The 288,358-nt window shown below is 39.7% G+C and overlaps 2 protein-coding genes, 1 non-coding gene and 1 pseudogene across 5 annotated transcripts; 1 reads left to right on the forward strand and 3 right to left on the reverse strand.

Annotated features, from left to right (window-relative positions):
• The first annotated feature begins 9,977 nt into the window (after window positions 1-9,977).
• On the forward strand, window positions 9,978-151,864 carry TRIM33 (tripartite motif containing 33). 3 transcript variants are annotated; one of them, XM_020908277.2, is made up of 20 exons: window positions 9,978-10,558; window positions 74,364-74,482; window positions 74,901-75,045; window positions 75,209-75,341; window positions 109,468-109,584; window positions 112,257-112,371; window positions 114,392-114,538; window positions 115,005-115,122; window positions 116,531-116,805; window positions 117,537-117,701; window positions 124,300-124,500; window positions 133,020-133,152; window positions 135,766-135,829; window positions 138,080-138,239; window positions 139,604-139,953; window positions 142,239-142,362; window positions 143,425-143,499; window positions 145,247-145,399; window positions 146,798-146,848; window positions 146,928-151,864. In XM_020908277.2, exons 1-20 carry the CDS (start codon window positions 10,033-10,035, stop codon window positions 147,138-147,140), a joined length of 3,384 nt encoding a protein of 1,127 aa, XP_020763936.1. In that variant the 5' UTR covers window positions 9,978-10,032; the 3' UTR covers window positions 147,141-151,864. The 3 variants fall into 3 exon arrangements, with proteins under 3 accessions (XP_020763936.1, XP_020763947.1, XP_070319978.1); XM_070463877.1 differs by lacking the exon at window positions 9,978-10,558 and adding an exon at window positions 70,750-70,780; XM_020908288.2 differs by lacking the exon at window positions 146,798-146,848.
• TRNAG-CCC (transfer RNA glycine (anticodon CCC)) lies at window positions 12,052-12,124 on the reverse strand. The gene has a single exon. It is a non-coding gene; the product is annotated as a tRNA-Gly (tRNA).
• On the reverse strand, window positions 34,468-36,064 carry LOC110143769 (heterogeneous nuclear ribonucleoprotein A1). The gene has a single exon (XM_020903500.2). It carries the CDS (start codon window positions 36,004-36,006, stop codon window positions 35,044-35,046), a length of 963 nt encoding a protein of 320 aa, XP_020759159.1. The 5' UTR covers window positions 36,007-36,064; the 3' UTR covers window positions 34,468-35,043.
• Window positions 41,893-42,119, reverse strand: LOC110147039 (small nuclear ribonucleoprotein G pseudogene; annotated as a pseudogene).
• Window positions 151,865-288,358: the final 136,494 nt, after the last annotated feature.

Consider the following 288,358-nt stretch of genomic DNA (forward strand, 5'->3'; position numbering starts at 1 on the left):
CCTAAGGAAAATAGGTTCTATGTACACACATATATTAATATACACATGAATATATATAAAGGGCAGCAGAATGTGTCACCCTAAAATGTGCTAATAAGGCCTAAGGATTATTTTGAACAAAATATTTTTAAAAAACAGTAGGTGAAGGATTCTGACTTCCCCTTTTCTACCTGAAAGCAGATGAAACCCCCATGTGAAAGATGTCTTTACACCAAGAGGAAGGAAACATTTTCATCACCAGAGATGGGGAGTTGAGGTTGAGAGAATTTTATACAAATAGATCTTGCTAAAATAACTCTTATCTGGGATTCCACGGCCATCCAGTGGTTAGGACTCTGCTCTTCCAATGCAGGTGGCACAGGTCAGTCTCTGGTCAGGCAACATAAATTCCACATGCCATGTGGTAAGGCCAAAAAAATAAACAAAAAACTTTTATCTTCCTTTAGTCTCCCTCATATTTTTTAGTTACTTTTTCACAATTGCCTCTCTTTGTTCTACCTAATATATAAGCCCTTTCATTGCTATGGGGCTTCATTTCTTCATGAGGGCTCCCATTTCATGTAAAACTTACATTAGATAAATCTGTATGCTTTTCTCCTCTTAATTGGTTTTACATCAATTTAATTCTCAGGCCCAGTCAGAGATCTTAAGAGGGTGGAGGTAAATGTTTTGATTTCCTTGTAGATACATGGGCTTCTCTGATAGCTCAGTTGCTAAAGAATCCACCTGCAATGCGGGAGACCCTGGTTTGATTCCCGGGTTGGGAAGATCCCCTGGAGAAGGAATAGGCTACCCACTCTAGTATTCTGGCCTGGAGAATTCCATGGACTGTATAGTCCATGGGGTTGCAAAGAGTAGGACATGACTGAGCGACTTTCACTTTCACCTGCATTTATTTCTGCAAGTGTATTTATTATTCTCTATCCATTGACACTCACTGGGACACACAGATACCACAATTCCAACCCAGCATGGCAGAGTTCTAATTTTCTCTTTCTATATTTGTAACTGAGAAGAATGCCCTCAGCCCACCAAGGCTCTGACACATTATGACAGGCTCCTTTCCTGCACCGATGCCCTCCTTAACCCTCCTAGGCTACCCCATGTTGGGCTAACCCCTGCCCATGCAAGGTGGTTCTCCCATTAGATGTCTTCCTTACCCTACTCAGACTCAGAGTTCAATATCCTGCACTGAGCCTTCTTTCTACACAGATGCCTTCCTCATTCATCCTGAGCTCTGATATCAGAGACAGGCCACCCTCCCCACACTGTGTGGGCTCTGAGTCCATGCTAGCTGCCCCCACCCTGGCTTTGACTGTGGCTGGGAATTCCCTGCATGGACACCCTTGTCATGCTGCTTGTTCTCCAAACTCCTGACTCCCACCCCCTGACTCCAGCATGAGAAGCCTTTCTCCCCATCCTGCAGAGGCTGACCCCTGTCCCCATGGGGAACCCTGCTCCTCTTGACTCTGCTCTGGAGCACAGGTCTTCTGTCTCAGGCACAGAACTGCACTTTCGATCCCACTTAATGGCTTCTGGGCACAAATGCTAGGGAAGGGAAAAAGGAAGGGTAAGAAGAAGATGGTTTTTAATAGTTATCGGTTGTAACACACGCTGATCGCCTTCTCAATAACCATTCTTTCCATCATCCTTCGTTACTTACAGCCAAAAGAATTCTAACTGCCCAGCTAAACTTACTGATGCCCCTCTAAGCACGCAGCTTTGCTTCTTCCTCAGAGGATACATAGGCTTTTCCTCCTCTTCCATCCACACCCCTCAAGGGACAAAATTACCTACATCTCCACAGTTCTCTATCTTCTTTCCCATAATTTCCAGGTAATGATATTCTTTCTCTTGCGTGTGTGTGTGCTTGCTAAGTTGCTTTAGTTGTGTCCAGCTCTTTATGACCCACTGTAGCCTGCCAGGCTCCTCTGTCCATGGGATTTTCCAGGTAAGACTACTGGAGTGGGTTGCATGCCCTCCTCCAGGGAATCTTCTGAACCCAGGGATTGAACTTGCATTTCTTGTCTGCTGCTCAGCTGTGTTCTATATCCTATTTTCTCCCAGATTCTTAGGGAGTCAGCTTCGTTAAAAGTTTCCATTCTTCCCTTTATTTGCAAATTCTGAATTATTATTAGTTCTTTCCTTTAAGCAGAAACATGGTCAAGTCTCTCTTATAAACAAAGGTAACTCTTCCTCTATCAGAAAACATTTACTATATATAATTTTTTGGATCCAATATAATTCTACTTCTAAGAATCACTTATTAATTTATCAAATTATGAGTACCTATGTACCAGGCACTATTAATAAAATAAGCAGAAACAGCTATCATCCCTGCTTTCATGGAGCTTAATGAAAGAGACAAGTATCAATGAGATAATCACACAAATGAATGCATTATTACAAATTGAGAGCCTAATGATAAAATGAAAACTTATGTACTTATATTCACTGGAACCCATTCTAAATTCTTTCCATGCATTAATTTAATCATAAAATAATGTATTATATGTACTATGCTACACACATACATACATGCTACACACATACATACATGCTACACATGTGCAGTCATCCAACTCTTGGTGACCCTTTAGGCTGTAGCTCACCAGGCTCCTCTGTCCATGAAAATTTCCTAGGCAAGAATACTAGAGTGGGTTATCATTTCCTCCTCCAGGAGATCTTCTTGACCCAGGGATCAAACCCACATTGTCTGTGTCTCCTGCATTGCAGGCAGCTTCTTTACCCCCTGAGCCACCAGGGAAGCCCAATATGTACTATATATATATATATATATATATATGAGAGTCACTCAGTCATGTCTGACTCTTTGAGACCCCATGGACTATAGCCTGCCAGGCTCCTCTGTCCATGGGGATTCTCCAGGCAAGAATACTGGAGTAGGTTGCCATGCCCTCCTCCAGGGAATCTTTCCAACCCAGGGATCGAACCCAGGTCTCCTGCATTGCAGGCAGATTCTTTACCATCTGAGCCACCAGGGAAGCCCAAGAATACTGGAGTGGGTAGCCTATCCCTTCTCTAGGGGATCTTCCCAACCCAGGAATCGAACTGGGGTCTCCTGCATTGCAGGTGGATTCTTTACCAGCTGAGTTACCAAGGAAGCATACATACATATATATATATATATATATATGTAATTTTATTATATTCACCACTAATATACACATTTGCAGACAATGAAACTGAGTCAGAGAGAGGTTAAGTAACTTGTCTAATGTTGCACAGTCAGTAAGTGATAGAGCTGGAATTCAAACCTGGATAACCTGGCCCCTGCTTTTAACCATTATGCTATACTGGTTCTCACAAGTAGCTATGAAGGAAAGAGAGATCAATGGGAATATCCAGCAAAGAAAACTGATCTAGACAGGAGCTCTCTGAGAAAGCAATACTTGAGCTCAGACCCCAAGGTTAAATAGGCATTAACTCTACAAACTGGGTGGTGGTGGTAGGAGAAACAATCATTTCACCTAGAGAGCAGAATGTACAAAGGCCCTGAGGTGAGAGAGGGCACAGAACAGGGAAGAAATTGAAAGGCCAGTGTATCTAGAATGTAGAAAGCAAGGGGGAAGTGGGGTGTTATACGGCTAGTGAAGTAGCCCAGGCCACATTAGACATATGAAACGGGGCCTCTTTGAGCTTAAGGATTTTGTTTTTCATCCTAAGAGCAAGAGAAAGTAATGAAGATAAGGACTGGGGGAGAAAGGATCAGTTTCCTTTGAAAAGACTAACTGCAGTTTAAATATTTATTTTTATTTATTTATTTACTTGGCTGCACCGGGTCTTAGTTGCGGCATGTGAACTCTTTAAGTTGCAGCATATGGAATCTAGTTCCCCAAGCAGGGATCAAACCTGGGCCCTTTCATTGGGAGCTTAGAGTCTTAGCCTCTAAGCCACTGGACCAGCAGGGGAGTCCCTAACTGGATTACAGGGGAGCCATACTGCATGCAGAAATAAGGATTGTGGTATCTTAATGGGTGGTAGGCTGATTTAGGGTGGTGACAATGGAAATGAAGAACAGTGGATGGATTTGGGGATATATTTAAAAAGTCAAATTGGCAGGACTGGGTAACAGACTGAATATGAATGGCAAGAAGTTGTAGGTTTTAGGATGACCCTCTTCTGTATCTAATCTGTCAATGTCAATGTATCTTCTAAAATCTTCCATTCTAGTGCAAAACACCATTTATTGAGATAGGGAATGTGGAGAAGAAAAGGTAGTTTGGAGAAAAGAAGATTGAGTCTTGGACAGGCTGACTTTGAGGTGCCTTTGAGACATTCTTATGGAGATATTAACTGATCTGGTCTAAAGTCATATACTTGAGAGTTATGATTGTATGGATGGCAAACAAAGGTACAGCATGATGAGTTTTCCCAGGGGAACAAAAATTGTTTGAGAAGGGGGTCTAGAGCATATTTCAGAAAGCCCAGCATTGAGTAAGTCTGAGTGTAGCAAACAGCTAACTTAGTAGGCCTGTATTACTCAAACCGTGCACATTTCAAAAGAAGGGCTTGTTTTTAGAGTTAGTCCTTGACTGACTCCTGGGAGATAACCCCTGAGCCCTTGGAATACTCTGGCCAACAAGAGTCCTTGGTATACCTGAGGCCTTGGGCCATACTCTATTACTTTGGCTGAATCAGTGTGATTTATGCTGAATGCCTCTTTTAGTATGCTTGAGGCCTTGGGCTATGATGTATCAGTTTGACCTCTGTAGACTGGAATTCAAACAGCTGAGGTCAGTTAGGTGGGTGATCCCATACCTATGGAACAAAATGGGAACAAACTCTCCCCCACAGTAAAAACCCTGTATACCAAGGCTTTGGTGAACTTGCCTGTTTGGTAACACTTCACAAAGGTGTCACAAATCATTGCTGGGAGAATTAGTGCATGCAACTTCACTGGGAGGAGACACCTGGAACTTGTGCCTGTTTTCCTGTGGACTTTTCTCCAAGCACCTTTTACCTTTGCTGATTTTAATTTGTTCATTTTACTGTAATATACCATAACCATGAGTATACCAGCTCTTTTGAGTCCTGTGAGTTCTTCTAGTCTGTTCTTAAGAGACCCCAACACAGTTTGTAAAAGAAAAACAGCGGTAGGAGAGGTATGAGTGTGGTGTCATGAAAACCACAGGAGAAAGTGACTCTAGATGAGAGAATGGTCGAAGATATGAAATCCCACTGAGAAGACAAATATGGTTAGGAATGAAATACATCTACTGGATTTAAAAAATCATGGAGGTCCTTGATGACCTTAGCAAGAGCTGTTGGAAATGGAAGCCATGCCAGAGGAGACTGAGGAGTAAGTGGGATGTGAGGAAACAGAACTTTAGAAACAAATTTGAAAAACAGATTGCACATTAATTTATCTTTATTTGCAGTGGCAAAAACATCGAGCACAATCTAATTATTTAATAACCTAATAACTTATTTACATATTAAATTTTTTTAGAATGGCTATACTTGTGGAATCAGCAATTCTAACTTTAGGAATATTCAGAAAAAAATAACTAGACATGCAAAGTATTATTCATCACAATGCCTATCACAGTATTATTTATAATAGCAAAAATTGAAAACAACCTTATTGTGGAACAACAGAGAGCTAATACACTACAGTACACTCGCACTATGAAGTCTGTTTATTATCTAAATTGGAATGTATCTTACTGGTGGCAAGAAATAAAGATAATGTGTGTGAAATCACTTTACAAATTTGTAAACTGCTGTTTAAATGTTGTTTTTATTACTGGGATTAACCATGTGCCTTGGAAGGCTTTAGAAATATAGAAAAGCCAAAGAGCTAGCAATTAGAATTCTGTCATTTGTCTCTCTTTTCTTGGTACTCTGCACATGAAGGCTAAGTTGCTTGTTGTATCAGAGTTTTTGCGACCATATGGACTATAGCTGAACTGTCCTTGGAATTCTCCAGGTAAGAATACTGGAGTGGGTTGCTATGCCTTCCTCCAGGGGATCTTCCAAACCCAGGGATCAAACCTTACATCTCTTATGTCTCCTGCATTGGCAGGCGGGTACTTTACCACTAGCACCACCTGGGAAGACTTTTCTTGGTGTTAGTGGTTCTCAAACTCAGAAAACAGAGCACCAGGAAATCAAAGTGCACTTTGCCCAACATCATGAAATGCTGAGAAATGAATTTTTTCTAAGATTTTGTTTTTAATTATCTTAAGCTTTATGACGACATAAGTTACAAGTTAGTGCTGATGGCACTGAATTCTGGTATATGCAATCAATTTAAATGTTACACATAAAAAGACATTGAGATTTCTGTTTTGAAGAAATAAGGAAGTGGGCCAACTAACTACTCATTAGAAGCTCTGAGATAAGCTATCAAGTCTGCCCTTTCTGCCTTCTTAACTAGCAAAGATTATTTTTGTTCCAGGGGTGTACTTCTTGGGATCTTAAAAATACCTTTCTCCCAGGTGATGCCTTTGTTCTTGTTGGGATTTGTGTAAGAGAATCCAGGGGCCTCACCTGTCTTCCATCCAGACCATTCCTGTACTTGCTTTGCCTTTCCACCGTGGCGCACTGGGCAGATTTCTGGACAAAAATCTTGCCCTGGGCTTCCCTGGTGGCTCAGAGGTTAAAGCGTCCACCTGCCCTGTAAGTGCAGGAGACATGGGTTCAGTCCCTGGGTTGGGAAGATCCCCTGGAGAAGGAAGTGGCAACCCACTCCAGTATTCTTAAAAAAAAAAAAAAAAAATCTTGCCCTTCTCAACATCACCCGTTTAAATTTCAGTCTTTTGACACGTGCATTAGGAAGGTCCTTGCTGTGAAACTGAACTTTCTGATAAGTCCAAAGACATGCTAAACCAAGGTACATGTGCTTATGTACCCCTGTGTTCAGAGAAGTGAACTTTAAATCACAAAATGTCACCTTTATATCTCCTAGTCTCACCCACTCATGACTGTAAGCATGGTGCATTAACAGAAATGCCCCAAATCTTAACTGCAATTCAGCATTCCTCTGCTGGTCTTTGTGAATTGCTTCCAATCCTGCTGACAACCAAGGCTGTTCTGCCCAAGAGTGGCAGAACTGGCCGTTGCAAACCTTCATGGTACTCTTGGGCTACTCTGCCTCACTGCTGCCAACCTCTTGTACCCAGCTCATGAATTATGCTCTCACCATTGCTCACTCCCAGTGCTCTTTTTTTCTGGATAGCGGGAAGTTCTTTCCTCTTATGGTTACCAGCAACATCAGGGCAGTTTCCTCCACAGCCAGAGCTACTAGGCACTGATTGATAATCTCTCTTTATTTCAGAAATGTGTTTTTCTTACAATGTTCTTGCAAGGCAGTTGGCGTAAAAGATAGCCAAGGTCAGGGAAATGGCGGGATCCTTATACCCACTGCTCAGTTCAGTCCATAGTATGGTTTCTTTTGAGATTTTTCTCTCAGGTACCTTTGTTTCTACCCCCAGTTGTGTTCCCTTCATGAACCTTTGGGTCTACTTTTACATTCATTTCATGTTTACCATGTGCCAGGTACTGTTTTTCTTTTTTTCAAATTTTTTTTTCATTTATTTTTATTAGTTGGGGGCTAATTACTTCACAACATTGCAGTGGGTTTTGTCATACATTAACATGAATCAGCCATGGAGTTACATCTATTTCCCATCTGGATCCCCCCTCCCACCTCCCTCTCCACCCGATTCCTCCAGGTACTGTTTTTCGTTGTTCAGTCACTAAGTTGTGTCCCAACTCTTTGTTACCCTATAAACTGCAGCACGCCAGGATTCCTTGTCCTCTCGGAGTTTGCTCAAACTCATGTCCATTGAGTCAGTGATGTTACCCAATCAACTTATCTTCTGTCACCCATTTTTCCTTCTGCCCTCAATCTTGGAGCTTCAGCATCAGTCCTTCCAGTGAATATTCAGGACTGATTTCCTTTAGGATTGACTGGTTTGATCTCCTTGCAGTCCAAGGGACTCTCAAGAGTTTTCTCCAGCACCACAGTTTGAAAGCATCAATTCTTCAGCACTCAGCCTTCTTTATGATCCAACTCTCATATATATATATATATATATATATATATATACACGCATATACACACTTTTTTTTTAAATGAAGTGACTTAGGTCAATAAAAATGTGATACAGGACTGTATCTCTTCCTAGTAATGTTATGTTATGTCTACACAAACTAAAAAAAACACCCACTACCAGTCATCTCATTAAGAGACACTCCCAATTAACATTTTACATTTCATGTTTAATATTATTTAATGAAGTGGAACACTTTTGATTATGTAGTTTTTAAATGGATGATGCTTGTTAAACCACCTGTTTACCTTTCCACTGGGTAGATTTAAAATTAATGTGAAAACTGAAAAATGTTAGTAATGCAAAATGTCATAAATGGCAGTCTCTGCAACTATTTACACTCTCGATGAAAACTTTTCAGGATCATCTTAAATTGTTTGAGGCGAGAAAGCAGTTTTTCAAAGTTCTTTTCCAAAACACAAAAGTTTAGCAAATTGAAGGCCATCTCTGTATGTGACCGGCTCCTTTAATTCTTTAATCTCCTACTTCTCTTTGCCTCTGTCAAGTCACTCCAGTCACACAGACTCTAACAAGACAAGAATCTGTCTACCTCAGGCCCTTTGTACTTACTGCTTGTTCCTGATTAGAACACTCTTCTGCAAGAGAACCAAAGCTTGATCAACAGAGGACTTCCCCAACCATCTCTAATCTGAATTCTTTTTTCCCCTTCACAGCTTTTATCATTCCCTGCATGTATTTACGTCACTCTTTTCCCAGACTGAAAACTTCTTGAAAGTCAAGGGTCTCCTTTGTTCCCTGCTGCAATCCTAGCATCTTTAAAATACCACCTGTCACATAGTAAGAGGTCACTGTTTTGAACGAATAAATGAAAAATGTTTCGAGGTGGCTTATTGTAAAGGCTTATACCAGCTCAAGAATAACAGTTTCTTGGAAACATTGTCAGAAGAGGAAAGTACTTCATGATCTGAACATTAAAACAGCCATAGTACTTGTTTCCCAAATAAAGACAACCCTTCCAGAAAGCTGCTATTACCTACACTGGTTAAAGCATTTGCGACTCAACTCACGCCAGGACACTAAGTGGGACTCTGAGAACATGATATTGGTTAGAGCGTGACTTCTCAAACTGACGCCCATCAGTCAGTCAAAGCGCTTTCAACATTCATCAGCTCACCCCCACTTCCTGATGCAGGTCTGGGGTGTGGTCCTGGCACATCTCCGCTCTGAAAAAGCCTCTCAGTTGATTGGTTTTCTGATGCGTAGCAACGGCAGAGAAAACAATCACCTTAAGAAGCTAAAAATAGCGGTTAAAGAGTTTTTTTTTTCTTCACTGAGTTTTTTCGGCCTATTTCTGGTACGCCGCCAGTTAAAAACAAAAATCCTCCCTTTACTGCTCCCGAGAGATACAATCATCCAAAGGAACGCGGCCAATTAAAGCACAGAGATCCAGGAGGCCTGGGAGTCTAACCCCGCGCGGAGGGAGGTTTCCGCGGAGATGCGCCCACCCTGGGAACCGCGCCACCCGAGGGTCGCTCGCTCCGCGGGAAGCAGCCCCGGCCTTCCACCCTTTCCCGCTCTTCCCCGTATAGTGGCCGCGTCCGAGCTCTTAACCACCGCGACTAAAGGTAGTTCAGCGTCAACAGTCTATGGCTTTAAGGGCTCCCAGCGAACGGAACTGCAGCGGGGCAAAATCTTACGTGCAGGCCCCAGAGGTCGGGAGGGGCAACCTGGACGGCTGCGCGCCCGCGCCCGGAGTTCCCGCCTCCCTCCGGAGGACGTCCGTGCGTACGTGCGCGCGCCGCGCCCGCCCTCCAGCAACCGCGCGACGCGAGGGTGGGGGTGCTGCGTGCGCGCGCGCTCTCGTTCGTTCGTTCTCTAGCTTGCTCGTTCTCGGCGGCCGCTCTCGCTGCGGCTGCGGCTGGGGCTGGGGGCGGCGGCGGCGGCGGCGGCGGGCGGCGCGGGGCGGTCCGGCGGGTTCAAAGAGGAAAACATGGCGGAAAACAAAGGCGGCGGCGAGGCTGAGAGCGGCGGCGGGGGCAGCGGTAGCGCGCCGGTAACTGCCGGGGCCGCCGGGCCCGCGGCGCAGGAGGCGGAGCCGCCTCTCGCCGCGGTGCTGGTGGAGGAGGAGGAGGAGGAAGGCGGCAGGGCCGGCGGGGAGAGCAGCGCGGCCGGGCCCGACGACGGGGGGGTGGCCGCGGCCTCCTCGGGCTCGGCCCCGGCTTCTTCAGCTCCTGCAGCCTCAGTGGGCCCTGGAGTTCCCGGGGGGGCGGTATCGACGCCAGCCCCAGCTCCGGCCTCGGCTCCTGCTCCGGGTCCCTCGGCGGGGCCGCCTCCTGGACCGCCAGCCTCGCTCCTGGACACCTGCGCCGTGTGTCAGCAGAGCCTGCAGAGCCGGCGTGAGGCGGAGCCCAAGCTGTTGCCCTGTCTTCACTCCTTCTGCCTGCGCTGCCTGCCTGAGCCCGAGCGCCAACTCAACGTGCCCATCCCGGGGGGCAGCAACGGCGACATCCAGCAAGGTGAGAGGGAGGCCCGGCCCGAGGTCTGGGCCGAAGGGGCTTTGCTGTGCCGAGGAGGATCTGGGGTCCTCTGAGAGTACTCGGGCGCGGGGCTGCTCTGACCGGCGTGATCCTGAGGAGTCTCAGAGGTGAAAGACACGGCTCCTGGGACAGTTCTCAGAGAAGCTGAACCTCCAGAGAGACGGGGAGGGTGAAGGGAGGGGTGCCGGCTGCGAGAGGCTGGGGGAGGGGACGCCGGCTGCAGGGGAGGTTCGTGGTGTGCAGATACGGGCCGGGAAGGCGTGGACTCGGGCCGAGCGCAGGTTCGGGAGCTGATGGAACGGATTGTGGGCCAAGAGGGGGTCTGGGAATCCGCCTGTGAGAAGCGTTTTCAAGGGAGGGCCCAGCCCCGAGAGGTGTTGAGGAGGGAGTAGGTAAGAGATAAGGGCAGTGAGGATGAATTGCCTTAGAGGGAGACCTGTTCAAAGCTAGGGGAAAGAAGGACTAGGAAGGTTAAAGGGCATTGGAGAATTTGGGGCTAAGAAAAGGCGTCTGGTAGAAAGTAACTTTAGGATGACATTGAGAAGAAGGAACTCTGCAAACAAAATCGCTGTGAGGGGCCTGCATGGCTAGGGAAAAAAACCTTAGGTTTAGGGGTAAAGGAGAACTGAACTTTGAAGGGAATTGGGTGTTAGGGAGAGTTGGGATGAATTTCAGTTCTTGGACATTAATGGACCCTTAGTGTTTCGGATACCGTGCTGCGATTGGATAAAATGCTCAGTGAGGAGTCGGTTCACTGCCCAACATAGGGGAAACAGACGTATAAGATACAGCAGTAGAGGTGGATGCAGTGTTTGTGGCACAGTCAAGACAAGGTCAGGAAAACTTCACTGAAAAGCAATCCTTGCGTACGTTTCTTGAAGGGAGAGTAGGTTGTAGAGTAGAGTAGCTTGTAGTTGTAGAGTTTTCAGAACACAGGACATCTTATACATTCCTAGGACGGATCAGGTCATCACTGGAAATTAAGTTGGTTTGATGGGCTGAGTAGGTAAGAAGTTACAATCCCTTACCTGAAGCTCTTGGTACCAGGTGTGTTTTAGAGGTCAGAATACTTTGAAAATTTTTCTTTTTCCTGCTGAGGTCTTCAATACTCCAGCGGGGTCTGGGTTAACAATTCATTAAGTGTTAATGTTTCCATGGTAAGGCATATGAATATTACTAATGGGATAGAGAAATAACCCCCCACAGTTCAGGGTGGGTTTTGTTGCAGACTCATGAAAAAACTTTAAAATTTCAAAGCTTTTGAAGTTTGGGGCTGAAGGTAAGGGATTGTCGACCTGTACTAAAGGGTTTGGATTCATCCTGTGGAATGTATTCTGGTACATTGTAGATAGACTAAAGGGAGTCTATCTACACAGAACTTTTTTTTTTTTTTTTTTTTTAATATTTCTTTATCCTGCAAGGGTTTTCCTTGCAGCATGCAGGGTCTTTTAGTTGTGGCATGTGGGATCTAGTTCCCTGACCAGGGATTGAACCTGGGCCCCCTGCATTGGGAGTGCAGAGTCTTAGCCACTGGACCACCAGGGAAGTCACCTCACAGACTTTTGTATTAGGATAAAAGGATAACATTTGTGATCTACCAGGATTGCTTGAGGGCACATTGAAAGGTAAGGGAAGAAAAAACCTGTGGCAGGACTAGTTAGGAGAATTCTGGCAGTAATCTAGGAGAGAAATTAGCTGGTAAAGGACTGTTGTCAGGTGTTGAAGAAGGAAGTGTTTTGTCATGGGGGAAAGGTACGGACTTCTGGAGAAAACGTTTTTCTTAGATGCCTACTTGGTCACTTCTTGCCTAGTTGGACAGATTAATTTTACAAGGACAAAAACTATCTACTTCATAAAGTTATTGATAGAATGAAGTGACTTAACAAAGTGACTAGTACATGGTGCTAGTACATGTAACAAAGTGACTAGTACATGGTAGTTACTAGTGAAATGGCAGCTAGTTTATCATTGATGGTAACTAGTTGTAAGTAGCACTGAGAATGGAGATGAGGGGCCAGTTGAGATTGGTGTGAGAGAGACACAGGTGTCTAGGCCAAGTTCCAGGTTTCTTGTTTGGTGGGTGGCAGTGCTATTAATGCAAAATCAGATAATTCAGGCACAGAAACAGGTGTGTGTGTGTGTGTGTGTCGTGTGTGTGTGTCGTGTGTTTTGGAGGGACGATATGATGATTTCAGTTTTGGATTTGAAGTATTATTGAGACTTGCAGGTAAGAGTGATAAAAGTGAGGGTTTAATTGATGGAGAAGATACTAAATGATAATGGGTATAGGGAGGGTGGATAATGGGTGTATAACTAACTGCTGAGGGCCTCATGAGTATAGTTAAGACTTGTGAGATTCAGTGTTCTTGTGGGAACCTGGATTAGGTGAGAGATTTAGAGGCGATACAAGATGAAAATTGTGTTTGATTGATGTGGCTGAGGGACTGAGGTTATGAAATTTGTTCTGTCTTATTTATGCAAGACAGAATAATTGTGCGTAAATGTCCTCTTTACTTCGTCATCGTTTGTTTTTGAACTAGGAGAAATAAGCAGATGAGACTAAATACTGTCAGTCTTAAGGTAGTGTTGCTTTCTAACCAGTGTCTAGAACAAATTAAGTCTGGAAGCCACCATATTTTTAGGCAGCAGAGTCTAGAGAATGACTTAGTATTACCTCCTGTGTGTATCTTTTGCTTTGCTTTTAAAAAAAAAAAAAATCAAACTTGCTGTCTGGAAGGAACACTGGATTGAAGTTAGGGAACATAGTTCTGCCCTTTGTTTTCTGGTTCCCTAAGGTTCATCATGTTTCTGTCCTTTTGTTTCTTTACCTCTAAAATGTAGCTTACAGTTCTTCACTTATATCTCATTAAATCAAATTAAGTAATGAAAGTGAAAATACTTTCTTAAACTATGCAATGCTTTGCAATTGTAAGGTATTATTGAACAGCCTGTGATCCTATCTCTGGTCTGGATAGGCATGGTTGGTAGTTTGCTTTACTGTCTTAAGTGGTTCCGAAGCAATGACATTACCCTCCCTTCTAATGGCCTTGTTTTCCTCTTTTTCTAACACACCAAAGTTATTCAAACCCTTTAGCTGTTCCTTTTAGATCCATCATTCTCCAAGTGTGGTTTCTGGACTAGCAACATCAACATTGTCTGCACTCTTGTTAGGAATGGGCCCCACTCAAGACCATCTAACCAGAAATCATTTTCAGTAAGTCCACCAGGTGATTTTGATGCACACTAAATTTGAGAACCATTGTTCTTAAGTGAAGGACTACTACAAATGTTGCTCCAAATGTTGCCTCTGCAGAAAGACCTTCTTACTTTTATTTTTTTTAAGGCTTTATTTTTAAAGAGCACTTTTAGGTTTACAGCAATATTAAGAAAGATACAGAAAGATAAGGAAATTTCCCATATAACTCTTCCCCCCCCAGACCTAAATAGTATCTCCCATTATCAACATCCCTCACCAGAGTGGTACATTTTTGAGAGTTTATGGCCCTACATCATAATCACCCAGAGTCCATAGTTTATGTCAGGGTTCCACGCTTGTACATTCTGAGGGTTTGAGCAAATGTAGTATAATAACATGGATTTGTCATAATATCATGCAACATATTTTCACTGCCCTGAAAACTCTGTGTCTGGTTGCTCCTTAAAGTACTGTTAGTTGGCTATCCCATATCTGATGGGGGTTTTGAAACCAATCCCTTGAGATTACTAAGGGACAACTGTAGTCTTCCAGGTCGCTCTTTGACATATTACCTGTATTTCTTCATTGCACAGATAAAATCCAAAATGTTTTCTTGTTTTTGTTTACTTGTTTGTTCCTTGTTTCCCACTGGAATGTTGTAGAGTGAATGTTCAATAAGTTGATTTTGGATGAATAAGAATCATATGGAGAGCTTTTTAAAATACCATTTTGGGAGTTTAAGAGATTGTTTAATTGGGGATGACACTGGGAATTTGAATTTTTAATAAGTATATTGTTAATTCTGATTCTGGAACCTTTCACGCTTTGAGAGGCAATGACTTAAATATTTTGAGGAGAAAAACTGATTTATGTGCTTTTGGAGTATTTGGAAACTCAAAATAGATAAGTTAGTTAATATTTGTTGAATCTCAGTAGTGAGCTTTTAAAAGTGCTTTTGTGTTTATTTTTTTAGGTTTGTTTCAGGTTGAGCCAGAATAGGTATCAGTGGTGGGTATGTGCAAATCTAATAATATATCAATAAAAGTACAAATATGCATTGATGCATCTGAATAGCCTCTCAGATGAACTCTTGAAGGAGTTGAGACTTTTGTAGTAGGGCATAGACAGCATGGTGATGTGGATGAAGATCTGATTTGGGAGTAACTTGCATTCGGTTCTGCTATTAATTTACTGTGTAGCTTTGGGTGGGTCAGCTAGACAGCCTCTCCAGGTCTGCAATATGAATTAGTTGAGTTCTTATCCAGTAAAATTCTGATTCTGTTATTGTTTCTAATGCTAACATTTCACGTCTACATAAGTTTAATATACTTAACTTTTGTGGGGAATAATGGAAGAATCAGCATGGGAAAATGATTCTGTTTACGAATCTCCAACTTTTTGTGAAAAGTCTGAGATGGCAACATCCACATTGTAAGTGAGAGAGAATACCTCTGGATATAGTGTGAAAAGCTCTTCCTCAAAATGGTTTTATCACTGAGCATGGGCTTCCCAGGTGGTTCTAGCGGTAAAGAACCCTCCTGCCAATGCAGGAGACATAAGAGACGTGGTTTGATCCCTGGGTCGGGAAGATCCCCTGGAGGAGGAAATGGCAACCCACTCCAGTATTCTTGCCTGGAGAATTCCATGGACACAGGAGCCTGGCAGGCTATAGTCCATAGGGTCGCAGAGTCAGACACTACTGGAGTGACTTAGCACAGCACATGGTGAACCACTAGGGGAATCTTCGGTTAGAGCTCTTGGAAGTTTTTTCCCCAGCAGTATGTGTAATAAATGGCAGTTGGCTAGTTCTGGGTGTGACTTATCTGGGAATTTTTTTTAGGCCCTACTTGAGTTTTTGAATGATTATATAGTCATCAGCAATCAGTCATTAAAGATGTATCAAACAAAAGCATTTTAACGACTTCTAGCATTGTGGTTGGTTAAATGTACATAATTCAGTAGTCAGAATGTCTGCATTTATTTTTGAGCTCTATTATTTACTACTTGAATGACTATGGGTTTGTTACTTAGCATCCGTAAATTGAGAAGAATAATAATACCTGTTTCATAGTGTTATTGTGAGGATTAAATGGGTTAATACACTGTAAATTGCTTCATATAGTACCCGGCACCTGGTGAGCCCCCAATAAATTGTACTGCTCTTATTTCTGTTGCCTTCCAGTTGTCGCCCATTGCCTTTGTGATGAACTTCTGTCTCACGATAAGCAGAAAGAAGAGGCAGGAAGGCAAATTGTTGGTGTTTTTCTGACATCTGATGAAATAGAGCACACCTGACAGTTATTTGCATTCCAAATCTCTCCAGCTGCCTAAAACTTAGGTAGATTCATATTCTAAATCCCAAGTCTTTACGGTGTCTAATATCTCTACACCAAAAGTTTTAGTTAGGAAAATCTGATTGCTTTTCATTTCCTTATGTATACTCCTCTTAACAGACTCTAAGTGAGAATAGTAACTTAAAGTTGTTTCTCGAAGTTGGTCTTTGGAACTGAGGTGGGGGCTGACGGTGGGGAGAGGATTGTCTCTGATACATTTTCAGGTGTTGGCAAAGTTGAAACTGTTTTCATTGCAACACTGATTCATTATTTGCCTTATTCACTGTTCTGATGTTTGTATTAATAATAGGAAATCAATGAGGGATAAAATTGCTTGGCACCTTAGCAGGAATTAAGATAGTACCTCCAGACCCCTCTTAAAAGTTATTCTATCTCTACCATCACATACTTAGAGTAAAACTACCGCCACCAACAAAATCACGTTAGTTTTACTTTTATGTTCTTGAAGCAATAGAAATTAACTTTTAAAATCTTGATCCTTAATATTGTGTGTGATAAAATGTGATAATGCAAAGTGCTTCTGCAGACTGAAGTGTGGTAAGACAAGTACTGGTGCAGTTGTTTGAATTCCAAGCTGGATTAGCTGCTTTTTTTCTTGGAAAATAATTTTTACTTTAAAGAGTGATTAACAAACTATGGTGTGGATATTTGGCAGCCATTTTCTTAAAAATGAATGAACTGAACTCTGTCACTTTAAGGAAAGCAACACGTCGTTTTATGTTGCCAGTGATAAAAATTGAGCTTTTAAATGAAAATTAGGATTTTGGGAAACTTGTATCTTATCAATATTTAAAGGCTTTTCTGATAAGGCTGGTAGTGATACTAACATTTTTGTTTTTTTGGTACTGTACGATGAAATGTCAACATTTGGAAGATCTACATAGTGAGCCAATATTTTCCAAATGACCAGTGCATGATATTACAAAATCATGCAGAGAAAAAAGATTCAAAGTGCAAAATAGACCAATAGATTTTAATGTAAGGGAGCAGTAAAAGTTCATCACTGTGGTAAATTTCACATTGCAACTGATGTTTAAGAAATAAATAAAAACTCTGCAATTTTCAAATATATTAAAGAAGAGTATCCACACATTGTCTGAAAAGACTATTAAAATACTCTTCCCTTTTCTTAAAATGGTTGTATGAAGCCAGGTTTTCCTTTTATTCTTCAAACAAAACAACCTCTCAGAACAGGTTAAATACAAAAACTATATTCAGACATCTATTAAACTGGATATTCAAGAGATTTAAAAAAATATGAATCAGTGTCACTCTTTACTAAAACTTTTTGTTTTGTTTTGGAAATTATTTCTGATAAATATTTTACTTCAGCATTCTGTATGTTTATTTTTAAATGAATTAATATTCATTTTAATGAAACATTATTAATAACAATTAGTTACTGTTAGCTATACCCCAATACAAAATGTTTTTGGTGTTAAAAAATTTTAGCTGGAAATAGAACTGCCATATGACCCAGTGTATGCCACTGCTGGGCATACACACTGAGGAAACCAGAATTGAAGGAGACACGTAAAAAAAAAGAGAGACATGTGTACCCCAGTGTTCATCGCAGCACTGTTTGCAATAGCCAGGACGTGGAAGCAAGCTAGATGTCCATCGGCAGATGAATGGATAAGAAAGTTGTAGTACATATACACAATGCAGTATTAATCAGCTATTAAGAAGAATGGATTTGAGTCAGTTCTAATGAGGTAGATGAAACTAGAGCCTATTATACAAAGTGAAGTAAGTCAGAAAGAAAAACAATACAGTATATTAATGCATATGTATGGAATTTATGCATATTTATGCATATGTATGTTAACGACTGCCCTATATTCAAGACAACAGAAGAGACATAAAGAACAGACTTTTGGACTCTGTGGGAGAAGGCGAGGGTGGGATGATTTGAGAGAAAAGCATTGAAACATGTATATTACCAGATGTGTAATAGAGGACCAGTTCGAGTTTGATGTATGAAACAGGGCACTCAAAGCCAGTGTACTGGGATAACTCAGAGGGATGGGATGGGGAGGGAGGTGAGAGGGAGGTTTGAGACTGGGGGTAGGGGGGGAACCTGTGCAACTGTGGCTGGTTCATGTCAATGTATGACAGAAACCACCAAAATATTGTAAAGTAGTTAGCCACCAATTTAAATTAAAAAATAAAAATTAAAAAAATTATATTGAGATATTTAAAAATCCCCAGTTTTTCTTTCTAATACAGTACATATTGATGGATAAAACCCATCTAAACAAAAACTTTTTAGTTTCTCAATGACTGCGTGTAAGAGGGATTCTGAGAACAAAAAGTTTGAGACTTGCTTCTTTAAAGGGGCATAACGAATTGATAATATAGAGTCATTAGAAAGAGTGTCAGACCATGGAATAGCGGAAGACGGCAGATTCATACATGTATAGTCCTTAATTTTGGGGTACCCATCACAGTTCAAAAAGAGCTTGTCCCCAAAAGAATGTAAAGAGGAAAACAGTACTTAGTAACTTACTCATAGAGTTGGACCTTTTGTAAATAGCTTGCTGTGGATTTATTAATTTTGTTTTTTCCTATTTATGACTGGTCGACTTGAGTTCTATCATCTTATTTTTCAGAGGACAAGTTCTGAGGTTGTGCTCATGGTGTTGGATACATTAATTTTGTCTCCTCTGGGGTCACAGATTATATCACCTTCTTCCCTTGCCAGCTTCTAGAATGGACATCAGTCCCAAGGGGGAGTGAGATAAAACAAGGATAAAGGAACATAAATGCACCATTTTTAGAAAAATATTTAAAATCTATATTTTAATGATGTGTAAATAGCATGAATTATGTGGTACTAGGAAAAAATACTTTTTGAATGCTTGTTACATGCAGTTTTTTATTGCTCCTGTGAATAACATGTCCATATGTCTTCTATTTCTCTTTAGTTTGCTAACATTTTAGAAAAATTTTTGATTTGTAAGAATTCTTGATAAGTTCTGTATTCTGATACTTTGTTGGTTATGTAAATTGAAGATTTATGGCTTGGTGTGATAGCCAACCTCTAAGATGGCTCCAGTGTTCTCTTTAGTATTTATACCCTTTAGTCTTTGCTCACAGTTCTTGTTTGGGTGACCAACAGAATATAGCAGAATTAACAGTGACTTCTGAGGCTTCATTAAAGGTACACAGCTTTTTCCTTATCCTTTGGATTCTTTGTTCTCAGTGAAAACAAGCTGTCACTCTGCTGCTGCTGCTAAGTCGCTCAGTCGTGTCCAACTCTTCGCGACCCCATGGACTGCAGCCTACCAGGCTCCTCTGTCCATAGGATTTTCCAGGCAAGAGTACTGGAGTAGGTTGCCATTGCCTTCTCCGGCTGTCACTCTAACAGTTCTGAAAAGAACTGGGGTCTGCTAGCATCCAGGACCAACTTGCCAGCCATGTAAACGAGCCACTTTGGAGGTGGATCTTTCAACATGATCAGGCTTTTAGATAACTGCAGTCCTGGCTGACATCTAACTGCAGCCTCTTTAGAGCTTAGAGAGACCACTTGCCATATCACTCCCAGATTCCTGATTCAAAGAAACTGAAAGATAATGAAATTGTTTTACTCCACTAAGTTGTGGGATAGTTTGTTACACAACAATAAACTAATATACTAGATTTTTTCTTTTTAGAAAGCTGTGGAGAAGGAAATGACAACCCACTCCAGTATTCTTGCCTGGAGAATTCCATGGACAGAAAAGCCTGGTGAGCTACAGTCCACGGGGTCACAAAGAGTCAAATTCGACTGAGCGACTAACACTTAGAAAGCTGTTTTTTGATAGATGAGAGGTTTTTTAAAAATCAATTTCCCCCCTTTTTTCTACCTTTAGTGCTTTTCATAAAGCTACAGTAAACCTTGCTATACATTAATTTCATCCCCCTCCATATATACCTTGTTCATCTTAAAGATTATCTTGACTGATCTAGACTTTCAGCTCTTATATTAGAATCATCTTGTGAAAGTTCATTTTAAAAACTTGTCTGTATTTATGTTGGAATTGCTTTGAATATATAGATTAATTTGGGAGAAAAATGCTATCTTTACAGTGTGGTGTCTGCCTGTTCAGAAATATTCTATGGTTTTCTATTTGCTTAAATGTTTTGTTTTTGAATATTAGTGGTTTTTACCCCTAGAAAAGTCTTTCACATCCTTTATGAGTTGTTCTTATATACCTACTTTGTTTTTACTGTAAATCTTTCCCTTGAATTATATTTGTGTTTGCTTTGTTTTTCTTGTTTTTCATTTTACTTTTTAAATATCTGAAGTGTATTGATTCATGTTTATATTGAAATAATTCCATCTCATAATTCCATTATCTGAAGTGCCTGAAGTCCTGTTTTACTATTACTTGCTTCTGCCTGTTTGTGATTATGGTAGATGGTGTCTTCCAGTGTTTCATAGTTTTGGATTTTGAGCATATGTATACTCAAATTGTGAATTTAATTGTGAACCCTACCAGACCTGATTTTTGGGAGCAAGTCTCCAAACAGTAGGAAAGAGACTTTGCTTCTATCGGGTGCCACCATTGAAAAGTCACTGAAGTAAATTTTTAGTTTGGTGTTTCTTAGAACCTGCAAATGTTGATTTAGAGTTTCTATAGGCTGACTTGTATTTGGAACTTCTCAGAGGAAAACTTACTCCTTCACTCTGAAATCAGAGAGTGGCAGTTTTTCCCTATGCTATTGGTCTGATTGAAAGTTTTACTATCTTGATTGTTTGCTTCAGTACTCTTCTGAGGATGTAATGCTTCAAGCCTCCCTTATGAAGAGAGTCTTGGTTCTAATTACATAGGCTTCCCTATTCTTTCTTTACTCCCTTCTTTGCACATCCCAAGAAAGAATAAGAATAAAATTTCTGAGCCTTTGCATTTTTGAAGTTCTCTGTATTTTATTCTTCTATTTCAACGACAGCTTTGATACAGAATTCTAGGGTAAAATCTTTTTCTCAGGACTTTAAGCTGTCTCTCCCAGAGTTTTCAACTGGACAGTGTTGCTGGTGCTAGTCTGATTTTGCTCCTCTGTATGACCCCAGTTAGATTTCTTGTTTTCTTTATTTCCTCTCGGCACCTTTCAGGATCTGTCCATCCTTTCCTGAAATACAGTGATGTGTCTCTTTCCCTCCGTTGTTTCAAAGCTCCCGGTGCCCGGTTCTGTGCTGCCCCTTTCTCGTGAGCAGAGGCTGAAGCTTGGGGAAGGTTTTGCAAGGACCCTCCTCATGCGCCTCTCCTTAAAGAGCCTCCCCTCACTCTTTTTGGAGTTGTTACTGTTTGAATGTTTGCATTACTGGCTTCATGCTATCTCCTACCTTTTCTCTCATGCTTTCCTTCTCCTTTTTTTGGCCACGCTCCATAGGTTGTGAAATCTTAGTTTTCCAACCAGAAATTGAACCCAGGCTCTCCACAGTGAAAGCATTGAGTTTTAATCACTGGTTACTCAGTTGACGTTTTGAAAGCTCTACTTGACTTTATTTTTAATCTTGTTTTTTCCTTTTTATATTGATCTCTTTTTGTATCAGAGGGCCTTCCTCATACAGTGGATAATCCTTGGTTCTCTTCCTACTGGGTTGGCCAAAAATTCCTTTAGTTTTTTAAAGTAAAAATTTAAGACACATTTTTCATTTTTACCAAGAACTTCATTGAACAGCATATTCCCTGTTTTGTTCCACTACCTTCTGCCATTTTTCAGGCAACTTCATAATTCCATCTTCCCAAAACTTTTTATCTTTTTGAGCAAAGAACTGTTCCAGGTGCCTTTTACAGTCTTCCAGGGAATTGAAATTTTTTCCATTAAGAGAATTTTGTAAAGACCAAAATAAATGGAAATCTGAAGGTGCAATGTCTGGTGAATACAGCAGATGAATCAGAACTTCCCAGTCAAGCTGTAACAGTTTTTGCCTGGTCATCAGAGAAGCATGTGCTCTTGCATTATTCTGATGAAAGAGTATGTGTTTTCTGTTAACTAATTCTGGATGGACGGTTTTTGTTGTGTGCTGCCTTCAGTTGCTCTATATAGGAGCAGTACAGGTTGGAACTAATTGTTTGGTTTTTCAGAAGGAGCTCATCATAGAGAACTCTTTTCCAATCCCACCATATACACATCATTATCCTCCTTGGATGAAGAGCAGCTTTGGTGTGGTTGGTGGTAGCTCACTTCATTTGTCCCACAGTCTCTTCCATTGCATGTTATTGTACAGTATCCACTTTTCATCGCCTATCACAATTGGTTTTGTTTTTATTTATTTATTTTTTCACAATTGGTTTTAAAATGGGACATTTTTGTTACCTTTAAGCAGACAATTGCATGTGGAAATACGATCAAGAAGGTTTTTTTTCACTTAACTTACGTGGAATCCTAGCATCAAAACAATTTAACATAACGAAGCTGGTGCAGATGATTTTTCAGTGCTTGATTTGGCTATTTTGAGTATGTTGGTGAGCTCCTGTGTAGTATAATGTTGATTGCTCTCAGTTAATGTCTTGATTTAATCTCTATCAACTTCAACTGCTTTACCTGACCGTGGAGCATGGTCCAGCAAGAAATCTACAGCACAAAACTTTATAAACTACTTTTGACACACTCGATCGATCTCATAGTACCTTCTCCATACACTGCACAAATCTTTTTTTGCATTTCAGTTGTGTTTTTACTTTTCTTGAAATAATAAAGCATAATATGCTGAAAATGTTGCTTTTTCCTTCTATTTTCAATATTAAAACAGCTACACAATTCACCATTTTAATCAGCTTTTTTTAATGCACACTGATAAGACAGCTGTCACAGCACAATCCGACAAAATTATTTTGAATGAAGTTAAAGACAACTAAGCATGCTCCTGGAACCATCTTACAGGAGAAAAACCAAACGAACTTTTTGGACTACTCAGTATTTGAGTGAGGCAATAAAATTCTGATCAGAAGTTCAGTGCTTATTGTTCAGTCCTACTGTAGATAAGGGTTGACAAAATACTTCCCATGGACCACATCTAGCCTGCTGGCTGGTATTTAACGACTTGTGATTTTTACATTTTTAAATCATTGAACAAAAATCAAAAGAATATTTTGTGGCGTGAAAATTTTATGTTTTCGTAAGTTAAACTTTTGGAGCACAGTTATGCCCGTTTGTTATGTATATGACTGCTTTCATGCTACAGTGGCAAAATGAGTAGTTGTGACAGATTGTATGTGGTATTGATTACTTTGTACTGCATTTTGGTGTACTACAAATTGCAGTGATGCAGTTATAACTTGATAGGCACATGTATAACTGTAGCATGATATTTGCAAAAATTTCAGTTATCCATGCATACCTATCTTTTCAAACAAGAAAAGAGAAGAGTGGATTTTAAATGTCACACTTTTAAGGGACAGTGGAATGTGGGTTATTTTGTTTTGAATTAGATGGCAAGGTATTTATTATGCATTTTTACTATAGCTCTGTTAAAGAGTACAACATATGTGGATAATACCAGACTCTAGTACTGGACATGATATTCCCAATTCACAGGAAAGCAATGGGCAGAGAAATTAGAAACTTTAGAATGAAATATTTCATCATGGCAGAATTTCTTAAAAATAAAATAATGAAACCGAAATTTTTTTAACTTTCAAATATGGTTCAGAAATAGACATTAGTCATGGCTAAAATTTACAGCTTTCACTTTTAATGTTGGTTTTGGGGGGTCACGGTCTCCCTTCTCATGTGTATGAGGTGACTGATTTTGGCTCTTAATGCTTTTGACTGTAATCCAGGCTGTCTTAATATTGATCCAGTTTTCTCTTGCTGTTTTCTAGCCCCTGTTTTGTCATATGATTTGAAGGTAGGGTATCTGAATTAGTAACAGCAGGATAGAATTAGATACAGGTAGGTTTATTTGAATCTGACTAAACTTCATGTACCTTATCTGTAAAATAAAATCAGCTTCAGGTTAAATTTTTTCATGTTGTTTGCATATAAGAAATCTCTCAAGTAATATTCTCAGTTTTGTTTTTTTTTTTTTTTTTTAAATAAAGAAACAAACCCACTGAGGCAGAAAGGTAAAATTTTACCTAACTGTGGCTCTCCCATATGGACCAGCCTCTGATAGGTGCCTTTAGAGGCCAGGCAGGTCACAAGTGTAAGACTTGCAGAGGATCAAAGCTTGCCTTGCCTAGAAGCAGTAAAATTTAGACTTAAAAAATATTCCAAAAAAAAAAAAAAACCCTCCTTCCTGACCAGATAATACCTGATTATCAGTTTTCTACCTTTGCCCTTATTCAAAATCTGATTAGTCACTTTTATTTGAGTTGGACATATTAATAATTTATAATTAGTTTGATATCATAGTTTTAAAAGCTTAACCACTTATGTAGACTTTTTCTTTTAGTGTCTCAGTAAGTGATATTGTAATGTTTTAATAAGAATTAAGCATTATTAGAATGATTAGTATTATTTTTACTATTTAGTTAGATAAGAAAATGGGAGAAAAATGTCAAAGTATGAATTGTCTAGTCAAATTGGTAAATTGATTGAAATGCAAGTTCAGTTGATTAGCAAGTTCACAGAAGTCTAACTGGTGATATAGATGCCTTCAGAACTTCACTAATTCTGTACCAAGCCATGTTGTAATATACATCTGAAATTTACCTACCTGTTCTTCCTACTTCTGAAAACACTGAAGATTTTACGTGTTAAAAAGGGAGTTAGATGTACGGTTCTCAGCTGATGTGTCATAGCAGCATATTACACTAGAGCATTTCACAGGTCTGCTGCCAAATTCTGAACAGCATGAAATTAAATTTTTATTACAGTGGCACATTTGATGTCTGTTCGATCTACTGTTGAGTCCAATGGGTCATTTAATGTGGCATGATGAAACTTGGGGAAAAAGGCAATATCATGTTGAAAAGTTGTTTGAAAACTTTGTCTTTTCAGTAGAGAGCATTGTCAAGGTAGTAGTCAGTTTTGCTTATAGAGTAGTCTTGAGATGGGGACTAAAATAATTGGTTTATTTTTAATGATATGTAGTTTTTAAGTAAATGTTCTATTGAAATATAGAGGTGTAAAAATCTAAAGCATATAGTTCAGTCAGTATGCATAAAGTAAACACACTTGTAAATTCGACAACCAGAATAAGAAAGTACATTATTACTCTACAGGCCTGTACTGTTTGAGTCTCCTTCCAGTTATTATATACTACCCGTGAACCTAACTTCTAACAACATAGGTTAATATGCCTGTTTTGAATTTTTATTTATTTGTTTGACTGTGCTGGGTCTTCGTTGCTGGAGAGGCTATTCTCTACTTGTAGTGCGAAGGCTTCTCTCGTTGCGGAGCACGGGCTGCAGGGCTTCGGCAGTCAGGGCCCGTGAGCTCAGCAGTTGCAGCTCCTGGCTTCCAGAGCACAGGCTCAGTAGCTGTGGAGCACAGGCCTGGTTGCCCCTCAGCCTCTGGGATCCTCCTGCATTGGCAGGCAGGTTCTTTACCACTGAGTCACCAGGGAAGCCTCCAAATTTTATTTAAATAGAACCATACAGTGTGTACTAGTTTGTGACTGACTGCTTTTGCTCAACATTGTGAGATTGTTCACGTTGCTTTTGATTGTAGTTTGTTCATTGTCTCCACAGCATTCATTGTATGAATGTACTAAAATTTATCCATTCAAATATTGGTGGACATTTGAGTTGTTTATAGTGTGTTTTACTATTATGAAGATGTTTATTTAACATGTCTCTTGGGGAACATATGCACACATTCTGTTGCTTACATCCTTATTTTAGAGTGGACTTGCTGAGTTATAAGTTGCGCATGAGTTCAGCTTTGCTAGATAATGCCAAACAGATTTCTTAAATGGTTGTATCAAGTTATACTACTGCCAGTAGTGTTTGAGATTTTTAATTGCTTTGTATTCTTACTAATACTTGATATTATCTGTCTTTGACATTTTAGCCGGTATCCATATCTTGGGGTTTCACATCTATGGACTCAACCAACTACAGATGGAAAATACTCGGAAAAAAATTTTCAGAGTTCTAAAGAGGAAAGCCACCCTGGCAACTATTTACATACCATTTACATTGTGTTAGGTATTAAATGTAATCTTAAGATGCTTTAAAGTATATGGAAGAAAAAAAGTTTATAGACGGTTGTGTGTAAGTTATATACAAATATTTCACTTATGTAAGGATTTTAATATCTATAGGGGTCCTGGAACCATTCCCCCATGAATACTGGGTGATGACTGTTTATGTGCATCCTTATGCCTGTACCAAATTGTCTTGCTTATTATAGTTTTGTAGTAAGATTTAAAGTTGGTAGTAAGTCTCCACCTTTGTTATTTTTTGAGATTATTTTATTCTCTTATAGGTCCCTTGATTTTCTATATGAGTTTTAGCATTGGCCTGTTGATTTCTACAAAAAAACCAGCTGGGAATTTGATAGAAATTGTGTTAAATTTGTAAGCCAGTTCTGAGGAGTATTGCCATCTTAACAATATCAAACCTTCTGATTCATGAACTTAGGACATCTTTACATTTGTAGGCATGCCTTGCTTTGTTGTGCTTCGCAGCTGCTGTGTTTTTTACAAATGCAGGTTTTGTGGTAACTCTGCATCAAGCAGATCAGTGCCATTTTTCCAGCAGCATTTGCTCACTACATGTATCTGTCACTTTTTGGTAACTCTTGAAATATTTCAGACTCTCCACCAGCAAAAAGAAAACATCTTGTTGAAGGTTCAGATGATGATTAACATTCTTTAATTGTAAAGTATTTTTAAGTTGAAATATGTGTATGTATATATTTTTGTGCACAGTGCTGTTGCACACTTGCCAGACTACAGTGTAGTGTAACTTACATGTACTGGGAAACCAAAGCATTTGTGTGACTTGCTTTATTGTGAAACTCTATTTATTGTGATGGTCTGCAACCAACCCCGTAGTCTCTCTGGGGTATGCCTATGTTTAGGAATTCTCTAATTTCTTTCAACAGTATTTTACAGGTTTCGGAATATAGGTTTTACATGTTAAGAAATTTATTTCTAAGTACAGTTTGCCCTTGAACACTGTCGTGGTTGGGATGCCAACCTTCTGAGCAGACAAAGCAAAAATTTGTGTATAATTTACAGTCATTTCTCTGTATATACAATTTGGTTCCTCCATACCTGTGAATCTGCATCCGTAGATAAAACCAGCCATGAATTGTGTGATACTGTAGTATTAAAAAGTGAAGTTGCTCAGTTGTGTCCTACTCTTTGCAACCCTATGGACTGTAGCCCGCCAGGCTCCTCCATCCATGGGATTTCCAGGCAAGAACACTGGAGTGGGTTGCCATTTCCTTCTCCGGGGGATCTTCCCGACCCAGGGACTGAACCTGGGTCTCCTGCACTGCAGGCAGACTCTCTCCCGTCTGAGCCACCAGGGAAGCCCACTGTAGTGTGTACTATTGGAGAATACTGACGTATGGGTTTACCTGTGCTCTTCAGACCCATGCTGGACAGGGTCAACTGTACTGTGTTCTTTCTGATGCTACTATAAATGAAAATATCTTCTTAATTTCATTTTTTTGGATTGTCTATTACTTCATATTCATTATTTACTGCATAAAAATACAACTGAGTTTTATACATTAGTCTTTCATTCTTCCATATATTCTGGGGACTAGGAAGTACCTTAATTAGTATAGCCATTATCTTACTGTTGCTGTTTGTATGATATCTTTTCTTACCTTCCATTGTTCAGTTGCTCAGTCCTGTCTGACTCTTTGTGACCACATTTGAATTTATTTGTGTATTTGAATATAAATAGTATCTTTTGTATTTTTGTAACCAAAAAAGCTTATTTTTGGTTTTGTTTTTAATCCATCTTAACAATCACTGTCTTTTGGTTGGCTTGTTTATTCTATTTACACTTAATATTACTGTTGATATAGTTGGACTTATGCCTGCCATCTTGCTTTTTCTTCTCTTTATATATCACATAACCTTTGTTCTTTCATTTTTCCATTTCTGCCTTCTTTTGTAATGCTTATCTCCCCAACCCCCAAGACTGCCAATTGTTTGTTTGTTTAGTGACTTGACTGGATCATTTTAACGAAGTCAAGTTTATATTCCACTTCACAAGGGAACATTTCATGGAAGGATGGGCACAATAAAGGATAGAAACGGTAAGGACCTAACAGAAGCAGAAGAATTTAAGAAAAGGTGGCAAGAAAACACAGAAGAACTATATAGAAAAGGTCTTAGTGACCTGGATAACCATGATGGTGTGGTCACTCACCTAGAGCTGGACATCCTGGAGTGTGAAGTCAAATAGGCCTTAGGAAGCATTACTATGATCAAAACTAGTAGAGGTGACCAAGGCTAGTGGAGGTGACAGAATTCAAGTTGAGCTATTTAAAATTGTACAAGATGATGCTGTTAAAGTGCTGTGCTCAATGTGTCAGCAGATTTGGAAAACTCAGCAGTGGCTGCAGGACTGGAAAAGGTCAATTTTCATTCCAATCCCAAAGAAGGGCAATGCCAAAGAAAGTTTAAACTTCTGTACAGTTGCACTCATTTCACAAAGCAAGGTTATGCTCAAAATCCTTCAAGCTAGGCTTCAGCAGTATGTGAACTGAGAACTTTCAGATGTACAAGCTGGGTTTTGAAGAGGCAGAGGAACCAGAGATCAAATTGCCAACATTTGTTGGATCATGGAGAAAGCAAGGGAATTCCAGGAAAACATCTACTTCTGCTTCATTAACTGTACTAAAGCCTTTGATTGTGTGGGTCACAACAAACTGGAAAATTCTTAAAAGAGATGAGAATACCAGACTACCTTACCTGTCTCCTGAGAAACCTGTATGTGGGTCAAGAAGCAACAATTAGAACCAGACGTGAAACAACTGACTAGTTGTAAATTGGAAAAGGAATATGTTAAGGCTGTATATTGTTACCCTGCTTATTTAACTTATATACATGGTACATCATGCAAAATACCAGGCTGGATGAAAGATAAACTGAAATTAAGATTCAGTTCAGTCGCTCAGTCGTGTCCGACTCTTTGCGACCCCGTGAATCGCAGCATGCCAGGCCTCCCTGTCCATCACCAACTCCCGGAGTCCACCCAAACCCATGTCCATTGAGTCGGTGATGCCATCCAACCATCTCATCCTCTGTCGCCCTCTTCTCCTCCTGCCCTCAATCTTTCCCAGCATCAGGGTCTTTTCAAATGAGTCAGCTCTTTGCATCAGGTGGCCAAAGTATTAGAGTTTCAGCTTCAACATCAGTCCTTCCGATGAACACCCAGGACTGGTCTCCTATGGATGGACTGGTTGGATCTCCTTGCAGTCCAAGGGCCTCTCAAGAGTCTTCTCCAACATCACAGTTCAAAAGCATCAATTCTTCGGCACTCAGCCTTCCTTATAGTCCAACTCTTACATCCATATATGACTACTGGAAAAATCATAGCTTGACTAGACAGACCTTCGTTGACAAAGTAATGTCTCTGCTTTTTAATATGCTATCTAGGTTGGTCATAACTTTCCTTCCAAGGAGTAAGTGTCTTTTAATTTCTTGGCTGCAATCACCATCTGCAGTGATTTTTGGAGCCCCAAAAAATAAAGTCTGACACTGTTTCCACTGTTTCCCCATCTATGAAGTGATGGGACCAGATGCTGTGATCTTAGTTTTCTGAATGTTGAGCTTTAAGCCAGCTTTTTCACTCTCCTCTTTCACTTTCATCAAGAGGCTCTTTAGTTCTTCTTCACTTTCTGCCGTAAGGGTGGTGTCATCTGCATATCTGAGATTATTGATATTTCTTCCGGCAGTCTTGATTCCAGCTTGTGCTTCCTCCACCCCAGCGTTTCTCATGATGTACTCTGCATATAAGTTTAAGCAGGGTGACAATATACAGCCTTGATGTACTTTTCCTATTTGAAACCAGTCTGTTGTTCCATGTCCAGTTCTAACTGTTGCTTCCTGACCTGCATACAGGTTTCTCAAGAGGCAGGTCAGGTGGCCTGGTATTCCCATCTCTCCTTCAGAATTTTCCACAGTTTATTGTGATCCACAGAGTCAAAGGCTTTGGCATAGTCAATAAAGCAGAAATAGATGTTTTTCTGGAACTCTCTTGCTTTTTAATCAACAACCTCACATGTGCAGATGATATCACTGTAATGGCAGAAAGTGAAGAGGAACTATTGAGCCTCTTGATGAGGGTGAAGGAGGAGAGTGAAAAAGCTGGCTTGAAACTTGTTAGAAAAACTAAGACCGTGGCATCTGGTCCCATCACTTCATGGCAAATAGATGGGGAAAAATTGGAAACAGTGACAGATTTTATTTTCTTGGGCTTCAAAATCACTGTGGACAGTGACTGCAGCTGTGAAATTAAAGACACTTGCTCCTTGGAAGGAAAGCTATGATAAACCTAGACAGAATATTAAAAAGCAGAAACATTACTTTGCTGACAAAAATCCATATAGTAAAAGATGTATGGTTTTTCCATTAGTCATGTATGTTTGTGATAGTTGGGCCACAAAGGAGACTGAGTGCTGAAGAATTGATGCTTTTGAATTGTTATGCTGGAGAAGACTCTTGAGAGTCTCTTGAACTGTTATGAGATCAAACTAGTCAATCCTAAAGGAAATCAGCTCTGAATATTCTTTGGAAGAGTGTTGCTGAAGCGCTAATTCTACAGCCACCTGAAGAGCTGACTCATTGGAAAAGACCCTGATGCTGGGAAGGATTGAGGGCAAGGGGAGAAGGGGGCAACAGAGGATAAGATGGTTAGATAGCATTTCCACCTCAGTGGACAAGAGTTTGAACAAACTCCAGGAGATAGAGGACAGGGGAGCCTGGCATGCTGCCGTCATGGGCTTGCAGAGTTGGACACAACTTAGTGATGGAACAGTATGAAGCCTCTGATACTTCTTGTCAGAGGGCTTAATCTTGGGCATATGTAGTCATCATGGCATATCATGATTTTAGGTGTGTTCTGTTTATTTTTTTGATCTGTTATGAAATCTGTCTCTCTTGATATCACACCAGGCTATGCCTTGGGATATAACTTTTCCCATAGTCCTTTGTAATGAAATTCAGACCCTGTTCCAGGATAGTTTTTGAGATTGTCTTTGAGGTTTGTCATGATCCCAGGTGGGTTCCTTTTTAGGTTCCTTGGGTCTCTGATAAACAGTTGACTTGTAGTTTAGCTTATTGTTCTCATGAAGGTATCAACTTCTTCTTGTTTACCATCAAAATTTTCTGTTTCAGGAAGTGCTCTTAGTTTTGAACTTTTGCATATTCTGTTCCAAGTAAAGTCAGTTGTTTGGGGAAGTACTTCAGAGCTCTCTGTTCTTAAAGTCTGCCTCTTCCCTGGGTAAAGTCTCTGAGCTGCTGCTCTGGAGCTGTCAGTCAGTTCAGTCGCTCAGTCGTGTCTGACTCTTTGCGAACCCGTGGACCGCCAGCATGCCAGGCCTCCCTGTCCATCACCAGCTCCTGGAGTTTACCCAAACTCATGTCATTGAGTCGGTGATGCCATCCAACCATGTCATCCTCTGTCGTCCCCTTCTCCTCCTGCCCTCAATCTTTGCCAGCATCAGGGTCTTTTCCAGTGAATTGGCTCTTTATATCAGGTGGCCAAAGTATTGAAGTTTCAGCTTCAGCATCAGTCCTTCCAATGAACATTCAGGACTGATTTCCTTTAGGATTGACTGCTTTGATCTCCTTGCAGTCCAAGGGACTCTCAAGAGTCTTCTCCAACACCACAGTTCAAAAGCATCAATTCTTTGGTGCTCAGCTTTCTTTATGGTCCAACTCAAAACCAGAGCTTAGACTAGATGGACGTTTGTCAGCAAAGTAATGTCTCTGCTTTTTAAAATGCTATCTAGGTTGGTCATAGCTTTTCTTCCAAGGAGAAAGCGTCTTTTAATTTCATGGCTACAGTCACCATCTGCAGTGATTTTTGGAGCCCAAGAAAATAAAGTCTGTTATTATTTCCATTGTTTCCCCAACTGTTTGCCATGAAGTGATGGGACTGGATTGCCTTGATCTTCGTTTTTTGAATGTTGAGTTTTAAGCCAGCTTTTTCACTCTCCTCTTTCACTTTCAAGAGGCTCTTCAGTTCCTCTTTGCTTTCTGCCATAAGGGTGGTGTCATCTGCATATCTGAGGTTATTGATACTTCTCCTGGCAATCTTGATTCCAGCTTGTGCTTCATCCAGCCCAGCATTTCACATGATGTACTCCACATGTAAGTTAAATAAGCAGGGTGACAATAAGCAGAATGTGTGGATGTAGGTGAGTGATCACACCATTGTGGTTATCTGGGTCATTAAAATCTTTTTGTATAGTTCTTCTGTGTATTCTTGCCACCTCTTAATATCTTCTGATTCTGTTAGGTCGATACCGTTTCTGTCTTTCATTGTGCCCATCTTTGCATGAAATGTTCCCTTGGTATCTCTAATATTATTGAAGAGTTCTCTAGTCTTTCCCATTCTGTTGTTTTTCTCCATTTTTTTGCGTGGATCACTAAGGAAGGCTTTGCTTATCTCTCCTTGCTAGTCTTTGGAACACTGCGTTCTGATGGGTATGTCTTTCCTTTTCTCCTTTGCTTTTCACTTCTATTCTTTTCTCAGCTATTTGTAAGGCCTGCTCAGACAACCATTTTGCCTTTTTGCATTTCTTTTCCTTGGGGATGGTCTTGATCACTCCTGTGCAGTGTTACAGTCCTCCATCCATAGCTCTTTAGGCACTCTCTCTATCAGATCTAATCCCTTGAATCTGTCACTTCCACTGTATAATCATAAGGGATTTGATTTAGGTCATACCTGAAACGGTCTAGTGGTTTTCCCTACTTTCTTCAATTTTTTTTCCTTCAATTTCAGTCTGAATTCTGCAATAAGGAGTCATGATCTGAACCACAGTCAGCTCCCGGTCTTGATTTTCCTGACTGTATAGAGCTTTTCCATCTTCGGCTGCAAAGAATATAATCAGTCTCAATTCGGTATTGACCATCTGATGATGTCCATGTGTGGAGTCTTCTCTTGTGTTTTTGGGAGAGCTGTAGGTGGGGCTAATGGCTCACTTCTTGGGGGTGACTTCCCTACTGTATGAGCAGGATACTAGGTGGAGTACAGTTGTCTTATTGACTTTGCTCTTCTTAGGCATGCAGCCTGTGCATTACAAGTAAATGAGCCAGTTGGCCCCAGAATTTTTGTTCTACTGTGTCTAGGGTAGAGTTGTGTCTTATGTTTTGGGGCTGTGTGGAGGAAGGGAATTTCTGACCTCTTGGTTGCACTGCCTTGAGTTGAGCATCTGCAGTCCGGAGCTGTGCAGGATGAGAAATGCTGATGGCCTCCCCCTTGGCTTGGAGCCTGTGGGAAAGGTCTTCTTGGTCCTGTCTACCTGGAGTTGTGGGAGGTGGAGAGTGGGTTGTAGCCTCAGTGCCACAGACTTGCAGTTTTTTCCACCAAGCTTTAATAACTTTCCCTAAATGTTTGTTTATTCTTTTTTTTTTTTTTTTTTAAACTGTATGGTCTGAGGACAATTGTCAGAGATTTCAAGTGGTTATTAAAAAAAAAATTTCCCCAGTTATGGTTATTTCCCCATGAAGGCATCTGCAGAGCTCCTTCCACTACCTTTTCAAAAATTGTTCCTGTTCTTTTTTTTTTTTAAGAAAATCAGTATCTTCATGGTGTATCTTCTTTTCCTGTCTTTTTGCTTTAAACAAAAGAGTACTTAACGTCTTTTGTTTGAAGTGGGTTTCTTTTAGAGAATGTATTGTTGGAGCATGTTTTAATTTTATCCATTCTGCCAACTTCTGTCTTTTAATATGTGTATTTAGACCATTTATATTTTAAGTCAGTTATTGATATGCTAGGTATTAAATCTCTTACTGTTTGATTCCTCTGTTTTTCTTTTCTTGCCTTCATGTGGGTTACGTAAACATTTTTTAAAAAAATTCTATCTTAATATTTATTTTTATTTATTATTTGGCTGCACTGGGTCTTAGTTGTGACATGTAGTATCTTTAGTTGCTGCATGTGCCATCTAGTTTCCAAACCAGGGATGAACCTGGGCCCCTTGCATTGGGAGAGTGAGTCTTAGCTGCTGGACTATCAGGAAGTTCTAAGATTCCATCTTTTTTATAGTGTTTTTATATAGTTTTATATAGCGCTTAAATAGTTTCTTTTTTTTTTTTTTTTTTTTGAGGGTATTAAATCTTTTATTGATTACACATGATAATGGATGATACACAAGCTTCATTCCCATCTATAACTTTTATCTGGTACCATAATTCAATTTAGATATATTGCATAGGATGTGCCAACAATCATTAATAACCAAAAAAAAAAAAAAAACCTCCATGACTTTGCATGGGTGACCCTTTTAATGGTGAACTCCAGGTCACAACACAGTAACTGTCAGTTCAACTACACCAAGGTTCTGAAGACAACAGCTTCTCCACCAAGCAGGTTGTAAATAAATTTCAAATGGAACCTGGCATCACCCTGAAGGAATTCTAACTTCACACTGTTGGGGTAGTTTACCAAAATGGCTTCAGAGTAGACTAACTTTACACAGCACATTAAAAAAAAAAAAAAAAAGACATTTATTCAGCGTCATGATCAGACTATTACATTTAGCAATCAACAGCATGGGTGCAAAAAAAAAAAAAAAATCTACATTAAAACCCTTTGTTGGAATGCTTTACACTTTCCACAGAACAGAAACTAAAATAACCTGTTATACAATTAGTCACAAGTACAGTCCTCGAGTTTTTTGCCCATACACATGAGTATTGTCTAAAACATGTCTTCTTTGTAGCAGCTAGGCCCTGCCACCACTGTGCTTGGCTGAGTTCACAAATCTGTTGTAACCTGTAGCTTCCCTGTCACTTCTCTGGCTCTCCTCTCCTGCTAAGCTTTGTTTCCTGGCAGTAATTAAAACCTTCTGCCACTGCCATAGCTGCTGCTGCTGCTGGAACCACCATAGCCACCTTGGTTTCGTGGTTTGGCAAAGTATTGGCCTCCACCACCATAGGGGCCAGAACTTCTGCCTCCAAAGTTTCCTCCTTTCATGGGTCCAAAATTTGAAGATTGATTGTTGTAATTGCCAAAATCATTGTAGCTTCCGCCACCTCCAAAATTGCTTCCGTCATTACCAAATCCATTATATCCATCCCCACTGCCACCATATCCGCCACCACCACGGCTGCCACCAAAGCCACCTCGACCACTGAAGTTTCCTCCACGACCAAAGTTGTCATTCCCACCAAAACCACCTCCACGACCACCACCAAAGTTTCCAGAACCACTTCGACCTCTCTGGCTGGATGAAGCACTAGCCATCTCTTGCTTAGACAGGGCTTTTCTCACTTCACAGTTGTGGCCATTCACAGTGTGGTATTTCTGAATGACAATCTTGTCTACAGAGTCATGGTCATCAAAGGTTACAAAAGCAAAGCCTCTCTTTTTGCCACTGCCTCGGTCAGTCATGATTTCAATTACTTCAATTTTCCCATACTGTTCAAAATAATCTCTCAGGTGATGTTCTTCAGTGTCTTCTTTAATGCCACCAACAAAAATCTTTTTCACAGTTAAGTGGGCACCAGGTCTTTGAGAATCTTCTCTTGACACGGCCCTCTTTGGTTCCACAACTCTTCCGTCCACCTTGTGTGGCCTTGCATTCATGGCCGCATCCACCTCCTCCACCGTGGCGTATGTGACAAACCCGAAGCCTCTGGAGCGCTTGGTGTTTGGATCCCTCATTACCACACAGTCTGTGAGCGTTCCCCATTGCTCAAAATGGCTCCTCAGACTCTCATCAGTTGTTTCAAAGCTCAATCCTCCGATGAAGAGCTTCCGCAGCTGTTCGGGCTCTTTGGGAGACTCTGATTTAGACATGACGGCAGTGGAGGCGGGGAAGTCTTCAACGATGCTTTCTCGGTGGCGTCCACGGGCAGAAAGCTAAATAGTTTCTTAATGATTGTTTTAGATCTTGTATTATTCATTTTTAACTTACAGTCTATACTGATGATTTATTATTTGGAGTTGAGTATAGAAAGTATTCAGATCCTTTTACCCTTTCCTGTTGTAAACTAGGATTATCTTTAAATATTTCCTCTATATATAGCACCTTATGAGATATTGTTATAATTTTTACACCAGCCATCACGTAAGATTTAAGGTACCCATGAGGAAACGTATTGTTTACCCTCATTCTTAGCCATTACAGTGTTCTTTTCTGAAGATTGATGTTCATTCTGTTAACACATCTTTGGGAAGATCCCCTGGAGAAGGCAATGGCACCCCACTCCAGTGCTCTTGCCTGGAAACTCCCGTGGATGGAGGAGCCTGGTGGGCTGCAGTCCATGGGGTCACAGAGTCAGACACGACTGGGCGACTTCACTTCCTCTGTTTAGCAAACTTCTTGAATCATACATTTAAGGGTAGGTTTGCCAGTGACAAAGTTTTGTTTGCTCTGTGAGAATATCTTTTTGATTGGCTTTCTTGCTTGAAGGATATTTCTTTTTGAGTACAGGACTTATTGATGTTTTTTCTTTTCTTTGAACAACTTTGTTCCACTCACTTCCTTTTGTCCCTCATTGAGAAATCCACTGTTGTTGGAATTGATGTTCTTTGTAACGCAATTACATTGGCTCCTTTCAAGGCTTTTCTGTGTGTGTAAGCTTTCAGAACTCAATGATGGGTCTTGGTGTGGATTTCTTTGGATTTATTCTGTAAATCCTTTAGATTTATCCCTCTAATTCCATTCTTAAGGGTTTTGCATCTGTACGCTTCTATCTTGGCAAGTTTGGGAGATTTTTAGTCATTATTTGTTAAAATACTTTTTGAATTCCACTGCTCCTCCTAGGATGGCAGTGGTATGAATGTTAGCTGTTTTCTTATTCTCCCACAGGTTCTTGAGACTCTTAAAAATTTTTTCATCTATTTTGGGTAAATTATATTGATTTGGTCTGAAGTTCAATGATTCTGTTCTCTGTCATTTTCACTTTACTATTGAGGTAATTTATCAAGTTTTTTAGTTATTTTAGTTTGGTATTGTACAGGCTTCCCAGGTGGCTCTGTGGTAAAGAATCCACCTGCCAGTGCAGGAGATGCAAGAGATTCGGGTTCAATCCCTGGGTCAGGAAGATCCCCTGGAGTAGGAAATGGCAACCCACTCCAGTATTCTTGCCTGGAAAATCCCATGGACAGAGGAGCCTGGTGGGCCACAGTCTGTGGGATCACAAAGAGTCATGCACGACTATGTACCCATGTATGTATGTTAATTTCTTTAAATTCTTTGTCACATCGTTCTAAGATCTGATTCTCTTGAACATATGTCGGTTGTTTTTTCTCATTTAAATTAGAATGTTCCTAGTTGTTAGTTTGGCTGATTTTTGAGTGTTTCGTGATATTGTGGACATTATATTCTGATACTCAGGGTCATATTTAATCCTTTTTAGCAAGCGGTTTTCCTATGGAACGACATGATAGCTAAATGGGTTTTGGCTTCTCCTTGGGCCCTAATGTCACCATTTCAGCAGAAGTGGAGTGCTGACTCTTAACTGCCTTGTTGCAAATGAATGAGCTGAAATTTCAGTTCCCACTTGCTCTTTCCTTACAAAAATGGGATATACTAACTCATAAATTTGTTGCCGACTCATTGGAAAAGATCCTGATACTGGGAAAGGTTGAGGGCAGGAGAAGGGGGCAACAGAGGCTTAGATGGTTGGATGACATCACCAACTCAGTGGACATAAGTTTGAGCAAACTCTGGAAGATAGTGAAGGACAGGGAAGCCTGCAGTCCACATAGTCACAAAGAGTCAGACACGACTTAGCGACTGGACAACGCGTGTTGGCCCAGTGGTAAAGAATGCCTACAATGCAGGAGACAGGCGTTTCGGTTCCTGGGTTGGGTTGATCCCCTGGAGAAAGAAATGACAACCCACTCCAGTATTCTTGCCTGGGAAAAGCAAGAGTCAGGCTGGACTTAGGACTTAGCAACTAAACAACAATGCTCAATTCCACTGAGCTTCCCTGACACAGGGGAAGAGAAAGCCTAGGGCTGACTCACCCCACTTTTTTGCTGTAGGTTAAGGGTGGAATCTCGGCTTCCCCTGAACTTCAGCATATCAGAGACTGGGAGTAGAGTGATGACTTGCCTCACTTTCCACCATGTTATTCTGTCTTGTCATTGTCTAGTGGGGGTAGGCATTCAGCTCCCTGTTACTACCCTCTGACCTGGAGGGCAAGATTTAGTAGTTTAGGTAAGAAAAAATATTGGCTTCAATTAAAATGTCCTGTATTTAAGATCACGACAGTGGAGATACTGAGGATTTTTTCCTTTTTTTTCAGCTTTGTTGAGATATCCTCGTGAAGTGATGTCAGAGTTGCTCAGTTGTGTCTGACTTTTTGCGATTCCATAGACTGTAGAGGAGCCTGCCAGGCTCCTCTGTCCATGGAATTCTCTGGGCCAGAATACTGAAGTGGGCAGCCATTCCCAGGTCTCCTGCATCACAGGTGGATTCTTTACCATCTGAGCCACCAGGGAAGCCCTGGTGAAGTATAGTTGACAAAATTGTAAGGTATTTGAAATGTACATCATGATGATTTGATACATAGTGTGAAAGGATTCCTCCATGTCTATTCAGTTAACCCATCCATCACCTTGTGTTTTTATATATATCGGTGAGAATATTTAAGTTCTAATCCCTAAGGAAATTTCAGCTGTGTAATACAGTGTTATCAACTATGGTCACCGTGTTGTACATTAGATTTTTCAGTCATTATTCATCTTAGAGCAGAGAATTTGTATCCTTTTATCATAAGGTTCTCTCTCTTCTTCTATTCCTCGCCCCCCCAACCCCTGGCAACCACTTCTAGTGTTTCTTTGAGTTTTTGACTTTTAAGGTTGTTTTTTTTTCTTCCAGCTTCCACATGTAAGTGACACCGTGTTTTTGTCTTTGTCTGGCTTATTTCATTTAGATCCATCTCTGTTGTCACAAATGGCAGGGTTTCCTTTTTCCTCGTGGCTGAACACTGTCCCGTTTTTTGTCTGTGTGACTGTATGCAGGTATACATCATGCATCCACACCGTCTTTTTTTTTTTTTTTTTTAAGTTGGAGGCTAATTACTTTACAGTACTGTAGTGGTTTTTGCCATACATTGACATAAATCAGCCATGGATTTACATGTGTTCCCCATCCTGATCCCCCCCTCCCACCTCCCTCCCCGTCCCATCCCTCTGGGTCTTCCCAGTGCACCAGCCCCGAGCACTTGTCTCATGCATCCAACCTGGGCTGGTGATCTGTTTCACACTTGATAATATACATGTTTCAATGCTATTCTCTCAGATCATCCCACCCTCGCCTTCTCCCACAGAGTCCAAAAGTCTGTTCTATACATCTGTGTCTCTTTTTCTGTCCTGCATATAGGGTTATCATTACCATCTTTTTAAATTCCATATATATGCGTTAGTATACTGTATTGGTGTTTATCTTTCTGGCTTGCTTCACTCTGTATAATGGGCTCCAGTTTCATCCATCTCTTTAGAACTGATTCAAATGAATTCTTTTTAATGGCTGAGTAATACTCCATTGTGTATGTGGACTATAGCTTTCTTATCCATTCGTCTGCTGATGGGCATCTAGGTTGCTTCCATGTCCTGGCTATTATAAACAGTGCTGCGATGAACATTGGGGTGCACGTGTCTCTTTCAGATCTGGTTTCCTCGGTGTGTATGCCCAGCAGTGGGATTGCTGGGTCATATGGCAGTTCTATTTCCAGTTTTTAAAGGAAATCTCCACACTGTTCTCCATAGTGACTGTACTAGTTTGCATTCCTACCAACAGTGTAAGAGGGTTCCCTTTTCTCCAGACCCTCTCCAGCATTTACTGCTTGTAGACTTTTGGATAGCAGCCATTCTGACTGGTGTGTAATGGTACCTCATTGAGGTTTTGATTTGCATCTCTCTGATAATAAGTGACGTTGAGCATCTTTTCATGTGTTTGTTAGTCATCTGTATGTCTTCTTTGGAGAAATGTCTGTTTAGTTCTTTGGCCCATTTTTTGACTGGGTCATTTATTTTTCTGGAACTGAGCTGTAGGAGTTGCTTGTATATTTTTGAGATTAATCCTTTGTTGCTTCATTTGCTATTATTTTCTCCCATTCTGAAGGCTGTCTTTTCACCTTGCTTATAGTTTCCTTTGTTGTGCAAAAGCTTTTAAGTTTAATTAGGTCCCATTTGTTTATTTTTGCTTTTATTTCCAATATTCTGGGAGGTGGGTCATAGAGGATCTTGCTGTGATTTATGTCAGAGAGTGTTTTGCCTATGTTCTCCTCTAGGAGTTTTATAGTTTCTGGTCTTACATTTAGATCTTTAATCCATTTTGAGTTTACTTTTGTGTATGGTGTTAGAAAGTGTTCTAGTTTCATTCTTTTACAAATGGTTGACCAGTTTTCCCAGCACCACTTGTTAAAGAGGTTGTCTTTTTTCCGTTGTATATTCTTGCCTCCTTTGTCGAAGATAAGGTGTCCATAGGTATGTGGATTTATCTCTGGGCTTTCTGTTTTGTTCCATTGATCTATATTTCTGTCTTTGTGCCAGTACCATACTGTCTTGATGACTGTGGCTTTGTAGTAGAGCCTGAAGTCAGGCAGGTTGATTCCTCCAGTTCCATTCTTCTTTCTCAAGATTGCTTTGGCTATTCGAGGTTTTTTGTATTTCCATACAAATTGTGAAATTATTTGTTCTAGTTCTGTGAAAAATACCGTTGGTAGCTTGATAGGGATTGCATTGAATCTATAGATTGCTTTGGGTAGTATACTCATTTTCACAATATTGATTCTTCCAATCCATGAACACAGTATATTTCTCCATCTATTTGTGTCCTCTTTGATTTCTTTCATTAGTGTTTTATAGTTTTCTATATATAGGTCTTTTGTTTCTTTAGATAGATATACTCCTCTAAGTATTTTATTCTTGTTGTTGCAATGGTGAATGGTATTGTTTCCTTAATTTCTCTTTCTGTTTTCTCATTGTTAGTGTATAGGAATGCAAAGGATTTCTGTGTGTTAATTTTATATCCTGCAACTTTGCTATATTCATTGATTAGCTCTAGTAATTTTCTGGTAGAGTCTTTAGGGTTTTCTATGTAGAGGATCATGTCGTCTGTAAACAGTGAGAGGTTTACTTCTTCTTTTCCTATCCGGATTCCTTTTATTTCTTTTTATGCTCTGATTGCTGTGGCCAACACTTCCAAAACTATGTCGAATAGTAGCACCACGTCTTCTTTAAGCGTTTATCTGTTGATGGACACTTGGGTTGTTTCCATGTCTGGTTATTGTGAATAATGCCATGAACACGGGAGTGCAGTGTCTCTTTGACATCTTGTTTTCTTTTCTTTTTTGGATATATACCCAGAAGTGGAATTGCTGGGTCATATATCAGTTCTCATTTTTTTAAGAAACCTCTGTACTGTTTTTCATAATGGCTGTGTCAGTTTACATTCCCACCATCAGTACACAACTATTTGCTTTTCTCCACATCCTCACTACTTGTTTGCTATCTTTTTGTTGTTTTTCCAACCAGGAACAGGTCATGATAGAAAAAAATCAGAATAAGATCAAATATTCTATATTGAGAACAGCTGAGAAAGCATTTTTGACTATTACAATTATTTAACAAAAAAGTTCAGTAAGAAAATGTACACGACCCAATTTTTCTCTTAAAATGTGGAAAGGGAATGCATGGAAGTAGTTGATTCCTTTGGTGAGCACAGCCATTGTTCATACTCGTTCCAAGGCTTCTAACATGATGATACTATTTCCTCGTATTACCACCATTCCAATATTGTTCTGTTGCCCACTAGTTGCCATCTCCACACATTCATCTATCACAAGATTCATAAAGGGATCAAATCCCCGCAATATTCCTTGGACATGTCTGCCACCATTTAATTTCAGTAACTTCTTGTCCATAAATATCTTCAACTCAGGAGAATGAGCTTTGCTTATCATGTCTCCTCAGCTGGTATCTGTCTTTTTGATGAAAGCCTTTCTTACAGATTTGAGATGATATCTCATTGTGGTTTTGGTTTCTGTTCCCTGATGGATAGTGATGTTGAGCACCTTTGCATGTACCTGTTGGCCAGTTGTATTTCTTCTTTGCAAAAATGTCTATTCCATTTCTTTGTCCATTTTTAAATTGGATTTTATTGAGTTACGTGAGTTCTTTATGTATTTTGGTTATTAACTTCTTACCAGATAATGACTTGCAAATATTTTCTTCCATTCTGTAGCTTGCCTTTTCATTTTGTTGATATTTTCCTTTACTGTGCAAAAGCTTTTTAGTTTGATGTTTCCCACATGTTTATTTTTGTTTTGTTACATTTGCTCATGGCATCAAACTGAAAAAACTGTTGTCAAGACTGATGTCAAAGAGCTTATCCACTTTGTATCCTTCTAGGAGTTTTATAGTTTCTGGTCTTTGATTTTTGTGTATGGTGTAAGACAGGGGTTCAGTTTCATTCTTTCATTCCACATTGCATGTGGCAATCCAGTTTTCCCAACATTATTTGTTGAAGTGGATATATTGAAGATTTCTTTAGGTCCTGACATTTGACACTTTATAAGTGTGAAATTATAGAATCATGGTTCATTGAATTCTTGCTTCAATTCCTGTTCTATGAAAAGCAGTATTAGTATCTCAGGATATCATGTGGTGGTTTGGAAGACCTAAATAAGCAGTTAACTTTAACAGTTGAAGGGATGATCGGTATAATTTATTATTTAATTATCTGTATATTTGTATTTATTTTTTGGGTCATGCCATGCACCTTGTGGGGTTTTAGTTCCATGATGAGGCATTGAACCTGTGACTCTCGGCAGGAGAACCTGGAGTCCTAACCCTGGATGTGCAGGGAATTTCCAATATGATTTATTTTTTTGCAAATTAGAAAATTTACAGGTCAGAGGGTCTTGGTCAAGGTTATTTAGCTCTGTTTTCCCACTATTTAATGTTTTATAATTATTTTGAAAAAGTAAACCGTGGACATAGTTAAAATTTTGAACAAGATAAATGATTATATAATAACTCATTGAAACCCAGAAATCACTAACATATAAAATGCTAGTTATATTATTTTTACCAGAAAATGTAAAACAACTAAGAAGCTATTAAGAGTAGAAGTCATCTTGTCTGGTAGGACATATCAGAATAAAACATTATATTATCATGATGCAGTCTCACTCAAGTACAGTTTTAACACAACTGTCTCTTTAATATTTCTTCTTGAATGACCCAGATGCATCTAAAACTTACCATGTCTAAAATTGAACTTGTCTCGAAAATTTTAAGATGTACTCTGTGTAAGCTCTTATTCTTCTTATTCCTAAAGCAAGAAACTTGGGAATGATCCTTGTCTCTCTGTTCCCCAATATAATTTTCTTAGAATATTTTTTCTGTGATGACTTTGTCATCTTATGTCTTTGGTATTATTGGCCTCTTAAAATGAGTTGTTAATTGTCGTCTTTTCCTTGGTTTTTAATTTTTTAAGACATTATTTTTTTGCGTTTTGATTGCATTGGATCTTCCTTGCTGCACATGGGGTTTCTCTCGTTGTGGCGAGCAGCATCTGTTCTTCGTTGTGGTGCATGGGCTTCTTACTGCAGTGGCTTCTCTTGTTGCAGAGCATGGGCTTTAGGTTCTCGGGCTTCAGTAGTTACTGCCCCTGGGGTCAGTAGTTGTGGCCCCTGGGCCCAGTTGCTCCGAGGCATGTGGAATTCTGGTAAACTCTGATCCAGTCACTGTACCATCAGGGAAGTTCTTCCTCCTCTGTTTTTTAAAGAGTTTGTATAAGGTTTGTATTATTTTTTTTCTTGAGAGAATTTATCATTGAAAAAACCCAGCAGGCCTGGACTTTCTTTTGTAGAGGATTTTAATTACAAATTTAGTTTCTTTACTTCATATTAGTGTGTTCAGTTTCTTTGTTTCCTTGAGCCAGTATTTGGTAGTTTGTATTTTCTAGGAATTTGACTTGTTTGTTTATGGCTGCACCACTTGGCTTGTGGGAACTTGGTTTCTCAAGTGAAAGTGAAGTCGCTCAGTTGTGTCCCACTCTTTGCAACCCCCATGGACTGTAGCCTACCAGGCTCCTCCCTCCATGGGATTTTCCAGGCAAGAATACTGAAGTGGGTTGCCATTTCCTTCTCCAGGGGATCTTCCCCACTCAGGGATCGAACCCGGGTCTCCCGCATTGTAGACAGACGGTTTACCGTCTGAGCCACCAGGGAAGTGTCTAACCAGGGATCAAATCTGTGCCCCCTGCAGTGGGAGCATGGAGTCTTAGCTGCTGGAAGGCTGAGGAAGTTTCTTTGACTCATTTACAGTGTCTATCTTGTTGGTATAAAAACTTTTATAAGTCCCTTTGCTGTTCACCTGAAACTATCACAACATTGTTAATCAGCTATACCCCCAATACAAAATAAAAAGTTTAAAAAAAAAGATGAACATTTTAAATTAAGATCTTTTTTATCAGGTAAAAAGCCTTTCATAATATTCCCTTAATTCTTTTGATTTCTGTACGGTTAGTTGTTAAGTCCTCTTTCACTCTTATATTAATTGATTTTCATATTCTTTGTTTTCTTTTTTAACCTCTAAATCAATCTCAGTGTATGTTTCCGCACACCCATAGCCCCATCTCTTCCCTTCCCCCTTCCTTTCATTACCTGCACCTTATCTCCCATCCTGCTAATTATCAATTTTGTTGATCTTTTCAAAGAATCACCTTTGAGTTTTACCCCCCTTCCCTCCATTGATACCAACTCTGATCTTTATTTTATTCTACTTAATTTGGATTTGATTTTCAGAATCACATGATCAGATTATTGGTTAAAATTTTTGTTGTTGTTGTTTTCTAGTATATTTTTAAAGCTCTAACTTTCTAAGCCTGTGCTGTCAAATGTGTTAGGTAACTCCCATATGTGGCTGTTAATGCTAAAGTTAAATACTAGATTGAGTTCTTCAGTCATTCTAGTCACATTTCAAGTGTTCTCTGATCTCACGTGCTTAATGGCTTCCCCATTTGACTTTGCAGATATAGAACATTTTATGGCAGAATTTCTTTTCGACTCTGTGTATTGCTTTAACTGTATCCAGTGAATTTGTATATACTAATTTTAACATATATTCAGTTCAAAGTATTTTCTATTTGTCCTCATGGTTTCTTCTTTTACCTGTTGGTTAATTAGAATTTGGTTTTTAAACTTTCCAAAATTTTGGCTTTTCAGATTTCTTTCTGTTGTTACCTTCTAATTTAATTGTGGTAGGAGAACATACCATGAATGATCTAAACCCTTTCAAATTATTGAGATTTGTTTTATTAACTAGCACTGCTGCTGCTGTTTTACTAAGTCGTGTCCGACTCTGCGACCCCAGGGACTGTAGCCTGCCAGACTCCTCTGTCCATGGGATTTCCCAGGCAAGAATACTGAAGTGGGTTGCCATTTCCTTCTCCAGGGGATCTCCCTGACCCAGGGATTGAACCAACATCTACTGCTTGGTCGGCATATCCTTTACCACTGAGCTACCTGGGAAGCCCATTAATTAGCAAAGGAGTTGGCAAACTATTTCTTTAAAGGGCCAGGTAATACTATTTTAGGCTCTGTACCCGGCACAAGGTCTCTGACATGGCTTATTTCCTCTTCCTCACAGATACTATAAGTTATGTGTTTAATCTTTGTCCCTGGTTCTGGACAGAACTTATAAGACTGAGAGATAGGGATGATAAGTGCATCTTTTCATTATTAATAAGAGATCTCTTTTAACCACACCTGGGTTTGATCCCTGGGTTGGGAAGATCCCATTGGAGAAGGGTGTGGCAACCCACTCCAGTATTCTTGCCTGGAGAATTCCATGGACAGAGGAGCCTGGCGGGCTACAGTCCATGGGGTCGCAAAGAGTTGGACACGACTGAGCAACTGAACTGAACTGATCTTTGTATGGAATGTTCTGCGTAGATCAGTTACATCAAGTTGGTTGCTATGTTGTTTAAGTTTTTATATTTTATTAAGACGGTTTTTTATCAATTTCTGCAAAATGAGTATTGAAATCTCCATCTGCAATAGTTAATTATCCCTTTCTCCTTTCATTCTGTTAGTTTTGCTTCATGTATTTTTTTAGGTACATATGCATTTATAATTGTTAGCTATTTTTGATGTATTGGTTCTTTAGCGTATAAAATATTTATCTTTATGTCTAGTGAGTAATCTTTCTTATCTAAGAGTCTTTTTCCTCCACCTTTCATGATTATTTTCATGGTATATCTTTTTCCTTTTTTTTTTCACTTTCAGTCTGTTGTGTCTTTATATCTAGAAATGTTTCTTTTAGACCCCGTATAATTGGATTTTGTCTTTTATCCAGGTTGACAATCTCTGCCTTTACATTGGAGTACTTTGTCCATTTTTTCCTCATCACTTCATGGCAAATAGATGGGGAAAAGTGGAAACAGTGACAGATTTTATTTTCTTGGGCTCCAGAATCACTGTGGATGGTGACTGCAGCCATGAAATTAAAAGATGCTTGCTCCTTGAAAGGAAAGCTATGACAAACCTAGACAGCATATTAAAAAGCAGAGATCACTTTTCTGACAAAGGTCCATATAGTCAAAGCTATGGTTTTTCCAGCAGTCATGTATGGATGTGAGAGTTGGACCATAAAGAATGCTGAGCACTGAAGCTTTCAAACTGTGGTGTAAGAGAAGACTCTTGAAAGTCCTTTGGACAGGAAGGCGATCAAAGCAGTCCATCCTAAAGGAAATCCGTCCTGAATATTTATTGGAAGGGCTGATGCTGAAGCTGAAACTCTACTACTTTGGCCACCTGATGCAAAGAGTTGACTCATTTGAAATGACCCTGATGTTGGGAAAGATAGAAGGCGGGAGGAGAACAGGACAACAGAGGATGAGATGGTTGGATGGCATCACTGACTCAATGGACATGAGTTTGAGCAAACTCTGGGAGATGGTGAAGGACAGGGAAGCCTGATGTGCTGCAGTCCATGGGGTCTCAAAGAGTCAGACACGACTTAGTGACTGAACAACAGCAGCGGTTGTGTGGTTGGACTTAGGTAGCCATTCCCTTCTCCAGGAGATCTTCCCGACCCAGGGATCGAACCCAGGTCTCCTGCACTGCAGGCAGATTCTTTACCGTCTGAGCCACCAGGGAAGCCCTGGTTGGACTTAGGATGTTTGTTTTCTCTTTGTCATGTCAGGTTTTGGTTCCTTTCTCTTACTAAGCCTTTTGTGTCCAGTATTTTTAATGTTCTTTAAAATTTTCTCTCTCTTTGTTTTTACTTTGTGTCTGTCTTAGTTTTTCCTCTAGCAATTATATGTCTAATTTAATATAAGCCACTTCAAGGTAATATTGTATTTATTTTGTTAAAATCTAGCAACTTTGCTATAGATCCATTCCTCTCCTTTGTAACTGGGGCTTCCGTGATGGCTCAGATGGTAAAGAATCTGCCTGCAGTGTGGGAGACCTAGGTTGGGAAAATCTCCTGGAGAAGGGAATACCTACTCCAATATTCTGGCCTGGACAGTTCCATGGACAGAGGAGCCTGGCATTCTACAGTCCATGGGTTGCGAAGAGTTGGATACGACTGAGCGACTTTCACTTCTCTTCTCACTTCTTCTCCTTTGTAACTATTGTATTATTCTGTTTATATGTTTAAAAAACTTTATTCTGATTATCAGTTTAAACAATCTTATGTTTATTTTTTTTTTTAAAGAAATTAAGAGGAAAACAGTCTTTTTTATGTCTTCCATGTTTACCCTTTCTAATGCTTCAGTTTTCCATTCTGTGGATCTAGGGTATTGTCTGATTTCAGTTTTTTTCAGCCTGAATGAACTTCATTTAGTATTTCTTTTGTGGTAGAGATATGCTCATGACATTCTATTAATTTTTGTTTATCTGGGAATTTCCTTACTTTGCTTTCAGATTGAAGAATATTTTTGCTTTATAAAGAATTCTTGGTTCTACAGTCTTTCAGTTACTTTAAATATGTCACTTCATTGCTTTCTGGCCTCCACTCTTTCTGATGAAAAGTCAGATGTTAATGTTGTTGTTCCCCTGTGGGTGATGAATTGTTTTTCTGTTGCTGCTTTCAGGATTTTCATTGAAAAATCTTGGCCTTGCAGTAGTTTAAGCATAATAAATCAAGGTTTGATTCTCTTTGTTTTATTATAGTTGAATTTTTCCAGCTTTTTGACTCTTCTTATTGAGTTTGGGACATTTTCTCAAAACATTTTTCCTACTCCTTACTCTCATCTTCTGAGACTTCCACTACATTCATTTTGAGACCTTGATGTCTCCCTGGCTGTTCCTCCTCCTCCCCCCATTTTTTTTTTTTGATCTTTCTGCCTTTTAAGGATTGAATACTTAGATTATCTACAGGTCCACTAAGTCTGCTATTGAGCCTAGATATATGATTAAATTTTTATTTTGGATGTTCTACTTTTTATCTTATGGATTGTTGTTATAATACCTAGTTCTCTCTTCAGACTTCCTATATGTTGAGTACTGTCATCGTATTTTACTTGATTCTTAGGAGTATTTTATAATAGCTGCTTTGAAATCTCCAGTGTTTGGACTCAGTTGATTAGTTGACTGAATCTCCTCCGCCCCCACCAGGTTAAGTCACACTTCTCTGTTTCTTTATGATTTCCTATATTATAGCAACTCTAAATTCTGGTTTATTTTTCTGCAGGTTGTTGCTATTTTGTAGTAACTTCCTTAGTCTTAAGAGTATGAAATTTGTGCAGCTCACAGGCATTGATACCTCTTTTCAGTTATTTTTATTTTTATTATTTAGCCTGGCTTTCTAGGGTTCACTTCTGTTAGTATGTCTGCATAGCTTGGTGGTCAGTCAGTGCTTTAGGGTGGAATTTTTGATCAAATATCTTGAGTTTATCAGCCTCACACCGTTAATGATCCATCTTTGTTTAGTTTGGGAAACACACTAAAAGTTGCAGCCAGTTTTTAGTCTCATATGGCCTTTTTTTTTTTTTTTTTGCTGGGCTTTCTTGAGTATCTCTTTTAGTTAGCCAGGTGTGTGTAGAACGTTTTATCTTAATTCTGTGACTCCCTCATTTTAAGTGTCTTGTGTTTTCCCAGTGGCCTGCTGCCTGCTTTAGCTGTGACCCAGACTTCAGTGTGTACAAGGTGTTCTTTCCAAACTGGAATACCTACTTTTAGCTGGCAAATCTGTTCACATTGGCTCTCCTGACCCAATTGATCCTGCTTCATATGGCAGCAAAGCTGCTTTTTTGTTTTTTAAGTTGAAGTATAGTTGATTAACAGTGTTACATTAGTTTCAGGTGTACAACAGAGTGACCCAATATTTTTATATATTATACTCCACTTAAAGTTACTATATGAAGAAAAACAAGGAACAGAAAATAAAAAATACAGAAGTTATTATATAAGATTGGCTATATTCTCTGTGCTGTAACTATATCCTTGTAGCTTGGTTATCTTATGCTTACTAGTTTGTGCCTCATAATCTTGTGCAACCTTTATCTTGTGCCTCCTCTCTCCCTCTCACTATTGATGTTTTCTGTTTTTGTGTCGGTTTCTGCTTTGTTATATTCATTCATTTGTTTTAGTTTTTAGATTCTGCATGTAAATTTAACATAAAGTATTTGTCTTTCTTTCTTTGACTTTGTTTCACTAAGCATAATACCCTCCAGGTCCATCCATGTTGTTGAAAATGGCAGAATTTCATTTTTTTTTTAATGGCTGAATAATATTCTCTATGTATATATACAATTCTTTATCCATCTGTTGATGGACACTTAGGTTGCTTCCATATCTTGGCTATTGTAAATAATGCTGCTATGAACATTGGGGTGCATATATCTTTTTGAGTTAGCGTTTCACTTTCTTTAATTTTATTCCCAGAAGTAGAATTGCTGGATGATGATATGGTAGTTCTATTTTTAGTTTTTTTTTTTTTTTAAGGAACCTCCATATTGTTCTCCAAAGTGGCTGCACCAGTTTACATTCCCACTAACAGTGTAGGAGTGTTCCCTTTTCTCCACATCCTCACTAACATTTGTCATTTGTGGTCTTTTGGTAATAGCCATTCGGATGGATGTGAGGATATATTTTAAAAATAATATTTATTTATTTATTTGACTTTGTCAGGTCTTAGTTGGGACACTCAGAATCTTTGTTGTGTCATATTGCATCTTTTGTCGCAGTGCACAAACTCCAGCTGTGGCACATGGACTCTAGTTGTGGTGCACGACCTTAGTTGCTCCACAGCATGTGGGATATTAGTTCCTGACCAGTGATTGAACCTGAGTGCCTCAAATTTCAAGGCAGATTTTTAACTACTGGACCACCAGGAAAGTCCTTCATTGTGGTTTTGACATGCATTTCTCTTATGATTAGCAGTGATGAGAACTGTCAGTCATCTGTATGTCTTGTTTGGGAAATGTCTATTCAGGTCCTCTGCCTATTTTTTAAATTTTTTTTTTCTTTAATAGTGAGTTTCATGAGCTTTATGGGACTTCCCTGGTGGCTCAGTGGTAAAGAATCCGCCTGCCATGCAGGAGACTTGGGTTCAATCCTTGGGTTGGGAAGATCCCCTGGAGAAGGAAATGACTATCCACTCCAGTATTCTTGTCTGGGAAATCCCATGGACAGAGGAACCTGGCAGGCTGTAGTCCATGGAGTCACAAAAGAATCAGACACGACTTAGTGACTAAACAACAGTATATATTTTGGATATTATTGGTCATATCATTTACAAATGTTTTCTCTCACTCGGTAGGTTGTCTTTTTGTTTGTTCCTGGTTTCTTTTGCTGTGCAGAAGCTTTTGAGTTAAATTAGGTCCCATTTTTTAATTAAAATTTTATTTTATTTTATTTTTGGCTGCACTGGGTCTTCATTGCTGTGTGTGGGCTTTCTCTTGTGATGAGTAGGGGCTACTTTCTGGTTGCAGTGTGTGGGCTTCTAATTGCAGTGGCTTCTCTTATTACGGAGCATGGACTCTAGGCACTCAGCTTCAGTAGTTGAGGCCCAGAGGCTCATTTGCAGCTCTTGGGTTCTAGAACGCAGGCTCAGTAGTTGTAGCACACGGGCTTAGTTGTGGTATCTTCCTGGACCAGGGATAAGTGGTGTCTCCTGCATTGATCCCCAAGGAAGCCCAACATTTGTTTATTTTTGGTTTTGTTTCCTTTACCTTAGGAGACAGATCCAGAAATTATTGCTACCATTTATGTCAAGAGTGTTCTTCTATGTTTTGTTTTAGTTTTATGGTTTCTGGTCTTACATTCAGGTCTTTAATCCATCTTGAGTTTATTTTTGTATATGGTATGAGAACAGAGCTCCTGTTTTTTATGGTCACCCTCACTCTAGTAAAACTACTGATGGTGCATACTAGAATTTTCGAGTGGAAGTAGGGGATCGTAGGATCATGCTCAGGCAAGAAGGCCAGTGCCTTCCACTGTTTTTACGATAGCATATTTTTGTAGAATAAGCACTTCTCATTTTGTCTGATAATGATTGTTTCCCAGTGCTTTGAAATGGATGGGTTCTTTTGTTTGTGACAGTTTTGTCAAGTTTTATATCTGCACTTTGAGGGGAGGGTTCACTTTTCATTCTTCCATTAGTGGAAGTTAGCTAGCTGTTGATTTGTGTGTGTGTGTGTGTGTGTGTGTGAGATTCCATTTTCTCAAAAAATTAAAAAGTTAATGTATTTTTTTAAAGTAATATCTCAAATATTTTCCTAGGTCTGAATTCCTAGGAACTTCCTAGGTCTTGTACCATTGCACTAGTTAGTTGTAGCTATTTAAATTTTAGTTAACTAAAATTCCCTGGCTATCCATTGGTTCAGACTCCCTGCTTCCACTGCAGGGGGCACAGGTTTGACCCCTGGTCAGGGAACTAAGATCCCACATGCTGTGTGGCAGGGGTCAAAAAATAAACCTCCCTCAAAAAATTTCTTGGAGTTTTTTTTTTTTTAATTCCATTCAGAAGTGTACTGAAAAGTTTCATTATACTTTTGTCTTTATTATGGTCTCCATTTATTTTAAATTTATTACTTAGCTGTTTTTGTTTCTAGGTTTTTGTTCTTTTTAAAATCTGTTTTTGTATTTTTCTTTGGTCATAGTTAATGCTATTCTGTTTTGAATACATTAAGCATTTATTTTATATTTATGCACTAATTGTACATCAGTAATCTCTGCTGTTTTCTCCCCTGTGGTTTGTCATTTCATTTGGTTTGTTAATTCATGTGTCTGTTTTTGCTTTTACTGCTTTAAAGATGGCATTCCATTAACAACTTCTGGCTTAAAAAATTATATATTTTGGCTGCACTGTATCTTAGTTGTAGGATACAGAATATTTTAGTTATGGCATGTAGGATCTAGTTCCCTGGTCAGGGATAGAACCTGGCATTGGGAACATGGAATCTTAGCCACTGGACCACAAGGGAAGTCCCATGGATTTATAGTTTCTGATGAAACGTCTTCTGTCAGTGTTATCTTTGTTCCTTTGTGTGTAATATGTTCGTACCCACCTCTCCCACTGCTGTTAAGGCTTACTCTTTATTACTAGTTTTTAGCAATTGATTTTATGATGTGCTTTGGTATGGTTTTATTTAGAGGTGTAATCCTCAGGGATTATTGAGATTCTTGAATTTTGGATTATTTTTGTTCAAGTTGGAGAAAATTTGGCCATTTTCTCTTAAAATATTTTTCTGATTTTTTAAAATATCCTTTCTGAAATACCAATTGCACATATATTTAGCCACTTGATAATGTCTCACATTTAGTGAGCCTGTGTATTTTATTCCCCCACTCATTCATTCATCTTCATGCTTCTATTTGTTTACTTTCAGTTTTACCAGGTTTTTCTTTTATATTTTGAAACAGTCTTGTTAGGTACACATATGGTTATAATTATATCTTCCTTAGAATTGCCATTTTTATAATTATAAAATGTTCAGTTTGTGTCTAGTAACTTTTTTCTCAAAAACTATTTTATCGTATATTAGTATAGCTACTCCAGCTCTTTCATAGTTAACAGTTTCCATGACATATTTTTTCCATGTTTTTTCCTTCATCCTATTTATGTTTTTGATCTCTCTGTCTCTTGTAAGTAGCAGTCCTATCTTTTGACTGGAGTATTTATTTCATTCTCATTTACCGTCATCATTTATATCAGCAAATCTTTGTTGGTTTTCTATGCAACATATGTTTTTTTTTTTTTTTTGTTCCTTGGTTGTTTATTTGCCTTCTTTTGTAATACATAGGTAATTCCTAGTATTCTATTTTAATTCCTTTGTTAGCAATTGCTCTAGGGATTCCAGTATGTATCTTGGTTTATCACAGTCTACTTTAGATTACTACTAACTTGATTTCAGTAAAATACAGAAACTAATATCAGATAAAATAGTTTTTGAGAAAAAAGTTACTAGACACAAACTGAAAATTTTATAATTATGAAAATGGCAATTCTAAGGAAGATACTATTATAACCATATGTGCACCTAACAAGACTGCTTCAAAATATATAAGAAAAACCTGGTAAGGGCTTCTTTGTGTTACTGTTGTTTCATACATTGCATCTATATGTTATAAACCCAACAATATTGTTAGTCATTGCTTATACACTTTGATGGTTTTTAAAGAAGTTAAAGACGAGAATGGGAAAAATACGTAAGAGCTTGTCATATTAACCTGTGTTTATTTACCATTTCTGGCATTCTCTTAGTTTTTTCTGGGTTTGTGTCATGGTTTGGTGTTGTGTCCTTGCACCAGTGTAAATCCATTTTCTATCTCCTTCTTTGTGCTATTACTGTTTTATGCAACTTTTTAAATCAATTAAGGTAAGAGAATAAGTAAGATTTATATTCTGTGATACATTTATCAATATAATTAGCCTTGTTGTTCAGTCCCTGAGTCATGTCCTACTCTTCAAGACCCCATGGACTGCAGCACGCCAGACTTCCCTGTCGTTCACCATCTCCCGGAGCTTGCTCAGACTCGAGCATTGAGTCGGTGATGCCACCCAACCATCTCGTCCTCTGTCATCCCCTTCTCCTGCTTTCAATCTTTCCCAGCATCAGGGTCTTTTCAAATGAATTGGCTCTTTGTGTCAGGTGGCCATAGTTTTGGAGCTTCAGCCTCAGTCCTTCCAGTAAATATTCAGGATTGATTGACTGGTTTAATCTTGCAGTAAGGTTAACAAGGGTTAATGTTACTTGTGCTCTTTATCTCCGTATGCATTCGAGTTACATCTGAGGTCACTTCCTTTCAACTTGAGGACCTTCTTTGAAGGCAGGTCAGTTTGAAATGAATTCTCTACATTCATGATTATATGAGGATTTCTTTATTTCATTTTCACAGGTTAGTTTTGATGAGTATAGAACCCTTTGTTGGTGATTTTTTCTTTCACCACTCTGAATTGTGTCACCCCACTGGTTTTTGACCTCTGTTGTTCTGCACAGTCTAATGTAAATCTTACTGTCATTCAATTGTACAAGCCCTCACAGCATTGAAAAATGCTATAAACAAATAAATAAAAAGAAGGAAGAAAAAAGAGTTGTACACCAGAAGTTTCTTTTTCCTTTCCTTTATTTATTTATTTATTTATAGCTGTGCCAGGTCTTTCGCTGCTCTGAGGGCTTTTCCTCTAGTTGCGGACAAAATGGGGGCTACTCTCTAGTTGTGGTGCTTGGGCTTCTCGTGGCTTTTCTTAGTGTAGAACATGGACTCTCAGGCTTTCGGGTCTCATAGTTTCTGCCCGTGGGCTCAGTAGTTGCAGTTCCTGGGCTCTCGAGCATAGGCTCAGCAGTTGTGGCACACGGCCTTAGTTGCTCCATGGCACGTGGGATCTTGCCAGATCACAGACCGAACCCATGTCTCCTGCATTAGCAGATGGATTTTTTTAATCACTGAGCCACCTGGGAAGAAGCCCCATTTTCTTACTACTTTCAAAAATTTTTTTACTTTCAGTAGTTTAACTGTAACTGTATATATCTTTAATTGTTACAATAAATGCCACATAGGCCAAATATTTTTTCCTTTTGTATTTTACTGTGTAATAATTTGTTATGAAGTAAAATGTAGTTATAAAGTATTTTCCATTTTAGTAATTTTTTTCACTTAAAAATTTCCTGTTTGAACCCAGAATATCATTTCTTTGAGTTTTCTTTTTTGGCTGCACCACAGACATGGAGAGTCTGAGTTCCCCACCATGCTCCCTACAGTTGAGACAAGGGCTTCCAACCACTGGGCTGCCAGGGGATCCTCTACCATGTCTTATTTATTTATTTATTTTTCATTTATTTTTATTAGTTGGAGGCTAATTACTTTACAGTATTGTAGTGGGTTTTGTCATACATTGACATGAATCAGCCATGGATTTACATGTATTCCCCATCCCAGTCCCCCCTCCCACTTCCCTCTCCACCCGATCCCTCTGGGTCTTCCCAGTGCACCAGGCCCAAGCACTTGTCTCATGCATCCAACCTGGAGCTGGTGATCTGTTTCACCCTAGATAATATACATGTTTCGATGCTGTTCTCTCAAAACATCCCACCCTCGCCTTCTCCCACAGAGTCCAAAAGTCTTTTCTATACATCTGTGTCTCTTTTTCTGTTTTGCATATAGGGTTATCATTACCATCTTTCTAAATTCCATATATATGTGTTAGTATACTGTATTGGTCTTTATCTTTCTGGCTTACTTCACTCTGTATAATAGGCTCCAGTTTCATCCCATCTCTTTAGAACTGATTCAAATGAATTCTTTCTAACGGCTGAGGAATATTCCATGGTGTATGTGTACCACAGCTTCCTTATCCATTCGTCTGCTGATGGGCATCTAGGTTGCTTCCATGTCCTGGCAATTATAAACAGTGCTGCGATGAACATTGGGGTATGTGTCTCTTTCAGATCTGGTTTCCTTGGTGTGTATGCCCAGAAGTGGGATTGCTGGGTCATATGGCAGTTCTAGTTCCAGTTTTTTAAGAAATCCTCCACACTGTTCTCCATAGTGGCTGTACTAATTTGCATTCCCACCAACAGTGTAAGAGGGTTCCCTTTTCTCCACACCCTCTCCAGCATTTATTGCTTGTAGACTTTTGGATAGCAGCCATCCTGACTGGCGTGTAATGGTACCTCATTGTGGTTTTGATTTGCATTTCTCTGATAATGAGTGATGTTGAGCATCTTTTCATGTGTTTGTTAGTCATCTGTATGTCTTCTTTGGAGAAATGTCTGTTTAGTTCTTTGGCCCATTTTTTGACTGGGTCATTTATTTTTCTGGAATTGAGCTGTAGGAGTTGCTTGTATATTTTTGAGATTAGTCCTTTTTTGCTTTGTTTGCTATTATTTTCTCCCAATATGAGGGCTGTCTTTTCACCTTGCTTATAGTTTCCTCTCTTGTGCAAAATCTTTTAAGTTTCATTAGGTCCCATTTGTTTATTTTTGCTTTTATTTCCAATATTCTGGGAGGTGGGTCATAGAGGATCCTGCTGTGGTTTATGTCAGAGAGTGTTTTGTCTATGTTTTCCTCTAGAAGTTTTATAGTTTCTGGTCTTACATTTAGATCTTTAATCCATTTTGAGTTTATTTTTGTGTATGGTATTAGAAAGTGTTCTAGTTTCATTCTTTTACAAGTGGTTGACCAGTTTTCCCAGCACCACTTGTTAAAGAGGTTGTCTTTTTTCCATTTTATATCCTTGCCTCCTTTGTTGAAGATAAGGTGACCATAGGTTCGTGGATTTATCTCTGGGCTTTCTATTCTGTTCCATTGATCTATATTTCTGTCTTTGTGCCAGTACCATACTGTCTTGATGACTGTGGCTTTGTAGTAGAGTCTGAAGTCAGGCAGGTTGATTCCTCCAGTTCCATTCTTCTTTCTCAAGATTACTTTGGCTATTCGAGGTTTTTGTATTTCCATACAAACTCTGAACTTATTTGTTCTAGTTCTGTGAAAAATACCGTTGGTAGCTTGATAAGGATTGCATTGAATCTATAGATTGTTTTGGGTAGAATAGCCATTTTGACAATATTGATTCTTCCAATCCATGAACACGGTACGTTTCTCCATCTGTTTGTGTCCTCTTTGATTTCTTTCATCAGTGTTTTATAGTTTTCTATGTATAGGTCTTTTGTACCATGTCTTATTTAGGAATCATTTCACTTTTTTGGGAGGGGTGGAGAGTTTATATTTTATTTAATTAATTTGTTTATTTTTAGAGTTAATTGGATTGTGTCCATACATGTGGTCAGTAAAACCTTTTACTTCCTGCCTTCCCCCTCCCCATTCATGGCCAAGTTACATGGTTAAAGTTTTATGGATGTAGGAAAACAAAAATACTTTATTGTTTTAAGTTAAAAGATTCCTTTCATGGATTCAGCTTGGTGTCAGGTGCACTTTGGGATGCATAAATTTTCGTTTTAGAGAGGAAAGATAGTACTTAACCTTTCAGCAGGGTTTGTGGTAGTATCTGTGTAAATTAAATAGTTTAGTATTTTGCAGCAGTATTTACATTAAGTAGGGTAACTAAAGATGTAAATAGTTTCATGCCAGTTCAGATCAGGTCTTTTCACTGTGTGTTTTGAAACTAAACTTTAATCAAAATTTTCTGGATTTCCCAATTCAGGTAAAGAAGTTCAGTTCAGTTCAGTTGCTCAGTTGTGTCCAACTCTTCGTGATCCGCAGCACACCAGGCCTCCCTGTCCATCACCAACTCCCGACTGCACCCAAACCCCTGTCCACTGAGTTGGTGATGCTGTCCAACCATCTCATCCTCTGTCATCCCCTTCTCCTCCTGTCTTCAATCTTTCCCAGCATCAGGGTCTTTTCAAATGAGTCAGCTCTTCACATCAGGTGGCCAAAATACTGGAGTTTCAGCTTCAACATCAGTCCTTCCAATGAACACCCAGGACTGATCTCCTTTAGGATAGATTGGTTGGATCTCCTTGCAGTCCAAGGGACTCTCAAGAGTCTTCTCCAACACCACAGTTCAAAAGCATCAATTCTTCGGTGCTCAGTTTTTTTTATAGTCCAACTCTCACATCTGTACATGACCACTGGAAAAACCATAGCCTTGACTAGATGGACCTTTGTTGACAAAGTAATGTCTCTGCTTTTTAATATGCTATCTAGGTTGGTCATAACTTTCCTTCCAAGGAGTAAGCGTCTTTTAATTTCATGGCTGCAGTCACCATCTGCAGTGATTTTGGAGCCCCCCAAAATAAAGTCTGACACTGTTTCCACTGTTTCCCTAGATATTTGCCATGAAGTGATGGGACCGGATGCTATGATCTTAGTTTCCTGAATGTTGAACTTTAAGCCAACTTTTTCACTCTCCTCTCACTTTCATCAAGAGGTTCTTTAGTTCTTCACTTTCTGCTATAAGGGTGGTGTCATCTGCATATCTGAGGTTATTGATATTTCTCCGGGCAATCTTGATTCCAGCTTGTGCTTCCTCCACCCCAGCATTTCTCATGATGTACTCTGCATATAAGTTAACCATAAGCAGGGTGACAATATACAGCCTTGACGTACTCCTTTTCCTATTTGGAACCAGTCTGTTGTTCCATGTCCAGTTCTAACTGTTGCTTCCTGACCTACATACAGGTTTCTCAAGAGGCAGGTCAGGTGGTATTGGTATTCCCATCTCTTTCAGAATTTTCCACAGTTTATTATGATTCACACAGTCAAAGACTTTGGCATAGTCAGTAAAGCAGAAATAGATGTTTTTCTGGAATTCTTTTGCTTTTTCGATGATCCAACAGATGTTGGCAATTTGATCTCTGGTTCCTCCCTTTTCTAAAACCAGCTTGAACATCTGGAAGTTCACAGTTCACGGATTCCTGAAGCCTGGCTTGGAGAATTTTGAGCATTACTTTACTAGTGTGAGATGAGTGAAATTGTGCAGTAGTTTGAGCATTCTTTGGCATTGCCTTTCTTTGGGATCAGAACGAAAACTGACCTTTTCCAGTCCTGTGACCACTGCTGAGTTTTCCAAATTTGCTGACATAATTGGGTGCAGCACTTTCACAGCATCATCTTTCAGGATTTGAAACAGCTCAATTGGAATTCCATCACCTCCACTATCTTTGTTCGTAGTCAAGAGCCACTAAATTTTATATTTTACCATTATATTTGTGTATATGCATATATTTTTACTTTTTGTTTGTGGCTGTCATCTTGTGTGTTGCATAAACCTTGACGGTTTTTGGATTGTATCCTTCACTGTTAAATAAAATTTCTCCTTGTCCTGTTTAATACTTTTTGAGGTCAGATTAGGTTTATATAATGCTATTGGGTTGGCCAAAAAGTTCATATGATGTTGTGGAAAAACCCAAAAGAACTTTTTGGGCAAGCTGAAAATACTCTTTTCCTTTTTTCTCTTTGTTTTTTTGTTTGCTCTTCCTCCTGCCACCCATCCCCATTTGCTGGTATTTATTTATCCTTTTCTTTTAAAATCTTTTAAGTATGTTTCTTGATTTGATTAAGTTGCTTTTCCCCCCCAGGTCTTCTATTTTTTTTTTTTTTTTAATGAAAATCATGTTTGTTTATTCCAGCAGAACTCATTTCCTTATATGTGTGATATATATTCTAATTCATTTCTCTTCAGAGTTCTTAGTAGCTTTTTTGTTTTTCTCCCGAAGTTCTCTTTCGTTCCTTCTATTAGTCCTGCCTCTATAGAAGTCAGTGAGCTGGTTCTGATTGTTCACATTGGTCTCCCTCAAGTTACTGACCTTCCTCAAATGGAACGCATACACTTGTTCTTTGCCTGTACGTGAGTATGGCTCCCTTTACAGGGTCGGTTTTATGGGACGTGTTACTGGTCAGTGGTGAACTGTGAACCATGGGAGACATGATAAACTTTGTTTCAGTGGCTTGTTCTAATATTTTCAAATTAATTGCCTTATCCCAAGAGTCGTAAAGCCTTACTGTTTCCCTGCTCAGCTTGTACAGCTGGGGTCGGAGCAGCCCTCACGATCCAAGGACTGGCTGGCTGGCTGACTGTGCCTCCCAGGGAGCCTCCTAGAGTAGGCAGTTAATGAGTAGATGCGTTGTACCAGGCAGCTGTGGGAATCCTGGCTCTTCATGGTCAAGGCTTCGGATCCACTGAGCCTTTCCAGTTCCGTGAAGAGAGAGTGGAGAAAACCCAGGTGCCTACAAGTTTACTCACATTAGCATATGTGTGTATATAGCCCTCTCTCCTGTGAGCTATATCCACAAAGAAGACTCAGAATTCCCATAGTTTCGGATTTGAGTAGTTGAATTCAAGAACCATCTTGAAATTCCTGAGTTCATGAAGAATCATTCATTCAAACTAGATGTTCAGTCCTTTTTTTGCAAAGGACTAGATAGTATCAATATATATATATACCTTGTGCTTTGTAGTCCAAATACTATCCCTGTACCTTTTTCCTCCTCCTTTGCTCTTAAAAGTATAAAAATCATTCTTAATAAATTATTGGCTGAACTGTTTATTCTTTTTTAAACTGGAATTTTAAATAGCTACTAGGCTATAAGCTGAATTACCAATTTAAAAGTATGTTATTTTTCACATAAGTTTTGTTTTTTTTTTTTTCCATTTATTTTTATTAGTTGGTAATATTAAAACTTTGGCAACTTTATGTCAAATAATTAGAGTATTGAAGTTAGATTGCTTTATTTGATAATGAACTTATAACTTTCTGAGTATGTTAGATTTTTAATTTTAATTTAAAGATTTATCTTTAAGAATTAGGAAGCTTAAAGAATATCAATAAGCTTTATAGTAACGTCTGTGCTTGTTGCTGTGTTTCCTAAACATATTTTGTTATATTTGATAATCGATTTCAGGTCTTGTATGATCATTTGTGTACTTAAGTGGCCATCTATGACTTCAGCTTAAGCCAGTTTTATGTTTAGTGGTAAAAAATACTTTTTTTTTTTTACTTTTCAAGTTTTTGTTTTACTGTGCTCAGCCTGCCTATGTGTTATTTTTTGTACAAGTATTTAATTTTTTAATTGAGTGCAACATATTTCCAGTGTACAACATAGTGATTTGATTTTTTATACATTACAAAATGTATGCCACAGTGGTAAAACTGAGCTGTGTGATTTATAGGATGCTTACTAATAATTGAAATACATGTTCTCTGTGGTAATTTTTTGTAGGGTTAAGCCAATTTGATTGTAAGTTACTTTAGTTGTTTTCTAATATAACTCCAGTTTTCTCCTGTATAAAGCAGTGTACTTCTTTATTCTGCCTCTCCTAGCAAATCATTCTCTTTCCCTCTCTCTGTTGACAGTGTCTTTGCTAAGAATGGGCAGCACATTTATCATTCCACATTTCCAGCTCCCCAGTACTCACACACAAATCTTTTTGTTGCTACCTTCACTGTTACAAAATTTCTGTAGAAAAAAATCAGTGACTTGTTGCTTCAGAATCTGGTTATTTTTTCCTTCCTCCTCCTCAGCAGGTGTGTACTGCTTCCTAGCTGCCTGTTATGGTGTACACACAGGGAAGGAATAGAGATGAACAAGAGGTATGTGCAAGGTGAAGGGAGGAATTAGCATTGGGAATGGATATACTTTTCTAACTTGGAACTTTTGGCACTACCTGATAATCTTACTCTCTCCAGATTCTTTTTCCTGTTCCCTGAATTATTCAGCGTGGACTTTTAGCACTTAGCTCACAAGACTCACTCTCATCATTTAATCTGGCCTCCCACTTAAGTGATTAGAGGCTGGCTGTAGGTGTAAATTTAAATTCCCTTCCATTCCCTTTTCCACCTGAAAAACATGTCTCTATTTTTTCATTTAGAATTACTTTCTAAGGGGAAGGGAATTGATGCTTAAAGATTTGGACTAACTGCTCCCGGGCAAGGGAAAAAAAAGCTGGGGCTGAATAAAAAGATTGTTAGGTCATGCCCGAGTCAGCTGACATTTAAGGATAGTGTGTAATTCTTTTTTTAAATGATTAATTTTGCTGTGCTGGGTCTTCATTGCTGCGTAGACTCTTCTCTAGTTGTGCTAAGAGGCAGCTTCTCTCGTGGTGATGTGTGGGCCACTTATTATGGTGGCTTCTTTTGTAGAGCGTAGGCTCTTCAGTACTTGTGGCTCCCAGGCTCTTGAGCACCGGCTGAGTAGTTGCGGCACACAGGCTTGGTTGTCCTGCAACGTGGGATCTTCCCGGACCAGGGATTGAACCCATGTCTCCTGCATTGGCAGGCAGATTCTTTACCACTGAGCCACCAGGGAAGCCCGATAATGTGTAATTCTAAAAGTAAATTGGTACAGTAATGACTAGATTATGAGTGATTAATGGAAAAAGTAGTTGACTCTCCTTCCGCCCCGCACCCCCCCCCCCCCCCCCCCAGTTTGTATACTGGGTTTTAATGTAAAATGTACTTCCTGTGATTTGCAAGTTGAAAATGTTTAAATCTGTCCCCTAAATCTGAGACCTCCTTTTCTTTTGCTTGATGCGTAAAGATTGATGTACAAAGGGATATATATTGTCCTTGATCCTATACTCTCTCACTAATCGTAATTGTACTTCAGAGTTGAACTACTTGTATGCTGGTGGCTATATGTATATGCTAAACACAGTCTACCCAAAACTTATTCATTACATCCTGGCTAAAATTACTTTTCCCTCATTTTGAGTAATTGTGTAATTATCCATGAATTACCCTTGCAGAAACTTGCAAATCATCTAGAATTTTAAATTTCTTCCCTTGCTGTAACTGTTAGCTCTCTATTTACATATATGCATTCATTAACTCAATCAATTCTGCCTATAATTTATCCTCTGAAAAGTGAAAGTGAAAATTGCTCAGTCATGTCCGACTCTTTGCGACCCCATGGACTATACAGTCCATGGACTTCTCCAGGCCAGAATACTGGCCTGCTCCCTTCTCCAGGGGATAGTCCCAACCCAGGGATCGAACCCAGGTCCCCTGTGAAGATTCTTTACCAGCTGAGCCACAGCGAAGCCCAAGAATACTGGAGTGGGTAGTCTATCCTTTCTCCGGGGGATCTTCCCGACCCAGTGACCGACCCGGGGTCTCATGCATTGCAGGTGGATTCTTTACCAGCTGAGCTACCAGAGAAGCCATTTATATTATATGATTGCCTTAGTTTAATAGACCAGTCTTTTAATTTGAGGGCTAGTTATTTTTAAAAAGAGTATGGGCTGTAGGTTCATACATTTTAGTTTCGACCTTGGTCTCCTCTCCCTTCCACTTAGATTGTCCTGTGACTTGAGAACATTATCTAATCTCTCTGAACCTCAGTCTGCTCACTTTTGAAATGGATGTAGTAATTGATCCTACTTTACAGAGCTGTTATGAGGACTGGATGAACTAAAACATATAAGTTTCTCAGTAAATACTAACTGATCTTACAGTGAAACCTTGTACAAATGCAAATATAGATATAATTTGATATGATTATTTCCTGTCCCCAGCATAGCCTGTATTTTCAAGTAGGCACATTAAAAATCTTACTGGGATGAGGGCAGAAGTACAAGGTAGAGCAGAGTTGGGCTGGGAAACATCTGATAAAGAATGTGGGGTGGCAGAGTCCCTATGTCCCCAATGTTTTGTGAGCCAGTTTATGTGAATCAGACTGAAGAAAAGATGCCAACTAATAGAGGTTCTTTCTTGGAGTCTCTGAAACTTGACTCTGGTTTATGTGATTGAATTTCAAGGCCCTTGCTTATTTTATTAAGGAAAGATTTTACCTTATTTTAATTGACATAATTTTAATCATATCTCAATTTTCCTTTCATATTTTAATTAGAATAATTTTTAAAGCTGGAGTTTAATTATAATAGAACAGATCATTATATTTTAGTATTTTATGTTTTTTTAATCTCTGTCATAGTTATATTTACTTTTAGCCCATGCATGTTTAGCTTTCAGTGTTTTATTGATGCCTTTGCTAATTGTTTTTGCATCTAACTTCTAAATATTTTTCCATGTTCTCAGATATCAGATTGAACTGTATAAAATTGACATATTTGCAGGTCCTAAGTGGTTGAATACTGGCAGTTTTATATGGTTCAGCCCAATGCTTTATTAGTTCTTATAGCAATGAATAGTACTGTTTTGTGTCTGGTAATTTGATTTGCTCTTATTGTAGAATAATAACTATCAGGATATAGATTGCCAGTTGACTTTTATTTTCTCCAACAGCTTTGAAGATAATTATTCCTGTTATTATTTGGCAGTTTTTTTTTTAACTGATGAGATAAGCTCTAAGTCTGATTTTCTTCTATTACTAGTAGTTATTAAGAGTTTTTTGAGGGATTTCCTAATGACCTAGTGGTTAGGATTGTGGGCTTTCACTTCTGTGGCCTGGGTTTAATCCCTGGTGAGAGAACTGAGGTCCCACAGTCACATGACATGGCCATAAAAAGAAAACAAAAATTTCTTCTTCATCTTGGCTGATGTTTAGGTGCAGAGGTATTTTTATCTTGCTTAAGAGTTGGATTGCAGTCTGAGGTCTCATTTCTTCAGGTCTGAAATTTCCAGCCTTTGTCTCTTCAGCATCTCTACTTCATTTCCTTAATGAACTTCTTTTAACATATGCTGGGGTTCCTCATTTAGTTCCTTTGTGGTTTTTTTTGGATGTCCAGAATGTGTTTATTGGGACGGTTTCCCAGTCATCTTGATTCAGGGTGCTTTTAATGCTGCTTCTGTCTAAGGAACATTCTCCTTAAGTCTTACTTTTCCTCCTATAGGTTGACAGAGGGTAGTAGAGCAGCCAGCTCACAAAACTATTTGTGCATGATCAAAGATGGTGGTGATTTTATAGCATCTTGGGCATTTCACATCCATGAAAATCGGGGAATTTAGGGCTCCGCACCAGGCACTCCTTATGTTTCCTCTTCTTTTATGGAGAGGGATGAAGGAGATCCTTTGTGAGAGGCTTGTTCTTGTGGGGAGTTGTCACTGCCACTGCCCAGAAAGGCTCATTGAGTTCTTTAGCTTGCTTCTTCTCTTGCATTCTCTCTCTCCTTTTCTCTGTGTTGAATTCTATATAATTTCTTCATATCTGTCTTCTATCTTAATAGTTTCCTTAACAGTTACCACTTGCTTATTAGTGTTTTAAGTTTATTCAATTTCATTTTCTTTTTCATATCTACCCATTTTCATAGATTCCATTTGTCCTTTATCTCTGTGAACATTTTACACATATTTGAAGTCTATCAGACTTTGTTTTCTGTGGTTTTAGGTTTTTACTTCTTGGTTTCTTGTGTTTGTCTACTTATTCTAACAGTATTGGGTTTCTTAATGTGCATTGTAGTTTTTTTTATGAGCTAGTTTTATTTATAAGCTTATCTTCAGTGGGAGTTCCTCTCGTGCCTTGGGTGGAAGGAGTTCTAATGAGATGGTTTTTTGTTTATAAGAGTCCAGAAAAGTTTCTTTTGGTTGTTGTTGAATGAATATGTGAATTTGCCTAAGTAGAAACCCCAGGATAAGAAGTAGCTATTGGGCAAAAATAATGACTTCTACTTTGTGAACATTTTGCTTGGAGTTATAAGTTGATTAAAGAGGAGATTTTAAATAAGAACTTGAGCTTAGGATAGAGGACAGAAGAGAAACGTTGACTTCACCCTTCGAGAAGATGACTAGTGTGATGGACTGGGTTCCTTCTGGTTCATAATAGATTTACTTCTAATTTTCCGTTCAGTGTTTCTGACATTGCGGAAGAACTGGTGCCAAGACATGAAGCTTCAGGACTAGAGGTTGCATCACTACGTGAACTTCCCTTAAGTCATCCAGCATTACCTCCCGGTTTATTATAAAAGGCCATAGCTGAGGAATAGTCAGAAGTGATGCATAGGGCAGGGTGTGTGGGAAGAGGTATGGAGTGTTCATGCTTCCTGAATCTCTACCAGTTCACCAACCTGGAAGCTACTAGCATACTAGGCAAGCTTCTTAGTTTCTTGACTTGGCCTATCTGTGTACTGTGCAAATAGTACATACTTTGTTTACATATCTATGCATGAAGCTTATTTAGTGTTGAGATTGCTTGTGGGTGACTCCAGGGCTGGTGAGGAATTTTGTTTGTAGAGTGCTTAAAGATTGCCCCATGGCTTTATTGAGGCAGTTCAGTTTCACCTTTTGACCTTTATCTTCCTATTCCCAACAGTGGTAGTGACAACCCCTGTGGCTCACTTGGATCACTGCCTCACTACTTAGGCTTTGAGTGCCCTGGTTTTTTTTTTTTTTTGGCACTTCAAAATTTTGCGTTCTTGGGTGTAGACTTAGTTATTTTTGAGTTTACACTTTAATTTGTTGTATGTTAGCTATTTCTGTATTTGAGTTTGGGGGTCATGTGGTCTTTTCACATCTGCTTAATGATCCGTCTTGAATGGAAGTCCATCAGTCAATTTACTGAAACTAAATTCCACTTAACAACACTGTGGAGATAAACTAGTTTGTAGACTTGTCTATTTTAGCCTTTAACCCCCTCCCATCCTCCACCCCAATGATTATAAATTTTAGTAAATTAACACTTAAAGGAAATTAGTAAGTATGAATGAGTCTCTCAGAACTGGAGCTTTGAAGTAATGAAATCAGTTCTAGGAACATTATGTGTAAAACTGGTCACTGACTTTGGCTTTGAAGTTTGGGTTTTGGTTTTGTGTAATACTGAAAACAGCATGACAGCTGGTACTGAGTGACAGACTCAGGAGCACACGCACTTGATCACTCATTATAGGGCATACTTACAAACTCAAAAGATTCTCATTTTCAACAAAAATGTTTATATAATCTAAAAATTTATTTATGAATATAGAATACCAAAAAGATCCCTAAAGAAACTTCAGCTCTTTTTGTTTTGGTGATGAGATACTTTGCTGGGTAATCTGACAGGAATAAGTAGTCAGCATGGGAATGGGGTTTGTTGATGTCTGCCAACTTAAATTTTCCTGTGTCTCTTTGGGAGTTCTTTCATGTTTCAAATTCTGAATTTCAAGCTTCTCTGAAAATCTTTATGACAAAAGTCTTTCTCAAATGTATCCCCCTACGCTTTGTGTACTTTGGGTTGTGTTTCTTCTGTGGTATTCAGTGTCCTTTTGCTATCTACATTTTTTGAAAAGATGAAGAGTCATAACTGTGATGTCAGCTTGCTAGGTAGAAGTAGAAATTTTAAGAATCTGAGCTTATTGAATTCAGAAATCAAAAGCTAGTATGATTTGCATCAAATCATTCTTTTACACAGATATAATGGATACTTTTTTTTTTTTTTTTTTTTTTTTTATTTTTTGACTCTTTTTTTTTTTTTTTTTTAATTTTTATTAGTTGGAGGCTGATTACTTTACATCATTACAGTAGTTTTTGTTATACATTGATATGAATTAGCCATGGATTTACATGGATACTTTTATAATAGTGTTTCTTGCTCAGAACAGAATGTCTTTTGAAAGATACTCCTTTAGATGTCACAAATTTCTTAACTTTCTCAATATTTTAGATATATAGCTATATATCTGCTAATACATACAGATAGTTTTCTATCTATAGGCTCCTATTCTTTTCTTTTTTTCTGTTTGTGACCTTTGCTTCTTGGTTTGCACACTGTTTCTTTCTTTCCTAGTCTTTTTGGGGTCCCCAAGACCACACTGAGATTCGTGATTTGCTGGAAGGACTTAGAATTAAGAAAGCCCCTTATGCTCCTGGTACGCGGTGTGAAGTCCAGGAGAATCAGGCGCACACTTCCAGGCGTCTTCCTTCAGTAGAGTTAGACGTGCAGATGCTTTATTCTCCCAGTTACGGTGTGTGATGGTATTCACAGAGAGTGTCACCAACCAGGGAAGCTCACCTGAGCCTCTGTGTCTCTGGTTTTTATTGGGGAATCAGCCATATAGGTGTAGAACCTCCACAGAACTTATACCACTTGCTTGACCTCCAGTCAAATCCAGAGGTCAAACTGAATGCCAATGGCCTCAGGCCTCAGGCAAACAGAAACTTTTTATGTTTTTTGGGGGGAGGCACTTTTATCAGGCATAATTAGTATTCCAAGAGTTCAGAAGGCGTTTCCCATATGCCCGTCAAGGGCTAGTATTGAAAGCTTTCCTTAGAAATGTGCAGGGTTTAATGAACCCAGACCAACCAAGTATACTCTTGCATATTAATGAATACAGTTGATTCTTCAAGATCTTGTGTAACTGTCACCTTCTCACTGAAGACTTACCTTATTCACTGTAAGAAGTTAATTGCCCATGTATTTTTGCTCCTTACTTATACTTTTCTCCTTTGTAGTTATGCTGTATGTTTCTTGAACGACTTTTAACTCATGCCATCTTAGATGTAAAAATATTTATATTCATTTTTCCATTTCTCCTGACCATACTGTTTCTTCCTTTGCTTTCATGAATTGTTTTATGCATTTCCTTTGAGGGGGATCTCTGTATGCATTTTGTAGTATAAACACAATATTTTGTTTCATATACATATAATTGTAAAATTCTGTGTAGCAAAGTATACATGTTTGCTGAGAGACTGATATTCCTACTTTGATTTATTTTTTAACTTTTATTGTAGCATGGTTGCTTTACAGTGTTGTGTTAGTTGCTACTGTATAGCAAGATGAATCAGCCGTACATAGATACACGTGTCCCCTGCTTATTGCACTTTCTTCCCCTTGACATTACTACAGTGCTGATATTCCTTTTAGCGTGGCATTCCATTACAGTTACCATATAAGCTTCTGTAGTTTGTGTATGTACAACTCTTTGCAGTCAAATGTTCTACCACTGAGCTTTACTTCTTGTATGTACAGCTCTTTGTTTATATCCTTGTCTTTGTAAGTTGTGCATGGTATAAACTGTAAAAATTAAATATTAGTCTTAAACCCATTTTAAAATATATACTGCAGTTTTATTTTAGTCGCACATATGAAGTTAGTGTGTAGGAAATTTAAATGAAACAGTATGGTAAAAATAGAGAACCAAAAAATCTAAAGAGGAAGTATACCTAAAACCTGAGAACTCAACATTCATTAGTGTTTCATCTTCAATTTTGATTGACACTTGATGCTTACAAATGTTGAAACAAACCTTGATATCATGGTGACTATTCTGAAGAGATTTCAGCACCAGCACTAAGATTTGTACATTCAGTTGGTTTATAATGGACTTCTTAGCAATTTACATAGTGTATAGTATGGATTTGTTACAGGTCAGATCACAGTGTTGAAAGAAGTAATTAGGATCCTCTAAATTGCACTCAGCTTAAGACATTCTGTGTACAAGAGCATGAAAGCCATCATAATAATGTGGCTCCAAGGAACATAGTTTTGAGAAGGAAAATAACCTAAGCTTCTGTTTCCCATTTTAATTACTGAATCTCTAACAGTGACAAAACTGTCACATAGGACAGTAAATGTATTCAATAAGTCAGACTTCTTGGAAAGCACACGTTTAGCAACCTGGGATAATGTGGAATGTCAGGAAATATAACATGATTCAACACTGGTTATTTTTGTCATTCTACACAGACATCATTTTTCAATGACAGGACTTTTGTTTTTTAAGTTTTTGACCATGTGGGGCGGCTTGAGTGATCTCAGTTCTCCCACCAGGGATCAAACCTGTGCCCCCTGCTGTGGAAGTGTGGAGTCTTAACCACTGGACTGCCAGGGAATTTGTGACATCATGTTAATGTTTGACCAGGGCACAAAACTTATAAAACATAAACCAGTTTCTTTTTTTTTAAATTATTTATTTTAATTGGAGGATAATTGCTTTACAATATTGTGATGGTTTTTGCCATACATTGACATGAATCAGCCATGGGTGCAATGTGTCCCCCCCCCCCCCCCCATCCTGAACCCATCACCCACCTCCTTCCCCACTCCCAGTTTCTTTTTTAAGATCTAGCATTCTTACTGTAGACTTCTATCTTACTTTGGACCACTGTGTACCCAGTACTCTGCCTGCCTACAGACTGTTTAACTTAACAAAATCAAAATTGATTTCTGACCAGATTTCTGACCAGACATAAACATTTAAGTTACCAGAGTGTTTGCATAACCAGAAGTAGAATAATAAAGATGAAGATGCCTCTTATTTCTTTTAGAAAATAGTACTTTATAAGCTTGCTGTATCTTTAATGTCATTACTGTTGAATGACAATGAGTAGTTGATAGAAAAAAAAAAGAACTATATACTTGCATTATGATAACTCATCTATCACAGATTTTAAAATGAAATTTCTACAGAAATAGGAACTAATTTAACAAGGGAAAATTTTTTCCTTATTCAGACTTCTTTGAAGTGGTAATGGCTGCAAACCTACAGCATTTAAAAAACTGTGCTATCAAAGAGCTCTATCTTATGAATTTAGATTCAGTAACTTAAAAAACAGATGAAAGTGGATTATTTCTTAAACAATTTAGGAAAACTACGGATAATCAAAGATTTCAAAGCAACTATGGCACGTAACTCAAGCATAAATCAAGATGGAGAGCTCAAAGACTTTTTAATTTCCTAAAATTAAAAAAAAGTTATCATTGCAACATATAGGATTTCCTCCCTATTTTAATCTTAGGAATTTCAAAGAAAAGGCAGTGGATTGCATACACACATGAGTCCCCACACAAAAATGCAAACATGGACACACATAGTGGTAAGTAGAGTGTCTAGTTCCTTCTTCCTACCACCTAACCCTCACTACCACTGAGCTGTACTTCCTATATGTACCACTCTTTGGACTGTTTATATCCTTGCCTTTGTATGGTGCTTCCTACAATTGTACATGGTATAAACTGTAAAAATACTAGTCTTCAGCCCTTTCTTAAAAGCAAGGATTGTGTCATTCTGTGTTTTTCAATTTTATGGCTGACACATAGTAGTCACTCTGTTGTGTTGACTATGCTGCTGTTTTCTAATTTTTAACTAACTTGAACTTTCATTTCTTACCTTGGCAGGTTTGTCTCTTCCGATAGATGCTAGAACACTGGCAGGTTAAGTCTTAGATGGTCTTTCGTCCCACATTCTACATTGGGCTGAATTCAGGTCGCTCTTAATCAACTCAGAATTCATAAGATGAAGATTGTGTATTTCTATTTCTGCTATAACAGAATTGCCGTAAACTTGTGTTTTAGAACAACATACATTTTATTCTCTTACTGTTCTTAAAGGCTAAAGTTTGCAGTCAGTTTTACTAGACTAGAGTCAAAGTGTCGGCATATCTTGATCCTTCTGGAGGCTCTGAGGAGAGAATGCATTTTCTTTTTTCAGCTTATAGTAGCCCCCTACATTCCTTGGCTTGTGTCTGTATCTCCAAAGCACATTACTCTAATCTCTGCTTTTATTATCAGTTGCCTTCTCATCTTCTTGTAGTCTAATCTTCCCTGCCTGCCTCTTGTTAGACCACTTGTGATTATAAGACCTTTTAGAACTAATACCCAAGAAAGATGTCCTTTTCATCATAGGGGACTCGAATGCAAAAGTAGGAAGTCAAGAAACACCTGGAGTAACAGGCAAACTTGGAGTACAGAATGAAGCAGGGCAAAGGCTAGCAGAGTTTTGCCAAGAGAACGCACTGGTCATAGCAAACACCCTCTTCCAACAACACAAGAGAAAACTCTACACATGGATATCACCAGATGGCCAACACCGAAATCAGATTGATTATATTCTTTTCAGCCAAAGATGGAGAAGCTCTATACAGTCAGCAAAAACAAGACCGAGAGCTGACTGTGGCTCAGATCCTGAACTCCTTACTGCCAAATTCAGACTTAAATTGAAGAAAGTAGGGAAAACCACTCGACCATTCAGGTATGACCTAAATCAAACCCCTTACAATTATACAGTGGAAGTGACAAATAGAGTCAAGGGATTAGATCTGATAGAGTGCCTGATGAACTATGGACGGAGGTTTGTGACATTGTACAGGAGACAGGGATCAAGACCATCTCCAAGAAAAAGAAATGCAAAAAAGCAAAATGGCTGTCTGAGGAGGCCTTACAAATAGCTGTGAAAAGAAGAGAAGCGAAAAGCAAAGGAGAAAAGGAAAAGGTATACCCATTTGAATGCAGAGTTCCAAAGAATAGCAAGGAGGGATAAGAAAGCCTTCCTCAGTGATCAATGCAAAGAAATAGTCTTAGACAATAGAATGGGAAAGACTAGGGATCTCTTCAAGAAAATTAGAGATACCAAGGGAACATTTCATGCAAAGATGGGCTCAATAAAGGACAGAAATGGTATGGACCTAAAGAAGCAGAAGATATTAAGAAGAGGTGGCAAGAATACACAGAAGAACTGTATAAAAAAGATCTTCACAACCCAGATAATCATGATGGTGTGATCACTCACCTAGAGCCAGACATCCTGGAATGTGAAGTCAAGTGGGCCTTAGAAAGCATCACTATGAACAAAGCTAGTGGAGGTGATGGAATTCCAGTTGAGCTATTTCAAATCCTAAAAGAAGATGCTGTGAAAGTGCTGCACTCAGTATGCCAGCAAATTTGGAGAACTTAGCAGTGGCCACAGGACTGGAAAGATCAGTTTTCATTCCAGTCCCAAAGAAAGAGGATGCCAAAGAATGTGCAAACCACCACACAATTGCACTCATCTCACATGCTAGCAAAGTAATGCTCAAAATTCTTCAAGCCAGGCTTCAGCAATACGTGAACTGTGAACTTCCAGATGTTCAAGCTGGTTTTAGAAAAGGCAGAGGAACCAGAGATCAAATTGCCAACATCTGCTGGATCATTGAAAAAGCAAGAGAGTTCCAGAAAAACATCTATTTCTGCTTTATTGACTATGCCAAGCCTTTGACTGTGTGGATCACAATAAACTGTGGAAAATTCTGAAAGAGATGGGAATACCAGACCACTTGACCTGCCTCTTGAGAAACCTTTATGCAGGTCAAGCATGCAGGTTAGACCTAGACGTGGAACAACAGACTGGTTCCAAATAGGAAAAGGAGTACGTCAAGGCTGTATATTGTCACCCTGCTTATTTAACTTCTATGCAGAGTACGTCATGAGAAACACTGGGCTGGATGAAGCACAAGCTGGAATCAAGATTGCTGGGAGAAATATCAATAACCTCAGATATGCAGATAACACCATCCTTACAGCAGAAAGTGAAGAAGAACTAAAGAACCACTTGATGAAAGTGAAAGAGGAGAGGGAAAAAGTTGGCTTAAAGCTCAACATTCGGAAAACTAAGATCATGGCCTCTGGTCCCATCACTTTATGGCAAATAGATGGGGAGACAGTGGAAACAGTGGTAGACTATTTTTTGGGCTCAAAAATCACTACAGATGGAAGTTAAAAGACACTTACTCCTTGGAAGGAAAGTTATGACCAACCTAGACAGCATATTAAAAAGCAGAGACATTGCTTTGCCAACAAAGTTCTGTCTAGTCAAGGCTATGGTTTTTCTAGTAGTCATGTATGGATGTGAGAGTTGGACTATAAAGAAAGCTGAGTGCTGAAGAATTGATGCTTTTGAACTGTGGTGTTGGAGGACTCTTGAGAGTCCCTTGGACTGCAAGGAGATCCAACCAGTCCATCCTAAGGGAGATCAATCCTGAGTGTTCATTGAAAGGACTGATGTTGAAGCTGAAACTCCAGTATTTTGGCCCCCTTTTGCGAAGAGCTGACTCACTGGAAAAGACCATGATGCTGGGAAAAACTGAAGGCAGGAGGAGAAGGGGCGACAGGATGAGATGGTTGGATGGCATCACAGACTTAATGGACATGAGTAGGGTAAACTCCTGGAGTTGTTGATGTACAGGGAGGCCTGGCGTGCTTCGATCCATGGCGTTGCAAAGAGTCAGACATGACTGAACAACTGAACTGATGACGTTTCAGGGCCTATCAGATATTCCAGGACAATGTTACCATTGCAGGAGCTTTAACAACACTCGCAAAATCTCCTTTGCTGTATAAAGTCATACAGTTTTCCAATGGTTAGGACCTGGATATCTTCGGGGGCCATTATTACCAACCACATATTGTAATAAAGAAGCATCTTAAAGGTTTTTTTAATTTGCATATTAATGCTTATTTTATCTTCCCAAATGGGTGTTATTTTTGCCCAATGAAATAACTCAGTGGAATAGCATTTTACTCAGCTCTTAGCGTTCATTTCTTTCTTCTTATTTATGATATATGAATGAGTAGTTCACATATAGGCATTGTGTATAATTTCCTTATTTTCCTGAAAATATTTCTTGATGTTGTTTTGTGTTGTAGTTGGTGTAATTCGGTGCCCAGTATGCCGCCAAGAATGCAGACAGATAGACCTCGTGGACAATTATTTTGTGAAAGATACATCTGAAACTCCTAGCAGTTCTGATGAGAAATCAGAACAGGTATGCTTCTCAATTTTTCTTTATATTACTTTCTTGATATCAAAATGTAAATTATAAGAAAACATGCTTGAATTGTTACATAATTTAGGGTAATTATGCCCTAGTTTCATCTTTCAATTTGAAAATGAAGAGTGTCTTTATTCTACACCCTCAGACCTGGTTAAAAGAGATTAAAAGTTATCACTTAAAAATTCAAAGCTTGTATCAGTTTTGTGTTTTGAGACTTAGGTTTTTACCCACCTGAATGTTTGATCTGGAAGGGAAGGATTTTGTTGAAGATAAATGGATAGCAAGATGATTTTATTCTAGGTACAGTAATTAGTATATTTGAGAATAAGGTAGAAAGTTTTTGCTTGTTTATTTTGTGGATCTATATTTCGTAAATTTAATGTAGGTTAGTATTTATTTCCGCTTTTAGGTATGTACTAGTTGTGAAGACAATGCAAGTGCAGTTGGCTTTTGTGTAGAGTGTGGAGAATGGCTATGTAAGACGTGTATTGAAGCACATCAAAGAGTAAAATTCACTAAAGATCACTTGATCAGGAAGAAAGAAGATGTCTCAGGTAAGATAGAAGCAGTTTTAATGATTACTGTTATTCTCTCTCTTTTGCCCCTATAGCATTTCTACTTAACTTTACAAGATTTTGATATCAGTATCAGTAAGAATTTATAAAGTTAGACAAAAATTTTGTTTAGTTTAAAAATGTATGTTTTATTTTACTACAGAGTCTGTTGGAGCATCTGGTCAGCGTCCTGTTTTCTGCCCTGTACACAAACAAGAACAGTTGAAACTTTTCTGTGAAACGTGTGATAGACTGACATGTAGAGACTGTCAGCTATTGGAACACAAAGAACATAGGTACAGACGTTGCTATTGCTTATCAAGAAATATTAAAAGTTATTATAGAATTATTTTTCCTAAAACAAATATTTTTGTATTTTTTATGTCTTAGAGCAAGATACATTTTTTGGTAAATTATTTAATGGTTTCTATATTCATATCTAATCGTCTTATGGATATTTGTTGAAAATGTATTAGTACATGGATTTGGGTTGCAATGAGAGTTATATTATTTCTTCATATACAGTCCCTCTGGTTCAAACTCACTTGTTTTTTCAAGTGTTCTGTGGTATTTATCACAGAGTTATGGGCTTTGGGCTGTCATCTTAAAAGGTAATATTTTCATGTGTATGACTGATAGCCATTTTAGCATCAAAGTATATAAATATACTGATTTCATGTCAGATTTAGTTTGTAGAAAAACTGGGAATTTATAAACATCTAAGTAGCATAGTTACAAATTCATTAAAATATAGGTTTGTATTTCAACCCTCTTTTACCCTCAGAATGCAATAGTGTTCACTTATTACCAGCTTGTCACATCAGAACTATTCTGGAAACTACTGAAATTTCTAGTTAGTTGTTAAGTTCAATTAACCACACTTAAATGTTTAACTCTAGGATGTTTTAGAGCTTTTAATTTGTTAGAGCCATTGGAATTTATTAAAGTTCTCTTAGAGGATACATGAATCCTATTTGCTGACAAATATTGCATCCATAGCTTGTGCTGGGCACTTTTCTGAATCCCGTATGTTTGTTTAATTCATACCAACCGTCCATGAAGTATTGGTACTGATATCTCAGCTGTTTCAAAGTGAGCAAGTCTACTCACAGAAAGCTTTTAATAATGTATACAGCATGTCCCCATAAGTGGTAGGACTAGGACTTGAACATAGTCAGTTGGACTCCAGATTTGTTTTAGCTCATTTGCTCATTTTCTCCCATGTGATATTCAGAATGTAGAATACAGTGTGTGGAATCTTTCAAACTTGATCTCATAAAGGTAATGTTCTGTTTTCTTTGTCAAGACACCTTTCACTGTTCTACAGCCCATTTCTTTGAACTTTCATATCCTTTGTTACAAAATGTTTCATCTTACCTACAGATTAGCTATTGTTTTATTGGAAGTGACTGATTTTGTAGATGCCTTCACTCTGGGTCCAGATCTTACCCTTATCTTGTCATAAATCTCAGTAAGATGTTTAATTACTTTCTCGTAGCTGCTGTCCGGTTTTTGAGCTCTTAGATTTCCTGTGGCTTTTTACATTGGTGATATAAAGCAAAAAGAGTAGGGACACAGAAGTTTAACCATAATCCATCCTTCCTTTTCTGTCATCACTTTCCTTTACTCCTTATATCCAAGTCCTGATTACCTCTTGAATGTTCCTCCCTTTTCTTTAGTTCATTCACACTTTAGATTTCCTGGGTAAACTATGGCAGAACCAATGGCATTGGACTTAAAAGCCTGTTGCAGCACATTTACAACTAGTGTCCTTGCTGTGAGTTTTACCTTGTCAAATTCATTCTGTCTATATTGCTGCCAGTGTCATTTGGCTAACATGTTGTTGTGCCTCACCTACCCCAACCCCTTTAAAAACACCCTTCAGTGATACCTCACAAAGTTTAAAGTGTTCAGTATATAGCATTCATATAAGACTCATTAGTGAGTCTTAACCAGACTGTTTCTTTATCATCTTTGCAAAGTTAGGAAACAGTCCTCGAGAACCACCCTCTCTTGTCATACCAACTTCAGGGTTCAGTAAAAACCCATATATAGGGGATAACAGCATGCAGTCCAGCTCATTGATATGATTCATTATTACATTCTTCAGTTAGAGTGGTACCCTTCTAAACAGATTGCTTTCTGTACACTTGGGAACCATCATCCATAAACCACGCAGCTCTTTGTTAGCTAATAGCTGTTTTTGGAGTACCACCTATGTGATCATAGCATTCAGCAGTTCCTTTGGTAGTTCCAAGATCAAGTTTAGGGGGAAAGAGAGTACAGTGACTCAGACAATAAATAATCTGCCTACAATGCAGGAGACCCTGGTTCGATCCCTGAGTCAGGAAGATACCCTGGAGAAAGAAATGGCAACCCACTCTCTGGTATTCTTACCTGGAGAATCCCATGGACAGAGGAGCTGGCAGGCTACAGTTCCATGGGGTCTGAAAAGAATCGGATACAACTGAGTGACTAACACTTTAACTTTCACCTGCTCATAAATACGATAAATATTTCTTTGCATCCTCTTGGTTGCATGTTCCTGCACAAACCATCTCTGTTTTTATGGAACACTTCTGGTCTCTGCCTTCCTTATTCGTTTTCTCCTGTCACCCAAGACATAAGGGGTATTTCAGGTTTCTTGGTTATTTTATGCCCTTCAGTGCCCAGTGGCAAACTAGTAATTTTCTCTTAAATAGCATATGTTTTACCATGGCATCCAGAAATTTTCTGGTCCAAAATCCTGGATCTCTGCTGAGTGGCATTCAGAGGTTTTTGTCATAAGTTTCAATCTGCGTGTGTTTTGCTAACACTTCCAAAATCATGTCTAGTTGTGGATCACAGGGTCCATAGGCATCAAGAGAAAGACTGCTTTTTGCTGTTCAGACATAGTTCAGGCCCTCATTCAGATGATTTTGTTTTGGGTGGTTGTATTGGTAAAATTCCCAGATGTGAAGTATATGTTCTTTAAAATTCAAATATACCAACCAAATGTTGGGGCTACTTGTTTAGTTTGGGGGTATAGGTGGCAGAAGCTGCTTATTTTTTTTCACCTGTGGAATGGTAAAGGTGGCTCCTACCTAGGTTATTCCTAAGAATTTTACGTTTGGGCAGGTCCTTGGACCTTTGTTAGGTTCAGTAACAGCCTTTTTGCTCATGTGTGTCACCGTTGCATTTACGGCAGTCTTACCTTTATCTTTAGTTTCTGATATTACCATGAAATCAACATCATGTATTATTATACGCAGGACCTGCGTTATGTCTAAATCTCTTCTAAACAAATTATACCAGTAAGCTGGTGAATTGAAATAACCCTGTGGTTAGTATAGTAAACATCAGTTAGGGTTCTTCCACATGAAAGACTGCTCTTGGCTTTTCTTCAGAGTTAGAGGGAAAAAAAATTTTGCATGTTCAGTCCCTGAATGCCACTTATTAAGTCTGCTGTATATATTTTTTCTGTTGTTCACACCATATCAAGGACTGCCGATGCTATGGTGGCATTATTGAGTTCAGGCTTTAAATAGTGTACTGTTAACTGGATGAACCATTAACTCTTCACAGGGTGCACATGGTTATTGTACAAAGAATTCATTGGCACAAGTGAGAGCAGAGCAGCTTGTCGTTTGTCCTTACAGTCATACATTCTTTTTATCCACTAGGTATCCTGTACTGTCTCAAGTCGACAACTTCTGTGGACTTGGACAGTTTTAATTGTTCTCATTTAGCATGTTTAATCAAGACTTGCCTCAAGGTGAACATGTGTTTCTTGTATTTTACAGTATTAGACAATATCAGTAATACCCATTCTAGTAATCATATAAAGGAGAGAGAAAACTATTTCACACATAATCTGTTTATATCACTATGTTCCAGCTTTCACCCAGACTTTCATTTTAATACTATCAACCATCCTTCTCTTCCCAATCTAACTTTAATGCCCATTGTAACTTCAGCAGGTTTTAGAATCATGGTATATTAGGCTCCCATGTCAGGGAGTCCCAGAAATGTCTTTTATCCAACCCAAGCTATTTTACCCACACAAATACATATTGCCTTGTGTTTTCCAGCTGGACTTTGAGCCAGAAGACCCTGGCCTCTCCTTTAGTTCTCAATTTGATTAATCCATGGAATAGTTGCTCCAGGGAGTACAAGGTCAGGTTCTCATTGTCCCCTTTACCCTCTAGCTTTTAACATTTCTTCATACTAGGGTAAATGTAACAGAGTTGCTTAATGCCTTTTAACATTGAGGACCAGCAGTAGCTTCCATTGGTCCTCCCAACCCCCTAGAGTGCTGTATTAAGACCTTTGTTTCAACCCCATCATTGTTTGCTTTATTCATATCTTCCCCCCTCCCCATTTTTAAACAGCCACCTAAAATTTTTCATCCTTTTGGGATAAATTTCTTGACTCTCTTGTTTGTCTTTTCCTATGTTCTTGTGAATCACCCCAGTTTTCTCAGCATCTGTAAGGCCCATAATGCTGAGACAATAAATCTGATAAGGCATCTCAGATTATTGCTAGGTTTTGCAGCAGTAAAATTACATGGGGGTACCCATGTATAAGATCATCCTTAACTGTTTTATTTTCTTTAACCTTAGAGGCATATTCAGTAGATGAATATCCTGATCTTCATAATGCTAATCTCACATGGCTTGAATAAGAAGCATGTCAGTCAGTTCTTCTGGGAAGTTCTAGTTGGCATTTATAGGAGAAGGACAATCACCTGTCTGAGGGTAAAAAAACTTTATAGGGGCTTTTATCCAGTCCACTCAGCTCGCTGTCCTCTCTGAAATGACCTGCTATGTACTGAGGTTTTGGGTAACCATCTGTGGTGGTTCAGTAGTGAGTGCTGGGTCCCACATCAGCTCAAACATTGCTCTTCTATTCTGCAGCCTTCAAAATCAACAATACTACCTCTAAGTGTTGTCACTCACAGTATTTTCATAGAGGTATTTTCAGGAAGCATACAGTGTCAGTCCACAAAATGAAATAATTCCTTAGCATTGTACACTCTGGTTTCATTAGTTTCTTGATTTTGTCTTTCCTCAACCTCGACTTCATTGTTATTGGAAGTCGTAGAGGTGCTGCCTGTTTTCCCAGTGTAATTTTTCCATTTGGAATGACCCTTAGGCTTAGTGGCTGTAGCTCAGCCTGGCTGAAATCTAAGCTTTGCCCAGTGTCAGGATCTGTCCCAACACACTCTTCATTTTAGCTAGTACAGATGACAATATCCAAGGAATTGTTTAATTACCTTGTTTCTTATTAGTTTGCATTTCCTTGTTTATCCAGTGAGTCAGCTCCTAGGGAGTTGGATCTAGTTTCTAAGTTCTCTTGGTAACTTTTACCTTTAATAACCACAGCTACAGTTTCATACCACCATTGAGTAGATAATCATCCAAGAATCAAAGGTTCATAACCCTTGTCATCTTTTCCTCCTTCTTCCCTATCACAAGTTTCAATGAGTCAGTGTCATTCTAGTGAATCCCACTTTTGATGTTAACTATGAAGTTAGAGAACAATTCACAGTTCCTCTCTTACTTCTGATACCAACTGTAGAATTTGGGGGTGATCCCCAAAACCATTCACACTTTTAAATAAAATTTATCTTATTCCTCCTCTGGCACCAGTTCCGAGTTTAGAATTTCCCAAGACTACCCTCAGATTTAATAATTTGTTACAACTCACTGAAAACTGTATATTTACAGCTAACATTTATTACAGTGAAAGGATATAGATTAAAATCATCCAAGGAAAAGGCATGGGGCAGAGTCTAGGAGAGTTCTAAATGTGGGATTTCCAGTTGTCTTTTCTCAGTGAAATTCTTAATGTAATTAACTCCTAGCAGTGATGTGTGACAGCATGAAGGGTATATTGCCAACCAAGGAGGCTTGCGTGAGCCTTGGCGTCCAGGATTTTTATTGTTCTGTCATGTAGATACAGATGGAGTTTACTATTCATGTAATTGACCTGTCTCCAGCCCTTCCTGAGGTTGAGCTGAAGACCCTACAATAAATCATATCATTAGCATGTGGCCTTAAGGCCCCAAGTTGAAACAAAGGTACTTTTGTCAGGCAGTACATTTCAAGGGCTTAGAGATGCCCTTCCAGCTGCTTAGGGCAAAGGCCAGATCTCTCTTTGGGCAAAGTTAAATTCTTTACTATACAATCTGTTATCTCTTATTTATACTCTTAACGGTTAGAAACACCTTGTCTTGAACTTCTTTGCTTTTCTTAACTTACAGAACACTGTCAGTAGAACTATTTCTTCTATTGTTGGTTTTTTGTTTTTTTTTAAATTAGGAAAGTATATGATAACACATTTGCAAAAGACTTGGAAAATACAGAACAAAGTTACATGTGAAAGTGAAGTTGCTCAGTCGTGTCCAACTCTTTGCAACCCTATGGACTGTAGCCTGCCAGGCTCCTCTGTCCATGGGATTTTCCAGGCAGGAATACTGGAGTGGGTTGCCATTTCCTCCTCCAGGGGATCTTCCTGACCCAGGGATTGAACTCAGGTCTCCCGCATTGCAGGCAGACTCTTTACCATCTGAGCCACAAAGGGAAAAACTAGGTAAAAAGTTACATATAGTTCCACTATATATTACATATTTTTTAAAGTAGATAAATTAAGATTTTTAGTTGGAGTTTTAATATCAAACTCTCAAAAATTAATAGAATGAATAGACAGAAAAGTAGAAGGATATAGTAGACCTGAAAAGCACCATGAACCAATTCAACATAATTAAGATTTATACAATTTTCACACAACAGCAGGATACAAATTCTATTCAAGTTCCCATAGACTATAAACCAGGAGACACTGGAACATATCCAGGGATGTAAAGCAAGGTGCAAAAATTTCATGGTCTAAAGGTATTGAAATCATACAGAGTCTGTCTCAAGAATTATTTCTTAAAACCAGTTCACTTTGGTATCTTCAACACTTTCATTCGAACTTATCTACTCTATTTCTGTGTCTGGACTTAAGGCCTTTTAGGGCTAGTTCAAGGGGCTCAGTTTCTCACATGCTTCTTAATCATATTGGGTTTCTCTTCTTGATTCATTCATGTAATTGTGACAGTACATATTTTCTTAGAAAATCCCACCATCTAGTAGAGATTTAAAAAATGTATTTCCTTGGAAATAGACCATAAAAGATCTTACAGAAATCTGTGTTTCTATCTCTTTCTTATTTATAATGTTGAACAGCTAAGTTTATTTCCTTATTTTTTATTAGCATAGCCATAGATTTGAGTCATTGGTCATTTTAGCAATTAATTTTTTAAATAATTTATTATATTGTTAAATATTCTAATTCTTACAGTTCTCTTTTGTTTTTGTTCTTGCCTTAGCTTGATTTTGTTATACTTTTTCTAGGCTCTTATGATGAATCTTGATTTTTATCAGAAAGATGTGAATTTTTTTCTTGATCAAACTTTAGCCTCATTCCAGAATCATTACTGACTTATATGTGTACTCTGTCACGTCCAATTGTTTCTGGCCTTATGGACTGTAGCCTGCAAGGCTCCTCTGTCCATGGGATTCTCCAAGCAAGAACATTGGAATGGGTTGCCGTTTTCTCTTCCAGGGAATCTTCCCGACTTAGGGATTGAACCCGTGTCACTTACATCTCCTGCGCTGACAGGCAGGTTCTTTACCAGACTGACTTACATACTCTATATTTATATTTTTTAGTCCCCTCTCACCCGCCTATTCTTTTAAAGGTGATTGCTACATAGTATAGTGATACAGATGGTGAACTCTGGTATGTATGTGCATGAGTGTGTATCTTTCAAATGGAGAAAATGTAGTAGTACCACCCTAAAGTGGGTGTTAGGTTTGAATTGAGAATTGTACCCGTAAAGTTGCTTAACACAGTAAGGGCTCAGTAACAGTCTGACCATTGTTATCTCTTGTTTATGGTCATGCTGCCAGGCTTTTGAGTTTCCTGACCAGAGATTGAACCTGGGCCCTCGGCAGTGAAAGCACAGAGTTCTAACCACCAGACCAGCATGGAATTTTTCTAAAAGCACTTTATTGAGATTTTTGGTTTTCTTAACAGTCTCACTGTTTTCAAAAAAGGAAAGCATCTATAGACTTTTTTAAAATTATTGTTTATATTTATTTGTTTTTGACTGTGCTGGGTCTTTGTTGCTGCAGTGGCTTTTCTCTAGTTGTGGCAAATGGAGACTACTCTGTGTGTGCAGGACACAGGTTTCTCATTGTGGTGGCTTCTCATTTCGGAGTAAGATGTGAAGGTGTCAGTAGTTGCGATTCCTAGACTGTAGAACACAGGCTCAATAGTTGTGGCTTATGGGCTTAATTGTTCTGTGGCATGTAGGATCTTCCTGGATCAGGGATTGAACCCATGTCTCCTGCATTGGCAGGTGGATTTTTTTTTTAACCACTGAGCCACCAGGGAAACCCTGCATCTATAGAATTTTATGAAATTTTTTTATCTCAAAGTACTGCATAGTTTCTAGCTAAACTGTGGGGTTATTCCTCCTCTCTGTAATAATTCTGTTTACAGTAAATGAGTATGAAAAATGTCTAGGGCTTCTCTGGTGGTTCATTGTTTGAGAATTCACCTTGCAATGCAGGAAACACTGGTTTGATCCCTGATCTGGGAAGATTCCATATGCCGGAGCAACTGGGCCCATGTGCCGTAAATACTGAGCCAGTGCATGCTACATCCTATGATCTCCCAACAAGAGAAGCCTGGGCACTGCAACCAGAGAAAACCCAAGTGCAGCAAATAATGATCCTGCACAGCCAAAAGTTTAAAACAAGAAAAAAAGATTCTAATTCATTAAAAAAAAAAAAAGTATAGACCTATATAAAGGACAAGAATAAATAAGAGACACCATTGAACATTTCAGTTAATTTTTCAAAACAAGGAAATGGATTGAATATTTTTGGATCTGATAATTGACCTAGTAGAGTTGAGTGAACTACAATCCACGATCATGCAAATGAGTATAAAGGAAGCCACTTGATTTATTTCCCAGAACCTGTGGTGGCTCAGGATCTGGAGGTGATAGGTATCACAAAAGTTAGGTCTGTTCTCTGGATAAGTAAAATCAGAGGCTCTGGACTTGGGCAATAATAGGTGTAGATGGAGGGTTGGGATGAGGTACTTGGTTATAATTGAGGAAATTAAAAGTGTAAATCTGCATACTAAACTATGGGACGTTCATGTACCCAAGTTGATTCCAGATTGCCAGTAGTGAATTTTTACATTTCACTGTTCTTCCCAGGTGGCTCAGTGGTAAAGAACTTGCCTGCGAGGCAGGAGACACGGGTTTAATCCCTGGGTTGGGAAAATTCCCCGGAGAAAGACACGGCAACCCACTCCAGTATTCTTGCCTGGGAAAGCCCATGGACAGAGGAGCCTGACAGGCTACATACAGTCCATGGGATCACAAAAGAGCCAGACACAACTTAGCAACTGAACGGCGACAATAGACTAAGAAACTGAACATGGAACAATGGATGGGTTCAAAATTGGGAAAGGAGTACAACAAAGCTGTACATTGTTACGTTGCTTATTTAACTCACATGCAGAGTACATCATTTCAAATGCTGGACTGTATCACCAGCTGGAATCAAGACTGATGGGAGAAATATCAACAAATCTCAGATATGCAGATGATACCACTCTAATGGCAGAAAGTGAAGAGGAACTCTTGACCCACTTAATGAGGGTGACCCTCTTAAGAGGAGTGTGAAAAAGCTGGCTTAAAACTAAACATTCAAAAAAAGCTTAAGATCATAGCATCCAGTCCCATCACTTCATGGCAAATAGAAGAGGAAAAAGTGGAAGCAGTGACAGATTTTATTTTCTTGGGCTCCAAAATCACTGTGGATGGTGACTGTAGCCATGAAATTAAAAGACACTTGCTCCTTGGAAGAAAAGCAGTGACAAACCTAGACAGCATATTAAAAAACAGACATTACTTTGCCAACAAAGGTCCATATAGTCAAAGCTATGGTTTTTCCAGTAGTCATGTATGGATGTGAGAGCTGGACCATAAAGAAGGCTGAGTGCTGAAGAATTGATGCTTTTGAACTGTGGTGTTGGAGAAGACTCTTGAGAGTTCCTTGGACTGCAAGGAGATCAAACCAGTCAATCCTAAAGGAAATCAACCCTGAATATTCACTGGAAGGACTGTTGCTGAAGCTCCAATACTTTGGCCACCTGATGCAAAGAGCTGACTCATTGGAAAAGACCCTGATGCTGGGAAGGATTGAAGGCAAAAGGAGAAGAGGGTGGCAGAGGACAAGATAGTTAGATAGCATCACCAACTCAAATGGACATGAATTTGAGCAAACTCCAAGAGATAGTGGAGGGTAGAGGAGCCTGATGTACTATATATAGTCTGTGGGGTGGCAAAGAGTAGGACTCGACTCAGCTCAGCAACTGAACAACAATAAAAGCAACAAAAATCTTTCTCACTCTGCTTTCTCTAATTAGAGGTTTTTTTTTCACTCTCTGGAGGAAGTAGATGTTTAGAAGAGGCCTTCTAATGTAGCTATTTGGTATTCATTTCTTATTAAAAAGATTATAGTGAAGCCCATCAGTTCATAGATTCTGCTGTCTCTCACAGATGATTATAAGCAGTTTTAAAGTATATTTAAATATAAATGGATGTGAATCAATGGAAGGGTCATCTGACTTCTGATGCGAGCCAGTGTCATATGCCGGGCATTTTGAGATAGTTAAGAATTCTCAACTTGTATCTCTCGTTTGGCTTCAAATATAGGGACTAGAAAAGCTAAGTATTCCCTTTGTCAACATTTCTGGCATTAAGGTAGCTCTCATCTACAGTTTATGCCCCTAAAATACAAGCAGAAATCTGTTCAGAGCATGATTTTCAGAAAGTATTTGCCTTCTTGATAAAAGGGACAGAACTTGCTGGTGCCACCCATCTTCCTCCTTTTTCCTTCCTTGAATTTGAATGATTCCTGGAACTCTGACATCATTATATGTTCATAAGGGTAAAGGCAAGAGCATCTCAGAGGTTCTAGCTTTGATGTTGTTAAGCGAACACCATCAGCTGCCCGCGTTTGTTCTTGTTGTATGAGCCACTGTTAGTCACTACGGCTGTACATGTCTCTGATTGATACAGATATCCACATGAAAGGACATGACACAGGAACAAAAGGAAATGTAAAATAGAAATTATGACATTCTGAATAAATGACAAGCTGTTGGTTACAAATTAATGACAGAGTCTCTACAAAAGAAGCAATTTAAAGGACTTTACTGGCAGTCTGGCGGTTAAGACTGTGCTTTCATTTCTACTATAGGGGGTGCAAGTTCCATCCCTGGTGGAGGAACTAAGATCCTACCACATGCTAGTGACACAGCCCCCCCACCCCCACCCCCCAAGTGATTAAAATACAAAAGAACTCTTCTAAGTATGATAGGTAAAAAAACTCAATTGGTCTTTTCTTTTTTAAAAAATCATTCACTTATTTATGGCTGCGCTGAGTCTTCATTACTGCATCTGGGCTTTCTCTGGTTGTGGTGAGCGGAGGGTACTTTCCTCGTGGTGCACAAACTTCTTGTTGCCGTGGCTTGTCCTGTGGAGCCTGGGCTGTAGGCATGCTCAGTACTTGTGACGTACTGGCTTAGTTGCTCCATGGCATGTGGGATCTTCCCACATGGGATCTAACCCAGGTCTCCTGCAATGGCAGGTGGATTCTTAACCACTGGAACACCAGGGAAGTCCAGTCGATAGGTTTGATAAATTCTATTTAGCCTCCTAGAAAACAAAACAAAAAGATTTTTTTAAAGATTTAAAAAGTATGAGGTCCTTTGCTTACCAGTATGAATTATAGAAAAAGAAATGAAATTATCAAGTAATATAAGAAATTCTCCTATAAACCTAGAATTGCCAGTCTGAAATGACCCATTTAATGCCCATTACACTAACAGTAAAGGATTCCTATCAGAGTTATATATCATCATAAAGTGATGATACTCAGGTTAGAATGGAGATAAGCAGAGTTGCCAAAGAATCGAGTAGGTAACTTACAGAGAAATGGGAATCTAAATATAATCTTTATCGGAAAGAGACACGTGCACCCCAGTGTTCATCACAGCACTGTTTATAATAGCCAGGACATGGAAGCAACCTAGATGCCCATCAGCAGACGAATGGATGAGGAAGCTGTGGTACATATACACCATGGAATATTACTCAGCCATTAAAAAGAATTCATTTGAATCAGTTCTAATGAGATGGATGAAACTGGAGCCCATTATACAGAGTGAAGTAAGCCAGAAAGATAAAGACCATTATAGTATACTAACACATATATATGGAATTTAGAAAGATGGTAATGATAAGCCTATATGCAAAACAGAAAAAGAGACACAGATGTCCAGAACAGACTTTTGGACTCTGGGAGAAGGCGAGAGAACAGCATCGAAACATGTATATTACCTATGGTAAAACAGATCACCAGCCCAGGTTGGCTGCATGAGACAAGTGCCCGGGGCCTGGTGCACTGGGAAGACCCAGAGGGATCAGGTGGAGACGGAGGTGGGAGGGGGGATCGGGATGGGGAATGCATGTGGATCCATGGCTGATTCATGTCAGTGTGTGACAGGAACCACTACAATATTGTAAAGTAATTAGCCTCCAACTAAAAAAAAAAAAAAAAAATGGAAAGAAAAAAAAAAAGAATCTTTAAAAGTAGCAATATTGGGAGGTAGAAGACGCTGAAACTGTTAACTGCAACAGTTGGGAGATTGACAGGGAAAGATTTTCAACCTGGAATTCTATATCCAAACTGTTAATCGATGTGAGAGTAAGATGTAGACATTTTGCAGCATGCAAGGATTTTGAAACTGCCTCCCATACACCACTTTCTGGAGAGCTATTAGAGAATGTGATCCATAGAAATGTTAGTAAACCAAGAAAGTGAATGGGAATGCCTAGAATGACAAGTGTATACTAGCTAGTTTAGACTGAAGCATGAGGACTGAGGACCCCATGAAGGATGCCTCAAGGAAAAAAATTGAACTACTTCTATTGAATTTGTTATCTTAGGTCTTTTAAAAAATATTATTGACAAGTGTTAGACATATCTGATGGAACATTAGAAATGTTTGGGATCAGTATATTGAGAGTTAAGCAAATAAGAGCAAAGGATATTTATCAATTCCAAAAGAAAAAATGCTCAAGAAAATATCATACTCCTTGGCTAAATATTGGACAATGTTTACAATCACTTAGTAATTCACCAAGTAGTTGTATACTTACTGAGTGCTTGGTATGGTATATTTCTGTGAACAAAGTAAAGTCACTGTCCCCATGACTTAATTTTTCATGGTAGAGTGAAACAAATAGTAAATACATCAGGTGGTGATCATCATAGAGAAAAATGCTCTGGAAATTGGGACAGGGCATGTGAGCGTGCAGGTTTGTGAGTTTTTATTTTAAATAGGGTGGTTTTAAAAGGCTTTCATGATGAAGTGGCATTTGAGTAGAGACTGAAGGAAGAAAGGGATCAGGCCTTGCTTAACTTTGGCAAGGAGCATGTTTCAGATAAAGCAAGTGCAACAGGCCCAGATAGTAGCATATTTAGCATCTTTGAGTAGCTGTATGGTCTGAGTGCAGTTACCAAGGGGTAGATGGTTATCAGATGAAGTCAAGGACAGAAAGGACCAAATTATTTAACGATTTGTAGGTTATTGTAAGAATGTTGCCTTTTACTGAGTCAGATGCTCAGGCTTTTGAGCAGTGGAATGGTTTAACTGATGATTATTTTAAAAATATCACACTAGCTCTAGTGAAGAGAGATTAAAGAAGGAGCAAGGACAGAATCATGAGATTAGCTTGGAGATTGTTTTCAATAATTTTGGCAAGACATAATGGTGGTTTAGACTAACATTGGAGGTAGTAAAATATAGTCAAGTTCTGTGTGTTTTGAACTTGGATTTGATGCCTGAAACTTATATGTGGATTTATTGATATACGCTTTATATGAGATACCGATGACGCCAAGATTTTTCGCTTTCATGTTAACCAAAAGTAGCAGAAGAATTAGGCTTGAATTTACTGAGGTGTGGAAGACTGTGGGAAGACATACTTTGTTAGGTGTATGTAGGGAGTTGATAGTTTTGACCATGTTAAATTTGATATCTTAAATAAACATTTTATGGTAAAATTAGATTGAGCAGGATAGAAGTAGGGAGGATGGTGATGTAAATGTTGAATTCTTAACTGTAAAATTGATAAAGCTATTTAAATAGAGGCCTCTCATTTTGGAAGGCATCTCATAGACCTGCCCCCATTATCATAGGTGGAGAGGGTCCTCACACTCACTGTACCTTCTCAGAACTTCTCAGTTCCCTTCACTGTCATCTTGAGGCAAGATGTAACATACACATTTGGAGTGAGTTTGCTTCTCTCGAAATAAGGGTCATGACTAAACCTTCATGTTCTAAGACCGCACAATTCTGACTCTTCTGCCTCATCTGGAGTGAAGATGTTGTTGACTCACTGGAGCTAGGATTTCTTCTCCACAGATTAAAAGAGAAAGCCCCAGGGCCCACCCTTCTTCACCACCAATATCTACACCTTCTCTACCATCATCTGCTTTAAATCTGCTAGGACTAATATTACAGTCTTTACCCCTTTTTGTCATCCAAGAAAAGTCCCACACTCCCAGGTCTCTGCTCATTTGCTCTGCTCTAATTTCCGTAAAGCTTTCCAGGTGACAGTTTCTGATAATTGTTCTCTGTAACTCATGGTTTGTCTTCAGCGGGGTCTCTATGTTCTCAGCCTCATTTTTGATCCCTTTCTGTACCTCCTTTGCTGTGATGGAAACAGAGCTCTAGGACACTGCTTCCACTGTTGTCTTCTTAACTGGTGCTGTTTTTTCTTTGATATCTCATGTGTTACTGGGTCTAGAAACATGAACTAGGTCTTCTGTTTGCTATTTTTTGGACCATTCTTCCTCTTACCTTCCTGAAAAATCTCCAGATGTTAATCTCAAGTGCCATCATTTGTATTGCTCATTTGTATTGCCCACATATAACCTGTGGGTCACTCTACTTTCTCTCTTACAGATTTTAGTTCCTAATTCAGTGGTAATCTGTGAAATTCTACAGTTCTAAGAAATTCTAAGAATTTCTGGCAGTTGTAATAAGCACAGATTTGATCCTTCTGACACTCTGGTCTTTTATGTTTTTGAACTCTTTTGTAAGGTTTATGTCGTCTTTATTTGCCACTCACATCTATGATCACGTTCGAGACCTTGGCATTTTCAACAATTATGTTCAATTTTAAGCATTCCTCTTTGTAAACAGTTATCCCATCATTCTAGCTCATTCTGCTTAGTACCAGACTTCAACAGTTATTCATCACACAGTGACTTATTTTAATCCATTGATTGTACTACCCTTTCACTTTACCTCATTTCTTTATGTTCTCACTTAACCCATTCTCTCTTTAATTTTATGGCTAATCATTTTCATTCCCTGGCATTTAGCCTTGACTCCCATATCCCACTTGGTTGAACTTACTTGGCAGAACCACCATCCTGATGCTTTGCTTATGTAGTTAACATATCACAGGATAAAAAATACTGACCACAACTGGTTGCTTTCTCAGTTCATGAGCACATAACCTCAGAGACACCCTAGTGTTGCCTGCAATCGAACTGTGCGTTCACACCTTTTCTGTCTTAAATGTCCAGCGTGTCACCCTCTGTCCTCACTCCCAGATACTGGTTTTGCTTCCTACTTCATTGAGAAAAATGAAGCAATCAAAAGAGTACTTCTGTAGGTTCCCTCTACCACATTTACGTATCTACAAGCACTTGTACCCACAACTCTACATTTCTGTTATCTTAATTAAACCCTCTACCTTTATTGAGCCAGTTGCTCCAATTAATATACAGTTAGATTCCATCTTATTTTATGTAGCCGGGGACATTGGTAGTTTGGCCATCTCTGCCAGTTTCAGTTTTTTCAGTCTCTAGCAGTTACTTCCATCAGTATTTCGGTATTCTGAAACTTTTATTCTATCTTTAAAAATGAAAGAAAACACAAGTCTCTCTCTTTAACCTACTTTTTCTGCCAACAACTGTCTCTGTTCTTTTTTTATTTTTTGCAACAAAAGTTTTGAAAGAATTGCTTATAAGAATGATCTCCATTTTCTCCTCTCCTAGTTTCTTAAATATACATATTTGACTGTCAGCATTCTCCCAGCATTGTTCTTTTCAAAGTTACCAGTAACCTTTGCATTATTAAGACCAGAAGTCATTTCTCAGTCATTGTCTTAATACTGTATATATCAGCAACATTTGACACAGTTGTTCATTTTCTCTGTACATTTTATTTGTTGAATACTTGGCTACTTCTTAGTTTTCCTTTCACCACACTGATTACTTCTTTTCAGTCTCACTTGCTCTTTTTTCTGGATTCCTGATGTTGGATGTGCCAGGCCTTACTCCATGATCTACGATTACAGTCTTAACGACTTTAAATACCATCCATATGCCTGCACTGTCCAAATTCATATTTCTGGCTCAGTACTCTTTCCTGAAATTTCAATTTTGTCTGTTCTACAGACTGTAGCATCTCTGCTTGAGTGTCTGCTTTCTCATATAGTACAGTGAACCCTTTAACAGCACGGGTTTGAACTGTCCACTTATATGTGGATATTTTTTTTTGTTTTTTCACTAAATACATACTGCAGTGCTACACAATCCAAGATTGGTTGAATCTGCAGATATGGAATTATGTAGTTCAAGATTAGCTATAAAGTCATATTTGGATTTTTGACTGATTGATCAGTTGGGGTCCCTAACTTCTGCGTTGTTCAAGGGTCAACTGTATATCCATTGAATTGATACCTACTCCAAGCTGTTTCCCCTGGCAGCCTACCCCCATCTCAGTTTGTTTCAATTTTTCTGTTGCATAGGCCAGAAATCTTGGGATCATCTTCGACTTCACTGTTCTTTCATACCAAACCCAAACTTACCAGAACATCTTTTTGGTTCCACGTTTAAAATATATCCCCCAGTCTCACAACTTCTACCTCATTACTGTTAGTTCCATGATACTAACCTAGTCTCAATCACAACCATGATGGTTGTGATTTCTTGTGTGATTTGCTACAGTAGTCTCATAAATTATCCTCATGCTTCTAATAGTGTCCTTCAGTTTATTCTTAGCACAGCTACTAGAGTGAATCTCAAACTGTGTCACTTCCCTGCTGAAAATGTGCTGTGTTCAGAGTAAAAGATTTCTATAGAGTCATATAAATACGCATTTCATCTATTACTATTCATACCTCTGACTCTGCTACAGCTATACTTACTATTTCTAAAACATGCTAGGGATGCTGCTGCCTGCCTGTTTTCTCTAACTAGAACTTTCTTGCCCTACTGATTTGCATAGCTGACTTTCATATATTCATTAAGTCTCTGATTAAATGTAGCTTTGCCAGTGAGATCTACTCTGATCACTGTATTTAAAATTGTAGTTTGAACACAACATTGTAAAGCAACTGTATTCCAATAAAGGTTAATTTAAAAATTGCAGTTAACCATTTTACTCCTTATCCTGCTGTTTTTTTTAATACATAGATATATATACATATATTTATTAATATATAAAACATCACTTTCTAAACATATTCTGTAGTTTATAGCTTGTTTATTTTTTGTGTTCTTCCCATTGGAATGTAAGTTTCATGAGGATAGGTATCTGTTTTATTCACTAAATCCCAATATTTTACACAAATTTAGACCTTTCATCTGTTGAATAAATATTTGTTAATTTTGGTATAGGGGAAGAAAGAGGTAGTAGAGCTGCCTGAATATAGGAATTATCTCCCCCCCTTTTTTTAATTGGAGGAAAATTGCTTTACAATATTGTGTTGGTTTCTGCTGTACAACAATGCAAATCATTATACACACATACACACAGAGGTTTTTTACATGTGTCCTCCCTCTAGAGGCTTCCTCTCCCATTCCCACGCCTCTGTATCATCACAGAGCTCCAGGCTGGGCCCCTTGTGTTATATTAGTAGCTTCCCACTAACTACCTATTTTATACATGGTAGTGTATATACATATGTGCTTCCCAGGTGGTGATAGTGGTAAAGAACCTGCCTGCCAATTCAGGAGAGTTAAGAGATGCGGGTTTGATCTCTGGGTCAGGAAGAACCCCTGGAAGAGGCATGGTAAGCCACTTCAGTATTCTTGCCTGGAGAATCCAATGGACAGAAGAGCCTGGTGGGCTATGGTCCATAGGATCGCACAGAGCTGGACATTAGTGAAGTGACAGCATGCACGGCTGCAAGCCATTAAACTATGCTAGAGATGTCTAGGCTAGCCCCATACTATTAATAGGGACTTCCCTGGTGGCTCAGATAGTAAAGAATCTGCCTGCCATGTGGGAGACCTGGGTTCGATCCCTGGGTCAGGAAGATCCCCTGGAGGGGGGCATGGCAACCCACTCCAGTATTCTTGCCTGGAGAATCCCATGGACAGAGGAGCCTGGCAGACTGTGGGGTCACAAAGAGTCAGACACGACTGAGCGACTAGGTGACATAAGTGTGTGTGTGTCGGCTCTGCTTTCTCAGTGTGACCATCCTTGTCTTCTCCCACTGTGTCAGCAGGTCCATTCTCTACTGGGTGATCAATGCCGTGTGTGCATGTGTTACTGATAATATATGATACTTTTCTCTTTCTGATTTTACTCTGTAAGAGGCTCTAGGTTCATCCACCTCACTACAGTTGACTCAGATTTGTTTCTTTTTATGGCTGAGCAACATTCCACTGTATATATATATACTACATTTTGTTTATCCATTCATCTGTTAGTGAACATCTAGGTTGCTTCCATGTCCTGATTATTGTGCAGAAATATTTCTGCAGTGAGCATTGGAGTACATGTGTCTTTGGATTTGTGGTTTTCTCAGGATATATGCCCAGTAGTGGGATTGTTAGGTCATATGGAAGACTTATTACTAGTTTTTTTTTTTTTTTTAAAGGAACCTCCGTATTGTTTTCTATAGTGGCTGTATCAGTTCACATTCTCAACAGTGCAGAAGAGTTCCCGGAGTTATCAATTAAATGTTGAAGGCTTCTTACTTTCTCTTTTAATTGGAGGCTCTTAACTCTTTTAAAGCTATTCCCTACACATGAACCTTCAACTTGAAAACTTTCAAAGATGCGAACATGTGTTCTGTCTATGTCAGGCATGAGTGAAAGTGCAGCTTGCCCTCTGTCTCCTGTTGCTGGCAGTCCTTCAGCTCTACCATCTCCTCCCTCCTCCTTCCCCTTCCTCGCCTGTTCACTTCATGCGGCACCTGTATGCCAGCTTTTGTACTGTACGGTGGCTTAGTGGTAAGGCATCCACCTGCCAGTGCAGGAGACTGGGGTTCAATTCCTCGGTTGAGAAGATTCCTTGGAGAAGGTAATAGCAGCCCACTCCAGTATTCTTGCCTGGAAAATCCCATGGACAGAGGAGCCTGGTGGGCTACAGTCTACAGGGTTGCAAAAGAGTTGGACACAACTTAGTGACTAAATAGCAGCTGTTCTTCTCAAGGTACTGTACTGTAAGATTAAAAATTTTTTTTTGTGTTTGTTTTTATGTATTACTTGTGTGAAAAGTATTATAAACCTATTACAGTACTATATCACAGATTGTTTTAGTTGGATACCTACACTAGCTTTGTTGGACTTATGAAAAAATTGGACTTAGAAATGTTCTCTTGGAATGGAACTTGTTTGTATGTAGGAGGCTTATTGAATTTAGTGATGAGGTTAGGTTTAACTGTTTTTTATTTTCTTTTGTGCTTTAAAAAAATGTGTTTAGTTATTTGCGGCTGTGCTGGGCCTTTGTTGCTGCATGGGCTGTCTCTAGTTGTGGCGGGGCGGGGGGTGGAGGTGCTGCTCTGGTTGTGGTGCGCTCGCTTCTCATTGCAGCGGCTTCTCTTGTTTTGAAGCACGGGCTTCAGTGGTTCTGGCACATGAACTTAGTTGCTCTCCAGCGGGTGGGATCTTTGAGAATCAGTGATGGAACCCATATCTCCTGCACTAATAGGTGAATTCTTTATCACTCACCCACCAGGAAAGCCCCTCTTTTGCTTTATTATTTTGTTTCTTTCCTGCCATCTTTTAAGTTAAAACTTTTTGGTAATTTATTTTATATCCACTTTTGGCTTTTTAAGGTATTGCTGTTTAGTTGCTACGTTGTGTCTTAACTCTCTTGCGAACCCTGGTCTATAGTCCTTGAGGCTTCTCTGTCCATGGGATTTTCCTGGCAAGAATACTGGAGTGGGTTGCCATTTCCTTCTCCAGGGGATCTTCCTGACCCAGGGATTGAACCTGTGTCTCCTGCATTGGCAGGCAGATTTTTTACCACTGAGCCACCAGGGAAGCCTAATCTTAGATATTACAGGTTTTATAAAAGGTAGATCATGGTGTTCTAAACTACAAATATCTAGTTAGAACTGTGAGCTTTTCTCTAGTTGTGGCACAGGGACTCTACAACTGCTGTGGGCTCAGTAGTTGCAACACAAGGGCTCTCTGGTTGTGAGCCCAGTCTTCATATCAACCCATTTATTACTGTTACTGTTTCTCTACATCTCTTCGGTTCCTTTGCCCTGAAAGCTGTTCTGCAGCATTTCTTGTTTTGCAGGTCTGCTAGCAATGGATACTGTCAGCTTCTTTGGAATAGATGTTTGGAAATGTATTTACACTATTTATAAAATTCTGGACTGCCAGTTTCTTTCCACATTTAAAGTAAAGTCATTACTTTGTATTCTGGCCTTCTTTGTTTTTAATTATATCATTCATACTGGTCTTGACTGAATGTTATTCGGCAGTTCTCTGGCTGCTTTCAAGATTTTCTTTGGTTTTTTCCATTTGAACCATGATGTTTTTGTGTTTGTATTTTGTTTATCTCGTGTGTGGTTCACTGAACTTGTACCTATAAGTTGATGGTTTTCATCAGTTTTGGAAAGTTGGCCATTAAAAAGATTTTTCTCTCTCCACATACTTAACTGTCTTCTGGGAGTCCAGTTACACATTTGTTAGACACTTGATTTTGTTACACAGGTCCTTGAGGCTTTATTCATTTTCCTTCAGTCGGTTTTCTCACTTCAGTTGTTACAACTTCTCATTTGTGTTAATTTTCACTCACCCTTTTCTTAAGTCATCTCCCATTTGCTACCAGACAGATCCAGTGAATTATTTCAATTATTGTACTTGTCTAGAATTTTAGCTTTTAAAAAATAGTTTCTATTTCTTTGCTGAGACTTCATTTAAATTTTGAGTAAATATCCAGTAGCCTATTCGAAGTAGTTGCTTAATACTGCTGTTGAACTATCTTGGTGACAGTTTGTATTGAATAGGTTTTTTCTTTACTTTGAGTCATACTTTCCTATTTCTTTGAATACCTAGTGATTTTTAATTGTGATTTGGACATTATGGATGATATAGAAATTCTGGTTTCTTTTATCTTCCTCTGTAGAGTGTTAATTGTTGTTCTAGCAAGCAGTTAAATCATTGGCTGATCACCTTGATCTTGTGTAAGCTTGATTTTACTCTTTGTATGGATCTGGAAATCCAAGGTATTTCCCAAGCCTCTCTCAGCTTTTGAACTCTGTTTCTTGGAAGATCTTGTGAAGACTTGATTTTAGACTTCGTTAGGACAGAATAGGCCTATGGTAGAATTTCTTCCAAGTAGCAATTTAGTTTAGTCACTCAGGCATGTCTGACTCTTTGCAACCCCATGGACTGCAACACACCAGGCTTCCCTGTCCATCACCACCTCCTGGAGCTTGCTCATATTCGTGTTCATCAGGTCAGTAGGTAATGCCATCTAACCATCTCATCCTCTGTTGTCTCCTTCTACTCCTGCCTTCAGTCTTTCCCAGCATCAGGGTCTTTTCCAGCTCTTCGCATCAGGTGGCCAAAATATTGGAGCTTCAGCTTCAGCGTCAGTCCTTCCAATGACTATCCCGGACTGATTTCCTTAGAATTAACTGGTTGGATCTCTTTGCAGTCCAAGGGACTCTCAAGTGTCTTCTCCAACACCACAGTTCAAACGCATCAGTTCTTCAAAAGCATCAATTCCAAGTATAGTTCTTTCTTTTAATGTGTAGCCTTTCTGGTTTCTCAGATGGATGCCTGGGAAGTAAACAAAATCTCTTCTTCCACTGGCTCAGCTGGAATTCTATCTCCTAGAACTGCTTAATCTCCAGTTTCTCTCTTTACAGTGTCAACTTCATAACAGCTGCTCTTTTTTTATTCCTGCATAATCTCATCCTGTGTACTACTGCCCAGAGATTGGCTAAGGACTTGTGAGGAATTCATTTTTTCTTCTCCTTTACCCCCACTCCCCAATCTCACCCTACACAGCGCCTTCCATTCTAGTGCCCTACTCCATGAATTCCACTGGCTGATGGAGTCCCAAACCCTGATTTCTGCCTCCTCAGCTCAGAGACACTTCTGTGCTCTGCTTAGTTTCCAGCCCTCTGTGCTGTTATCATGTAATTGTCTTCAGACAGAGTGATATTCTCTAATATTCTCTAAAGAATTACAAGATTTTTCTGCTTACAGTCCAATGACTGAATATAGTTGTGTATTTCTGACTTATTTAATAATCTTTGGTTGCAGGGCTATTCTGGTACTAGTTATTCTGTGATGGTTTAAGAGTGGAAGTCACCTTTGCTCCACCTTAATATTTTTTATCCCTGATTACAGTTTTCTGTATAGTTAGAGAATGGTATTTGTGGATTGTTTTTGAGGATCAGTATGGTTTAAGAGAGAGTAGTTGCTTAGAATCTAATGTCAGACATTTTTGTTAAAGAGTAACAAAAGAGTATATAGTGATGGTCCCTTGACTGGAACTGTATAAGTGAAATTTCTCAAAAATGTTTTCCTAAAGAAATAGCTTTTCTTGGAATTAGGCTTTTAAAAAAAAAGCAATGATGGACGTTTTGTGATCAGAAAATCTTGAGAAGCAGGCGTCAGTTGGCAAAGTGGGGAGCAGGAACACAGTCGGTAAGACATGTATCTCAGACCAGGATCCATAGCATCACCCCCCTTCCCTCTTGGTTGGGGAAAGGGATGAGGCAAAGGAACTCCAGTTATGCTCCATCCAGATGCACGTGAAGGCTTTGGGGATAACCCTCCCTGCATGCTTTATCTGAGCCTCCATCTCCAGAATCTCCAGTTTTCGAAAGTGGCCTGGAGAGGGAAGTTGTTTTACTCTTAAGAAGGGTATGAAATAATGGACACAAACCACAAGCTGCTATATTCTTTTGGAGGGGGTATCTCAAGGGAAGGCAGGGTCTTCTGCATCTTGTCTCCTTATAATCCCATGTTGGGAAGGGTGCTGAGAACTGCCCCAAGCAGTGGGTTATGAAGATGGGCGAAAGGGATGGTTGAGGGGACAGCTGCAGACCTGCTGCTTCTAAGCTCATTCACACCCCTTTCGGGGCCAAGACAGTTTTATTTATTTGTTCCCTTGGGTGACTGTACCTTGGGTCCCACTTTCTCCAGGATGCCAGCCACACTGACAAATGACTTACCTTGTGCATTTTAACTTTCTTTTCATAATATAAATATTCTGGTTTTGTATTTTTGTGAATTTTAATCAGAGGCCCTTATTCTTATACTGTGTTCTCAGGTATATGAGCAATCTTAGACATAAGTTTGCAGGAGCTCTGGGCCTGCGCAGTTGGAATACTTTTTGTTGCTGTATCACCAGAAAGAAAAACCATTTGGGGTCTATAGCCTATTGAGCTACCTTATATTTGCATGTTAGAGCTGGCTTTTCTTATGGTATTCTCTTAAAACCCATTCATCTTCAGTGTTTCATGGGAGGCTGGTTTTTAACTGGATTGCCCCCGTGACTTGATTGCCTTCTACTGAAAGGTTGGAAATCAGTCTGAATAGAAAAAGGTGGTGCAGAGAGGTTAGGAAAGGCTTGGGCCAGGTAAAAGGTGCAGAGAGGGGAAGCCAAGATTAGACGAAGGTCCATCTCTATATGTGTGATAAAGGTTTCCTGTTACAAACCTCTAATCCCAGGGCATGGGGCTCGCTTTACATACCAGATCCATCCTTTGCTTGGTTAGGCTAGGCCTACTGTGCCCAGCAGGGTGTATGTATGTATGTATGTATGTGTTTTTGTAAAAAAAAAATATGAGTGGATAAGGATAGGTGTTAGGAACAATGCCTCTGTACCCATCTTGAGTTGCCCAGGGATGGGTTTATGAAGCAAGGACAAGATCCTTAACCTTTAACAATTCTGGGCGTTTCTCCTTGGCTTCCAGAGAGACCATCATTGGTGGCTTCTTTGTAGTTCCCAGAGCCAGTGTCCTATCCTGCTGTAGCAGTGATTAGTGTCATGGAGCTAAAGAAGAAAAAGGGGTCACTTTTACATGCTGTGAGATCACTGCAGACCTGCCTCACTGTGCTGTAACAGGGCAGATGCAGTAGTACACGTTGGGTGATGTGTCTCTGGTCCCGGGTTCTTCTCTCCCCCAGTTGCTGCCTGCTTCTAGTTATTGTATTTGTCTGCACTTTGTAGGACATCATGGGATTCCCTGGTGGCTCAAATGTAAAGTGTTTGCCTGCAATGTGGGAGACCCAGGTTCGATCCCTGGGTCAGACACATCCCCTGGAGAAGGCAATGGCAACCCACTCCACTACTCTTGCCTGGGGAAATCCTGTGGACGGAGGAGCCTGGTAGGCTGCAGTCCATGGGGTCGCTAAGAGTCGGACACGACTGAGCGACTACACTTTGACTTTTCTCTTTATTGTATTTGTCTGTGCTTTATAGGACTTCACAAGTCACTGATTTTGGTGATTGCTTGGTGGCCTAGTTTGTGTAAATGTGTGGCCTTCTCCATGTTCTTTTGGGGCTTAATTGTTTACAAACTTCTTTTTTATATTGAGAAAAATAGCCAAACCATCTTTAGCAAAACCCACTCCAGTACTCTTGCCTGGAAAATCCCATGGACGGAGGATCCTGGTAGGCTACAGTCCATGGGGTTGCAAAGAGTCGGACATGACTGAGCGACTTCACTTTCACTTTCTTTCTGCACCAGGCAAAAAGATCTGAAACATAAGCTTGGGGCCCCTCTTCTTGAAGTTGGGGGGGGGTCCTTGAACCATACTTTGTTTTATGTTCCCTTTCGCCTATTTCCTATTTAGAATAAGATCTTCTGTCCCTAAATCTAGATTCCTGCCCACTCCTCTATTTCACCCTGACATCCCCCACCTCAAATAATCCATATATCTATATGTATGGATTGTAGAATATCTACAATTAAATGATTTGTGCAAAAATTTGTGATCCAAATAGCTGGTAGAAATGACATACAAATTCATATCTACCATCAGTCTTCTCAGGAAGGGGTATGGCAACAAATCAAATTTTCCTATCCAGACAAATTGTTTTCCTGAAGTGCATTTATTTTCAGAGAAAAAGCAGCTTGTTTACTGAAGTTCAGTGTTCATTCAGCTCATTTGTTCAGTAGGTATTTGAGTACTCACCATGTACCAAGTACCATGCTAGGTGATGATTATGCATATAATGCAAAAACAGAGACAGTTGTTGATGTTTTGGGAGCCTCACCTTCTTTACGAGGCTTGAGATTGAGTAATGGTTCGGTAGTAGTTCATGATAATCTCCAAAAATAGTTCATTTTGGTTTTGCTGAAAAAGCCTGGTTAATTTTAGTATCGTAGTTTGTGAATCTATCCAACTATCTGAGGAACTCATAGGCTCAAAGTTACCTCGCAGAATGTTTGCTATGACTAGAAGTGGGCATGGCTGAGAATTAGCTTGAAATACAGGAATTTCAGAAGATTTGAGAAAGGAACATTCTTCAGAGTCATCACTTACCATTTGGGAAAGGGACAGATTGGTTGAGATGTATGTTGCTAAAATTCTGTAAAGTAAAATCTTGTATTGGTTGAAACTGGTTGATCACTTTTCCTTTGCAGCAATGTAAGCCTGCCTGTCACCATTTATAATTGATCTCTGATCTCTGTATGGCTGGTACTTATCTTTGAGATCTTAGCATAAATGTCACTCTGTATATCCAATCTATAGTTTTTAACCATCCATATCCTCTCTGTCACATCACTATTTAAATTGTTTTCTCATAATTGTTTTCTCATTAATTAGAATGTAAGGAAAGGAAGAATAGGACCCTGTTTTGTCTTGTTTACTGTTGTATTTCTAGCCTTAGAATCCTTCTGGCAAAGAGAAGAATTCACTGGATACTTTGAAGTCTTATTAATGACATAGATAAGTCATTATGACATATATAATATATATATTAATATATACATATCTTGTGACTTCATATATATTGTGATTTTATTATATATATACTTATATATTAACATATTTATATTATAAATATATATTATATTGTATACAATATATTATATTATTATATATTATCTATAAAATATTATTTGTATTATATCTGATAATTATATTAATATAATATATTAATAATATATAATATATTAACAATATTATATAACATAATTATTTTTATATATATTATATATATGAGTGTGTGTATAGACAAATACAGAAAAGTATCTAAAAGTGCAGTTTAAAGAATAACTAAAATATAAATGAAATAAATAAATAAATGAATAAATGAAATAAAATCTGGATTCTTGTCTTTTATTTTACTTAGCTACTTGATAAATGGAAATATTAGGTACTTTAGTTCTGTGGAAAAAAAAAAACTGCTGAGATGCTAAATGGCATCATCACCCAAGGAATTTTGGAAACCTCTTGGCTATAGTTAATTCATTCTTTTATTGATAGTAATTAGTAATTTGTTTCTAATTTTGGCTAGTATAAAAAATAATAATAATTTTGGAGTCCAAGAAAATAAGATCTATCACCACTTCCACTTTTTCCCATTCTGTTTGCCATGAAGTGATAGGATCGGATGCCATGATCTTAGGTTTTTGAAGTTGAGTTTGAGTTTTAAGCCATCTTTTTCACTCTCCTTTCACCCTCATCAGCAGGCTCTTTAGTTCCTCTTTCTATCATTAGAATGTTATCATCTGCATATGTGAGGTTGTTGATATTTCTCCCAGTAGTCTTGATTCAAGCTTGAGCTTCATCCAGCCTGGCATTTTGCATGATGTACTCTGCATATAAGTTAAATAAACAGGGTGACAATATACAGCCTTGTCATACTCCTTTCCCAATTTTGAACCAGTCAGTTGTTCCATGTAAGGTTCTAACTGTTGCTTCTTGACCCACATACAGGTTTCTCAGGAGACAGGTAAGGTGGTCTGGTATTCCATCTCTTTAAGAATTTTTCACAGTTGCTGTGATCTGCACAGTCAAAAGCTTTCTTTCATGTAGTCAGTGAAGCAGAGGTAGACGTTTTCTACTTAGTTTTCACAGAACTGAAGTATCTGTTTTCTCTGATCCAACAGATGTTGGCAATTTGATCTCTGGTTCCTCTGCCTCTTCAAAACCCAGCTTGTACATTTGGAAGTTCTCAGTTCACATACTGCTGAAGCCTAACTTGAAGGATTTTTGGCATAACCTTACTAGTGTGTAAAATGAGCACAATTGCATGGTAGTTTGAACATTCTTTGTCATTGCTCTTCTTTGGGATTGGAATGAAATCTGACCTTTTCCAGTCCTGTGGCCACTGCTGAGTTTTCCAAATTTGCTAACATATTGAGTGCAGCACTTTAATAGCATCATCTATCACAGCCTTGATGTAGTGAATGGGCTTGCTCATTCACTCAAATATGCCATATATATAGAGAGAGCTGTTTTAAAACTATGAACTTCTCATTTTCCTTTAAAATTATTTATGCAAATACTTTGTCTAGAATTTGATGCTTTCTTCAATAAAGGTTTGAATTTCCTTTTGCCAGTTCGTTGAAGCACTGCCAGGTTGAGGCTATTAAACATCCAGAATGAGATTGTTTCAGACCATCAGATGAGGTGTACGTGGTCTAAAAATTGGCATGGTGCACTTTGTGACTACTACTTCTAAGAATTCGTTTCTTGTCCACAACTTAAGAGGAACGTTCCTTTAGTCCTGTAGAGGCAGTAAAGGAGCAGGTGGATGGATATTGGTGACAGAGTTAACACACTTGTGAAACCATCATCAGCCAGAATGGTGAATGTATTTTTATCATTCCCAAAAGTTTCACTTCCATGTTTGAAAGCTGTTTTTGTATATCTAATTCTAAGTTGACAGTTTTTCTTTCAGTACTTTAAAGATGTAGCTCTGCTCTGTTATGGCTTGAATTGTTTCCAATGAGAAGTCTATTCTTTTTTTAAAAATTAATTCATTTTAATTGTATTTCATTACAGTACTGTGATGGTTTTTGCCATACATCAGCATGAATTGGCTACAGGTATACATGTGTTCCCCCTATCCTGAAGCCACCTCCCTCCCTCCCCTGTCCCTCTGGTTGTCCCAGAGTACCTGCTGTGCGTGCCCTGCTTCATGCACTGAACTTGCACTGGTCATCTATTTTACATATGGTAATGTATATGTTTCAGTGCTATTCTCTCAAATCATCTCACGTTCACCTTCCCCGCCTTGAGTCCAGAAGTCTGCTCTTTACATTTGTCGCCTTTGCTGCCCTGCATATAAGAATTGTTGGTACTGTCTTTCTAAATTCCATGTACATGTTGATATACAGTATTTATCTTTCTTTTTCTGACTCACTTCACTCTGTGTAATAGGTTCTAGGTTCATCTACCTCCTTGAAACTGACTCAAATGCATTCCTTTTTATAGCTGAGTAACATTCCATTGTGTATAAGTACCACAACTTCCTTAAACATTCATCTGCTGATGGACATCTAGGTTGCTTCCATGTCCTGGCTATTATAAATAGTGCTTCAGTGAACATTGGGGTACATGTGTCTTTTTCAATTCTGGTTTCCTTGCGGCGGGGGTGGGGTGTATGCCCAGCAGTGGGTCTCATGATAGTTCTTTTCCCAGTTTTTTAAGGAATCTCCACACTGTTTTACATAGTGACTCTACCAGTTTTCATTCCCACCAGCAGTGTAAGAGGGTCCCCTTTTCTGCACACCCTCTCCAGCATTTTATTTGTAGACTTTTTGATGATGGCCATCCTGACTGGTGTGAGATGATAACTCATTGTGGTTTGATTTACATTTCTCTAATAGTGAAGTTGAGCATCTTTTCATGTGTTTGTTAGCCATCTGTATGTCCTCTTTGGAGAAATGTCTGTTTAGGTCATTTGCCCACTTTTTGATTGGGTTGTTCATTTTTTGGTATTGAAAACTGCTTGTATATTTTGGAGATCAATTCTTTGTCAGTTGATTCATTTGCTATTATTTTCTCCCATTTTGAGGGCTGTCTTTTCAGCTTGCTTATATTATAGTTTCCTTCATTTTGCAAAAGCTTTTAAGTTTTATTAGGTCCAGTTTGTTTGTTTTTATTTCCATTACTCTGGGAAGTGGGTCATAGAGGACGTTGCTGTGATTTATGTCGGAGAGTGTTCTGCCTTTTTTTTCCTCTAAAAGTTTTATAGTTTCTGGTCTTACATTTAAGTCTTTAATCTGTTTGGAGTTTATTTTTGCGTATGGTGTTAGAAAGTTCTAATTTCTAATGTTCTGATTTCATTCTTTTACACATACAAAACTATAATAAAAAATCTTCCAACAAACAAAAGCCCAGGACCAGATGGCTTTACAGGTGAATTCTTCCAAAAATTTAGAGAAGAGCTAACACCTGTCCTACTCAAACTCTTCCAGAAAAATGCAGAGGAAGAAAAACTCCCAAACTCATTCTACAAGGCCATGATCACCCTAATACCAAAACCACAAAGATGCCACAAAAAAAGAAAACAACAGTCCAGTATCACTGATGAATATAGATGCAAAAATCCTCAACTAAATTCTAGCAAAAAGAATCCAACATATTAGAAAGATCACACATTATGATCAAGTGGGCTTTATGCTAGGATGCAAGGATTCTTCAGTATTTGCAAATCAATCAATATGATATACCATATTAACAAATTGAAAGGTAAAAACCATATAATTATTTCATTAGATACTGTTCTGTCTTTATTCCTCTGTATGTAATATATCTTTTTCCCTCTCGGTACTTAAAATTTTTCTTTATTATCGACTTTAAGCAATTTGAACACAATAGATCTTTGTGTAATTTTTTAAATGTTTATTGTGCTTGGAGGGTGTTGAGCTGCTTAGATCTATACAGGTTTTATAGTTTTTGTCAAATTCGGGAAATTTCATTCCACTGTTACAATTTCTTCTAATATTTATTGCCTCTTCCCTCTCCCTCCCTATTTGGGGATGCCAGTCATACCTGTATTAATTTTATTACAGTTGTCCTAAAACTCACTGTTCCTCTATTTGTCTCTCCTCCAGTTTTTTTCTATTTGATTTCAGATGGAATTAAGAGCAGGTTAGATGTTACAGAAGAAAAGATTAGGAAATTTGAAGAAAGGTAGCAATGTCAAGTAACAGCTTGTTCTACTAATGAAGTCTTAAATAACTGCAACATGAGTTGATGTCATTGTGTTGCTTTTGTGATTTAAAGTTAGTTTTTGTTCTGTTCCCTTTTCTATTTATGTGAGAATCCTAATGTCTTCCCCAAGCTTTCTTGAGATTTCTGTCCTTTTGGTTCTTATCATGTGTGCTCAGAGTCCATGCTCTCTTCAGCTGTTGCTGAATCCTTGTGGCATTATCATCCCCCTTTCACATACTGTCTTGAGTAAGGAACATAACCTCAGTTTAAAATTCTCCCAGCACTATTATGAGGTCTTTATGTACACTGTAGGTCTTTTGTTGTTGTTGTTGTTGTATTGAGGTTTTCTGTTTTAAACAATGCAAATGGTTTTAAAATATTGCTAAAAATATCAGTGATAACACGCTTTAAGCCTTTACTGTGCTTTAATAAGCAAAATAGTATGTTTATTTAAGTGCTTTATATTTTTTTGATCAATTTAATTCTTGGACTAATCCTGTAAGATATGATTATTACATATTTTTCTGAAGAAGACCTGAGACATAGAAAGTTGTCCAAATCATCTGTTACTGTGATGACTGTAATATTACTTAGTTATTAAGTCTTTCTAAAGATTTAATGAGAATCCATGTAAGATACTTAGCAAAGTGCCTGAGAACATTGTATGTTCTCAAAATGGGCTAATTGTTGCTATTTCTAGATTGATAAATCCTTAGATAAATTATGTTTGGAGTATTTTTCAGAGTAATCTTGAGGATAGAATAGGTGGGTATACTGAAAAAATTAGCTATAAATGGATACTTTTTGCAAGTGGGATTGAATCAGTGCTTTAATCTATGCTTGAAAATTTATGTAATTCATACTTATGAAATTTTATAGATAACTGATTTAAGGAAGAAACTGAGTCAAAATTACTGCATATCAGCTTTAAAGGATATTTACCTAGACATTCAGTTTGCATACAAACTAAGATGATATATTTCCCTGGAAGTGCCAGAGTAAAATCTTATCAACGTTTAAACACTCTGACAGTTACTAAGAATAATTACTTGGCCAAGAATAATTACTTGGCAAATAGAGTGGCATCCTTTTACAACTCAGGACCTGATAAGACTTTAAATGTGCATTCAGAAGTTACAGTTTGCAGTTTTAGCTAAGCGATTCTCAGCTTTCGGAAAAATCCTTTTATTTATTCACTTCCCATACTTATGAGAGCCCTCTTTTCAAAAACTTAGCAAACAGCTTTAAATAATAATTTATTTCTCAATAAATTTATATATACATATAAGCATAATGATTCTGTCCAAAACATGATAATTGGTAGTATACATGTTATACTGAGTTTCTATAATTCTAGCCAAAAGGACAAAAAGTCTTAACTTATAAACCCATCATTACTAAATTGTGGGTGTGCGTAATTTTTATATAGACATTTTGAAATACACAAAATAACATGGTGAAGAATTCCCTGTTAAGAATCACTGCTTCATTGCAAGATTAAAATCTAAGAAACTGCATATTACATACTAACAAAATTATGCTTAATCCATTTATTAGTTGTTCTTCCCCTTCATTTCTGAAGTATTTCAACTATTACATTGATTAGTTCAAAAAGAAAATTCAGTGTTTTTTCTGTTAGCTAAGAGAATCAGGTGCTTGTAGCCAAAACTACTGTATTGTTCATTTGTTTTTCAAGCCCAAGTTAGTATTTTTCTTATAATACAGTAGACATTCATTCAAGTGAATGGAGGCAAATCTGATTATCAGGTTTTACCAGTCTCTTGATGGTTAACTGTTATTTATTATTTGAGTCCAGCTTCATCAGAATGGACAGCTCTGTTTAACATCTGGCGCCTCCCTGATTTTCTAGCGTTGTCTTTTCCTTAGCCCTGAAATTGACAGATGTCTTCAGAGCTGTGTACTTTTGTGCATTCAGATTGTTTGCCCCAGTGAAAGCTCTTGCCTTTCTCCCAGGTTTGTTTACCTAGAAAGGTCTTACTCACCCTTTAACATCCAGTGTAGGTGTCAACACCTGTATGAAGGCAGGAAAGGGAATATACTTTCTCCTAGGTGTATCATGGTGTATTTGCTTCCTGCTTGTTCATATGAATGCATTAAGACATTTCTAGAAGTAGGATTCTGAAACATTGTTTTGAGTTGAGAAAAGAAAATTGTACAGATTTAAATTTCATGAATTAAAATTTTGTGAGTTATGGTACTAGTTGACCTTTCTGCCCAATGCCTTCTTATTTGCTGACATATTTAAACTCTGGGTCAAAAGATCTTTCTTCTTTACAATGTAAAGCTTAAGTCAAAAGGGTTAGCATGGAAATCTCATATTCCTGCTTTATCCATACAGATTAAACAAAGTAAAATTTCATTTTGGCCTTCGAGAAATAAATGGTATAGGAAATGAATCAAATGTTGTTCCTTTAATGTTTCTTCAGTGAAGGAATAGTTTGGCTCACCTTTGTAACAGAACCTCTTTTAAAAGCCTTTTAAATTAAAATACTCATATGCTTTTGTGCTGTTTAGTTAATATATCATGCAAGTTATCATGTGCTAGACTTTACATTGTAGATAGGTTTTTTTTTTTTTGCTTTAAAATTTTTCTCCTTGAAAATCATAAAATGATATGCCTGTTATGTATATTTCACTGTAATAAAAAATTCTTAATGCACAAAATAAAAACCTTATTTGCCAGCTGTTCTGTGTAATCACATTCACCCTGTTGCTCTAAACTTTGCATTCTAATTCCCTCAATTTTTCTTTTACATCTTAAACCCCACCACTCAGCAAACTTTCCTTTTAACAACTTCATAGCCTTTCCTCCTGTACTTACCATAACACAGACTTTTACTAAAGGTACAAACGTTTAGGTGCTCATAGCCTTCCTCTGCATCTCAATTTCTGCTTTTACTTTAATGATCTGTGTCCACATAGACAATGAAAACTTCCTCAGTACCTTGAGCTTCTCTTTTCTGGCAATCTTTTCTTGATTCTGCCTTAGCTAGGCATTCAGTTTTTAAGTTATACCATGGATGTTATGGCTTCAGTTAAACTTTCAAATAACCAAAGTTTTGAAATTACAGAAGATTACCAAAGATTTTAAATTTGGTAATTTCAAATTACCAAAGATGTTTATCACTGTGACAAAGTCAGAGACCATTGTTCAAGCTTGTTTACTCAGCTATACCCATTAGTACCGTACCCTAATCATCTGAGCTACTGTCTTAGAGTTCTAGCTGATCTTCCCCTTCTCTCTTCTTCAGATCTTTTATATTTCTGTATGATTTTCCTGGCAGCTCAGATGGTAAAGAATCTGCCTGCAATGCAGGAGACATGGGTTTGATCCCTGGGTTGGGAAGATCCCCTGGAGAAGGAAATGGCAACCCACTCCAGTATTCTTGCTGGAGAATTCCATGGACAGAGAAGCCTGGTGGGCTACAGTCCATGGAATCGCAGAGTCGGACACAACTGAGCAACTAACATACACATACATTACAAAGTAGCACTGATTTTATGAGTTTGGAATTGTGGGTGGTTTTCCCACCTTTGAAAGTATTTTGTATAATGTGATTATATTTTATGATTTAAAATGTATACAACTCATGCCAGTATTTGGATTTTTCAAAAATGTAGTCCTGAATCAAAACTCCAACACTTCAGCAGTTTTGAGTAATTTTGTTTGTTTTATAGTGGATTCACTGGGTCAGGTTAAGAATGAAGGATAATTGATAGTTAAAAGTTGCTGGTGATGTAAGGGGTGTGTGTCCTTCTTAGAATGTTGATCATTTAAGTAAGGTTTTAAGATTGACTCATCCAGCAGTTGTTCATTCCCAAATCACAGTCATAAATTTTCTGTTTTAAATAATTTTTTTTTTGTTTTGTATTGAAGGTATCAGTTTTTGGAAGAAGCTTTTCAGAACCAGAAAGGTGCAATTGAGAATCTACTAGCTAAGCTTCTTGAGAAGAAGAATTATGTTCATTTTGCAGCTACTCAGGTGCAGAATAGGTAAGTGTGGTTCCTTAAAACCAAAATTTCACTTTAAGGATTATTAAACTCAGTGGGTCCAGTTTAAATTTGTTTTCCTTTTATTTATATTAAGCATATATAGAAAAGGTTTTTTTTTTGAGGAGTAAATGATTTGAGTTTGGATTATGATATTAAAGAAAATTTAATTCACTAAAATTTTGGATACTCATTTAGGATACATCTTTGACTGTTAATATAATTAATATCACTAGTCTTCTTAAGGCTTATTAGTTAAATGTAGAAAAAGCAATTAATGTATAAAGAGTTGAATTATAAAATTTTAACTAGAGACTGGAAGACAGAGGAGAGAATATGAAGAATGGTGGACAAATTTTCCATCTGTAAAACAAGCATTAAAAACAGTACTTATCTTACTTGTATTATTATGAGAAACACAGTTTCTGGCACATAGTTAACCTTCAAATTTTAGCTTTTTAAAATCACGAACACTAGTTTTTAGACATCCTATTTTCGTTAATTTCTGAATTAACTAAATTTATTGATAAAGCATGTGGGACTGGGACTTCTCTGGTTGGCCAATGGTTAAGACTCCATACTTCTACTCCAGGGGCCATGGGTTTGAGTCCTAGTTAGGGGACTCAGATCATGCAGTGTGGCCACAAAAAAACAAATAAAAACACACACACAAAACCCATAAAGGCTGTTGGGACTAAGTTCATAAGTGAGTAGGTTAAGAAGATTAGGACTCTTAAAGGAGTCCTTGCAGACAAACACTTGGAGCTGGCATAATTAAAACCCCTATGTTCTTAGAGGTATGAATAAGGGTTCATATGTTTTTATTCTTCAGACTCACAAAATTAAGAATTTTAGGTTCTCTAGAATATTAAAATTAATTTTTGATGATTTAAAAAGACACAGTAAATACTTAAAATATTGAAGATGAATGAATGGTGGTTGTATAGTATATTAGATAATAATACATTAGACATTAAGAGATGTTATAACTTTGATCCTGAAAGGTTATAGCAAAGGAAAATAGAGGCTCCTCAGAGGTTGCAGATAATATGTAAATATATATACACAGATACTAGTCATGGTTTGTTCTTGTGGTTATGTCAAGATGTTTTTTATACTGCTGTTATATTGTAGACAATATTGGAGAACATGACTGTCTTCTCATAAATTACAGATGGTTATCCTTTTCAGAGAAAGGATAGAGAGATAATTCATATCATAGTCCCATATTTTTATACATATATTTTGTACATATTTTGTATAAATGTTCCTCAATCTGTAGACAGTTGAGGCTTATGTGTCATATGATTACAGATAGTTGGAGAATTTCATCTCCAGAAAGCTTTAAAATAAAGCATTTAAGATTAAAGTCTATAATTACACTTCTTTTAAATTCTTTGATGACTTTTCTCCATTTTTTTACTCTACGTTCATTTTTTTACTTCCTTTACAATCGAAAAATGTGTATTATCCATGCTTAAACCTAGGGGTGTTTGACTCTACTGCCAGAATGCTTGATTTCAACCTTTGGCTGAATCTTTTTTTTTTTTTTTAACTTTTAAAATTTATTTATTTTTAATTGGAGGATAATTGCTTTGCAATGTTGTGTGTTGGTTTCTGCCATACATCAGCATGAATCAGCCATAGGTATGTGTATGTTCCCTCCCTCTTGAACCTCCCTTCCTTTCCGAACCATTTTGAGTCATGTGTTTCTTAGCACTAGTAATTAGTACTCTCATTTTAAAAAAATTGTCCTCCACTCACTTTAATAAGATAAGGACAGCACTGAGTAAAAATTTCAAATTAGTGCCTGATGTACAAAGGAGGGATAACTACATTCTTGACCCAGTGTATTCAAGTTATTCAAATTTGTACTTGATAAATGAAAGGCAATTTTAGTGGTTGAAAGTGTTAGTTTTAGTTTGTACAAAAGTAGAATGTATAAAAGTTGAAGGTTACCATCTTATGATTGTTTGTTAACATTTTATGTATTTATATTTGTGGGATTTTTCTCTTCCTATTTTATAAATAGCAAGATATTGGCTATTTCATATTTGCAACCAGAATTTTCATAGCTTCATGGTAGCTTATATTTATTTCTAAAACATTTAACAACTGTTTTTATAAAAGGAATCAAAGTGTTTTATTCCCTTAAAACATTCTGAGAAGTAAGTCATTTTGAGAAAAACCCATGCAATGAGTATATATGAATTCACATTTGAAGTAGTTACAAGTGAACCTAAATGCTTCTACACTTCCTACTATTTCAAAAGATAATAGTATTGGTTGCAATGGTTCTTTGCTCATTGTTCTTGAAAAGCACTATGATTAAATAGAACCCATGTGCCATATTTAACACTAACCAGCAATCATTGATGGCAGATATTTGTATATCACTTTTATGTCATAGAAATTAAAGGAGATTGCCACGTAGTGTAACAAACTGTCCTTTATGAACTTAATTTAAAATTACTAAATATTTAATTCATTCTTTGTCTACACATATAACTTGTTTGGGCCAAATTGAGTGGTCAGGTCTGCCAAAACATAAGTTGTACATTTGACAAAAATTTAGTTACTCGTTTACGTGCCCAGTTGGATGAATTTCTGTTAGAGTTGGTAATTCAGAGACGTAGGATAAGTCGATAACCTAATGATGCATTTCTCTTATTCAGGATAAAAGAAGTAAATGAGACTAACAAACGAGTAGAACAGGAAATTAAAGTGGCCATTTTCACCCTTATCAATGAAATTAATAAGAAAGGAAAATCTCTCTTACAGCAGCTAGAGGTATGGTTCAAAGCCAAAATAAAACAAAAACTGCTTCTCTTGCTCTTTAGCTGTTTTTAATGTTTATTGAAAGCTCTTTTAGATTGGTTGCGGGGGGGGTATGAAAGTAAAGTCAGTTAAAAATTTTTTTGTGTGTTTTTTTAATTGGAAAATCCTTTTTTCAAGTTACTTTCTAGCCCAATTTAATTAATAATACTTTAGCTGTATCAGTTAGGAGATAGTGTTGGCCTCTTAGAAATGAAGGAATTATTACTAAATGTAACATAAATGAAGACAAAGCTGACCTGCCACACTCCCTCTTCTCCCCTCAAGATGGGCCCTCAGTTTAACTTTTACATGTGAATATATATTGGGAGTCTTACTGACTCATGTGGGTGCTTCACTTTATTTTTTAATGTTCCATAGTTTTCCTAAAAATGATACTCATTTTGAAATTTATAAACTTTAAATTTACTGGTAATTTTGTTGTATTATGTCTTTATGTTGCATATTTTGAGGTTAATATATGAATGTAAATTTCTAGGTGAGAAGCCAGTCAATTTGTGAAATCCAGATTGTTTTAATCAGAGACTCTACTGTCCATAGTTGGTTGATCTCAAAATTTTGTGGTTTGAAATTGCTTTAGGTAATATGGGGTTACACTTAAAGTACAAATGAAAAGTAATAATTTAAATTACATGGATATTTGATTATTTAACTTTTAGTTACTATTAACCTCAAATTTTTCATAGATTTTTTTCTGTTGCTATTGCTTTATAGAAAATTGTGAAATATTAGGCATAGTTACATATAAATATATGTCAGCAGAGTATTATTTCTGAATTTCTGTCTTGAAATACATGTTGCCATTGTTCCACTATTGTCAGATTAAAAGTATTCTCACGCATATTGTTAGTTTGAGGTTTCTTGTGACTGTTTTATATCCAGCCTAGTTGCATTTAACCTTAATGGATTTTTGTTTTCAAAAGAACCTTGTAAAGGGAGAGCATGAGCAGGCAGTTATTTTTGATCCCTTTTAACTTACAGTAATACATTTTAATTATAGGTCTAAAGTAATGTTCTGAAACCATTTCAAGAACTTTTGAATTAAAAGTTTTGAATTAAAGTGCCTCTTATTGCTAAAATATACACAAATACCTAATAATAAATCTGCCCCATATTTCTAACATGCTGAAATTTAAGCAATAGATATTTTCTAGTGTACTATGTTTCTAAACTTTGTGAAATAGACGTTTTCCTTAACTTTATAAAAGGGATGATTTTCTGGGAAGTTGTAAATAAAACTCCCATCATTTGAATATTTTTATCTACTGATTTATATTATAAAGTGAGCAACGTATTTCCTTAGGAGAAAAATTGTTCAGTAAACTCAGATGAATCATTTTTTGTAAGAAAGTGGTTAAGACTGAAGAGGCAAGTTGTTCAGCATGCTGAAAGTCAAAGGACATAGAGCATCCTCTATTCCTTCTGGCAGGTTTCATCCCCAGAAAGCAGTTTATTTTTCCTTTGCAGCATTTTCCTCAAATTGGTCTTTGCTTCCACTCTGCAATTCATCTTTCTCCCTTTGTCTTAATATTTAAAAGATTTTTTCAGCCTCATTGCCACACCAGTAGATGGCACTGGTAACACAAAATTTTCTTTGGCCTGAGAAGTGTATTGAGTTAAGATAATAAAATTATTTCTAAAGGTCAGCTCATATGTCATAAGCTCTATATATTAGATTAGCTTAGTGGAAGGACACTATTTTTAACAAAGACTTTTCATCTTCTGAAGGAAAAGGGAGACATAACTAACATTAGTTTCTGTATATACAGTGTCTATTTTAGCCCAGAGAACTAAGAACTAAATTTTAGTCCCTCTTTTGTTAGTAACTTTGTCCTTGATCATAGACTCATTAAATAATGAGGAACTTAAGTTATCCCATATTTAAAGAGAAATATAAGTATTATGTTCATTTGCAATAGAAATTGAACTGATGTACATATAGTAATTCCTCAGTGAACCTCTTGTTCTGTTTCAGAATGTTACAAAAGAAAGACAGATGAAGTTACTACAGCAGCAGAATGACATCACAGGCCTTTCCCGGCAGGTGAAGCACGTCATGAACTTTACAAACTGGGCAATTGCAAGTGGTAGCAGCACGGCGCTACTGTACAGCAAGCGACTGGTGAGACACACAATACCTTCTTCTTCTTTAAATTGACCTTATGTAGATGTTACTTATGCCTATTTAAATTTAAATTTTGAATTTCAGTAGACGTAATCACCATCACACAAAAATAAAGAAGTTTCCATTACCTGCAAAAATTTTTTTGTTTTTCTCTACCCCTAGCATTTTGCAGCCACTAGTCTGAATTTCTGTCATTTTCTATAATTTCGTATAAATGAAATCATACACTAAGGTTTGAATCGGTCATAGGTTTTGGAAATACCTACTTGTATAATGTAGTTTATCTCAAAAAATGGCAGACATTCAAGCATGTGCATTTGATTGTTAATACAGTTTTTTAAAATACTGATTCTGTCTCAGATGGACACTCTGGGGCTATATGAGTTTTTATTATGTCTTTATCTTGTTTGTTTTCTCAAGTGGTATTTAATTTTAAGACTAATGTGATTTTTTTCCCTTTAAGATTACTTTTCAATTGCGCCATATTTTGAAAGCACGGTGTGATCCTGTCCCTGCTGCTAATGGAGCAATACGTTTCCATTGTGATCCTACCTTTTGGGCAAAGAATGTAGTCAATTTAGGTAAGAAATAATTATAGTTGTATGGCTATAACTTGGAACACTGAATTAGGAGAAAGCAGCTAAAACAAATCTTAGATACTTCAAGATTTTAAGTGTCAGTCTAACATGTAAACTTTTAGAAGATAAGTTCTTTTTGGAAACTCACTTCAGCTTTGTTCATTACATCTTTAAGAATGTTGAGAGTCGCCTTTGTATAGTTTTCAACAGTAGGTATCATTTCTAACTTTTTCCCCCACATCTTTTAAAATTGCTATTGACTGTTACATGTCAAAAACTTAGCAAATGAGTTTTTTCTCTAAATAATTTCTTACATGCTTAGTAGCTTATATATTGTACAAAATCGTCCACTTGTGAAAGGCCTTCAGCATGCTAATGTGTCCAAATCCCATGTTCTGAGGCATGTTTGAAAGATAAGAGTAGCTCTTTTGACATGGAAGCCATGTGGACTTTGCTTTTGTTACTCTACAGTGTGGACCTATGGACTGTAGGTGAAAATTATAGATAAACATACAAACAGCACAGTTTACAATAAAACATGGCCCTCCCTGTTCCCCCCACCACCACCCCCAAGCAACAATTAGAGCTGTCTAAGATTGATTAAACTTATTTTCAGAATAGTCCTCACCATCGGAAGCTGTAAAAGCAGAGATGAATGGCTTTTTGTGAAAATAATAGTAATCTTTGTGTATATTCAGGTTTGGCTATACCTGTAGATCAGGCATTAGCAGACTGTTTTTGTGTGATGTGGTAGCTAAGTTCGGCTTTTATGTTTTAAAGAGTTGTTAAAACAAAAAGTATATGACAGATCTTATGTGGCCTGCAAAGCCTAAAAATCTGGCTTATTACAGGAAAAAGTTTTGCAAACTCTACTTTAGATCAAACCTTCCTAAAATATGCCTTCTATTCCTAGAAAGTACTTGACTCTGGAAAAAGTAAGGAGAATTTTTCATTTCCAAGGATATAAATAGTAATAGTTTAAAACATTCAACATGTCCATAGAAGACAGTGTAGTACTCTGTGCTGCGCATTTTGACAGTTCAAAGGCAGATGGAATTGGTATTAGCAGTCTCAGATATCCTTGAATCTCCTTGGGAGAGAATTTATTTAGACTGACTAGGTGGGCCTCTTCTCATAGTATATCTTTCAGCTCTTTAATTTTCTATACATTTGTGTAATTAATAAGGGCAGATAATATTTTCTGAGTAATCAGAGGTCAGTTAATTGGTTTTGGACTATGTTAGGTTTCTGGTTGTTACCATCTTTGAACCTAGCTCCCTTCCTTGTTGTCCTATTAGAAGCTTTGAGTGGTGGTAGTTGTCAGAGGAGAGAGAAAAATATAATGATTAATCCATGATGTAGATGTTAGTTGATTATTTGCAAATTATTGTCATTTTTTTAAATCCTTCAGGTAATCTAGTAATAGAGAGTAAACCAGCTCCTGGTTATACTCCTAATGTTGTAGTTGGGCAAGTTCCTCCAGGGACAAACCACATTAGTAAAACCCCTGGACAGATTAATTTAGCACAGCTTCGGCTTCAACATATGCAACAGCAAGTGTATGCACAGAAACATCAGCAGTTGCAACAGATGAGGATGCAGCAGCCACCTGCACCTGTACCAACAACAACAACGACAACACAGCAGCACTCCAGACAAGCAGCCCCTCAGATGTTACAACAACAGGTGAGTGTTATGTCACATTACTGATAAAAATTATGAAGACCTCAAGGCTATATATATTCTGTCCTATATAGGTGAGTTACACATTTCAAAGTTACTGATGGGGACAGAGATCAAGGGACAGAGCTCAAAGATCAGTTTAAACAGTTTCCTTGGATATGGCAGGGATGTGGAGGAGATATGAGGAAGGACAGGAGATAAATAGTTATGATGGGAAACAATTAACTCACTAGTATTATGGAGATATGCAGGAAACACAAATTCTATCACTGGGTCAGGAAGATCCCCTGAAGTAGGAAATTGCATCCCACTCCAGTATTCTTGGCAAAGAGTCTGACATTAAGTGACTGAGCACACACACCATGGAGGTATACACATTTTTATCCCTCTATACCAGATCTTTTTTATTCTGTACCTGTGGTTTTGGGTCAAAGAACCGTGTTGTTTCTGTCTAATATCCGATATGTTTTTTAGGCTTTTGGTCAAATCATTTCCTTTCCTGTATCTTCCTTGCTCTCTTCTCCCCCATCCAAATCAAAACTGTTAATCTGGGGTTGATTAAGTTAATGCTGATAAGCTTTGAAACACACTTAGTCTAAGAGAAGGAGATTGGGGCAAGAGACGAGCAGAATGACTTATACTTCTTACTATCCTGAGAAGATTTTTACTGTAACATTTTATAATTGAAAGATGTATAAATATTATTACATAAATGCAATATCTACCTTTTGCAGCCTCCAAGATTGATCAGTGTGCAAGCAATGCAAAGAGGCAACATGAACTGTGGAGCTTTCCAAGCCCATCAGATGAGATTGGCACAGAATGCTGCCCGAATACCAGGGATACCCAGGCACAGTGGCCCTCAGTATTCCATGATGCAGCCACACCTCCAAAGACAAGTATGCCTAGAGTTACATTTGTAAGAATCATACAATTTTAAAACTAAAAGACAGCAATTTTCTTAATCAGTTGCAGGAGGGAGGAAGGGTGGTCATGGATACTTTTGAGAATTTGACCAATGCTGTGTTATCTTCCTGTCCCAGGAAAATACACATAAAATTTGTATTAAATTTTAAGAGCTTCTTTGATGTCTTTAAACCCAATGTATACTTTGTGTTGAGCATCCCTTATTTAGTCCAACCGATTCATTTTACAGAAGTAAAAAATAAAGGAGCTTGTTGTTTACCCAGAGTTCCTAGAGGTAATGGTAAAATTAAGAATAAAACTTTAGTTTCTTGAAATTGTTCTTCTCTTTTAATGTGACATTTTGACTTTTTTATTCCTCTCTTTACTCAGTGTTGTTTATTTTAGGATGGATATGCCTACTCTTGTGTCTAGAGAGGCATGTTTTCTTTCTAATCTTTGCATGAATAGTAGATTGTATAGGAGGTATGATTACTTTTACATAGGATTTCTAATTATACATAAAAGTCATTTATCATTGTTAGAGTGATGTTTCTCAAAGTATGATTAAAAGGCCCTGAGAATTACTTGGGCACCTTGTCATAAATACACTCTGAGCCATATCCATTGAATCAGAATTTACATGAAGGGAGTACTCAGAAGTATGTGAACTTGTACTGATTTAGATGGACCTGCATACGGAAGTTGCACAAATACCATCCTAGAGAAGTGGTCCTCCCAACTTTTTGGCTCAATTACCTCTGAAAGACTTGAAAAATACATACTATAATACCTCACATTTGAAGGTTGACATTTAAAACTTCCATTACAAGTTTAAATAGTTGCAAAGGACTTACTGTCTACCATATTATAAATACTGACATTACAAAGTTAAACCCTTGCATTATTTTTGTAAGTGGATCCACTGGAGTGGATATTACTCCAAGTACTGTAGCAGATTGTTTTTTTGTTGTTGTTGTTTTCTTAAACTTTTATTTTCTCTTGGATTGTAGCCTATTTACAGTGTTGTGATAGTTTTGGGTGGATAGCAAAGGGACTCAGCCATATATATACGTGTCTCCATTCTCCCATAAATTCCTCTCCCATCCAGGCTGCCACATAACATTGAACAGAGTTCCCTGTGCTATACACAGTAGGACCTTGTTGGTTATTCATTTTAAATACAGCAGTGTGTACATGTCGGTCCAACACTCCCTAACTATCCCTTGCCCCCATTGTTCCCTCATGGTAACCTTAAGTTTGTTTTCTAAGTCTGTGAATCTGTTTCTGTTTTATAAATAAGTTCATTTGTATTATTTTTTTTAGATTCCACATATAAGGGATATCATACAATATTTCTTTATCTTAGCAAGTTATTTTTTGAAAGTCAAAATTACATACTTTTTTCTCCTTGGACTTGAATTTATCATCTACTTTTATAAAATTTTATCTTAATATATTTATGTTTGATAGACTTGTGAATCAGTTTGTTGTTTTCTGCTGGAAAGATATCTTTTGATTTTAAAATTCTGATTTCTGTTTATAATGCTATTATCAAGCATTAATACTTTTTCTTTAGACCAGATTTTCATTACAATTATTCCTATACAGCTTAAGATGCATATTTACATGGTTTAAGAATATTAGGGAACAAAAGTTAAATTCTTTGAGAGATACATTTCTTTATGCGATGGAGCCTTTTTCCTTTCCTATTCGTTTATGCATATTTGTATGTCTGTTACCTTTTACTGTTAAGAGTAAGTCAGAATTTAACATTGATTTATCAGTTGACAACTTCTTTAGGCCTTTTGTCATTTTTGTTGATCATTAAGTATCAGAACTCAATCCAAAGATTTGTTACCCAGGTTTTAGAGCAGGACACTTTCTCCGCTGATTTATGCCTTTATTTTCAACTGTACATTTGCCTATCTCTTCAGGGTTTTTTTTGGTTTTGTTTTTTGTTTTATGCTGGGGTGATATGCTGGATTAGATTATGGTTGAGTTAGAGATGTCCTGTGTTAACATTTTTTTTTGGAGAAGGACAGTTTTGAAAGAAATAGTTGGAAAAAATTCATAGACCATGGTACATTCTTAAGTAAATTGGGTTTTCTTCAGAAAAAATGTATATATGAAGGTTGACTATCTAGATTTTAATTTCCTTAAAAGTATTCACATACACAATGACCCCTTAGTTTTTGGAAAGCCTTTAAATACTACCGGGAGGCAGGTACACCCTTTAGAATGTGCAGAAGCTACAGAATCAGACCAGCCGTCTTAGAACATTGTCCTTAGACTTTGGGTCCCACAGAAACCACTGACTGTTAGAGTTTTAAGTTTTAAAATATTTCAGATGATTTATATGTGTATACTAAGTTATTTCCCAAAGATTTTAATCTGTTATCTTTTTTTTAACATAACACATATATATGTATGTTTATCACACATAGTTAAATTTATCTTGAGAAAACAAGAACATTAAACAACTCTATTAGTTTAAATCACCACATTAAGGATCATCTCAACGGATCAGAAAGGTATCTGATAAAAGTTAGTAATAATTCATGGTAATCTTGTAAACTGAATAGAAGAAACTTTCTTTATCCTGAGAAAATATATCAGAAACCTGCTGCAAATATTTTGTTTTGTTTTTTAATTGAGATATAGTTGATTTTCAATAGTATGTGTTTCAGGTGTGCAATATAGTGACTCAAAATTTTCAAAGATTATACTTCATTTATAGTTATGAAATATTAGTTATATTCCCTGTGCTATACAGTATATCCTTGTAGCTTGTTTATTTTGTATGTCAGTTCAGTTCATTCAGTCGTATTTGACTCTTTGCGACCCCATGGACTGCAGCACGCCAGGCTTCCCTGTCCATCACCAACTCCCGAAACTTGCTCAATCTCTTTTCCAATCAAGTCAGTGATGCCATCCAACCAGCTCATCCTCTGTTGTCTCTGTCTCCTGCCTTTAATCTTCCCAGCATCAGGGTCTTTTCCAGTGAGTCAGTTCTTGGCATCAGGTGGCCAAAGTATTGGAGTTTCAGCTTCAGCATCAGTCCTTCCAATGAATATTCAGGGCTGATTTCCTTTAGGATTGACTGGTTTGATCTCCTTGCAGTCCAAGGGACTCTCAAGAGTCTTCTCCAACACCACAGTTCAAAAGCATCAATTCTTCTGTGCTCAGCTTTCTTTATAGTCCAACTCTCACATCTGTATATGACTACTGGAAAAACCTTAGCTTTTTTTTTTAAGTTAATTTATTTATTTTAATTAGAGGCTAATTACTTTACAATATTGTAGTGGTTTTTGCCATACATTGACATGAATCAGCCGTGGGTGTACATGTGTCCCCCATCCTGAACCCCCCTCCCACCTCCCTCCCCATCCCATCCCTCAGGGTCATCCCAGTGCACTGGCCCTGAGTGCCCTGTCTCATGCATCAAACCTGGACTGGCGATCTATTTCACATATGATAATATATATGTTTCAATGCTATTCTCTCAAATCATCCCACCTTCGCCTTCTCCCACAGAGTCCAAAAGTCTGTTCTTTACATCTGTGTCTCTTTTGCTGTCTCGCATATAGGGTCATCGTTACCATCTTTCTAAATTCCATATATATGTGTTAATATACTGTATTGGTGTTTTTCTTTCTGACTTACTTCACTCTGTATAATAGGCTCCAGTTTCATCCACCTCATTAGAACTGATTCAAATGCATTCTTTTTAATAGCTGAGTAATATTCCATTGTGCATATGCACCATGGCTGCTTATCCATTCGTCTGCCCATGGACATCTAGGTTGCTTCCATGTCCTAGCTATTGTAAACAGTGCTGTGATGAACATTGGGGCACAAGTGTCTCTTTGAATTCTGGTTTCCTCGGTATGTATGCCCAGCAGTGGGATTGCTGGGTCGTATGGGAGTTCTGTTTACAGTTTTTTAAGGAATCTCCACACTGTTCTCCATAGTGGCTGTACTAGTTTGCATTCCCACCAATAGTGTAAGAGGGTTGCCTTTTCTCTGCACCCTCTCCAGCATTTATTGCTTGTAGACTTTGGGATAGCAGCCATTCTGACCAGCATGAGATGGTACTTCATTGAGGTTTTAATTTTCATTTCTCTGATAATGAGTGATGTTGAGGATCTTTTCATGTGTTTGTTAGCTATCTGTATATCTTCTTTGGAGAAATGTCTGTTTAGTTCTTTGGCCCATTTTTTTGATTGGGTCGTTTATTTTTCTGGAATTGAGCTGCATGAGCTGCTTGTATATTTTTGAGATTAATTCTTTGTCAGTTGCTTTGTTTGCTATTATTTTCTCCCATTCTGAAGGCTGTCTTTTCACCTTGCTTATAGTTTCCTTTGTTGTGCAAAAGCTTTAAGTTTCATTAGGTCCCATTTGTTTGTTTTTGCTTTTATTTCCGTTACTCTGGGAGGTGGGTCATAGAGGATCCTGCTGTGATTTATGTCAAGAGAGTGTTTCGCCTATGTTTTCCTCTAGGAGTTTTATAGTTTTTGGTCTTTCATTTAGATCTTTAATCCATTTTGAGCTTATTTTTGTGTATGGTGTTAGAAAGTGTTCTAGTTTTATTCTTTTACAAGTGGTTGACCAGTTTTCCCAGCACCACTTGTTAAAGAGATTGTCTTTTCTCCATTGTATATTCTTGCCTCTTTGTCAAAGATAAGGTGTCCATAGGTGTGTGGATTTATCTCTGGGCTTTCTATTTTGTTCCATTGATATATATTGTCTTTGTGCCAGTACCATACTGTCTTAATGACTGTAGCTTTGTAGTATAGTCTGAAGTCAGGTAGGTTGATTCCTCCAGTTCCATTCTTCTTTCTCAAGATTGCTTTGGCTATTTGAGGTTTTTTGTATTTCCATACAAATTGTGAAATTATTTGTTCTAGTTCTCTGAAAAATACCATTGGTAGCTTGATAGGGATTGCATTGAATCTGTAGATTGCTTTGGGTAGTATACTCATTTTCACTATATTGATTCTTCTGATCCATGAACATGGTATATTTCTCCATCTATTTGTGTCATCTTTGATTTCTTTCATCAGTGTTTTATAGTTTTCTGTATATAGGTCTTTTGTTTCTTTAGGTAGATTTATTCCTAAGTATTTTATTCTTTTTGTCACAATGGTGAATGGAATTATTTCTTTAATTTCTCTGTTTTCTCATTGTTAGTATATAGGAATGCAAGGGATTTCTGTGTGTTAATTTTATATCCTGCAACTTTACTATATTCATTTATTAGCTTTAATAATTTTCTGGTGGTGTCTTTAGGGTTTTCTATGTAGAGGATCATGTCATCTGCAAACAGTGAAAGTTTTACTTACTTCTTTTCCAATCTGGATTCCTTTTATTTCTTTTTCTTCTCTGATTGCTGTGGCTAAAACTTCCAAAACTATGTTGAATAGTAGTGGTGAGAGTGGGCACCCTTGTCTTGTTCCTGACTTTAGGGGAAATGCTTTCAGTTTTTCACCATTGAGGATAATGTTTGCTGTGGGTTTATCATATATGGCTTTTATTATGTTGAGGTATGTTCCTTCCATGTGGGCTTTCTGGAGGGTTTTTTTTATCATAAATGAATATTGAATTTTGTCAAAGGCTTTCTCTGAATCTTTTGAGATAATCATATGGTTTTTATCTTTCAGTGTGTTAATGTGTATCATATTAATTGATTTGTGGATATTGAAGAATCCTTGCATCCCTGGGATAGAGTTCACTTGGTCGCGATGTATGATCTTTTTAATATGTTGTTGGATTCTGTTTGCGAGAATTTTGTTAAGGATTTTTGCATCTATGTTCATCAGTGATATTAGCCTGTAGTTTTCTTTTTTTGTGGGATCTTTGTCTAGTTCTGGTGTTAGGGTGATGGTGGCCTCATAGAATGAGTTTCGCAGTTTACCTTACTCTGCAGTTTTCTGGAAGAGTTTGAGTAGGATGGGTGTTAGCTCTTCTCTAAATTTTATATGTTATCTTAAATGATCCTCATAACAACCTTCAGAAAGACAGGTGTCCATTTTCATTTGTCCTTATCCACATTTCTAAATTACCAAGATTGTGATTTTGCCTAAAGTCACACAGAATTAAGAGTTAGGAATTGATAACCAGCTTTCCATTTGTAAATTTGTCATTCTACCATATTAGTTACACAATAACAATTATTTTTATTTGCTAAAAGACCAAAGTGTCAGTGAAATATAGACAGAACAGAGGTTTTCTGTGTCTGATGATTGAAAACTTTAGGGACTTCCAGATCATCTATTTTTATATATCTTTGTTCTCAAGTAAAATCATATCACCAGACTGACAGGGTACAATTATTGGCAAGTTTTTGTTTTTTTCCTAAATACTATACAAAAATGTACAGAAAATGAAAAAAAAAGGACAGAAAATGAAATGGCTAAATTTGAATTTTATTTTTCCTGTGTAAGTTTGAGAGGGCCTACTTTGTCTCTCAGCCACAGGTATCAAACACTGAATTTGTGTATCTTTATTAAACTGAAAATTGTTGTCAAGATACTGCTCATATTAGGCCATCCTGGCAGACCAAGTAATGATAACATCTTCTTTTCCTAACAGCATTCAAACCCAGGGCATGCTGGACCCTTTCCTGTTGTGTCAGTCCATAACAACCCAGTCAATCCAACCAGCCCAACTACAGCTACTATGGCGAACGCAAATCGAGGCCCCACCAGCCCATCTGTTACAGCAATAGAACTAATTCCCTCAGTTACCAATCCAGAAAACCTTCCATCGCTGCCAGATATTCCACCTATACAGGTTTGTATTTAAGTTGAATGAGAGATTTAAAACCTTGTGTTAATTAAGGAGTTGAGTATATATTTCTGGTTGCTTTTGTATTTTTTTTTTAATTCAGCTGCAGTGTTTCTTTTGAAATTTCAAAAAAATTTGGTCTAAATATGAATTTTAAAAATTTACATGTGCTAGACCTAGTACTTCTCAATATTTTAAAGCTACAGGGCGTCAGCTTTGCTTATCTATCATCTACCAACAGGCAAACCTAGTGTTTAATGCAGCACTTTTGCTTCATTAGATCCAGAGAGAAGGTTTAGATCCAGCGAGAAGACCCAGGACCAAAATAAATTAAATTTTTGGGAATCTTCTGTTAGGTGCAAAAGAGACTTATGCAAATAGGTTCAACTGAGAAAGGAGGTTGGAAGGTTTAGATATCAGGCATGTACAGGGGTGGTACTGAGAGAGGAAGTAATAGTGAGGAGTAGAAGATGGGCAGGATGAGTCTCTGAGCTGTTGTGTCCCTTTCACCTATTTTTCTGAAGAAAAATGTCATTTGGTGCCTCCTAAAATTTTATAAGGGTATTTGAATTAAAAGCATTTTTAGAAAATGAAATATAAAACTTGAAGGTTGTATTGAGTCATCTCATGTATAGTATGAGTTATTCAGAGTCAAGGGTCACTGTGGGAGCAAGGAGCAGTGAAATCACTCAAACATTAGGACCTGTGACTCTCGTGGCTGCAGTTTAGTATTATGTATTTAGTGGATTTATAGTATTAGTTTTAAAGGTTGTTTCCATAACTTCAGAATTGTTTCAGAATCACTAACTTGTCAATTCTCTTAATCTGATTGATTCCCTGGTAATAGGAGAAATCTTTTGCCTAAGTGATTGGTAGGTGTAGTAGTGTTGAGAGTACTGGACTGTACAGTATAGAATTTTGGAATATATCAATAAAAAATAAAATTTGTAAGTTGTAAGCTTATAATTTATAAATTTTCAGTTTAATGCTTGAAATCATCTCATATGGTATCTGTAGTATCTCTATGTCATGAAAGAGAGAGAGAGGTTAGTTACTTCTCAGAGTCACCCAGTAAATGGTAAGTTGCATTTCAAAGCCTAGCACCTGATTAGAAATCCATTTCTCTCCCACTGCTGTCCATAGAGATAGCAGGGAGATGGTTTGGGATTGTAGGTGTGGAAAAGTAGAGTATTGAGGGGCTCTGGGCAACCAGGGATAGGTAGGTACAGTGTTAAAGGAGTCGTTCAAGCACTCATTGCATGCTGAAGATAAAAGGAAACAAGACTTGGTTCCAATTCTTAAGAAACTTTCAAAGGGAAAGAAAGTTGCTAATGTCAAACTTAACATAATTTTCTAGGGCCACTCTAACAGAGAACAGATGAAGGAAGGATGGATGCTCCACATTTTTGAAAAGCCTGGGTATCATAAGGCAAATAAGCCCTTATTAGACTTTTCTTGTTACCTTGCGCAGGAGCTTTGAAATCAAGACAAGAAGTTCCAGCATATATCCCTTCCCATCTTTAGTTTTTCTAAGTGTGATAGGAAGAACAGGATCCATGTTTTCTGTTATGAAATTTTTCTTCCCTGCAGACATATGGCCTAACTTTATTTTTATTTACTGTTTTATTAAAGTATTGTCTGCTCTGAAAAATTTAGATATAATTCTCATACCATGAAATCCAACTTTTAAGAAATGGACAGTATAGTCCGTGGTTCTTGGTATATTCACAAGATTGTACAACCATCACCACTATCTAATTCCAGAACATTTTCGTCACCCTAAAAGAAACTACCCATTTGCAGTCACTCTCCATTTCCCTTTTTCCAGTCCCTAGAAACCACAAATTTATTTTGTTCTTATGAATTTGCATATTCTGGACATTTTGTATGTATGAAATTATGCAGTATGTGGCCTTTTGTTTCTGACATCTCTGACTTAGCATAATGTTTACCAAATCCATCTATGTTGTAGCATATATCAGTACTTAATTCCTTCTTTTGTCTGAATATTTTGTTCTGTGAATATACCAAATTTGTTCATCCTTCCATCAGTTGATGGACATTTGAGTTTCCACTTCTTGACTCTTAGGAGTAATGCTGCTATGAGTATTTGTGTGTAAGTTTTTGTGAACATAGATTATCGGTTTTCTAAATTTCTGGGAGTGGAATTTCAGGGTCATAGAAGTTTTTGAGGAACTGCCCAACTCTTCACAGTGGCTGCACCATTTTATATTCTCACCAGTGTCCGTGTATGAGGATTTCAGTTATTCCATATCCGTGCCAATACTCTGGGCTTCCCTTGTGGCTCAGATGGTAAAGAATCTGCCTGCAATGCAGAAGATGGGGGTTTGATCCCTGGGTCGGGAAAATCCAGGAAATGGCAACCCACTCCAGTATTCTTGCCTGGAGAATTCTGTGGACAGAGGAGCCTGGTGGGCTACAGTCCATAGGATTGCAAAGAGTCGGACATGACTGAGCAACTAACATGCTTCCTTTGCAAATACTCATTGACACCTGTTTTTAAAGCAGTTTGAGATGGTTACCACAGAAGTACAACCAAAAATAGGAAGAGAAGTAAACCTTTAGTCTCTTGAAGAATTGCATACTTTTTCTCCTACCCTGTAGTTTTCTATGGTGTAGTGAAAAGAAGTGTGGGGGAGGTTACACAGGAAGCAGACAAGGGAGCATTAACTGTGCAGTGCAGACAGGAAATAAATACAAAGCAATCTCAGGTGTTCATTGATACATCTTAATACTGGTCATTACAGCTATCCAGTGTAGAGTAGAAGTTGATTTAAATAGACTTCTTCTCTATTTTTTTATTTCACTTTACTATTCATCTCCAGAAGAATTGTAATATGTGTTAGTAATTTTGACTTTGAGGGACTATATGATGAACCTAGATTCTTTTTGAATAGTTAAGTGAATATTAGATTCTGTTCAGAATAGATTTATTAAACAGTAGATGTGTTAAATTATTATTACTAGATTATTAAACAGTAAATGTGTTAAATTCTTTGTAAACAGTTTTCCATACTTGACATAGTAATTTATTTGGATACTGTACTGGATAATATGAAGTCTTGGGAAAACCATATGTGTCTTTCTGGTATTCATATGTAAATTTAAATGTTATAGAATACCCATTCTGTACTGTTTCTGATAGTGGTTGTCTTCCATCTTTACCAATGTGATAGGTAAAAATGATGTTTGTTGATTTCATTTATATTTCTTTAATTCGTGTGGTTTTTTTAAATCTTTTTTTAGGTTCATTGATCTTAAAAATGTTTATTGACTTATTAGTGGCTGCACTGGGTCGTCTTTGCTGCATGGGCTGTCTCTGGTTGTGGTGAGCGGGGGCTACTTTAGTTGTGGTGCTTGGACTTCTCATTGTGGTGGCTTCTCGCGGAAGAGCACAGGCTCTCAGGCACGAGGACACACAGGGTGTAGACCGTGGGCTCAGTAGTTGTGGCATGTGGGCTCCGTTGCCCTGTGGCATGTGGGATCTCCTTGGACCAGGAATCAAACCCATGTCCCCTGCATTGGCAGGCAGATTCTCAACCACTGGACCACCAGGGAAGTCCAGTTCATTGATTATTTACATTCCTTTGTAGATTGTCTTTTTCCTTTGAATTCTTAGAAATTATTTATATAACACCTACCTGTTCCATGCCGTTATTCAAGGACACTTAACTAACATTGGTTTAATAAATACGTGAATTAATATTTTTCCAGTTAGATTTGTGACTTTAGTTATAGTGACTCAATACATGCCTGATGAAACATCGAGATAAATACTTGCACTGGCATTCCCCTGTTGGTGCTGTAGTGACATCAGAGAAGCCCTTTTATGTACTTGAAGTTTGCCTCTTCCTAATATTTTCACTCTTCTAACTCTAGGGTTGTCACTAGGGCCAGAGATACAAACTGTAGGTGGGAGAGTATAAAAGGAGTGGCAATAGAAATAGATAACATGGACCTTTCATGTCTGTTTTGAATTCTCTTATCCACTCCTTTACGTTTAGGTGAGATATAGCTCAACTTCTGTCTGTGGCCCATATTGGGAACTGCTCCTCCTCACAGATTCTCTAGGTAACTTTAGTTACAGCTAGGGATTTTTTCCTGTAGTTACAGCTTAACAAGTGAATCCTTGGCCAGTAGCAGTGACCATTGAGCAGGCACAACTCTTCATATCTCTTAATCATCCCTCTAGCTAGCCCACAGCATGCTCTCACTTTCTGCCTTTTATTTGGAACATTAAAGGGCTTTATGAGAAAGGCCTGTTTACCTTTTTTTAAAATTAAGGTATGATTGACTTAGTTTCAGTTGTACAACATAGTAATTTGATATTTATATACATTGCAAAATGATTACCACAGTAATTCTAGTTAACATCAGTCACCATACATAAAAATTTTGTGTGTGTGAGAGGAGGACTTTGAAAGTTGCTAAGAAAGTAAATCTTCAGATATATAATAGAGTATTAATAATAGTCACCATGCTGTACATTACCTCCCCATGATTTATTTTCTAACTGGCAGTTTATACTTTTTGATCCCTTTTACCCACTTACCACCTCTGCCAACCACAAATCTATCTGTATTTATAAGCTTGTTTCTATTTTTGTTTGTTTTTAAATTCCACATATAACTAAGACCATATGTTATTTGTCTGATTTATTTCACTTAGCTTATTCATTCATTTATTTTACTTAGCCATTCATATTGTCACATGTGACAAGATTTCCTTTTTATGGCTAATATTTATTCCATTGTGTATATGCGTATATCACACTATTTTATTCATTGATCTGTAGCTTTGTTTCTTCATCTATTGATGGACACTTAAGGTTATTTTTATATCTTAGTTGTTATAAATAACGTTGCAGTGAAATGGGGGCACATATATGTTTTCAAATTTGTGTTTGGGGTGATTTCCCTGGTGGTCCAGAGTTTAAGACTCCATGCTTCTCCAGAGGGCACAAATTTGGTCCCTGGTTGGGGAACTAAGATCCTGCGTGCCTTGATGTGGCCAAAAAATTAAATTTGAAAAATATTAGTGTTTTTGTTTTCTTCATGTAAATACACAGAAGTGAAATTGCTGAATCATGTGATAGTTCTGTTTTTAACTTTTAAAGAAACTTCTATACTGTTTTCCATAGTGAATGCACCAATTTACACTCTCACTAAGTTCACAAGGGTTCCCTTTTCTCTACATCCTTACCAGCACTTGGTATCTCTTGTCTTTTTGATAATAGTCATTCTAACTAGTGTGAAGTGATATCTCATTGTGGTTTTGATTTGTATTTCCCTGATGATTAATGATGTTGAGCTCCTTTGCATGTACCTGTTGGCCATCTCTATGTCTTCTTTGGGAAAATGTCTATTCAAATTCTCTGCCCAGTTTTTAATTGGATTTTGGGGAGTTGCATGTAAGATTTTAGTTCCCTGATCAAGAATCAAATCCACATTCCTTGCAGTGGAAGCAGAGTCTTAATCAGTGGACTGCCAGGGAAGTCCCTAGATGGTTTAGTTTTTTTACTGTTCAGTTGTGTGAGTTCTTTATGTAGTTTAGATATTAACCCTTTATCAGATATATGATTTATGGATATTTTCTTCATTCAGTATGTCTCCTTTTCATTTTGTTGATGATTTCCTTTGTTGTGCAGGAGCTCTTTAGTTTGAATGTAGTCCCACTTGTTTAATTTTGCTTTTGGAATCAGATCCAAAAAATCATTGCCACAATCAGTGTCTAGGAGCTTATTACTGCCTATGTTTTCTTCTAGGTCTTACATTCAGGTCTTTGAGTAATCCACTTTGAGTTGGTTTCTGTGTATGGTGTAAGATAATAGTCTAGTTTCATTCTTTTGCATGTGGCTGTCCAGTTTTCCCAACACTGTTTATTGAAGAGACTATCCTTCCTTGTTGTATAGTCTTGGTTCCTTTGTCTTATATTAATTGACCATATATGCAGGAGTGTATTTCTGGTGTCTTTATTCTTTTCCATTGATCTGTATGTCTGGTTTTATGCCAGTATCGTACTGTTTTAATTACTGTGGCTTTGAAATTCTGGCCTATGATGCCTCCAACTTTCTTCTTTCCCAAGATTGGTTTGGCTATTTGTTTTTTTATGGTTCCAAAGAAGTTGTAGGATTGTTTGTTCTGTTTCTGTGAAAAATGCCATTGGAATTTTGATAGGGATTGCACTGAATTTGAAGATTGCTTTAGTTATTATGAACATTTTAACAGTATTCTTCAATCCACAAGCCCAGAGTATCTTTCCATTTATTTGTGTCTTACAGTTTCTTTTATCAATGTTGTACAGTTTTCAGTGTATATATCTTTGACCTCCTGGTTAAATTTATCCCTAGGTGTTTATTCTTTTTCATGTGATTTTATTTTTTAAGTACTCTTAAAAATTATATGTATTCATTTTTTAAATTTTTGGTTGTGCTGAGTTTTTAGTTGCAGTGAGTGGGGGGGGCTACTCTTTTGTTGCAGTGAATGGGCTTCTTGTTAAGGTGGCTTCTCTTTTTGCGGCGCACAAACTCTATTTATTTATTTGGCCATGCCACGCGACTTGCAGGTTCTCATTTCCCTGACAGGAAATTGATCTTGGGCGTGATAGTGAAAACCTGGCATCCTAACCACCAGGCAATCCAAGGAACTCCCCTGGGATTGTTTTCTTAAATTCTTTTTCTGATAGATCATTATTAGTGTACAGAAATGCAACAGATTTTCATATATTGATTTTTGTCAACTTTACTGAATTCATCTATTCTTACAGGTTTTGGGTGAAGTCTTTAGGGTTTTCTATATATAACACCATGTCATCTGCAAATAGTGACAGTTTTACTTCTTTTCTTACCTGGTTGCTCTGGCCAGGCTTCTAATACCATGTGGAACGGTGGTAGTGAGAGTGGGCCTGCTTGTCTGTTCCTTATCTCACAGGAGAGGCTTTCACTTCAGCTTGTCACTGTTGGGTATGATGTTGGCTGTGGGCTTATCATAAATGACCCTTGGTGTCAAGGTACCTTCCCTCCACCTTGTTGATAGGTTCAGCTTGTTTTTATGATGAAAGCTGTTTACTTTAGGAGAGTCCTTTCTTGCCTGTAGTATGTTGTGGGCTGCTTTGTTCTGATCATTGTTATGTCAGTCCAGTTCTACCTTGGTTTATATTTGTAGCTTTTCTTCAAGATTTGATGTCACTCATTCCTGTTTTATAGCCTTGAAAATCAGTGTGATTTTGAGGGGAAAAGGAGAGTGAGAAGTAAATGTGCCAATATGTCTTCAGTTTTCGGGATTTTTTTTTTAAAGACTTTTTTTTTGGCTGTGGTGGGTCCTCATTGCTGCCCGTGGGCTTTCCAGCTGTGGTGAGAGGGAACTGCTCTCTGTGGCGTGCATGGGCCTCTGTGGCAGTGGCTTCTCTTGTTGCGGAGCGCAGGCTTCAGTCATTGCAGTGTGTGGGCTCAGTAGTCGCAGCTTAGGAGCTCTAGAGCACTGGCTCAGTAGTTGTGGCACATGGCTTAGCTACTCCACAGCATGTGGGGTCTTCCTGGACCAGGGTTTGAACTGTCGTTCCTTACATTGCAAGGTGAATTCTTAACCGCCAGGCCCCAGTTTCCTGTTTTGAAAGAGAAGTAGATTTGCCTAAAAAGTGATCTTGCCTCTAGTAAGAGAAGATTAAAAGAGGCAGGTATGGGTAAAAGTAGATCAGTAAGTAAGCAAGAAGATCAAGAAGATGAGCAATTATTTAGTTAATAATTTGACCATTTCTGATATGGAATAGTGTAAAATTTTTCTAAAGGTAATTTTCATAATTAAATATTTTTTGCTACTACTTATTTTTCTACATAAATATTTTTCCATTTCATCATCATAGTTCTTCCTTGTGAGTGGGATGTTTAAAGATAGGGAACTGATGTTCACATTGGGAACTAGCCTAAAGTCACAGTGCCAGGTCCTCTGGCTTTTAACTTACTGCATCCAGTGTGCTAAAAGGTCTTAGTTTTTCTGTTGAATGCCTCCTTTTTTGTGTGTAATAAGGGACCTTATAACTCAAGCTAAAGGCTTTCTGTTGAGTAATAGACTTTTCAGAACTTTTAAATTAGATACGGACATGATCAGGTATCTAATTAGTTGAATGATTTTGGCACGACCATGGATGTTGAAATAAAGTTAGGGGGATGCTAGGGACAAAGATGCTGAAAACAGGATCCTACATCAGCCTTGAGAAAAGGCAAAAGTGTAAGGGTGTGTCAGAGCTATTTTCATAGTAAAACACAAGGGATTTAGTGGGTTATTGGGCTTTGTCTGGAGCTGCCAGGTATTTATTGAATCGTTTTAATTATAGCTATATTTGCATAAACTATATTGTGTGGGTCTTCAGGAGGATAAGGAAGCAACAGTTAAGCTGAGTCTGATATAGGATAATCTGTTTTAGTAAACAGTATAAATGATTATATTAATGAAATAAGTTATCTGCTTTAATCAAAGCAAATTTATCTTTTTGTTCTTTTTCTTTAGTTGGAAGATGCTGGTTCAAGTAGTTTAGATAATCTACTAAGTAGATACATCTCAGGCAGTCACCTACCCCCACAGCCCACAAGCACCATGAATCCCTCCCCAGGACCCTCTGCCCTATCTCCAGGATCATCAGGTAAAGTCAGTTGAGGTACCACCTCATTTCTGTAACACCTTAAAAAAAAGTATCTCTCAGTGTATGTATTAGGGTTCTCCAGAGAAACAGGACCAGTAGTAGAGGGGTGTGTGTGTGTGGGGAGAGAGGAGACAGATTAAGGAATTAATTGGCTTATGTGATTGTTAGGGCTGGCATGTCTGCTGGGCATGTCAGGAGAGTAGACACCCAGGGAAGAGTTGATGCCAGTCTTGAGTTGAGGCAAAATTCCTTCTTGCTCTAGGGAACTCAATCTTTTAAGGTCTTCAACTGATTAGAGACCCACCTTCATTATGTTTTACTCAATATCTACTGATTTAAATGTCAGTAACATCTATCATGTTGATGCAAAAGTAATTGCGGTTTTGGACCTTGACTTTAAATCATTATAACTAGGCTCAAACACATCTTTATTAATCAAAATAGGAACCATTACAATCAACACATTTTTGCCAATGAGAAATAAGTTTGTTTATTCCTGTAGCATAAAAATCTGTGCTTCAGGATTCAATGAACTCTTGGTAAAGCATTTTCTGCCTCCTGCTGGTTGTGGAAGCATTTTCCCTGCAAAAAGTTGTTGAGATGCTTGAAGAAGTGGTAGTCGGTTGGTGAAAAGTCACCTAAATATGGTGGATAAAGCAAAACTTCGTAGCCCAATTTGTTCCAACTTTTGAAGCAGTGGTTGTCTGACATGCGGTCAGGTTTGTGGAGAAGAATTGGGCCCTTTCTGTTGACCGATGCTGGCTGAGGCATTGCAGTTTTTGGTGCAGCTCATCGATTTGCTGAGTATACTTCTCAGATGTAATGGTTTTGCCAGGATTCAGAAAGCTGTAGTGGATCAGACCGGCAGCAGACCACCAAACAGTGACCATGACCTTTTTTTTGGTGCAAGTTTGGCTTTGGGAAGTGCTTTGGAGCTTCTCGGTCCAGCCACTGAGCTGGTCATCACCAGCTGTTGTATAAAATCCACTTTTCATCAACATCACAATCTGATAGAGAAATGATTGGTGGTGTTGCATAGAATAAGAGGAAACAACACTTCAAAATGACAATTTTTTTGATTTGTGGTCAGCTCATGAAGCACCTACTTATCAAGCTTTTTCACCTTTCCAATTTGCTTCAAATGCCGAATGACTGTAGAATGGTCGATGTTGAGTTCTTTGGCAACTTCTTGTGAGTTGGAACAGGATCAGCTTCGATGATGACTCTCAGTTGGTCGTTGTCAACTTCCAATGGCCGGCCACTACACTCCTCATCTTCAAGGCTCTTGTCTCCTTTGCAAAACTTCTTGAACCACCACTGCACTGTATGTTTGTTAGCAGTTCCTGGGCCAAATGCATTGTTGATGTTGCGAGTTGTCTCTGCTGCTTTACGACCCATTTTGAACTCAAATAAGAAAATCTGCTTAAATTTTGTTTTTGTCTAACATCATTTCCCTAGTCTAAAATAAATATAAACAGCAAGTAATAAGTCATTAGCAAAAAAAAAAAGTGAGAAATGTGCATTAAAATGATGTATAACATAACCACATTTATTTAGAATGTATTCCAGTATCAAATGGCAAATTTCAACAATGCAAAAACCAAAATTATGTTTGCACCAACCTAATAAATACCTTTCCACGAAGAACTGGGTACCATATTCTAGTCAAGTTGAGACATAAACTTAACCATTATAATAATATTTTTTCCCTGATTGCTTTAATTATTTTTCTTCAAATGTTGTTGGCAGTCTTCAATGAATTGAAATAATATGTATCTGTGGTGTATGCTCTTTAGAAATCTGAGGTTCCCCTCCCTCAACCTCCAGCTATATTTATGTTTTTTGCTGGATTTGTAGATGTATTTACTATCCATGCCTTCTATTTTGCAGTACAGGTTGTCAATTGAAGAATTCTTTGGTTTCAACTCGAGTTTAAAACACTTTGTTAAATAATGAAAAAATTGAAAATTTGTTCAAAAAGCAAGAAATGAAAAAGGGCAAGTGAATTTTCAGTTTGCAGTTAAAATGTGGCCGATCAAGTCCATGAGATACCCAGTTTTATTAACCCTATCACATGAACGAATGATTAAAGCAGCTCGAAATAGATGGACACTGTGGAAGTGGTTATGGAATGTATTTTTCATGTTTCTTCCTGAAACATACCCCCTCATTATTTCTAGAGTTAGAACAGTTCAGACTTAATGATGCATCTTATGAAAAATCCACATTTAATACATTTTTTGATTAATACTATTTTTAAGGTTTAATGAATGTATGCCAGGACTTTTAAAGAATAATTAATATAGGTAGGATATTTATCAAATGACTTTGGGTGGGATCGCAAATAGCTTTCTCTTGATATGGTAGTTTCCATTGATTGAATAGTGTTGCTCTGAGAGGATTCTGAGAATGCTTTCTGGGCTCAGCTAAAAGAATCTGATTGACAGTTGCCAATGATTACACATTAAATCCTTGACTTACAGACTAAGACTAGGTCTGATTTCCAAGAATTGCTGAATTGCTTTATAATAATACTTGAATTCTCTAGTGGGTAGATAGAATTCTGAATTTTCTTACCTGCATAGATATTCATTTTGACTTATTAATTTTCAGGTTTATCCAATTCTCACACACCTGTGAGACCCCCTAGTACTTCTAGTACTGGTAGTCGAGGCAGGTGAGTATTACATTAATAGCTTTTTTATTTTTATTAAGAAAAATCAAATATGTATTTTGAAAAATAGACTATTATAATGAACTCCCATATACTTTTCAGCCATCGTCAACAATGATCAGGTTATGGCCAGTCTTTATTTATTCTATACTCCCACCCATTCCCCAAATTTATTTTAAATAAATTTCAGACATTTTGTCATTTTATTTGGAACTGTTTCTGTATATATCATTTAAAAGGTAAGGATTTAAAAGTTTCATAACCATTACACACCTAAAAAAATTTGGTAGCTAACTCTAATCAGTAGAGCTCTAGTTAATGTTCATATTTCCCAATTTTTCTCATAAATACTTTTTTTAAAAATGATTTTTGTTTAATCAGATTGAGATAGGTCCTATACATTGCCATCAACATGTACAAACTCATTGTATTTGTTGAAGAGAAGTGTATTGTTTTTCTTAAAGAGTTTTCCTCATTTCCCCATCTTTTCATGTAAAAACTACCTTTTGATTTTTTTCTCTGTATTGCTATTTAGGTCAGGAGGTTTGATTAGGTTCAGGTTTGATTTGAGGGAAAGGGATGGGGATAATACTTCACTGTGGTAATGTGTACTGTCAGGGTCACAAAACATAGATTTTTTTGTGACAGCAACCATTGATTGTCAGTGCCTCAGCTTTGTGTTTTCTGGCTTGAAAATGATATTTTAATTACTGTATTATACCTTCTTTGAATACTTCTGTAAAGAAAAATTTTCTGCCAACTATTTGATTATTGGAAAGGCAGAATAAATTGATTCTCTGTATTTACCTATTTTAATAGTAATGAGTTGATTCCCAGCACCCTCCAGCAGTGACCAATGAATATTAACTTTATGAGCTCATATATTTAAACATATTTTACATATTTTAATGTTATAGATGTTATTTTTATTGATGATTAAATTGTTCCATATTTGGCTTGTCAGAACTTTTTCTTGGTTATGTTGCTATAACCCCAGTAGTCATTTAAACATTCTTGTTTCCTGTTGTGAAATGATATCACATGTTCATCTTAGACAAATAGCTGATCTCAGGCCTGAGGCAAGAAACGTATAAGGAATCCTGGTCATATTAGTGGGGAAATAAATGGTGCTTTAAGACAACCTTGTGAGTACTAGGGGCTACTGAATTCACTGCTACTGAATTGTTCATGGTTTCTTTTACTTTTTTGGTGGACAGAGAGCTAAGATATTATAGTGTGGGAAGAGAGAATGTATTGTGCTGAAGGTAAACTTAATAAATATTGACAGATTTTTGTTTTTAATTTGAATGATTTAGTGCAAAGTAAGGATTTTATTTAAGATGCCTTGTTTTTCTCTTTATATGTATATGCATTTTGAAGACTGATTCTATATTATTTACTTGTTTTTAAATTACACTTTAAATAATCAGTACTTTTAGTAGAAAAGTACAAATTGAGTGAAAAGGGTTTTCATTTTTGGCAGTGATACAGACTTAGAGTTAATTCACTTCTCTTGCCGGTGGTTTGCTCTATGATCTAGATAGAGCCGGTTAGTCACGAATCTGTCCCTTTTAGCCTTTGGTTGTTGTTCAGTCACTAAGTCGTGTTTGACTCTTTGCAACCCCATGGACTGTAGCATGCTAGGCTCCTCTGTCCTCCACTATCTCCAGAGTTTGCTCAGATTCATATCCATTGAGTTGGTGATGCTATCTAACCATCTCATCCTCTGCTGCCCTCTTCTCCTTTTGCCTTCAGTCTTTCCCAGCATCAGGGTCTTTTCCAGTGAAGTCTGCTCTTCACATTAATTCACATTAGGACTCAAAAGCTGAAATAGTGATTCCTTTGGAGGGCACTTCATGGACCACTGTTATTGATGTTTCCTTTAGATGTTTGGAGATAGAGAACAATTTAAACTTCTATTATATTTAGAGAAGCAATCACTATACTAGTAGCCTAGGGAAGTGATCATTTACTAGATCCCCTAAATGATGTAGTGTAGGTTCCTCAGACGATGAAATGTGTTTAGGGTCTCCTGAAAGATTGATAAACGTTTTTTAAGATTTGATGGTATGAGTTTATAATACACTCCTCTTAACCATATTATGAAGTATCCTTATCTGCTGTGAGCTTAACAAATTGCTTTTACTTTAATTAACATTTCATATAACTTAATGAACTTTGCATATAATTGTTTCATGTAAATGTACACGATGCAGTCAAACATACGTGACCTTTATTTGTTGTTTTTGTTAGCTGTGGGTCATCAGGAAGAACTGCTGAGAAGACCAGTCTTAGTTTTAAGTCTGATCAAGTGAAGGTCAAGCAAGAACCTGGCACTGAGGATGAAATATGTAGCTTTTCAGGAGCTGTGAAACAGGAAAAGACTGAGGATGGCAGACGGAGTGCCTGCATGGTAAGGTTCCAGGGGAACCGTTTGGTGATGCCAGGAGGTCCCTTCACTGATCCTTTCATCTCTGCCTCTATGTCTGGATAGTGATCCTGTGGACCTGTATTCATTTCTAAATTTTTGTGCCTGGTATAAACCAAATATCTCTTTTTCTAACTGATCTTTTTCCATCTAAGTGTCAACTGTAATTGATCAGAAAAGACTTGTATTAAGAATTCCTTTCAAGCTATCTTTTGGTTTGTAATTTGTCATGTAATTTTGCCGTGATCCTAAATTGGGTTCTATCTTTTTCTAAATTTATTAATCATTTCATTAGTCACATTGAGTCTCAAGCCACAAAAATCGTTGGCCATTTTCCTGCACCAGTGAGTTCAGGATTAAGACTGCTGACATGAAGTTTAATGCTCAAAAGAGTTTTGTAATGAGAAGATTGCCTTTGGCCTATGAATTATTAATAGTTTTTAATCAATTTTTAACCAATTCCTCAGATGGAACATTTTCTAAAATTTATAATATAGAATGAAGGCAGGCCCAAGTTTCTCTTCATTTAGAAATTTTGATCTTGGTTCTTTTCTTTGTACCTACAATTTATGTCTTAATTTTCTATGTGGTTGGCACATAGAAATTTCAGCTCTGTAGATTTAGAGAGTATTGTTATCTCTTCATTCATTCAGAATTTGGTTTGGAAAGTTCCCCTGAAAAACAGTGCAAAAAGGTGGTGAAAGATTTTACATTGTCACAGTCTTTCTATATTAGTAGGATGATAAGTGGGTAGAAGAATATTTCAAAATGTTTTTTGAAAGCTATGTGACAAGTAAGGACCTATCATGTAGGAAGCACAGTGAACTGTATTCAATATCTTGTAATAACCCATTGAAGAAAAACTGGAAAAAAAGCACATATATAACTGAATCACTTTGCTATATACCTGAAACCAACAACATTGTAAATTAACTATACTTTAATTAAAAGTAATGGTTAAAGAAAATAAAGCCAATAGAAAGGGGGAAAAAATCTGCGCAACAGATTCTTGAGTGAAAAATTAGTGTATCATAGCCAGCTGTCTATAGGAGAATACCCTGATACTTACTTCCCAATCAACATGCTTAACAGTTTAATTCCTTTATTACCAAGTGAACCAATACTATAGTGACTGCTCCCTAAAATAATTCATTAACATGCCAAAATAATTTGGGGTTTTTTTCAGTTTTTATGTTACTAATATGATTTCAAGCAATTTTGCAATAAATTACAAAATAATTTTAAGTTCTGTCAGTATATCATGTTGTAAACACACCCACAGTAGCACACACAATGCATACCATAAGGATTAAATGATTCTTCAAGAATTTGTCCTTGCTTTGTTTTAGTTGAGCAGTCCTGAGAGTAGCTTGACACCACCTCTTTCAACCAACCTGCATCTAGAGAGTGAGTTGGATGCATTAACAAGCCTGGAAAACCATGTGAAAACTGAACCTGCAGATATGAATGAAAGCTGCAAACAGTCAGGGCTCAACAGCCTTGTTAATGGAAAGTCCCCAGTTCGAAGCCTCATGCACAGGTCAGCACGGATTGGAGGAGATGGCAGCAGCAAAGATGATGACCCAAATGAAGATTGGTGTGCTGTCTGCCAAAATGGAGGGGATCTCTTGTGCTGTGAAAAATGTCCAAAGGTCTTTCATCTAACTTGTCATGTTCCAACACTTCTTAGCTTTCCAAGGTACAAGTGAAATAACTGATTTTTTTGTTGTTGTTTTTTATAAGCTAAAAAAATAAAGTTATTCTGGACAGATGGCCTCCTTAACCAATGCCTAGTATTTATATAAAACAGAGAGCCTGTTACTCCAATGTGTGAAGTGAAGTGAAAGTTGCTCAGTTGTGTCCGACTCTGCCACCCCATGGGCTGTAGCCTGTCAGGCTCCTCTGTCAGTGGAATTCTCCAGGCAAGAATACTGGAGTGGGTAGCAATTCCCTTCTCTAGGGGATCTTCCCGACCCAGGGATTGAACCCAGGTCTCCTGTATTGCAGGCGGATTCTTCACCACCTGAGCCACCAGGGAAGCCCATTACTCCATTACATTCTAGAGAAATTAACAGCTGAATGAAGAAATGTCCAAGATCTAAGTTGTACATTAGTGATAAAAAATAGACTATTTACTCACCTTCAGTTTATACTTCATATAAGCAAATTAGATGAACCTCTAAATTATGAGGAGCAGTGGACTAGAGCATTGAGAAACTCAGTTGATTTCCTCTTGAAGATAATTTCTTAATCTGTTGCCATCAATTTTGATAAGGCCTGTAATAATTATGAATAGTATTCAGTTTTAGGCAACTCTATTGGCTCTTACCAAAAACTTACTTTTTTAAGGTTTGAAAACTCTTGGAAGGCGTTTTAAAGAAAAAAATACTTTGTGAAAACACGTTTAATGTCAGGTTTTTTTAAGAATAGCTTCATCTTCACTATTAGAAGCAGTTCATTAGTAGTGCCTGCCTGAGGCACCATGTGCAAAGTTCTCAGACTTTTTCCTTGATCCTCTAGTTGGAATGTCTTTTAGTTATTATAGAGTGGAAAGTTACCAAGTTCCTTATTTAGAAGAGAATAACATGGGGTAAAGATAAATAAAGATTTGGGCAGCATATGAGCACTGTCCCCGGATTGTATGACCCCATGGCAGGTAAATCTGGTTTCAAGCATTAAAATATTAATTGATGAGTACTCAGTACAAGCTGATGATACCAGCTAATACAGTAGAACAAATATGCTGGGCTTGGTTATGATGCCTGGAGTCTCGTCATAATTCTGTAGTGAACTAACTAACTTGGACACTTCACTGATTTTCAGGGATTAGTTTCTTCATCTATCTACAAGTAGTAGAATTTGGATTAGAAAAGCTGTTTTTCTCCCCTTCCATTTAACATATTTATGTTTATGCTATTTCATCTCCAGTTGATTTCAGAGACCATAAAATAGTAGAATCATACTTAATTCTTTGAGCCTTCCTTCTTCTCCATCTCTAACCTCAAAATTTTTTAAGTGTCCTTGGGAAAGCTCGGCTTCTTTTTGCCTCTAGATGAAGATTCACATTTTCTCTCAGATTCCTAAGAAGCAATGATTTTTGTTGAGCAGTGCTACCCTTTTTGAAAAATTCAACCTTTAGGATTAAAAAAGTACTGGGTATATAGGAACAATGCCAGAATATTTTTCTGAGGAATTGTAATTTTACCTAAATTTTAGAAGGTAAAGTCACTTACCATAGCTGTATTAAGAGCCGCCTTTTTGTTTCCTCTTTTAAAAAAGAAAGGCGTTGGCATTTTGGTCTTGAAATTAAAGCTTTTCATATTTTTGTTTCCTTTGGATAGTAACATCTGCTGGAACGTTAGAATTTTGCCATGAAAACTTTCTCTCTGAAAAGGTGACACAGTGTTAGTATAATCCTTAGAATATATATGTAAATGAGGGAGGGAAAGGAGAAAATGCATACAAAGGAATCAAATTGGAGTTTATAGCTTGATAGAAATCCTGATGTTAACAAAACTATTAACTGAGCAGATTTAAAAGACTAGCTATGAAAAAAGAATTGTTCTATTTTTGGCATTGCATGCCAAAACAAGATACCTGAGGACCTGTGTATCCTGTATTCCTTTCTTCTTCGTGCGTATGAAGTCACTGTGGTGGTGATACTGGAGTCTTGAAAAATTGGTCTTATGCTGCAAGTGCTGATCATCAGCTTTGTGCTATGATGAGACCCATCTTTAATGGAGGTAGTGGTTTTATATTGCTTTCCAGAAGGCTTTTCATTCAGTTGAAGAATGAAGACATTTTGGGACGCTTTTAATCACATAACTTCATTTTATGAGATTTCGCAAAAATAGTACCTGAGTTCCACAAAAACTGGAAAAGGAAAGAAAACAAAGAAACTGAAGACTTACCTCTAGAGAACTAGCTTTCCTGGAGTGAGTTTTGTTATAATTACGAAGACTGATTGCCTGTTTCCTTCTTTAGTGGGGACTGGATATGCACATTTTGCAGAGATATTGGAAAGCCAGAAGTTGAATATGATTGTGATAATTTGCAACATAGTAAGAAGGGGAAAACTGCACAGGGCTTAAGCCCCGTGGACCAAAGGGTAAGTGTCAAGTTGATTTGTTATTAGGTATTTTGTAGTTGTCTGTCTATACATTTTTTTTTCCTTCAGTGTAACATACATATAACCTGGTAAATTTTCATATTTTAATCACATTATCTGATGGTATATACGTTCATGACTTCTGAAATCTTTGTCTCTAGACTTTAGAGCCCTTAGCTCTAGGCTCTTGAATTTTGCTTTCTCACACTTAACATTTCCCAGCCTAATCTTGATTTCTTATCCTGTCCTTCAAAAAACAAAGGCAAGAAAATAATGACATAAAAACTGCTTTCCTGTCTCAGTAATTTCCATCATCAAATAGTACCACCAGTCATCTCTTGCTCAAGCCAGAAATTAGAAGATCTCTTCACCAAACTTCCTGATTCTACTCTTGCCCCTTACAGTCCATTTTCTACGCAGTACATTGTGTTCTTTTTAAAATATGTAAACAGGTCTGTCGCTTCCATGCTTAAAATCCTCTAAGCACCCATCCTATTAAGAATGAAATCCAAAATCCTCATTATTTCACTCAGATTTCTGCTGATCTGTTCTGTACTCTGATCTCCAAAGACAGAATATCTTTCACAGACTTCTGTTACAGTTATGTTTGACTTTGATCTAATGCATAAATCCATCTTCCACTATCTTTGAGGAGAAAGTATGTGTTTAGAATGTTAACAGAATATTTCTGATTGTATAACAAAATTCTTGAATTGGATTAAGAAGACAGTTTTTATTTCATTTTGAACCTGAGTGGAATCCTTTCAAGAAAGGGAATAGCATGTGTCTTGCCTGCCTTGGGAAATTAAAATGAGTAGCAATGGTTAAGAGGTAATAGTAGGTAAATAAGTTATATACAGTAGGACAGAAGGTAGTCACAGTCTCAAAACTAAGTGGGAAACAAGTAGTTTTGTATTTACAGCTAGTATAGCTATATGTAGGAGAATAGCTTATCTTCAGTTTATTGTAGTAATACTTTATACTGATAAAGTCCTCATTTTCAAGAATATCTTTTAAGGGAGGAAAACAGTTCATGAGTTTTCTTTTCTTTTATTGGGCCAGAAATGTGAACGTCTTCTGCTTTACCTCTATTGCCATGAATTAAGTATTGAATTCCAGGAGCCAGTTCCTGCTTCGGTGAGTTGTTTACCTTAGTACTTTCCTGGTGAATAAGTTTAGTATAATATTTAAGACTATGGGCTCTGGCTTTAGTCTGCTAATGTTAAAACTCAGGCTTGAATAATCTCTTCATCCAGTTTCTTTTCTAAAATGGTTTCTTCCCTCATTGGGTTATTTTCAGGATTCTATACAATAACCTGTGTAAAATAATTTTAGTATAGTATTTGATAAAATTTCTAAGTAATAAGTACTTATGATGTTATTAGGGCTAAATGGATATGAGTTTCACTGTTAAAATTGCAGTTTGTTTTTAAAGACTGGCTCTGATCAAAACTTAATTTCCACATCCTCTTTTACTTTTAAAATGGACATGAGGATTACAGCTGCATGCATAATTAAAAGAGTCTTGAACTCAGAATCAGAACACTTGACTTCTAGTTCTGCCATTAACCAGCCTTATAACTGGGGAGATTTACATAATTTTCTGCCTCTAGTTTTAACTGTAGAGGGGGAATTTGAACGAAATTATTTCTAAAATTCTAGTTGTACGATTGATTCTAGGATTTGTACCTTGGGGAGAAAAATCTCTATGCAAGTATTAATTTGAATAAAAGTGTAAAGTTGAACCGTTTACACTGGTGTTGCCTTCATAAGCCCTCTTTTATGAACAGTCAAGATTAAGAGAAGACTGTGGCAAGAATGTGGGGAGAATTTGTAAGCTGTTGGGCTTTGTTTTTCTTAAAGCAGGTTTTTGTAAGGAATAAATTTAGGCTCTAAAATCCTATAGCAAAAGGAATACCAGGGATACCTTAAAAATGTGATAAGAATATGCTTCACATATTGTATTTGCTTGCTGTTGATTGTTGAATTAAGATATTATTGAATATCAGACCTGTTATATAAGGTATTGAATAGTAATTTATTTACTTAGGGAGGCTTAGAAATGGAAAGTATAAAAGGTTCTAGATACAAGGAAGACATTTTGTTCAGATAGTAATCATCTGACACCAGGAAGTCTGTCTGGTCTTCAAGTTTAGGGACTTTATGGTAGAAATTTTCTAAGATTTTCTTTTAATGAACTTTTAAAAATTGTTTCTCTGTGTTCAGTTATTTTTGCCAAGATACAAATTTCTGGCCAGGAGTTGGGGCCAGAACTCCCAAGCATGACCACTAAGTGGATAATAGGGGCTTTCTTGGTGGCTGAAGATGGTAAAGAATCTGCCTGCAATTCAGGAGACCCAGGTTAAATTCTGGGGTTGGGAAGATCCCCTAGAGAAAGACATGACAACTAAATGGTTAATAAACTTTTTTCTTGTGTCACTACAGTCTCTTTCACCTCTATTGCTATGTTCAGAGTTCTGTGACATAAGGTTTTATCTTTTATGAAGGATACCATATTCTATTAATAGCAATACATTTTGTAATCTTCTTTCCTTTTAAAGTCATACAATTCTGATGGGCAAGGTGTGTCCCTAACACTAGTGGTTGGGTAGCCTTGCTGATTGATTTTTTTCCCCCTTAATTTCCTTATTAAACATGGAACTTTGGGTCCTTCATAGAGGACCACGGAGACTACCACATATTCTGAATGTGATTTGATTTTTGTGTGATTGTGGCAGATTTCAAGTACAATTCACTATACTCAAAATTTTCATGCAGCTGGCTTAATCAACATTTTTCTCTAAAATTAATATACTTTGCATTTTCAAATTAAACACTTTGGCATTTTTGGAGAATCCTTATCTATCCTTATTTGTTTCTTTAGATACCAAACTACTATAAAATTATAAAGAAACCAATGGATTTATCCACCGTGAAAAAGAAGCTTCAGAAAAAACATTCCCAGCACTACCAAATCCCAGATGATTTTGTGGCTGATGTTCGTTTGATCTTCAAGAACTGTGAAAGGTTTAATGAAGTATGTTAGCTTCCAAACTATAGAGTCTTGGATTATTAGTTTTTGTTTTGTTTGCTTATTTTGTTCCTGGATTTTGTTTTCCCTGCCAAGAGATTTTTTTCTCAGTTGATTTGAACAAATTATTCTGCTCCAGGTCTGTCAAAAGTAAAATTTGATTGCATCCACAGTTCCAAAGAATAAAGTTTACTGTATATAATTTGAAATATATACTTAAATATAATGTAATAAATTAAGAATATTATTGGATATTTAGTGGATATCCCTTCCTGAATATGTTGAGGGTTGAGATAAGTATAGAAAATAGTCTGTAGTTAAGTACATTTTGTAGGAAATGATTACATCCAAGCCTACATTTTGGATACATTTAGGAAAGGGATTTGTACCAGTGTCTTTGATTTCATTCTTGACCATGTAAATATAGAACCTTAAAATTATAAACTCAAGTGGCTCATCTTGACTAGTAATCCAGAGTATATAATGTTGAGTTTTTTCAGCATCTCAGCTATGACTTTCATTAACTTTGGTTATGTTTTTTTTTTGAGTATAAAGATGAGCTATCCATACCTTTGGTAGAAATGTGATGTATATCACCTTCAAGGGTGTTTTTGTTATCTTTGAGAAGGTCAAATTTCTTTTTGTTAAGGAATATTTTAATTATTATAAGAGAAGAAAATGGATGAGAATCCACAAAATCTTCAGATTACTTAAAGTTTCCTTATTGCTGATAAAATTCGAGTGCCATATGAATATTACTAAAAAATTCACATTGAATCATGTGAAATGTACTCAGAGTTGCCTCTGGGAGCATCTAGGTGGCTTTTTAATTTCATATTAAAAATATTAGTGATAAGTCTTGTTGTCTTTATAGCACTGTGTCACAGAGAATGTAGTAAAACCTCATTCTCCTGAAGTTAAATTAATACAGTCCCAAATTTCTTGTCTTATTTTCTAATTCAGTTATTTTCAAATAAGTATGCTTTCATGAACCATAGCTAATAACGTTTGCCAGGGAGAAGACCTATTTTAATGATTGTTTAACAATTTATGATTAACAATTTACCACACAGATGGAATTCTGATTGATTGTTGAAAGCTTGTCGGTTTAAAAAACAAAGCAAAACATTTCTTACATTATTTGTTTCAAATAATTTTTTGCAACTCCTATTCAGGTTGACCTCACTAATTGAGAATTTTGAGAAAATTTCACAGTAGCTTTAGTAATAGCTTTGTAAAGAAAGTGGGTCCATGTTCTGTATAATTTTAGGAAGCACTTGATCTGGTCATAGCAGTTTGTTCCCCCTAATATGGCTGACTTTCGTCGCCAATCCTATGCAGTCTTATAACTTTAGAAAGGATTATAATTTCCCTTTTTTTTTTTGACTCTGGTATCCTTTTTAGATGATGAAAGTTGTTCAAGTTTATGCAGAAACACAAGAGATTAATTTGAAGGTAAGCTTTTCAGACCATGCAAACTTGGTGAAGGAATATGCATTACCAATAGGTGAATATTCCTATCTTTTGCTTGCAGGCTGATTCAGAAGTAGCTCAGGCAGGGAAAGCAGTTGCATTGTACTTTGAAGATAAACTCACAGAGATCTACTCAGACAGGACCTTCGCACCTTTGCCAGAGTTTGAGCAGGAAGAGGATGATGGTGAGGTAACTGAGGACTCTGATGAAGACTTTATTCAGCCCCGCAGAAAACGCCTAAAGTCAGATGAGAGACCAGTACATATAAAGTAAAATGACATGAACATAAACCAGTTGTTCAAAAAAGAAAGAAAAACTTCTATTTAAGTGTTGCTGGAATATCCTGCCTACAGTGGGCTCCTTCTTGAAGAAGCTAATAGCTTTTACACAGTATTAGATTGAAATAATGGACAGAAAACACATTCTGGTCAAGAAAGGGGGAAAGGACTCTATCTGCAACTTTAAAAGTAAAAACAAAAGTGAAAGTGAAATGATTGGAAGATTTCTGTTACTCAGAGAATGGTTCTGATTGCTAGAATGGGCTGATGTTGATCATTTGGTATTGATTGGTGCAAATACTGAGTGTTAAGTATTTAAGGGTCATGTCACTGGTTAAATTATCTCTTTGGACTGGAGTGCACATTTACTAAAACAACTTTCATGTCTCTCCGTTCACACATACAATACTGGGTTATTTTCTAGTCAAAAATCAAAGTTCTCAGATTCCACTTTGATATTAGTGCAGATGTGCATATTGGATCATGCCATTATATTTTCTCTTCTTTTGATGCTGTTGGGCCTTAGTTTGTATATTGGTTTAAAGAATTCAACAGTAGTTTTATTTTCTGTTCACACTTATTTGGGAAACATGCCCATTGATCATCATTTAATCAGTTCTAGTGTTCTACTGAAATAAATATGGTAACTTTTCAGTAGCAGATCATTTATAATAGTCATTTACAGAAAACACTTCCACAGAATTGCACTTCCCAATCAAATCATCTGATCACACATTTATTCCCATGAAAGGTAGAATGGTTGTTTGAAAATTAATCTAGTTTTCTGTACATTTAAAATTTGATTGAGGTGACAGCTGGCTCTTACCCCGTCTTCCTTCATATCGGTTTTCTGATAGACCACTATTGGCAAACAGTTATCTGTCAACTACCAAATGTGTAAAATTTCTGTATTTCACTTTGTCTTATTTGTAAATAGTGAACTAAAACTTCTGGCAGATCAGCAACATTTGCTGAGCCTGTTTTTTAAGCTAATATGTATTCTTACTAATGTTCCTATCAAGAATGGGTTTGTAATATATGCTGTCTATTTCTAATGTTCACATTCATATTTTGAAGTTCTATCTTATTTTAATAGAGAACAGACTTCTCAGAAAATCTTCAGAAGCAGCTTATTATTAAAATATTGAAATATTGAAATAAACCCGGTGGGGTTAGATTACTCATCCGTCCACCAAGTGGGACATTTGCATGGACTAGGGGCTTTAAGGACTTAGAACAGACCTGTAAGTATATCCTGAAGATGAGCCGATCAATCCCCACTTGAATGGTTACTGGAGTAGACCCACCTTCACTACCCTGATTTTAGCACCCGAGGCAGATAAAATCACCTTGGCTCTGTTCATTTTTCTTCTCTTCATTTGTGATGCTCAGATCCAAGATGTATGTTCTAGACTGTGTACAGGCTTCTTTTTTGTTGAGTTAAAAATTTTAGTCCTACTTTTGTATGGACATATTAGAATGTAAAGTGACCAAAATAGAAGACTTGCCATTAGATATTTTTCAGATGTCAGCAGATTTGTGGCAAATCATTTGCCTTTTTAAAAATTCAGCTTAAACAGTTCAGACAGTAGACTACTCAGAAAAACGTATTTGACATAATTGTCTAAGAGGTAAATATTTTTTAGTGCGTATTGAATCAAATAAAGTGCTCTAAAGAAGTTATTACACAAATTTCTTTGGGTTGTTTTTCTTTATCATGTGGTGGGGGTAAACATGAATATGATTCAAGCCTTCTAACGGTGTATTAGTTTTATTATTGCTGTTGACTTCATTCTGTGGCTTTCTTTTAGCTTTTTCAGTTGTTATAAGTTAAACTTTAAAACATATACCAAACTTACCAATTTACTCAAATTTCAGATTCTTTAGAACAGATTTCTTATAAAAAGGAAAAATTATTTTAAAATACTTTTATCTATGTGCATTTTCCTCTTCCCTACAACATTAATGATTTCCGTTTATCAGGAGACTTAACTAAGGGCACATTTTGGGAAGTGATGAGTAGCAATGTAACTTCATTTTGCCAAGCCATTGAGTTCTGATAGTTTGTGCTTGCTCTTCATGTGAATCCTTTTCATGGTCTTAGATAACACATTCTACCAGAAACAGATTGTAAGTAAAGTATTTGATATTTGGGGCCTTAAAAGCTAATGTGTTCCCTTAAAGACAGTTACATGTTAGATGGAGATTTTGGTTTTTATTTTCTTTTAATATTGGTTCTTCAAAAGCCACTTATTGCCAGCATTTAATAGGTTCCATTTCTGTTAACAGAAGGTAGGTTCATACTGATGAGGAATTACTGTTCAGTTATGTAACTTATCAACAAACCACCATTATGTGAAGGTATTCACTGTAGATTTCATGAAACCTTTTTTTCTTTCACATTTTATCATTCATTGTGTTTCTAAGCTGATTTGTTCACTAAATGCCTGTTAAAGTATAAAAAAAATTATATTCAGATATCTTACATTTTCCTTTTCATTTATGTTTTAAAAAGACAAACAGTGAATATCAATCCCTGAAGTCAGTTTTGTTTTAATACTCCCTTAAAATTGTATTCTTTGTTAAAAGGTAGTATTTTTGATTTGAAGATGTTAAATGTTTCCTTAAAAGCTTGCAAACTTTCACCACAGTTCATTTTTCATTTCCACTAAGAACAGAGTGTTCCTGGGTCTGTTCCTCTGGCCTGAATTTGCATTTTTTAGCACCTGGCTCAGCTGATCACTGAGCGAGAACTGCTTTGCAAGGGGAAAGCGTGTGTGTTCCCGAGTGTGGTTCAGTTGTAGGTCAGGCTCTGCCGAAACATCAGATCATTACCAGAGAGAGGCTAAGGCATTGAATCCACTGTCAAAATTATTCTTTTTGGAATCAACAAGGTACTTTGTGACTTCTATTCTTATATAAGGAAATTTTAAATAAATTTTAAAGTTAGTTAATTCTAATTTTTTTGTTACAACATTGAGATTTTCAGTTACTCCAAAGAAATAACACTTTTAAATAGAAGCAAAAGGTTTATAGTGTGCAAATTGTAGATTTATCAATTACCTCAGCAGGTATCCTGCCATGTAACTATGAGTGATTAGTTTTAATAAGCCAGGAGACTTAGGTTTTTGGACTATGCTCTTGGGTTGTGGCCTATCATCCATTATTCTCTTAGTATTTAAATGGAGTAAATGCTGTGGCCCCTTCTCCCTTGGCCTTTTAATGTCCCTTACCCATGCCCACTAATACACAACATATGAAGTATTAAAAAATGTCATTTCTTGAGGTCAGCACTGCTTATTTGCATACTTAACATTGGATCAGTGAGTAGTTTTATAGTAGTCTACCCTCCCCAACTTCCCTAATTCAAACAGTCAAGTTCTTAAGTCATGCCATGAATTCTTAACTCATACTGTCTATATTAATAATCTGCTGGAGGGTGATCCAAGGTGTAAGGTGACTTGATCATCATATACCAGACCTGGATGTTTTATTTCTCACAGTTATCTTCTTGATAAAGCAATAACACTGCTTTAAGTCTGTTGCCTAATAATAGCATGTCATAATCCTCTCGTGGATGGTGATTTTATAGGAAAGTTTGTATGCATATCACCCAGTCTATCTTTTAAAAATTAAGGAATTTAAATGTATGCTGAACCTAATGACAATATATTGTGGCATTTTATTTTAAAAATTGGGGAAAGTTGCATATTTTTTTAAAAGTAGGCATTTGAGTAAAAAAATCGAAGGTACTTTTTTAAGAAAATTTATATGCCACAGTTTACATAGACATTTCAGATTTCAACAAATACTCTTGATATAATGGTTTCTTTTACTTGGTCAAAATGCACGTATAGTATTTCTTCCATCTTAGTTCCTTGTGTTTGCCTTTGTGGTCTTTTATATATTTTTATTGTATCTGAGAAACAAAATTCTCTTCAAAAATAAGTCAATTTGGAAATATTTATTATAATCAAACTACAAAATGTACAAAATTAAGTTTAGCCCTTTTCTAGCAAGTGATCTTTAAAGTTAAAAATGCTGTTCTTTTAAATTCTCCAGATTTGTATGTGGGAAGGCACTGAAATGATCTTGCAAGTGCCACTGCAATATTCCCTTTCAAGTGTGGCCTAAATTTCAGTCTTAAGAACGAAATGCATGTCTGCTCCTGGTCTGAAAAATGTAGGCATTAACTATATTTTAAATCACAGTGAAACATGTATATAAGCCTATAACAAGAAGATTTGTGCAATTTGAAAGCCTTTTGATTTTCTATGTAGACATACCTACACACGAAAGGGTTAAATTCACAGCCTTACTAGTTCCTTGTTTCCCCTCATTATTATTCACCTCTTCTCTCCCCTCATTATTATTACTAATACTGCAGTTACTTTTTTTTGCACATAGTTAACTACCCTTCAATATGATTCTGAAAGAAAAAGTGCTGTTTCTGTGGTATTGTATTCTCTAAATAATCATATTTAATTTTTTTGAAACAAGGTTGCAGTTTCTAATTGTTCTGTTCCTGTGTTTTTTGCTGGTGTGTAATAAAAGCAAGATTTTCTTTTCATGGTTATTTAATACATTAGCTGCCTGTAAATATTTCTTGTTATAATGCTCTGGAATGTGTTGTAGAAGTTGTATTAGATCAGTTTAAAACCTTGTTTGAAAGCCACATTGTTTTGGTTATTTCTATTAAATTAGAAAATTGAAAAAGTTTTCAAATGAATTTCTTTTTTTTCTCTTCCTCTTTGAGACTTAATCACTTAGATTTAAAAAATTTATACTCTGTGTGAGGCACTGGAGATACTTTCATGAACAAGATAAAAAACAGTCCATGCCCTCCCAAGTGTTTATACTCCATTTGAGAATGATAGAGATTAACACAGAATATAGTTAGTAACACAGAGAAGGACCTAACCCCAAATTTTGTTGATCAGGGAAATGATCTCTCTCACTCATAAAAGACAGGACCAGGTAAAAGAGAAAATGAAGAGAGTAAATATACAGAAGCCTAAAAGTGAAAGAGAACATTTTTGTATTCCAGGACTGAAAGGGTCAGTTTAACTGGAATAGAATGTAAATTGAAGTAGTAAAATATTAAGCTGAAGAACAGAGCAGGATCCTTTTCAAGCAGAATGTCTTGAAAGTTATGATAAAATGGCTTGGGGCTTTTTCACTGAGGTCAACGAGGAGTCCCTGAAGAATTTTAAGCAGGATGGGGCTTGGTGAGTTGACATAATTAAAATGATCTTTCTGATCTGATTATGAAGAATGAGTTATGGAAGAGATTGGTAGTGGAAAGGCAGTTTTAGGCTATGAGTAATCTAGGTGAGCCCTAAGTTATCTGGCAGTGGAGATGGAAAATGGCAGTCAAATTTTAGAGAAATTTAAAAAGCGAGCTATCTCAGTAACTATCCCAATGGCCCAGTAACTGAGGCCATGTGGTTGCCTAAGACATTTTATGTGGTACCTATTAAAATAAGGGGAGAAAGGAATAGATTTGAGGATTTGCTGAGTTTAAAGTTCCTCTGGAGAATTAAGGAGAAGGTAGGTGTCCTGTAGGATAGTTCTGGTGCTTATCCTGGGCTGCAGATAGAATCTGTAAGATACATCAGGAATCACGTCTGTTGTATTCAGTGAATATGCCTAGCACATGGTAGGCATTCACCAACAAATGTCAGAGTTGAGCCACTTGCATAATAGTTGTTAACAATGTAACAGTATAGTGTTGCCTAGGAGATTTATAGACTGAGAAGGGTAGAATCCTTAATGCCAGAAAATATTTAAAGAGTAGGGAAAAAAACACTTCAGAAGTGCACTATGGTTAGTCATGGAAGAAAGCCAGGAGAGCTTTGGAAGACAAGAGAAAACGGCACAAGAAGGGATGTGAAATAATCAGTGATAAAGTGTTGGAACAAGAGATGAAGTAATGCTAAAGTAGCCATTAACTATAGGAATTTAGAAGCCATAGATGACCTTTTGATAAGACCTGCTCCAGTTTGGACAGCAGCAAGAGTTCAGTGGGTTAGATTAGTGACTGAGTGTAGGCTGTTCTTTAAAGAAATATGACTTTGGTTTTTCTTTAGATTTTTCAGAGCTAATGGTCATGAATAATTAAGTAAAACATCAGAATGGAATTTCCAAATTGTTACCTTTCTATATGCATTGTATAGTGGAAAAAGAATGGATTTTGACCATTGGGCAGTCTTTGGTTAAAACCTTTTGATTTGAAGTGATAAACTTAGATTTACTGATCTGTGTGTACTTCGATTATTTATGTTGAGAAATAGGGATATTCATATCCAGGTCATGGAATTGCTATAGACACAAGATCCTTTGTAGCCTCAGGGTAGACGCATAGTAAGTTCTCAACAACCATTTAGCTTCCTTTTTCCTGTTTCTCATGCCTGTTATTACCATGAAAAGGTGCAGGTTAGAAATGTAAATTTCTCCCTTTTTACTGATGAGGTAAAAGACTTCAGTACAGGACCTTAAGACTTGTAAATCTATCCTCTTGAAGTAGTTAACTTGTCATTCACTAATTTAGTTGGTAGTTAGACTTCTAAATCCCAGCAGATACTCATATTTTGCCCTAGATTTTTAAGGAATAATAAATGCAAAAGTTAACAGGTAGGATACAGTACCTAGTGCCAGCTTTTGTCTCAAGCTTCCCTTTCATATTGCTTGAGCCTCAAGTAGTGGTAAATATAGCACTGTTCTTTTGTTTACAAATATGTTACATTGGTGATTTGGAAAGGCAACATACAAGGACATCAGTTTCTGCGATATGGCAGACTGCATGCCCTGAGGAACCCTGATGGTCCAAACATCTGAAATGCTTAATAAGACTCAGTTAAAAACCTTGTTTAAGTGAATTGCTGAGTTAGGGAGACGATGCTCAAAGCTCCACCCTGTCACCTGTAACATTTTTGCCAAAAGTATTTGGCCTGAATCTAATCATGTGGAATAGACATAAGTGGAATATAAGACATTTACAGAGATGCTTGATACAAATTCTTAAAGTAACTGTTTTGTAAAAGAGATGTGGAGACTATTCTAGATCAGTTACATGTAGTGCATGACCTTAGATTTGATCTTGAATTAAGTAATCCCTGCCATTAAAACATTTTAGGCACATCTGTATATACACATATATACAGGCACATACACAATCTGTATATGAACTCTTAAATGATATGGAATGTTTAATTTCCTTAGGTGTGATAATAGATTTGTGCTTATATAGAAAATCCCTTTTTTTCTTAGGAGATGTCATGCTCTAATATCTAGGGATGAAGTATTATAAATGGTTAGGCAAAATATGTGTGTATGTATGATAGTGCAAATGTGCCAGGAAAACTGGTAAGTCACTTAAAGGTAGATGAGTGCATATTGTTTGAAACTTCGGGAGACTTGAAAATTTTCAAAATAAAATGAATGAAGGGTGGGACAAAAAGCATGAATCCAGAGAAGAGTTAAGAAGATCATTGCTCCAGGTGTCCTCAGGACTTTGGAATGAGATCAAAGTATAAGGCCAATGTAAGTGTGAGGTCAGAATGAGGTGTTTTTCTAAAACCTGGGTCCTCAAAATATGATACACTCAATGAAAGAATGAACCAGAATAGCCTACTGAAGAGGAAACTACATACAGGGAAGAAAAAAAGTCTTCCCTAAGAATTTGTACCCACAAGCCAACACTGACTCATATTATTTATCCAGTCATAGAAATTAAAGTTCAGGTTAGAGGTGATTGCAGCCACTTAACAGAATTAATGTTAATACTCTTACGAAAACCACTTGAGACCCAACCTCCAATAATGTTCACAGGTAATGTGCCAATAGTCTTGGATTCATTCACAATGGCAAAAATGAGAAGTTTTCTTAAAATTGGGGAGAAACAGCGGATTTTTGACCCATAATGACCATATTGGATGAGTGTTTGAAGACTTTTTTTTAAATTAACATGTCTAAAATTGGGATGGCATTGTAGTATATTTTGGTTATGTTAGTGGTAAAAAGAAAAAAAATGGCATACCCTTCAATATTTGATGGCTTATATTCATTGAAATCCAATACCGGAAATAGAGCATCAAAAATTTGAGAAGGAATAAGAGTATTAAAAATGGTGGAGGTGCGGAATAACAAGAGTTCATGGAAAGAAAAATAACCAGTCAGACCTAGACCTAAAATATTTAGAAATAAAAAATAGATGAAAGACCAAGATGAAATTATACAGAATGCAGTATATTACAGAGTATATGAAGGAGAGGTTAAAGGACATCGAGAATATATGGAGAAGGTCAAGGAACATCTAATAAAGTATGAGATGAAGATGACAGGATACTTATGGATACTTGAGGGCATTTTGCTAAGAATTTGCCAAATTTGAAGTAAAAACATCTTCAAATTGGTGGCGTCTGGGAAAAAAAATCATTATCTAGATCTACTAAGTTGGTAGAAGACAGACAAAAAGTGAGAAGTCCGAGTAATACTCTTAAAAAGCAAAACCACCAAAATAGAAGGTCTTAAAAGAGAGAAGAGCTCTCTTGAAAGTAACAATAGTCTTTACAGTTGTTTAAGAATAACAGTGAAAACCAGAAGACAGTGGAATAATATTTTAGATATTGAAAGGAAACTGTTAGGCCAGAATTTTGTACCCAAAACTATCAAAAAAGGCAAGCATGTTTTGGCTAAAAGAGTTTAAAAGGAAATGGCAACCCACTTCAGTATTCTTGCCTGGAGAATCCCATGGACGGAGGAGCCTGGTGGGCTACAGTCCATGGGGTCTCAAAGAGTCGGACATGACTGAGCGACTTCACTTTCACACCAATATGTGAAATGTCTACGTTAAATGAATGTGAGGGTTTACTCCAAGAAAAGCAGAAACAAAAATCTAAGACATAGTAAGGAATGGTGACCAAAGAAAATGTTTAATGAGGGTAAACTTTATAAAACAATAATGTCAGTTTTTGCAAGTTAAAAAAAGACTGAATGATTTATGGCAACAGCATTTCCACTTCCTGGAAACTGGAAAAAACGTATAACGCCCTTGAAGGTGGTCCTGTGTGCAAACAGCAGATGAAGAAACATCTCTTCAAGAAAACTTGAAAATTCTGTTGGTCCTACCGTTAACGGGTTCTAAACATTCCACAACTCCCTCCTCTCCCTTGTAACCTCTGTGACATAGAGACTTCAGATTGCTGCAGCCCAAAACACAGGCTTCCTCTCAACTCCCAGTTGGAAGGCTCTTTTCCTAGGAAAAGCAGGACATCTGTCTCACCCTGCCCCCAGCTACCTGTTGTTGGCGCCAAGTCTTGAGTGTGGTTAGAAGTGGGAGCACTCTTCTATTCAGCCTCCACTCAGAAAGGAGGCCTCACCTTGAATGTGGCATGCTTAAAATAGTGAGACACTGATCACCTTTGCCCTGTCTCATGAAGTGGTGGTTCCATGCCAGGAGAGGCAAACCAAGACCTCAGACTGCTTTCCCACCTCCTCTGCTGAGCTTCTAGGGGTATCACACTCAGAAATTTGACGTTGTCCAAGCTTGGGCTTAAAAGATGTTGCCTTGAAGGAGAAGCAGTTTATGAAACCAATATCTCCTTTTCTTTTGTGAAAGAGGTGACTTCATTTTTCAACAGAGCATTTATAACTTCATACCTGAGGGCACAACACTAGTTGTTCAGTCGCCAAGTTGTGTCTAACTCTTCATGACCCTATGCACTACAGCATACCAGCCTTCCCTGTCCCTCACAATCTCCTGGAGTATGTCCAAGTTCATGTCCATTGAATTGGTAATGCCTTCCAAATGTCTCATCCTCTTGTCCTCTTCTCCTGTCTTCAATCATTCCCAGCATCAGGGTCTTTTCCAGTGAGTCAGCTGTTTGCATCAGATGGCCAAAGTATTAGGGCTTCAGTGTTAGTCCTTCCAAGGAATATTCAGGGTTGATTTCCTTTAAAATTGTCTTGTTTGACCTCCTTGCTTTCCAAGGGACTCTCAAGATTCTTCTCCATCATCACAGTTTGGAAGCACCAGTTCTTTTGTTCTCTGCCTTCTTCATTGTCCAGCTTTCATATCCATACATGACTACTGGAAAGACCATAACCTTGACTAAACAGACCTTTGTTGGTAAGGTGATGTGTTTGCTTCTAAACACAGTCTAGGTTCATCATAGCTTTCCTGCCAAGAAGCAACTGTCTTCCAATTTCATGGCTGCAGTCACCGTCCACAGTGATTGTAGAACCCAGGAAGAGGAAACGCTAGAGGTTGTGACAAGAGACAACTGAGATGAAATTCAAGATACAGTCTTAAACTGTAGGTCACTAGTTTATAAGGGCTTCCCCGATAGCTCAGTTGGTAAAGAATCCGCCTGCAGTGCAGGAGACCCTGGTTCAGTTGCTGGGTCAGGAAGATCCACTGGACAATGGAAAGGCTACCCACTCCAGTATTCTGGCCTAGAGAATTCCATGGATTGTTTAGTCCGTGGGATCGCAGAGTTGGACACAACTGAGCAACTTTCAACTAGTTTATAGGGAATAAGGTAGCTTGAAGGAGCCATCCCTAGGATTATAAGGGTTTTGTTTGTTTGTTTGTTTGTTTTGTTTTTCCATTTAGGATTATAAGTTTTGAACAGATTTATACCTTTAAAGACGCCAGAATACTCCAACATGATTGGAGTATTTCTCTGCCTTTAAAGGAGCCAGAATACTCAATATGATTGGAGTAGTTTATAGAACACTCTTATGCCCACAACATTGTTGAAAACAGTACATGAGTTTAATAGCTGAGCATAGTCAAGACTAAACCCCTATTAAACCCCAAGAATTTGTGATTATACCCAAAACTGTGCCTCTTGAGGTACATCGGAAGCTTAATACTAGGAGAGGGGAGGAGGTAACATTTCACTAAATTTCAGTTCAGTCAGTCAGTCATGTCTGACTTGTGGCCCCATGGACTGCCAGCATGCCAGACCTCTGTCTATCACCAACTCCTGGAACTTGCTCAAAACTCAGGTACATTGAGTTAGTATGCCATCCAACCATCTCATCCTCTGTTGTCCCCTTCTCCTGCCTTCAGTCTTTCCCAGCATCAGGGTCTTTTCCAGTGAGTCAGTTCTTCACATCAGGTGGCCAAAGTATTGGAGCTTCAGCTTCAGCATCAGTCCTTCCAATGAATATTCAGGACTGACGTCCTTTAGGATTGACTGATTTGAACTTGCAGTCCAAGGGACTCTCAAGAGTCTTCTCCAACACCAAAGCATGTGTTCTTCGGCACTCAGCTTTCTTTATAGTCCAACTCTCACGTCCGTACATGACTACTGGAAAAACCATAGCTTTGACTAGATGGACCTTTGTTGACAAAGTAATGTCTCTGCTTTTTAATATGCTGTCTAGGTTGGTCATAGCTTTTCTTCCAAGGAACAAGCATCTTTTAATTTCATGGCTGCAGTCACCATCTGCAGTGATTTTGGAGCCCAAGAAAATAAAGTTTGTCACTGTTTCCATTGTTTCCCCATCTATTTGCCATGAAGTGATGGGACCAGATGCCTATGATGATCTTAGTTTTTTGAATGTTGAGTTTTAAGCCAGTTTTAGGACACTAAATTTCAGAAAGTCACAAATAGGAATCCTTGGAGGTGAGAGGGGAAGGACCCATTGCTACAATGCATTATCTAAAATCTTCAGTTCCTGACAAATAGTCATGCAAAGAAACAGGGGAGTGTAACTCATACACTGGAAATAAAGCATTCAACAGAAATTGCCTGTGAGAGTGACAAGAGACACTTGAAAGTAAAACTAAAGGAAACTATGGTTAAAAAATAAATGAAGATATGATGACCATGTTACATCACATGGAGAATATCAACAGAGACATATTCAAAAGGAATGGAGGGACTTTGCTGGTGGTCCAGTGGTTAAGACTCTACACTTCCACTGCAGGGGACACAGGTTTGAACCCTGGTCAGGGAAGTTTTGAAAGCTGTGTGGTGCCACAAAAAAAAAAAAGGAAATTTTGGAGTTGAAAAGTACAATTTTAAAATTTCACTAGAGAGGCTCCAACTTCAAGTAAACTTGAACTGGAAGAAGAACAAATAGATGAACGTGAAGATGGATCAATAGAAATTTTTAAAAAATGAATACAGCTTCAGAGAAATGTGGGACACAATTGAAGACTCTAACATAAGCAGGATGGGAATTCCAGAAGGAGAAGAGAGAAAGGAGAAGTAAAAATACTCAAGGAATTTCCACAAAGTACTGTAATCAGTAACTTTATAATCCAGGAAATTTAGTGAACCCAAATATGATAAAATGTTCAGAGATAGCAAATTTAAAAGTATCAAAGTTAAAGACACAGAAAATCTTGAAAGAAGCGGGAGAACAACCTACTTTCAAAGGAGTAAGGCTAACAATTGACTTCACAACAGTAACATTGGAGACCAGAAGGCTGTAGATAAAATTCAAAAGGCTCAGAGGAAAAGAATGTCAACCAAGACTGCTATATCCAGCAAAGACCCCTTTCAGAAGTAAAGGTAAATTAAAGACTTTTTCAGATAAAGCAAGATGTGACAGAATTTGTTGCTAGGAGATCTGCCTTACAAAAAATTTAAAGAGGAGTTAAGGTTGAAAGCAAATGACACCATGTGGTAATCTGAATCTGTTTTAGTAAAAGAGATGTTACATAACTATATGAACATAAATGTATATTTTCCTTAATTGTAAATAGCAACTGTATGGAACAATATGTATATTATATGTCATTGGACCCAGACTGAAATATAAGATATGTATATTGTATTTGCTAATAGCAGCATAAAGGAGGTGGGTAGGAGTTATATTGGCTTAAGGAAATTACTATACAGTTGACCATTGAACAACATGGGGTTGGGGCACTGCATTTGAAAATCTGTGTGTAATATTATAGTTGGCCCTACCTATCTGTTGCTCTGCATCCAGGGATTCAGCCAACTATGGGTTGTGTAGTACTATAGAATGTATTTATTGAAGAAATTCCATGTGTAATTGGACCCATGCTGTTCAAACCCATGTTGTCAACATTTAAATTGGTAAAATAATTATAATAGTGTATTGTTGGGTTTATAACATTAAAGAAATTTTATGTATAATATTACAAAAAGGAGGAAACTGGAATAGAGCTATAAGAGTAATATTCCTATAAGGAATTAGCTAGGAAACCTGTAGCTGATCATGCTAAGATGTGTATGGTAAAGCCTAGAAAAACTTAAAAACCCTCAAAATGTACAGTGAAAATTCAAAGACATTAGAATACTACTTTGGAAAATATTTACTTAAAGCAAGAGAAGGCATTAAAAAAGGACTGAAAAAAAGACATGAGACATAGAAAGCAAAAATTAATTTAGGCATTCATCCAATGATGTTAATAAAAAACAGTAAATGTGATGATTAAACAATCCAACTAAATGACTGAGATGGTCACACTGGATGGATAAATATATATTGTCTGCAAGAAATGTAGATTCAGAGATACAAATAGACTGAAATAATAGAATGGAATAAAATGTGTCCTACAAACAGCAACCCCAAGAAACTTGGAGTGATTACATTTTGAGAGAGAATGACTTTAGAACAAGACATAGTATGAGGAATAGTTTATAAAGTGATTGTCAGTCTACATCAGGGAGATTTAACAATTACACATTTACCTACTAATAGCACAAAAATACAAGACAGTAAAAAATTGATATACATGAAGGGAGAAATAGTACAACAATAATGGTTGGAGATTTCAATATCCCACTTTGAATAATGGGTGATACAACCAGAAAGAAGAATGAAACAAGATGAACAAAACTCTAAACCAACTGATCTATTAAGTCTAAGAGGATAGAAATAATGCAAAATGTTTTTCATCAACAATGGAATGAAATCAAAATAGAAAAAAGTGAGAAAAATCACAAATAAGTGAATTATTAAGTGTAACACTCAAATAACCAGTGGTTCAAAGAAAAAATCAAGGGAAATCAGGATATACTTTGAGATGAATAAAAGTAACACAAAATATAGCAACTTAATGAAATTCATTTAACATTGCTTAGAGGGAAATTTATAGCTATAAATACCTATGGTAAGAAAAAGATTGAATCAATAACTTAACGTTCCAGTGGGCTTCCCTGGTAGCTCAGATGGTGAAGAATCTGCCTGCATTGCAGGAGGTGGTTTAGTCACTAAGTCGTGTCCAACTCTTGCAACCCCATGGACTGTAGCCTGCCAGGCTCCTCTGTCCATGGGATTTTCCAGGCAAGAATATTGGAGTGGGTTGCCATTTTCTCCGGTTCCATTCCTGGGTCAGGAAGATACCCTGGAGAAGGGTTAGGCTACCTGCTCCAGTATTCTTGGGCTTCCCTGGTGGGGAAGATCCCCTGGAGAAGGGAATGGAGACATGCTCCAGTATTCTTGCCTGGGGAGGGAGGAGCCTGACAGGCCATAGTCCATCAGGTCACACCGAGTCAGAGTGATTAACCACAGCACAGCAACCTTCCAGCTTAAGACACGGAAAATATATAGCAAACTGCACCTAAAGCAAACAAGAAAGGAGAGACCAGAGCTGAAATTTATGAAATACATAAAGACAATAGGGAAAAAAGCAATAAAACCAAAAGCTGATTCTTTGGAAAGATTAACAGAATTGACAAATTTTGGGCTAGATTAACCAAGGGGAAAAAAAAGATTCTAATTACTAGAATCCAGTGAAGGATGGAATGTTACCACTGATCTTTTTTGCTTTGTTTTTTTTTTTTTAATTGAAGTACAGTTGATTTACAATACTGTGTTAGTTTCAGGTGTATAGCACAGCTATTCAGTTTCATGTGTATTTCATATGTGTATTATATGTTCAGATTTTTTAATAGGTTATTACAAAGTATTGAGTATAGTTCTCTGTGCAATACAGTAGGTCCCTGTTGGTACCCATTTTATATATAGTAGTATATATTTCCTTCCTACCACTGATCTTATTAGAAACAAAAGGACCATGGGACTTCCCTGGTGGTCCAGTGGTTAAGACTGCACTTCCAATGCAGGGGGCACAGTTTCCACCTCTGGCGGGGGAACTGAGGTCCTGAATGCTGCAAGGTATCGCTGTCTCACTCCCCACCCAAAAAAAGGATAAGAGAATACAGTAAGTGATTGTGTGACAACAAATTAGATAAACCTAGATGAAAAGAATAAATTCCTAGGAAAACAAACTATTAAAACTAAAGAAAAAAATAGATAAGCTGAATAGGCCTCTAACAAGTGAAGAGTCTGAAGTAATTTTAAAAACAAAAAACTACCCAAGAAGAAAAGCTTGGCTCAATTGGCTTCACTACTGAATTTAAAGAATTTATATCAATTTTTCACAAAATGGTCTCAAAAATAGGTAATAAAGGAATACTTTCCAATTTTATGAGGCATTACCCTGACACCAAAACCAGACATCATAAGAAACGACTACAGACAAATATCCATTGCTATGGACATACAGGTCAACAAAACACTAGCTAACTAAATGAAGCAGCATAAAAATGAATTATACACCATAACCAAGTAGGATTTATCTGAAGGATGTAAAGTTAGTTCAACATCTGAAAGTCAACATAATATCAATTGCACCAATACAATAAAAAACAAATTACATCATCTCAGTAGATGTAACAAAAGCACTTGACAGAATCTAGAACCCCTTCATGATAAAAAAAAAAAAAGATATTCAACAAACTAGGAGTAGAAAGGAGCTTTCTCAACCTGACTAAGGGCATCTATGAAAAATTCGAGATGTTGAATACCACATCATGGTAATCCAAGTCTATGCCCCAACCACTAATGCTGAAGAAGCTGAAGCTGAACAGTTCTATGAAGACCTACAAGACCTTCTAGAACTAACACCAAAAAAGATGTCCTTTTCATCATAGGGGACTGGAATGCAAAAGTAGGAAGTCAAGAGATACCTGGAGTAACAGGCAAATTTGGCCTGTATGGAATGAAGCAGGGCAAAGGCTAAAAAAGTTCTGCCAAGAGAATGCACTGGTCATAGCAAACAGCCTCTTCCAACAACACAAGAGAAGACTCTACACATGGACTTCACCAGATGGTCAACACTGAAATCAGATTGATTATATTCTCTGCCGCCAAAAATGGAGAAGCTCTATACAGTCAGCAAAAACAATACCGGGAGCTGACTGTGGCTCAGATCATGAACTCCTTGCCAAATTGAGACTTAAATTGAAGAAAGTAGGGAAAACCACTAGACTATTCAGGTATGACCTAAATCAAATCCCTGATTATACAGTGGAAGTGAGAAATAGATTTAAGGGACTAGATTTGATATTCAGAGTGCCTGATGAACTATGGATGGAGGTTTGTGACATTGTACAGGAGACAGGGAGCAAGACCATCCCCAAGAAAAAGAAATGCAAAAAAGCAAAATGGCTGTCTGAGGAGGCCTTAAAAATAGCTGTGAAAAGAAGAGAAGTGAAAAGCAAAGGAGAAAAGGAAAGATATACCCATTTGAATGCAGAGTTCCACAGAATAGCAAGGAGAGATAAGAAAGCCTTCCTCAGTGATCAGTGCAAAGAAATAGAGGAAAATAACAGAATGGGAAAGACTAGAAATATCTTCAAGAAAATTAGAGATACCAAGGGAACATTTCATGCAAATATGGGCTCAATAAAGGACAGAAATGGTATGGACCTAACAGAAGCAGAAAAACCTCTATTTCTGCTTTATTGACTATGCCAAATCCTTTGACTGCATGGATCACAATAAACGATGGAAAATTCTGAAAGAGATGGGTATACCAGACCACCTGACCTGCCTCTCAAGAAACCTGTATGCAGGTCAGGAAGCAACAGTTATAACTGGACGTGGAACAACAGACTAGTTCCAAATAGAAAAAGGAGTAAGTCAAGGCTGTATATTGTCACCCTGCTAATTTAACTTATATGCAGAGTACATCATGAGAAACGCTGGGCTGGAAGAAGCACAAGCTGAAATCAAGATTGCTGGGAGAAATATCAATAACCTCAGATATGCAGATGACACCACCCTTATGGCAGAAAGTGAAAAAGAACTAAAAAGCCTCCTGATGAAAGTGAAAGAGGAGAGTGAAAAAGTTGGCTTAAAGCTCAACATTCAGAAAACTAAGATCATGGCATCTGGTCCCATCACTTCATGGCAAATAGATGGGGAAACAGTGGAAACAGTGGCTGACTTTATTTTGGGGGGCTCCAAAATCACTGCAGATGGTGATTGCAGCCATGAAATTAAAAGACACTTACTCTTTGGAAGGAAAGTTATGACCAACCTAGACAGCATATTAAAAAGCAGAGACATTACTTTGCCAGCAAAGGTCCATCTAGTCAAGGCTATGGTTTTTTCCAGTAGTCATGTATGGATGTGAGAGTTGGACTATAAAGAAAGCTGAGCACCAAAGAATTCATGCTTTTGAACTGTGGTGTTGGAGAAGACTCTTGAGAGTCCCTTGGACTGCAAGGAGATCCAACCAGTCCATCCTAAAGGAAATCAGTCCTGAATATTCATTGGAAGGACTGATGCTGAAGCTGAAACTCCAATACTTTGGCCACCTGATGTGAAGAACTGACTCATTGGAAAAGACCCTGATGCTGGGAAAGATTGAAGGCGGGAGGAGAAGGGGATGACAGAGGATGAGATGGTTGGATGGCATCACCGACTCAATGGACATGAGTTTGAGTAAACTCCGGGAGTTGGTGATGGACAGGGAGGCCTGGTGTGCTGCAGTCCATGGGGTTGCAAAGAGTTGGACACAACTGAGTGACTGAACTGAGTGATGAAAAATCCACAGTTGCCATCATGCTAAGTGGTAAAACACAATGCTTTCTTACAAATATTAGGGAAAAGATGTGCATATCTTCTCTTACTACTATTCAGCATTTTACTGGGGGCTCTAGCCAGGGCAGTTAGGCAAGAAAAATATATAAAAGACATCCAAACTGGAAAAGATGAAGTAGAAATATCTCCATTAACAGATGACATGATTCTATAATAAAAATCCTAAGGAATCTAGTAACAATATATTAAAACTAAAAATCATGTTCAGCAAGGTTGCAGGATATAAGATGAATAAATAAAAATTCATTGTGTTACTACACATTTCCAATAAATGACCTGAAAATAAAATTAAGGAAAAAAGTTTCACTCATAATAGCATCAAAAATAATCAGTTCAGGTCAGTTCAGTTGCTCAGTCGTGTCCAACTCTTTGTGACCCCATGGACTGCAGCATGCCAGGCCTCCCTGTCCATCACCAACTCCCAGAGTTTACTCAAACTCATGTCCATTGAGTCGGTGATGCCATCCAACCATCTCATCCTCTGTCATCCCCTTCTCCTCCTGCCTTCAATCTTTCCCAGCATCAGGGACTCTCAAGGGTCTTCTCTAACACCACAGTTCAAAAACATCAGTTCTTCAGCACTCAGCTTTCTTTATGGTCCAACTCTCACATCCATATATGACTACTAGAAAAACCATAGCTTTGACTAGATGGACCTTTGTTGGCAAAAAGTAATGTCTCTGCTTTTTAATATGCTGTCTAGGTTGGTCATAGCTTTTCTTCCAAGGAGCAAGCATCTTTTAATTTCATGGCTGCAGTCACCATCTGCAGTGATTTTGAAGCCCCCCAAAATAAAGTCTGTCACTGTTTCCATTGTTTCCCCATCTATTTGCCATGAAGTGATGGGACCAGATGCCATGATCTTAATTTTTTTTAATGTTGAGTTTTAATCCAGCTTTTCACTCCCCTCTTTCACTTTCATCAAAAGCCTCTTTAGTTCTTCCTTGCTTTCTGCCAAAAGGGTGGTGTATAACACTTAGGAATTGAATTTAACCAAATGAAAAAAATTAATGGAAAAAAAAAAAAAACTCCACATTAAAAAAAAAAATGTGATAAAGGCAAGTAATAGGTGCAGCTCTAGCCAAGCACTCTGGTTACTAAGACTTAAATAAACTCATAAAAATATCACCTCAGAAACTATAAAGAGTGGATTTTAATAGATTTTAGCTATTGAAAAATGTACCAGAACCTTGTCACCTCACTCTCAGAAAAATAAGGTGGAGTTCCAACACTCCTTGATGTAAATTCATACCACTGGAAAGTGACAGCTGAAACTTAACTCCACGATGATTGGTGACTATCACTGCTCACAAATTAATACTTTCTGTAGCATGTAATTCTTTCTGTAGCATGTAATTCCTTCTGTAGCATTCTGTTTCATCCTTTTGGAAATGTTGTAACTAACATCGGTTCAAGATCCCCAAATTTTAAATGATTATATTTATTGAGCACTTTCCAAGTGACAAACATTCTTGAGTTACATGAGTTATGTTTGATATTCCCAAGAATCTGTATGGTGGTAACACTTATTTTCATTTCAACAATATGGAAACAGTACAGAACAGACTTTTGGACTCTGTGGGAGAAGGCGAGGGTAGGATATTTCAAGAGAACAGCATTGAAACATGTATATTATCAAGGGTGAAACAGATCACCAGCCCAGGTTGGATGCATGAGACAAGTGCTCGGGGCTGGTGCACTGGGAAGACCCAGAGGGATCGGGTGGAGAGGGAGGTGGGAGGGGGGATCAGGATGGGGAATACATGTAAATCCATGGCTGATTCATGTCAATGTATGGCAAAAACCACTACAATATTGTAATTAGCCTCCAACTAATAAAAATAAATGAAAAAAAAAAATAAATTTAACCAAATGAGTGCAAAACTTAAATTCTGAAAAGTATAAAACAGAATTAAAAGATCTGAGTACTTAGAAAAACATCTCATTCATGGATCAGAAGACTTAACATTGTTAATAATGCAATACTCCAACTGGTATATGTCAATAGATTTGGTATAATCCCTATCAAAACCCAAGATGACTTCTCTGTAGAAATTGATGAGGTAATTCTAAAGCTCACATGGAAATGCAAGAGACAGGGTAGTTAAAACAAGCTTGAAAAGGAATAAAGGGGTTTCACACTTCTCATTTCAAAACTTACCAGAAAGCAAAGATAACCAAGACATTATGGTATAGGCACAAAGACAGAAGTAGATCAATGGACTAGAACTGAACTCCAGAAATAAACCCAGAAATCTCTGGTCAGCTAACTTGTTAACAAGAGTGCCAAGGCAATTCAATTGGCAGAAGAATAGTCTTTTCAACAAATGAGTGGTTCAACCAGATAGCCATGGACAAAATCATGTAGTTGGACTGTCACCTCATAACAAACAAATTAAGGTGTATCAGAAATGTAACTATAAGAGAGAAAGAACCCACCTGCCAGTGGGGAGACATAAGAGACATGGACTCAGTCCCTGGGTCGGGAAAATCCCCTGGAGGATGGCATGGCAATCCACTTCAGTATTCCTGCCTGAAAAAATCCCATGGACGGAGGAGCCTGGCAAGCTACAATCCATGGGGTCACAAGGAGTCAGACATGACTCAAGTGACTTAATAAACACACACATAAAAGTTTTAGAAGACAGCACAGGGAAAAATCTTCATTACCTTGTATTTGTCAAAGAATTCTTAGACATGACACCAAAAGCATAGCAACAACAAAAAGATAAATGACTTCATATGAATATCAAATTTCATATTCATCAATGGATACCATTAAGAAAGTAAAAACCCACAGAATGGGAGAAAATATTTGCAAATCATATATCTGAAAAGGGACCATATCCAGAATTTACTCCTCTCTTAAAATTCAATAAAAAGACAAATAACCCAATTAAGAAACAGGTAAAGGATCTGAACAGACATTTCTCCAAAGAAGATATACAAATGGCCAATAAGCACAAGGAAAGAGGCTCAAAATCATCAGGGAAATGCAGAGCAAACCCCTAGGATGGCTAGAAGTAAAAAGTCAGATAATAATAAGTGTGAGCATGTGGAGATATCAGAACCTTCAAACACTGCTGGTGAGACTAATGTGGTACAGATGCTTTTGAAAACAGTCTAGCACTTACTGAAACTATTAAGCATAGCTTTACCATATGATCCAGAATTACACTCCTAGTGTATAAGCAGAAATGAAAACCTAGTTCCACAAGAAACTTGCACACAATTATTTTTAGCAATATTATTCTTAATAGCCAAAATGTGGAAATAATCTAATGTTCATCAATGACTAATATATAAACAGTATGTGGTATGTTTATACAGGGAAACCTACAGGAGACAGAAAATAGATTTGTAGTTGCTTAGGGTTAGGGATTGACAGCTAAAGGGCATGGAGTTTCTTTAGGAAGTGATGAAAAATGTTCTAAAATTGACTGTAGTGATGATTGTGCATATCTGTGCACAATATACTAAACTGTGCAATCTGTGCACAATATACTTTTGAATTGTATCCTTTAAGTGGGTGAATTGTGTGGTATTTGAAATAGCTTAATAAATATTGAGGGACTACCCTGACAATCCAGCGTTTAAGACTCTGTGCTTCCAATGCAGGGGTCACGGGTTCCATCTCTGGTCAGGGAGCTAAGATGACCCACAGTACAACCAAAAGAAAAAAAATTGGAAAAATAAAGAAGCCTGCTCATAAACAATAAGAACTAAAATACTGAACAAAAGTAGCATTTAAGCAGGAAAGAGAAACTCAAAAGCATTTTAAGGGCCTTGAGTTGTTTGACAGTAGAGTCAAGATACTTAGATCTTAATATGCATAATAACAACTCAAAAATAATAGACTGTGTAATAAACATTCAGGGAAAGAGGGAAACTTAAGGAAGGAAGAGGGGAATAAAAAACAAGATAAATAGAAAGCACAAAATAATATGGAAATAAATCCAAATATTAATAGTCAGTAAATATAAACAAACCAAACTGCCTAGTAAAAAGGAACTTTGTCAAACTATATTTGAAAATTTGTAAACTTAATTTTTTTACAAGGATTATACCTAAAACGAGCATGTGGAAATATAAATTTCAACGAGGATTTATAGAACATAATATCCAATAATTGGAAAGTATACATTTCTTTTGAATGGGTTAAACTAACGTATGGTAATAGAATTTAGATGAGTGGTTGTTTCCAGTGGGGGGACTAGATTTACTGAAAAAGGTCATAACATTTTTGGTAGTGAAAATGTTTTACACTTTGGCTGGGGTGGTAGTTACAAAAATCTATGAATTTTTAAAAATTCATCTAGCTATATACTTTAAATTGAGGTATTTTATTTTATGTAAATTATCTCATTTTTAAAAGAATAATTTTTAGTTTATTTTGCTTTCCTAACTGTTCCACAAAAGAAGTCATTATATCCAACCTAGCTTATGGTCTTGAAATATTATTCCCACCAAAATTAATCAGATTTTTTGTTAAGTGACTGATTCTAATTTTGGTGTTAGAAATGTATAAGCCTGGAGCATCTTATCACATGAAAATGAAGGAAGTTAATCACTACTGTGGTCATATCATAAGGACTCAGGAGCCAATGTGAAGAGATTTCAACTTTCCAAAAATGATACAATTTCAATTTCAAAAAGAATAATTGCAATTGATTGAAACCCATAAAATACATTTATATTTGAGTTCTTTAAATAGTATAAAAATCAGTCACCTTTAGAAGATGGGAACCAATTCATTAACTACAAACATGGTACATACATGGAGAGAATCAAATACTGTATCCTTCTTTCCTATATGAACTGTATCATTGAGTAACCAAGTAGCAGATTAGGGAATCATTCCTTTACAAAGTTGAATGGAAATCAAATTATGGAATCAAAATATCATTTTGCAACCTTCAGTGAATTGGTGGATCTTTGCAATGAGCAATCCACAGTTCAGTTCAGTCACTCAGTTATGTCTGACTCTTTGCAACCCCATGAATCACAGCACGCCAGGCCTCCCTGTCCATCACCAACTCCCGGAGTTTACTCAAACTCATGTCTATTGAGTTGGTGATGCCATCCAGCCATCTCATCCTCTGTCATCCCCTTCTCCTCCTGCCCCCAGTCCCTCCCAGCATCAGGGTCTTTTCCAATGAGTCAACTCTGTTCACATGAGGTGGCCAAAGTATTGGAGTTTCAGCTTCAGCATCAGTCCTTCCAATGAACACCCAGGACTGATCTCCTTTAGGATGGACTGGTTGGATCTCCTTGCAGTCCAAGGGACTCTCAAGAGTCTTCTCCAACACCACAGTTCAAAAGCATCAATTTTTTGGCGCTCAGCTTTCTTCACAGTCCAACTCTCACATCCATACATGACCACTGGAAAAACCATAGCCTTGACTAGATGGACCTTTGTTGGCAAAGTAATGTCTCTGCTTTTTAATATGCTATCTAGGTTGGTCATAACTTTCCTTCCAAGGAGTAAGCGTCTTTTAATTTCATGGCTGCAGTCACCATCTGCAGTGATTTTGGAGTCCAAAAAATAAAGTCTGACACTGTTTCCTCTGTTTCCCCATCTATTTGCCATGAAGTGATAGGACCAGATGCCATGACCTTAGTTTTCTGAATGTTGAGCTTTAAGCCAACTTTTTCACTCTCCTCTTTCACTTTTCATCAGGAGGCTTTTTAGTTCTTCTTCACTTTCTGCCATAAGGGTGGTGTCATCTGCATATCTGAGGTTATTGATATTTCTCCTGGCAATCCTGATTCCAGCTTGTGCTTCTTCCAGCCCAGCATTTCTCATGATGTACTCTGCATCTAAGTTAAATAAGCAGGGTGACAATATACAGCCTTGACTTACTCCTTTTCCTATTTGGAACTAGTCTGTTGTTCCATGTCCAGTTTTAACTGTTGCTTCCTGACCTGCATATAGGTTTCTCGAGAGCCAGGTCAGGTGGTCTGGTATTCCCATCTCTTTCAGAATTTCCCACAGTTTATTGTGATTCACACAGTCAAAGGCTTTGTCATAGTCAATAAAGTGGAAATAGATAGTCAATAGTCAATAAAGAGTTTTCTGGAACTCTCTTGCTTTTTCGATGATCCAGTGGATGTTGGCAATTTGATCTCTGATTCCTCTGCCTTTTCTAAAACCAGCTTGAACATCTGGAATGTTCACGGTTCACGTATTGCTGAAGCCTGGCTTGGAGAATTTTGAGCATTACTTTACTAGCGTGTGAGATGAGTGCAATTGTGTGATAGTTGATCATTCTTTGGCATTGCCTTTCTTTGGGATTGGAATGAAAACTGACCTTTTCCAGTCCTGTGGCCACTGCTGAGTTTTCCAAATTTCCTGGCATTTTGAGTGCAGCACTTTAACAGCACCATCTTTCAGGATTTGAAAGAGCTCAACTGGAATTCCATCACCTCCACTAGCTTTGTTTGTAGTGATGCTTCCTAAGGCCCACTTGACTTCACATTCCAAGATATCTGGCTTTAGATGAGTGATCACACCATCGTGATTATCTGGGTCATGAAGATCTTTTTTGTACAGTTCTCCTGTGTATTCTTGCTACCTATTCTTAATATCTTCTGCTTCTGTTAGGTCCATACCATTAGCATTATAAGCTTCCTGATGAAAGAATACAACCCAACCTACAGTCTTGTCAAAAGAATCAAACCTGAATCTGATGAAGCCTCTGGGATTCAACTGCCAATTTGTAGAATTACAGAGCAGAGAAGAGCATGTTGAATTGCACCATGACTATGCAGTCAGCAAAATCCAGATTGTATGGAACTGTGAAGGAACTGTCTTTGTTCTTCAGCAGATATATTGTGAGGAAAAGAAAGATGAAAGTTGAAATTTGTGTGTTAAAGGAGTTTTAAAAGACATGTCAGTTTAAAAAGAAAACATCGGAAAGGCTAAATTAGATTGTTTCAGAATGCATTCTTGGATTATGAAAAACTTGACTCTAATAATTTAGGCTGGTGGTTACATTTAGAGGGAGGAAATGGTCAGTGATAGGAAGAGGCATACAGAGGGACTCCTCGGGTGACTATTTATTGTTCTAATTAGTAGTGCAAGGGTGGTGTCGACCTTGTCAAAGTTTACTAAACTAAAAAAAAAAAAATTCACTATACTTGTTTGATTTTTCTGTATTTTTATAATTAGTAAGTTAAAATTAATTTTAAGAATAGGTATCATGGACAACTTTCTGCCAGTAAATTGGAAAATTTAAATAAAGTTTCTAGACATAAAAACTGATACAAATTCTTACAACTTTTAAAGAAAATCTATAATTTAAAATTTTTCATTAAAGAAAATTCCAGGGACAAATTATTTATAAACTAATTCTAACCATATGAGGAAGAAGTAATTTTACCCAAGTCCTGCCAAAGAATAGTAAGAAATGGATTATTCACCAACTCATTTTTTATTCACTTTCTTCTTCCAAGGTAAGTAAACCTAGCTGAAGGAGCATGTTATATAACATTTCTTTCAACACGTTTTCTTTGTTGTCTCCATATATACACAGACCTTTTATATGGATTTTCCATTTAGCAGACCTCATTATCCAGTGCCTCATCATAGTTCCATTCCCATTCCTTTACTTTCCATATGTACATTTCCTTTCATGTCAGACCAGACTAAGTCAGTCAGTGTGTGACTATTCCTATGCTGATATGTGCAAGAGATCAGCTAACTTGTGAGTCTCAGTTGTCCTACAAGGTATCTGTTTTAGGTAAGGATACACAGACTGGAATTCCAAAACTGTGTGTCATGACTGAAAGACTCCTGATTATGTTTCATTCCACCATATAAACTGCTACTTGCATTTAAAGAAACAGCAGAGTCTGGTCTTTGAAGATGAATTTTTGTCTCTTGGCATCTTCCATTCCTGGTCATCAGTAGTCTTTGTCACCCTGGCTATCTAATCTCTTTAACCTGTCCACTAAACTCCTCTCCAGCCGGGCCCTAACAGGAGAATTTCATGAAAGTCTTAAAGCCTAAATTTCCTGGAAGAATGTTTCAGTTGATCAGGAGGCCAAAATGTTTTCAGAGAGATGTGCTGGAGACTTGAAGGGCAAAGGAGAAGGCAAGGTAAGTGAGAGGGTGGATTCAGTGGAACAAAAGTAATATCCAGGGCCTTGGTAGAAGCAAGAGGAGAGAATCTTCCAAAACCAAGTCGTGATATACTTTACGAGAGATTCCTCACTCTTGCAGGAGATTGGCCATCCCTACGATGCTACTGAGTGCTTCCCAGGTGATGCAGCGATAAAGAATCCACTTGCAATGCAGGAGATGTGGGTTCAGTCCCTGGGTCAGGAAGATCCCCTGGAGAGGGAAAGAGCAACCCACTTTTTCCTGTGCATTATGTTGGGAGTCATCAGTTGGGAGTAAGGGTTTGTAGAGAGGGTTTTGAGGCAGCAGATCAGATATTTGAGAAGAATAAAAGTTTGAAATAGTTGTAGTGGAGAGTAAAATAGCTGTAGCTCAGGCATTGATGAGGCATTACTTGATATTAGTGACCATGAATTTATAAGTTAATTTTTTTGTGAGACTTTATGTAAGAGGCAATTTATCTTTTATATTTTGTCCTACCTCCCTTTGAAGACAATGGGTTGCTTTTCTGGGCGTCTGATGTCCTCTGCTAGCGATCAGAAGTTGTTTTGTGAAATTTGTTCAGCGTTCAATTGTTCTTTCAATGAATTTGTAGGAGAGAAAGTGGTATCCCCATCCTAGTCCTCCGCCATCTTGGCTCCTCCCCCCGTAAGAGGCAATTTAATGTAATGACCAGAGCTCAGGCTTCTGAGCCAGAAAAGCCTGGACTGTGTGACTTTGAATGGGTTACTTAATGTCTCTGAACTTCATCTGTGCAATGAAAAGAATAGTAATCCTTTTCTCATAGGATTGTGGAAGAAGTGAATGAGTTGTTATGTGAGAAGCACTTAGAAAAGTATATCAGGCACTGTCCTAAGTATATCAGGTCTTTATTTTCTCTAATATTGCTCAACTGGCTGAGGGCAGGTAGAAGGATAGCAGAATCATCCAGGGTTAGGATGGAGTTTGCCTGACTGGTGCATAGAAAGTACAGAAGGCAAAGGAGTTGACTGAAATTAATGGTGTGATAAATCACAGATTCAGATGAACCATAAGTCAAGAGAGAAGTAATGACAGAAGTAGTCACAGATGTAGAAAATTAACACATGGTTACCAGGGGGAAAGGGGTGAGGAGGGATAAACTGGAAGATTAAGACTGACATATACACACTACTGTATATGTAACAGATATATAAGGATTCTGGGCAGCACAGGGAACTCTACTTAATATTCTGTAATGACTTATATGGGAAAAGAGTGGATATATGTTTAACTGATTCACTTTGCTGTATACCTGAAATTAACATGATATAAATCAACTGTATTCCAATAAAAATTATTTTAAGAAAACCAGAGGTAATGAGAAGAAGTGATGGATAAAGAGAACACTATCTGGATGAGCAGGATACTTTAACAATGTTGAAGATCTGTTATAGTTGGGGTAGCAATTAGACAAGCTGGAAGGATGGAAGGTTGTCCTCAGATAATGGGACACGAGTTAGTGATTTTTCAGGGTGAGGAAAATTGGAATGACACTATCCCCACTATGAACATTGGAGGATGTAGAAAGGCAGGAGAAGAGGTCAAGGTGGTAAGAAGCCAGTGACTGGATGACTCATCCACCAGGATAGTGAAGTCCCCCAGGACTATGGTGGCAAGAGGGGATGGAGAGGAAGGAAGTGCCAAGGTTTTGGTCCCTCATGGAACTGATATGTGGGAGCTCCTCGCTGGAGTGTCTTTCCACAGAGCCACACATTGTTGCTATCCATTACTAAAATCCAGAGGCCTCTAGAAGGTAACAATAGCCAATATTTATCAAATGCTTTGTGATAGGCACAGTTTTGGGCTTCCCTGGTGGTTCAGTGGTAAAGAATCCACCTGCCAATGCAGGAGACATGGGTTCGATCCCTGGGTTGGGAATATCCCCTGGAGAAGGAAATGGCAGCCCATTCCGGTATTCTTGCCTGGAGAATCCCCATGGACAGAGGAGCCTGGCAGGCTATAGTCCACAGGGTCCAAAGAGTTGGACATGACTGAGAGATTAAACAACAAGGCACAGTTTTAAACACTTATTTAACATAAGCAATTTTTTTCATCCTCTCTGTGAAGACTATGAAGTGGGTTCCCATTATTAGTCCTATTTTATAAATGAAAGAGCTGAGGCTCAAAGGTGTTAGGTCATGTGCTCAAGGCCCCAGAGCTAGTAAGTGGCAGATCTTAGATTTAAATTGTTAGCCTGGCTTCAGGTCTGTGTGCACAACCACAATGCTACCCTGCCTGTCAGCACATGAAGTTACTATTACCTTAGTACAAATTCATCTCTAGGGGAGCATTCCTCCATGTGAACTTATAAGCAAGTGCTGGGGCGGGAGGTGTCTGTCTATAATAATTGTGGGTGTGATGGAATATTACTCAGCCATTAAAAAGAATTCATTTGAATCAGTTCTAATGAGATGGATGAAACTGGAGGCCATTATACAGAGTGAAGTAAGCCAGAAAGATGAAGACCATTACAGTATACTAACACATATATATGGAATTTAGAAAGATGGTAACGATAACCCTATATGCAAAACAGAAAAAGAGACACAGATGTATAGAACAGACTTGTGGACTCTGGGAGAAGGCGAGGGTGGGATGTTTCAAGAGAACAGCATTGAAACATGTATATTATCTAGGGTGAAACAGATCACCAGCCAAGGTTGGGTGCATGAGACAAGTGCTCGGGCCTGGTGCACTGGGAAGACCCAGAGGGATCGGGTGGAGAGGGAGGTGGGAGGGGGGACCGGGATGGGGAATACATGTAAATCCATGGCTAATTCATTTCAATGTATGACAAAAACCACTGCAATGATGTAAAGTAATTAGCCTCAAACTAATAAAAATAAATGGAAAAAAAAATAATTGTGGGTGTGGCCCATTGTGCCACCAGTTCTCTGGGCTTGACATGAGTCAGAAGAGTGTCCATCACATCAGGGATGCAGGGGCTGCCTGGGCCTGGGGATCAGTGCCTGAGGTGATGCTGGGGTGCTGGCTGCGGAGGACCGCGTGGGTTGGGGCTGGCACATGGGCTTGTGCTTGAGGTCCCTGGACGCCTCCTGTCTTCTGCTGCTTGCTCTGGACACTGCAGACACCTGCTTCCCCAGTGTGGCTGGTCACTGGGCCAAGACTGTTGCACAGATGGGCGGGCAGTAAGGGGGCTGAGCAAAGGCCGGCACAGCCTCAGTGCCCTCTGACCCCACACCTTTTGACCTGTGGGAGGCAGGAGAGAACAGGCTGTTTGGAGGAGGCTGGGAAAAACCCTGGAGACAGTGACTGCCTTCAAGATGCTCCAGTGTTGCCGGCAGGGGGTTGGAGGAGGGGGGTCTGGTGCAGTGCTCCACCCACCAAAATACACTGGAAGGAAGAGGGGGGGCAGACATACAGGGATGGTGAGTAGGCAAGGGGGCTGAGTGCTGGGGGACACTGCAGAAGGATAGGTGAAGCAGGCTCTCATCGCCATCGGCAGTGAGACCCCTGCCAGGATCCGCAGCCCCCTCACCATTTGTCTGGGTGCAGGGAGGCTCCAGTGTTAGAATTCCTGAGACAGGACAGAAGAGGGAAGGAAGCTCTTGCCTGGGAGTGGAAGAGGCTGGCCTGACACGGTCCCCGTCACTGAGTGTTGGGGGCTGTCTGCTCCCCGCTTTCTCATGATAGGAAAGACTTACCTGGTCATGTGGCCATCGAGCCAAGGACATTTCCCAGCCTTCCTCGCTTGAGCCCAGCCCTGCCAACAAGATGGGAGCTGAAACAACGTGTCCTGCCCAGGCGCACACTTAAGAGGACAGAGTGTGTGCGCTTCCTTCTTCCCTCCTTGTTGGCTGGGGCCTTGGCAAGAACCGCATCCTGTGCTTGGACTACAAGTGGAAGCCGTGAGGGCAGCAGAACTGCCCACCTGGTCACCTGTTTCTGAACTGTTACCTGAGAGACAAGAAGCTTCAATCTCGTTTAAGCCCTCATCTTTTCAGATTGGTGTTATAGCAGTTTATCCTATGGGGCTTCCCAGGTGGCACTAGTAGCAAAGAACCCGCCTGCCAAATGCAGGTAGACGTAAGAAACACAAGTTCAATCTCTGGGTCAAGAAGATCCCCCGGAGAAGGACAAGGCAACCCACTCCAGTATTCTTACCTGGAGTATGCCACAGACAGAGGAGCCTGGTGGTCTACGGTCCATGGGTCACAAAGAGTTAGACACGAGTGAAGTGTCTTAGCAGTATGCCCTAAGATATGGCCTTCTCCTTGGAAAGGTGCAGTAGAGATGTTCTGATGCTTTGAACCCAAGCCAGACTGTCGGTATAAGGGGCTTTGCTCAGCTCTGGAGCTGGAACCCCCATTCTCATATGCAGGATTTACTTGCCCCACACCAGGCATACAAGTGTGATTTTGGGAGCACCCAACGCCCCTGTGGGAGGGCAACCCTAAATGGGCCTCTGGCTCCCAGCTCCACCTCGGGGGACTTAGTCAGGCTGGGCTGATCCCAACGTGATGCCCTGTGCCTGAGCTGGGCCCCAGCCTGCAGAGATTGACTGGGTCCATCCAATCCTCCCTCTTGGACTGAAAAAAACAACAATCTGTTTGGTTATTTATGCTGGAATAACAGACATGGATAAATCAAGCTGCAAAGTTGATGGGAAACAATATCTCCCAAGGATCTGCTGCAGCTGAAAAATGTCACCATAATGTCCTTCTTAGAACAACTGTTTTCACTCACCAAGAAACATTGTTCTCTGAAATCATAGATGATCAGAAATGTCACTGTTGGAAAATTTTCAATGTGATTGAAACATCACCTCTTGCCTGGAGAGTCTCCGTCACCCTGACACAGGGAGGCAGCCTGGGTTTACAGCCCAGATTCAGAGCGGCAGCTAAGGGCTCTCTGGACGCAACTGTCCACCGCTGTCCTGGCTCTGATTCTGAGGGAGGAAGAGGCTCTTGGTTCTCTCTGCAGCCCAGACCTGATCCAACCTCTTCCCACTCAGCTTGGCTTTCCTGTGAGCCTAACAAAATCCCACTCACTTAAATGTCACCTACACTCTTCCCCAAAATTTTCAATTTAACTCACTAACCCAGTTTCTCTTGCATTTGGTGAGATGCCTCTGGGCTCCCCTGCTGTGAGCGTTCTCTCTCACTGTTCACAGGTCAGGAAACCTGCTTTGTCAGGTCAAGACCCAGGTTTGTCCCTTGTGGTCTTAGGCTGATTGGTGTAAGAGGCATTTGAATTTGGGGATATGGATAAAATCAAAGCTCATGGGGTGGGGCAAGATCAAGAAGTAGAGTTAGGGCTTTGAGGGGTCTTGCCAGGCTGAAGTAATGAGGAAATAGAAACTACAGTGAGGCAGGAGCTATAGGAGGTATTAATAAATAAAGGCTAGAATTGACAAATGAAGGAAAGAGCAGCTGCAATGAGTCTGAGTTTGAAGGGGAACAGTGCAGATATTCAGAATGAGCCCTGCCCGTGAACTGAGGGTGGTGGTGCTTGGCTAGCTCCTTCCTGATTCAGCACCAGGGCTCCCAGGGGTGTGGTTCTAGGTTACCTGTGAGGCTCTCTGTTCTCAAGACTCAACTAGCTTAGCCGAAACCAGTTACCTCTCTCGTGCTACCAATACTCAGATGTGAGGCAGTCCAGACCATAAACAGGACTCTTTCTGGAAAAGCCTCTTCATTCATTCCTCATTCTCTCAATCTAGGTATGTATTAAGCAGTCTCCTAGATATTCCCTGGTAGCTCAGCTGGTAAAGAATCCGCCTTCAGTGCAGGAAGCCTTGGTTTGATTCCTGAGTCAGGAAGAGCTGCTGGAGAAAGGATAGGCTACCCACTACTGTATTCTCGGGCTTTTCTAGCGGCTCAGCTAGTAAAGAATCTGCCTGCAATGCGGGAGACCTGGGTTCAATCCCTGGGTTGGGAAGATCCCCTGGAGAAGGAAATGGCTACCCACTCCAGTATCCTGGCCTGGAGAATTCCATGGACTGTATAGTCCATGGGGTCGCAAAGAGCTGGACACGACTGAGTGACTTTCACTAGATAAAAGCTTTCTTAGCACAGACCTTTTAAAATTCACCACGGGAGAAACAGCCACTTTATCAATAAATCCACTTCTTACATATCACTTTGTCTCTCACTGAGTTCTTTTTTAATGAGATATAAAGAACCTGAGCTTCATTAAGTCCTGAGACAAGGTGTGCATTCTCAAGAGACAGTGGGTTCAAGTTTTGGCTGGGTTTGAATCCCATCTGAGTTGTGTGGTTTCAGTTCTAACTCTCACATGTATTCCTTTCCTTTTTTGGTGACACGTCTTCAGAAGTGTAACCTAGTAGTTAAGAGTGTGGGCTCAGAGCCAGACTGCAGGGGTTGAACCCTAGTAGTGAGGAAGTTACTTATCATTCTACCTGTGACTGAACCCAAGCTGGGTTTGTGAGGCCAAGCGAGCTACAACATTGGAGCTGGGAGAAGAGAAAGGCTTACTGCAGGGCTGAGCAAGGAGAACAGGCAGCTCATGTGCAAAAGACCCAGACTCCCTGATGGCTTTCAGGGGAGGGTTTTTAAAGGCAACATTTGGGGTGAGGGTGACAGGGAGGTATGACTTTTTAGATTGGTTGGTGGTGAGATAACAGGGTGGTGGTCCAGGAATCTCCATCAGCTTCTGGTTCCAACCAGTCTGGGGCCCACATACTTGTGCTCAGCATGACCTCCACCTGGGTGGGCATCGTGCTATGATCTCCAGTGGCCTCAGCCTGCAGTGGTTTGGGTTCCCAGGCAGAGATTGAGACCGGGGCCAGCTGTGAGAACACCAGATCGAAGCCACTAGACCAGCAGTCAGTGACAAAAGCCTTGGCCATTCAACTTTTCAGAAAAGAATTTCCACAGAAAGTAGTGAAGCAAGTATTTATTCACAGGTAAAGAGTACAGTATTTGTGAACAGACACGCATATGGACTCAGAGAGAGAATCACGCCCTTGTGGCAGTTTAAATCACTTATATGGGGTATTTCTTCCAGGTTTCCTTTGGCCAATCATTTTGATTTGCCTGGTTCACAGTCCATATTTGGTATATCTCAGGATCCTCCCATGTGTGTGCACACATCTCTTAGCCAAGATGGATTCTACTAAAGTGTCCTAAGGGTAGTTATCACTCCTCTTTTGATCTCCAAGGAGCTTTTCTGCATGCAGTGTGGTCAAGGAAATCTAACTTCAAGAATGAGAAATATGTGGTCTGGGCAGGGCCCAGCTCCCTCCCTTAATTGTCCTGCTATTCTCATCTTGGAGTTTTGGTCCACAGGGAATGAATCTTCAATTACTTTACCCTGGAGAGGGAGGGGTGGGCATTTACCTTCTGCCTCAAATCCTCCCTGAGAGATACAAACCCCCCAAAAACCTTTATTGGGAAGTTGAGGTTGAAGATCTTCCAAAACTTCAGGCTGGCAAGGGGCTTGTACACCCTACCTAGTTGGTATCATAAAATTCATGCCCTGTCATTAAAGGGCCCCCAGGGGGCCTTTGTTGTTTCAGCAGAATCTGCTTCAGGGAGTGGCTAGAATCCCTGCATCCCCATTGTTCTGTGATGCCCCAGAGAAAACTAGAGAAGTAGGAGCTAAAGACCAGCAAAAGACTATTATAATCAGAGCCTCAAGCAGGGGTAGGAATCTGGTTGTACAAGACCAGCATATTTTTATTAATCTCCAGCTTAAAATTTAGTATCTATTTCTAAAATGAAAGGTCTAAACCTGTTGATCCCTCCTTCTTGGACTGAAAGGTCTTAGTTGCAGATTTGCAACTGTATGGAAGCACTAGGTGAAATAAAAATCACTATGGCTGAGAAGAGGAGATTATAAGAAAATGGAAACCTCCCATCGCTATGGCCCATGATGGACTTTGTTGTTGTTGTTAAGTCGCTAAATTGTGTCTGACTTTGCGATTCCATGGATTGCAGCTTACCAGGCTTCTCTGTCTTCCATTGTCTCCCAGAGCTTGCTCGACTTCATATCCATTGAATGGGTGATGCTATCTAACCATCTCATCCTGACTTTGCGATTCCATGGATTGCAGCTTACCAGGCTCCTCTGTCTTCCATTGTCTCCCAGAGCTTGCTCGACTTCATATCCATTGTATGGGTGATGCTATCTAACCATCTCATCCTCTGCCACCCCATTCTCCTTTTGTCTTCAATCTTTCCCAGCATCAAGATCTTTTCTATTGAGTTGACTCTTCACATCAGGTGCCCAAAGTATTGGAGCTTCAGCTTCAGCATCAGTCCTTCCAATGAATATTCAGGACTGATTTCCTTTAGGATTGACTGGTTGGATCTCCTTGCAGTCCAAGGGACTCTCAAGAGTCTTCTCCAACACCACAGTTCAAAAGCATCAGTTCTTTGGTGCTCAGCCTTCTTTATGGTCCAACTCTCACATTGTACATGACTACTGGAAAAACCATAATTTTGACTACATGGATTTTTGTCTGCAAAGTGATGTCTTGTTTTTTAATACATTGTCTAGGTTTGTCATAACTTTCCTTCTAAGGAGCAAGAGTCTTTTAATTTCGTGACTGCAGTCGCCATCCACAATGGATCTTTAGGTTCCTGGATATACGAACCCAGCTGGTGATCCCCTGGGATTTGACTGCTATTAGGGTGCTCAACCAGACTGGTTAAGGATCCTTCCATTTCAGGAGTCACCAGGGGACTCATTCTTCCAGGTCTTTAAAAGTACCCAGTCTTCAGGTTTTACAACAGGGTAAAACCTGGGACTGTCATCTGGAGAGAACTGTACTGTCGCCATATTCTTACATACCCTTCTGGACCTGGCCCAGATTTATATTGTATTTAAGATGAGCCTGTGTTTCTGGGTCAGTTAACATGTGCAGAGTAAGGAATGGCCTTCTGTATGTCATTTCAAAAGGTCTTAACTTAGTGGTTGTTTTAGGATCTGTGTTGGCAGCAGGTGATACCACGGCTCTGACGTTTCCTGACAGTTTGACTAAAGTTTTTCTTTCGAGTATGATTAGCCTGGTTCCACTTTACCTGAGGACTGAGGTCTCCAGGATGAATGGAGGTGCTGTTTGATTCCCAAAGTCTATGAAAACTGTTGTGTGACCTTTGCTACAAACCAAGGTCTTGGGACAGTCCAAATCTAGGAATAATTTCCTTTAGGAGTGCCTTAGCGATGCTACTTCAGTTGCCTTATCTATTCTATTTTAGGGAAGGCCTCTATCCATCCAGTAAAGCTATCTATGGAGATCAATAAGTATTTGAAGCCCTGGAAAGAGGGGATGTGAGGGAAACCTATTTGCCAGTCCTCTCCTGGGTGAGTCCCACATTGCTGGACTGGACTAGCAAGAGGCGGAAGCTTGACATTGCCTCCTGGATTATGGGTGACAAAGGGCACAGGCTCAAGTGACTGTTTTGTCTCCAGGAGCCCTTTCCCTGTAAAAAGCAGGAAAACAACCATAGACATTGCACCTCTCCCCAGATGGAGAGAATCATGTAGCACTTTAATAGTTTTCCATTGGTCAAACAGAGAATATGAGCAGTTTCTGATCTATGTGCCATCAGCCAACTGTTCCCTTCTTTCCCCCTCTGTCTCGTACCCTGTTCTCCTTGGAAGTCGAGTATCTGGGTATAACGTTAGGAGGGGTGAGGGATGGGATTAGGGCCATTTCGTTTATGGGCATCAGGGTCTCTTTCTTTGCTTCCCTATCTGCCCTGTCATTTCCTCGGAAAATTTGAGGAGTTCCCTTTTGGTGCCCATGGCTGTGGATGACTACTACCTGTTTTGGTTTTCGGACAGCTTCTGTGAGTTGTAAAGTCTCAGCCCCATACTTTATAGGGGAGTTTTTTTGCATTTAGAAGTCATCTCTCTTTCCAGATAGCTGGGTGGGCAGGTAAAACAAGTCTGTGTGTATGTATACCATATTTCCTTCGCCTGGGATTAAAGACTCAGGTTAGAGCTATTAGTCCAGCCTTTCGGACTGAGGTGTTGGGCGGCAAAGGTTTTGCTACTATGGTGCTATGAGTGCTCACTATAGTGCTTCCTGCAGAACTCAAAGACATGTATCGATTGTTAGTATATATCCCTAGGACTGTTACATGGCTGAGTTATGGTTTGACTGCTCCTCCTTTGTTTCTGCCTTCCCTCAGTCCCTGATTAGCACCTTCTTAAATCTGCTCTTTGGACTTCAGGCCTAGGAGACTAAAGCCTTTTTCTAAAAATAAGAAATAGGGGTCATGGAGGGGCTTTTGTACCCAGGAGAGCCCCACAGTCTTCTGCTTGCTTCATGCCTCAGCCTCCTCATCAGTAAAATAAGAATAATGGTGAGATTACCTGCCTCACAGGGTCCTTATGGGAGTTACTGAGCAAAGATGATAGTTGGCACATAGGAATCAGCAACTGTTACGTGCCGTTCTTAGATAAATTGTGCTCATTTTGTAGCCTCAGATGTATATGAGTTACAGATGTAGTTTAGATGTCCCTAAAGGCTATTTTTAAAAATAATTTTATTTATTTTTGGCTGCGCTGGGTCTTTGTTGCTGTGCACGGGTTTTCTCTAGTTGCAGTGTGCAGGCTTCTCCTTGCGGTGGCTTCTCTTGCTGCGGAGCATGGCCTCTAGGACGTGAGGGCTTCAGTAGTTGTGGCATGTGGCTCAGTAGTTGTGGCTTCCTGGCTTCAGTGCTCGGGCTCAGTAGCTGTGGCACACGGGCTTAGTTGCTCCATGGTATGTGGGATCTTCCATGACCAGGGATCGAACATATGTCTCCTGCACTGGCAGGCGTATTCTTTACCACTAAGTCACCAGGGAAGCCCCCTCTAAAAGCTATTTCTTTTCAAATAAAGCACATATTACAATAACTGAGGGTTAGGTGTCTTGTGTGAATGGGAGTTTCTCACCATTATGTATGCCCCACCTGCACTGGGGCTTTAGCCACTCTCCAGATTGAATGGCCTCAGCTAGCCCCACCTGGATGGTTCACCCAGGCCCTCAGGACCAAGGATGGCCCTCAGGGTACCTCTGAGGGCAGGCCTGAAGAGTGTTATTGGACCAAACTTGGGTCCACTCTCTTGCTCTCAGTAAAGCCAATGTACCCTACTAACACTGGGTTGTGGTCAAGGAAAGCCGATCACAGGGCGCCAAGCATGGAGTCCTGGGCAACTAGTGCTCAAAATACCTTCCCTGATGGGTTTCAGGAAAGTATTTTAAAAGATCAGTTGACGGAGGCTCGTCCCAGGGTATGGGATCAGCTGGTGCACAATTCTGACTGGTTGATGGTAACGAGGGTAAAGGGCTGGGTCACAGGGGTTAACATTATCAATCCTTAGGTGCTACTAGTAGGTCTGAGGGCTACTGTGCTCATGGTCATCATGTAGTTAATTTCTTCTATTTAGTGGGGGTCTTAGCATCTGTAAAACAGCTCAGGAAACGGCACCAGATACTGTTATCTAGGTATTTCAGAGGGGAGCTGAGGTGGAGGATATGGGGAAGGGTCTGTCCTGGGAAGGCCCCGGAGGGTCCTGCTCGGTTACACGAGAAGAGAGCAGCAACCATGGGCTTCCCGGCCTTTGAGTGAGGAAGTGAGTCTGAAGGCTTCTGGCTGTGTAAGCTCAGACTTAAGCCAGGGATCCCTTATGTGTAAAGGTCACAGCGGGCACAGGCTTCCCGAGTTCACAGGAAGGTCCTGAAGATGAAGACAGAAACCATGTGAGCATGCCTAGACAGAAACTGAAAGTTCAGCACAGTGTAATCTCAGCTATGGCCTCTTAACACAGCTGGCTTCGCTGGTTGCCCGGGCTCCCAGGAGAGGTGGGGCTGCAAGCTGGGGCTCTGAAGTGCCGAGCCCTGGAGACCAGAACCCTGGCGGGGGAAGGGGAGGCGGGGAGGACGCTCTGGCTCCTGCAGACCATTCACACCCGAAGGCTGGGAGGCTTTCAGCCTTCCCCGGGGCAAGCATCCTGCAGAATGTGGAAGGAGCCTGGAGGGCAGGATGTCTGCTCCACAGAGAAGACCCCTCAGGGCCGGCCAGGGGTGAGAGGCTGGAAATTGTTGCTACAAGTTAGCAGCTTGCTGCTCCAGGAGAGCTGGGCCCACCGCCCCTGAGTGCTGGGAGCTGCTGTGGTCTGCAGTGCCTCAGAGGCGTGCAGCCCCACAGCCTGTTCCGGCCCAGTCTGGAAGGGACATGGAGTGCCCAGCCCACAGGTGGGCCGCCCCCTCAGGGTGGTCGGGCATGGTCTGGAGATCACAGAATGTGTCTGGCAGGAGCCCCTGGGAAACTTGCCCTGGGCCTGACACCCTGGGGCCTGGCCACTGGCCCCATCGTTCCCAACCTCCTCCTCAAAGCCCAGCTCCCCTCCTGAGTTTGAGACACAAGTCAGGTCCAGGTGCAGGAAAACCCTCTCTTGAGGACAAAGAGAACCAAAGCAACTTGGACGAAGAGCTGTGAGGGAAACAACGAAGCTGGCGCTTGATGAAAGACGCCCTGTAAATGCAGCCTATTTCAGTGATTGTCCTTGTCAGAAAAAACGGAAGCGAGCAAAATTTTTTGAAAGCCACCTGATTTAAGTCTTTGAACCACACTCACACGTGACAGCAAAATGCAAATGGCACTGTTTCTTGGAATCTGACTGCTTTCTTTTACTTGTGAGACTGTTATTATGAAAGGGTGCCAGAGCCTGCCCACTTCCCTTAGAGAAAAAACAACTTTTGTGATTAATCTGATCATTACATTGAATAATCCTCAGGTGTGGCATCTGGGAGAAATAAAACAGGAAGCTCAGAGCTACCCCAGAGGGGCTGAGGATTGAGAGATGGGGTGGGGGTGGGGAGTTAATATAATAAAGAGTAAATTGCAGAGAACTATTAGCTATTCATGCATGTGTGCATGCTAAGTCACTTCAGTCATATCTGACTCTGTGACCCCATGGACTGTAGCCCACCAGGCTCCTCTGTCCATGGGATTCTACAGGCAAGAAGGTTGTACAAGAAGGCTGGAGTGGGTTGCCATTTCTTCCTCCAGGAGATCTTCCCAACCCAGGGATCAAATCCACATCTCTTGCATCTCCTGCATTGGCAGGTGTGTTCTTCACCACCAGCGCCACTTCAGCTCAGTTCAGTCACTCAGTCGTGTCTGACTCTTTGCGGCCCCATGGACTACAGAATGCCAGGCTTTCCTGTCCATCACCAGTTCCTGAAACTTGCTCAAACTCATGTCCATCGAGTTGGTGATGCCTTCCAACCATCTCAACCTCTGTTGTCCCCTTCCCCTCCTGCCTTCAGTCTTTCCCAGCATCAGGGTCTTTTCCAGTGAGTCTGTTCTTCATATCAGGTGGCCAAAGTATTGGAGTTTCAGCTTCAGCATCAGTCCTTCCAATGAACACTCAGGACTGATTTCCTTTAGGATTGACTGGTTGGATCTCCTTGCAGTCCAAGGGACTCTTAAGAGTCTTCTCCAACACCACAGTTCAAAAGCATCAATTCTTTGGCGCTCAGCTTTCTTTATAGTCCAACTCTCACATCCATACATGACTACTGAAAAAACCATCACTTTGACTAGATGGACCTTTGTCAAAGTAATGTCTCTGCTTTTTAATATGCTGTCTAGATTGGTCATAGCTTTTCTTCCAAGAAGCAAATGTCTTTTAATTTCATGGCTAAAGTCACTGTCTGCAGTGATTTTGGAGCCCAGGAAAATAAAATCTGTCACTGTTTCCATTGTTTCCCCATCTATTTGCCATGAAGTGATGGGACCAGATGCCATGATCTTAGTTTTTTGAATGTTGAGCTTTAAGCCAGTTTTTTCACTCTCCTCTTTCACTTTCATCAAAAGGCTCTTTAGTTCCTCTTTACTTTCTGCCATAAGGGTGTTGTCATCTGCATATCTGAGGTTATTGATCTTTCTCCCAGCAATCTTGATTCCAGGTTGCACTTCATCCAGCCCGGCATTTTGCATGATGTACTCTGCATAGACATTAAATAAGCAGCGTGACAATATACAGCCTTGACGTACTCCTTTCCCAATTTGTAACCAGTCTGTTGTTCCATGTCCGGTTCTATCTGCTGCTTCCTGACCTGCAAAGAGATTTCTCAGGAGGCAGGTCAGGTGGTCTGGTATACCCATCTCTTTCAGAATTTTCCACAGTTTATTGTGATTCACAAAGTCAAAGGTTTTGGCATAATCAAGGAAGCAGAAGTAGATGTTTTCCTGTAATTCTCTTGCTTTTTCTATGATCCAGCAGATGTTGGCAATTTGATCTCTGGTTCCTCTGCCTTTTCTAAATCCAACTTGAACATCTGGAAGTTCACAGTTCACGTACTGTTGAAACCTGGCTTGGAGAATTTTGAGCATTACTTTGCTAGCCTGTGAAATGAGTGCAATTGTGCAGTAGTTTTAGCATTCCTTGGCATTGCCTTTCTTGGAAAGCCCTTATTCAATACCCTGTGATAAACCATAATGAAAAATATGAAAAAAAAAGTTTTAACTGAATAGCTGTATAGCAGAAATCACTGTAATCGTCTGAAGCCACCAGGGAAGCCCGTAAATCAACTATACGTCAACAATTAAAGTACATGGCAGATGGGGGGGCAGCCCTCGGAGCGTGTCCACAGCCGCAGAGGTCGCCTCCCGCTCCTGCTGAACAGGGACCCTCTCCCGCGGGTCTGACCTTTCAGATATCCGTTCTCACAAGTAATTGTTAGATCAAACCACTGAGTCTTGGCTGTGGAAAATCTGGCTCCCGATGGCCTCAGGTGGCCTCGGCCTGCAGCGGCTTGAAGGATTTTGGTTCCCTGGCCAGAAATTGAGGTCAGGCTGCCACAGTGAGAGTGCTGAATCCTCATCACTAGACCACCAGGGACGGTGGCCAGTGACAAGGCCCCTGGCCTGTTGACTTTGCAGAAATGAATTCCACAAAGAAAAGGGAAATAGTGAAACAAGTATTTATGAGGAGGAAAAAGAATGCGTGTGGATAGACAGGCTCAGCAGACTCCGAATTGTGTCCTTGTGGTGGTTTGAATCACTTACACAGGGCACTTCCTCCAGGTTTCCTCTGGCCAATCATCTTGGTTTGCCTGGTTCGGAGTCTGTATTTAGTTTATCTCAGGATTGTGTTCGCTTTGGCAGCACACGTAGTTTATCTCAGGATCCTCCCATGTGCGCACACATCTTAGTCAAGATGGATTCAAGTGAAGAGGCATATCGGTAGGTTGACATCTCTGCCTTCTGACCTCTAAGGAGTCTTTCCAGGCATGGATAGTCAGGGAGTTCTCCTTGAGAATGAGAAATATATGGTCTCTATCTGGACAGGACTCAGCTCCTCTTCATCTTGAAGTATCTATCTACAGGGGGCAAACTCCAGCTGTTCGGCCTGGGGTCCATCTATCTCCTGCCTCACTGAGAAGGGGTTTGTTGGCATGGAGAGAAGGACGGGGCAGGGCTCTAAGCTGGCTTTGGTGAGAAGATGTGTGCTCTGACTTGACTGATAAATGGAAATGTTACCGAATTGGTCGACTGGAACTGTACCAGGGTCCTAGCCCAAGTCAAGATCTCTTGTCTCAGTCAGGCCAGGGAGGTTCTTTTTCTGATTGGACTTGAGTAACCAATAATAAAACCAGTGTTGAGACTGGAACAGCACAAGTTTTATTCAATGGTCAAAGAATAGAGAAGCAGGAAACTGGTTCATAAGTCAGTTTCAACCCAATTCAGACAGACACCAAATATATAGGAGGGGGGCTTCCCAGGTGGCTCAGTGGTAAAGAATCTACCTGCCAAGCAGGAGATGCAGGTTTGATCCCTGGGTTGAGAAGATCCTCTGGAGAAGGAAATGGCAACCCACTCCAGTATTCTTGCTGGGAAATCCCATGGACAGAGGAACCTGGTGGGCTACAGTCCATGGGGTCACAAGAGAGTCAGACATGACTTAGCGACTAAACAGTTAAGAGAGAGGGAAATGGAAAGAGTGTGAGGAATATTCATGACTTATCTGAGAATAGGGGTGTGGTTTGGACCCCAAACTGGTGCAGTTCTCCTTTCTAGTCCTTGTAGGGATCTTACTGGTTGTTGTCATGGCAACTGTCAAACATTCATAGTGCTGGTGGGTGTGTCATTTAGCATGTTAATGAGTTACAGTTACAGGGCACGTGTAATAAGGCTCAAGGTCTCCTGGAAGTCAAACCTTTCACTGTCTTGGGCCTTGTAGTTCAGTTGATCAGTCATGTCTGACTTTGAGACCCCATGGACTGCAGCATGCCAGGCTTTCCTGTCCTTCACTGTCTCCCAGAGTTTGCTCAAACTTAGGCCCATCCAACCATCTCACATCTGTCGCTCTCTTCTCAGGCTCTCAATCTTTCCCAGCATCAGGGTCTTTTCCAGTGAGTTGGCTCTTCGCATCAGGTGGCCAAAGTATTGGAGCTTCAGCATCAGTCCTTCCAATGAATATTCAGGACTGATTTCCTTTAGGATTGACTGGTTTGATCTCCTTGCAGTCCAAGGGACTCTCAAGAGTCTTCTCCAACACCACAGTTTGAAAGCATCAATTCTTTGGCACTCAGCCTTCTTTATGGTCCAACTCTCACATCCATACATGACTACTGGAAAAACCATAGCTTTGACTATACGGACCTTTGTCAGCAGGATGATGTCTCCTTTTTAATACGCTGTCTAGGTTTGTCAAGCTTTCCAAGGAGCAAGTGTCTTTTAATTTCATGGCTGCAGTCACCATCCACAGTGGATGGATTTTGGAGCCCAAGAAAATTGTCTGTTATTGTTTCCATTTTTTCCCCCATTTTGAACGTTGAGTTTTAAGGCAGCTTTTTCACTCTCCTCTTTCACCTTCATCAAGAGGCTCTTTAGTTCCTCTTCCCTTTCTGCCATTGGGCCTAGTTGGTTCTAACTGGTTCTTACTTCTCTGTGCAGTTTTCTTCTGAAACTTCGAAAAGAATAATGGTTTCCTTTTGAGGGCAGGGCAGGGGAGAGGAATGATTCTGGGGCAATAGCCTTGGTGAGACAGGAGGGAAAGGGGCGGGACATAAACACTAGATAAAGAAGAGGTGCAGGAACTTCCCAGTGGTCCAGTGGCTAAGACTCCACACTCCCAATGCAGGGCCTAGGGGTTTGATCCCTGATCAGGGAACTAGATCCCACACGCTGCAACTAAAAGATCCTACATGCCACAACTAAGACCCGGTGCAGGCGAACAAATATTGAAAAAAATGATTGAGAGGTACCATTGCTGGCAAGTGATAAAGACTGGCTGGAACTGAGGTAGCTTTGACAATAGTCTGGTCATTGACCTTTAAAGCTCGTTATACCTTCATTGTAATACAATCACTCTCCCTTTCACCATGACAGACCCAAGGAAGACCGTGAAAAGCCCAAGCAGTGGTTCAACTCCTGGGAAATTTCCACCCTATCCCAAAGTAGCAAGAATATTCGTCCCACTCGTTAGCCTATGAGATCACTTAATCCATAAAAACCCGTGACCATGAGACATCTGCATTCTGCCTGTGTAACGTGCTCTCGCTAATAAACTTCCTCTCCCGTTACTCTGGCTCCATCTTCTTTCCTCAGGAAGCCAGAGCCCCTCCCTTGGCAGTTGGACCCAAGGACGCCTGCAAGTCCCAGAAGGTGACATCTCTCTCTCCTATAGCACTGGTAACATAAACTCTGTTCACCCCAACACAATCCAGAGCACTTTCGCCTCAGCTTCTACCTTCCTGACAACCACTGGCGAGACCAAGAGAGCTTTACACTGTCTCCTCAGAGATCATTATTATGCCCATCTCTGCAGTGCATAGCCCAGGAGCTGGGGTTAACGTGGTGCCCAGGGCCACCCAGGTGTGGGCAGGATGAGGACCAGAGTCTGCATTTCCAGATGCCAGAGCTCATCACCTCACTGCCCCATCTCTACGCTGGCTCTCAGCCCCTTGCTTCGGGGAAAGAGTCTGGGGCTCTCATCCACGCTCGCCCTGATGTCCATGTCTATGTGACAGAAAATGTCAAAGAAAGGATTTGTGATAAAGCACAGCAAGTGGATACACATAGGATTTGGGGAGGCAGAAGGCCAGGGATTGGAGGTGGAGAGCCTCGCTTCAGGTGAGCTTTATTGGCTGGAGGTGGCTTTCCAACAACAGTAATAGTGACCTCTGCAATCTTGTCTGTTCATTCAAAAACGGGGGAGGGGAACAAAAGATTTGTGAAGCCTAAATGAGATGTTTTTTGAAGAGTACTTTAAAATCTAGACAGGTATGCAAATATAAACCAGAATTTTGCAAAACATCCGAGGGAGGGGTTTAGTCCCCCAAAGGTCATAATCCTTTAACAGGAACAGCCAAGGAAAGATTCTTCCGGGCCGGAAAACTCCCTGGGCAAAGTAACTATCAACATCATCATCACTATTATCTGAGAGGGACTGCCACAGGGGATGTAAAATAGTTTCAGTCTAAAAAACCCCTGGGCCAGGTAAACGTTTGGCGGAGGCCTTCTGTATCTTCAATACAACGCCGCGCTGGCGTCAGTGGAGTCTGGAGTCGTCTGAAGAGTACTGGCGCCCTCTGGTGGACACTATGGGGAGAACCATCACGGCACCGCAGAGGCGCCATGGCTGAGCGGTCGCTAGAGGCGCTGGAGATGAACCGGACAGCTAGAGCTACGCGAGAGGCTTCCAGACAATTGGGCAGGTGTCAGAGACTGGCAATTATGTTTTCGTCTTTTCACGTGCATAGAATGGGGTCTAGAGGTTTATAAATAGAGAAAAAGCTTACTGGTTCGCTCGTGATCATTTAAGACTTGCAATAATCCCTGTTTATCAAGGCACAACTTTATTCCAGGAGTACACAAAGCATTTGCTAAACAAACTAAGCCTAGGATTTCTTCACACGTGAGTGTCTGCTGTTAAAAGTCCCAGAATGCCTTGAGAGGGCGTTGGGAAGAAGCGGAGGGGGGAAGGAGGGGCTGGGAAGGCAGGAAGTCCCACCTTCTCCCGGGGCCCCGCCTCCTACCATCCCTCACTGGATGTCCAGGGTGGGTTCCGGGCACTGATGGGAGGTGGGGGCAGGGAGGCCATCACAGGGAGGCGCTGGCCACATGTCCCTCTGGCAGGAAAGGTGGCTTGTGAGCTTCAGGCAGAGTTGTGGTCCCGGCTGCAGGCCAAATGCACTGGGCGCAGCTAGGGGAGGGGTCCCTTTGGGGAAGGCCTGGCTCACCTGACTCATGGATGCTCCTGGTGCTCGCGGAAGTCTCTTGATCTCTCACTTGGCTCCTCCAGCAAAAAAGGAGGTGCTTTCTTGGGCAACTTTCTGCAGGTCAGGATCTAGGAATGGGGTCCTGTGCAACCACCTCGTTCAGTAACCCATCCTCTGCTTCCAGCCCTTCTTCAATTCCCTCCCCTCATCCTTCCACCTGAACCCTCACTCAGAGCTCTGAACCCCTTTTCCTGCACAGTAGGCCTTGATGGTCCAGAAAACCAGAGCTCAAGTCCATGGCATCCACAAATCGGTCCTTTCTTTCAGGTGAAGGCAGAACTGGGTCATTCCTTCCTGCCACTAGAGTGAGTTGAATCCTAAGGCATTTAGGAAAAGAAATGAAAAGGCAACTGATTTCCACATAAAACCAGACTGAAATTCTTACTAAACTATACTATTAATAATAATTTTAAAAAGCCATTATTTGAGTGTCTACTATATACTAGGTACTTTTTTCAATATTTCTAGTGTTTATAACAGTCCAGCAAGTATTGTTTTATCCACTTTCTATTTGGGAAAGCTGGCAATCAGGGCGGTTAAATGTCTTGCCACAAGCCACACAGTTACAGATAATCAAAATAGGCCAAGGTAATAAATTACCCCTGCATCCCAGTGGCTTCAGTTCAGTTCAGTCGCTCAGTCGTGTCCGACTCTTTGCAACCCCATGAATCGCAGCACGCCAGGCCTCCCTGTCCATCACCAACTCCCAGAGTTTACTCAAACTCATGCCCATCGAGTCAGTGATGCCATCCAGCCATCTCATCCTCTGTCGTCCCCTTCTCTTCCTGCCCCCAACCCCTCCCAGCATCAGAGTCTTTCCCAATGAGTCAACTCTTCACATGAGGTGGCCAAAGTATTGGAGTTTCAGCTTCAACATCAGTCCTTCCAGTGAACATCCAGGACTGATCTTCTTTAGGATGGACTGGTTGGATCTCCTTGCAGTCCAAGGGACTCTCAAGAGTCTTCTCCAACACCATAGTTCAAAAGCATCAATTTTTCAGCACTCAGCTTTCTTCACAGTCCAACTTTCACATCCATACATGACCACTGGAAAAACCATAGCCTTGACCAGACGGACCTTTGTTGGCAAAGTAATGTCTCTGCTTTTTAATATGCTATCTAGGTTGGTCATAACTTTCCTTCCAAGGAGTAAGCATCTTTTGATTTCATGGCTGCAATCACCATCTGCAGTGATTTTGGAGCCCCCAAAATAAAAGTTGACACTGTTTCCACTGTCTCCCCATCTATTTCCCATGAAGTGATGGGACCAGATGCCATGATCTTAGTTTTCTGAATGTTGAGCTTTAAGCCAACTTCTTTTCACTCTCCTCTTTCACTTTCATCAAGAGGCTTTTTAGTTCTTTTTCACTTTCTGCCATAAGGGTGGTGTTATCTGCATATCTGAGGTTATTGGTATTTCTCCCGGCAATCTTGATTCCAGCTTGTGCTTCTTCCAGCCCAGTATTTCTCATGATGTATGCTGCATATAAGTTAAATAAGCAGGGTGACAATATACAGCCTTGACGTACTCCTTTTCCTATTTGGAACCAGTCTTAAGTGAAGCCATTTAACCGTTTACTTCTCACAAACATTTCAAGTCCATTGTTTTCCTCTGCATTGTCCAGGCTCTGAGGTCCAGTCTCATGGAGCTGCCAGCCTCGGGGTCCTGCTGAGTGCTGGGTCAGAGGCAGGAGAGCTCTGGAGCGTCCTTGCCAGCAACTGCATGAGGGGCACAGCTCCCTGGCCCAAAAAATGACTTAGCCCCACCAACTGCAGTCTGCGCTGCGCTCAGGAGTCAGAGGCCGGCAGTGCTGGGCAGCAACCTTAGAGACAGGGAACTGCCCCTGTCTGTCTCCTTTACCCTCTGGGGCTCTCTCTCCCCTCCTTCCTTCCTGTTTCTCTGCTCCTCTCTGCATCCTAACACTGCTCACATTTTCTCACGGGTTAGCCTAGAAATATATACGAGTTCTCAGGGTGTATCCAATTCATTCCAGACGTTACTAAACACAGCTGACAGTGGTATACTTGATAGAATTTGTCACTGAAAATTCACAGGACAACAAATTCTACTTGGCAAGCTTTACCAAGTTTCATTAGAAAAAAATGGTCATAAAAGGAAATTCACAATTGTGGATGCTCTAAATGGGTAGAATATATAGATCAGAAGCTGATGATGAATCAGTTTTGATGTAAGTGGGGAAGAATTACTGCCAACGAATATCAAGATTGTAGAAGTGAAAAATGGAAAAAATGTACTGCTTAACGGCACAATAGGGGAAATACATTAAGAAATTAAGTTGGATCAGAGGAATTTGCTCTGAAAAATGCTTGCTGAGTGAAAATGCATCTGCGTTTTCATCTTCTGTGACGTCTGTGTCCAGGTCAGTGGCTTACAGCCCCTGGTGGCTTCTGTGAATGTCACCGACCCTCTTTGTACCTTATTTCCATATAGAACAGCTCCAGTCTCGAGTATTGAACCTGAAACTCCATCTCTTCGCACACAATCTCTTAATTTCCCACTGCTCCATTAGCCATCACCCTCCCTGTTCCCGTGGGCCCATCTCCGGCTCACTTCTCTACACGCTCTCCCTGGGCGATTTCAAACCATCTCATATATTTACTGCTACTTTGTGCTGATGACGTCAAGAACTGATAATCCTTAACTACAGGTCATGCTTCTTAGATTTAAACCACAACAAGACAGATTACCTTGAGCAGAAAAAGGGAATTTATTGGAAAGACAGTAAGTTTCTCAAGAATTCACCAGAAAGCTGAGGAGATTAAGCTTAGAAAAGGAGCAGGAATCAGAGGCCAGAACTTCTGCCAGAGGGTCGGGCCATTGGGATCATTGATCTAGAACCTCTAGTCCCCTAGGCCACCGGCTCCATGGGTCCTGGACATGGGGATGCCGCCGAGTTCCCTGAGGGAGCAATATCTGCCCTGCCTGTCACTTGCCCAGGGTTGGGCTAGGCTTGGGGGGACTCCCCGTGTTCTGGATGCCAGGGTGAGGGAAGAGCGACATCCGGTCTTGGTGGGGGCAGGGGAGGTGCCCTTCCTCTCCTTAGAAAATTTACACTGTGGCAGATTCTGCAAATGTAGGAAGTCGAATCAGGGCCAGAGAGCACGCAAAGCCTCAGTAGTCACCAGGTGGTCCTTTATGTAAGGTTTGCAGACCTCTCTCTGAGGTTGATCAGTCACAGACTTGAAGGTTGACCAGTCACAAGAATTTTCAGGCCAGACTTGTGTTATCCTTGGCCTCCTGTCTATTTGCTTCTGGTTGGTTGCAGGTGAAAGTACCAACAGCCACCTTTCTTGTCGAGGCAGAGATTTTTAAGTCTGAAGGCTCTGGCGATTTGCTTACTGACCTTTGTGCCCAGTTTATTCCTCAGCCTACTCCCAGTTTAATGGTGGTTATCTTGAGGCCTTTGGGAACAACTGCTTTGTAAGGGAAATGAATGCCCCTACATTCCGGGCCACTGGGTGATTCTCTATTCTAGGAGAGAGATCCCAAAGGGAGATGCTTGAGAAAGGACAGGGCCATGCCACAGACTTATTTCTTGCTCACAGCTGTCTCCTAATTTAGAAATGCTCCACTTCAGTGATTCAAATCAGTTAGCTTTGCTTTTTGACCCACAAAAGCCCCACATTCTGCAAGTTGAGTGCAGGCTGCTGACAGCATTGTACTGCCTTCTGCCCCTCACTGCAGACTAAGTTTCTCCTATGTTATTCTAAAAAGGGACAGAGTACCCCAAATATCAATAACCTCAGATATGCAGATGACACCACCCTTATGGCAGAAAGTGAAGAAGAACTAAAGAGCCTCTTGATGAAAGTGAAAGAGGAGAGTGAAAAAGTTAGCTTAAAACTCAACATTCAGAAAACTAAGATTGTGGCATCTGGTCCCATCACTTCATGGCAAATAGATGGGGAAACAGTGGAAACAGTGACAGACTTTATTTTTTTGGCTCCAAAATCACTGCAGATGGTGACTGCAGCCATGAAATTAAAAGACACTTGCTCCTTGGAAGAAAAGCTATGACCAACCTAGACAGCATATTAAAAAGCAGAGACATTACTTTGCCAACAAAGGTCCATCTAGTCAAAGCTATGGTTTTTCCAGTAGTCATGTATGGATGTGAGAGTTGGACTATAAAGAAAGCTGAGCACCAAAGAATTGATGCTTTTGAACTGTGGTGTTGGAGAAGACTCTTGAGAATCCCTTGGACTGCAAGGAGATCCAACCAGTCCATCCTAAAGGAAATCAGTCCTGAGTATTCATTGGAAGGACTGATGCTGAAGCTGAAACTCCAATACTTTGGCCACCTGATGTGAAGAGCTGACTCATTGGAAAAGACCTGATGCTGGGAAAGATTGAAGGCAGGAGGAGAAGGGGATGACAGAGAATGAGATGGTTGGAGGGCATCACCAACATGAGTTTGAGTAAGCTTCAGGAGTTGGTGATGGACAGGGACGCCTGGCGTGCTGCAATCCACGGGGTCACAAAGAGTTGGACATGACTGAGCAACTGAAATCAAAATCAAATATTTTGATTGTTTCCAGAACCACAGGCTGGATTCACACCTCTCAAGGTGTTGTAGGTGACAATTTGACCAAATATTTTGCGTGGTATAACACACATCTCTGGTTTTTGGCAGGAAATGATTCTTTCTGGCTACTTCTAAATCAGCGCCATGCTTTTAGGTACCAGCATAGGTGGTGATAGTTTAGTCTGACTCTTGTGACCCCATGGGCTATGGTCTGCCAGGCTCCTCTGCCCATGAGAGTCTTCAGGGAATACTGGAGTGGGTTGCCATTTCCTCTTCCAGGGGATTTTCCTGACCCAGGGATTGAACCCAGGTCTCCTATGCGGCAGGCAGATTCTTTATTGACTGAGCTACTGGGGAAGTCACAGAGGATACAGATATCCTATCCTAGATAGCATAGGATACAGATTTTTCTGGGTATGAGAGAGACCCCAAACAGTGACTTATCTAGAATTTACCCATTTCTCATGTCATTTTCTAAAGGTGAGCAGTCTAGGGTTGGTATGGCAGCTCTGCTTTAATAGGTTGTCCAGGGATTTCCCCGGTGGTCCAGTGGCTGAGAATCTGCCTGCCATTGCAGGGACATGGGTTTGATCCCTGGTCCGGGAAAATCCCACATGCTTGGAGCAACTAAGACTGTGGGCCACAACTACTGAAGCCAGTGCACCGCAACAGAGAGTAACCCCCACTCTCTGCAACTAGAGAAAGTCTTTGAGCAGCAACAAAGTCCCAGCACAGTCAGAAAATAAAGAGGTTGTCCAGAGATCCAGACTCTTACCTTGTTGCTCTACCCTGCCTCAGGTGTTGCCCCCGCCCCAGACCATTTTTCATGCCATAGGATGGAGTGAATATGGCATCTTCCCCACCCCCAACTCCCCTTTAATATGGGTTTGATCCTTGGCTGGGGAACTAAGATCTCATATACCATGTGGCACAGCCAAAAAAAAAAAGCATTCCCTGAAAATGGCCTACCTATCTTTCTTTGCACATCTCACTGGCCATAAGCTAGTCATATAATGACACAGAGCTGAAAGGGGGCTGAAGATGCAGCCTACAGAGAGAGTTGATGATGGTGGACAACATAATCAATTAGTCCCAACCAATTCAGGTCAGAGCCTTGATTACCACTCCAGCCCTGCAGTCTACTGTAACTACCATGATTATCTTGCTTTTGGCAGTTGAGTGCCTGAAATCAACTGCTTCCACTCTGTAAGCTTTCCTTTTCCATTAAAATCAAGGATCCTATTTCAGCTGCATCTAAATGTATCATTGGTTTATAGAAATTGGTCATGAAATTGCTTTTTGGAGATGCTGGTAATCTATGCCTTTTGATCTTCTGGGGATCGGATAGGTGTATGGGCAGGTCATACATGATACATCCTCTACAACATTTCTATAGCACTAAGTTTTCCAATTCTTTTCCCCATCATTCCATAGAATTTCATTTTGCACGAAGCACTGTTGAATCCAGATTAAGTCAACAACTGACATGGCCATTAGGACCACTTACAGTGACTGGAGCTGGGACACTGACTCCTGATTTCTGATGAGCATGCTCCTGATTAAGTAATGATGTGAAATTACGTGCTCCCAGAATGCAGCACCCTCCCCTCTTAGGAATGAAGGACTTGCTTCCTCAGCAGCTGGGAGAGTTGCTGGCAGTGTGCCTCAGCTGACAACCCCCTCAGGGCTGAAGAAAACATCGCTGCCCTGGGTCACACCCCTTCCTGGAGCAGCCACAGCCAAGGTTAGTCAAAGTTGGATACTTAGCCCCAACTTTTGTGCAATTCCAAATGGCCATCTCAGTTCCGAAGCCCGCAGTGGGGCTGGCTGAAGCCTCTGCTGGGGGTGCGCCCAGCTCAACCTCTCTGCCCACCTCTGCTTCTGTCCCTTCTATTCCACAGACGTGGTCTCCAGTGAAAGTCACTCAGTCATGTCCAACTCTGGACTGTAGCCCGCCAGGCTCCTCTATCCGTGGCATTCTCCAGGCAAGGATACTAGAGTGGGCGGTATTTCTTTCTCCAGGGGGTCTTCCAGACTCAGGGGTTGAACCTGGGTCTCCCGCACTGCAGGCAGATTCTTTACTGTCTGACCCAGCAGGAAAGCCCACCAGGATTTCCAGAGCACTCCCTGATTAAAGCTCTGCATGCTAATAATTCCCACCTCAGTCTGATTCTCTGAAATTCTTGTGATGAAGATTTAACTTTATAAGTACAGTTGACCTGTGAACAGCCCTTGGGTAGGGGACTGACCCTCCGCACAGTTGAAAATCCAAGTATATATTTGGCCCTCCATGCAGACAGTTTCTCCCTGTGTTCTTCCCTATCTGGAGAATCAACCAACCACTGAGTTGCAGCACTGTGATATATACTATTGAAAAAATCTGCATATAAGTGGACCCATGTAGTTCAAATCCGTGTTGTTCATGGGTCAGCTGTAATTATTCCCAACCCTCCCCACCCGCCCCCTACTTCCAGGCTGTGCTGGGGCCTGACTTTAGTTACAGAGTGATAAGAAATGAGTGATGGAGGGAGTTCCCTGGTGGTCTGGTGGTTAGGATTCTGAGCTTCCACTGCATGGGGCGTGGGTTCAATCCCTAGATGGGGAATCCTACATGCCATAATAAAGAATAAGAAATGATGGAGCAAGGAAGGGCATGAGTAGAACTGGCTTCCTTCTGTGCTGAAAGGTGTGAAGGGAGTTATACATCTTTAAGTTAGGCGTCAGACAGGGTGGGGACGTGTTTCAGTTGGCAAGGGAGACATGGTGGGGGTTCAGTGCTCAGAGTTCTTTGAGTCCAAATTTCCCCAAATATATTTATTATAATTTTTTTTGGGGGGTCACAATCTTTTCTGAAAGATACTCTAGCCTTCCCATAATATACCTAGGGAACTTAGTCAATTCAATAGATACTGAAGTTTGTCAGTGCAACTCTGTGCTTGGTTTTCAGCTATTTTAGCCTCAAAGGAGTATAGATACGACAGCATAGTATTAGACAGCCTATGGGTTGAAAATTTAGCTATTTAAGCATGTCATTTAAAAAGAAACTGTCCAATCCTCTTAGGAAAAAACCATGCTTCCTGAGCCCGTATGACTCATGCCTCTCATTTTGTTCTATGCAAGTAACAGTGTGGCCTTCAAAGTTCTGCTTTAATGAGTTCATCCCTCCAGGTGACTAAAAGTGATAACAATTTTAGTGATTTACCACTGCGGGTCAGGGACTGCCAGATTCCCTCTCCTAAGTATTTACTGCTCTCTCCTCTGATTAGCCAGAGAATCAGTCCCCCAGTCAACTCTCCAATTCCTTGCATCTCCCCTGTTGCTGGTTTCTTTACTAGTCAGGGCTCTTGACTCTAAACAACAGAAACCCACTTTGGTTGACTTCAGAAAAGGTGTTGATTTAGGGAGGTTATTGGACTTTCCAGGTGGCACCAGTGGTTAAAGATTCTTGTCTGCCAATGTAGGAGATTCAAGAGATGTGGGTTCAATCCCTGGGTCAGGAAGATCCTTGGAGTAGGAAATGGCAACCCACTTCAGTATTCTTGCCTGGGAAATCCCATGGACAGAGGAGCCTGGAGAGCTACAGTCCATAGGGTCACAAAGAGTTGGACACAACTGAAGCTACTTAGCATGCATGCGGGCCACATCCAATTCATTACCCCATCGTTTAGCTTCTGCCTCCTAGGGACTTCATGAGTTCACCTTTTTCTTGTTTTTACTGCCACTACCCTAATTCAAGCCTTCATTATCTTCTCACTGAGCAATTGCTATAGTTTAACTGGTATATCCATTAGCTATTGAAGCAATAATTCTTAGAGCAAACCACCCAAGACTCAGTGGCTCACAACCAGCATTTACTCCTTACTCAGCACCTACACAATGACTATGGTTCAGTGATCTAGGATAGGTTTGAGCGGACTTGCTTCAGTTGCAGGTTGGGTTTAAGTCTGTTTCACTGGTCTGTCATCCTCCTCGCAATATAGTTTACCAGAGGAATGCAGAGGTAGGCTCTCCCCATGGTGCAGGCAGGAGCACCGGGGGTTAGCTCAACCACACAAGTATTTCAAAACTCTGCTTGTGCCATGTCTACTAGCATCCCATTGGCCAAATCCAGTCCAAGGTCAAAGAGTGTAGTGCCCCCACCGTGCCATGGGAAAGTCATGGATGTGTAATGCTATTACATATCCAATAGTTAAATCACAATATTAAATCACAGCTGGTTTCCCTGCCACCAGGCTTGTCCTGCTCAGATTCATCTTCCAAATTACTTCCAGAAGTAACTATCCAAAATGTCAACCTGACTTTGTAATCTCCTTAAAACCCTTATTTTTATATTTTCTTAAAAATATAATACACACTTCTGTTCAAGGATATATTAATAGGTTCTTAATAATTTGGCTGCTGGCTGCCTCCATTAGTTTCACCTCTTGCCACCGTCACATCACCATCTACTCCCTGACTTGATTTTTAAGGTCCAGAAATGTAAAGCCACCAAGGTGCTGTCTTTGTCCCTTTGCTCACACTGTTTTCTCATGCCTCTCTGCCTCCTTTCAGCGGCAATTCCTACGCTGCCTCACCCAAGCATCACTTCCTTTAGGTTGCTCTCTGCCGCACTCTCCTCTAGATTTTGTTACTGAGCTCCAGTTATGAGCTCGATGTTTGTGTTCCTCTAAAACCCCTATGTTGAAAAGCAATCCACAGTGTGATGGTGTTTGGAGGTGGGGCATTGGGAGGCAGATAGGTCTTGAGGGTAGAGACACCATGAATGGGGCTGGTGCCCTTACGAGGTAGCGAAGGGACTAGAGCTTTCTCCACCGTGGAAGGAGGAACAAGGAGGTGCTGTCTGCAGTGTGGCAGCGGGCCCTCATCAGAAGCCAGACATGCTAGCGCTTTGATCTCAGGCTTCCAGCCTCCAGACTGTGCGAAATAAGTGTTTGCTTTCTTAGCCTCCTAGTTTGTGGTTCTTTGTTATAGCAGCCTAAGATAGCATCACAATGACACTCCAGATGTATTTGTTTTCCTTGTCATTTTCTCCCAGGTCGTCTTTGGGTCTTCATGCTGGTGTGGTATCTGGTTCATAGGAGGAGTTTAGTAAATATTGATCTGAACTGAACTGCCTCCCACCTACTGATTTTTCTTTCTTGGCCACACTGTGTGGTATGTGGGATCTTAGTTCCCTGACCAGGGACTGAACCTGTGTCCCCTGCAGTGAAAGCATGGAGTCTTTTTTTGTCTTTATTTTTTAAAAGTTTTATTCCATATACAAAATTTAAGATTTTTCTTCTTTTATAGTAGGTCTTGGAACTGTTGACCTGAAATGAAGAGTAATCCAACATCTCATAATTTTCAAGCTGTCCTCTCCACTGATGTGTTGCATTTCATTTCACTAGCCAATTTTTTTTTTTTACAATTTTTGTTAAATTTTTAAATGAAACCAACATTTTTAATGATAAAAGGTACAATTCAGAGACAGATGTCATAAACCATTAGACACCAGACAAAGAAACAAAGATACTTAAAGCAAAAATAAGATATAAGGGAAAAGAAAAAATATATAACCACTGTGAGACATATTAACATTTATGAGATTATTTTATCAAGTGCAGAAACTAGGAGCATCTTGAATGATGTCATTAATAATTTAAATATATTTATATTATATTAATTTATATTAATCATATCCTACACAAATATATTTAAAATTTTATATCTCATACATTGTTATTAGATGTCCATAGGACATTTAGAAAAACTGGCAAAAAGATAAACATTACTAAATTTTAAAAAGTAGAATTTTGTGATGAGTTACATATATACACACATATTATTTTTGAAATTATTTTCCATTATAGGTTGTTACAAGATATTGACTATAGTTCCCTGTGCTGTACAGTAAACCTTTGTTGCTTGTGTGTATATTTTTTTAATTAGAAATCTAGCATTCATATTAAGTCAAACAAGTGGAATCAAAATGTCATAAATTTTTAGTTAGGCAAAAATTCATAAGTTTTCTAAGATATATATTATACATATTATTTATACAGCAATGCCAAAGAATGCTCAAACTATCCCACAATTGCACTCATCTCACATGCTAGTAATGTTCAAAATTCTCCAAGCCAGGCTTCAGTAATACGTGAACCGTGAACTTCCAGGTGTTCAAGCTGGTTTTAGAAAAGGCAGAGGAACCAAGGATCAATTGCCAACATCCACTGGATCATCGAAAAAGCAAGAGAGTTCCAGAAAAACATCTATTTCTGCTTTATTGACTATGCCAAAGCCTTTGACTGTGTGGATCACAATAAACTGTGGAAAATTCTGAAAGAGATGGGAATACCAGACCACCTGACCCACCTCTTGAGAAACCTGTATGCAGGTCAGGAGGCAACAGTTAGAACTGGACATGGAACAACAGACTGGTTCCAAATAGGAAAAGGAGTAAGTCAAGGCTGTATATTGTCACCCTGCTTATTTAACTTATACACAGAGTACCTCATGAGAAACTCCGGGCTGGGGGAAGCACAAGCTAGAATCAAGATTGCCGGGAGAAATATCAATAACCTCAGATACGCAGATGACACCACTGTTATGGCAGAAAGTGAAGAAGAACTAAAGAGCCTCTTGATGAAAGTGAAAGAGGAGAGTGAAAAAGTTGGCTTAAAGCTCAACATTCAGAAAACCAAGATCATGGCATCCGGTCCCATCACTTCATGGCAAATAGATGGGAAAACAGTGGAAACGGTGGCTGACTTTATTTTTTTGGGCTGCAATATCACTGTGGATCGTGATTGTAGCCATGAAATTAAAAGATGCTTACTCCTTGGAAGGGAAGTTATGACTAACCTAGACAGCATATTAAAAAGCAGAGACATTACTTTGCCAACAAAGGTCTGTCTAGTCAAGGCTATGGTTTTTCCAGTAGTCATGTATGGATGTGAGAGTTGGACTGTGAAGAAAGCTGAGCGCCAAAGAATTGATGCTTTTGAACTGTGGTGTTGGAGAAGACTCTTGAGAGTCCCTTGGACTGCAAGGAGATCCAACCTGTCCATCCTAAAGGAGATCAGTCCTGGGTGTTCATTGGAAGGACTGATGCTGAAGCTGAAACTCTTAATACTTTGGCCACCTGATATGAAGAGCTGACTCATTGGAAAAGACCTTGATGCTGGGAAAGATTGAAGGCAGGAGGAGAAGGGGACGACAGAGGATGAGATGGTTGGATGGCATCACTGACTCAATGGACGTGGTTTTGGGTGAACTCTGGGAATTGGTGATGGACAGGGAAGGCCTGGAGTGCTGCAGTTCATGGGTTGCAAAGAGTTGGACACGACTGAGTGACTGAACTGAACTGACACAAGGGTTTGTCTACTATGCTTGATATAGGCTTGAGAAAGACTGTAAAAAAGGAAGAAATGGAGAAATTGAAAAAACAAACTAAGTGAAATGGAAGCAATGAATATGAACTAGAAAAAGTAAAGCAAACTAGATAAAAGTAAAAGATGCTCATATAGTCCAATTGTTTTTTAACATGGTTGCTCATTAGAAACTTATCTGGAGCTCTGGCAAAAACAACTCTGAACATTTGTATTTTTCAAAAAATTCCAAGATAATTCTGATATGCATCTGGATTTTAAAAAGTGATTACAGGTTTTTCTATTAAATGGTAGTTTTGGTGATATAGAATTCTATTATTTTTCTGTTGACCAATCATGATACAATGGTATTAAGTAATAGTTACATAATCACAATAGTAAAAGATGTTTATCAGTTTTCACAATCAATAGCCAGACAAAAAATAAAAGATAATTACAATTGCAAGCCATAATGGGAACATGATTAACCTAACAATATAAAATAATTACATACAATTTGGGGGGGTCAAGCAGAGTGATGTGGTAAGTGGAAGTGCATACATGCACATGTTTTCATCTGCCCAGCCAGTCTGTCTTTTGGTTGGTGCATTTAATCCATTTACATTTAAAATAATTATCAATATGTATGATCCTATTACCATTTTCTTAATTGTTTTGGGTTTATTTTCTGTAGGTAGGTCTTTTCCTTCTCTTGTTTTCTGCCTAGAGAAGTTCCTTTAGCATTTGTTGTAAAGCTGGTTTGGTGGTGCTGAATTCTCTTAACTTTTGCTTGTCTGGAAAGCTTTTGATTTCTCCATCAAATCTGAAGGAGAGTCTTGCTGGGTTGAGTATTCTTGGTTGTAGATTCTTCCCTTTCAAATATGTCATGCCATTCCCTTCTGGCTTGTAGAGTTTGTTCAGAATTCATCTGATAGCCTGATGGGGGGGTCCCCCTGTATGTTATTTATCATTTTTCCCTTGTTGCTTTTAATATTTTGTCTTTAATTTTTGTCAGTTTGATTACTATGTGTCTTGGTGTGTTCCTCCTTGGATTTATCCTGCCTGGGACTCTCTGTGGAAGCAGGGAGTCTTAACTACTGGAAAGTGAAAGTTGTGTCTGACTCTTTGCAACCCAGGGACTGTAGCCTGCCAGGTTCTTCTGTCCATGGAATTCTCCAGGCAAGAATACTGGAGTGGGTAGCTATTCCCTTCTCCAGGGGATCTTCCTAACTCAGGGATCAAACCTGGGTCTCCTGCATTGCAGGCAGATTCTGTACTGTCTGATTCACCAGGGAAGTCCTGGACTGCCAGGGAAGTCTGTCTATTGATTTCTTATCCCCTAGACTGCCTACTTTCATTTTTGTTTTGAAGCAACTAGACTTGGAAAGAATGGAACTTTGTGACTTCTTTAATGAGGAAGGAAAAGTCTTAGGGTGACTGGAGAATAACTCATTGGACAAATTAGGGCCTGTAGTATGGTAATGTGATAAGGAACTTTGATTTGAAAATTTGGGTTTCAGCTAATCATAGCCTAGTGGGAATGCCCATCTTCCTGCCAATGATGGGATATGTCTAGTTCATAAAAACAGGTCAGGACTTGAGATGTATATTTAGCATCATCTGTTTTGGGGTGATAGTGGAATCCACTAGAGTTACCCAGAGAGAAAAGCAAAGCTCCAAACAGAGGGCTTTGCAGTCAATTCTTTGCAGTGTGATGGGGACTGAAGCCTAGTGAGCCATCAACTGATCAGATGAACAAGTGTTCCAATATGTCACTGATTGTAAATCTCACTGTTACCAGTGCAGAAGTGGCAGGTGAGCTATAATATGAAACCTCTGAAGAAAATGTCTCACTGGAAGGAGTAGCTGATGGTGGACTATCTGCTCCTGGGATAGGGTTTTTGTGACCCTCTCAAATTCCATCACCTAGGTACAGTCAACATCCATTCATGGAGGTTCCTAAAATAATAGTATGTGATGTTTAAAGCCCATGCCATGTGGAAATTGGTTTTGATTTTTAACGTCTTCAGACATCCAGTAGGGGCATTGGAGACTAAGAGAAGACTGAAAACAATCTAAGACTAGCAATAGGTTCTTCCAGCAATCAGACCATAGCAATTTACTGAAAAGTAAAACCCCAAACTTTATTAACATGAATGTTCAGGGGAAACCCCTATGGACCCTCTGGGTTACAGACTAAAGATATGTATTGCCAACTATTCCTGAGACAGGAATAGAAAGTGTTTAAAAAGTTCAAATGGAGAAAAAAAATCAATTAACTTTGTTCTTGATTTCCTCAGAGTGCGACAAAATGGTCCTCTGAATATACACTGGACTGAAGCATTTGTTAAAGTTGCATTGATTGTGCTTAGTTAGATGCACAGTTCAGAAAAGTCTATCATCCAATCCTGCTTTATGAAATGAAAATCATTCAGTCATGGTCGACTCTTTGTGACCCTATGAACTATACAGTCCATGGAATTCTCCAGGCCAGAATACTGGAGTGGGTAGCTTTTCCCTTCTCCAGGGATCTTCCCAACCCAGGGATCGAACCCAGGTCTCCTGCATTGCAGGTGAATTCTTTACCAGCTGAGCCACAAGGGAAGCCCAAGAATACTGGGGTGGATAGCCTATCCCTTCTCCAGGGGATCTTCCCAACCCAGGAATCAAACTGGGGTCTCCTGCATTGCAGGCAGATTCTTTACCAAATGAACTATGAGGGAAGCTCTCCAATCTTGTTTTATTGGCCATGAAGTGATTTTCTTTTCATACATTATTGAAAGCCCCAAGTTTAATAAAGTTGAAGGCATAAAAATGCTAGAAACAAGTAGAGTTGCTTTTCGTGATCTAATAGAGAAACTTTTAAGAGCAAAGCATGTGGAGCAGGGAGAAGCTGTTACATCAGGGATGAAAGTAGGGGATGGGCCAGCCTCTTGGTCACACCTTTCCTTTCTGCATTAGGAGGAATAATCTTTTTGGTTCATGCTGTTTTCAGTTTTGTACTGAGATTGAAGAGATAACGTAAGCTAGAAAGTTGGAGTTTAAGCTATTTCACTTCAGTTTAAGTAGAACAAATCAGATACAGACTTCAAGACAAAAAGCAGAGACAGGAGAGATGTTTCATAATATCAGCTCATTAGCAAAATATAATTGTTGTAAATGCTTATGTGTCTAGTAACAAAACACATGAAGCATAAACTTCTTTTAATGATTTATTAAGCCACTAGACAAAAATCAGTAAAGACGAATGATCTGAACACTCTCAACCACCTTAACTTAGTTGATATTATTAAATCAACACCTTACAGTTGTAGGATGCTCATTATTTTCAAATGTGCATGAAGTGTTCACAAAGATAGATCATATGAGGCCATAAAACAAGACAATAAAAAGGATTCAAATCATAGAATGTTCACTGACTACCATGTATTTATATTAGAAATCCATAGGACATTTAGGAAAACAAGATATTTGAAGTAAACCCCATGCTTCTAAGCTACCTATCACTGAAGAATGAAGTTAGAATAATACTTTTAACTGAAATAAAAATGCAGCTTTCAAATTTTATGGGATGAAGCTAAAACAGAAGTTAGAGGGAGATTTACACATTTATATGTAGCTCTGGATTGGCAAGCGGCTGCTGCGCGGCACTGGAGCGTCTGAGAGGAGATACCCCATGTCCAAGGTAAGAGAAACCCCAGTAAGATGGTAGGCACTGAGAGAGGGCATCAGAGGGCAGACAGACTGAAACCACAATCACAGAAAACTAGCCAATCTGATCACATGGACCACAGCCTTGTCTAACTCAATGAAACTATGAGCCATGCCGTGTAGGGCCACCCAAGACGGACGGGTCATAGTGGAGAGTTCTGACAAAATGTGGTCCACTGGAGAAGGGAATGGCAAACCACTTCAGTATTCTTGCCTTGAGAACCCCATGAACAGTATGAAAAGGCAAAAAGATAGGACACTGAAAGACAAACTCCCAGGTCAATAGGTGCGCAATATGCTACTGGAGATCAGTGGAGACATAACTCCAGAAAGAATGAAGAAATGGAGCCAAAGCAAAAACACCACCCAGCTGTGGATGTGACTGGTGATGGAAGCAAGGTCCGATGCTGTAAAGAGCAATATTGCACAGGAACCTGGAATGTTAGGTCCATGAATCAAGGCAAATTGGAAGTGGTCAAACAGGAGATGGCAAGAGTGAACGTCAACATTTTAGGAATCAGTGAACTAAAATGGACAGGAATGGGTGAATTTAACTCAGATGACCATTATATCTATTACTGTGGGCAAGAATCCCTTAAAAGAAATGGAGTAGCCATCATAGTCAACAAAAGAGTCTGAAATGCAGTACTTGGATGCAATCTCAAAAATGACAGAATGATCTCTGTTTGTTTCCAAGGCAAACCATTCAATACCACGGGTATCCAAATCTATGCCCCAACCAGTAATGCTGAAGAAGGTGCAGTTAAATGGCTCTATGAAGACCTACAAGACCTTTTATAACGAACACCCAAAGAAGATGTCCTTTTCGTTGCAGGGGACTGGAATGCAAAAGCAGGAAGTCGAGAAACACCTGGCTGCTTTTGCTGCTGCTAAATCGCCTCAGTCGTGTCTGACTCCGTGCGACCCCATAGACAGCAGCCCACCAGGCTGCTCTGTCCCTGGGATTCTCCAGGCAAGAATACTGAAATAGCTTGCCATTTCCTTCTCCAGAAACACCTAGAGTAACAGGCAAATTTGGTCTTGGGAGTACAGAATGAAGCAGGGCAAAGGCTAATAGAGTTTTGCCAAGAAAATGCACTGGTCATAGCAAACACCCTCTTCCAACAACACAAGAGAAAACTCTACACATGGACATCACCAGATGGCCAACACTGAAATCAGATTGATTATATTCTTTGCAGCCAAAGATGGAGAAGCTCTTTACAGTCAGCAAAAACAAGACCGGGAGCTGACTGTGGCTCAGATCATGAACTTATTGCAAAATTCAGACTTAAACTGAAGAAAGTAGGGAAAACCACTAGACCATTCAGGTATGACCTAAATCAAATCCCTTAAGATTATACAGTGGAAGTGAGAAATAGATTCAAGGGACTAGATCTGATAGACAGAGTGCCTGATGAACTATGGATGGAGGTTCGTGACATTGTACAGGAGACAGGAATCAAGACCATCCCAAGAAAAAAAAATGCAAAAAAGCAAAATGGCTGTCTGAGGAGGCCTTACAAATAGCTGTGAAAAGAAGAGAAGTGAAAAGCAAAGGAGAAAAGGAAAGATATACCCCAGATGCACATGCGGACTCGGCCTTGGGGGCGAGCTGCCCATTTGAATGCAGAGTTCCAAACAATAGCAAGGAGAGATAAGAAAGCCTTCCTCCATTATCAGTGCAAAGAAATAGAGGAAAACAATAGAATGGGAATGACTAGAGCTCTCAAGAAAATTATAGATACCAAGTGAACATTTGATGCAAAAGATGGGCTCATAAAGGATAGAATTGGTATGGACCTAACAGAAGCAGAAGATATTAAGAAGAGGTGGCAAGAATACACAGAAGAACTATACAGAAAAGATCTTCACGACCCAGATAATCACGATGGTGTGATCATCACCTAGAGCCAGACATCCTGGAATGTGAAGTCAAGTGGGCCTTAGGAAGCATCACTACGAACAAAGCTAGTGGAGGTGATGGAATTCCAGTTGAGTTATTTCAAATCCTAAAAGATGATGCTGTTAAAATGCTACACTCAATATGCCAGCAAATTTGGAAAACTCAGCAGTGGCCACAGGACTGGAAAAGGTCAGTTTTCATTCCAATCCCAAAGAAAGGCAATGCCAAAGAATGCTCAAACTACTGCACAATTGCACTCATCTCACATGCTAGTAAAATAATGCTCAAAATTCTCCAAGCCAGGCTTCTAAACAGTATGTGAACCATGAACTTCCAGATGTTCAAGCTGGTTTTAGAAAAGGCAGAGGAACCAGAGATCAAATTGCCAACATCCACTGGATCACTGAAAAAGCAAGAGAGTTCCAGAAAAACATCTATTTCTGCTTTATTGTCTATGACAAAGCCTTTGACTGTAGAGATCACAATAAATTGTGGAAAATTCTGAAAGAGATGGGAATACCAGACCACCTGACCTGCCTCTTGAGAAACCTGTATACAAGTCAGGAAGCAACAGTTAGAACTGGACATAGAACAATTGACTGGTTCCAAATAGGAAAAGGAGTACGTCAAGGCTGTATATTGTCAACCTGCTTATTTAACTTCTATGCAGAGTACCTCATGAGAAACGCTGGGCTGGAAGAAGCACAAGCTGGAATCAAGACTGCCAGGAGAAATATCAATAACCTCAGATATGCACATGACACCACCCTTATGGCAGAAAGTGAAGAAGAACTAAAGAGCCTCTTGATGAAAGTGAAAGAGGAGAGTGAAAAAGTTGGCTTAAAGCTCAACATTCAGAAAACTAAGATCATGGCATCCGGTTCCATCACTTCATGGCAAATAGATGGGGAAACAATGGAAGCAGTGAGAGACTATTTTTTTGGGCTCCAAAATCACTGCAGATGGTGATTGCAGCCATGAAATCAAAAGATGCTTATTCCTTGGAAGGAAAGTTATGATCAACCTAGACAGCATATTAAAAAGCAGAAACTACTTTTCCAACAAAGGTCTGTCTAGTCAAGGCTGTGGTTTTTCCAGTGGTCATGTATGGATGTGAGAGTTGGACTATAAAGAAAGCTGAGCACCGAAGAATTGATGCTTTTGAACTGTGGTGTTAGAGAAGACTCTTGAGAGTCCCTTGGACTGCAAGGGATCCAACCAGTCCATCCTAAAGGAGATCAGTCCTGAGTGTTCATTGGAAGGACTGATGTTGAAGCTGAAACTCCAATACTTAGGCCACCTAATGTGATCAGAGCTGACTCATTTGAAAAGACCCTGATGCTGGGAAAGATTGAAGGCAGGAGGAGAAGGGGACAACAGAGGATGAGATGGTTGGATGGCATCACCGACTCAATGAACATGAGTTTGAGTAAACTCTGGGAGTTGGTGATAGACAGGGAGGCCTGGCATGCTGCAGTCCATGGGGTCACAAAGAGTTGGACATGACTTAGTGACTGAACTGATGATTATGTTAGAAAAAAGTCTAAAGAGTAATAGATGTAGTCCTAACCTTATTATTTTAGTAGATAAATTAATATCAAGTACTTAATTGGGTATAGAGAACTAAGCAGAACAGACATGGTTCTTTACTTCCTGGTGGCCACAGTCTAATGAGACAAGATAAATAAATGCAGATAAAGGTTAAAATTATTATAAATGCTTTGAAAGGTCCCTGGACAGTGGTCCAGGGTCAGAGACCAAGAGCACTACTATGCCTGGGGATGCACTATGACATCCCCGTGAGGTGAGGCTGGTTCTGTCCCAGACGGGGAAAGGGGCACAGGCAGTTGCCCATGTGGGATGGGGGGTGTGGGGGAGCGTGCATGGGACAGGGGCGAGGGCACTGGCCAGGGACCAGAAAGACAAGAGGATGAGATGGTTGGATGGCATCACTGACTCTATGGACATGAGTTTGAGCAAACTCCAGGAGTTGGTGATGGACAGGGAAGCCTGGCGTGCTGCAGTCCACGGGTTGCAAAGAGTTGGACACGACTGAGCGACTGAACTGAAGAAGAGAAAGAATGGACACCTGGAGGGAGAGGTGGCTTAAATTAGACTGAAATAAGTCTTTTGAGAAAGCAACATTTCAGTTCAGCATGACATGAGTGAAAAGCAGGAGATAGTCAAACTTTGAATGATGGTAGTGTCCCTGGTGGAAGGAGCTGGGTGTGGAACAGGTGGCTCTCTATATGGGTTAGGGTCTCAGAGGAGACTCCATCAATCTTCTCAACAGGGTTTTGGATTGTAAGAGTGGATAAAAATTATGTTGCTCAGTCGTATCTGACTCTTTGCAATCCTATGGACTGTAGCCCTCCAGGCTCCTCTGTCCATGGGATTTTCCAGGTAAGAATACTGGAGTGGGTTGCCATTTTCTCTAAGGGATCTTCCTGACCCAGGGATTGAACCTGCCATCTCCTGCACTGGCAAACATATTCTTTATACCACTGAGTCACCTGGGAAGCCCATGAATTATGTGAAGTGTTAATCTATTTTCTGCTCATTTCCCCATCTTTTGCTTTGGGTACTCAAGAGGATGGCTTCTCTCCTATAGCTTTTGAGAATTGATGCTTTTGAACTGTGGTATTGGAGAAGACTCTTGAGAGTCCCTTGGACTGCAAGGGGATCCAACTAGTCCATCCTAAAGGAGTTCAGCGTAAGCACAGGTAATGACTCAAAGATGCAGCAGGTAAAGTTCAGACAAAAATATCTAGTGAGTGTGTGTAGATTGATGCTTTCTGCCCTCAAAGACTAGTTAGGACTACAGTTGGATGAAAGTAGTCAGAAGGTAAAAAATCAACTTGGAAGGGGGAGAGAGTGGAGTAGAGACCAAAGTTCTCTGGTAGAGAAAGCTTTTCTCTTGTCTTGTAACAAAGCAAGACCCTATGGGCCCTTCCTATACTTTGCTTTAGCTCTTGACATTGAGTTGGATCCCTGAGTGGAAGATTCCTTGGAGAAGGAAATGGCAACCCACTCCAGTATTCTTGCCTGGAGAATCCTATGGACAGAGGAGCCTGGTGGGTTACAGTCCATGGGGTTGCAAAGGGTCGGACATGATTGAAGTGATTGTGCACACATATCTAAAATACTTTCTCCAGATTTTTGTTAAGTTGAGTTTTGCTTAGATGGGACTTCATTGAACATCCATTTCAAATAGATGTTAGGGAATATGTCAGTCACTTCTAGTCTGAAGTGCTGATATGGCAGTCAATCCAAAATTTCTTGCTTCTTGATGTTTGCTAGAGATTAAGGCTTTTAGGGGTTAAAATTATAACATTGTTATAAGTTGTTTTTTTTTTTTTATTTTATTTTTTTTTTCATTTATTTTTATTAGTTGGAGGCTAATTACTTTACAATACTGTAGTGGGTTTTGTCATACATTGACATGAATCAGCCATGGAGTTACATGTATTCCCCATCCCGATCCCCCCTCCCACCTCCCTCTCCACCCGATCCCTCTGAGTCTTCCCAGTGCACCAGGTCTGAGCACTTGTCTCATGCATCCAACCTGGGCTGGTGATCTGTTTCACCCTAGATAGTATACATGTTGTTATTAGTTGTGTCTGACTCTTTGTGATCCCTTGGACTGTAGCCTGCAAGGCTCCTCTGTCCATAGGATTTCCCAGGCAAGAATACTGGAGTGGATTGCCATTTCCTTCTCCAGGGGATCTTCCCAACCTAGGGATTGAACCCAAGTCTCCTGCATTGCAGGCAGATTCTTGCCACTGAGCCACCTGGGAAATGACTAAAATTATAATTGTAATTACTAAAATAAGGGTAACATTTCAGTATGCCAGGAAGGTAAGATGTATGTTTTTAGTAAAACATGTGAAAAATGAAACTACATAATTTTGTCAAAGAAAAAAAAAGGATAATTTGTTTCCTAGAGGTGGTTGATTGAAAGATAAGGGATAAACTCAATATGAATACAGAAAGTTATGAAAGGTTTGTTTTTAAAAAGGGAGCCTTGAAAAGGAGTTTTATCCATGGTCAGGCTGGAGTTAGGTTAAATTTAATCAGGTAGATGGATTTTTTAAAATCAAAAAGGGCTGGTACAGGATTAGATTTGGTTTCTTTCTGTTAAAAGAACAAAGTTTTCTTGGAATGCAGCTTTTTATAACAGATGTGTGAACTTCCTTACTTTTAAGTAATTTGTATTTGCTTTTGAAATCTTTTGTTACTTTGGTGAAGTGAATAAATTTTCATAATGAACCTATGATCCTATTTGACCAAGTATTTTGCAACTTTGATTTTTTGACGAACTTTTACATTTTGACAAATGTGCTATCAGATCCTAATTAAAGTTCTTTTGACTTCCAGCTAGCTTTGAAATGCTTGAGGGCCCCTAAGGCATCTCAGGGAGAAATAAAAAGCTAGGATTGTTTGGTATGTTAAATTACATGGGAAGCATTGTCAAGTGAGTTATAAGCCTTCTCAGATTACACCTCTGGGTAAATGTTTTAAATATAGACATCCTTGAAATTAAAGTTTCTAAAATTTGGGTATGTCCTGGTATGTTGTTAGTAAAAATTCTAGCTGTTTATCTTGAATATCACAGCAACTTGGTTGAGCTTTTTGTCAAAAACATCGTAATCAGATTTTTAATCTTGCCTTCAAGTGTTTTGTCATTCATAGACAGTTAAGCTGATGCTTTGCAAAAATGCTTCATCTTCAAGAAGACTCATAGAAAGGACTTTGACAAGCACAGGTTTCTGTTACCCAGTTCAGCAGTTTGATCTATAAGAAATTTAAATATTAATTGGCTGTAGCAGATCTTAGTTGTGGCACTCGGGATCTTTAGTTCTGGCATGCAAACTCTTAGTTTATGGTATGAGGGGTCTAGCTCCCTGACCAGAGATCAAACCCGGCGGCCCTCTGCATTGGGAGCACAGAAACTTAGACACTGGGCCACCAGGGGAGTCCCTGAAAGCTAGGAAATTTTAAAAGTCTAATGAAGAATGATTTCATAAAGCTTACCAAAAAGGATTAGTCACCTGGGATTGGGTAACTGATGAATGTGGCTATACTTTCTGGTTTTGTCTGAAATGTTGGTGGCTTTTAAATAGATGTTCATTTTTGGCTGCACTGGGTCTTTGTTGCTGCACACAGGCTTTCCCTAGTTGCAGTGCTTGGGCTTCTCATTCTGGGGGCTTCTCTGGTTGTGGAGCACGGGCTCTAGGGTGTGCAGGCTTCAGCAGTCGTGGTGCACGGGCTTAGTTGTTGTGCAGCATGTGAGGTCCTCCTGGACCAGGAATTGAACCCGTGTCCCCTGCATTTCAAGCAGATTCTTAACCACTAGACCACCAGGAAGCCCTGAAATATTACAGGCGTTTAATCTGTGTTTTCCAGATGTAGAAAGACTTTCCCCGTTAAAGTAATTTTTATTTGTAGCACCTTGGTAAATCATGCCTTTGTAAGTAGAATTAACCACTTATCTTCTATCTGATCCCTCCAGAAATTGGAAACTCTGGTTCCAGGCAGTTTGATCAGGTGAATAAATAAGGCTGCCTCCTAACAGGTGCAAGAATCTCAAAGTATTTTTAGGATCTTGGAAAGAGGAATTCATCCAAATCTGTAAGGTGAAATCTGTAACAAGTCTTTGGTGTGGCATTCCTGGTCTTGATGGGCCTTTAAGAGTTCAGTCTGAGACTTATAAAAAGTTCCATTACAGTCAATTTCCAAGAGCCTATGTGGGTCAATTAACCAGACTTATTTTGCATAGAGGTTAGTCTTAACTTTGGCCATATTGGTAAAAACGAGGGTAATTTCTAGACTGTTTCAATGGACATTAAATACTAGTGTTAGTTGTAGTGTGGAATCTGAATCTATATCAATGAACTCACACTCAGTTACATTGAAATCTGTTATTGTGCACTCTGAAGAGATCTTTTACTTATGAATGATTTTATTTCACACATTGGTCTTTTGGAAAATATTGATTTCAGGAATTAAGCAGATTTTCTAAATGTTGGTACATTTCATTTTACAGTATTGGAAAGTCATGTTTGATATTACAACAAATTTCATTTGATAGCTCCCTGATACTTTAAGACTTTTCTAACACAAAGTTGAGGAAATACATTTTCCAAAATTCTAATTTGCTTGAAAGCTCAAATTTTGTCTTTGGCTACAAATTCTTTGAAAGGACAGTTTTCATTGAAAAGACAGTTTAACTTGTCCATTTTCAAAAATTTGTTTTCAGTTCAGTCGCTCAGTCATGTCTGACTCTTTGAGACCCCATGAATTGCAGCACGCCAGGCCTCCCTGTCCATCACAAACTCCCAGAGTTTACTCAAACTCATGCCCATTGAGTCGGTGATGCCATCCAGCCATCTCATCCTCTGTCATCCCCTTCTCCTCCTGCCCCCAATCCCTCCCAGCATCAGGGTCTTTTCCAATGAGTCAACTCTTCACATGAGGTGGCCAAAGTATTGGAGTTTCAGCTTCAGCATCAGTCCTTCCAATGAACACCCAGGACTGATCTCCTTTAGGATGGACTGGTTGGATCTCCTTGCAGTCCAAGGGACTCTCAAGAGTCTTCTCCAACACCACAGTTCAAAAGCATCAATTCTGTGGTGCTCAGCTTTCTTCACAGTCCAACTCTCACATCCATACATGACCACCGGAAAAACCATAGCCTTGACTAGATGGACCTTTGTTGGCAAAGTAATGTCTCTGCTTTTTAATATGCTATCTAGGTTGGTCATAACTTTCCTTCCAAGGAGTAAGCGTCTTTTAATTTCATGGCTGCCAATCACCATCTGCAGTGATTTTGGAGCCCAAAAAATAAAGTCTGACACTGTTTCCACTGTCTCCCCATCTATTTCCCATGAGGTGATGGGACCAGATGCCATGATCTTAGTTTTCTAAGATTGAGCTTTAAGCCAACTTTTTCACTCTCCTCTTTCACTTTCATCAAGAGGCTCTTTAGTTTGTCTTCACTTTCTGCCATAAGGGTGGTGTTATCTGCATATCTGAGATTATTGATATTTCTCCTGGAAATCTTGATTCCAGCTTGTGCTTCATCTAGCTCAGCGTTTCTCATGATGTACTCTGCATATAAGTTAAATAAGCAGGGTGACAATATACAGCCTTGACGTACCCCTTTTCCTATTTGGAACCAGTCTGTTGTCCCATGTCCAGTTCTAACTGTTGCTTCCTGACCTGCATACAGGTTTCTCAAGAGGCAGGTCAGATGGTCTGGTATGCCCATCTCTTTCAGAATTTTCCACAGTTTATTGTGATCCACACCAAAGTCAAAGTCAAAGGCTTTGGCATAGTCAATAAAGCAGAAATATATGTTTTTCTGGAACTCTCTTGCTTTTTTGATGATCCAGTGGATGTTGGCAATTTGATCTCTGGTTCCTCTGCCTTTTCTAAAACCAGCTTGAACATCTGGAAGTTCACGGTTTGCATGCTGTTGAAGCCTGGCTTGGAGAATTTTGAGCATTACTTTACTAGCGTGTGAGATGAATGCAATTGTGCGGTAGTTTTAGCATTCTTTGGGATTGCAATGAAAACTGACCTTTTCCAGTCCTGTGGCCACTGCTGAGTTTTCCAAGTTTGCTGGCATATTGCATGCAGCACTTTCACAGCATCATCCTTTAGGATCTGAAATAGCTCACTATAGCTTGTCAATCAGTCTTTTAAGTAAAGATGATTCCCTGAAAAAGTGGCTAGTTCAGCTTGCAACTCAATAACCACACAAATGCTTTGCCTGGAGACAGTCTTCTCATTTCAGGAGGCTACAGAGGTGCTTTTTGAATATTTCCCATTTTGACAAATAGAATTTTAAGAAGTACATATGAGTCAAGATTTATTAATTCTTACTCTTTCAAAAAGTAAGTAGAAGTGATTTATAATATTATTTCACATATACAAAGTGATTATTACATATTTTACATATATTTTCAGATTATTTTCCATTATGGGTTATTACAAGGTATTAGCTATATTTTTCTGGGTTATATGGTAAATCCTTGTTTATGTATTTTCTATGTTGTAGTAACACATAGTATGTGCCCGCTAACACCATACTTAATTTATCCTCTTCTCCCTCCTCCCTTCCCCACTTTGGTAACCATGAGTTTGTTTTCTCTCTGTGATTTGTATATAGATTCATTTGTATTATTTAGATTTCACATAATGTCATATTTGTCTATGACGTACTGCACTTAGTTTGATATTCTCTAGGTCCATCCATGTTGCTCCAAATGACAACATTTCATTTTTTCTGGCTGAGTAGTATTCTGTTGTATATATACCACATCTTATTAAGCCAATTGTTGGGCACTTGGGTTGTTTCCATGTCTTGGCTATTGTCAATATGCTGCCAGAAACATTGGGGTGCAAGTGTCTTTTTGAATTAGTTTCTTTTCTAATACGTGCCAAGGTGTGGGATTGCTGGATCATGTGGTTATTAGTTTAAGAAAACTCTGCACTGTTTTCCATGGTGGCTTCATTGTTTACATTCCCACCAACAATGTAGGAAGGTTCTCTTTTTTCCACATCTTCTCCAGAATTTGTTACTTGTAGACTTTCTGATGATAGTCATTCTGACTAGTGTAAGGTGATGTCTCATAGTTTTGATTTACATTTCTCTAATAATTAGTGATGTTGAGCATCTCTTCATGTGCCTCTTGGCCATCTATACGTCTTCTTTGGAGAAGTGTCTGCTTAGGTCTTCTGCTCATTTTGTTTTTTTGTTGTTGTTAAGTTGTATGAATTCTAAGTTTGATTAAATTCTATTTTTTTAAAGTGGGCCAATTTTATTTATTTATTTACAGCTTTGCTGTGTGGCTTGTGGAATTTTAGTTGCCTGACCAGAGATCGAAACTGGGTTGGCCCTCAGCAGTGAGAGCAGAGTCCTAACCACACCTCTAATTGTTTTTTTGTCTTTATTTATTTATTTTTTGCTTTTATTTCTTTTGGCTTGGGAGACTGATCTAAGGAAATATTGCTATAATTTATATCTGAGACTATTTGCCTATGTTATTTTCTAGGAGTTTAATGGTGTCAAGTCTTATATTTAGCTCTTTAAACCATTGACTTATTTTGTTTTTATTTTTTAATTGAAGGATAATTGCTTTACAGAATTGTGTTGATTTCTGCCAAACATCAACATGAATCAGCCATAGGTATACGTGTCCCCTTCCTCTTGAACCTCCCTTCCACCTCCCTCCCCAATGAGTTTAGTTTTGTATATGATGTGAGGAGTGTTCTAATTTACATGTAGCTGTCCAGCTTTCTAATAGCACTCAGATTGTGTTCTCTACTGTGTATTTTTACCTTCTTTGTTACAGATTGACCATAAGTCTCTGGGTTTATTTCTGGGCTCTCTATTCTGATGAGATCAGGGGCATTCAGGCTATGGCCATAGAGGAGGCACTCTATTCTGTTCCAATGATCTATATCTGTCTGTGACAATACCATGCTGTTTTGATTACTGTAGCTTTGTAGTATTGTCTGAAGTCTGGGAGGGTTATGCCTCCAGCTTTGTTCTTTTTCCCTGGTGGTGCAGCAGTAAAAGAATCTGCCTGCCAAGGCAGAAGATGAGGGACACACTTTCAACCCCTGGGTAAGGAAGATCCCTTAGAGTAGAAAATGGCAACTCATTGCGGTATTCTTGCTTGGGAAATCCCATGGACAGAGGATCTGGAGGGGCTACGAAAGTCCACGGGGTTGCCGAGTCAGGCACGAGTGAGCACACACACATTGCTTTAGCAGTTTTGGGTCCTGTGATTCCACACAAATTTTAGGATTATTTGTTCTAGTTCTGTGAAATTTGTCATGGGCAGTTTGACAAGGATCATAATAAATCTATAGATTGCTTTGGGTAGTATGGTCATTTTAAAAGTATTAATTCTTCCAATCCAAGAGGACAGGATATCTTTCTATGTCTTTCAACCCTCAATTTCCCTTACCAATAGTTAATAGTTTGTAGCATATAGGTCTTCCATCTCTTTGGTTAAGTTTATTCCTGAGTAGTTTATTCAAGAAGAATATCGTAAGTGAACCTGGCTTTGATTCTTCTGTGAGGGCATGCTGATAAAGACAATGCTTCTATTGCCGTTTTGTGCCATTGCCTTGATTTGTGCCAAGGCAGCAGCTATTTCAATCATTGCTTACGTGTCAGTGAAAGTGTAACACCATGAAAAAGACAAATAATGTCTCAGTAATTTTTTGAAAATAACTCATGTTGCAGACCTCCTGAAAGTGTCTCAGCAACTTTCAGGAGTCTGACGATCACACCTCAAAGCCACTGATATCTGGTGTCTAAAAGCCCTTGGTCCCTGACCAAGGTGAAACACAGCAGAGCTGATCAGAATCTTTCATCTGAGTAGGGCCGGTGATGGATAGGCCTTCATCAGAATAAAAACAAATTTTGGGTTATGTGGAAAAGTGACTTACTGAACAGACACTGGGTAGCTCATGGGATCAATAAGAGGCCTTGAGAGCTAGGCTTGTAAACTGGGCAGAAAGAATCAAAAGGAGGCTCAATGTCCAAAACTGGGTCCAACATCTCACCTGCAGACATACGAGGAGACACTGTGCCACTGCGGCTGCTGTTGACATGGCATGCTGCTCTTGTACCTGACACTCCAGCCCTGGTCCCGGTGGGGTGCTGCCAGAGTATCATCTTCACTTTTGTCACCTGGGGAGATGTGGACTGAGTCTCTGAGTGAACCTCTGATTGGCTGAACTGGCTCACTTGCCTCAGTCCTTGCTCTTCTGTAAGCAGCTGCTGCTGCTGCTAAGTCGCTTCAGTCGTCTCTGACTCTATGCGCCCCCATAGACGGCAGCCCACCAGGCTCTGCCGTGCCTGGGATTCTCCAGGCAAGAATACTGGAGTGGATTGCCATTTCCTTCTCCGATGCATGAAAGTGAAAATGAAAGTGAAGTCGCTCAGTCATGTCCGACTCTTTGCGACCCCATAGACTGCAGCCTACCAGGCTCCTCCGTCCATGGGATTTTCCAGGCAAGAGTACTGGAGTGGGGTGCCATTGCCTTCTCCATCAGTAAGTTGAAGAAGCCTTATTACCTGATATCTCTATAGCTTCTCTGGAAGACTACAACTCTGCTTCCTAACAAGACTTATAAGAGGAATTCTCCATAAGTAAAAGTGTTTGGATGCTACAAAGCAGCCAAAAAAATATCACTGAGCTCATTTCAACTGCAGTCAGAATGGGAGTAATCAGTCAAGTGTTGGCCATTGACCACATGGCACCAAAGACATTTCCTAGAAGGAGACCATTTAAAAACATTTAAATATATTTGACTTACAACATTACATAAGCTTCAAGTTTACAACAGTGATTCGATTTTTAAAAATTAAACTCCATTTATAAATATTTGTTATATTCCCTGTGCTGTACAGTATATTCTTACAGCTTATTTCATGCACAATAGTTTTTACCTCTTAATTCCCTACTAGGTTGCCTCTTCTCTGCTCCCCTCACTGGTACCCACTAGTTTGTTCTGTATCTGAGTATGTTTGTTTTCTTATATTCACTAGCTTTACTTTTTGGATTTCACATATAAACGATATCATACAACACTTGTCTTTCTGACTTGTTTCACTAAACACAATATCCAAGCCAATCCATGTGGTTGCAAATAGCAAAATTTCATTTTTTTTATGGCTGGGTAGTATTACCTTGTATATATGCCTATCTACACACACACCTGTCCACTGATGTAACTGGGGTGTTATAAAGTCCCCTACTATGATTGTGTTAGTCAATTTCTTCCCTTTTTGTCTTAATATTTGTTTTATGTACTTAGGTGCCCCTATGTTGGGTGTGTATATATATACAGTTGTCTTCTTGGACTGATCCCTTGATTATTATGTAGTGTCCTTATCTCTTATAACAGTACAATAGTCTATTTTGTCTGATATACATATTGCTGCTCCAGCTTTTGATTTACTTTTGCTTGGAATATCTTTCCATCTCCTCACTTTGTCTGTCTATATCTTCAGATCTGAGGTGAGTTTCTTGTAGGCAGCTTATATACAGGTCTTGCTTTTGTATATCCACTCAGCCACTGTATATCTTGCAGCATTTGGTTCATTTAAAGTAACTATTGATGTGTGTGTTTTTATTGCCATTTTGTTAATTGTTTGGGGTCATTTGTGTGGTTTTTTTGGTTCCTTTATTCTGTTATCTTGTGATTTGATGACTATCTTTAATGTTATGTTTGGATTCCTTTTTTTTTTTTTAAAGATTTTTCCCCCCTGAATTACTTGTATTAACATTTTAAAAACATTTCTCTTTGGCTGTACTGGTTCCTCCTGCTGCATGTGGGCTTTCTCTAGCTGCGGTGCACAGGCTTCTCATTGTGGTGGCTTTTTTTGGAGCACAGGCCCTCAGGCATGTGGGGCCTCAGTAGTTGCAGCTCCTGGGCTCTAGAGCACAGATTCAGTAGTTGTGATGCATGGGCTTAGTTGCCGCATGGTACGTGGGATCGTCTCAGACAAAGGATGGAAAGCAATTTCCCCTGCATTGCAAGGCAGATTCTCAACCACTGGACCACCAGGAAACCTGGATTCCTTTCTCTTTTGTGTTGCAGATTTTAGGTTTGTGGTTGCCATGAGTTACATATAAATATATGTATATATGACTTAAGTTGCCAATCTGTTAATTTCAAACACATTAACACTGCGTTTTTACTCTTTAAAAGGCCCTTTTCCTTATTTATTTTTGGCTGTGCTGGGCTTTGTTGCTGCTCACAGTCTTTCTCAAGGTGAATAAGGGCTTCAGTAGTTGTGGCTCCTGGGCTCCAGGACACAGGACCAATAGTTGTGGCAAACAGGATTAGCTGCTCTGTGGCAGCTGAGCAGGATATGGGATCCTCCTGGATCAGGGATTGAACTTGTGTTCCTGCATTGACAGGTGGATTTTTTTTCCCCCACCACTGAGACACCAGGGAAGCCCCTATTCTGGTTTTTGACTCTTTACATCTAATTGTTTTGTTCATCTCTTAACTGTTCATCGTGGATATAGATGATTTTACTCCTTTTACTACTTTGGTCTCTTGCCTTTACCTGTGAAATTTTTCCATTTGCAATTTTTATGTTTCTAGTTGTGGCCTTTTTTATTGCTTAGAGAAACCCATCTGACTTTTCTTGTAAAGCTGGTTTGGTGTGCTGAACTCTTGGCTTCCGCTTGTCTGTAAAACTTTTGATCTCTTCATCAAATCTGGATGGGAGCTTTTCTGGGTAGAGTATTCTTGGTTGCAGTTTTTCCCTTTCATCATTTTAAATATATTGTGCCACAGAAAGTGAGCACTGAGTGAGACAAGGAAAGGGGCTTGGAATATTCCTTGAGTCCTCCCAGTTACCAAAAGTCCGAGTGGAAGAAGACGAATCTACCAAGACAACTGAGAAGGAATAATAAGAAAGGAAGTAGAAAGGTGTTGTATTTCAGAAGCCGAGTGAGAAGGGTGCTTTCAGAAGGGTGGCATTGTTACAGGCATTGAATCCTTCCCAGCAGCCCAGAGAGCTGAGACCTGAGAGATGTCCATTGAAGAATTAGACGATCTTAAATCTGCTCTTTCCCTTTTCTTCCCATCTGTTACACTGGAACATGAATCATTGTTCCCTCTCAAAGTCTGGGAGATGGGATGTCATTTATTAGTCACCAGATGTACTTATTTTAGAAGAAAAAAAAAAAAAGAATCTGGGTACTATTTGGCTATCATTCTCTAGCACTAAGCAATCCCTCCTGCACCCAGTGCCCAGGCTGTCTTACCGACAGGAAGCCTGACAGGCAGCATATGGGCGCTACAGGAAGATCTCTTCTCTAGCACATTTGCAAGGGGTTGTCATCTATTTGATAGCACTTTATAGAGCATTGCCCTGCTCGCCCTTACTAAGCTCTGTCAATAATTGGGTACTTCAGAGAAGACAGTAGTACATGAGGTATGAATTTAACACACAGATATGAATTTAAAAGCACATACAAAGCAGAATAAAGAGGCACAAATGATTATAGTCCTGCTTCCTCTCTGGTACTTGTTTCAGTTCTCTAGGGTGTAGCTCCTGGAAACCCCAAGCACCCTTGCACGGGTCGCTACTGCACCCACACTCACACTCCCCCGGACCTGCCCAACGCCCGCTAGGTTTCAGTGGGGGATCAGTCAGCCCTCGACGACGCTGACTCCCGAGTCTGCTTAACGATCTTGAGTGCCCCTGTACCATCTCGACTTGCCTGTCTTCTCACTTATCTACTTGCTTGCTGATCTTCCCGACTAGATGGGAAGTAGGAATGTAGGACCTTGTTTATCTTGTTTACTAATTCAGGTCTTTCTCACAACTGCATCCCCAGCACCCAGCATGTAGCATGTGCTCTACGAATATTTATGGAATGAATACGTGAATCAATGACAATGAATAAATCAAGAGCCTTTAAGTACTGACAAGATTCCGTGTAGCGGGATAACTGGAACTATGTGGAGGAGCCAGAAGGACTTGTTGGAAGGTGAGGTTCTGTGCAGGCTTTTGGAGGCAGACGGACCCAGATTAGCAGGGGCCAGAGATGCCAGATTAGAGAGTGTTGATACCTTTTGAGTGGGCTGGGGAAGGATTTGCATTGCTGGAGGGAGGTATCTATTTTGGGTTGTAACTAAGTTTTTTAAATATTCTAGGTGCCACTGGGAGAGCGTGCTCCTTCCAAGCCCGCCATAGTGCGCTAAGGTAAGTGGAGGCGTGGAACCAACCCCGACCTTGCTCTGCCACCGTGTCTGCAGCCCTGCGTGGTGGTGGTGGTGGCCGGACTGGGGTGCAGGTGCCAAACAACTAGGGCCCAGCTCCCTTGGCTGAAGGGCTCTGTGATGCAAGGGATCCAGCCAACCCTTGGCCACGTGACAGGAGTGCCATCTGCACTCTGGGGCGCCTCGATTTTGCAGCTGCCACAGCCTACTCAGGCAGATTTGACACAAGCTTAGCAAATAGCTTTTCCAGGAGGTTCATAAATTTCCAATCTGCTGCGCTACGTTTTCCCCCTACAACTGCCACCAACCAAATGTTAGTCTGGATCCAAGACCCGAAGGGCAATCAGTAAACGTATGGGCTCATCACAGACTTGGAAAGAGGACTGAGGCTCAGGTGGCCCTCTGAATGGACCATTCCTAGAATATGTGTAATTGTCAAATCTTTACCAGCATGTCTGTCTTACATAGACGTATTCCTCAGGTTACATGTAAATTGAATTTATGTTCAATTTAATTTCAAGCACCAAGTTAATGCAATTTTAAATGTTATTTTAAGGAATTCTGTGCTGAGTATTCCATTTACCAAAGCAAATGACTCTCACTTTGTCTTTTGTATTAATTGTATATGCTGCTGCTGCTGCTGCTAAGTTGCTTCAGTCGTGTCTGACTCTGTGCGACCCCATAGACGGCAGCCCACCAGGCTCCCCCGTCCCTGGGATTCTCCAGGCAAGAACACTGGAGTGAGTTGCCATTTCCTTCTCCAATGCATGAAAGTGAAAAGTGAAAGTGAAGTCGTTCAGTCGTGTCCGACTCTTCACGACCCCGTGGACTGCAGCCCACCAGGCTCCTCCGTCCATGGGATTTTCCAGGTGAGATTACTGGAGTGTGGAGTGCCATTGCCTTCTCCAATTAATTGTATATAGGTGTAGATATATTTATATTTGTGCTTATACCTTCTGTATACTTATGTTAAGAATCATATCTTTTGAAAAATACAGAAAATGTTGGCGAGTTTCATACTTAACTTACAAGGCTGGAGAAAATGTTGAGTTGTATACACTACGAGTTGGCACTAAGATGGTCTTCATTGCTATCCATGCAACTTCATCCTCACAAGAAACATAATAAATGCAGAATTGTACAGCATACTGGGATAAGTACATTACAGCTAGGAGCTGCATTTCAAATATAGCTTTTTGATATCTTACTACCCAGGGAGATTAAAAGTATTTGTGAACTGAAGAACTAGGGGAATTTGTTGCTATTCCTGAACACAATAGAAAAAGACAAGTTTATAAGATAGAAATTTTCTGGAATGACTGTAGTGTCCCCAATCCCTGCCCCGCTCGACTGCAATAACCATTCCTCCCAACATGTCTGTACTAGCTCACAAGCAACTTCTGCTGGAATTAAAGTTTCAAGTGATGTTGAGTAACTTTAGAAGCCAGGGTAATATCTTAAATATCCAAGTTCGTGAGAAACCAGTGATTTGGTCTCTAGGGAATTAGAGGGAATCGCAATCTAGAGTTGTGAGCCAAGAGAAAAGCAAGCGTATTTTAAGGTTCTTGGAAGAAGTTATTCATGTGAGTTTTTTCTTTAGGATTCATCTCCACACCAGTGCTTCTGGTGGTCCCGTGGAGGTGCCTCTAATGGTAGAAGCTCCTCTAAGTGTAGAAGGGCCCTGTAGCAGCAGCTAATGGCAGGGACCATGTTTAATCTAGGATGCTCAGGCACATGGCAGGCTTCTTGCTGAAGAAATGAAAGAACAAATGACCAAGTGAAGAGTAGTTGAGGCTTGATAGTGCAATGCAGTACTCTGTAAGGAGGGGGAGGCAATGGGCATACACAATTCTATTCATTTAACATGAAGATTACACTGGTATAGTAGTTTTTCATACCCCTGGCAGAAAGGGGTCAAGTTACGTGACTTGGGCAGGATCATTAATTTCTTGGCCTGATTGGGAAAGGATGTAGAGTGGACAGTGGAGAGATGAACCTGGGCCTGTCACTGGAGCCTTGGATCCAGCTCTTCTTAGGGTCATAATGATTCAGGGTGAGCTGGTTAGGTGGCCCCTTTTTAAAGCAGTGTCTTTTAAACACAGGTTTAAATTTTATTTTATCTGCACTGTGAGGCATGTGGGATCTTAGGTCACTGACAAGGGATCAAACCCATGCCCCCTGCAGCGGAACCATGGAGTCCTAACCACTGGATTGCCAGGGAAGTCCCAACAACTTTTAACAGCTTCATATTTTATGTTGGGGTATAGCCTTTAACAGTGTTGTGATAAGTTTCAAGTGGACACAAAGGGACTCAGACATACATATACATGTATCCATTCTCCCCCAAACCCCGGTCCCACCCCAGGCTGCCACATAACATGGAGCAGAGTTTCCTGTGCTGCAATACAGTAGGACCTTGTCCAATCTTTTGCCTTAATTTTTCTCACTCTTTTCCTTCTCTTTCTCCTACTCTTCCTCCTCTGCTTCATTTCTTTATTATTTTTTGGCTGCACTGGGTCTTTGTAGCTTTGCAGGACTTTCTCTAGTTGTGGCAAATGGGGTCTGCTCTTCATGGGGGTAACTTCTCGTGGCGCACAGGCTCTAGGCACGCAGCCTTCAGTAGTTGCAGTTCTTGGGCTCAGCAGTTGCTGCTTGCGGACCCTAGATCACATGGGGCTCAGTAGCTGTGGCACACAGGCTTAGTTGCTCCCTACATGTGTGGAATCTTCCTGGACCAGGGATCAAATCCATGTCCCCTGCATTGGCAGGTGGATTCTTATCCACTGCACCACCAGGGAAGTCCCAACAACCTGTTCATTTAGCTATTGCTGAGTTTCTGTCACTTGCAACCAATATGTTTTGGATAATTAAATTTGCACTTTCTGATTAAAAATGAACATACATGGGCTTTTATAAAAAAGAACAAAGGAACACACATACTCACAGGCCCACACTTAGGTCAAGGGCTCCATTTCCGATTTGAGACAAAGTAATTTGAGACAAAGTATTCTCCCTGAACTTCTTCACCCAGCTGTGTAAAATCCAGTTTGGGGAGTGGGCAGGAATCAAATTACTGATGCTAAATGCCACTCTACTTTTGTAGCACCAATTTCAGCAACATCCAAATCTAACACAGTCAGGGAAAAAACACCAGGATGCTATCAAACAACATCTCCCATTGGATGGGAAAGCTTCCTGAGTCTGTGGCCTTAGAAAACTTTACCTTTGGAATCTTCCCACTCTAGACAGTGCTCATCTTTCTTTTCTTAGGAGTCTTGAGAAACTGAAGTTTTAAACATAATCAAGTCCAATTTATTTTATGACTAGTGCCTTTGATTCCTAACAAATCTTTGCTTGCCCTAAGGTGGAAAAAAGTTCTCCTGTGGTTATCTTTAGACATTTCATTGTTTAAAAGTGTTTAGATTTAGGTCTATGATCCATGTCAATTTTTTTTGTATGGTGTGACCTAAGAGTCAAGATTTACTTACCCCTCCATATGTATACCCATTAGTTTCAGCACCATTTGTTGACAAAACTGTCCTTTCCCCCATTGAATTACCTTGCCAAATTGGCTGAAATTCTATTTTTAGATCCTGTTATAGTCTATCATTCTATATATTTAGCCTAGTGTCAAAGCACATATTCTTGATCACTGCAGGTCTTGAAATTAGATGGTACATGTTCTCCACCTTTGTTTTTTCCCAAAAGTCCTTTGACTCTTACAGGCTCATTGCATTTCTTTATAGATTTTAGAATCAACTTGTCAGTTTATACCAAAAGGTTTACTTAAATTTGTGTTTTTAAATCTATACAATTTAAGATGTGGCACCTCAACAGTATCAAGTCTTCTGGTTCATGGTACTTCTCTTGATTTATTTAGATCTTTAATTTCTCCCAGTGATATTTAGTGTACAGATAAATTTCAATGTAAATTTTGTTAATTTTATCCATTGGTATCTTATATTGTAGATACTGTTGTAAATGATATTTTAAGATTCCAGTTGTTCATTGCTATCTATAGAAATAGTTGATTTTCAAATATTTATCTCATCCTGTGACTCTGCTAAACTCATTAGCTCTGGACACTTTTTGGTAGATGCCTTAGGATTTTTCATGTACACAAATGTGTCATCTGTAAATAAAATTCATTTTTTCCTTTCTAAAGTCAATTTTTCTTTTATTGTATTGGTTTGGAATTCTAGTACAATGTTGACTGGAAAAGAACGGATGCTTGTCTTGTTCCTGATATTTGAAAGAAAGCATTCAGTCTTTCACAACTGTGTATGATGTTAGCTGTAGATTTCTCATAGATGTAAGCTTTTTTTAAAAAAAATTATGGGTGGGTATTGAATTTTGCCTAATGCTTTCTTTGTATATATTGAGATGATCATATATGTTCTCTTAGTTCTGTTAATATGGTAAGTTACATTGCTTGATTTTTTAATATGAAACCTACCTTGCATCCCTGGGATAAGTTCCACTTGCTTGTAGAAAAACCTTGAGAAAATTGAATTAGATTTGTTAATGTTTTGTTATGAATTTTTACCCTTATGTTCATGAGGGACATTGGTCTATAGTCTTGCCTGTTTTGACATCAAGGTAATGTTGGACTTCATAAAACAAGATGGCAATTGATTTTTCTTCTTTTCCTGAAGAAGTTTATGTAGTATTAACATCATTTCATTCTTAAATTGTTTGAAAAGAATTCACCATTTGGAAAATTTCATTATCTGGATTGAAAACTGGAGTTTTCATTTTGGTAAGGATTTTAATTAGGAGTTACTTTTGATATTTTTGTCATTTTTATCTGTATCTCTTTAAAAGTTTCATTTCAACTGAGTGGTCAAATTGGCATGTAGCTGTTCATAATCTTATTTTTTAAATGTCTGTAGGATCTGTAGTGATCTCTTTCATCTTCCATGATATTGGTAATTCTCTCTGAAGTTGATTATTAGAGTGAATGATGTGGAAAGAAAGGAAATCTGAGCACAGGATGAGGAATGCTTGCAATTACAAGAATGGGGGTGTGTTCGTGCACCCCAATGTTCATCGCAGCACTGTTTATAATAGCCAGGACATGGAAGCAACCCAGATGCCCATCAGCAGATGAATGTATGAGGAAGCTGTGGTACATATACACCATGGATTATTACTCAGCCATTAAAAAGAATTCATTTGAATCAGTTCTAATGATATGGATGAAACTGGAGCCCATTATACAGAGCGAAGTAAGCCAGAAAGATAAAGACCATTACAGTATACTAACACATATATATGGAATTTAGAAAGATGGTAACGATAACCCTATATGCAAAACAGAAAAAGAGACTCAGATGTATAGAACAGACTTGTGGACTCTGGGAGAAGGCGAGGGTGGGATGTTTCGAGAGAACAGCATTGAAACATGTATATTATCTAGGGTGAAACAGATCACCAGCCCAGGTTGGGTGCATGAGACAAGTGCTCGGGCCTGGTGCACTGGGAAGACCCAGAGGGATCGGGTGGAGAGGGAGGTGGGAGGGGGGACTGGGATGGGAAATACATGTAAATCCATGGCTAATTCATTTCAATGTATAACAAAAACTACTGTAATGATGTAAAGTAATTAGCCTCCAACTAATAAAAATAAATGGAAAAAAAAAAAAAAGAATGGGGGTGTGTTGTGGCTGTTCAGTCACCAAGTTGTATCTGACTCTTTGTGACCTCATGGACTGCAACATGCCAGATACTCCTGTCCTTCACTATCTCCTGGAGTTTGCTCAGACTCACGTCCTTTGAGTCAGTGATGCTATCCAACCACCTCATCCTCTGCCACCCACTTCTCCTTTCTCCTTCAATCTTTCCAGCATCAGATGGCTAAAGTATTGGAGCTTCAGCATCAGTCCTTCCAATGAATATTCAGGGTTGATTTCCTTTAGGATTGACTGGTTTGATCTCCTTACTGTCCAAGGGACTCTCAAGAGTCTTCTCCAGCACCACAATTTGAAAGCATCAATTCTCAGCCTCAGCCTTCTTTTTGGTCCAACTCTTACATCCATACATGACTGCTGGAAAAACCATAGCTTCAACTATATGGACCTTTGTTGGCAAAGTGATGTCTCTGCTTTTTAATATACTGTCTAGTTTTGTCATAGCTTTCCTTCCAAGGAGCCTCTTTTAATTTCATGGCAGCAGTCACCATCCAGTGATTTGGAACTCAATAAAATGTCTCTGCTGCCACTTTCCCACCTTCTATTCAGAGTGAAGAGTTCTGAAAAAATGTGGTCCACTGGAGGAGGGAATGGCAAACCACTCCAGTATTCTTGCCATGAGAACCCCATGAACAGTATGAAAAGGCAACATGAAAAGGCAACATGACAAGGAATACAGCCATGGGAGTGGATGACTGAGGCTTGGCAGAGGACAAAGCCCTTGCAGAAGGGGAGGTCAGGGAGCTGAGAGGCCAGAGCACTGGCCGGAAATCTCCAAGAATAACGATGGGAAGAGTGGTGGAAAGACAATGAGCCTAGGGTTGAACTCTTCAAGGAACAAAGGAAGCAGGTTGGAAGATATGTGTGAGGAGCCCCTGGGTAGTTTATTGACAGAAGAAACAAAGGAGCTGGGGCTTTAGGGTGGATATTGGCGAAATGGCCTGTAAATAATGTCTGACAAGAATTCTGCCCCCTCCTCTAGACTCAGTGGGAAGGCTTTAGGGGAGGTCATATCCTCAAGAGGGAGCCAGATATCCACCACTGCAGCAGGGTGACCCAGCTGATCAGAGAAGAGGGCGAGGGTCGGGGGTTGCTGGCTGAGGGCAGCTGGAGGCCCAGAAAACATAGAGGGTGATTTAGGGGAGCCTGAGTGTCTCACTTCACACACTGTTGGCTGAACCCAGGGTAGGCAAGGTGCGAGCAGGGAAGCTGGCAGAAAACTAAGGAGCCATAGGGACTGCCGACATGTTCATTCTCTCTGGGCTGGAGCAGCGCTCCGTATTCTCTCATGGCTGACCCAGAGGACACAGCCATAATGCAGCCTCAAGAGCTTTCCAGGTGGAGCTTATAAATGCATACAGAACAAAAGAGGCCTGTGGCTGAGTATAGTCGTGTGCCTGGGCAGTACCATAGATGATCTCAGCTGTTACATAGCCATGCCATGTCATTATTTACAAAATGTGGGGCAAGAGCGAGAGGCCATGGGGTGAGAGAGCCTGACCGATGCCATCTTGGCTATGTGCTATTTCCCCATACTGAAAAAAAAAAGGATGCAAGAACTACAGGGAACTGAGGGTCTGGGTGCCTAGTGGTGATCTGGGTTTAGCTTTGTGAGGTGAGTGAGACAAAGAGGGATACTGGCTTGGTGGGATCCTGTTGGGCACTTTTGAAACAGAGGACTTTCTGGGGCCCTCCTGGCCAGAAAAGCCTTTCCATATCCCATTTCTTGTTTGTAGGAAAAAGGCTTTAAGCTTCTTATACCTTCCAAACAGTTACTGGTTAGGAGAGTGAAGGAACTCCAAAAGAAACAAAAGTTCAGTGATGGGGTAGAGGCCTGGTTCCTCCCTGGGGATGTGTTAAGTTTGCTACATATTCTGAGTTATTCCACAGGAACTAGGACCTCCATCCAGGTAGAGGATGGTAACTTCATGCTGAATACTAGCACAAGGACCCCAGGCTCGTTGGAACCATAAGGCCGACAATTGAGATTCCTGGAATAGCACCCTGTTACTTCAACACCAACCAGTCAGAGGAGGGTCATACATCCTGCGTCCCTCTCCCCAAGTTTTGTCTATAAAGACCCCTCCCTGAAGCCTATCAGGGACTTTGGGTCTTTTGAGCATGAGACACCCATTCCCCTTACTTGGCCCTTGCAATTAAGCCTTTCTCTGATCCAAGCTCTAGTGTTAGTTTGGTCTCAGGCACAGAAAATGGGTTCAACAGCACTGCATCGGTGAGCCTCAGTGTTGAGGGGGGACTCTTGGGCACACATGTTGGTGGAGTTAACATTTGAATTCCAGGCACCATGGTAGGAAATATTTTCCCTTCATCTCCACATTTGTTTCAACTTTTAGCGGATTACTGAGCTGAAGCTGTGGTTGGTTTTCTGAAGCCCACGCTCCAGGGCCCACTGAGGATCCACAGCCACCCGAGGCTGGCCGAGGGCACTAGCTCTTCACTACCGCACTCTGCACATGGCGCCTTACACCACCTCAGCTGTGGGAAAGCCCCTAATGCCCGGCTCTCAGGCCCACCTCTGTCCCAGCATTTCTTTCTGCTACAAGCTTTGTAGAGGTCTGCTCTACTGTTGGCATTTCTTTTGCTTTACCATTCCCCTGCTCCTCTTAGGAAGGCTCAGTGAGTCTCTGACAGCTTAACCCTAAGTGGTCTGTTCTCTTAACCACTGCCTGCTGGAGTTAAATGCTGTCCTTTCTTTTTTGCTTTCTGTCATTTAAAAAGATAGTGTTTTTCATTTTGGCTTTGAAACCTCCCAGGGAGAAAGACACTGAATGAGATCTGAGTGTGCTCACGTCATGTAATCGCTGATGACACAAGTCATGACCCCCCTCTCCTTCCCGTCAGGCCAGCACTCAGTGACGAGCCTGATCTGGCTGCAACTAGCCTGTCTCGCTCTGCTGTGGTTAGTCTTTCTTGTGCTGCGTCTTCCTTTGTGCATGCTAAGTCGCTTCAGTTGTGTCCCACTCTTTGTGACCCTATGGACTGTAGCCCGCCAGGCTCCTCTGCCCATGGGATTCTCCAGGCAAGAACACTGGAGTGGGTTGCCATTTCCTCCTCCAGGGGATCTTCCCGACCCAGGGATCGAACCCTGCATCTCCTGTGTTGGCAGGCGGGTTCTTTACCACTAGAGCCTCCTGGAGAGCATCTTCCCTTAGTGTCCCTTATGCTGGTTTCATGAGCCAGTATGTGCATTCCCTCAGGACACAGACCCTGTCTCATCTCCCCTTAAAATGACTGCATCGTTTTACATGAATTCCTGGTGTTCCTCCTTTAAGTTGGTCCAGCTTCCCTAGCTCTTTGGACCAGTGGTCCTCCAAGTCTACAACTGTTGGTGTATTATTCCCCCAACTGTCCTCACTACAGAGCTTAACAGATGTAGGTTTAAGAGAGCACCTCTCAAAGAATTTCCCAGAGCCCAACTACTTCTAGTGAAGTCGTTTCCTTCTTCTCCCTCATTTTTATCTGTTCGATTTCATTGAATGCCAGCCCTGTTTTCTGACCTAGTAACAGGTAAAACTCCCACTTTCCCACTCCATTCCTCCATTCTCTTATGTCAGCCTATCTAATCTTCTGAGATTTCAGCTTTCCTTCAAAGTATTACTGAGCAAGGACTCACTACCTAAACCACATAGAGGCCAAAGTTTGAGGAAAAAGAGAGCTCTATTGCAAGGTCAACTGACACGAATGACAGGACTCCAAAATCTGTCTCCTGGATCTGGGTCCTGGGCTTAAATTTAAAGGGTTAGAGGAATTTCAAACTTGGAAGCTGATTGGCTAGTCTTGAATCAGTCCATATGAGTCACTGGTGCTGCTGGAAGCCAGATTTTCCTTGTTGAAGGACTTCTTAAAGGGCTCCAGTTCTAGTTTTTAGTTCCTTGGATTGAAGATTCTTGGTTCTGAGATCATTTAGAAGACTGGGGTTCCCTCTTGCGCATGTGCCGTGTTGTTTATGTAAAATAACTCCAGGTTTGTTTAATCAACAACCAACTTAAAGAGGCAAAACCAGTTTGAGTTTTACATGGTCACTGTTTTATATGCTGTTTTAAAAGGAAATCTGTCTCCTTCTATTTTTTAATTGGCCTTATTTTCATTTTTAATCTTCCACTACCCTGAGTGCGAGAATGAGGCATATTTTTAAAACTGCTCTTCTTCTTCCTTGGTTTCTTGAGAAAAATCTGACTCCTAAAAGTCAGAAGATTTCATGCACAGGCCTTTCATGTTGCCTTCTTATTCTTTGGTTTTATAATAATTTCACTGAACTGTTTTTCTTTCTGTCTCACCCAAGAAGCTGCTGTATTGTCTTTAAAATAAGGCCCCCCCCACTCATTCTCCTTTGTTCCTTCATTAATAAACACTATTTTCTCTATCTCTTTTATGCTTTAGTAAAACTTTATTACACAAAAGCTCTGAGTGATCAAGCCTCATCACTGGCCCTGGATTGAATTCTTCTCCTCTGGAGGCCAAGAATCCCAGCATCTTTTGTGGTTCAGCAGCAACCTTTCATCTTGGGGGCTTGTCCGGGATTCTTCAGGACAAGGTAAGGATGCTTGGAGCTCTAGTTCTTTGTTCTCCTAGCAAACATGTTTTCTGCTGTACTTTACTAACTCTATAGTGTGTTTGTGTGAATGACAGCCCCTGTGCAAAGCAGGTGAGGAGGAACCTGCTCTGTGGTTCCCCAGTAACCTCATCAGCTTATGGCAGAAACGCTGTCAGGGGTTTATACCAACGTGCGAATGGACTTCCCTGGTGGCTCAGACGGTAAAAGCATCTGCCTACAATGCAGGAGACCTGGGTTCAATCCCTGGGTCCGGAAGATCTCCTGGCAAAGGAAATGGCAACCCACTCCAGTATTCTTGCCTGGAAAATCCAATGGATGGAGAAGCCTGGTAGCAAAAAGTCAGATACAACTGAGCGACTTCATTTTCACTATCACTCATAGATGAGACCACAGTCTGGGTCCTTGAAACTCCATACCACAGTTGGAGTTTATGTCTACAAATCAGAGCCCCCACTGAGTCTCTCGAGCCTGTGGTGACCCTACAAGACGTTAAATTTGGTGTTCACCACCTAATCTCTAGGCACCGAGGACAATTTAAGACAGTCTAGGAGGAGAACTGAATGCAGGGCAGCTCATCTTGTTCTTGATTGTCTCTGTCTGGTGCAATAATTTAAAACCGGAACCACACTGCTGCTATCCAGCGACATGAAACTAAGCCATGTCAGGGTACGTGGACTGGAAATGAGGACTCCCGGCCATGTGACTTCAGTATAAACTGGCAGGACCCCTCTGTAGACTCAAGCTGCAGTATTTAGTGAAACTTAGGGTCCATCTACCCTTCAACACAGAAGTTGCTGTCTAGACAAAATTCTCATGTAAGGGGACATGAAAGCATTGTTCCTGGAGAGGAGTTGGAAGCAACCAAGACTCCTCCATTAAGAGATGGATAAATCAAGTGCAGCCCAAGAAATATGACACACAGTCAAATATTACAAGCTAAAACTAGATGATAATCATGCAGCATAGAGGACTCCATAAGACATAATGTTGAATGAGAAAAGAAACAGGTACTGTCTATGCACATTAAATACTTTAGAATAAGGTTGTAATGGAAAGGGGAGGGAGTGAGAGTGGAAATTACGGATTTGTATTAAGCATTTTTTTTCATTCTGATGTTCATTTATTACAGATCTTCTCAGAGTTTTTGGTACATCGTGCATCTCCAGGAGGACCACACGATATGAAACTTTTCTGAAACATGCTCTCTTAGAAAGCTTTGTTTTTGTGTGAATCTAGCATCCCCTGAGTAGTTGGGGACTACTGTGATGGAAGAAGATAAGCTGGTACATGAAACAAGTAAGAAAATCTTGGCTCACAGAGAAGGGACTTCAGGAATTCATCTGGCCATTTCTCAACTTTCATTAAGGAAGGTGTTGTCAATGACACAATTCAAGACACATATGGAGAACTGAAAATAGGACCTTGGTCTTCTTTCGTGTAAGACAGCACTCTACTACATGGTGATATTTTCTGTAAATGCTTAAGTAAGCATTGTAAAAATTGTATCAACTATACTCTGTTATAGAGAAGGAAATGGCAACCCCCTCAGTGTTCTTGCCTGGAGAATCCCAGGGATGGGGGAGCCTGGTGGGTTGCTGTCTGTGGGGTCGCACAGAGTCAGACACGACTGAAGTGACTTAGCAGCAGCAGCATACTCTGTTAACTCTAGTATATGATCTGTAGCATTATATTTTATGGCATTACATTTACTTTTTGATTTTTTTCTTTAAAAAGTTTTTTATTTTTTCTTTATAAATACAAGGTGGTTAGCTTTTATGGTTGAAAGTTAGCCTATTTTTATACAAATTTCCTAAACTACAAGTTTCATCAGAGTTAAATAGTTACTTTTTGGTATACTTTTCTTTTTGTCATATCCCTACTGATGTTGATCCCCAAGTCATATTTTAAAGGTTAACTCTATTTTTCTTCATTTCTATCTGCTTGGGATAATTCTGAAGGACAAAAGAACTTAAATTGAAAAATGAGTCCTATCTATAGTAACAACTCACTTAAATTTGGGGGAAAAGAAGAAATTATGAGGCAGATCTTACATAAGCATCATGAGGATTAATGGAGTTAATATACATAAATTGGTTGGAACATTGCTAGCAAAAACACTATATATAAGAGTTTGTTAAACAAATGAAACAAAAAATTTAAAAAGCAAGTAAGACATTGGTAAAGTGATGACCATTTCTTATCTACTCTCCATAAATACAAATTCCACAGAGGACTCCAAGAGAATAAGCAGTTTTCTGCTTTTTATAGTAAAGAAAGAAGAGTCTTTTGATGCTTTTCTTTTTTTGGATGCTATTTTTTATAACCAAGGAAAAAACTCCCCCAAATCTCAAAGCTTTAAATAAAACTATTTTCTTTGAAAAAGACTTGTTATTTCTTGGACAGAAAAACCAAGTGGCTTTCATTATGCACTAACAGAGAAACCACATGATTTGAGGGTAAAAACATTGCCTATTAAAACTAAGTTGTCAGCCGGCTTTCTTATTTTGAAGGTGTTGGCTCAGTCAGCTTTACAAACCACATTTTATTCCGTAAAACTTACGTTTTCCTCATGTATCAGAAATGACATTAGGTGGAGAGCTTCTGGAATTTACTCCATCAAATCTTGTGAGTTACATCTTAAACTATTCTCTACAGTGACTTCTAGTTAATATTATGTGTTTGTGGCATAACTAGTAATTGAGGAGGAAGAAAATTCCAGGGGTTATTTTCTGCACAAACATAAAGAAATTTGTGGAATTTGAAAAATTAGACTGAGAATATTAAAATCATAATGTAAATCTATTGTTTCCCATCACCTAGCAACATTTGTCATCATAAGACTTTTGATGGCAAGTTTTCAAAAGTAGATATTGGGAAATCCAAAGTCAAGTTTTGATGAATATTTTATTCTGTGTCTAAAAAAGGCATTCTTAAACCACCAATTCTTCCTGTGAGAAAAAAATTCTACCCTGCCAAAGAGATCATATTTCAGAGAGAATAATTTAGGGATTCCAGGGACCTCAGAAACCATCAAGAGGCAAACAGAGTTATACAGTGACCATAAACCCTTCACTGCCTTGGAGAGAAAATAGCAAATGTATTTTGTAAGGAAACTTAATTTTATTTATTTATTTATTTTTAAATTTTTTTAGGAAAATTAATTTTAATATGTCAAGTTTCACTTCAGTGGATCTTGCTTATTTTTTCATATTTAATGTTTTATGGAACTAGTTCTATGAAAATGCCCTTTTTATATGTATAATATGTCAAAAGCCTTTAAGGAGAATGATGTTTTCTGACCCATGAATCTAGACTCAGCATTCTATTTCTCATATGTTACTAAATGCACTTTGTAATTTAAAGGAGTTTATTGAACTTGGAAAATTTGACAGAAGATAATAAGGTAAAGAATTTAGTAGCTCTTCTTTAACATGAATAAAATATGGCCTTAAAAATATAGATTCTCAGTCTTTTTGGAGATGGTACACCAAATTGTCCTGGAAAAAGGAATGGCAACCCACTCCAGTATTCTTGCCTGGAGAATCCCATGGACAGAGGAGCCTGGCGGGCTCCAGTCCATGGGGTCGCAAAGAGTTAAACACGACTGAGCACACAGCACAGCACACACCAAATTGATTGATTTTATATCTCTGTCTCATTCATGCACTTCAATCCTTCATAGACATGCTCTCTGAAATTTTTTTTTCAAGTTTATTTTGTTTGGATAGACCCTGATAAAATAGTTTTAAAAAACCATCATTTCAATTGTTGAATATATCCTGAGTAGATTTCAGAGTTAAACGTGTATATGATCAGACTACTTAAACCATGCTTTCCCTACTAATTTGCACTGGGGATCTCAGATCTCTTCAAGCCCTACCACTTTTGACTATGAGTATTCTGCCCCTTTGGGGCTCCTCTGGTGGCTCAGACAGTAAAGAATCTGCCTGCAATGCCGGAGATCTGGGTATAATTCCTGAGCTGGGAAGATTCCCTGACGAAGGGAATGGCTACCCACTCCACTGTTCTTACCTGGAAAACTCCATGGACAGAGGAGCCTGGTGGGACAGAGGAGCACGGGGTAGCAAAGAGTCAGACACGACTGAGCAACATTAGTTGCTCAATGTTGGTATTAACCAACATTCTGCCCCTTCATTAGCACAACTATTTCAATTTGAAAAGTGGAGAGCTATCCTGTCTAAACATTTCAGCTATACCAGAGGATTTTTCTTATTCTTTAAAATCCTCTGGTGCTATTTTGATTTTTAACAGCAACAGTAAATTTTTATTACTTTGCAAGGCCCTAAAAAGTAAGAGTTGTGGTATTTCCTTGATTCTCAGATGCCCTGATCATTTAAGGGAAACTTTTGGGGAACTATGCATCTCTAACATGAGATCTCTCTTAACTTCAAAAAGCTAAGTTGTGGAAATAAAGTACAGCTTATAAGAAATTATAGTATTTGTACTGACATGGAAAAACATCTGATATATATTTTTAAGTGAAAGTAGCAAGTTACAGAGTAACATGTTAGCTAATATAACAAATAGACCCCTAATGTACACAGTAGAAGTATAATTCTTGTTCACATCACAATCCTGAGCAGGTGAATGTATGCTTGGGTTGACTCTCCTTCAAGCAGTCGTGTAGAGCTCAGGCTGAAGAAAGTGTCATCATCTTCAACATGTGGCTGCCTCCTTCCCAACCAGTTAGAAGCATGTATGCATGAGAGGTTTTCATGGCCAGGCCTAGAGGAAGTGCACATCAATTTTGCTCCTGTTCCATTGGCTAGACTTGGTCATATGACCACATCTAACTGCAAGGCAGGCTGGGAAATGTATTCCAGATGTGTTCTCAGGAGGAATAGAACACAGATTTTATCCTAGCAATCTCTTTTGTGTGTATATATGTATACATGTCTTACCTTCAGTAAAAATGGAGAAATGCTAGCTGTATTACTCAGGCTTTCCTAGAGAAACAGAACTAATCAGAGATCTCTGTCTCTATCATTTCTATCGCTAGCTCGACTCCCCTGGGAATCAAAATCACTGCTGGTTGAGAACCACTGACTTAACCCCTGTGAATTTCAATTTCCTCATTGGTAGATTAGGGATAATAATACTTTTCTGGTATAACAGTAAGGAAGGCAACATTAGCTTTTATGATAAACAATCCCCAAATCTCAGTGGCTTGCATGCTAAGTCACTTTAGTCATGTCTGACTCTTTGTGACCCCATGGATTGTAGCCTGCCAAGCTCCTCTGTCCATGGGATTACTCCAGGCAAGAAATACTGGAGTGGGTTGCCATGCCCTCCTCCAGGGGATCTTCCTGACCCAGGGATCAAACCCACGTCTCTTATGTCTCCTGCATTGGCAGGTGAGTTCTTTACCACTAAGCCACCAGGGAGTAAAAGTATATTTTTCGCCTGTGTTCTACCAAGGTGACTATTTGTGGTCTGGTAGCTTTCTCTGTGGAAAAATTCAGGAGCTAGGCTCCTTCCATTTTGTGAACTACATTGTATGCCCTCCTCTAACTAGGTCTTTGGAATCTTCTCTATTCAACTGAGAGGCGGAGAAAGAGGTAGGACATAGCAAGTGGGAGATTATTACGGGCCAGGCCTATAAGTAGCACATATTTCTCCAGCTTCCACTCCATTTGCCAGGACTTGGTCACTGTTAGACACCCAACAGAATCGGCATAAAGGTTTGAATAATTTGTCTCCTGATTGTGGAGTGTATATGTGTCTGAGTGTCTCAGGTTTCTCTCAGTGGACAGAACAAAAGAAGTGATATGACATTGACACTGGAACTTCTTTAGAAGAATGAAGGATTTCAGTCCAGCCACCATTTAAAGTCCCCTGCAGGTGTTTCTGTGAGTCTCCAGGGACAACTGATGGGTAGTCAGACAGAGTATCCTCGAGTTCTTTTGCTTGATGTTCTCATGGAAGTCTTCGAGGGAGGCCACTGGCCTCTGCTGATGCTGGTGACTCTTGTGAGAGCAGGTCTTATGCCAGGAGGATGGCCACTGCGGTTGTTCCCTGCAGCTTTACAGCCCCTGCCAGGGCCCGCTGGTATGTTGTGGTTACAGAAACAGGAGTGATGACCCCTCTCTCCTAGCTTGACTGTGCTTGGCTGCCACAGTCTCAGTGGTGTCAAGAATTCCACCAGAACTTTCACTGAAGCTGCTCCTTTGGCTTTCTGTCCTAACCCCTCTCTCCACAGGAGGTAAAAATCTCCTGTACCATTACCCTGCACAATTGGGAGGAGCTGGGCAAGGTGAGGAGACTGTGGCAGGGACAGAAACTTCTCATTTCCTTCCTTTTCTCTGCTACTTTAGTATCTCTGGCCCTTCAAAAACTCCTCTCACGATCAGCGCATGCAAATAGATGCCACAGGGGTCACCAGCCCACCAGTTCTGCCTCTTGGGTTGGCTCCACCAGGACTGTTATGTATATATTAGATTTATGTTTATGTTAGATTTAGCACCATCTTTCCTGAGAATCCCACAGTGAAAAGGGATGAGGCTGCCATTAAGAGCATCTAAATGAAGTGGAAGACATTACAGGGTAAGAAGGTGGCATCTATTGTGTCTGCCCAGTGACACAGACTTAGAGCTGATTTAGTTCACGGGAACTTCAGGGCTCTTTGAGCTGAATACTACTTTGGTTACAACATATGAGGCACACGTGATAAATCAGATGCTATTCACACTTAACTGAAGCTGTGACTTTCTAAAACAAATCACCACCAGCAGTGATTTTGGGGAAATTAAGCCACCCACTTCACTTGTCTGCTCATTCACCCGTCCTCCAACTTAGAATGGGTACTTAAGCTCAGTCACCTAATTAGGTTAATAAGTGTTTTTAGCGAACTCAGCTTCTTACCACCTGTGGTAAAGATCATATTTGAGATTTTTAAAACTCAAGTAGAAAACTTGGGGTTTCGCTTTGTATTGTATTCAAGTCTATTTAGCAGACTGTAAATTTAGTCTTTTGGTAAGAAGGATGAAGGCAGTCAGTCACTCTCCTGCTCTCACCCAGGCTGGTTTCTTTTGATCGGTGGAGTTAATTGTCTCTACATTTTAATTGAGTTGGCTACCTTCCAGGCCACTGTGATAACAAATAGGATAACATTTTGGAGTATTTCTGTGAGGAAATACTGTTTCTTGATGTCTAAGAGCAGATTGTTTTTTTCTTTTAATAAGGAGAAGAATTTGAGAAACATATGCATGAGTGAGTGAGGGTGAACATATGTGTGTATGTGCGTGTCTGCATATATATGAAAGTGAGTGTGAATATGTCTGAGTGCATGTGTGTGTGAGTGCTCATATGTTTGTGCACATTGGTGTGTGAATGTATGTATTCATGTAAAAATATGCATGTTTGCATTAATGTGTGCATGACCTTGAGTGAGCGAGAAAGAGAGCAAATAAATGCTTAGAGAACTTTAAAAAAATCAAAGAGCTGACTGGCCTTACCTGGATCAGTCAAGCCTGCTTTTGAAATCCTCCTAATCAAGGGCTTTATCTTATCTTTCACATGCATTTGAGTTTGTTGGCTTATTTTCTTTGAAGAGAATGGAGTCTGCTTACTCTCAGAGGGCTCCTAGGTATGTGTTACTCTCAGGGCTCTTTAAGAGACAGGAAACAAGTGGCTTCCCCCCACCGCTGCCCCCATGGATTAGTCTGGATTCATATCAATCTTAACACACAACCCTGCATCCCTTGTCCTTAGAATAAACAAACAAACAAAGCTGGTTTCTACTACCGCTGAGTCTGGTCAATCCTGACACTGAGAAAGTTTGAAAGAAAAAAGTGAAAAAAGGTCTAACACTTTCTGAGTATTTATTATTTGACAGGCAACAAGTTAGCCACTTTACAGGTGAAGGAATGAGGCTGAATGAGGTTAAGTACTGCTGTAAATCACACAGCTAGGAAGTGGTAGGGCCGAGATTAAAATCCAGTCTATATCCTTTCCACTAACCACATTGCCTTGTGACATCCTGGGGGAGACTCAGGAATTTTTTAGTTTGTGCCCCAAAATCTTAGCTAACACTTTGGTTAGATCAAATGTAGCTCAAATAATCATAAAGATCTTAAAAGAAAATAATAATAATAAAGGGAAGGAGAGAAATTTAAAAAAGCAGGCTCATAGACTCTTCCTTTGCAAAAATTGTGTAAAAACCAGCAAAAACTACAATAACAAAAACAACTCACCCATACCAAATAAACAATGATGTGGTTACAAATTCATGCCACAAACTTCAAAATTAGATGGCAAAAGAAAGAAAAGAAAAAAAGAAATGGGAGATTCTGGTGCAGCTCAGTGAGGCCTCAGTCAGAATTGTTACTGGGGAAAGAATGTGAGTCAACAAACTCTTGAGGCTTGTCTGATCCCCTCTGTCTGGACAGAAGTGGTCTGAGGGAGTGAAGAGGAGAGGCACAGATGTATCACAGAGAGAGTGGAGGAGACTCACCAGCCTGAGAGAACAAGAAAGAAGAGTCAGAACAAATAACCACAGGCACTAGTTGTCCCAGCAACAAATAGAAACAGCATTCTGTTGTGTTTTCTTTTTTTTTTTTTTTGGCCCAGGGGCATGTGGGATCTTAGTTTCCTGACCAGGGGTTGAACCCACGTCCCCTGCAGTGGCAGCCTGAAATCTTAACCACTGGACCCCCCGGGAAGTCCGAACTTAGCTTGCTTGCTTTATTTTATTTTTTGGCCATGCTGGGTCTTTGACGCTGCTCCAGGGCCACTCTCTAGGTGTGATGCACGGGCTCCTCACTGCGGTGGCTTCTCTAGTTGGGGAGCAGGGGCCCCAGGGCTTGCCGGCCTCAGGAGTTGCGCGCCTGGGCTCCAGAGCACAGGCTCAGTAGCTGCGGTGCACGGGCTTAGTTGCGCAGTGGTATGTGGGATCCTCGCAGATCCGGGATCGAACCCATGTCTCCTGCATCGGCAGGCAGATTCACGACTGAGACACCAGGGAAGCCCCGAACTTAGCATTCTTGAAGACAAAAAAAGAAAATAAAGGAGGCAAGATGCTTAGGGGGATCAGGAAGCCAGTCAGAAGAGAACTGGGACTCTGAGGCAAAGTTCCTCTCCTGCATGGGAACTGTTGACACAGGGCTGACTTCACAGACTTCCCTTTCCTCATCTGGCTTCTCCCTTGGGAGGGGAAGTGGAAAGGAATTCTCAGGAAGGTAGATGGGTGAAGTGAGGAAATGAACAATTTGGGGGTGATGTTGAAGCATCAGCTCTGGGGCTCCCTCCACGAGGGATAGCATTACCTCGCTGGGTGGAACAGAGCCTAGGAACAGATTTTTAACAAAATGAACAACAAAATAAAAGGAGTTAAGAGTCTATATATATAAATTTTTTAACAGTATAGAAAAATTTTTTCCTAAAGGCCAAGCATTCATGTATCATAGACTTATTTTTTGTCCCATTCAGGTGCCACTTGTTCTATTATATACACAATATTTTCTTTAAATCAGCTTACTTTTTAAACCTAAGAAATTTGTTTTAAAAGGAAACTTTTATATCACCTAAGTTGAAAACCAATATAAGTGTCAAAATAGAATAAACTAAAATCATGGAAATAAATGAACATGGTTAAATTCTATCTCCACATTGTCGCCTATTAAATGTACTGAACCTTAAGGCCTACTCTCTCTTTGTTAAAAGGAAGAGTAGATATCTTTGGAAACATGTTGAAGATATATGAGAATTGATTGAGACTTTCTCCTTGATTTAAACAGAACTGAAAGACAGTGAAAAGGAAATAACTTTCCTACTATGTGATTTAGTATTATTTAATTCTATTTCCAGGTGATAATTGAGAAAAGTTGACAGAAAGAAAAAGGCCTGAGATAACTGTAAATACAAAGCAAAAAGGCTGGGAGACCAAAGCAATCAGAGAAATAATATTTGATAGTAATAAAAAACTCTCCCTTGCTGTTTTTTTCCAGTGGGGAGGATACATGAGGTTAAAATACACCAACTGAGTGACAAAATTAGTAGTTGAGAGCATGTGGTAAAGAAATCTCATGGTACATATTTTACTATTTAAATATGTAGCTAAGCTAAATAGTCTTGGGTTTTTTTAATATCAACAGCTAGAGTCAATTAAGACATTCTAAAAGTGAAATAATTGAGAAACTCTACTAAACTTTCCCTCTTGTTTTTCTTAACTATAAGGGGATTCTGTTTCTGTGATCTATTGTTGCATATGAAACAATATCAAAACTTAGTGGCTTAAAACACAACAATCTTGTATTTGATCACAATTTGGCAATTTGGGCAGAGCTCAGAGTAGGGGCAATTTATCTCTACTATGCCTGGTATCAATGAGGGCTGGAGGAGTTGCTTCCAAGACGTCAACTGGAGTTGGATCCAAAATGGCTCACTCATTGGGCGGGCAAAGTTGATGCTGGCTGTTGGCTGGGAGTTCCGTTGTGGCTGTTGGCCAGGTGCCTCAGTATTCCTTCTTGTTGCCTTTTCTGTGTAGTTGCTTGGGCTTCCTTGAGGCATGGTGGGTGGACTCCCAGAGGAAGGAAGTAGAAACTGCTAGTTCTACTAGCAACACTTCCACAGTATTCTATTGGTCAAAGCAGTCACATGCCAGGCTCAGATTCATGGCTGTGAGAAGAGTGACAAAGAATTTGTGATCATTGGCCACTGTATCTGTCACTACATATTTCTTGTGATGGGGCATTTCTAGTTTTACTTCAGTTTCTTTTTCATGTTAAATTAAAAAATATTAAATTGGATAATTTTACAAAAATAAACATACAGAAGTGACTATGTAGATTATACCATTTCCGAAAATTTTACATTTATCTATCCACTCTTATATATGAATACATGCACAAATGATGTCTAGAATAACGTTTAACAATATTAATGAGACATAGCTAAATAATATTTAGGATGATTAAAATTTTTTGGTGTGTATTATTTTATTTTGTTTCAATTTCTTATATGTATTATTTTTTGGTTTCTGTTTGCTTTTTAAAGATTTTATTTTTGAGAGCTATTTTAGGTAGGTTCACAGCAAAGTTCAGAGGAAGGTACAGAGATTTCTATAAAGCCATAAAGTTGTTACCTTAATAAAATCTAGAAGGAAGCAAGTTGTTGAAAAACAAATTTGCCCCTAGACAACACTCACAGTGTCAGTGAGTTGGACATGTCCTTGTGGACCACCGAGTGACACTTTATTGTGTAGAAGAAGAAAATGTGGTCCAGAAAACGGTTTGCTTAGGCTCGCATGCCTAACATTCAGGGAGGTATGTGGTGGGCTAACTGAGTGACCGTCATGGAGTCGTGTAAGACATCCCTTTCCAAAATGTGAAGGAGTAAATTGATCTGGATTTTATCTAACATGAATCTTTGCATTTGGATGTAACACGTGGAGCAATAAACATGTTGTGTTGAGATAAGAACACAGGAAGAGTTCAGTTACTAGTTTGATTTCTGGGCACATTCCCATGAACTTAGAAAGAATTTCAATATAAGTTTCTTTTCTGAAGGTCCCCCAAATGCAAGACCCATTCGGAAAGCTGGTTTACCTATGGCCTGAAAACCACCATGACATACAGAAGGACACTCCCAGGGGGAAGAACTTAAAAGTCCCTTTGAAAATGGAAGGTATTGAGGTGGGAGGTCTGGCCAGGCACTGCTGTTGGCCCAGACAAAGGGAAAGCACATTTCAGGGGCTTCAGTGAAGGAGAAGAGAGTGTATCCATTTGGTTCCATGTTGCCAACTGTGCTGCTTATCTTGTCACTGACTGAATCATTCCTTGAGTTTTGCTGAAAATGTTTACACATTAATGGTAAACAGATGTCTGGGGGCTTCTGTTGATACTGGGTGGCTGGTTGTAGGGATGCTGACCATGATGGATCCCCACCCTCAAAGACCTCTTTCACTTGTTGGGGTTCCCAAGGAGGCTTTTCCTTGCCCACTAGGACTTGGCCTCCCAGGCCTGCTCTAGCCTGCCCTGGCCTCTGTGGTGCCATGCTGGGCTCCGCGTGTGTGGTCTGGGCCAGCTCTCGTCCTTACTGAGTGGCACAATGTAGCGTTCATTTCCACTAAATCTTCACTGAAATTCTGCTGAAGTTACTATTTCTCAGCATCCAACAGTTCTCTGGTGACCTTAATGGGAAGGGAGCCAGCCTCTAGCAAATCTTTTCGTGAGGGGTGAGTAGCAGGACCATCCATGAAGCCAGCAATAAATAAAGGCCCAGCGCAGAGAGTGCAGTGAGGATGGAAACCGGCTGTTTTGTCCAACTGCATCAAGAAATAAAAATGTCTGTAAATCTATCATGTCCAATTTGCTTGCCGTTGCATTTAGAGGACATTTCCCTGGAAAGGCTAATTCTGCTTTCATTTTTGCTTCTTTCTGCCACCACAAGAGGGCTGGAGAGGTTTGGCTCTGTAATCTTTCTCTCTCCCAGCCTTCTCCAAAGAATGACAGAGATTACTTCAGGAGCTAATATGATGTCTTTTTAAAAAGTTGTGTCTCATTCAGATCATGTTTGAGAAGCAGTACAAGGAAACATGATTAGCAAGCGTATTGCATTGCTCAGGAAACAATGCATCCTTTCAATAACTAACATTCCAGACACTTTAATAGTATATTCTATGTGTCAGGTATTGTATTCCACAGCTCAAAGAGGGCAGGGAGGTGTGGAGATCTTATGGCACTGGGAGAATTATAAGTAGCTCTGAGTAGCTAGAAGAAGGTTGCATATGATTTTTTTTATTGTTTTCCAAGAGAAAAGGACAAAAACATTTTTCCTCATGGAGTTCCCATTTTAATGAAAAGGACAGAGAAGAAAACAAATAACATGCTATATTCTTTAATAAAAGTATGTGTGGTGTCTTGAGAGCTAAAATGAAAGGAGGATTAAATTAAATCAGCTGGGGGTGGTGGAGCTGGAGGTTGGAGGGGGAGGGAAGGGAGGTTCACGGAGGGGCGGGAGGGTTCAGAGCTCAGAAGAACACTGAACTGAGTGTGGATGGGTGAGAGTTGATTTTTCCTCAAGAAAACCATGACTGAGAGGGAACTCCCGACAGTGGAAACAGTATGTGCAGATGCTGAAATGCCTGAGGAGGCACTGCTGTGGGGAAATCACAGATATAACACAATGTTTCTGAACAGCCAGCATGTAGGTTGTGGATCCCAAGATCTTGTGTGTCATTGAGCGGTAAAAGCCTTAACTCTGGGGTCAGCTCTGAGCTCACACCTGACCCAACAACGAGGTAGCTGTATAATCTTGGGCAAGTGACTGTCTCAGGGTTTTCGTTTCATTCTTTAGAAAAAGGGGACTATAATGTTCACGTCACAGATGGCCCCGTGCTAACCCCAAAGTGTGGTTTCCCTTCCCTCACTTTTCTTCCCTGGTTGTGGGGGCCCAGGTGGCCCCTGATGAAGGGCTAGGCCAGGGGCAGGCTTCCCCCAAGGGTCATGCTGGGTCCAGAACTTGAGGTGCAGTGGGGGGCCCAGGGAAGCAGAAAAGCAGTTGGACTGACCTTCACCTTGGCTGACACCCATGGCCACTCCCAGCCAGGACATCTCAGAGCTCCCCATGCTTATTTACTCTGGTGATATTCAGGGAACCCATATGGGAAGCTGGGTTTCCCAGGTGGTGCTAGTGGTAAAGAATCCACCTGCTAATGCAGGTGACATGAGAGACCCAGGTTTGACCCCTGGTTGGGGGGAGATCTCCTGGAGAAAGAAATGGCAATCCACTCCAATATTCTTGCCTGGAGAATTCCATGGACAGAGGAGCCTGGAGTGCTATAGTCCATGGGATCACAGAGAGTCAGACATGACTGAAGCGCCTCAGCACACAGATGGGAAGTTGCCAGCTCTTTAAGGCAATGCCACATTTTGAGGGGCACAGACTTCTGGAAATCCCCCCAGACACATTTGCATTCACACTAAAGCCTACAGACCATTTCAGGGCCCTTGTGGATCCCTCTGAGGCCCATCCCTGGCCCCCAGGTAGCCAGCCTCTGATGACTTCACAAGCAGGTGAAGAGCCATCCCCTGGGGGAGCCAGGCATGTTTCCCTGATAGCGCCACACCTTGCTTTCCTGGGTAGTAAGCGCCCATCCAGTCTCGCATTTCCCCAGCCAGAGAGCACCCGTTTTCCACCAGAATCTCATGCTGCTGCCTCTTCGCTCCTTTATGCAGTTTTCTGAGTGGCAGCAGCACACACAGGTCATTGGGAGTGATTTTATTTGTACGCAGCAAGTGGTGGCAGGAAGCCACTGAGCATCCGCAGCCCCACGCGGGCGTCTGCGGCCATCGATCCATAGCAGCTCCAGGACCTGACCTCGCTTCATGGGCTCAGGCGCTGCGCTGGAAGGAGTTTTAATTAGAACACTGAAGTGCATTTGTCTTCTAAAGCACATCAGGGATAAAATATTAAAAGGGCAAATACTCTTTTCCAAGAGAATGAGTTTTTCTGCCAGTGTATTTTATTGGAACAATAATCTTGACGAAATCAAAGAAACACCCAAGTTCCTGCCAGGGGAAGCTGATGAAAAGAGAGGCATTTTGTCATTACAACTACCCTTTGTCTAGCACTGAGTTTGTGCCAGCCATATTCTACATTTATTGGTTTACTTAGCCCTCCTGACAACCCTGGACTTCACAGGTGACTCGGTGGTGAAGAATATGTCTGACAAGGCAGGAGATGCAGGTTAGATCCCTGGGTCAGACAGATTCCTTGGAGGAGGATATGGCAACCCACTCCAGTATTCTTGCCTTTCCCATGGACAGAGGAGCCCAGCGGGCTAGAGTCCATAGGGTCGCAAAGAGTTGGACATGATTGAGCGTGCATACACTGCATGATGACCCTAAGGTCATCTTAAGGATCCATCTTACACTTGGGGAAGGTGAGATTCAGAGAGATGTGTTCAAGGGCACACAGCCAGGAAGTGGCAGTGGTGGAATTTAAACCAGAGCTGCCTGATTGTAAAGCATATCAGCTTTTCCTTTTTAACCATTTAAAAATGTAATCCTTTTTCCTCAAGGTAAAAATGTACACAGTCTAAAAGATCAAGTGTCAACCAGGTTCATAACAAAAATATCCATCTTTTGCTGGGTGCCTCACACCAGTCCCACTCCAGGTGACATCCACTGCACCGGTCAGGGTTCTTCAGAAAGACAGAACAAATAGAATGTGTCTGTATAGAGAAAGAGATTCATTTTTAGGAATTGGCTCGTGCTGTTATGGAGGCTGGCAATTCCAAAATCTGTGGGGTAGGTGGGTGTACTGGAGATCCAGGGAAGAGCAAGTGATACAGTTCAAGTGTGAAGGCTATCTGTTGGCAGAATTCCTTGGTGGGGGAAGTCAAGTCTTTGTTCTAGGAAGACCAACTGATTGGATGAGGCCCACCTGCATTGTGGAAGGTAACCTGATTTACTCAGAGTCCTCTTATTTAAATGTTAATCTCATCCAAAAACACCCTTAGAAATAATCTTTGACTAAATATCTGGGCACTAAGGCCAGTCATAAGTTGACATATAACAGTAACTATCACAACCACTTTCAACACTATTAGGTGTTTAATCTTGTACTCACTTCCATATTTCTTAAAATCATGCCTTTTTGTTATTCCTTTTTTTTCCTGCTTAAAATATTGCCTATTGGTTTTTTACCAATAGATTTAACTGTAGATTTAGCTCTCTCATGTTCTTCCCTAGAAGTCCTGTCCTTGCATCTACCTCTCGATACTGTTAAACCAGACTTTATAGCAAAGGTCAGAGTTTACATTCTTTATTTTTTTTTTAATATTCATTTGACTGCATCTAGTCTTAGTTGTCGGAGAAGGCAATGGCACCCCATTCCAGTACTTTTGCCTGGAGAATCCCATGGATGGAGGAGCCTGGTAGGCTGCAGTCCATGGGGTTGCTAAGAGTCAGGCACGACTGAGCGACTTCACTTTCACTTTTTATTTTCATGCATTGAAGAAGGAAATGGCAACCCACTCCAGTGTTCTTGCCTGGAGAGTCCCAGGGCCGGGGGAGCCTGGTGGGCTGCCGTCTATGGGGTCACACAGAGTCGGACACGACTGAAGCGACTTGGCAGCAGCAGCAGCGGCAGTCTTAGTTGTGGCATTCCAGATCGTTGTTGTGGTGTGCAGGCTCAGTAGTTGTAGCAGAAGGGCTTAGTTGCTTCTTGTCCTATGGAATCTTAGTTCCCAGACCAGGGATTGAACCCACGTCCCCTGCATTGGAAGGTGGCTTCTTAACCATCAGATCATCTGGGAAGTCCCAAAGTTTACATTCTTATTATTAGTCACAGCTGAAACCTATGGGTAATCCATTACAGTTCCTTTCTTGTTTATCTCTTTGCTCCCTTTTTGGTGTTAAAAATTCACCTCATGTTTAGTTTGCTTAGTTGACTGCTTAGTATCCATCACTGATTAATCCCTGCACTGTCAGAACTGGGGATCCTCTCAGGACAGGAAGACTGAAGATTCTATCTGTTCCTCATCACCCCCGCTCCTCCACCCCTGTCCTTTTCTTCCTTCCTTCCCACTGATGGTCCTATGCTGCTCATCTCTGGATTGGCTTTTCTCTAGTCTACACAGCTTCAGCCCTGAAAATTCTCAGCACCACATCCTGGGAATTCCTTCCTTTCTGTGTGTTCATTTCCTACTCCTGGAATATGAGAAAATTTTCTTGTTTCTTGATTTTTCTCTTATTTTGGTGGAGCTCATTTTCTAGTAATTTCCTGAGAGAAAGTATGTGGAAGTACATTTTTTTTTCAGGCCTTGCATGTCTGAAAATGTCTTTCTTCTGCTTCCCTACTTTACTGACAACTTGGATAACTTGGATTCCATATTGAAAATAATTTTTGTTCAGAATTTTAAAATCTGTGTTCTAATGTCTTCTAGTTCCCAGTATTGCTATTGAAGGAATCACTGTCATCCTGATTCCTGACCAGCTTTGGAAATTTGTGATCTCTTTTCCAATTTCCCCCTCCTAGAAGCTTTTTAGTATCTTTTCTTGGTGCACTGAAATTCCATGATTATGAACTCTGGGGTGGGCTCTGTTTTTCATTCATTATGCACTTGAGGGGCTCTTTCAGACTGGAGGCCTATGTTCTTCCTATGAAATTTTCATGCACTGGTTCTTTGGTCATTTCTTCCCCTTTATCTTTGCTTTCTCTTTCCGGTAAGTCTATTATTCAAAATTGATCCTCTGATTGATTCTCTCATTTTCTTATCTTTCACTTTCCATTTATTTAGTCTTTTGATTCTAATTTTCCAGAAAACTTCCTCACTTTTATCTTTCAAATTCCTGTTACATTTACATTTTTTACATATTTTTGACTTCCAAGAGCTCTTTATTATTTTCTGAATATTAATTTCAAAATCTCTTAGTCTCAAATTCAGGGATGCAATTATCTTACCTTACTCTGAGGGTAATATTTATAGATTTTAGAATTTCTTCTGTTCTCTTTACTGTCTCTTTCTCCTCTAAGTTTCTTTTATCTACTGATTTGTTTTGATCTCTTTTACATTATAGGTATTCCCCAAATGTCAGGTAATCCTTGACTGTCCATTTAAAAAATACCAGTGTTTTAAGGCACTGCAATCCAACACTCTGTATACATACGAGGGGCTTATTGTCTGACGGGTTTTACTGTGCAATGGCGGTCAGATGGGGTCAGGCTGTTCTGCGGGCGGTCTCCCAAAGTCATTACTGGCAGGCATTTTATCTTCTGTTGGTCCGTGTCCCTGGAGAGGAATGTAAGACTGCTTCTGGCATTCTGGAACAAGCAGGGGAAGTGGGCTGGGGTTTAGAGTATGCTGGTTTTCGTACAATCCCCGTTTTCAGTAGAGAGGGTGAAAGCCGTCATCAGTTGGACCCAGTATCCCTAAGTTGGCTACTGTCTGGTTTAACTTTCCAGGGGGTAAATCCACAGCCTTTGCCGGGGTGGGTTAGGAGTAACTGTCTACTTGGGCAAGGCAAAGGAGAGGACGGATAGGTCTAATTGCTTCTTTCAGTCTCGTAACCACGGGTCCTTTTTCCAGCCCCACTGGAACTGGGAAGTCTTCGGTGCCTGAGCCTTTCTAGGGATGTGCCGTCCAGTCAGTCTCGCTTCTTCTTAACTTCCTCTCTCTCTGCTGGCTTTGTTCCTGGTTACCTCTGGTCAATCTGCTCCTCAGCTTTAGAAATTTTACAGATATTTATTATCTGCTGAATTTCCTCCCCTATTATCTTAGTTTTTGTAGTTGTTTTTTTTTTTTTTTTTAATACTATCATCTTAGTGGACTTTTGGTGGGAAACAGAGATGAAGGTATGCTTTCTACTTGTTATGTTTAACCAGGAGTTCCCCAAAGCAGCCACTCTTCATTCCTGGGTTTAGAAGAGGCCGAGGCGGCGGGTGGTGGGGGAGCGTGGAATGCCTCCTGGTTGTAGAACCTGAGCTCATCCTGTCTCCAAGCTAGCCCACACTGCTTTGTTTCACAGTACACATGAAACAGTATACACAAGGTTTGCTGTATTAACTAGTTTTTTAGCAATGTTCTTTCTGGCTTGCTTTCTGGAGAGGTTCAAGAAGTCAGATTTTAAGCACCAGGTCGAGTGTCCCTAATGGAATAGGGGTCGTTTGGCCAAGTTGGCTGTAAAGTGAATCCCTTTCCCCGTTATTCTGTTTCCAGCTGGCTTGGCTCACTGAATATGTAGTTAAACAGCTAAAGTGGCTGGTCCACTGTAAATGGGCAGCAGTTGGCCCTCTAGGACTTCTTGGCAGGTCTCAGAACTAGCATGTTGCTTTGGTTGTGGGGGGGAATTCCAGGTTTTAGCTTGGCTGAGTACAGCTTTATCCCTGAGAGTGTAAAATCATCTTGGATGCTTGTCTAAATATCACTCTCTCTTTTTCCACTTGTTGTTTGACAAGCCTCCCATCTTTTAAGGTCCAGATGAAATGTTGTCTTCTACAGCATACTTCCGCTGGCCCTTACCCCCATGTCCGCAGCATGCTTTTTATAGAGCACTAGGATAAGCTTTTCTATAGGATTCATTCACTTGTTCATCAGTTGCTCTCTCTCGTTGGACAGTGAGCTCATCAAGGCCACACACTCCATCTTTCCTTTTCTCCCGTGCTTATCAGGGAGTCTGCCTCGTGCACCAAGACCATCAATGCATATTTGTTGACTAAATGAAGGCTCCTCTATCTGCAGAGTCTGTGTGTCCTTTTGCCAGGAATGGTGAGGTGCTTCTGTTGACCTGCCTTTTGGCTCTACACTGTAACTTCAAGAGGCTACTCAAGGTTTTCCAAGGCAACATCCCCTCCTTCAACAACTGCCATCCCCCCCACCCCCATCCCCGGCTAGGAGAAGGGGTTTGGGTATGAGTCAAGAGCAAAAATAGAATACGAAGATGCCATTAGCCTCTGCATTAAGGGTGCACTTGGAAGGCAGGATAGGAGACAGGGGTTGAAAAAATAGAGTTGGAATTCCACACCTCTCCATTGTCTTGCTGTGAGGTGTGCATCAGTCTTAAAATCTTTTTCCTTTTTGTTTAACTCCTTTGTCTTCTTGCCCTTGGAGAGGAGGAAATGGCACAGAATACTCCTTCTGCTAAAGACGGTGGAATCAGAAAGGCAAAGTGAGAGTCACACTTGGCTCCCTTGAGCTGCCTCCCCCCACGTAACCTCTCAGCTCTCCCGGCCCGACAGCGTCTTCAGCTCCTCTTTTAGCTGTGACTTTAGTCATCCGAGTGCCGAGCACAAAGACCTAAATTATCAGTGTGAGCAAGTTCAACCTACACATTTCAGCTCCAGTCTCTTAAAGACTCCTGTGCTTCCTTGAGAGACAGCCCTGAACGAGGACTTGAGGTCGGGGCCCGGCCAGCCTGAGGGTGCACGTTGCTGACTTGGTCACTGCTGCGACAGGTGGGACAGTGGGTCAGGGATGTCCAGATCGCTGAGAAAAAGTCAGGTCCACCAGGGTGGAGAGGTGAATAGAAATAAAGGAAGAACAGACTAGAAAACATTCTCATGATATTAGATCTCATCTACCTATACTTTTTGAATACTTTGCAGAACTCTTTCCTACTATCTTACTTAACCCTCACAAGCCCCAGGCAAGATTGCCATCAATATGGCAATCGCCCTGGGGAGTTAGCTGAGGTGAAGAAGTAAAAGAATCACTAACAGAGCTGGAGACTCAAAGTCAGTCCTTTTAAAAACAGCCATATGATATTATTATATGTGGGATCTAAAATATAACACAAATGAACCTACCTACAAAACAGAAATGGACTCACAAATATAGAAAATGGATTTCTAGTTGCCAAGGGGGAGAAGTGGGGTGGGGGGGGGCGGACGGACTGAGAGTTTGAGATTAGCAGATGCAAACTCTTAGGACAGATAAGCAACAGGGAACTATATTCAATATCTTGTGATAAACCATAATGGAAAAGAATATGTAAAATATATATATACATATTTACCTATCTATCTATCTATCTATATATGTGCTAAGTCGCTTCAGTTGTGTCTGACTCTTTGTGACCCCATGGACTGTAATCTGCCAGGCTCCTCTGTCCATGGGATTCTCCAGGCAAGAATACTGGAGTAGATTGCCCTTTCCTCCTCCAGGGGATCTTCCCAGGGATGGAACTCGTGTCTCATGTTTCCTGCATTGACAGGTGGGTTCCTTACCACTAGCACAACCTGGGAAGGGTATATATATAACTGAATCACTGTTTTACAGTGAAAAATAACACAACATTGTAAATCAACTATACTTTAATAAGTTTTAAAAAATTCAGTCCTTTTGAGTTTAACTATGTATACTATGCTATACTGTATATGTGTGTGGCTTCCCAGGTGGCATAGTGGTAAAGAACCTGCCTGCCAATGCAGGAGACACAAGAGATGCGGGTTCGACCCCTGGGTCAGGAAGATCCCCTGGAGGAGGAAATGGCTACCCACTCCAGTATTCTTGCCTGGAGAGCCCCGTGGACAGAGGAGCCTGGCGGGCTACAGTCCATGGGGTGGCAGAGTCGGGCATGATTGAGCCTATATGATATATGTACTATACATGTATACATATAATGTATATACATATTTACATGTGTGTGTGTTTATGTATAGATAGTTAATAGATATAGATAGATCAATCATATATGTGTGTGTTAGGCCTTGTTTTAAACCTCTTACACTGAGTCCTCCTCATAACTCTGGGAAGCTAGTTCAGATAAGGAAACTGAGGCACAGAGAGATAACATTGCCTAAGGTCACACACTGCCCAGGTGGCAGAGCTGAGATCTGAACCTACACCATCCAATGTGCTTTCCATGACACCATGCTGCCTGCCTCCAGGCCCGCCATGTTGGTGAGTTTTGGATTTGATTTCTGGGTACAGACTACACTCAAATCCTGGCTCATGTAGCTCCAGCCTGTCATCCTTGCACTGCCTTCTTCTGCAAGGAATTCACTTCCTGCTCTCATGGCAGCTTTCCTACTGTCATTCTCCTAAACACTTAACAGTTTGTCTCACTCCCAGGCTTGGCTTCTGTTTTCATTGCTGCCATAGTGGGGTCCCAGGAGGAACTGGAAATGCATATGGATTTTACAAGCCTTTGGATTTTCGAAGAGAGATGAGTGTTGATTTACTAGCTTCTCTGCATGTTGATGTGGTCTTCTAAAAACTTTATGGATATATTTACATGGAAATCTTCCAACTAAAGAATATACTGTAATACAAAGAAATTTGCTGCCAATATTGTTTCATTGCAAAGTGACATTGAAGCAGGTCTGAGTAAATATTTATGATTTCTTTTGAAATGTGACAGACTCATGACATGGTAATTAATTTTACTGTAGGCTGAATTCAGAATGACTTTGGTAATATATGAGTAGGTGTGTAAAATGTTTATAGGGCTTTGAAAAATAAGCCCAAGGCTTAAATGAAACCTTAACCAGACAACCAAGGAAGAATAAAATTGCAATTCTAATTTTGCTGGTAGAATTTCTGCAGGAAGCAAGGCATTTTAGCGATTGGTATTCATTGCAGAGAATCATCATATATTTTATGTACTGTTAGACTATTTGGAAACTTCAAATATACTTAACTTTTCAAGAAATGCATGCATTGAGCAATGGTTAAAAAAGAAAGGCTAAGTTTAGAAAATTGGCTTTGGTTTACGGCAAAGACTGCAAGGAACACATATTTCCTAGCTCTCTATAGGAGGCTAAAGGGTAGTGGCTCATCTGAGGCCTCCAGTTTTGGGTGCTTCCTTCTCTCACTCCCTCATTGAATCTGTCAGTAAATCCTGTACTTTCTACCTTAAAAAGATATCTAGAATCTGGGTACTTCTCGCCACCTCACCCCTCCTAACCACCTGGCCGAAGCCCCATCATCTTTTATCTGGGTTACTGTAACACCCCCTTCCCTGGTCTCCCCACTTCCTAACTCCCCCTTCCGCATGGACACGGCAGCAGCATGATGGAGTTAGAGCATAAGTGAGTTCATGTTGTTCCTCTTCCTCCGCTGACTTCCGTCTCTCTCAAACTAGAGGCCAAATAAGTTCACGACCAAAGCTCCACTGTACCCAGCTCTTTCCTTGTTTCCTGCCGTTGTGTCCCTGCTCACGGTTCCCAGTCACCGTCAGCTTCCCTGTGCCTGCAGGTCTGCAGCTTTGGTCCCTCCATCTGGCAAGCTCTTCCTCCAGCATTCTCCCGGCCTCATCTGCTCCTCCTGCAGGTTATATGCACACGTTGCCTTCTCAGTGAGACCTCACCTGACTCTCCTTTTAAGACGTGTAACCCACTTCCCACCCCGGCCTAACTCCCTGTCTCCCTGTCTGCTTTGCTTTTGTGTTCAGCATTTATCACTATCTGGCAGGCTTCCCAGGTGGTGCTAGTGGTAAAGAACCCGTCTGCCAATGCAGGAGACATAAAAGACGCAGGTTCGATCCCTGGGTCAGAAAGATCCCCTGGAGGAGGGCATGGCCACCCACTCCAACGGGTTCTTGGCTGGAGAATCTCATGGACAGAGGGGCCTGCAGGCCTACAGTCCGTGGGGTCGCAACACACCTGAAGCAACTGGGCACACACTATCTGACATTATACATTTTACTTATTTTGCTTGAATGTAAGCTCCATGAGGTCATGAATTTGTGTCTGTTTTGTTCACTGTTGTATACCCCATATCTATTGATAGAATAATATCATGTACATCATGGACATAAGGGAAAACATTATTATAGGATGGATGGAAAATAATTTTCATCACTGCTGTGTAAGGGTTGTGCTAAGTCCCTTCAGTTGTGTCCAGCTCTTTGAGACTCCATTGACTGTAGCCTGTTTTGTCCATGGGATTCTCCAGGCCAGAATACTGGAGTGGGTAGCCATTCCCTTCTCCAGGTGATCTTCCCAACCCAGGGATCAAACCCTGGTCTCCTCCATTGCAGGCTGATTCTTTACTGTCTAAGCCACTAGGAAAGCCCTGTGTAAGGGACAGGAGTTCTGAAATAGGAGCCAGATGCTTAGTGAATGTTCCAGAAGGGACCATTGAATGGATATGGAAACCTCTGGAATCTCAGTGTATGATCTGCAGAATGATGGGTCACTGGTCAGACTACTTCTGTGGAATAATAGCAGATGTAGCGGAATCAAAGGAGCTAACTAGGAATGATGTTATAAAGCCGATTCTAGAATCAAGGGTGCAACAATAGAGAGAGCAAAACTATACATATATATTACACCTTACCTGGGTAACATGAAATCTAATTTCAAAGTGGCCTTCTAAGTACAGAGACCAGTTTCTTGTGCACCCCACAAAGTGGCAACTGAACTCTTGATTTTCTTAGGAGATTAGTTTCCACAACGGAAACTGAAGAGTTCTACACCATAAATTAATGTACTGTTTTGCTGTTTACAAAGTACTATTGAAAAATAGTGAAGTCAGGATGACCGAGTGGTCTAAGGCATTGCATTCAGGTTGCAGTCTTCCCTCAAGGCATGGGTTCAAATCCCACTTCTGATAGCACCTTGGTTTTAGGGTTTCCCGGGTGGTGCCAGTGTAAAGAACCAGCCTACCAATGCCAGAGACATAAGAGATGTGGGTTCAGTCCCTGGGTCTGGAAGATCCCCTGAAGGAGGGCACAGCAGCCCACTCCTATATTCTTGCCTGGAAAATGCTATGGACAGAAGAGCCTGGGTGGGGGGCGGTTTACAGTTCATGCAGTTACAAAGACATGACTGAAGTGACTTAGCACATTGAAAAATATCAATAAAATTGCTCACTGATTGAGCAGTTATATAATCTTACACAATGATATGTATATTTATTGAGAAATTACCCTGAGCTAAGTGCTTTAGTTACAGCATCAGACTCTTACAGGTTATGCTAATTATCCCCAAGAATGTATTAATTTAACAACATTTATTGAGCACCTCCTATACCAGGCACCATGCTAGGCACTGAGGCTGCAAAAATGTATTGGTTCTGCCTCAAGGAATTCTACAATTCTACAATCTTGTGAAAGAAACAAACACAAACATATCAACATTGCAGCCAATGATAATATGTGTTGTGGAGTAGGATGAGACATAACTTCATCACAAGGCCTGTGGGAAAAAAGGAACAGTAACTTAAAAAAAAAAGTCCCATTATCCCCTTCCTCAATCATATATGGTTATTTTTTAATTTCCTCTTTTGCCTTATGAATGGATTTTTCCAGAGAGCTCAGTTAGCTTAAAACCACTATTTTTATTTTCAATGCTCAGAAACTGGATTAATGGCTGTCCTGTGGCTAAAGGTGAGGGATAGCTGATTGAAAACCTTGTCTGTCATGTCCTTTCCCTTCTAGAGATTTTTCCGAAGTCTTTGTTGCCATGATGCAAAGTTTGAGGTCTGTGTAGGTGACCTGACTCAGAGGAAGATCAAAACCCCACCAACCTACCCATAGATGTGGCCCCCAGTGGCACCTCAGACTATGAGGACATGGCCCTGGTACCCAGAGAGGGGACTGGGCAGCTCAGAAAGTGCAAAATGATGCATCAGGGATACAAGAAGGAAATATTGGAATGTTTGCATGAATCTTAACTAAAAATAAGAAATGAGTCAAGCTTTGATCACATTTAACACAAAGAGTGATCCATACTTGTTCATTTGGTCTGTATGTCTGTCGGTCCCATGCACATGGACCATAAGGGGTCACACTGAATGTCACACATGCACACATACATGTGCATGCACACACACACACACACACACACAGAGGCTGAGGGTTATACCTTCTTTCACTCATCTGCTTTCAAAATACTATAATATTCTTATTTGTGCTCCTTGTGAGGATATATAGATTGCATGGTTTCATTTTAATCAAATGAACCCTCACAAAACGGCTTAAGAACCCCGCAAAGAAAAAAAAAGAGTGTGTTGAAGATAATAACATAAGTCCAAGTGGACAGGGAAGCCTAGTGTGCTGCAGTCCATGGGGTCACAAAGAGTTGGACATGACTAAGTGACTGAACTGAACTAAACAACAGGAAAATAGCACTGTCCCTAACCTGATATATGCTTACTGTCAAATATATTATGAAATTAGAAACAGGGACCATCTAATCAGATCAGACTATAAAGTTGGCAGAAACAACGTTGAAGTTATCAAGAGGACATTGCCTTGTTCTCCACTGGCATTTATGAAAAACCTCACTCCACGTGTACAGTAAGCCTTGTGATATTAGCTAGTGATAGAGGTATGTGTGCTAAGTCACTTCAGCCGTGTCCTATTCTTTGCTACCTCATGGACTGTAGCCTGCCAGGCTCCTCTGTCTGTGGGATTCTTCTGGCAAGACTACTGGAGTGGACAGCCATTCTCTTCTCCATGGGATCTTTCTGATGCAGGGACTGTAGCCAGGTCTCCCACATTGCAGGCAGATTCTTCACTGTTTGAGCCACCACTTATCTATAATTTATAGATAAATAAATATAGTGCTTCTATTAGGTACCTGTACAAATATTTTTACTGCTAAAGTTGTACGATTGAGAAAAATTGAAGGTCACTGTTTTAGGGAACTAGGCTTGCTTTAAGATGTTCTGGCCCTTTGAGATAACATTCTCTGTCATGTGGGCAGAAGCAGATGGCTGTTTTGTGTGGACCTGAGATCAAGGACTTGTTGCTTATTTACTTGCAAGCTGGATTTTTTAAACAGCATTATCTGTATGCTGCTGTTCCCTGAAGTTTCCTGTGTGCTATGAACCTTTAGAAAAATAATCCCATATTTTATAATAAATAACCATTTTATACTTTGCAGTAATGGGAAATACTGAAAACAGTTTTGTATAATTTTTTCTTCATCTTGTGAGATTTAATTTATCTTTTTAACGTCTCCTGTCTCCTATATGTGTTATTTTTGTTTGTGTCTTTTCTTAGTCTGACAATGATTTTTCTTTCTGGGGAAGAAAATTTACATAACTGCTCCACATGTAAAATAGTGTTGCTTGGTGAATCATGGTCACAAAAAGTTCTTTTAGAGCCTGTGAATAACTCTCTGCCTCAGCCATTTTTTTTTTTTTTTTTGGTGACAGGCCTCTTTGACACTCCAAACCCAGAAGTTCCCCTCTGGCCTGGCCTCTGTTCTCCGAAGGCCAAGTCAGGGGTTTAGAGGCTTTTCCAGATGTCTTCTGGCCCTTGAGGATGATAACTGAGAACAGACCTCTGGGAACAGGGCAACAGGTCACCTATGGGCCTTCCTCGAACCTTGTAAAGCAGGTGCCACTTAATTCTATGAGTTGAAAGTTAGCGTGGCACCAATCTCCTGCCTGGAGTCCTAATCAGGGCATAATGCTTTGCTGCCAGTCTGCTCAAGAAGTGTCTTTCCACAGGATGTGGGGATTTCAGTGGTGAGTCACTCAAATTAGGCTCTGCTGTGTGGGCATATTACTTATCCGCATTGTTTACCAGTTTTCTCATCTGTAAACTGGGGAGACTAATGCCTACTTCATGGACTTGTTGTGAAAGATGAAATGAGAATCCATATAATGCATTTAGCATAATAGATATAAGTTGTCAAAAATGTGCATTATTGTTTTTCTTTTTTCAAAAATGTGCATTATTGTTATCATTATCATGCATTAGATATCCAAACGCAGTCTCCAGCTGAATAAGTGGGGGATGGGGGCTTAATGACTAAAGTAGAATTAAAATTTGACTATACCTATTTAGAGGGATGACCATTTCCCACCCTGAAAGTGGATAACAGGATCTCACACTATTTTTCTCACTTAAAACAAACTAAATGTAACTTATAAAAATGGGCTTATGGGAACAGATAGACTTGCATTCATTTAGCAGCTCTGCCACTTACATGATCTTGAGTAAGTCACTTAGCCTCTGTGACAATATATATAGGGGTTTTCACCAGTAATATTGAATATGATGGACTTCTTAGGTGGTCCAATGGTTAAGAATCCACCTTGCAATGCAGGGGACACGGGTTTGATCCCAGTCGGGGAACTAAGATCCCACATGGCACAGGGCAAGCCAGCATGCCACTAGCGGCATGCCACAACTAGAAGATCATCCTGGATGTCACAACTAAAATGCGATGCAGTCAAATAAATAAACACAAAAAGTAAAAATATATTGAAAAAATATTGAATTTTAGAACATGATATAAGCATGACATCCGGAAGAGTATCTGGCACTTAGTGGGATCCCCACACATTGCCCCTAGGGGACAATGTCCTTTCTTTTTAAAAAATGTATTTATTTGGTTGTGCCAGGTTTAGGGCTTCTCAGGTGGCACAGTGGTAAAGAATCTGCCTGCCAATGCAGGAGACAAAGGAGATGTGGGTTTGATCCCTGGGTTGGGAAGATACCCTGGAGTAGAAAATGGTGGCCTATTCCAGTTTTCTTGCCTGGAAAATCCCACGGACAGAGGAGCCTGGCAGGCAATAATCCATGGTGTTGCATAGAGTCGGACACGACTGAGCGACTATGCTATGCGCATGTGTGCTCTAGGTCTTACTTGCGGCATGTGGGATCTAGCTCCCTGACCAGGGATTGAACCCAGGTCACCTGCAGTGGGAGAGGAGAGTCTTTGCCACTGGACCACCGGGGAAGCCCCCTTACTCCCTCTCTTAATAGCTATTAAATGAACCAAGTGATAAATACTTAGACTGTAAAAAATGAGGATATCTTTATTGTCTTAAGTAAGGCACACTGTGATACTGTGATATAAGAAGAAAAGTGTATTGGCTCTTGTCTTTGGAAAGGGTTTCCTTGGGTTCTGTGAATCATTACAGCAAATTATCAAATCCAAGGAAGGGGTAGTGGGAACCCCTGATTTGTAGCCAAGTTGGACAGAAGTGTGGGTAACCTGGGGGTCCACTACTTGCAATTATCCTCTGACATGGAGACAGTCTTGTGGGAGTGAGCCCTACACCTGTGGGCTCTGCCCTAACTCCGGATAGTTAGTATCAGAACTGCATTAAATTGCTGGGAGCCCAGTTTGTATCTGCAGAGAATTGGAAAATTTCTTGGTGTGGGAAATACTCATTTGGTGTCAGAAGTATTGTGAGTAGAACAATAGTTTTCATTTACCTGTTAGGAATCTCCAATTAGATGGAGACACCTGTAGACATGGATTAAAAAATAAACACTTACTGAATCCTATTATGGGGCCTCCTAGGTGGCACTAGTGGTAAAGAATTCACCTGCCAATGCAGGAGACGTAAGAGACGCTGGTTCAATCCCTGGGTTGGGAAGATCCCCTATGGAAGGGCATAACAACCCACTCCATTATTCTTGCCTGGAGAATCCCATGGACAGAGGAGCCTGGCGGGCTACAGTCCATAGGGTCACCAAGAGTCAGACACGACTGAGCGACTTCACATGCATGCACGCACCCTGCTATGTGCCGCGCACCGGTTAGGCAATTTGTAATTTCATGTATTATTTAAAACTGTGTGAAGAACATATTAATAACACAACTTTATAGATGAGAGAACTGAGTTTAGAGAATTTAAGACTTTGTCTCAAGTCAATCTAGTGGTGGAAAGTCCACTGTTCTGACCTCCTGCTTCCTTGCACCAGCCCAGATCTCTGAATCAGCAGATCCTATATCTCTAAAGGAAAACACCTAATTTCCCCTCCAGTTATAGGCACTGGTAGTTAAACCAGAACCAGCGGATAAAGTGGTCATTTGGAACACTTCCACAATGCCTAGAGGACACTTTGTGTCACCAGCAGACACCTGGGAGCCTTTGTAAGGGGAATGTGCTTTAGTTTTCCCAGCTCCCAAACACAATGAGTTCTAAGCCACAGTCATCCAGCAAAAGCTTCTGTGTAGCTCTCTTATTACCAACCCATTGACAGCCCTGTCTATTTGATCCTTTCATGGTGAAATTCAGGGCCAATTCTCTTATTGGGGTACAGAATCTTACTGTCAGGACCACAGACAGCAGTTCTCTGGGGTTTCATGGGTGAAAATTCAGTTGGCAATCCAGGGCAGACTGTCAAGAAGAAAGATGGAGAGAGAAACCTCTGTAATGACCACTAGCTATTAAATTTGACCACCATCTGAAATCAATACCCCCTCAAGTTAATCCCAGACTGCCTAAATCAGTTACAGTCCACTACAATTTATATCACACTGGGAGGTACAGAGTAGCAGGGTGTGGGAAGGTGAAGAACATGGGATCATGTTGGGACCCAGGCAGAACATCCCTACACTCCTGGGATTGTTGCAGGATGGAATTCCCAGCCTTCTTTTTCAAAATGAAAATACCTTTTTCTTGTGTTTTTAAAATAATGCATAATAGTGCATATGTGTTTAGTTGCTAAGTCATGTCCAACTCTTTGCACCTCTATGGACTGTAGTCTGCCAGGCTCCTCTGTCCGTAGCAGTTTCCATGCAAGAATACTGGAGTGGGTTGTCATATTCTCCTCCAGGGGATCTTCCCAACCCAGGGATCAAACCCATATCTCCTGTATTGGCAGGCAGATTCTTCACCACTGAGCCACCTGGGAAACTCATATATATATATATACTTGATAAATTACGGCTATATATGTTGGCTGTGTCATGCAGCCAATATATATGAGGGATCCTAGTTCTCCCACCTAGGATCGAGTCTTGGCACCCTGTCTTGGTCCTGTCTTAACCACTGGACCACCAGGGAAGTCCCAGCATTATTATTCAGTCACTAAGTTGTGTCCTACTCTTTGTGACCCCATGGACTGCAGCACTCCAGGCTTCCCTGTCCTTCACTATCTCCCAGAGTTTGCTCAAATTCACGTCCACTGAGTCAGTGATGCTATTTAACCATTTTATCCTCTACCACTCTTCTCCTTTTGCCTTCAATCTTTCCCAGCATCAGGGTCTTTTCCAATGAGTTGTCTCTTCACATCAGGTGGCCAAAGTATTGGAGCTTCAGCATCAGCATCAATCCTTCCAATGCATAATATTACTATTGTTGTTTTAAAATCAGACATTAGGCAATGTTTCAACAAGCAAATGAAAATGTCACTCTTACTCCTGCCAACTTGTAATAACATTCTGGGTAAACCCTTCCAAATTCTTTGCTGTTCATATACCTCTAGTCCCCAGCAGTTGTTTTAAAAACAGGACTATATTTTGTAATTCTATTTTATCACTTCTAATATCAATGTATCATAAATATCTGGCCAAAAGAATATAGATTTCTGTTTATGTTTTAATGGATTTAGGATATCCATTATAGAGGTGTACCATAATTTGCTTAGCCAGTCCTCTCTTTTAAATGGTTTCCAATTGCCATTGTTATACAGAAAGTTGCAACACACACACTGGCACATTTTTTGTAAATACTTTATCCTGTGGTCGTTAATCCTGAACCTGAAATTCCACAAGACTCCAGGAACCTCAGTCTTAGCTATGCGCACCTCTTTGATAAATTATGGCAAAATGTTCACTCACTCAACAAATATTTATTGGGTGTTGTTCCAGGCACAGGCCTATGCTTGATGGATATGCAGTGAGTAAAACAGATGAAACCTCTGCTCTCAGAAAGCTCACATTTAGAGGGATGAAATTAATAATAAAATAAATGATATTGCATAAGAAGGTGGCAAGTGTTAAACAGAAAAATTAGAAAAGGAGGTTTTCTTCTGTAATAATTCAGCATTTATTCTATCATATGCTATTCTGTTTAATTCACGAAACATCCATTGAGCACCCACATTATGTTTAGATAACTGTCCTAAATGAATGGGGCAGGTAGAGATGAAATATGAGCCCTAATACAGAGAAGCTCACAATTATTTTCTTGCTTATGACTTAACCATCTCGTGTGTATTTTTGATTCACAACCAGATTAGAAAATCCTTGAGGGCAAGAGTTCATGTTTTATACTTTTCTTGTGTTCTCTTGAACTTTTAGTATAATGTTTTTGTTTACAGAATTAATGGTCAGTAAATGCATGTTATGGACGCGTGAAACAGAAATAATGTTCGTGGTTTTAAGAGATGATAAACTGGGTTCTTATGAGTCAAAAAAGATTCAAGGTGAAAAAAAGGCACTAGTTAATATCCAAGGTTAAGAGAAAGCTACCTACTTAGATCATGGTGTTGGCATTAAAAAATAATTCCTCTAAATCATGGATCATCTAATTAAATACAGTAATATAGATATTTTAATGTCACATAGAGTGATTTTGGCACTGTTTTGGAAAGCTAGTTGAATAAGTAATACTGTTTTTAAAGAAAAGCAAATCAAGTAGAGAAGTGTGCTGGCTTTTCATCTGGCTCTGTGTGGAATGTTTAAACTGCGCCTATATCCGACAAGGAGAAAAGAGGAGAGTGAAAAATCTGGCTTAAAACTCAACATTCAAAAAACTAAGATCATGGCATCTGGTCCCATCAATTTGTGGCAAATAAAGGGGGAAACAATGGAAACAGTGAAAGACTATTTTCTTGGGCTTCAAAATCACTGCAGATGGTGATTGCAGCCATGAAATTAAAAGATGCTTGCTCCTTGGAAGAAAAGCATGACCAACCTAGACAGCATATTAAAAATCAAAGACATTATTTTGCCAACAAAGGTCCATACAGTCAAAGTTATGGTTTTTCCAGTGGTCATGTATGGATGTGAGAGTTGGACCATAAAGGCTGAATGCTGAAGAATTGATGCTTTTGAACTGTGGTGCTAGAGAAGACTCTTGAGAGTCCCTTGGACTTCAAGGAGATCAAACCAGTCAATCCTAAAGGAAATCAGTCCTGAATATTCATTGGAAGGACTGATGTTGAAAGCTGAAGCTCCAATACTTTGGCCATCTGATGCGAAGAGCCAATTCACTGGAAAAGACCCTGATGCTGGGAAAGATTGAGGGCAAGAGGAGAAGGGGACGACAGAGGATGAGATGGTTGGATGGCATCACTGACTCAGTGGACATGAGTTTGAGCAAGATCCGGGAGATGGTCAAGGACAGCGAAGTCTGGCGTGCTGTTAAGTCCGTGGGGTCCAAGAGTCCTGAGCGGCTGAACAATATCCGACAAATATACACCAAACTGCCTGAAGGGGGCGCTCCCTCATTTCTTCCAACACACCCTTGTTTTGGGCTCCTTCCCACCTTTCTGGCTATCTCCTGACTGTGCCATCTCTCATTAAAAAAAGAAAAAAAATCTTGCCATGCAAAGTAGGTAACTTTAAAAGTATTTATGAACTAGTGCAGGATTATATGTACTTTACATTTCTCACGATTGAATGTCTAATATTTGTCCAGGATTGTATCCTGCATGCTGCTGCTGGTAAGTCGCTTCAGTCGTGTCCTACTCTGTGCGACACCACAGACAGCAGCCCACCAGGCTCCCCCGTCCCTGGGATTCTCCAGGCAAGAACACTGGAGTGGGTTGCCATTTTCTTCTCCAACGCATGAAAGTGGAAAGTGCAAAGTGCAAAGTGAAAGTGAAGTCACTCAGTCGTGCCCAACTCTTCACGACCCCATGGACTGCAGCCTACCAGGCTCCTCCATCCATGGGATTCTTCCAGGCAAGAGTACTGGAGTGGGGTGCCATTGCCTTCTACATATATTATTTCTAATTCTCAAAGAAACCCTGCAAGAGGAGCAATATTGTCCCCATTTTGCAGAAAAAGGCTCTGAGGCCCAAAGAGTTTGCAGTGTAAGTGGTGGAGGTTGTCTGCATGCTGCTCTCTGTAGCTGCCTTTGTCTCTTTACTTACTATTAGCATCAGCATGGCTCCAAGGTTAAAGTGTCTAGCCTGCAATGCAGAGACCTGGGTTCGATCCATGAGTCGGGAAGATCCCCTGGAGAAGGAAATGGCAACCCACTCCAGTATTCTTGCCTGGAGAATCCCATGGAGGGAGGAGCCTGGTAGGCTACAGTCCATGGGGTCGCAGAGTCAGACACGACTGAGCGACTTCACTCACTCACTCAGCGTCAGCATGGGCTTCCCAGGTGGCTCAGTGGCAAAGAATCCACCTGCCAATGCAGGAGACGCAAGAGACGTGGGTTTGATACCTGGGTAGGGAAGATCCCCTGGAGAAGGAAATGGCAACCCACTCAGGTGTTCTTGCCTGGAGAATTCCATACACAGAGGAGCCTGGCGGGCTGCAGTCCAGGGGGGGTCACAAAAGAGTCAGACACGACTTATAGACTAAACAACAACAGTATCATCATGTTATTGTCACAGTTGATGTCATTCTGGCAGAAATAGTACAATTTAAAGATATTTCTCTTTATATTTAACACTAGTTTCTCCTCCATGATGTCTCCCAACAAAGACTCCGCCCAGCAGACCTGGAGGGTTTTAGTGAGGACATGTGGGGTCTTTCTGGTATTTTCTGGCCCACGGTCTTTTGAGTTGAGCAAGCCCTTCAACAGATAAAGCTCCCATCTGGCAAATCCTAGCTGCCTGCAGGACCAGGCAAGGCTTTAAATTAAATTTTTATCCTTTAAAAGTTTTTTCTAGCTTTAGGGAGATACAATTGATACGTAACATGTGAGTGTAAGGCATACAATGTGATCATTTGATACACACATATATTGTGAAATCACTACCACAATAAGGTTAGTTAACACCTCCATCATTTCACATTATTACCTTTTGTGTTTGGTGAGAATATTTAAGATCTACTCTCTTGGCAACTTTAAAGTGTATGAAACAAAGATACTGTTATACTTTGTGAAGGCCTTCAGAACTTACTCATCTCATAATTGGAAGTTTATATTCTTTGGCCAATATCTTCCTATTTCCCTCAACTCCCAGCCCTGGCAACCACCATTCTACTCCATTTCTATGAGTCTGGCTTTTTTAGATTCCACATATTAAGGAAGATCATACAGTATTTGTCTTTCTCTGACTTATTTCACACTTAGCATAATGCCCTCAGGGTCCATCCATGTTGTCACAAATGGTGGAATTGCCTTCTTTGTTGTTGAGCCTTCCTTTCTGCTTGCATTTCTTCTGGCACACCCCAGATGGTGGGAGGCCCTGGAGATAAGTAAATAGCTAACCTTTCAAACTCCCATCTGCAGAATGATATAAAAACCTCAGAACAACATGGGCCTTTTCCCAATCCCCACCACAGCATCTGGGGCCCAGTAGGTACATAATGATTTTTGGTGAACAAATGACTACTATTTACAGAAGTGTTTTACTAACTTTTGAAGCCTTTCCTTCAGAAGACAAAGCTAAGTTTCAGAGTCGACTGCCTGGAGTAACATGGAAAGCTATGAAGACAAAATTATTGAGTCAAATCAGCAAAGTGGCTGACCATGCTAACTTTAGGCCTAATTTAAGGGCGAATTCCTCCAAAAAAAAAGCAAAAATTGTTATTCTCTTTAATGAAAATTTTTTTCTGCCATTTCCTCAGAGTCAATTGTGGCATCAGGGAGAAGTCAACTCTCTATATTTTTAAAAATTTTTATTGGAGTACAGTTAATTCAACTCCATATTTTTGATCTCTATGGTTCTATTATCAAATTCCTCTTTCTACCATAAAAATATAATATGTAATCCATATGTATTATAAAAATAATAGAAAATACTGACAAGCATGAAGAGGATTTGTACATCAAACTGTACACCAGTAATAACTCTACCACCCATAAATAATTATAACTAACATTTTGGTGTATTTCCATCTCACATTTTTCCATGCATGTAACGTATATGCATTACAACAGTGAAAATACACACACAATTTTCTACTTTTATCACATAAGACAGTATAGTATTTTCCCACATCATTAAGTATCATTAAAATCTTGATTTTGGTGGATGTAGAATATTCTATTTTGACTTCCCATAGTTTATCACAGACATCTTCAGGCATTGTTCTGGCTTTTTGTATAAATGCCCCACAATAGGTGGTTTAGTGCATAGTTACTATATACATCCATGGTTATTTCCTTTTGATCTTCTCATTTATAAACTCCAGACCCAGCTACTTCTAAGGCAATAATTTTTTTCTCAAGATAGATCTTTTACTTTTTCTTATAAAGTTAAGTCCATTTTAAACAATCAGCCTTGACATTATTAAAAACTATTTCTTGAAATAAAGCTTTGTTAGAGGATTTAAGGCAATAATTTTTAACCAGTGAGACATGGCCCCTTGGAGGGGATGGCCAAGAGTAGGATACGTGTAATTTGAAAAGACTTATCAAAATTTCTGTTGTATTAATTTTTTTGTTTTTATTGAATTTGTTACAATATTGCTTCTGTTTTATGTCTTGGTTTTTTGGCCATGAGGCAAGTGGGATCTTAGTTCCCTAGCCAGGAGTTGAACCCACACTCCCTGCTTTGGAAGGCAAAGTCTTAACCACTAGACTGTCGGGGAAGTCCCATTATATTAATTTTTTATTAAGATATTTAGCCATCTGGAAATTGTGTCACAAAATGTGGGATTTTATTTTTCTAATGGAGGAATGGGTCAAAATGTGCATTCATTCAAAAACATGGCATGTGAGGTCCTATGCTAGAGCCTAGGGATCCAGCCGTGAACAAGATGAGACAGGCTGAGAATCACATACTAAGGTTTGCATATAACACTTTTAAAGCCTCTAATGGTTCGGACAGATCATTTCCTTTTCGTTTGTCAATCTTGTTTGGAGCAAATCAGATTTGTGCTGAGTGTAAAAGAGATTCTATACGTTAAGTGTCTGGCAGAGTTCCTGGAATACAGTGCCTAGGTCTTCAATAACCGTAACTGCTCTCCACCTTCCCATCCCCTCCAAACAAAGGTTTCATTCATGTTGGTGGTTGTACAGAGCCTCACAACTCACTCTGAGACCGAGTGTGCAGGGGATGGCTGCTGGCCGAGCCCTTCTCTACAAACACAGAATCTTGGTATCGTCAACAATGACTCTCTTGAGGCTAAAACTATTATGATTTAATTTAAAGGGTCAAAAATTTATAGATTTTAGGGTTCAATACTATTCTGTGATCCTGGGTGGTAGGTCTTATGTGAAATGTTCTCTTTGAAACCGTGACAGAACTTCCCTGGTGGCTCAGTGGATAAGAATCTGCCTGCCAATGCAGGAGACACGGGTTCAGTCCTTGATTTGGGAAGATCCCACATGCCACGGAATAACTAAAGCCTGAGTGCTGCAACTATTAAAGCCCTAGCACCCTAGAGTTTGTGCTCTGTGACGAGAAGCCACTGCAATAAGCCCGTGCACTGCAACTAGAGAGTAGCCCCTGTTCACAACTAGAGAAAGCCCGCACACAGCAACGAAGATCCAGTGCCACCAAAATAAATAAATAAATAAATAAAAATTTAAAAAGAAACCGTAATGGAAATTGGGGGTCATTCAGTGTTACCTTCTCATTTTACATCACTATTAACGCTCCCTCTAAACCTCAGAGTTGCTGATGCTCAGTTTCACAAGAATCATTTCTTGCTTTGGGAACAACTTCACATAACCCTGAAAGATAGTTGGCCATTTAGGGGAAGATGGAAAGGCCATTTAGGGGAAGATGGAAAGGTGATGTGATGGGAAAGGAGGATGAAAACTGTCTTCCTGAGATAGATCGACTCTCCCTGCTCCCCACAGAACTCAGGGGACAGATCCACAAGTTCTCAATGTGAAGTTTTTTCTTTTTGGTAAGCACGCAACCCATCTACTTTCCCAGAAGGAAGCCTTTCTCTTATGTACATTGTTTTCCAGTGTGGATCTGACTCTAATCCAATTAGATAGCCAGGAAGCCCCATAGCAGTTCACCCAGCAGGTCACTGGCTTATTTTGTGAAAGTTCTAGGTAGTCCTGGTGACCCATAACTTCCTGAAGACATTGTCTGCAGAGACTGAAAGTTTAAAAAAAAAAAAATCATTTTCTGGCCTTGATGAAGTGAACCAAAGATATATGTTCAGAGAAGCTATTGAAATCAGATCTGGGTTATAAGTAAGGAAAAATGTTATTTACCTTTTCTTACTTCCTCTATTACCCTTAGTGTCCTAGATACATTTTTTTCTCTTTCTCCAGGGCTCTTAAAAAAATCTTTTTGAAATCTCATCATAATACCATGCTTCCTAAAGTAAATCTAACCTAGCACGAAGAAATTATTAGAGAAGTTTCTTTTATCCACATTAAAGAGTATTTGAAACATTGATTTTCTGACCACCCTTGATAAATCACAGCCCCCTGATAAGTCTCCAAGGTGGATTTACTACTAGTTGAAGACATGATATACTCCGTACTTCAATAGAGAAGGTTGGACACACACGTAGCTTTAATGGAAAATGGAACAGAGGGATTTATATGTCTAATTAAAGTAGCAAACTCTCAAATCCAAACCCATAAATTGACTTTTAGGGTTCTGATTGCTGGAAGAGTTGCAGAAAAAAGCATTGAGGTAAGAGTTCATTTTTACTGAATCAGGTAAACCTAGTGCTTTAAAAATTGAAAGCTTTTGCTCTTAGTGATTTCACTTACAAAAATATAAATATAATCTGAATTACATGACTATATATAAGTCTGATTTATGAAAATCTGTCAAATCCCAGACTCTAAGAAGCAGTGGCAGATATATCTTGAGACAGAATTGTAGGATTATTTAGCTAATACACTAAAGTTTATAAGACATAGAATTTAAAGTTTTCTGTGTTTGGATAAAGGTTATACATAAATAAAAAAAGAAATCTGGAAAAATACTGGACCTCAAATTAAAGTAAGAAGCTGAATTCATTCGTGTCATCTACACAAGGTCATAATAAATTTGTTTTCTCTTTCACTTTGTTCTGAAAATGTTTTTCTGATTGATAGCTGGTTATCATGTCCTTGTGTTGCTCCACTTTATTATCATTCTGCACATTTCAAAGGATAAAATTGCTTTTTAATCATATCAGTAACATAAACCATAATGACATTTTTTTCTTCACAAATACCTTAAGACTGTGAGTCCTTTACTATCCTGCGAGCTCCTTTAGGACAGGACCATGCCACTCTGTCTTGGGTACCCAGCTCCGAGCTTATTGTGTGGCTCCATAAACACGATTTCACCCTCCTATACTGTTGATGGGACCGTAAATTGGGGCAGCCACTATGGACAACAGTTTGGAGGGTCCTTAAGAAATTGAAAATAGAGATACCATACGATCCAGCAATCCCACTTTTAGGCATATATCTGGAGAAAAACATGATTCAGAAGGATACATGCACCCAATGTTCAGTGTCACTCTGTTGACAATAGTCAAGACATGGAAACAATGTAAATGTCCATTGACAGATGAGTGGATAAAGAAGATGTGATACATATATACAACGGAATTTTACTCAGTCATAAAAAAAGAAAAATAATGCCATTTGCAGCAACATGGTTGGATCTGGAAATTATCATACTCAGTAAGTCAGACAGAGAAAGATAAATACCATATAATATCCGTTATTTGTGGAATCTAAAATATGACACAAATGAACTTATCTATGAAACAGAAACAGACTCAGAGACATAGAGAACAGACCTGTGGCTGCCAAGTTGGGAGCAGGCTGGGGAAGGAACAAAGTGGGAATTTGGGGTTAGCAGATGCAAACTATTATATAGATAGAATGGATAAAAAACAAGGTCCTATTGAATAGCAAAGGGAACTATATCCTATGATAAACCGTAATGGAAAAGATAGTAAAAAAGAATATATATATATGTATACACATATATACTTGGAGAAGGAAATGGCAACCCACTCCAGTAATCTTGCCTAGAGAATTCCATGGACAGAGGAGCCTGGCAGGCTAGTCGATGGGGTTGAAAAGAGTCAGGGATGGTTGAGCAACTATCACTCACACATACATACTTGTGTGTAACTGAATCACTTTGTTGAAAAGCAAAATTTAAATGCAACATTGTAAAACCAACTATACTTCAATAAAAAACAAAACCACAAGTTCACATGAATTAAGGGAATCCAAATATCCTGGACATCCCTTGGTCACCCCTGAGGCTTAGTAAAGCAATCGATTGAGTTGTCCCATCAGCTGGGAAGTATCAACCAACCGTGCTGGGGACAGTTGTGGAATTTGGAGATTTCAAATCTTCAGTACCACAACAGCCTCATTTTTTGTAAAATGTGAAAGAGATTTGGAAACAGAGAACCTGAATAGGCAAAAATGTAGGACACAGGAAAAATTCCTAGAGAGTGGATAACGTGGTTGCGAGAAGAAATATGATCCTTCCCATCCGGCAGAAAGTCTTCAGCTGGTCTCCTTCAAGGTTGAGCGATTCCCTGCCTGCCAGAGGGAAGAAAGATGACTGGGGGGAGATAATGGGCTCTCTATTATCAGCTGTAAACTAAACACATATTTGCTTCTATAAATATTTGGCCTGTGAGGAGTAAGCAGGGAATAATGATCGGGTCCAAATTACTCATTTGTTTCTCTGTAAGTGGCAAAGTTAGCATCAGCTGATGTAGTTAGCTAGAATCAGGTCTGATACAATCAGCAGGGGACAAACCGTCAGCAACTGCAAGAAAAAGTTCAAGATGGCCTGTTTGGGATGAGAAGAACATACTAGAGGTTGTCCCCTTGCCCTTTCACACTGTCTCCTCTGTAGTTAGCATTCAAACAGTTTCCAACCCTGCCACCTGTGGCTCTTTAAATCACCCTCCTCTTCTGCAGGACCCCACAGCTACTTCTCATCACCCTGGCAATTATGATGAGAGCCCAGGGATCACTTGCTTGGGTATGCTACAGCCTTTACCAGAGAGCCCTCCACAACCACAATTATTTCTTCTCCAGCGTTCCAATCTGTCCTGTTGCCACACTCATTCCATACTCTAGACAGACTTGGTATTGCAAGGCAAGTTGAAGAAGGTAACGAATCCCTTTAAGACTCCATATCCTCATCTCTAAAATGTAGGGTGACCAACCATCGTGGGTCTGCCTAGGAGGCAAGACTTCTAGTGTTAAAACCAAGAATGTCCCAAACAAACCAGGATGAGTTGGTCATCTTACTAAAACAGGAATAATAACACCTCATTTCTTATGTAGATGAAATGTAATATTGTTTTCAGAGTATCTATTAGGAACAAGTATTCAATCAATGCCAGCCTCCCACCTTCCTTAATCAGTTAAAAGTATTAGTGAAAGAAGAGTTTGTGGGACACCTGCCAGCTGCCCCTCTAGGTACTGGACAGCTGTGTCGAGTGAAGTCTGGAACACAATTCCTGTGTTCAAGCAGCTCACAGTCCAGTTGGAGATCTAATATTAATGCATATGAAACTATTTTATTTACTTTTATACTTCATATCTTTCCCCAAAAAAGATTGGAGGAAGCTCAGAATAAATGATACAGATACATGAAAATCAGAGTTGAAGGATAACAGCCACATAATTAGAGAGACAGTGGTGGAACAATTATATCAGAAACCCAAGGCTAAGGAAAGCAATTCCAACTGAATCCAAAACAGATGAGAACAAAACAAGAATAACCCAGAGCAGACTAAATTAAACAGTAAATTATATGGTATCAGTTACAGAAGTTCAAGGTAGTGGTCGGAAAGTTCAAGGTGGAGTGCAGTGATGATATCCTTCAAACCAGCTGCAGAGATCATGGGCAGGATGCCTACTGCATTTTTTCTCAAAAGCAGGGAGGATGCTTCTCGTGACAAGACATTGACTATTAATGATGCATGCGTGTTTCCAACCTCTCCCTGCTCCTGCCCATTTAGGAGATTGTGTTGCCCAAGTTTCTCCCAGGGCACAGGAAAAGAGCAAGGGCCTGGGGAGGAGTTTAGGAGAAAAATTTTCTCAAGAAGTTAGGAGGAGAGAGAATTCAGGGAAGACTGTGGTGGGTGAGGGAAATAGATGAAAGGATTTTCAGGAAGTGTTGCCTGGAGCCATATATTCCCTTTACGGTGCTTGAGTAATTTTGGAAATTTCTTTTTAGCTGCCAGACAGTCTCTCTTTGATTCCAACCCCCCTCTGAGACACGAGCCAATGAGTGAATGAAAAAAGAAAGCACTTATGCGAAGGCCGTGTTTGAAGCTGGATCAGAATCCTCTCCAGCAGGCCCAGACCCTCTGCTTTGCTCTTTGGTCAAAAAATGGAAAAATGCTAAGGACTTGGACAATTGGGATTCTGGCTCATTGGTTTCATAGTTGTATGTCTTTGGGCAGGTTACTTACCCTGTCAAATACTCAAATTCCTCATCTGTAAAATGAATTACTTGTAGAGAAATAAGATAACTATTTGCATATAAAACCCTTAGCTCAGTGGCAGGCACATACAGGCCCTTGGTAAATGTCAGTTTTCTTTCTTCCTCCTTTGCAATCCCATCTTTCTTAAAAAAAAAAAAAAGTTTATTTGGCAGCATTGAGTCTTAGTTGTGGCATGCAAAATCTTCTGTTGCAGCACACAGTCTCTCTAGTTGTGGAAAGTAGCTCCGTTGTGCCCAACTCTTTGCAACCCCACTGACTATACAGTCCATGGAATTCTCCAGGCAAGAATACTGGAATGGGTAGCTGTTCCTTTCTCCAGGGGATCTTCCCAACCCAGGGATCAAACCCAGGTCTCCCGCATTGCAAGGTGGATTATTTCCCAGCTGAGCTACCAGGGAGGTGTATGGGTTTAGTTGCTCTGAGGCATATGGGCTCTTAGCTCCCCAACCAGAGAGAACACAAGTCCCTTGCATTGCAGGGTGGATTCTTAACCACTGGACCATCAGGGAAGTCCCAATCCCATCCTTTTTATGATGAGTAATTGACAGTAGGTGGAGAATTCATTCCTCCTGGATCAACTTTGTGCAAAGGTGAAATTCCCATGTCTCCCTCTTTAAATTAACTCTCCATCCAGTTACTCCCCAAACCTCCCAGGTAAACCCACCTAGATGTCTACTCATCCAGAGATCCACCTTTCGTGTGTCTGGCCCTGTGTTTGTGACTGCGCTTCTAGGACTGTAGCCACAGCTTTCTAACTTGAGGTGTCACGTACAGCACAAAGGTCAGACCAATGCTACAACGGAACAAACCCCTCTATTGCCTCCCCATTGTTTTACAACGCTCATATGTCCTCTGCTTTATTCCCATGGCCTGGATTTAACACCTGGAATGGTTCCATTTCTGAAGTTTAATGCCCATATTTCTTTCTGACAACACATCCCAGCCTTGCAGCTCATTCACTCCCTTAACGTGCATCTTTAACCCTAATGTAACCTCTGGTTCCAGAACTGCTCATTTGCCCCACGACCCTTTTCTCCCTTTGGCTCGGCTTCTTTTTTCACCATGGTGTCTCACTGATCACCAAACCCAGGGAAGCAAGGCGAGAACTAGGCAGTTGGAAGATGTGAGGAGCTGTAGGAACTACAAATGTGTTTATTCTCCCCTGGTTGGCACAGCAGCAAGGCAAATATGCTGCACTCTCTCGCGGTTGGCCTGACAGACACAGCCATAACTCAACTCAGTGCTGTTCAGACTCTCCTACAAGGGTGTTTCAGGCGGTGCTTCTGTAGGTTACACACAACCACAGGGCTATAAATGATCTCAGCTGTTACGTGATTATGAATTTACAAAACATGGGGTGAGAGTGAGAGGATCTGGGGCGAGAGAGCCTGACCACCGCCATCTTGGCTAATTTGCTCTTTCCCTACACATGGTCTATCTCTTCAGTTGTTCTCTCACCATTTCCCTTCACCTATGTACCCCATGGCTGTTCATTGACCCTAGAACACCCAGCCATGGATCAACTCAGCCACTTACATTCAGGTCAATGAGCTCTGCTGAAGAAAATCACATCACCATACAAATTCAGGCTTTCCAACCTTCCAGGACTCAGTGCTGCCAGAAATCCTCTGCGCGTCCTTGTATTTCTCCCATCTCCTTAGCAACTACTCCATATTCCACCTTCTTCCTTAAATCTACCCATCCTTCTTCCTCTGTCCCTTCAATGACCTTGCCTCCTTGTTCTATTGTGGGAACTGGAGCTTTCTTTCAAACTCTTCCTTGAGTCCCTTGGCTGCTCAGAAATTTGAGCCTGTAGCATTCTTTTCCCTTCCTAATTCCCTCAGTGGGAGATGTGGCTTTTCTTCCTTCTTAAGTTTCCCCTCACCTATGTGGTGGACTCACCCCTCATCTCTACCAGAGACTTCTCCCCTTCCCTCATCACCTCAGCTCAGTGATCTCACTCCGTCAGTCATCCCAGATTTCTTTTTAAATTTCAGACTGTTCTACTTCACTAGCCCTGTTCCTTCAAGTGTGTAAATTCACTCAAATTTCTCTCCTCAAAAAATTCCCATCACATTACTTACCCTTATCCCCAATTACTGTATCATGGGCTTGAACAAAAATGCTAACAAGCGAATATCCACAGACCCTTCCCGTAATCTACCATTTAATAAGAATTCTGTCATGGCCATCTTAGCCTTTCTTCCCCCTCCATCCATAGGGGCAGAAAGAGTGAACTAGAAAGAGTAGCAGAGTGGATCTGCATGGGAAGCAGCCGTACCAAAGATGAGAAGGAAGATAAGAGAACCGGCCTGGTATTTCCATAAGTATTTTAGGGGGGGGAATGGGAGTTTTTAAAAATATAGACTCAGGTACCACAGGAGACTCACTGAACCGAAATATGCATTTTTTTTCCTTCAGAATATGGATTTAACAAGATCCCTAGGTGATTTGTATATTAAGATTTGAGAAGCACACACAAATTACCTAAAAATGGATCATAGATATAAAAACCTAAGAATATCAATCTTCTAGAAGAAAGTATAGGAGAAAATCTTATGACCTTGAATTGGACACAATTCTTAAGTGTAACAAAAAACAAAACAAACAAAAAAAACCCATGATCCATAAAAAGCAAAAATAGATTGAACTGTACCAATATTAAAAACTTTTTTATACTTCAAAAGACATGATTAAGAAAATGAAGACTAGACACAGATTGGGAGAAAATATTTGCAAGTAACATATCTGATTAGAAATGCACCCAGAATACAGAGAACTCTCAAAACTTAACAATAAGAAAAAACAACCCAAATTAAAAATGGGAAAAAGATCTGAATAAACATTTCATTAAAGAAGATATATGGATGGCTAATAAGTGCATGAAAGCATGCTCAACATCATTAGTCATCATGGAAATGCAAATCAAACCACAATGAGGTACTACTATATATCCCCTAAATGTGTGTGTGCGAGCATGCTAAGTCACTTCAGTTGTGTGTCTGTGCAACCCTATGGACTGTAGCCTGTCAAGCTCCTCTGTCCATGGGATTCTCCAGGCAAGAACACTGGAGTGGGTTGCCATGCCCTTCTCCAGGAGATCTTCCCAACCCAGGGATCAAACCCCTGTCTTTTTATCTCCTTCATTGGGCAGCTGGCTCTTTACCACTAGTGCCACCTGGGAAGCCCATCCCCTAGAATAGCTATAATCAAAACATCTGAAAATACCAAGTTTCACGCCAGTAGAAATATAAAATGGTATAGCCACTTTGGAAGATAGTTTGGCAATTTCTTCAAAAGTTCCACATAAACTTAAGATAGAGCCCAGAAATTATACTCCTGTGATTTTACTCAAGAGAAACGAAAACCTATATCTACACAAAGATGTATATTAATATATATACATATGATTGTTCATAGAGGCATTATCCATAAATAGCCAAAAAACCTGACACAAAACAATCCAGCTTTTTATAAAGGGAGGAATGAATGAACAGCTGTTACTGTAGACGTCACCGTCATCAGTAGTCGGTAAGGACAGGTGCTCAGCACCTTCTAGCATGGCTTTGTTCTCCTCCTCTCCATGGCCAGCCTGTTTCCCCAGTTGCTGGCTCTATCGACCAATAGTGACCGAAGGCCCACCACTAGATACTCGACTGGACCCACAGAAGCACTAGAGCCATCAACATCAAAGTTTCCACAAACATACCCTTCCACTAGGCTCCCTTCGTAAGTGGTTGGACGCATCTGGCTTCTCAGATTTATTGGGTGACTCCTCCCCTGATCATCCAATACTACTTTCTGGCTTTGCTTCTCCAGCTCCTTGCCCAATTGTGAGAGATCTTATTCCTATAATAAGTCCTTCATCCTGTAATACCCAGAGTCACTCTGTTCCCTTGACTGAACACTGTTATTGGCACTGTAGGGTATGGAGTTAGAGAAGGCGAGGTTCTGGAAAAAGAATGAGACCGGCACTTTACAGGAACAGATCACCTTTAATGAGGCGAGAAGGGGCAGCAGTCAGATTAGCGAGCTGCTGCACTAACCCAAGAAAAGAGTAAGTATATATAGGCATATATGTGGAAATCTACTGTCTTAAGGGGGCCTGTTCTTCTCCAAGGTTGTTCAGAGTAGTTATCTCTTAAACGGCTGGGGCAAGGAATTCTGGAGATCAGCCAGAGGCTGGACTGGCTGGGAGCTGGGCGTAATCAACCTTAATGTCCATTTTTTTTTTCCCTTCAGGTGAGAGAGTTCTTTGTTTTACATAGAATGGTGGGGAGGACCTGGAGGTGAGTTTTAACTTCAGGCTATTTTGAGCGGTATAACTTTCCTTCAGGCACCAAAAGTGGTTGCAGGGAAACTGAGCCTTAAGGATGGGACATGGAATTGTTTCACTCATCTGAGTAGATTTAAAGGCACTAAAGACTATTGCTAGTGGTAAGGTGGAAGCTGGTAGTCCATGGCACTTAAGTGGCAAACTTTACTTAAACGACCACCTGTAATCATTTGCAATCAAGCACCTAGAGAAAGCAAGGCATTGCATATTGAGTGGTTGCTGCCACAGAAAATTTTAGTGCAGATAAAAATTGTCAAGAATTTGGTTGCTTCTAAGTACACTGGAGAGCTGGGGAAAGAAAATGATGAGCTCAATGCTTTACATGCCCAGATCAAGGTCCAAATGATAAACCAGAAAGCTCTGATAGAAACCCTTGTCCTCTGTAGGTTCAGGGCCAAGATTTCAGAAACCCAAACCCAAGGTTTAATCTTTAAAAAAATTTTTTTTATTTATTTTTGACTGTGCTGGGTCTTCATTGCTGCTCGGGCTTTTCTCTACTTACAGGGAATGGGGGTTCCTCTCTGGACGCGGTGCCAGGGTTTCCCATTGTAGTGGCTTCTCTTAATGCAGACACAGGCTCTAGGCTTTCGGGCTTCAGTAGATGCGGCACATGGGCTCACAGTTTCAGCTCCTGGGCTTAGTTGTTTGATAGCATGTGGGATCTTCCTGGATCAGGATTGAATCCGCGTCTCCTGTATTGGCAGATGGATTCTTTACCACGGAGCAACCAGGAAAGGCCCTAAAGTCTAATCTTAAAGATGGCTGAACTGCAATGCCAGAAGAATTTACATCAGTGAATGTACTGAAAACCACTGACTCGTATGCTTTAAATGGGTGAACTGTACCATGTATGAATTATATCTTTAAAAAGCAATTACAAAAAAGTCCCCACAAAAATGGACAACATTGCAAGTTTTTCTGTTAAAGTTAGGGTATTGACCGGGAAGAGGGGAATCCTGAAATTGGGAGGGGGACATATGGGCAGTTTCTGATGAACTTGAGGACTTCAAACTAAATTCTGCCAAGTCTCCTTTGTCAGCAGAAGCAATCCTTCCTTCCCCAATCTGAAGAGGTCAGCCTCCCCGTCTCAGACCTCGGAATGATCTCTCTGAAAGTGGGTGACTTGCAAGGGACTGTTGATTTCCCTTAGGACCTACCCCTACCCTAGACCCTTTTCCTGTCCCTCTCCAGTCACGGATGATCTCATTGAAGCTCATGTTTTAAGTGCCATCTCTATGCTGATGACTCAAATTTACAGCTTCAGTTCAGACCTCTCTCCTGAACTCCAGACTCACATTCAATTGCTTTCTTTAAATCTCAGCTTGGATGCATCTCAAAATTAACTTGTCAGAAGCCAGCCCTTTACATTTCTCTCTCCTGGCTTGCTCCTCCATCATTACAATTCTTGGTGTTGTCCTTCTCTCTTCTCTTCTTCTTACATCCAATCTAAAACGTTAGCCCACCCTTCAAAACTATCTCCAGAAGTGACTATTTCTCACAGTTGCCACTTGCCATTAATCTGGCCTAAGACTTTAATTATCTCTCATCTGTGTCATTAGAGTGGCTTCCTAGCTGGTCTCTTGCTTCTAGCTCTGCCCCCTTTTCAGTCTATTTCCAACACAGTAGCCACTGTGATCCTGTCAAAATGCAAGTCAGATCACATTACTGCTTTGCTCAAAACCTTGCAACAGCTTTCCATTTCCCTCAGGATAAAAGCTAGAGTTGTTACACTGGTCTAGGTGACTTGACATGATCTGCCTCCACCCCCTACCGCCTCATTCCACCCAGCCACACTGTTTCAGGGGGTACTTGAATGTGCTGGGTTTACTTCCCCCCAGAGCCTCTGCTCAGAATGCTTGCTTCCCCAGATAGCCACACCTCTTGAGTTTCAGCGCTTCTCAGCACTTTCTCAGTGTGGCCTTCCCTGGCCAACCCCAAACTCTCCATTCTTCACGTTCCTGTCACCTCTCCTACTTCATGTCTCTTCCCTATTATTCACCTGTCCCCTACATACTACACATGGACAAGGATTTTTATATTTTCCCCTCCACTGCCATACCTCCAGTGTCTAACACTATGCCTGGCACAAAGTGGCGCTTGATAAACTGGAACGATGCTTATATCCAGAGAAAACTCTAATTTGAAAATATAGATGCACCCCAGTGTTTAAAGCAGCACTGTTTACAATAGTTGAGACATGGAAGCAACCTCAATGTCCATCGACAGATGAAAGAATAAAGGAAATGTAGTATATATACAATGAAATACTACTCAGCCATAGGAAAGCAAAAAATAATGCCATTTGCAGCAACACAGGTGGAAGCAGAGATTATCATACTAAATGAAGTAAGTCAGAGACTCATACCATATGATATCACTTATATGTGGAATCTAAAAAATGATACAAATGAACTTATTTACAAAACAGAAAGAGACTCATAGAAAACAAACTTATGGTTATCAAAGGGGAAAGGAGGGGAGGGATAAATTACAAGTTTGGGACCAACAGAAAAGCATCACTATATATAGAATAGACAGAAAAAAGGACCTACTGCATAATATAGGGAAACTATATTCAGTACCTTGTAATAACTTTTAATGGAAAAGAATCTGAAAAAAAAAATATCTGAATCACTTTGCTATACACCTAAAACTAACACAACATTGTAAATCAACTATACTTCAATTAAAAAAGAAAAGGGCAAATCAGTATAAAATCAAAATCAATCAATCAGTCAAATTGTAGAATGAAAGAATGCAAGTAATTGACATAGTGTGTAGTAGATAGTCAACAATGCTAGTTGTCACCATTTAGCTGATTATTTCAATCCCACTCCCATATCTAAATATTCCCCAAATTCTGTAGTATTAATCTTAACTTAAGCCCTCATCAATTTTTTACCTGGATTATTGTAGCAGGCTCTTTCTTTGATTTTTGCTAAACATTGCTGCTCAAGTTTTAAAATCACAAACCTGATCATGTCAATCCCCTGCTTAAAATTCCTCAGTGGCTCCATGGACCTGTCAGAGTTTATACTTATCCACTTAGTACCCAAATCCTTTACTGACCCAGCCCTCTGACACCCTTTCTGGCCTCTTCTCCTGAGATCCTCACACCCTTCCCTCCAATCCAACAGAGCCGCTCAATTCCCTTAAAGAGCAGTGCTCTTTTACACCTTCTTGCTTTTCTACATACAGTCTCTGCTGCCTGAAATGACCTTCTTTTCCCTCTGTCTCTTTTCACACTCTCTCGAATCATACTCATCTTTCACATCTCATCTCAAGCATGATGGACTCCAGAAATTCTTCCTGGACCTCTCAGTCTGATTTGGATAGCACTTTTCTGTGCTTTCCCCATCACAGCACTACAGTCCTGCAGTAGAACTGGTACTGTGCTGGTCTGCCTTCTCCACTAGTGAATACAAGCCTGGAGGGTAAGTGAGGTGTCACATTGTACTTACACCTCCATGTCTAGCACAGAAATGAGGGGGCTGGAAGTGTTTGCTGAAATTGTGAGGGCTGTAAGGTTAAGACTCTGCTAGCTTCTTTTGATTTTTCATCTATATAAGGAGTTCATATAGACTAAGATAAAGAAATGCAAAAAGGCAAAATGGTTGTCCAAGGAGGCTTTGCAAATAGCTGTGAAAAGAAGAGAAGCTAAAGGCAAAGGAGAAAAGGAAAGCTATACCCATCTGAATGCAGAGTTCCAAAGAATAGCAAGGAGAGATAAGAAAGCTTTCTTCAGTGAACATGCAAAGAAACAGAGGAAAACACTGTAGTGGGAAAGATTACAGATCTCTTCAAGAAAATTAGAGATACAAAGGGAACATTTCATACAAAGATGGGCACAAAAAGGACAGAAATGGTATGGACCTAACAGAAGCAGAAGATATTAAGAAGATGAGATGGTTGGATGGCATCACCAATTCAATGGACTTGAGTTTGAGCAAACTCTGGGAGATGGTGAAAGACAAGGAAACCTGGTGTGCTGTAGTCCATGGGGTTGCAAAGAGTCAAACACTACTGAGCAACTGAACAACAACAAAGTAGTTCATGATAATTTTATTTATATAGACTTTTCACATGTGTTGTCAGATTTATTTTTATTTATTTTATACTTTTATTATTTTTAAAGAGCTAAATTAGTTTTATTATGCTACATTGAGTACAGAATAGTGTAATATTTATCCACAATAAGAAGGGTAGACAGATGAAATACAAGTTTTACTTAGCAGTTGAGTTCTGATTTCCTCTGCTAGCTTCTGGAGGCTACCTTGGCTAGAAATAGAAAGCTAGGCTGGAAACCAGGAAGCAAGAGCTTCATATAAGTACATTTAGAGTTGGTTTGCTCTTGGGTTAGAGAGTAACCACTTCAGAGAGAATGGGAAATGGGCCAGGTTCTATAAAACAGCAGTAGTAGGAAAAAGCACTTTGTATTTTGCATTCTTGATCTGAAGAAAGTTTCTGATATTTTCTTTGTGAATTTCCTTTGTATTGTCCCTTAGTATATGACAAAGTATAATGGAAAATTCCAGCCTGCCTTAGCTGTCCTAAAATAACCCACGAGAAATAGTTTGGGTCCATGACCGAGCGGTACTATTAAAGGTGCACCCATGCCCCTCTTGGTAATGGCAGCAAGACTGTCTTCCAAACAAGAATTTTAAGTGATCTGTCACTTTGGAGGACTCCAGGTTTCCCCCTATGCTTTCACCAAAGGGAAGGTAAAATTTACCACACGTGGTCCTCCCCAGCTACAGATTTTCTTTCCTGAGCTGAAACCTTAAAACTTCAGTGTTTTCATTTTTTAAAGAGGCACTCCCCACTCATAGACGCTTAATAAATGCTTGGAATGAGGCCGTTTTCTGATTGGTTGGCCAGACATAAAGACGCATTCTGATTGGTCGGTACCGGTGGCTGAAGTGGGCGAGGGGTTGGAGGGTGAAGGTAGAAACGAACGGAAAGTCCCCTGTGCCCCGAGCGAGCACAAAGCAGCAGCTGATGGTGAGCACGTAAACATAGTATTCACCGGTGAGGATCTCATTATTTTCAAATAAGCCGTTGTAAGAAGGGGACAAATATTTAAGCAACAGTTGGAGTGTTTGCAATTGCAGCTCCCACTGATGAATGTAAGATGGTAAAAGGGCAACAGGGGACATTGGCTCAGAACAGAGTGTTAAGACTGTGGTAATAGAAAGCAATCTGTTCAAGACGAGGTCTTGGAGGGCAAAGACAACAAAAATAAAACCGATCAAGTGAAATGGATAAATAGTGGAGAGAGGCAATAACAACCTTATAATCATCGAGAAAATCCTGACATTAATAAATCTTGAAAGACAGATATGGAAGCTGAAGTTGAGGGAGGGGACTCTCTCAGAACACCCAGTAACGATGGCAAAAGTGAATATGTTAGAGGAGGAGTATAAGTAACAAAAATAAGTTAGAAAACCATTTTTTTTTTTTCTGGTAGAAAAAATATCAAATACTAGCCTGCTCTTTGTTTCATGTGGGTATAGAGCACATCTATATACTTACCTTCCTTTAAAAAGTCAGCCATTCTTATAAATATTCATCTTCAAGTAGCTAAGAGTGATTTTAGACTCATGAATTTTTAGTGCTGGGGCTTAGAGGTCATCTCTTCGAGCTCCCATTATTTTACAGGTAAGGATCCTGATATCTGGGGAGAAGATGTGATTTATGCAGGCTCACACTCCCAGGCTACTTACCTGACTTCCCTTCCAGCATTCTTTCTGTGACCTCAGGAGTTTCCAAGTGTTTAAAGTAAAAAGACCCCCTGCTTTTAATATCAAACATGTTGAATACTCTTACATGATCAAAGCTGTGATTTTAGTATCTACTGATTATAAAATTTACATGTGATCATGATAAAAAGCAACCATGAATTCAGTAAAGCTTATAAAGTATCTTGTATTAATCGTGGACATTTGAAAAGGCAGAGTATATCTATGAATGACACATGATAGTTTCAGTGTATAGGCAGCTCAAATGGACCACAACCCTGAGGCCTCCAAGGGCCAACAGCTTCCAGGCTGGGAACTGGGCCCTGCACCAGGATGAGCTGGCTCTTTTGAAACCCAGCATTAGAAGACATACTTCCATTTTCTTAAGAACAAAGAAAGCATCAAGTGAAATCAAGTACCTTAATGTGAAAAGAATTTCATAAAGACTTTGGGTAATTTCAGACCACAGAGGAAGAGTGTCCTATTCTGTGAACCTGGCCCAGGGCTCATCATTGGATGAGCAGGGCAAAGAAGTGGCTGCCTTTCTATCTTCACAGGATGAGCAGAACGGAGAAGTGGCTGCCCTTCTGTCATCACTGGTTGAAAGGAAGTCCATCGCACAGTGGGAGAGACTCAGAGTATCACAGTGGGCGTTAGAAGGGGCTGGAGTTGGGGGAGGACTGAGGGGTGCAGTGCTCCCCTAGATCGGAAACTGCTGAGTCTGGGAATCTGAGGGTCATACTGGTGGGGATACTTCCAGGAGTGCCCTGGTCAGTTACCACTTACTAAACACCTACTCTGTGCCAGGCATCCTGCCAGGTGCTTCACAGGCACCATTTCATTTAATAATCACACTTCAAGAGAGATGTTATTCTCATCCCCACTGTAGGGTTGAGGAAAGAAAAGCTTAGAGAGGTTTTGTAATTTGCCTAAGATCTTGGGGCTGGAATTGGAAGCCTGACAGCTTGATTCCAGAGTGTCTATTCCTAATCACTACCTTAGCCAGCAAGAAGGTACTGAGCTGCTGTGAGATTCAATTGAGATAATCCTTGTAAAAGTGTGTCTGAGCTTATCAAAAGGGCTTATTACATGGTGATGATGATTATCAATATTTTCAACATTTTTATGTTGGAAATGCAAATGACATAAAAAGGATGAAAATACAGGAGGGTTGTAGGAAAATTAGAGTGTGAAATCTTCCAAGATGGGGTTTAGAAAAAAGAAAAGGATTGTGCCCTTGGGTAAGAGAAGGGAAACCAGACTGTTAACCTAGAGGAGTGGCTGGAGTACAAGGGGTTGATGTGGATGGACATGGACATGGAGACCTCCCAGGGGTGACAAGGCTGCCTCCACGAGGACGGCAGGAATTGCCATCGATGCAGGGGGCAAGTCCCGAGACAGGCAGAATGTGTGTGACCCTGTGTGCTTCCCAGGTGGTGCTAAGAAACCCACCTGCCAGTACAGGAGATGCAAGAGACGCAGGTTCAGCCCCTGGGTTGGGAAGATCCCCTGGAGAAGGAAATGGCAACCCACTCCAGTATTCTTGCCTGGAGAATCCCAGGGACAGAGGAGCCTGGTGTTGCATGGTCAGACACTACTGAAGCGACTTAGCACAGCACCCTGTGTGGAGCAGTGTGTGATAGGGGAGCTTCTGATTTGATTGGCTGGGTTCAGAGACAAGAATATTTCATCACCTTTTTCTTTTTAAAAAATTT

This window comes from Odocoileus virginianus, unplaced genomic scaffold (assembly GCF_023699985.2).
Source record: "Odocoileus virginianus isolate 20LAN1187 ecotype Illinois unplaced genomic scaffold, Ovbor_1.2 Unplaced_Contig_8, whole genome shotgun sequence".
NCBI classification, from domain to species: domain Eukaryota; kingdom Metazoa; phylum Chordata; class Mammalia; order Artiodactyla; family Cervidae; genus Odocoileus; species Odocoileus virginianus.

Excerpts from the sequence above, each read along its gene's own strand:
- TRIM33 (XM_020908277.2), top strand. The coding sequence starts at position 10,033 with ATGGCGGAAAACAAAGGCGGCGGCGAGGCTGAGAGCGGCGGCGGGGGC. Across the intron at positions 133,153-135,765 it reads CCTATCTCCAGGATCATCAG|GTTTATCCAATTCTCACACA; the intron begins GTAAAGTCAGTT and ends ATTAATTTTCAG. Across the intron at positions 139,954-142,238 it reads ACACTTCTTAGCTTTCCAAG|TGGGGACTGGATATGCACAT; the intron begins GTACAAGTGAAA and ends TTCCTTCTTTAG.
- LOC110143769 (XM_020903500.2), bottom strand. The coding sequence starts at position 36,006 with ATGTCTAAATCAGAGTCTCCCAAAGAGCCCGAACAGCTGCGGAAGCTC.